The following is a 288358-nucleotide window of genomic DNA, read 5'->3' on the forward strand; positions in this document are numbered from 1 at the left end:
ATGGTGGAATCTCTCTCCAAAGCACATGAAGCCTCCATTAACTCAGCTGCTGTTGCTATTGACAAATCGACAAAGGCTAGTGCTGCTACGACCGAAAAAGTCGAAAAACTATTCCAAGATGCCCAGATTTGGCTGGAGTCTTTGCAGGCGGCATCAGAAACAAATACCAAGAAGATTCACACCGTTGTGGAGAAGCTGGTCCATTCTTTCGAAACCGAAAAAGACCAATTTGCCAGCTTCCGTCAGAACCTCAAAGAAGACAATCAGTCTTTTCAATCTTCGGTTGCGGATCGTCTTCTTACCTTTCAAGCCACTCTTGCCGCTGAATCTGCTACCAAGGACGAGCTTGCTCGTAAATCTTCCGAGCTTACTCTTGCAACTCACCATCTCTCCCAAGCCGAGAAGGAGATCGATTCTCTTCGGTCTGAGACAGCTGTGGTCCGGAGTTGTGTTTCAGATGTCCATGGAGCTCTGTCCAACATTAGCGAAGCCCATGATCCGATTCTTAACTATTCGGTGAGGCGCACTCTTGCAGAGAAGCTCGCTCCTGCTCTTGCCCTGCTTAGCCGCATTGAAGGGATTCCTGAGCAGGAGGAACATTCGAAACAAGGGGGAGAAGGGAAGCCCAAAGCTCAATCAAAACCCCCTCCGATTTCCAAAGCTCAATCACTTCCAGTTTCATCACTTGTCCCTCCGAAAGCACCCAAACCAACAACTGTTCCTGCATCACGTTTGGGTGCTCAAAGCAAAGACAAACAAATCATCAATGACAGTGATGAAAGTGATGATCAAGAACCGATTGTCAGCTTACTAAGGAAACAGGCCAGAGAGAAGGAGCTTGATGAAAATGCTCGCATTGCCAGAGAGGCTGAAGCCAAGGAGAGGAAGATAAAGGAGGCTCATGATCTCCTTGAAAGCAGAAAAACTCTATTTCCTCCTTGGACTCTCAAAGTTCTTGTCAAAGAAGCTATTGAGTCCCCCTGCACTCTTTGGCTAGAACCGGTGATCTCCTTGGACCGGGTCAATTCGGTCGATTCCCAATTTGACATGCCCATGATCAGAAAAGCTTTTATCTTCCATGCATTCGCCCACATAGCTGAAGTTCCTCATCCTCACCCGAAGGTTGATAGGGAGCTTGTAGACTTTTATCTGAGGACCGCTCAACCTCAGTATTAGACGTGGAGCGCACAGAAGATCATCAACGTTCGGGTTCTCAAACCTGTTCGAGATGGCAACTACACCAATGTCAGATTCAAGGTCTTAAGGGGATCTGACAAAACCGAGCATTCCATCTCTCTGGCTGATCTTCCCAACTTAAACCCTCATGACTGGATAGTCTTGCACAACATTCTTCTTGTTAATAAAGTGGAATATGGTCCGATCATAGACCATTTCAAGAGAATGTTGGTGTGTTATATTTTGGAGGTTGCTAAGCTGGATCAAGAGGTTGCTAATGTTCTCAGGAAGAAGCCCATCATCACTCCAGTCGGTTCTGCAAGCGATATAAATAGAATGATGATGGGAAAGATTGATCTGAAACAAAACTCAGTCATGTTCACCAGGGCAGAAGGTCAGAAATGCTTATTTGCTTTGGATGACAAACATCTTTACACCACTTCCTGCTTGGAGCATGTTCTGGGTATCATCAATCGATGCAAACAGAACTCCGAGAGTGATAAGAAGTACTTCAACGATATGATCAATTGGTATATTCACTTCCGACAAAGACTTCTTGCTATCCTTCCCTGCCTATTCAAGACTGTGAAGAAAGCCAGTGCCGCAGGAGTAAGCAAGCTGGAGTGAGGTCTCGCCCCTATTGATGCAAAGGGGGAGATTGTTGGGTATTTGGTGTTGCGTCTTGGGCTCGTATCTTAGCTCATTTTGTATACGGTATGGGCGTATCCATCCGTAACTTGTTTTGTTAGGGTTTGTGTGTTAATAGATGCTTGCATGCATCTTTTTCATAACTGATAGGTCGTTTTTTACGTGTGATTGATAAGATCACTTTTGTAACCCTAAAATCCTCTACATCGGAAGTTCTTTATCGAGCTCTGCTGAGGATTGAACGTTCTAATCATTCGACTCATTCAGATCTATTCTTGAGTATTGTCTCATTGTTTTACTTTCATTATCTACCTGTTACAAAGATCTAATCGATCAAAGAGTTTTTTAAATCTCATCAAGAGGTTTGCCATAATACTATGTGGTCATTGTCATTTTTAGTCCCCCTACTTACATTATTTCTCTTCATCTTCCGTTAGCCACATGTTACTCCAAAACCCAAAAGGCTTTATAAAAATAAATTAAAGAAAGCTAACCTATTCCTTGATTCCGATTTCTCTAATTTGTATCCCTTACAAAAAGTGTCGTCCATCTGACTATTGTTTTGGAATTGAAACTAAAATTATGATAGGAAGAGAAGAGAAGAAAGTAGAAATCAACAGAGGAGAAAAAATTGAAATTAGAAATTATGGACACGGTGGCTCCAGTATTGCCTCTCACAATTATGATTTCACGGTCTCACCTGACATGTGACATATTGGAGTAGGAGCAAGCAAAAATTAAACATGTAAGGTTAGAAGCAAATTTTTATTTGATATTCTGATAATTATTAAATTGAAATTAGGTTTATTTGTTTATGTTGATAGGTTTAGTTATTGAAAACGTAAAATTACATAATTAGTTTTATTATTGATTACGTTTAAATGTTGAAAATTGAAATTAGTTGTTGTTGAAATTTGGGTTTAGTTGTGTATTTGCTTCATTGATGGGATGAGCTTTGATTTGTGTAATAGAATCAAAATCGTATTTTTTTTTTTTTTAAAAATTTGTTATAGATTATGCGAAAAATTGTGCCAACTCTAATTTTTTTTGTTGGTCGGCTCAAGACTTGACATTATCCGACTTTGTTTGGTGTACGAGTTTACCTAATTTTATCATCGAAAAGTGTGATTCCTTTCTTGTGTGGAAGAGCTACAACAGATTAGTCAAAAAAAGGAGGCAACTTATCACTTGTAGTGCTTTGTTGATCACTTGGAATCCAGGGGTTCTGTTGATAACAAATAAATTACATTATAATATTGGTAAAAAAATAAAGTTCATTGCTATTATTGATAAAACAAGTTGCTATTGTGAGAAAAAATAAAGTCCATTACCCATATTGGTAAAAAGAATAAAGTATGTTGTTATTTCCTGCAATTTATCCTTAATATTAGCAACTATATTGGATGACATATGATTTTAAAGATATTGAAGATAATAATGGTGAATATAAAGTGGAAAGGTTGCATGGGAAACCTCTTATATTGAACTAGGCCCTATTTGAATTTTTGACCCATAGCGAAACATGGGTAACCCCTATTATAATAATAAATTTCATAGCCCTTATGAATAGAGTGTTTGTAACATCCGTGTTTCTCACTATGCATAAATTAATAAAATATATATTTATTTTAGTCGATAATTGTAATTTTTATGAATCAATGAAAGATAATTATTTGCATATATATATATATATATATATATATATATATATATATATATATATATATATATATATGTGCGTGTGTGTGTGTGCGTGCGCGTGCGTGCATGCGTGTGTGTTATGTATATACTGTTTGTATAAAAACATATTTTAAAATTTAATAAATAAGACTAAAATCAATGTAAAAAATAAAAGACTATTTAATACAATTAATCTAAAAGAAATTTGTAGTAGTCATGATGGTGATTCCGTAAATATAAAGAATGTCTAAATCCGACTTCGTATGAACAAGTTATGTTTTTTCTAAGTTTTAGGAACAACCTGATACTGCGATGGGTGTCATAAAAAGTGAAATTGAGTTTGGTTGTTTTTTAGCCAAAACAATCTAGACGAGAGTTGAATTTCTCGATACCAACCTATCGATATAAAGAACGTCGAGAACGGAGTTCATATGAAGAAGTTATAAATTTTACATGGTCTTTTGCAGTGTAATCTTTATAGACTGTTAATTCTAAAATTGGCTAAGAATTAACCGACATAGTCTAAATGAAAGTTATAGTACTCGGAAATACCTACGCGTGGATATAAAGAACGTAAAAAATCAGAGCTCATATGAGAGAGATACAAATTTTTGAAGTTTGAACCCGTACCTACCACCTTGCGACACACACTACTAAGATTACACCATGTGTCAGCTTTTCAATGGAGAACCCCCCTGCATACCTACCTAGAGTACGGCACCTTCCCCTTAAAATTGGCTATAAATAGGAGGCCAAGCCTTCATTTATTCCTCACACATTCCGAAACCAATCCTCTGAAATATCCATTCTTTGATCCGAATTTTCTCTAGTATTTAGCAGTTTTAGCGGGCCCCTGATTCATCGGAAATCCCGATAATCAGGAGATTTTGGTTTGGAGTTCTGCCTACATAGTGCATGGGGTCCACTTTTGAAGTTGTTACTTGCTTTTAGTGGTTTCTTTGTGTCTTCCTTTTATTGCTTAGTTGTTTAAGAATCTAATGCTTAAAGAACAAAGTCATACAAGAATAAATCTTTAAATTTGAGTACCTTATTCTTGGTGGTGTAGAGAGGATCAAGCTTCTTATTCTTTCCATCTTCATCAACACCCTAAATCCAAGAGGATCCAAAGCTTCAAAGGTTATATTTCTAAACACCCTATGTTTTTTTGTAACATCATTCTAACCTCTTTAAAAGGATCATTGATGGTTTGGTTTTGTTATTTACTTGAAATTTATTAGAAGTTTTTATAGCTCCCGTTGCCGGTTTTTGTGAATAAAACTAACTATTTTATGTATCAAAACCCATCAGTGGTATCATAGTCATCTTTTAAATGTTAGATTAGTTTTTCATGTTATGATAATCTTTGGTTTTGGAAAAAAAAGCATGGATTTATTTTTGGTTAAATAAATGTCTATATTTGTTTTCTTTGGCAAATTGTCATTAAAAGTGTTTATTTTTTATGTAGCTATTTTTCAATGCATTTTGGTTATATAAAAGTTGCCTTAGAAAAAACAAAGAGTTGTTTGTCGATATGTTTGTTGTGTATAAACACCATCAGGACATTTGTGGTTTCTAATTGTTCATATGCGATGAAAATGAGAAAATCCAGTGAACCTTAGACTTGAAGAGTCCAAGTGGTGAAAATACTAAAACAGAGTTGTGAATCAACCAAGTAAATGAAAAAACATTTTTTATGCTTAAGATCAACGATTTAAATGTGTCTCAGATTCATCAGAATTCAGTTACAAGTCTTTGAATGTAAAACACACTAATACTCTCAAGTGGCTCTCTGAATACTAGTCTAAATAGCAAAGTGATCAGAATGAGCAGGAAGAAGCAGGGGGTGAGCAGTTTTATAATGGAGCCGAATTGGCCTATTTATAGGCTTTGGAAAAGCCCATGACAGGGGATGACCAATCAGGTTCTGACACGTCGTCATGACTTAGTCACCAGTTGACACATTTTCCTTACTTAACAGAGAATAGATGGAATATTCCAATTTTGTTGGTATTATGTTAGGGTTCCATCCAAGTTTTGATTCTTCATATTTCTTGAGCCTTCTTGATCAACATTGAAAGTATGATCCAAGTTTTGAGTCTTCATATAACTAGAAGGCCAAGCCTTCATTCATTCCTCACACATTCTGAAACCAATCCTCTGAAATATCCATTCTTTGGTCCGAATGTTCTCTAGTATTTAGCACTTTTAGCAGGCCCCTGATTCATCGGAGATCCCGATAATCAAGAGATTTCGGTTTGGAGGTCTGCCTACATAGTGCATGGGGTCCAATTTTGAAGTTGTTACTTGCTTTTAGTGGTTTCTTTGTGTCTTCCTTTTGTTGCTTAGTTGTTTAAGATTTTAATGCTTAAAGAACAAAGTCATACAAGAATAAATCTTTCAATTTGAGTACCTTATTCTTGGTGGTGTAGAGAAGTTCAAGCTTCTTGTTCTTTCCATCTTCATCAACACCCTAAATCCAAGAGGATCCAAAGCTTAAAAGTTATATTTTAAACACCCTATGTTTTTTGTAACATCATTCTAACCTCTTTCAAAGGATCATTGATGGCTTGATTTTGTTATTTACTTGAAATTTATTAGAAATTTTTATAGCTCCCGTTGCCCAGTTTTGTAAATAAAACTAACTATTTTATGTATCAAAACCCATTAGTGGTATCAGAGTCATCTTTTAAATGTTAGATTAATTTTTCATGTTATGATAATCTTTGGTTTTTGGAAAAAAGCATGGATTTATTTTTGGCTAAATAAATTTCTATATTTGTTTTCTTTGGCAAATTGTCATTAAAAGTGTTTATTTTTTATGTAACTATTTTTCCATGCATTTTGGTTATATAAAAGTTGCCTTAGAAAAAACAAATAGTTGTTTATCGATATGTTTGTTGTGTATAAACAAGCCATTAGGACATTTGTGGTTTCTAATTGTTCATATGTGATGAAAGTGAGAAAATCCAGTGAACCTTAGACTTAAAGAGTCCAAGTGGTGAAATACCGAAACAGAGTTGTGAATCAACCAAGTAAATGAAAAAACATTTTTATGCTTAAGATCAACGATTTAAATGTGTCTCAGATTCATCAGAATTCAGTTAGAAGTGTTCGAATGTAAAACACACTAATACAGTCAAGTGGCTCTCTAATTACTAGTCTAAATAGCAAAGTGATCAGAATGAGCAGGAAGAAGTAGGGGTGAGTAGTTTTATAATGGAGCCCAATGGGCTTGTTTATAGGCTTTGGAAAAGCCCATGACATGGCTAGACCAATCCAGTGCTGACACATCGTCATGACTTAGTCATCAGTTGATACATTTTCCATACTTAATAGATAATAGATGGAATATTCCAATTCTGTTAGTATTATGTTAGGGTTTCATCCAAGTTTGAGTCTTCATATTTCTTGAGCCTTCTTAATCAACATTGAAAGTATGATCCAAGTTTAGACTCTTCATATAAATAGAAGGCCAAGCCTTCATTTATTCCTCACACATTCCGAAACTAATCCTCTGAAATATCCATTCATTTGTCCGAATTTTCTCTAGTATTTAGCAGTTTTAGCGGGCCCAATAATGTGTGAGGGGTCCACTTTTGAAGTTGTTACTTGCATTTAGTGGTTTCTTTGTGTCTTCCTTTTATTGCTTAGTTGTTTAAGAATTTAATGCTTAAAGAACAAAGTCATACAATAACAAATCTTTCAATTTGAATACCTTATTCTTGGTGGTGTAGAGAAGATCAAGCTTCTTGTTGTTTCCATCTTCATCAACACCCTAAATCCAAGAGGATCCAAAACTTCAAAGGTTATATATCTAAACACCCTATGTTTTTGTAACATCATTCTAACCTCTTTCAAAGGATCATTGATGGTTTGGTTTTGTTATTTACTTGAAATTTATTAGAAATTTTTATAGCTCCCGTTTCCGGTTTTTGTGAATAAAACTAACTATTTTATGTATCAAAACTCATCAGTGGTATCGGAGTCATATTTGAAATGTTAGATTAATTTTTCATGTTATGATAATCTTTGGTGTTTGGAAAGAAAGCACGGATTTCTTTTTGGCTAAAGAAATGTCTATATTTGTTTTCTTTGGCAACTTGTTATTTAAAGTATTTATTTTTTATGTTACTATTTTTCCATGCATTTTGGTTATATAAAAGTTGCCTTAGAAAAAACAAAGAGTTGTTTGTCGATATGTTTGTTGTGTATAAACAAGCCATTAGGACATTTGTGGTTTCTACTTGTTCATATGTGATGAAAGTGAGAAAATCCGATGAACCTTAGACTTGAAGAGTCCAAGTGGTGAAAATACCGAAACAAAGTTATGAATCATCCAAGTAAATGAAAAAACATTTTTTATGCTTAACATCAACGATTTAAATGTGTCTCAGAGTCATCAGAATTCAGTTACAAGTGTTTGAATGTAAAACACACTAATACTCTCAATTGGCTCACTAAATACTAGTCTAAGTAGCAAAGTGAGCAGAATGAGCAGGAAGAGGCAGGGGTGAGCAGTTTTATAATGGATCCCAATGGTCCTATTTATAGGCTTTATAAAAGCCCATGACATGGCTTGACCAATTAGGTGCTGACATGTCATCATGACTTAGTCATCAATTGAAACATTTTCCCTACTTAACAGAGAATAGATGGGATATTCCAATTCTGTTAGTATTATGTTAAGGTTCCATCCAAGTTTTGAGTCTTCATATTTCTTGAGCCTTTCTTGATCAACATTGAAAGTATGATGTGTAACGTAAGCATCATGTTGTTCCATTCTCTTCTAAGATGTCATCGACTTCCAGAAGTGTCATTGATCAAGTTGAGTTTTTTTTAATGATGGAATGTGTCTTGAGCTTGAATATGTACAACTACATGTTCATGATGGACTATGGACGAATTGAATGTACCATTGAGTATTTGACTGGGCTATCATTGTACATGATGTGCCATATGCAATCTTGTTGAACCATCAATCTGATCATGTTAATCCATTGACTTGAGATGAGCCACCACGTATTCATGTTGATCCATCAACATCTTGTTGCTCCAGAGATGATATAGATATGTCATCTGAGATCACGATGGTCCATATTGCTTTCTTCAAGTGCTTCATGTTCAACAAGTGCTCCATGTCAGTTGCAAGTGCTCCATGTTCGTCAAGTGCTCCAAGTTAAATTCAAGTGCTCCAAGTCAAGTTCAAGTGCTCTATATCAAATTCAATTGCTCCATGTTCAACAAGTGCTCCTTGTTTATGAAGTGATCCATTTCAACTTCAAGTGCTCCATGTCAACATCAAGTGCTCCATATCAACATCAAGTGCTCCAACATTTGATTCTCCAAACACTTGTTGAATCTTCAAGATATTTCCAACCTGAAACATTTTGATAATGTTTATTAGAATAAGGAAATCAATACACAACTTATTTCAAGTGATAATCACATTAAAATATTTCCAACAATATGATGATGTAATAGATAAATATGTATTATTTAATTTGTTTATTTATATATGTAATAAATAGTTTTTAGACTAGTTGTATTTTATTTTATAAAAACGTAACAAGATGGAGCATGGAGATCTTATGAAGATATGAATACATGGAGCTTTTTGAAGACCTTAAAGTGCCCCATTAAGTCCTTTAGGAAATGACTTAATAGTTGTTGTGATGGCTCACGATAAATATTATTAGAAAAATAGCCTTGTTTATACACTTTAAATACATGCGTGTGATGTTTATTTTTGTTGCTATACAATGTTGTATGTATGAAAATATGTTTTCTATGCTATAAACATTTTCACAAAAAATAACATCAAACTTGGGGTTTAGAGTTTTATATAAAAGTTTCCAACATAAGATGTCAATATTGAGTTTTTGTTAAAAAGAGTTTTAATATTTTAGAATTCTTAAATAGCCAAACTTTTAAATATATAAAAAGTTTTAAAATATTTTTAAAACTTAATTTAAACTCCATAACTCAATAATAAAATGTTATTTTATTAAAAAGTTCAAAACATGTTCGAATTGTTATAAAATCGAATAAAAATTGAATAAAAAATTTAACCAGTAAAATTGTATATAAAATAAATTCAACTTTATGATTTTTGGAACATTTTAAATGTACATGGAATATTTTATGAATGAAATATTCATGATACAGAATGTTTTAAAATGTTAGAATAATAAAAAAATTAATGGAAAACTCTTATTTTCAAAACTTCAAATCTATGCAATCCACTTAAAAATCACTTGGAATTTTTATGCAATTCATGTGGATTTTAGGGTCACCTTATTCATTTGGTTTGTGAAAAATGGTCAAGGTGTTTTAGATTTACTTGTGGGATAAAGTTACCTAACCATTTGTGAAATATAACTCACATGTTTTTTAAATAGATGATATAATCAATTTCTTATGTGATAAGTGTCACCTAAGCATAAGAGTTTTGAGGGATAGATGGGATAAACATTCCATTAAAAACAAAGTAATGTTTTTTTAGATCCCATAAATATAATAATTACATAAGAGTTGTAATTGGTTATCGGAACCTACCGATCAACTAAATCACTTGTGTTGTGGGTCACCACCTTAAGTTATTTTGGGTGATGTGGATCTTAGCTTTTCAAAATTTTATTTGAAGTGTAATTAAATTTAAAAGAAATTATATCAAAGTTATTAAAATGAATCTCATTATTTTGTAGAAGACTACCCCAACTATAACCACCTCATCACTCACCATCCGATCCATCCTCGAAAAATAAAAACTAAGTGGACCCAAGTTTCTTGATTGGTTCAGACAACTAAGAATTGTCCTCAAGCTTGAGAAAAAGGACTATGTACTTGATGAACCTATCCTAGAAGAACTCCCAATCAATGTTGCCAAAGCATTGAAAGATGCTCGGGCGAAACATGTAAATGATTTGACCGAAGTGTCTTGCATCATGCTTGTGACTATGACTCTAGAACTTCAGTAAACTTTTAAGTTTCATGAAGCTTTTGAAATAATTGAACAACTTAGATTCATGTTTCAAGTTCAGGTTAAGAAAGAGAGGTTTGAGACCGTGAATGATTTCATTGGTTGCAAGATGGATGAGGGATCTTTTGTGAGGGAACATGTGCTCAAAATGAAAGCTTATGCAAGTTGCCCACCTTGGATTCCTATTTGGGGATGAGATAGAGACCGATGTGATCCTAGCCTCATTTCCTAAGTCATTCAACCAATTTATGATGAACTTTACAATGAATGTCTGGGACAGGAGCATCAATGAGCTTCATAACATGCTCAAGAATGTTGAGGCAAACATTAAGAAATCTGGGAACAATCAAGTGCTGATGATCCGTGAGGGTCAAATATCCAAGAATAAAACCACTACTAATACCGATAAGGGAAAGGGAAAACTGCCAAGAAAGACAAAGGAAAAGGAAAGGGTCAAGGGAATCCTCCTGCTACCAACCCAACTCCTAAGCCCAATCATGTTGCTAACTTTGATTTCTTTCATTGCAATGAAAGGGGACATTGGAAATGTAACTGTCACAAGTACCTAAAGGAACTTAAGAAAAACAAGGCCAACCAGGTTGGCACCTTAGGTATATATGTGATTGAGTTATATGCATTTCATATTAATTCTTGGGTATTTCATACTAGAAGTGGTACTAACATATGCAATGATTTTCAGGGACTAAAGAATGTTAGGAAAATCAGAGTGGCGATTTGGAACTTCATGTGGGCAATGACACTCGAGTAGTTGTCAACTCCATAGGACAATATCATATTTTGCTTCCAAATAACCTTAATCATATTTTGAACAATTTTTTTATGTAGCTAGTATAACTAGGAATATATCTCTATTTCTCGTTCGTATGAACAAGGTTTTCATTAGTTTGACTTTGATTCTGAAAACATCTTTGTGTTTAAAGATAATGTGTTCTATTTTGTGACTAGTCTTAATAATGGAATATATGAAATCGATTTAAATGGTTCATACCAAAAGGACAATTCAATGTATAATTTAAATAAGAAGATAAAGTTAGACTCAAATAAAAAATTTTATTGTATTGTCGACTTGGGAACATAAACAAAACTCGCATTGCTAAACTCCAAAAGGATGGGATCTTAGAGTCAATAGGCTCAGAGTCTTTTGATGTTATGAATCATGTCTATATGGAAAGATGACCAAAGCTCATTTTACTAGTATTGCTGAAAGAGCTCCAGTTCTATTAGGACTCATACATACTGATGTACGTGGACCTTTTAGAACAATGACTATAAGCGGTGAAAGATACTTCATTACATTACATCTCATGAAACACAAACATGAAGCATTCCGTGTCTTCAAGTTATTAAAAAATGAAGTACATAATCAACTTGGTAAAAAGATTCAAATCATACGATTAGATCATGGTGGTGAATATCTAAGCTATGATTTTGATGAACATCTCAAGAAATGTGGCATAGTGTCACAGCTCACTCCACCGGGAATACCTCAACATAATGGTGTATCAGAAAGGAGAAATTATAGTCTACTTGATATAGTACAATTGATGATGAATCATACTTCCCTTCCTCATTCATTTTAGGGTTATGCCCTCGAAACCGCAGCTTGAATTGTAAACATGGTCCCAACTAAAAAGGTTAGTAACACTCCCTAGGAGTTATGGCATGGAAAAGTTCCATCAATGTCTTACTTAAAGATATGGGGCTATGAAGCACATGTTAAAAGAGATACGTCTAACAAGCTTGACCCTAGATCTCAAAAGTGTACCTTTGTGGGATACACAAAAGAAACCATGAGTTATTACTTCTTCAAGAAAGAAGAGAAGCGATGGTTTATAGCCCATAAAGCAGTGTTTCTTGAAACTGACTTTATCTTGCATAAAGCAAGTGGGAGCCCCGTTGACCTCGAAGAAATTAAAGGGACAGAACCTTTAGTTGGTAATAATAATCAACAAAGAATTGTTGACTTGAAATTATCATTCAGAAGATAGAAACCACACTAACTATACGACACTCCAGTAGACCTCATCAAGAACCTGGTAGATTCAGATTTGTCCTTCCCATAGAGGAAGTATTCTTGATGGATCAATGTGAGCCCATAAATTACGAGGCTACTACTGCAGAACCAAAGTTTGACAAATGGCTTGAAGTCATGAGAGCTGAAATTCAATCCATGAATGACAATCAAGTATAGGACTTGGTTGACTTACCTTCTAATAGCAGGGATGTTGGAAGCAAGTGGATCTTCAAGAAGAAGAGCGACATGGATGGAAATGTACAAAAATTCAAAGAATGAATTGTCGTGAAAGGGTATAATCAAATTCAAGGTGTTAACCATGAAGATACTTTCGCGCTAGTTGGTAAGATAAAATATATTAGGATTATCATGGCCAAAGTTGCATATTATGACTATGAGATATGGAAAATGGATGTTAAAACTACTTTCCTTAATGTATATCTTGAAGAAGATATGTATATGGAACATACTGAAGGTTTTATCAAACCAGATAACCTAAATAATGTGTGTAACATGAAGAAGTCCATTTATGGATTGAAACAAGTATCTAGGTCCGGGTATCATCGTTTTGATGAGAACATCAAAATGTTTGGTTTCTTAGAAAGTCTCGATGAACCATGTGTATACATCAAAGCAAGTGGGAGCCATATTGTTTTTCTAATTCTATATGTTGATGACATATTTCTGATCGGGAAAGATATCCGAACATTAAGGAGACTAAGGCTTACCTTAGTAAGTCCTTTCAAATGAAAGAGCTAGGGGATGTTGCATACATACTCAAAATTAGGATCTATGGATATAGATCCCAAAGACACATTAGTTTGACTCAAAGTACATACATTCATAAAGTATTAAAACGCTTTTCAATGGATAAATCAAAACAAGGAATTGTACCCATACTGCCTGACACCATTGTTTCTAAGGCGAACAACCCTAGTACTGAAGATGAGATCAAAAGAGTGAGCCATATACCGTTTGCTTCAGCAGTAGGTTCAATTATGTATGTTATGTCATGTATAAGGCCGGATGTAGCTTAAGCTATTAGTCTAACAAATAGGTATCAAGCTAATACTGGCAAAAAAACATTGGATGGATATTAAGAACATACTTAAGTACTTAAGAAGGGCTAAATATATGTTTATGGTCTATGGGGAAGTTGAAGAAGAGCTTACTGTAAGATGTTACACTAATGTTGGTTTTAACACTAATCGAGACTACTCACAATCACAGTCGGGATATGTGTACACACTTAATGGAGGATCCATTTCCTGGAAAAGTTCAAAGCAAGTGGTCACACTTTCTATAACAAAATCAAAGTATATAGTTGCGTGTGAAGCATCTCAATAAGTTGATTTGATGAAGAAATTCATTGGTGATGTAGATGTTGTACCAAGCATCAAAGATGCCATTAAGTTGATTGGTAACAACACTAGTGTAATCGCTATCGCAAGAGACCTGACGGTTAACAACAAGAGTAGACACATTCTACAGAAATCTAATTTGATTCATCAGGAATTAGAATTGGGAAATATACACATTTAGAAAGTTCATACATATGATAATCTAGCAGATCCATTCACAAATGCTCTTCCTCAAATCAGGTTTGAGATTCATGAAAAAGGAATCGGTCTATGATTAACTAGTGATTGGATTTAAATCTTTACTTTACTAAAATCTGGATATTCAAAAGTATGTAGCAATGATATGTAATCTCCTTTGATAAACTAGATATCCCTTTTGTGTTAAATACTATCGTGTTTTGTATTAGCATGTTATTTGATCATTGAATAATTAAATTATTCAAAATTGTCCATAACCAATCACTTTTTTGGAAGCAACTATGAATTAAGACTAATATGAAATGGCTTGGTTGATTTTAAGTGGTGAAATAGAAAGTGTTGTATCCAAATTCATATGTACTTGTTATAGAACAACTATTGGATATAACCTGCATTAAGAGTCACTTCATGGATTGTTATCATAAGTGAATCTTGAACACAAGTTATAAATATATTTATTTCTTTTGACCTGAGATAAATATGGGAGAACTCAAGTATAGAGATTGTTATACTTTGATATGGTTAAACGCTATTCGTAACTATGCAGTTATAAAATCCTTTGTTGGGTAAAACCTGAACTATCTGAGAGTGTGTATGTAGTCAAGATGGGATTTGTTCCTCTTATGTGTTGAGAGTTAGACATCTAAGGCTTTTTACTTAAATTTTGGATGTCAAATGAGAATGATCATGTACCATGTCTCATATCTAAGATGATATTTATAACAAATAGAATATTGATACACTTACCTCATACATCAATTGTAGCTAATAAGCTCTTAGAGTTGGATGTTGATTTATGGCACCCCTTCGTGTATTGTTAGGGGTAGTAGCATATTGCTAGACGCCAGCTACTGTCTATATCTGTCTTTAATGAATCTTATGCAAGTGGGAGATTGTTGGGTATATATGCTCAAGAATCATTATTGATTGATATTGCTAATGACATATGATCCTATAGGGTCACACCTTAATCAAGTTGGTACTTATTGAATATTTATTAAGTAGTTGGTTACTAATAAATAAATTCAACTCTTGTATTTATTTACAAAAAAATTATTGTTTTGTGAAAACAATAATATAAGAAGTAGAAAACTAGTTATCATATCATATGGTATCATCAAATAAGTCATCTACAAAGTTTTGAACACTTTGACTTACCATGGTTTAGTTAATTGATTAGTCTTTGGTTAAAATAATCAAGCCTTCGCCTTCCCGCGATCCTCTGAAGTACTTGAAATCATTTACTCAACAACTGTAAGTATGAAGCTTAGTGAGTTCCCCAAAATTTCACATATAACACATCACAAAAATCAGTTATGGGTTATCCGTAACCTTGGGGATTTTCAGTGATCTCAATAGGCTAAGAACACACTTAGTGGGTTGGTAACCCTAGAGACTACCAACAGTCTCAGTGGGTAACAGTACACCTGGTGGGTTATCAACAACCCTAGAGACTATCAGCAGTCTCAGTAGGCTAACAGAACGCCCGGTAACACATAATAGCAATACCAAATAACACCCAGCTAGTCAACATGCACATATACTATGACATAGGTAATACAGTGAGAAGACTAACCTAGCACAAAAGAATGACAAACTCACACCTGAGCTGCCGGAACTAGACTCCTCATAGGAATCACATCAATTAACCTTAATTGATAATTAAGGTAATTTCCCAAACTCAACTAATCCAAATACCAAACTAATACTCAATTGGGAAAAAGACCATTTTTCCCCTTATAAGTCCAACCTTCATAGTTAAAAAAAAGTAAAAAAAAAAAAGTCAACAATCAAACCCTGCTTCACTTACACATGGTGTACTCCAGCTCTATACATGGCGTAGAGCACCATGCTGCTTACGGTATCCAGAAGGCTACATTGGGCACAACTTAACTTACGCACGATGTAACCAACAATTCTTCAAAGTACATTTTAAAGATCTTAACTCATTAATAGCTTTCATCCCAACGTCATATCTGACCTTAAAAGGCACTCTAATCCATAAAGTCTCTAACTTTATGCCTTTTCATGGCTAAAGGGAGCTCAAAATCAAAACCCTAAGTTCTAACATCATTTAAAACCTCATAACTCTTACATGGATGAATACAAAGGACCAAGCTTGCACTTTTTTGACACCATGCATCCAAAAATGCCTGAAAGAACAACTCAAATTGTCCGGAGTAGTCTATACTCATTAAGACCAAAGTTTTGGAAAAAAGATCACAAACTTATAACCAAGGAAGATCGAGCAAAACATGCCATAAGGTTTGAACTTTATACCTGTCACACCCCAAAACCGAGAATGGCGGAATACGTTCTGGAGTGGAGGACGTCATGTACAGTATCATAACAATGCAAAATAGTAAGGACAAATAACAACTTCCATTGCATTAGTATAATAATTGTAATACAAACGTGTTCTATACAGATAGACACCAAAAGTATAATCAAAATAAAAGATGAGTGTTGTATATATATACTCCATCTTCTCAAAATTTGCATCTGTACCTGCCTACTGATGACCTGAGAATACAAGATATTTTGAAAACGAGTATCAACATAAAGCTGGTGAGTTCATAAGTATTTAGTGTCATTGCTTGTATAAAAGTGTTTAAAACCAAGTAATATAACAATTGTTATCAATTTTTGAAAATAGTGTGAACCCTAGAAAATCCTATATTTTCCAGCAAGAGTAGTCTTTTACCAAGACTCGCGTATTTGTAAGTTTGATTCTTTGAAAATGTAAGAGTTTTCCTAGTGAAAATGTCAGTGTGAAAATATAGTTTTAAATTCCGTTCATATAAAGAAATTAGAAGAATAGAGTCTTACCCTAGCAGTGTCACTGCCGGTTAAATGTAGTAGAGATGTAAACTCCAGATAGTATTAAATGTGCATACACCTCGGGAAGTCTGTTTTACCTTCAATTTTTAATATGTTAATTAAGGTCTGAACGTGAACTCGTATGTAACCGTACTGAGTTACAGTAGTAGAACAGTTGACCCTTTAGGTCACATGTAGCGTAGTGATGTTTTGTCACCCCTAAGCCTAGTCGGCTTGGACTGTAGCTAGCAGTCGGGATGTGGGAGTGCCTATCCCGTATAGATATATACACATAGCGTTCGCTCTCCCTCCAGGAGGCTCTGGTTACACGACGATCGCACAACAAAGTGTCTTATCGAGAAGTAGTGCATCACATTCTATTTTAGTATATCTCTCGTATAGTATATGGCATTCTCTTCATGTAGTATATAGTGTTCTCTTCGTATAGTTTATAGTATTCTCTTCTTATAGTGTATAGTGTTCTCTTCTTATAGTTTATAGTGTTCTCTTCTTATAGTGTATAGTATTCTCTTCTTATAGTGTATAGTGTTCTCTTATTATAGTGTATAGTACGTATAGACTCCTAACTCAACTGACCATAGTGAGCATCATAGTAGCAATAGTAATAAGTGCAAACCTTTAACTATACCTATTATAGTTAAATAGAGATGTTAGTTGAATGCCTTTGATACACAAAGGTGTTGAAATGAAGCGAAGGCTTTTATATCTAACACAAATATATATGATATATAACTAAGAATTCAACGACTGCCGGACAAATAACAGAATACCCTAAGTCCACAATCACACAAGAACAGGAAATAAGGTGAGCTATCAGTTCTAAGTCCTTCAATCCTTATTTATATAAATATATTGGTGTAGATATGATTTGAAAACAAAAACAGTTTTGAAAGTATTGAAAAATAGTTTTTGTGAAATATTTAAACATGAAAATATGTTTGATAAACGTTTAAAACAACTTTACTGGCATGGTAATATAGAAAATCCTTTTGATAACAAGTTGTAAATCATATATGATTAGTACTATAACTTGTTTGGTTCAACTTGTATTCCCTCCCATAAAGCGTATAAAAATATTTAAAAGGTTGATTAAGGGGTATGAACTCACCTGTAGTGAGTGATGCGACGGTAGGATCAGTTTAGGAGGTTGAGTGTTAATTGCGGACTTGAGCACCAACCGATCCTATTAACCATATAATGACATATATATATATATGTATATATATATATATGGGTGTAATTAGTGTTTGGAATAACTATTTATTGTAGTGGGACCTCTTTAGGGACCAGTAAACACTTATTATGAAGTGTTACAACCATATAAGGTTGTATATGAGTGGTATATGACTAAACAAGGGAGTGTATGGTCAAAATGTACAACAAATGCATGTATGCGGTTGCACACATGAGTGTGCGGTTGTACAGCGAGTGTGTGCGACCGTACACAGGAGTGTGCGGCCGTACATTCCTAATTTGTGTCCAAAATGTTGATTTTTGAGGTGTTCTTAGGTCATATGAAGGTGTGTGGCCACCATATGAAGGTGTGCGGCCGAACTCCTTCAAAGGATGAAGAACACATGAAGAACACCAAGAACACTATGATTTTTAAGCTTAGATTCAGATGTTTTACCAATAACAAGCTGATTGATGGGGTGATTCACGTTCTTGAGGCCCTTAGATTGTTCTTTGGACGGGATTTTTAGGGAGAGAAAGTAGAGAGAGAAGTAGATTGTAGCCAAAGGAGGAAAGAATGAATGAAGGGGGTCCTCCCCTATATATAGAGGTGAGTGTGTGGCTGGAAATAGGTGTGTGGCCGCACACACCTGTGTGTGGCCGCACACTCTATGTTTTGGAGTGTTTGGCCCGATTTTGTTTGATACGCTTTGTGTTATCTTGTTTCTAGGTTTCTACCTCATTTTCATTACGTTTAGAACGCTCCAATAGATCCCAAACGGTGTTGAAAGCTAACGAAATGAATCTAACTTGGATTCAGTTGGTTTCTTGTACAAGAAAGAAATTTCGGGTTGTCACATCATCCCCCCGTTAGAGGGAATTTCATCCTGAAATTAGGGTTCAAACAATTAAGTTATTACACAATAACTAAGAACAAAGATGAGGGTATTTTAGTTTCATTTGATCCTCATGCTCCCAAGTGCACTCCGGTCCTCGTTTGGTGTTCCAACAAACTTTCACAATTGGGATGCGGCTTAGTTTCGTTAGTTTGACCTCTCGGTCCATAATCTCCACAGGTTCTTCGACGAAGTTGAGGCTCTCGTTGATCTCGATCTCGTCGAGTGGGATTAGAAGAGTCTCATTAGATAGACAGTTTTTCAGGTTCGAGATATGAAAGGTAGGATGTATATTGCTGAGCTCGCGAGGTAGATTGAGTTTGTAAGCTACGGGGCCGATTCTAGCAAGAATTTCGAAAGGCCCTATGTATCTTGGATTCAGCTTTCCATGCTTTCCAAAGCGTATCAATCCCTTCCAGGGTGAGATTTTCAGTCTCCCACCTGGAACTCCAAGGGTTTTCTTCGTTTGTCTTCGTAGCTTTTCTGTCGGTCTCTAGCGGCTTTCAATCGTTCACGAATCTGAATGATCTTCTCTGTCATTTCTCGAATGATCTTCGGACCCGTGAGAGTGCTTTTAGGAGTTCGTCCTCTAGCTAATTGAGTGTCACTCACTTCAGCCCAACACATAGAGGACCTGCACTTTCGACCGTAGAGGGCTTCGAGTGGAGTAGCCTTGATGCTCGTGTGATAACTGTTGTTGTAGGAAAACTCGACAAGGGGTAAGTGGTTATCCCATGCCTTACCGAAGTCAATTACACAGTCTCGTAGCATATCTTCCAAGGTTTGGATAGTTCTCTCACTTTGTCCGTCAGTTTGCGGATGGTAGGCTGTACTCATGTCCAGCCTCGTACCCATGGAGTTTTGCAGCGACTGCCAAAATCTCGAAGTGAATCTGCTATCCCTATCGGATATAATAGATATGGGAATACCATGCAGTCATACAATTTCCCTAATGTAGGTTCATATGAGCTTCTCCATCTTGTCTGTTTCTTTGATGGGCAGGAAGTGCGCGGACTTGGTCAATCTATCGACGATGACCCATATGGTATCATGCCCACTTGTTGTCTTGGGTAGCTTGGTTATGAAATCCATAGTGATCCGCTCCCACTTCCATTCAGGTATCTACGGTTGCTGTAGTAGAGCTGATGGTTTCTGGTATTCGACCTTGACCTTGGCGCAAGTAAGGCATTTACTCACGAAAGTAGCAATCTCTACTTTCATGTTAGGGCACCAATATAACTTTTTAAGGTCCAGATACATCTTATCTGAACCTAGGTGAATGGAGTATCAAGTGTTGTGGGCTTCCTTCATGATTAAGTCTTTGAAGCCACCGTGTCGCGGCGTCCAGATTCGATCCATGAGATATAAGGCTCCGTCACCCTTGACTTCCAAGTTCTTATCCATTCCTTGTAGGGATTCTCCCGCCACATTTTCAGGTTTCAAGGCTTCGAGCTGAGCTTCCTTAATTTGTGCGGATAGATGCGACTGGATAGTCATTGTTAATGACTTGACTCTTCGACCAGAATATTCTTTTCGACTTAGGGCGTCTGCTACTACATTGGCTTTTCCCGGATGATAACAAATTTCGCATTCATAGTCATTGAGTAGTTCGACCCACCATCGCTGCCTCATATTGAGCTCCTTCTGGTTGAATATCTGTTGCAGGCTTTTATGGTTGGTGTATATCGTGCTCTTTGTACCGTACAGGTAGTGTCTCCAGATCTTTAGGGCGAACACAACCGCCTCTAGCTCGAGGTCGTGTGTGGTGTAGTTGACCTCATGTGTCTTTAGCTACCTTGAGGCGTAGGCGATGACCTTACCTCGTTGCATCAGAACACAATCAAGCCCTTGTTTGGATGCATCGCTGTATACTATGAAATCTTCTGTCTCTTTGGGGAGGGATTGTATCGGTGCGGTGCATAAGGCTTGTTTCAGGGTTTGGAATGCCTTCTCTTGTTTCTCTCCCCAGTCGAAGGCCACACCTTTCTGAGTCAATGTTGTAAGGGGTTTTGCGATTCGAGAGAAGTTCAGTATGAATCTGCGGTAGTAGCCAATGAGACCTAGAAATTGGCGAATTTCTGTAGGCATCTTCGGTGCTGACCAGTTCTCGATAGCCTTAATATTGGATGGGTCCACGTGGATTCCTTCTTTGTTGACCACGTGTCCTAAGAATTCGACTCTTCGGATCCAAAATTCGCACTTAGAGAACTTCGCATAAAGCTTCTCCGATCGTATGGTTTCCAGGACTTGTCGTAGATGACCGCTATGCTCTTCCTTACTTCGAGAGTAGACGAGTATATCATCAATGAAGACGATGATGAACCGATCTAAGTAAGGACGGCACATCCGATTCATTAAATCCATGAATACTGCGGGCGCGTTGGTCAGTCCGAACGGCATCACTACGAACTCGTAGTGTCCGTAACGAGTTCGGAAGGCTGTTTTAGGGACATACTCCTCTAGCACTCGTAACTGGTGATACCCGGACCTCAGATCAATCTTAGAGAAATAACTCGCCCCTTGCAGTTGGTCAAATAAATCGTCTATGCGAGGAAGAGCGTAACGATTCTTGACTGTTAGCTTGTTGAGTTCTCTGTAATCGGTGCACATACGGAACGATCCATCTTTCTTCTTTACGAACAAGACTGGTGCTCCACAGGGTGAGAAGCTTGGTCTTATAAAGCCCTTGTTGAGCAGCTCGTTAAGTTGACCGGACAGTTCTTGCATCTTAGCAGGCGCTAGACGATAGGGCGATTTGGCTACGAAGGTAGCTCCTGGAATCAAGTCGATCCCGAACTCAACCTGACGTTGGGGAGGTAGACCTGGTAGCTCTTCTGGAAAGACGTCGGGGAAGTCGCATACTACGGGGAAGTCTTTTAGATCTTTCGCTTTCTGACTCGTATCAACCACATGTGCAAGGAACGCACGATATTCTTTACGCAGGCATTTCTGGGCTTGAATACTTGAGATGATACGAAGGCTCGTACTGGGCTTGTCTCCGTAGATCGTCAAGGTTTCGTTATTCGGTAGATTTAGACAGATGGATTTGTCGAAGCACCATATATCGACATGATGAAGACTCAACAAGTCCATGCCCACAATGACATCAAAACTTTTGATCGATACTAGTATGAGGTCGATTGGGAACGAGTGATTATCTAGCGTGAGAGTGCAACCCATGTAGATCTCGTTAGAACTTTCTGTCTTTCCGTTAGACATTTCTACGACGAAGGTTTCTTTTAACGGTTGTGAGGATTGTTTAAGTAAGTGTTTAAAGTTTTGATTTACGAAGCTTCTTTCTGCCCCACTATCGAATAGGATACAAGCATAAGAGTTATCAAGAAGGAACGTACCCGTGACTACTGTTGGGTCTGCTACTGCTTCATTGTGGCCAATAGCAAGTAGTCTTCTTGTTCCTCCAGTGTTCCTAGTTTTCGGACAGTTTCTTTTGAAATGCCCTACTTCGCCACAGCCATAGCAGGCTTGGCTTACTCCCGTGCTGGGGACCTGAGAAATGGGTTTGGGTTGAGACTTGCAAAACTGGACGGTATGGCCCTTCCGGTCGCAGTTAGTGCAGTGCAATTCATGGAAGGTTCCGTTATGATGAAAAGGGCACTTGGTGCACTTGGGCAGGTTCCCTGCATATGTTTTGGTTGACACATGGGCAGCAGGAGTAGTGGCAACATGGACAGCTACCACTTGTTGGTTCTTTGAAGAGGATTGGGTTGATTTGCCCTTCTTCCGTTCCCACCATTTCCTCTTGTTGTTGGATGTATTGATAAGTGTAGTAGCAATCGTCATTATCATCGATGGAGTGGAAGGAGCTTCATTGTCAATCAACCTTTGGTCCAATTCCTTGGCGCTGTCAAAGGTCATAGGGCGTGATGCTAAAACGTTCCCTCTATACAGAGGTACTAAACCCCAAATGTATCGCTCAATCTTCTTGCCCGCGGTGGGGATCATGTTAGGACACATAGTTACCAGGTCGCAAAACCTGGCCGTATAAGCCACAATGTCGGTCCCTTTCATCCTGAGGTTCCAGAGTTCCTCCTCGAGTTTCTGGATTTCTCCCCTAGGGCAGTACTCCCTTGTCAGAAGGTCCTTTAGCGTGTCCTAGCCCATGGCGTTGGCTGTTACCAAGGAGAGTGATTTGACATGGCCATTCCACCATGTCAAGGCCCTTTCAATGAAGGTGCAAGCAGTGAACTTAATCTTGCTTTCCTTAGGGCACGAGCAAATCTCGAAGACAGCTTCGGTTCTTTTTATCCATTGGGATAAGGCAATGATCCCTCTGGTTCCATTGAAGAACGTGGGTTTGCAGCTCATGAAATCCTTATAGGTACACCCCTATGTACGAGATTAGATTTCACCATGTCTAGAGTTGGTGCCCATTCCGGCTCCACTTGCATCGCCAGAATTTATTTGGGCCATAGCTGCAGTTACAGCTGTGGTTACAGCTGTCTGAAACATCACCAGATCGAACTGTAGAGGAGGAGGGGGAGGTGGAGTTTGGTTCGTAGGCGTGCCTTTAATCTGACTCTTGCGAGGTGGCCTCTTTTACTGAAAATTTATTAGGATGACGATAATAGTGAGAAACAATTGTGAGTATGATGAGAGAGTTTCATGAATTAAATCACCACAGACAAGTTGTCAAATAGAGTCATATACCGAGTAGCGAGACATAAGAGTATAGACTTTTCCCAATAGGTTAGATAACTGTCAATACTACTGGTATTACTGATGTAAATAAGTTCTGGAAAAATGGCCTAACAGTAGACCTTACATCAAACCATATGAGGGGAAAATGATTGACAGTTTAGAAGACTACATAGCATACTGAAAGATGGAAATATTATATATACACGTGTTTCATTCAAGTGCAGATGCTAAAGGCTATTCCTAAGTCAAAAGAAAAGATGCGCTAGTCATCTTTTAACGGCGGCGACGGATGTTTCTCAGGCGAACTCGAAGGTCGGTCAGTTGGCGTTCCATGTCGAGGAGGTCTCGCTCGTAGACCCTCTAGTGAACCCGGAGCTCTATGACTTCAGCCCGAGTCTCAGCTAATTCCCAAAGCAAGGCCTCGTAGTCTGCTGCGGACCTCTCCCTAGCATGCCCCAGGTGGCTGGTACGAAGGGAGTGCAGTCCTCCATTTGTATCAACCTCTGTGATATGTTGGAGGGCTGTCCTGCCTTGGATTTCATTGCGAGCAACTCTTCGGACCAGGATGGGCAAGACTCTATCTGCTGAACCTCCTTCGCTCGTGTCATAAAAGCTTCGGTCTCCATTGAATGCCATGGGTTGATTTTGCTCTTCACTCCATGTCTCTATGCATTCCACCCATGTGGGCGTCGGGCCTTGGAAGCCCTGGTGGGGGTTAGGGTTTGGGACCGGGGCCACAGGAGGTAGGTTGTTGACTTCGGTTTCGGAGTCAGACCCATCCGAGAAGCCTTCTGCTTGGTGGTCATCCAAAGGGATTTGATGTTCCTCATCGGGCTCTTCTTCAAGCCATCCCGCAATATAGTGATTTGGGAAGTACGGGTCACCATGGTGAAATCCGACCATGATATCTATGCGAGAAAAGGGAAAGAATAGTTAATTAGACGTACTAATCTAAGATACTTATAACAGGATCATTATTAGTCAGACCAATACTTGCATAATGTATACTAATTACGTGCGATCGAAACAAGATATACCTTCGAATAAGTGATCCTAACTCTATATCCACAACCAAACAAGGAACATGAAGTAAAGAAAAGATCATAGATTCTAAGTCTATAACGTCTTAGTCACATGTAACCGTAGAGTATCCACTTAGCAACTATTGCCCTACTAGTAATGACCTTTTTAGTTCTCATGGAATACTCCTATAGTATTCTTGTTCTAATGTTCTTGTAGTAGTGTTGGTAAGTTTTTAGACTTGTTGCAACACCACAACCATCCTTAGGCACATGCTAGTCACTTCTAGGAAGATGTAGTTGATCAGGCTACATCCACCCAGATTTGACTATATGTCTCTAAGCCTAATTGTGTTGTTCAACAATCTTAATACTTTTGTTATGTTCTAGTATGATATTGACCCTGTGTATTGAGTGGATGTTTATATATACTTAGTTAAATATTTTATTACTTAAAAGTATATATATTTTTGGTTAGAGTGTTTTAATCCTGAAGTGTTTATAGTTTGTATATCTTTTATGGATTGATATACTTGATTCACTATAAACAATGCTCTAATACCAATCTGTCACACCCCAAAACCGAGAACAGCGGAATACATTCTGGGGTGGGGGACGTCATGTAAAGTATCATAACAATGCATAATAGTAAGGACAAGTAAGAAATTACATTGCATTAGTATAATAATTATAATACAAACGTGTTCTGTACAGATAGACACCAAAGTATAATCAAAATAAAAGATGAGTCTTGTATATATATACTCCATCTTCTCAAAAGCTGCATTTGTACCTGCCTACAAATGACCTGAGAATACAAGATATTTTGAAAACAAGTATCAGCATAAAGCTGGTGAGTTCATAAGTATTTAGTGTCATTTCTTGTATAAAAGTGTTTAAAACCAAGTAATACAACAATTGTTATCAAGTTTTGAAAATAGTGTGAACCTTAGAAATTCCTATATTTTCCAGCAAAAGTAGTCTTTTACCAAGACTCGGGTATTTGTAAGCTTGATTCTTTGAAAATGTAGGAGTTTTCCTAGTGAAAATGTCAGTGTAAAAATATAGTTTTAAATTTCGTTCATATAAAGAAATTAGAAGAATAGAGTCTTACCCCAGCAGTGTCATTGTCGGTTAAATGTAGTAGAGATGTAAACTCCAGATAGTATTAAATGTGTATACACCTCGGGAAGTCTGTTTTACCTTCAATTTTTAATATGTTAATTAAGGTATGAACGTGAACCCGTATGTAACCATACTGAGTGACAGTAGTAGAACAGTTGACCCTCCAGGTCACATGTACTGTAGTGATGTTTTGTCATCCATGGGCCTAGTCGGCTCAGACTTTAGCTAGCAGTCGGGATGTGGGAGTGTCCGTCCCATATAGATCTATACACATAGTGTTCGCTCTCCCTCCAGGAGGCTCTGGTTACACGACGATCGCACAGCGAAGTGTCGTATCGAGAAGTAGTGCATCACATTCTATTTTAGTATATCTCCCGTATAGTATATGGCATTCTCTTCATGTAGTATATAGTGTTCTCTTCGTATAGTTTATAGTTTTCTCTTCATATAGTGTATAGAGTTCTCTTCTTATAGTGTATAGTGTTCTCTTCTTATATTTTATAGTGTTCTCTTCTTATAGTGTATAGTATTCTCTTCTTATATTTTATTGTGTTCTCTTCTTATAGTGTATAGTATTCTCTTCTTATAGTGTATAGTGTTCTCTTATTATAGTGTATAGTACGTATAGACTCATAACTGTACTGACCATAGTGAGCATCATAGTAGCAATAGTAATACGTGTAAACCTTTAACTATACCTATTATAGTTAAATAGAGATGTTAGTTGAATGCCTTTGATACACAAAGGTGTTGAAATGAAGCGAAGGCTTTTATATCTAACACAAATATATATGATATATAACTAAGAATTCAACGACTGTCTGACAGATAACAGAATACCCTAAGTCCACAATCAAACAAGAACATGAAATAAGGTGAGCTATCAGTTATAAATCCTTTAATCCTTACTTATATAAATGTATTGGTGTATATATGATTTGAAAACAAAAACAGTTTTGAAAGTATTGGAAAATAGTTTTTGTGAAATATTTAAACATGAAAATAAGTTTGATAAACGTTTAAAACAACTTTACTGGCATGGTAATATCGAAAATCCTTTTGATAACAAGTTGTAAATCATATATGATTAGTACTATAACTTGTTTGGTTCAACTTGTATCCCCCCCCCCCCTATAAAGCGTATAAAAATATTTAAAAGATTGATTAAGGGGTATGAACTCACCTGTAGTGAGTGATGTGACGGTAGGATCAGTTTAGGAGGTTGAGTGTTAATTGCGGACTTGTGAAACCTGGTACCCAACTCCTTGTGAAACATCTTCCAAAATCTGAAAGTGAAACAACCATTCCAATCTGACACGATATAAATAGGTACCCCATGGTGAGCTACCACCTCACAAACATAAACCCCGACTAACTTCTCGACAAAAGAGCTCTCACATATGGCCAAAAAGTGATCGTTTTTCATCAAACGATCGACTATCACCTAGATGAAATCGAAACCCATTGCAGTCCTTGGCAATTTCATAATAAAATCCATCATGATATACTCCCACTTCCACAGTGGAACTTCCATGAGCTGCAACTTACCGTGAGGGCAGTGATGTTTGACATTGACCTTCTGGCAGGTCAAGTACTAATCTACAAACAACTTTATGTATCTCTTAATGCATAGACATCAATAACCATGCCTCAAGTCATGATACATTATCGTAGCTCCTAGATGAATGAATTTTTTTGATTTGTGAGCCTCATCTATCATATCTTCCGAGATCGACTAGTGTAAGGCACTCAAACCCTACCATGAAGTGTCAATAATCCTTTGCTATCCATGTCAAAAGTTGAAACCTATCCAACCACCCTCTCATGCTTTCAGTTCTCCTCCTTTATGGCCTCCGATTGCAGACCTTTGATCATCTCTAAAATAGTAGTGATCAATGTCATCCTCAAACATATCTCACAATCGTAGTCCTTCACTATATCGATCCACCTTGCTGCCTCATATTTAGTTTACATCGATCTATCAGATACCACATACTCTTGTGGTTTGTTTAGATGATACATCGAGCCTCATAAAGGTAATGGAAAGAATATTGAGGGTGAAAACTACTGTCCCCAACTCAAAATCATGAGTAGGATACCTCGCTTCATGAAGCTTCAGCTACCTCGAAACGTATGCAATCACATGCCCTCTCTGCACTAAAATAACACCTAGAGCCCTACTTTGAGGGATTTAGCTGAACACTTGTGGGATTCCAAACTCAAACTATGGATCTAAGAGTTATGCATATCGATGACGCTCTGAGTTAGAATTTCAGGTTGGGGACTAGGTACTCCTACAATTATTTTCTTGGAAGGGCGTTATCTGATTCAGGAAGCAAGGCAAGTTGGTTCCCAGGTTCATTGGTAATTTTAGGGTAGTAGCTAGAGTAGGCAAGGCAACGTACCGATTGGACTTTCCAGAGGAGTTGAGTCAGATCCACGACACTTTCTGTGTTCCAAATTAAGGAAGTGTGTGGCCGATGAGACAGTTGTGGTTCCCTTGAAAGATATTCAGGTCGATGGATGCCTTAACTATGTTGAACGTCTGGTTGTAATTTTGGATATGAATACAAAAGCGTTGCAGAGCTAGGTAGTGAATTTGTTAAACATTCAGTGAAAACATCGGAAGGGCTCTCAGTGGACTTGGAAGTCCGAAGATGAGATGCATGAGCATTATCTCAATTTATTTGTAGCTGAGGACTTCAAGGGTGAAGATCGATTCATGAAGGGGAGAATTGTAACACCCGTTCCCCAGGTACATTCCTTATGGTTTTAAGTTTATAAATTTAGGGAAAAATTGAATCTATTCCGGGTGTAGAATGATAATTACGCAAGGCGTAATTCATTAAAACTCTTCAGGGACCCCATGTACTATGTTGGGCGTAACACTTGTTACGCAGGGTGTAGTGTCACATGGTGCAAACCCTAAAATATGGAGTTGTGACCCCTATTTAAGGACATTAACCTTTCTTGGACCCTCTTATGAACAGTTTACTGAGATGTTCCGTGTTGAGTTTGTGCCTACGATAGAGAAGGAGCAGTTAACCCATGAGTTCCTATCACCAAAATGTACCATGAGAGGGCCCTTTTTTGACCTGAGTATGCATCCTTGGAGCAGGCATGTGTGAATTGGTATTTGAGCATCGTAAAGAAGGATATTAATGAGTTCATGGCGAACACCCAATATCGGACATTGTCTGAGTTGTAGACAATGACGGGAGGAGGGAGATCGAACTGGAGAACCAGGTGATAGAGCTGAGTCATAGGTACAAAAGAGAAATAGGAGGCCAATATAGTTGTAGCCAGTAACCAAGAGGTTCAAACCCGTAAAGGCTAGGACTGGAGGTTAGAGGGGCCGTACTTGCAGTACGTGCGACAAAGGTCATGAGGGTCCCTGTCGGACGGGGATGGTGTGCTAAATGTGTGGCAAGGAGGGGCGTACAACCAAGTATTACCCCAAGGTATTTTAGGTTTGCTTTAACTGCAACCAGTCAGTCAACATAAAGGTCGAGTGTCCACAACTTGTGTCCATTATGGTTTAGTCTCCTGCACCTGTGACTCTGTGTATTACCAATGGTCGCCAAGGGAAGGCTGAGGCCCCAAAGGCCCACGGAAGAGCTTTCCATCCGACAGCAGAGGAGGCCAGGACGGATCCAAATGTTGTTACTGGTATGTGTTTCTTTCATTTTTGTCAATTTATTTTATATATGTGTTTATAATTTTTCTCTTGTTAGGTACTTTTCTTTTGAAATATTAACCTTCTTTAGTGATGTTTCCTTTGTGTCATCATCCCTTTATCGCGGTTTTAGAATTTCGCGTGAGGCCTTAGGTCAACCATTAAGAGTGTCTATAGCTGAGGAGTATATAGTCTTAGATACTAAAATTTTTCGGGATTGTGTACTGGAGAATTTTAGTATTGGGTATCCGATCAATCTTATTCCGATTGCAATGGGAGATGTTTGTGTTATCGTTGGAATGGATGGGTTGAGCTAGTTTGGATATTTAATTAACTTTGAGTAACATATGGTGATGGTTCAAAACCCAAGTAGGGGAGTGCTTACCATCTACGGGGAGGGTACTAGGGTTGGCTCAACCTTCTGTTTTACCGCCAATGCGAGACAATGTCTACAACACGGGTGTATGGGCTACCTCACATATGTGGTTGATACGTGGGATGATGGGAAGGATTTGGTGTCGATTTTTGATGTTACATTCGTGCATGAATTCCTAGATGTTTTTCCTGAGGATTTAACTGGTATGCCTCCCAAGAGGCAGGTGGAGTTCCGGATAGATTTGATCCTAGTGTGGCCCCAATCACCAAGCTACCTTATCGCCTTGCATCACCCGAGATGCAAGAGTTCTCCTCTTAGCTTCAAGAGTTAGTCAGCAAGGGATTTATATGGTCGAGCAGTTCTCCATGGGGGCCTTTTTTTCAAGAAGAAGGATGACTCTCATAAGATGTGTATTGATTATCGGGAGTTAAACAAATTAATGGTGAAGAACCATTATCCGTTGCCAAGGATTGGCGATCTTTTTGACCGACTGCATGGAGCATCTTGGTTTTCCAAGCTTGATTTGAGGTATGGGTAACATCAGGTAAGATTTCGATATGAAGACATATTGAAGATGGCCTTTCAGACTCATTACAAATATTATGAGTTCGTGGTGATGCCTTTTGGTCTCACCAACGCACCAACAACGTTCATGGACCTCATGAACTGGGTGTGTAGGCCGATGCTGGATCAGTGAGTGATTGTCTTCATTAATGATATCTTGGTCTATTCAAAGACCAAGGAGCAGCACGAGGAGTACCTTCATGAGATTCTTGGAGTTCTGTGGGAAGAGAGGTTGTATGACAAGCTCTCTAAATGTGAGTTCTGGTTGTGCGAGGTTCAATTTCTGGGGCACCTCATTAATCAGGATGGTATCTTGGTTGACCTAGCCAAGATTGAGGCGATTATATGGTAGGAAGTTCCAAAGTTTCCACCCGAGATTTAGAGTTTCCTCGGTTTAGCAGGTTACTATCAGATATTTATTCGAGATTTCTCCAAGATTGAAGTTCCTGAGCAGGAGACATCATTCAAGACTCTTTGTCATAGGCTTTGTGAGGCACCAGTATTTTCCCTTCCAGAGAGATTTGAGGATTTTATGGTTTATTATGATGCATCCATCATGGATCTAGGTGTTTTTTATGCAGACAGGGCACATGATTGCATACGCTTCGAGGCCGCTGAAGCCTCATGAAGCGAGGAATCCTACTCATAATCCTGAGTTATGGGATGTGGTTTTCGCCCTCAAGATTTGGCACCATTAACTTTATGGGGTTCTATGTACCATCTACACAGACCACAAGAGTCTACGGTATCTAATGGATCAGTCTAACATGAATATGAGACAACGGAGGTCGGTCGACGTAGTGAAGGACTATGATTGCGAGATTTTGTACCACCCAGGTAAGGCCAATGTGGTGGTCGATGCTCTGAGCTGCATAATAGTTAGTGCCTCAATTTGTGAGGTGTGTTGAGGATGATGGTGATGACTCCCATTTTGGAGATGATCAGAGGTACACAATCGGAAGCCATCAAGGAAGAGAACCGGAAGCGTGAGATGGTGGTTGGACAAGTTTCAGCTTTTGACATGGATAACAGAGGATTATTGACACTTCATGGTAGGTTTTCGGTGCCTTACACTGGTGGATCTTGGTAGGTTCTTATGGATAAGGCTCACAAATTGAAATTTTCATTCATCTAGGAGCGGTGCTTGACCCGCTGAAGGTCAAGGCCGAACCTCAGCGCCCTCACAGTAAGTTGTATCCCTTAGAAGTTCCACTGTGGAAGTAGGAGTAGATCACGATGGATTTTATTACGAAATTTCCATGGACTGCAAGGGGTTTTGATGCCATTTGGGTGATAGTTGACCGTTTGACGAAAAGAACTAACTTTTGTCCATATGTGAGAGATATCCTGCCAAAAAGTTATCCGAAGTTTATGTTTGTGAGGTAGTAGCTCGCTATGGGTGCCTATTTCTATTGTGTTAGATCGGGATGTTTGTTTCACTTCCAGATTTTGGAAGAGGTTTCACGAGGAGTTGGGTACCTGGTTGCGCTTATTACCGCCTACCATCTACAAACAGATGGGTAGAGAGAACAGACTATCCAGAAACTCGAGGACATGTTGAGATGTTTGCATCAATGATTTTGTTGGGATCTGGGACTCTTACTTTCCATTGGTATAGTTTTGTTATAACAACATCCATCATGCTAGAATTGGTATGCCTCCCTTCGAACTCATCTACAGGAGGAAGTCTTAAACTCCTACTTCTTATGGAAAGGTCAAATAGAGGGTCATGGAGAACACTTAGATAGTACTCAAGACCAGAGATCTTATCCATCAGGTTAGACAGAGGTTACTGACAACTCCGAGTCGCCAGAAGAGTTATACAGATTGGCGATACTCTGAGTTAGAGTTTCAGTTTGGGGACTTGGTACTACTGAAGGTATTGCCTTGAAAGGGTGTTATTCGACTCATGAAGCAGTGCAAGATGGGTCCCAGGTTCATTGGTCCTTTCAAGGTAGTCACTAGATTAGGCAAGGTGGCCTACAGATTGGACTTTCTAAAGGAGTTGATTCAGATACATGACACTTTCCATATTTCCTAATTAAGGATGTGTGTGGCCAACGAGATAGTCGTGCTTCCCTAGGAAGACATTCATGTCAATGGTCGCCTATACTAGGTTGAGCGGTCGGTTGTGATTTTGGATACGAAGATGAAAGTGTTGCAGAGCAAGGTAGTGAACTTGGTGAGGGTTCTATGGCGACATTGAAAGGGCTCTAAGTAGACGTAGGAACCCGAAGCTAAGATAAGTGAGCATTAACCGGATCTATTCGCGACTGATGACTTCGAGGGTGAAGTCTGATTCACGAGGGGGAGAATTGTAACACCTGTTCCTCAGGTACACTCCTTATGGTTTTAAGTTTGTAAAGTTTGGAAAAAAAATTGAATCTACTCAGGGCATAGAATGATACTTATATAGGGCGTATGTAATGTCCTGATTTCTCAAACAAAATTTTTCATTTTTATTTATTAAATTTTCAATTACATCAGATTATAATGCAGAAAACATGATTGCGAATGCGCATGAGTATAGTCGAACCTTTCCCTTTTCACGAACCAATAAAGTGCCTTAATAACATTTATAACAACTCGGTAAGCTAGGCTTAGTGAGTTCCCGTAATATACCATATACCACAATACACATACATACATACAAATAATATATGTATTTTAGACATACACCCTACACATCATTTTATCTTCAATACGAGTCTACGTGTACTTACTACCTACATCCCATTTTGTTAAAACGTATTAATGTGTACTTACGGCCTACATGCCATTTCATTAACACATAGGCCTATAGTCTCCTGGCCTCTTTGTCACTCCACCAGCATCCCCTAACTAGCGTATAATAAATTATAAGCTTATCAACAATCACACACATAGATACCACACATTCAACTCTATAGGCACATACAAAACAATACTATGGGCTTTAAACCGCTAGTTCTTATATCCCAACATACATGGATAGATACTAGAATACATAATATAGTGGGATAAACTCACCTAGACTGTTACTTAGACGATTGACAAGATCTAGGCGATCCGATTGGTGATCAAACAGATGGGTAACACACCCAATGAGTATTAACCTATAATATTTTAACTTATTAATTTATACGACGATCTAATAACATAGGCTATACCTATCACTAATCCCAATGAATATTGATATATATATCTATCAAGTACGGATCAGCCATGCAGAACAGTTGGAAGGCATTATCATTTTCGGCATATAGCTTTTTTGAAATCTAACAACCAAGCTAAAGTGATCATTCTAGACACCTATTCTATAAGTAGATTAACCAGTATTATAACACGGAATTACTGGTAAATCTTATTTATAGGTTCATAATAACGGCTATGACTATAATTATAAATTACACCGACATTGAGTAAGTGTAGCTCACTTACAAAGTACTATTGATGAGAACCGTGATCTAAGGGGATAAAATATTGACTTAGGATCTCCTACTTGAAGGCTAATACTTAGATGAGTACTTAGGGGTGTCGCATGACTTCATCGCAGGCCAGAAATGAAGGAAAAGTAGGCTAGTATCGAGATCTTATCAAGAGAGAACTCGCAGACCAGAAATGAAGGAAAAATAGGCTAGTATCGAGATCTTATCAAGAGAGAACGATTGGAGAGGTGTGAGGGAGACAATGAGGGTTGTGCCCTTTTATAGGGCATTTTTGGGTTGCATGGTGTGCAAAAGAGGTGCAAGTCATGCATTTTAAGGCTACGTCTCCTCAACCACTTTGTGTCACGTGTCGGCCTCTCCGTGGTCCATGTTTTCACCTTCTATAATCATATTTAATTATGTTTTAAACTTTACAATATTGACCATTAATCTATTTAAAACAATCATTGATAATCATGATTTATAATCCTATTAATAATATTAAATTAAAAATCTGAATGAAAATACAAAGTTAAAAATAAAAATAACCTAAAATGTTTTTATAATAAGAGAATTTTAACCATAAAAGTAGTTTTATGGTTTTTAGTTGGCTATTAAAAATAATAATATTTGTGAATAATAATATTATTAATAACATAAATTTAAAAAATATATTATTTTACGTTGAAACCAATAATTTATATTATTTATGGAGTCATATTTTTAGGTGTCTTATTTTCCAAAGCAATAACAAATTGTTAAGACGTAAAACCCAGATTTGACAGACGGAATATGTAGAAGTGTATAATCGACAAGAATGAATTAACATTTAAACAAAATTGTATACACGAATGTGGAGTATAACAAAACTTATAGGATCGTATGATTTCTTATCTATAATATCTACTCAAACTAATCTACTCTTTATGACAATGAAACTATACAAATGAGAGCTCTCACTCAATATGGCATTACTATTTATAGGGAGCTACAACCAAATAAATCACAAGTCTTAATTTACACACATGTCATAAAAGAGAAATTAAATTGCCTCCTACCTTTTACTCCTATAATTATTCCTACCTATTAAAATTATGACAAATCACCATTCAATTTAATTGTATTTGATATATTCCTAATATAGTCTTAATGATTTAGTTTAAAAAATATGGAAAGATAACACTTGTCATAATTTTATTGGGTAGGCATATTTGTAGGCATAAAAAGTAAGAATCAATTTAATTTCTCATCATAAAATGGATGAAACAATAAATCAGAGTCATTATATGGATAGTTTTGAAGTGAGCGGCGGAACCAAAATGGTAGTATGTGCTATCCCTCATTCTCTCCCATACATATCTTAAAATTTTGGATCACTTTTATATTCATATAATACACTGCTAAATTGCTAAATTAAATGATGCTCCTGTCTTAAATAAAAAGCTCAAAAATTCTAAACTACTTCCAAATAATTAATGGCCCACTAAACCAAGGGAGTAGCCCAAATGTGTACACAAAACTCCAATATGAACGTAGCCAACAACAATTTTTCAGCAAAACAAAGGGAAAAATGGAAAATTGGGTTTTCTTTCTCCTGCGACCTTCCTTCACACGACAAGGCGTATACAACACAAATGAGCTTGGCATTTTGGTTTTTTCCAACCGTAGCCATTGAAATATGTTTTTCCGTAATTAAGTTTTTGAAGACCAACTTGCGTAATAAAATAGGTAATGATTTTATAAACGTTGCTTGATTTGTTGTGTAGAAAAATAAGCAATTATAGGTGTTAAAATTGAACGAGTGACGCTTTTTAAAAATGAGTAAACGAAGATGTCATCTTTAAAATGTAAGATTTTTGCACCAGTTTGTTTTATCTAATTAATCATAATTTAAAAAAAAAATTATCTTATTACTTTTTATCGGAAATTTTTGGTACTATCTCTTGCAAAAGTTTTTGGTTCCGCCACTGTTTGAAGCCAACTTTTCTCCCGCTCAAAGCTTGAAATGGATGAATTAGATTCTGGTACCAAATGAGTAACTAATGAACAAGACCTCGAATAATATGAATGTAGAAGTGTTCAACAAATTTTCAACTCTTCTATAGTCTTCTAGAGTGGGTTCTAGGATTACAATCCAAAGGCTACAAAGGAAACTCTCATCCTTGAGCACCAAAATCACATCCCAAAAATAGTAATTTTAAAACCATACCCATCATAAAAATCCACTTTGGAATCTCCCTGAATCACTTCATATGCAATAACATCGGACTTCAAGATTTAACAATGAAGATCATTTGCCAAAAATATGAACACCCAAAGACATCATGAAACCCACCAAAATGTCGATTCTCAAATAAACGCAATTGAGAAGAAGCGAAGTCAAGGCAATAACACCCTTAGTTGTTGCAATAAATCAAAACCAATATGTTCATGAGACAACAACAAAACTTGACTTCGATAATACATTTTCGACCAAAAATCGCAACTTAAAAAAATTACACTTCTTCATCGAATAACAATATTTAATTCTCCCCATTTTTATGATCGAAATAAAACTTCTAATGGGTTATATACTTTCCTTCCCTTGATAAATGGAATAATATTTAGACAACGAATTCAGAAAAAAAAAAAAAAAAAAAATCAATTTTAGTTGGATTTTCGGTTTTTTGTATCGCCTTGGACATTAAAAATTAAACGAACAATTTTTTTCACGTTTCTAGTAAATGCTTCGCAAAAATATCAACATTAGAAAAGCCGAGAATTTTGCATTTCTGTTTTTGGATTAAACTTGCCAAGATGGTGAAACATTAGGGATCAAATATATAACTTCTATTATCATCTTCCATTAATCAATCCAACATCGTAAACAGTTTTCAACCACTCGAAACAATCGAGCTGGAAATTGATTTCTGTAACTCGAAAATTCATTTCAAAAATTCGACTTTGCAGTTCCATTTTAACAGCCTGACTTCGAATTCCTTGATTTTTCACCAATTTACGATCAAGATTGCTCAACCCACATCGATTCCAGTTCATCATTTTGACCACATCTTCAATAAAGAACCACTTCGATCATTCAAATAACCAGTTCGATATATCCAGAATCAACTTCTCTAAATCAGTTTTCAGATCAAAATTGACCTCATCAAATAACTTTTCGATCACCCACAATCATCAAAATTACCCAACATTCATCAAACATTGATTCTAATAACAATTGAAATCCCCACCAACATATTTATCAAAATCGTAATTGATTTCCTGGAGCAAATTGATCAACAAATTGAATAATCGATGAATAACTGATGATTGCGGATAAATCGAATCAAGCAATCAAAGAACCCGAATTGATTTGCTCGATCAATGAAATACGCCTTGGGAATGAACAAGAATCAAGAAGACGATGCACACGAGTTATGATTTGGAACAAACAGAAGATAAAACTCGACGAGGAAAAGTACGAGAATCGTGAATAAAGCCGGATAATGAAGTGATTTGATTGAAGACTTAATCGAATCAAATGATCTGTGAACAACATGGGATTAAAATTGGAATTGTTATTTGGGCTTGAACAATTAAGAAATCATTTGATATTTGGATTGAATGTAACAAATAATGGATTTAAAATGGATTGGGCTAGATAAAAAATGTGAATAAATATTTTGGGCTGAGTTGAATAAAACGTATCGGATAAAAAAGAAATCGAACGGTCTTAAACAAAACTTTGGGCTTCCGATCGAAATTCAACAAAAATATGCATTATTCAAGAATTTGAGAGACACGTCAAACCATATCGAATTTTGAATCGATTAGGCATGAATGTTGTGAATCATGAACCGTTATGTTAAATAATTGTTTGAATCTCCATGGTTGAATCTGATACCACTTGTTAAGACATAACATCCGGATTTGACATGTGAAATATAAAGATGTGTATAATCAACAAAGAATGAATTAACATTTAAGTACAACTGTATAGATAAATATGGAATAGAACGAAACTTATAGGAGCATGTGTTTGCTCATCTACAATATCAACTCAACTGATCTACTTTCTGAAACAATGAAACTATATAAATGGAAGGTCTCACCATACAATGAATATCACACTACTATTTATAGGGAAGTTGTAACCAAATAAGTTATATAAGTTACAAGGCTTAATTTTCACACATTGCAAAAAAAGGATGAAGTCTTCAAGTCATCACCACATGGAAAGTTTTGCCCAACAAAAATAAATAAATCCAAAGAAAGATTAAAAAAACACTTGAATGGAAATATGTCACTTAATTCTATTACAAACTAATTTTGATAAAGTATTACACAGTAAATATAATGTTCATCGAAATATTACACAATTAGATATTGAATGTTTTAGTAACTTACTTTTAAGTCATGTATTTTTTAAATATTGTATCTTTTATTCCTTAATTAATAATTGTGTTAGAAAAAAATATTATGATGTTGATGTGAAAATCCATTAAACATATTGATTTAGGTTTTACATTTGGTTATTATAAAAAGCTTTGAATATTTAAATTATATTTTGATTTATACTTTGGATTTAACATTCATAAAATAACTTAAAGTTTATTTAAGAAATTCAATGACGTTTTTCCGACTGGGTACAATAAGAATTTCAGCTTTATAACTTTCAACCATTTTCCAAAGTGTATGTAACATTCTGTTTGAAATTAAATAAATAAAAATTAAGTAAAATAAGTAAATAAATAATAAGCCCTAAGACCCTGAGGTGTATTTTATATTATATTTTATTTTATCCTTAAATCCGTAATAATTGATCAGTGTTAGTCATGGGAGTTAAATGTTATAATTTCAGGAATTTGGAGTCTAAATTGTAACAATTGGACTTGAAATGTAAAGAGTTTCGTGAGCAAGGGTTGTTTGGTAAATATTGGATCTGATTTGAAAAGAACTAAGGGACAGGGGGCGAAAGTGTAAAATAGGACACAAGGTGAGTCAGAGATGGGGACTTAAACCCGCCGTCCCTTTCCTTCCCCTCATCTCTTATACACCCGAAAATGACTAAAACCTAACCCTAATCACTATCTAGCCGTGATGTGTGTAAAACTCACTTAGTTTTAATCCTACTTTAATTATCAAATAACACGCAAAAGGCAGTGAACCTATCAATTGTGGTATAGCTAAATAAGCAGGGTATCGAACACAGGGAACAACAAATTAAATTAAAAACTAATTCTATCTAAGTTGATTAAGAAAATAGGGGTTTTTCTCTAGTTTTACAAGACTAGAAACTTACTAACTATAACTAATTAAAGACTAGAAAATGACAATTTAACTAGATTCAATAATGGGAAAGGAACTTCTATTTAGTTCAACTCGGTTAACTTTATGGTTGATTTTAAGGTAATAGTGCAATGGATTAATTCTTTCGTTGGTTACCGATTCAAGTGATTAAGTTCATGTTCACTACCCTAATCCTTAACAAATAAACTAACTCAAACAGTGGCCAATTGCTTAATTTAATTATATTTACTAGATTAATTATTCGGGTTAAGTTAGACTTGCAATAGCTAATTAATTTATTATTCTTAATTAACCTCTTGTTTGATGGTCATCTTACAAGCTTGCACATGAATTTACTCAATTTCCTTATTAATCCTAGTTTCATATTCATTAATTCTAGACATATGGTATAGTGGTCACATATCATATGAGGTTGATAATCAATAAATGTTCATGCTAATCAATTATCTTCCTATTAACAGAAAATTAATTATCATTCATACACAAGGTTCTTTAGCAAGCTAAAATAACAATAATTCACCAACTTGGAATTAATCCTACCAATCAATCAAATCATATTGTCAACTTTGTATTCCCAAACAGAAGTCTAAAGAATTTAGTTCATAACTAAGGTAAATAACAGCAAACAAACAAGTTCAAGTTGCTTAATCATGTTGACAAAACAAAAGAAATAAGTAGAATGATGAAATTATGCCTTAATTACTCCCGGAATTGAATTCTAGCTTCCTTGGTCGACTTCTAGGGTTCTTCTGGCTTCTTATTCGCAGCAAAGCACTTCTGAAACTTCCCAGAATTCTCTCTTCTCGATTTGTGGAGTTATCTTTAAATATGCGTTCCGACTCGTCGAGTCATATGGTGACTCGCCGTCCCTCTCACATTCTTCGTATTGCGATAACTATCTTGACTTCCGAATCATTATCCTTCTGATTCCGCGACCGAACTCGTCGAGTCAAGGCTCGACTCGACGAGTAGAAGCCTTTTTTAGGGTGTTTTCCTTCTTCATTCCACTCTTGAGCTCCTAACCGCTTCTCTTGCTTCCTTTCGCTTCCAAGCTTCATCTTTGGACTGAGAAACATAATTTAACACTTTTAAGTACCTTTTGTCCATAATATGCAACAATTTAGCTAATATATGAATAAAAAACTATACTTAATACACACTAAATATGCACATATCAAGCCGCCACCCTTATCACTCCATACCTTCGGCCGCCTCCAACTTGTAACACTCTAAATTTTCAAATAAAATTTTCATTTATAAAATCACATAAACTCGATATCACATTTTTCCAAAAACACAAAATGTATAAGTTGTCAAAATACAAGTCAATTAATGTTTGATAAGAACCTAGAATCCTCAAATCATGTTCTCTAACTCGTGTGTATAATCAAGTCGGCGCCTTCCCGCTATCCTGAGAAGTACCTGAAACATATATCACACAACACGGTAAGCACGAAGCTTAGTGAGTTCCCCAAAATCCTACATACACAAATAATATGCCTCGCATGGCTATAGCTCGACATGGACCCTCCGGTCATGCATCTCGGTGAGGACCCTCTGGTCTCACGACTCGGTATGGATCCTCCATTCATATGTCTCAGTGAAGACCCTCTGATCTCATAACTTGGTTTGGACCCTCCGGTCCTAACCCAGTAAGGAACAGAATAGTATAGCATAAATCACAAAGATAAAATGCATAATATCACATAACTTAGTGTAAGCACATAGGACCCTCCGGTCAATTACTCAAATAAGACCCTCCGATCACACAATATTACCACTCAGGTAAGTATAGTGAGAAGACTCACCTCGTATGTAGAACAAGAATATCTCGTACGCAATGGTATGACTAGACTCCGCCTACATGTATCACAATCATCTCTAATTAACAATTTGCAGTAACCACTCCAGGATGTTAAGCTAGTTCCTCTACCAAATCGCAAAAAGGGTTAAAAGACCATTTTACCTCTCTATGGTCTCCAAAGTCCACAATTATCCAAACCCTAAATGTCAATGAATGTTAACACTCAAGTCAACAGTCCATGTTGACTAAACTCGTCGAGTGCATCTATGCGAGTCGTTAAGTTCCCTCTATTCTTAGAAAGTCAGAAAATCTCATGTCAACTCGTTGAGTTGTCTCACGAACTCATCTAGCTTGTACAACGTCCAGAATATCGGGCAAAACTCCAACTACTCATCAATTTGTCCCATTAACTCATCGAGTTCACTCTGAAACCAAGGATGAGAAAAAGCCTCTCAACTCGTCGAGTTGGATGTCCGACTCATCGAGTTCTCTAGCTATTTCTCATGTCAGTCGATTTCAATGCTCCAAACTCCAGATCCAACCTCATAGCATGGAGTTGTCATGTAAAGTTGCTAACTTTACATACATGCAAGGGCTCACAAGGAGAGAGCACTCAAAAACTATACTCAAGAATGGGTTTAGGCCAAGAAGAAGTGTCACACCCAAAACTGAAACGGCGGAAACGTTCGGGGGTGGAGGACGTCATATATAGTATCACAACAATTGCATCATAGTAATTAAAGTAAACACAACCATTACATTACATAAGTAAAGTATTTACATCTGTTCGATACATAGTTTGTATAACAACAAAGTGTATAACAAAAGAATAAAGACGCGAGTCTAAAAGCTCCATCTTCTCAAAACCTGCAGGTGAACCTATCTACCGGTTCCCTGAGAATACAAGTGCTTTTGAAAGTGTATCAACATTTAAGTTTGTGAGTTCATAAGTATGTTTTTGTAATGAAAACTTGTCTTTGAATATGTGAAAATGTTTGTATGTTTCTCAAGAAAATCCATTATTTTCTTTAGTAATCTAAAGTAGTCTTAACCCTAAGACGAAAACGTATGTTCGTTATTGTATTATGTAGTTGTGTATGAAAGTGTTAGTATGTATGCCTAGTTACCACCAATTGTATTGTATTGTATTGTATTGTATTGTTTTGTATGAAAACTCTTGTATGAAATACTTGGATACCACCAGTAGTTATGTATAGTAATGTTCTGTATGAAAACCCTGGCTACCACCAATATGTATAGTATTGTTCTGCTTGAAAACCCTAGCTACCACCAGTATGTATAGTATTGTTCTGTTTGAAAACACTAGCTACCACCAGTATGTATAGTATTGCTCAGTTTGAAAACCTTGGCTACCACCAGTATATATAGTATTGTTCTATTTGAAAACCCTGGCTACGACCAGTATGTATAGTATTGTTCTGCTTGAAAACACTGGCTACCACCAGTATGTGTAGTATGATTTTGTATGAAAATCCTGGTTGCCACCGGTAATGTATAATAGTTTTATTACTTAAAATAAAAACCATGTGCTTGTATTCCCTGGAATCCTCGAGTTGTAGTGTATAATAGTAGTTCTATTACTTCAAATAAAAATATTTAAAAAATTGGAATCCCATAAACAAACGGTTAGTTTATATTGTTATGAGTTTCATATAACCATTCCTGATGTGACCTAGTGACCTCTACGATGATTTTCAGATGTCGGATGTTATGACATTAGTCACCCCAGGCATGTCTGCCTAACTATAGCGAATAGTTCAGGTGTGGGATTGGCAGTGCCGTATAAATCTATACACAAATCTCATGTTGTCACACCCCAAAACCGAGAACGGCGGAAACGTTCTGTGGCGGAGGACGTCATGTACAATATCACAACAATGAATAGTAGTAAAAAAGTAACAACATCATTCATTGCATTAATAATATAATTTTAATACAAGTGTTCTGACATATATAATAGACACTAAAGTATGAATCAAAATGAAAGATGAGTCTTGAACGAGCTCCATCTTCTCTAAACCTTGCATCGGTACCTGTCTACTGTTGACCTGAGGATACAAGTTATTTTGAAAGTGAGTATCGACTTTAAAGCTGGTGAGATCATAAGTATTTTAGTGTCTGTATTTGTAAGAATGTATTTGTAAGTATGAGTATGTAAGAGTTTTGAATAATGTAGAAAACCCTATGCTTCCTACTGAAAGTAGCCTTCTACCAAGGCATCTAGTATCTGACTTTGTCTCTTGTAAGAGTGTGTATTTTCCCAAATCTAACTACCATTAACCAAAAATATAGTATTTACATTTCCGTGCATCGTGTGAATGTTCACGAAGTGAATGTAATGGGAAATAATAATGTACTGTAGTTTTATAGTAAGTGACTACTACTGTACTAACTACCTTAAACCAAATGAAATTTAAAGTAACATGTGATCGGCCTGTATCCTGCTACCGACTCAATAGTAAAACGACGATATAAGACGCTGTAAGAAATGACATTTGGCACCCGTAGACTTGCAAGTCCCACTATAGCGAACAACAAGGTGTAGGATCGTTAATCCAGTATAGATCTATACGCAAACTCATACGCTCCCCAATTAAGGAGATTCTGGATACAAAAACGGTCATGGCAGGTAGTGCCATGACCCGTTTAATGGATCACATAACTGAATGTAATGTATATGTAATGTATGCTAGCTGTATTGTATGTTCTCCTTCTGTCTAGCCTGTATGTTCTCTTTGTATAATATTGTAATGTATTGTGTGTACTAGCTGTATTGTGTGTTCTCTCTATCTAGCAAGTATTGTAATGTTCTGTGTGTACTATCTATATTGTGTGTTCTCTCTATCTAGCAAGTATTGTAATGTTCTATGTGTACTAGCTGTATTGTGTGTTCTCTCTATATAGCAAGTACTGAATCATACATGAACTGACTCTTTGTATGATTCATTGTTCTAGTATTAGTATTAGTAAAACCCTAAACTACGCCTATTGTAGCTTACTATTAATATAACTTGTACGTATGAACATGGAAGTATACCCTTGCTACCCAATGGTATTGAATTGACTGGAAGAACATTTATGACTGTATATGTACACATGATATATAACTAATAGTTAAACAACCTTCGAACGGATACCCGATACCCTACCAGACCACATATCAACGGGGAAAAAGAAATAAGGCGGGTTAGCCTTCCTAAGTCCTTCAAACATTACTTATATAACTATAAATATCTAGGCATGCATTTGACAATATAAAAGTATAAAAGAAGTTTTGTAAAACCTTTGAAGAGTTTACGAACTAACAAAAGGTGACTTGATGTCAGTTTGTAAAACAGTTTGAAAACAATTTATTTGATAAGAACAGTTTAAAGTATAATGAATCCTTTGTTTTGGAAACACAATTGTAACAGATTTTTGAAAAGAAACATTCAGTATGTAAGACATTTTGATAAAGAGTTGTAAACTAGTAAAAATGTTTTGGAAAGTCATTTGAAGTAATCTGTTTGGTATAACCGCTAAAAGTGTAGTAAATCTATTTGCATGCTAGTTATTAATCACATGTGATTGATATAATAATTAGCATGATTCAACTTGTATCCCCCCATAAAGCATTTAAAAACATTTAAAAAGGTTAATTAAGGGGTATGAACTCACCTGTAGTGAGCGGATCGGATGGAAGTGTCGGACAAGATGCTAGGTGTCAAGTGAGGACTTGAACACACACAATGGTCCTAGTTAACATATAATCAAACATATATGTATCTAATTAGTAAATTAATAACTAATTAATCAAGTTAATACACCCAAGATCATAGAAACACTTTGATTCAAGTGCTACAGGTACGAAAGGGTTGCACCTAAGGGTTGTCTGACATGGTATTGGAGTTTATGGCTCATGAACCACCCCTTTATGGAGTTTGCGGCCCATGACCATTTCCCCATGAGTTTAGGGCCGTAAAATCATGGTAATAAGTGCCAAATAGTGTTTTGAGGTCTTACAAGTCATGATTGGGCATCAAATGATCAAGTCCAAGCCTTGGGAAAGCATGAGGGGCATAATAAGACCACCTTGTGAAGTTTACGGCCAAATGACCATATTCTTATGTGCTCATGGTTGTAAAATCTCTTAGGGACATGTTTTGATTGTTGTTTATGGTCTTAAACACTTCTAGGAAGGTTCAACGTTGGCATCCAAGGCTTAGGAAGGAGCTAAGGTCTAATTTACCACCTTGAAAGGGGTTTACGGCCCAAGATCATCCTTGGCCGTAAACTCCTTTGTTCTATGGTTTATTGATGATTTTCAAGTCTTATAAGGGTCATACTAAGAATACAAGAAGCTATAGTGTGACAACCCAAGTTGCCCCGTTACATTTCCCCGTTACCGTTAACGGAATATTCCACTGTTCAAAAGTTCCGTTAATGAGAAGTCGTCAAGTTTCATAAACATTTCAATTGTGTATGTTTATATGCCATTAAGTCGTGATAAAAGGAAATAAAAATACATAACACATATTTTCATTTAATTGGAAATGTTAAGTTTTATTATTACGACCACTAAATCGGGTCCGACCAAAAGCCCCGTTTAACGGCAGTATCGGGTAGAATTCCACTGTGTCCTGACTCAAAACCCTATGTAAGGGTGAGTGGAGTCCATTGGAGACTTTTTACACACTCTCTCTATACTCTCTCTCTAGACTTGTTTTAGCCCCGAATCCGCAACCAAACGCTTCCAAATTGTAAGTCCGCTTACCCTAGCTTATTCTAAACATATTGATGTGTGTTTATAACCCAAAAATCGGATGTAGAATTTATGAAAAAGGAGTTTACGGCCTAAGAACATCCTTAGGCCGTAAACACCCAAAACAAGGTCAAAATGACCCAAACTTGTCCCAAATGGCTTGGAAATAAATAGAAGAATTAGCCTAGGAGTGTTTGCACATTTAAAACAATCATTTTGTGGCATAAAAGAGAGTTTATGGCCCAAGCACATGCTTAGGCTGTAAACACCTCTAAACCTTGTTTAAATGTCCCAAAAACACTCCCAAACCACACTAGGGCTTAACACATAAATTAAGGGCTTATTCCTTTGGGTTTAGATCACTTAAACACATCAAAATGAAGGATGAAAATGAGTTTACGGCCCAAGCACATGCTTAGGCCATAAACTCCCCAAACATGCCCAAAATGTTGGTTTTTGTTCCCCAAATGGCCTTAGAATATTTCTATAAAATGCTAGGAAGGATTTAAGGACTTAAACACAACAAATGGAGGGATAAAAAGGAGTTTACGGCCCAAGCATTTATCTAGGCCGTAAACTCCCCAAAACCCACTCAAATGATGGTTTTAATCCTCCAAAATAGCATCATACTTCATTAGAAATCACTAGAAAGGCATTAGGGGCTTTAAACTTCCCAAAACTCTAAGGATTTGATTTTACGGCCGTAAACTCCTTTAGGAGTGGTTCCTTGGCCGTAAACTCATAGATCAAGCCCTTAGAAGCCTCAAATCCACTCATGCCTTTTGGGAAAAGTGCTTAGAATAAATCAATGAACAAGCTAGAAGCATCAAACACCCAAGAGTATGACCTTGGGAGTTTACGGCCGTAAACTCCCTTGGGTTAGGCCGTAAACTCCAAATTGGTCCATGTTAATGCTTTAAACCCATTCACACACTTGATATTTGAGTTTAGCAAAGTTCCACAACTGATAGGAGACCCGTAGCACCCTTAAACGCTACCCGGGACCCCAAACACTTAACCAAAAGTGTTTTCCGCTCCATTGAGCGTGTACATTTGTGTAATTTGCATTAAATATACTAATTGTATGTGAACATATGTTATCATATGTTAAATAGGTCATTGAGTGTTTTCGAGTCCTTACGTGGCACCGAACGCCCAAACAGCACTCTCGTCGGACCTAGTTACACCAGGTGAGTTCATACCCCTGAATGAACCTTTTAATGTTTTTAAATGTTTTATAGGGGGGAATACAAGTTAAACATGCCAGTTATCATGTCAATCACATGTGATTGATAACCCGCATGCACAAGATTTTACCACTTTACACTGTTTTACCAAGTGGGACACTATAATGATTTTTACTTATTTCATAGCTTTTACTTATAGTGATTTATCCAAATCCATTCTGAATTGGTTTATGAAAGATCCTCTGAGGTTTTTAAACATATTTTACAAAAGAATACAATTTGTGATTTTCTCTGTACATAAAGGCTTTTCATTTAAGATTTCCCTTTTTGACGTATACTTGTACTTGTTAAATACCGCTACTTCGCTTATACTTATTTTATACTCTGACTCGGTAACACTTTCACTTATACCTATAGTCGCTTATACTTATGGCGCTTATACTTATTCACGCTCTTACTTAGTAATATCGACTCTACTTCACTTATACTTGATATCGACTCTACTTCACTTATACTGGATATCTACTCTACTTCACTTATACTTGATACGCTCTCGCTCCACTTATTGTCGCCTCTACTTCGTGATACGCTTATACTTGTTCGACACTTCTACTTCACTTGCGACCGCTCCTACTTCACTCGTTAGACACTCCTACTTCACAAGAATCACTTATACTTGATACACTTATACTTTACGATTCTATTATTCCACACTGTATGAATTCACACCACGATGATATGTCTTCAATTATTACACACTCAGTCGTAGTTAGATGTACGTCTGTGCTTATATGGATACATTTAAGTAACGATTGAAAGACTTAGGAAGGCTCATCCGCCCTGTTTCCTTTTCTTCGTTGAGATGTGGTCTGGTGGGATCGGGTGGCCGTCCGAAAGTCGTTTGGTTCATTACTTATATACTATGTATATGAGTATGGACATACAGGAAATTCTCCAGTCAGTTCTGTTAAGAGTCTCTACATCTAGTCTACACTTACATTAGAAACCCACTCCCTCCTAGTAACACACTATCCTCTATTTGGGATGCATCTTCGGGACGCGGCCTTCTCCGTCGTCTAGTTGGTAACCAGAGTCTCCTGTAGGGAGAGCGGACATTGTGTGTATAGGCCTATACGGGATTGACAACCCCGCACCCTAACTTCTAGCTACAGTCCACGGCCTACCAAGCCAAGGGGTGACAAATGTCACATTATATAGATGCTTGTAGGGCGTCTAGAACTCTAGTCAGTATGGTTACGAGTATCCTGGGTTGCCTTATAATACATGGCTTTAAGGTAATGGTATTTCATCAACAATTTACACTGTATGCTGATGTCACCTTTTTCAGAGTCACACTGTTTGACCTTGCTAGATGTGTCTTTCATATGATACTGTCTGCGGTCTGTAGTCTCTGTTTTGACCTTGCGAGATGTACACTTCATTTGGTATCGTCTGCGGTCTGTCTTCACTGTTTTGACCTTGCGAGATGTACCTTTCATTTGGTATCGTCTGCGGTCTGTCTTCACTGTTTTGACCTTGCGAGATGTACCCTTCATTTGGTATCGTATGCGGTCTGTCTTCCCTGTTATGACCTTGCAAGATGTACCTTTCATTTGGTATCGTCTTCGGTCTGCGTTCACTGTTTTAGACCTTACCAGCTGTACTTTTCATTCGGTACCTTCTGGGGTCTGTGTCTCCATTTGTTAGACTGAATCAGGCGTGACGTTAGTTCGATACTCCCTTGAGTCTATGATTCTGTTGCCTTAGCCAGCAGTCCTCACTGCTGAGGCATATGTTATTCCCTGATGCCTTTTTGCTTTCTTTAAAAATCAAATTCAGTATTTTGATAATAATAGCAATTAAGGGAAACTTCTTTTTACCATATTACACTGACCAGTTTTAGTAGAAGGCTGCTTTTATTAAAGAAAATATAGGATTTTCTGGAAAGGACTCTAATACCCTGAAACCTCTTAAACTATTACTTTCTTAAGTTATTTGATTGAAATGTCACTAAATGCTTATGAACTCACCAGCATTTGTAAAAATGCTGATACTCGCTTTTCAAATAACTTGTATTCTCAGGTTAGCATTAGACAGGTACACCTCCGGAGCTGTTGATGAAGATAGCTTAGTACCATGCTGTATTTATGCTATTACTTGTATTACATTAAAGTGTTGTAATGTAACCTTGTAAAACTATTACTATTAATGCAATGTTTTGTTGTACTTTGATTACTATAATGCATGTGTTGTGATACTTGACATGACGTCATCCACCCCAGAACGTTTCCTCCGTTCCGGTTTTGGGGTGTGACAGATTGGTATCAGAGTATTGTTTATAGTGAGCTAAGTATATCAATTCATAAAAGATATACAGCCTATAAAAACAAAAGGGATAAAACACTCCGACCAAGAATTATACTTTAAAATATAACCATATTTTACCAAAGTATAATAACATCCAGAATCTAAACACTCGAACACAAGTATCACAAGAAGAACAAGAATAAAAGCCTTCGGATGTTGAGCACTACAGACAAATCTAGGCAGTCATGTAATCGTACGTTGGAATAAATGTAACCTGATCAACTACCTTTATTCGAGATGCGATGAACGTGTGCTCGGGAGTGATTGTGGTGTGCAACAGGTCTGAAACTTACCAACTAGGATTTGTTAGAGCCAAACATAAAGTTAAAATACTATAGGAGTATTTTAGAACGCTAAAAGATTCACACTAAAACCAGAATCATAATTCAAAGACGACAACCAAACAAGAATTAAAACACCATAGGGGTATTTAGAATACATAGATAACCTGGTGTGAGAACTAAAAGATCCTTATTGATATACCTACAACTACAGAGGGTGTACTTCTAAGGTTATATATAATAAGGATCCCATAGGCTAAGAATGTGTGGTTTCGCTCTATTTCCTTTTCCTCGTTGGGATGTGGTTCTAGAATAGTATCACGTATTCGAAGGCCTATCGGATCTAAGCTATATATGATTTGTATACCCTGTGTAATCGTAGCAGGACTCGATGTGGATCATCTAGCGAAATGTTAAAAATCTGTTAGGATTCTTTAGACATTTCCATTCTCGCACGAACCCTGTAGAAAACCCTACCCACTTCATTGCATAACAGAAGAGTTGATTCCGACCCCGAAGAAGTTCATTTAGAAGATTTCCTGTTCGGAAATAAATGAACTGGGTCGAGACTATTGAATGCACCAAGTGCCCATATTCTTTTAGGGACACCGGTGAAGAGATTCGCCTAAACTTCCGAGATTCCAATCATCCATCATGAAGTGATGACACCCATAGTCGGAGTCAGAAGGAAGGCGGAGTAGAAATTTAATATATCCATACCCGAACAGAATCTTAGGAAACTGCCCGAAGGAAACCAACGCTGAGTTCCAGTGAAAGATATGTGGCAGACCGAGGGAGCCGGTACGTGGAACCCGAGGAGTGTCTTTCCTCGTGTTCGTCACGCTAATACACCCATAAAATAATACAATTTAGTGAGTTAGTGGTTACACTGCTCATGCTATGTGTTAGGTAAATTGGCTTGTTCCCGTTGCCAGTAATACGCTTAGAGCGGATCCCCACACCTCTGTGAGGTTGTTTAGCCATAAGCCCTCATGAGCCTCTCTTTCTGCAGCGTCGTTCCGAACTGTTCTCAAATCTCTCCAGGCCGGAGAGTGAAACCTTTCTCAGCATAAAGGTAACTTAGTAGGAATGACTCGCATCTTATGGCCTTTTTCTGATATTCATACACCCACTTCGATTACCAGGACTACATCATCGGGATGTAGGTCGACACTCAGACAACCAATACCCGAGGCACGGGAAAAATTTATGCCTAATGCGATTGGGACAGAAATGTCCAGGGTTAACCATCGTCTCTCATCACCTTGTATTCCTTTTCGTGTAGGAAAAACCATGCCACCGAAGAAGCATAACCAATCCACAAGCAAGAAACCTACTCTCCTATTCGATGAAGCTACATTCCAAGCTGCAGTCTCAGCAGCCGTCATGGCTCACCTGAATGCTAATAACACCAATGTTAGCAAGGTGCCTGTTGGGATTTCCAATCCTGGCAATGAACAACAACAACCAACACTTTCATACCCAGTCACCCGAGAACCTTCACTGAACCCACTAAAGAGAAAACTCAAGATAGAGGAGGGAAGTACCTCGGCTCAAGGACCTTCCGAAGGGCAACGAGCTGAGGCAGTCTGTACCCCTGTCAATCCTTCCCTCCCGACTCCAAGAAGACCGTATCTAGGAGACCTTCCCCACTGCAGCAAGTGCAGCTACCATCATCATGGTGCCTGCCGGGAACTCTATTGTGCTAGGTGCCACATGAAGGGGCATACTGCTCGTGTATGTAGAACTCCGGTGGAACGTATTGCATCAATCGCCAAGGCGGCGGCCACACAGGTTTGCCGCCTATGTGGTGAGTTTGGACACTTCAAGAAGGACTACCCAACCGAAGGGAAAGACAAAGACACGGAAGAAACTTGACACTACTGCTTAGGGAGAAGCGGAAAGGAACTCATTAGATTTTGGTACGTCTCTCGACCTCGGATAACTGAACTAAGAACAATAAAAGACTAATTCAAATGCAAATTCTTTCCAGTAAGGCGAAAGTCGCAGCACTGTTATAAAATTTAAAATTCATTAGGTAAAACTATATTGGCTAAACATATACGTTACGGCCATGTATATTTAAGATGGACAGACCTAGAATGAGCGAATTCCGCCTCATCTCCTGTTCCTCGTTTGGTTGTGGATTTAGGGCGGGGTCGCTCAGTCGACAGTCCTCCCCACCTTAAATGTACATGACTAGTATATGGGAGGCAATTATAGAAATGCCTTGTGAGAACCCGTTCATGAAAAGATACTCTATTCAGAAACACTTAGAACTCTCTATAATTCCGCATCGACTCTACCGGTCCAAGTATCCGCGGTAGTGATACGTAGGACGAAACCCGAGACTCCTCGAACTTGTGTGCCTGTTCGGCACATGACTCTATCGATCTTCACTTTATATCATGTTGGAGTGTTCAAACTTCAACGACTCTATTGATCATGGTTTGACTTCGTGCAACCATGCGTACATTCTTAGTGCTGTGTAAAAAGAGCTTTCTCCATATCCATATCGGCAAATAAAGGTTCTTCCGAACCTGAACCTAACACAAATAAACCCACCTAATACGATCCGTCAATCGTCCCTCTTATCTCAAACCTTTCGAAGTACCCAAAGGAGGGTACCATACACTGTTGACCGACCCCTCGTAGTCAGATGAACACCGAAGCGAAACACATTACAAGATACTCCAGAAGACAACAACCAACCAAAGCATACTCCGTAGATTCCCTCGGAAAACCCTTCGCACCTCGCACATCAGGTTCGTGAACCCAGAAGATAGAACTCATGAGACTGACCGCTATAATCAAGTATATGCATAAGGGCGGCATATAATTGAGATAAAAAAGATTTAAGGTGTGTGTTTCCTCCCTATTCCCTGTTCCTCGTTGGGTTGTGGGTTTGGGGTGGAGTCGCACAGCTGAACGTCTCGCCGACCTCAACTGTATACTGCTCGCATACAAGCGATATTTGCGGTCAGGCTTGGTATGAGCTCTACCTAGGACCTCTTAGCAAAACACCTTCACCATATTCCATAACATAGGAGTCGAAGTCAAGAAAATCACTACGGATTGAGCTCTTAAGAGTTTCGAGTGAGAAGGTTCTATACTCACTAGATTCGACCTAGACCATGAAAACCCAGAACCTTCGGATGAGTAGTTGCAGTATATGCCCGCACTACTCCGGCACTTCGTCCACCTTGTTATAGACAAGTGGTGCCTATCATCCTCCACCCTATTGCATGGAGGAAATTGTCGTCGCCCTGTAGACGATGAAATGCATTCTCCGAAGTGAACACTAGGATACCGAGAACCACAGGATAACCTTCGCAGCCAAGAATATTTGGTCAAGTGTATAAGTAGCTGCATCAAATCTCATGACCCGGATCCCGAAGAGATCATAGGCTTGACACCAGCCTTGGTGTTAGTCGAAGGGTTATGCAGGAAAATACACCTTCCACGCTAGGATAAACCACAGTCTTAGAGATTCATTGGACTATTAGGTGTTCCATGAATACTATCTCATGCAGAGATAATAGAACTACCTCCCGAGATAGTCCAACACTCGTTTAGTGAAACCCTACCTGCTCGACCCTCAGGGTTTTCGTAACTCATGCTTCGTTAGTGCAGGTTCATTTTGCACAAGCGCGAGATAGACACTCTATAGCGAACGAATAACCATAGTCACGCAACCCATTCGACGATCTAGAAAGTCTCTATCAGCCAGTTGAAAGAAAACACGACACCGAAGACCACCCGAACTTCCTAAGGACTAACCTGAAGGATTACACATCGAGTACAAGTGAAAACGTTAGGAACTTTGGAATGGCGATCACGCCAGTGTTGATCTTGCCATAGAAGTACACTATGTTCTTAGTACTGAAAAGCTCTACTCCTTTCTAAGAGCTTAGGACCATCCGAGAATCCTCATGGAGACATGGTCCGACCCTCTTCAGACCACTACTACTTTCGGATATACCACAAGGTTCACATTCGATTGAACCACTTCTTAGACTCGATATGTGATTCCCGACAACACTCTTCGTGCCTCACTCATCTTGATAGAATCCATCGAGAACCCTAATCTTCTAGATACACCAGTTGGAACCCACTAGCTACACAAGACGGAATCCGCATCCCGTACGCGAGGGTCTGTTGAAATGACAAACACAGACCAGAGATCACTTGGGAACGCAAGGACAACCACATAGGAAGTACTCTCTTACCTCTACTTGGCCATTCATACCTACTTCCCTACCTAGACCTGAATTTCGGGACGAAATTCCCTCTAACGGGGGGATGATGTGACAACCCAAGTTGCCCCGTTACATTTCCCTGTTACCGTTAACGGAATATTCCACTGTTCAAAAGTTCCGTTAATGAGAAGTCATCAAGTTTAATGAACATTTCAATTGTGTATGTTTATATGCCGTTAAGTCGTGATAAAAGGAAATAAAAATACATAACACATATTTCCATTTAATTGGAAATGTTAAGTTTTATTATTACGACCACTAAATCGGGTCTGACCAAAAGCCCCGTTTAATGGCAGTATCGGGTAGAATTCCACTGTGTCCCGACTCAAAACCCTATGTAAGGGTGAGTGGAGTCCATTGGAGACTTTTTACACACTCTCTCTCTATACTCTCTCTCTAGACTCATTTTAGCCCCGAATCCGCAACCAAACGCTTCCAAATTGTAAGTCCGCTTACCCTATCTTATTCTAAACATATTGATGTGTGTTTATAACCCAAAAATCGGATTTAGAAGCTATGAAAAAGGAGTTTACGGCCTAAGAACATCCTTAGGCCGTAAACACCCAAAACAAGGTCAAAATGACCCAAACTTGTCCCAAATGGCTTGGAAATAAATAGAAGAATTAGCCTAGGAGTGTTTGCACATTTAAAACAATCATTTTGTGGAATAAAAGAGAGTTTACGGCCCAAGCACATGCTTAGGCCGTAAACACCTCTAAACCTTGTTTAAATGTCCCAAAAACACTCCCAAACCACACTAGGGCTTAACACATAAATTAAGGGCTTATTCCTTTGGGTTTAGATCACTTAAACACATCAAAATGAAGGATGAAAATGAGTTTACGGCCCAAGCACATGCTTAGGCCGTAAACTCCCCAAACATGCCCAAAATGTTGGTTTTTGTTCCCCAAATGGCCTTAGAATATTTCTATAAAATGCTAGGAAGTATTTAAGGACTTAAACACAACAAATGGAGGGATAAAAAGGAGTTTACGGCCCAAGCATTTATCTAGGCCGTAAACTCCCCAAACCCACTCAAATGATGGTTTTAATCCTCCAAAATAGCATTATACTTCATTAGAAATCACTAGAAAGGCATTAGAGGCTTTAAACTTCCCAAAACTCTAAGGATTTGAGTTTACGGCCGTAAACTCCTTTAGGAGTGGTTCCTTGGCCGTAAACTCATAGATCAAGCCCTTAGAAGCCTCAAATCCACTCATGCCTTTTGGGAAAAGTGCTTAGAATAAATCAATGAACAAGCTAGAAGAATCAAACACCCAAGAGTATGACCTTGGGAGTTTACGGCCATAAACTCCCTTGGGTTAGGCCGTAAACTCCAAATTGGTCGATGTTAATGCTTTAAACCCATTCACACACTTGATATTTGAGTTTAGCAAAGTTCCACAACTGATAGGAGACCCGTAACACCCTTAAACGCTACCCGGGACCCCAAACACTTAACCAAAAGTGTTTTCCGCTCCTTTGAGCATGTACATTTGTGTAATTAGCATTAAATATACTAATTGTATGTGAACATATGTTATCATATGTTAAATAGGTCATTGAGTGTGTTCGAGTCCTTACGTGGCACCGAACGCCCAAACAGCACTCTCGTCGGACCTAGTTACACCAGGTGAGTTCATACCCCTGAATGAACCTTTTAATGTTTTTAAATGTTTTATAGGGGGGAATACAAGTTAAACATGCCAGTTATCATGTCAATCACATGTGATTGATAACCCGCATGCACAAGATTTTACCACTTTACACTGTTTTACCAAGTGGGACACTATAATGATTTTTACTTATTTCATAGCTTTTACTTATACTGATTTATCCAAATCCATTCTGAATTGGTTTATGAAAGATCCTCTAAGGTTTTTAAACATATTTTACAAAAGAATACAATTTTTGATTTTCTCTGTACATAAAGGCTTTTCATTTAAGATTTCCCTTTTTGACGTATACTTGTACTTGTTAAATACCGCTACTTCGCTTATACTTATTTTATACTCTAACTCGGTAACACTTTCACTTATACCTATAGTCGCTTATACTTATGGCGCTTATACTTATTCACGCTCTTACTTAGTAATATCGACTCTACTTCACTTATACTTGATATCGACTCTACTTCACTTATACTGGATATCTACTCTACTTCACTTATACTTGATACGCTCTCGCTCCACTTATTGTCGCCTCTACTTCGTAATACGCTTATACTTGTTCGACACTTCTACTTCACTTGCGACTGCTCCTACTTCACTCGTTAGACACTCCTACTTCACAAGAATCACTTATACTTGATACACTTATACTTTACGATTCTGTTATTCCACACTGTATGAATTCACACCACAATGATATGTCTTCAATTATTACACACTCAGTCGTAGTTAGATGTACGTCTGTGCTTATATAGATACATATAAGTAACGATTGAAAGACTTAGGAAGGCTCATCCGCCCTATTTCCTTTTCTTCGTTAAGATGTGGTCTGGTGGGATCGGGTGGCCGTCCAAAAGTCGTTTGGTTCATTACTTATATACTATGTATATGAGTATGGACATACAGGAAATTCTCTAGTCAGTTCTGTTAAGAGTCTCTACATCTAGTCTACACTTACATTAGAAACCCACTCCCTCCTAGTAACACACTATCCTCTATTTGGGATGCGGCCTTCTCCGTCGTCTAGTTGGTAACCAGAGTCTCCTGTAGGGAGAGTGGACATTGTGTGTATAGGCCTATACGGGATTGACAACCCCGCACCCTGACTGCTAGCTACAGTCCACGGCTTACCAAGCCAAGGGGTGACAAATGTCACATTATATAGATGCTTGTAGGGCGTCTAGAACTCTAGTCAGTATGGTTACGAGTATCCTGGGTTGCCTTATAATACATGGCTTTAAGGTAACAGTATTTCGTCAGCAATTTACACTGTATGCTGATGTCACCTTTTTCAGAGTCACACTGTTTGACCTTGCTAGATGTGTCTTTCATATGATAGTGTCTGCGGTCTGTAGTCTCTGTTTTGACCTTGCGAGATGTACCCTTCATTTGGTATCGTCTGCGGTATGTCTTCACTGTTTTGACCTTGCGAGATGTACCCTTCATTTGGTATTGTCTGCGGTCTGTTTTCACTGTTTTGACCTTGCGAGATGTACCCTTCATTTGGTATCGTCTGCGGTCTGTCTTCCCTGTTATGACCTTGCAAGATGTACCTTTCATTTGGTATCGTCTTCGGTCTGCGTTCAATGTTTTAGACCTTACCAACTGTACTTTTCATTCGGTACCTTCTGGGGTCTGTGTCTCCATTTGTTAGACTGAACCAGGCGTGACGTTAGTTCGATACTCCCCTGGAGTCTATGATTCTGTTGCCTTAGCCAGCAGTCCTCACTGCTGAGGCATATGTTATTCCCTGATGCCCTTTTGCTTTGTTTAAAAATCAAATTCAGTATTTTGATAATAATAGCAATTAAGGGAAACTTCTTTTTACCATATTACACTGACCAGTCTTGGTAGAAGGCTGCTTTTATTAAAGAAAATATAGGATTTTCTGGAAAGGACTCTAATACCCTGAAACCTCTTAAACTATTACTTTCTTAAGTTATTTGATTGAAATGTCACTAAATGCTTATGAACTCACCAGCATTTGTAAAAATGCTAATACTCGCTTTTCAAATAACTTGTATTCTCAGGTTAGCATTAGACAGGTACACCTCCGGAGCTGTTGATGAAGATAGCTTAGTACCACGCTGTATTTATGCTATTACTTGTATTACATTAAAGTGTTGTAATGTAACCTTGTAAAACTATTACTATTAATGCAATGTTTTGTTGTACTTTGATTACTATAATGCATGTGTTGTGATACTTGACATGACGTCATCCACCCCAGAACGTTTCCGCCGTTCCGGTTTTGGGGTGTGACATATAGCAAGTGCACTTACAAGATCGGAGCTCGATTGGGTGTTTAAGGTCCAAGAACACTAGTATGTGTTCTTGGTGTTTTGAAGATCTAATGAAAATCAACAACTGAATAGATGAAATGATGTATAATCACTAGTTGTTATGATATAACAAAAAATCAAGCCAAGAAGTACTTACGTTTTTGGGAAATCGGGTGAAAGATGGGATGGTAGTTGAGAGTGTTTGGAGTTTGCTCTTGAGATTGCAAGTAAGAAGTGAGGTGTTTTGGGGAGTAAAATCATGTTGAAGGCATGATTTTACGGTTTTGGAAGGATTTAGGGCCCAAACATAAAATTTTGGCCGTGAATTTCCTAACTACGTGGTACTTGAGGTTTTGGAATTTCAGGACTCAAGACGGCACTTCCTTTCACCCGTTCGTTTAAAGAATAATTATTAAAATAATCAAACGAACTTTAAATTTGCTAAAAACAAATAGAATTGAACTTGACTTATAATTTGAAGTGATTGACTTTAGGGTTTGATCGAAAGAAAATTCGGGTTTTCACACATGCCCTTCCTCCATGAGACTCTGGTTATACTGTGGTAGGATTTTGTTCCGTACCCCTGGAGGGTTACAATTAAAGCAGTGTCTCATAACCCTGTATTAACTAGTTTACGTGTAGTGTTGTAGTGTTTTCCTATACTTGAAATTGTATGTATGACTTGTAGAGTAAAAATAATCCTACTTAAATAATTATTTAGTATTGTACTCTTGTATTCGGAAAATAGTATTGTATACCATAAAGTATATCTACCACAGGTTATAGGTTCGTTACTGTATAAGATTCTTGAGTTAGTAAAATTGTGTATTGTATTCCAAACTATATCTATTATAGTTTTGTATGTATGTTCTCATTATATGTATTGAATTCTATAAATGTCCTATAATGTTCCCAAACTATATCGACCATAGTTTAATTGTATGTATGCATTGTACTGAAAACTTTGCAATTATGGTTGTATGTTGAAAACTACCCTTATGCTCAACATGTTACAAAAGGGATAAAAATATCTGAATATTTTTATAAAATGTGGTGATTTCTCAGTTTGTATCAATTGCAAAAGTTTTTGATCCGTTTGAATTTTTTTGCATAAAACACAAAAATCCTTATGTTTACTTGTATTCCCCCTGTAAACATTAAAAATAGTGAAAATGTAGGGATATGGACTCAGAGTTAGTGTGTGCTTGCAGCTGGATAGCGAACTAAAAAGATGACCCTCGAGTTGGCGAACACGGAATTAACGGAATCCTAATGATAATTAAACACATACTTGTATTTAAAATTAGTGAACCATTAATTTAAAGTGTTAGAAAACACTTGTTTTTGAGTTAGGAATAGTTACCGAAGATGGAACAAGTGTCTATGGGGTTTTCGGTTCCAATGAGTTCTCGGCCGAACACTGGTTTGCAACCGAAATCAGGTTTTTGGTTCTGCTTGTGTTTTCGGCCCTTTGAAGATATGAAGGCTATTCTTGGTGTTCTTGAGGAAAAATAAGAAGACTCACAGGATTCCTCTTGAAGATATGAATGTTTGTGGATGATCCTTAGGAGAGAATTGAGAGAGTTTTCGAGTAGAAAAGTGAAGAAATGATCAAGTCCTCGGGTGGAAACCTTTATAGCGGTTGGGTTTTTAGTTGGAAGATGGGTTTTGGCCGAAATCCGTTTTCGGCCGAAAACGTGGTGCTGAATGAGATTAGTTGCTTTCAAGGGAGAAAACTTGATTTTTCGAGTGTTTTTGATTCCGAAAACTTATATAAACTTTATTTATATATTTTAAACCATTTACTAACCCTCACAAGTGTCACAACTAGGAATTTTGATGCCTTGAAAACATTGAACAATGATAACAAATGTGAACCAACAATGTGAAAGCACGTAGGATGCTTATTCAATAACAACAAAACTTCAATCAAACACTTCATACAAACGTTCAGATAGTCAACAAAGAATTGGAAAACCCTAGAAATCCTTGTTTAAGTCCATTTTGGATTAGGATTTCCTTATTGGGCCCAATGGACCAATAGGCTTCCAATTTGACTACTTTGGGCTTAGAACACTTAAATGGGATCTAATTGGACCCACTTCTATTCATTTTAATATTTTGGGCCATATTGGGCCTAGAATGAAATAAAATACTTTAATGGACCCTATTGAGCCATAACTAACCCAATTAGCCCTAATGGGCCATACAAATCATTTCTTGATTTATTTTGGGCCAAGAGTTATCTAAATTATCTATAATTTGGGCTTAGGAATTTAAGGGCCCAATTCTTTCCTTTTCCCTCTCCAATCTCGGCCCAAGCCCACAAAGAAAGAAATTTGACTTTTCCTATGCCACCTCACAATTGTTCATGGGGTAACCAAGCATTTTTTTTCATGTTCCTAAGCATGGTCTCTCTCTTCTCTCTCTATTCTATCTTCGGCCGAGAGCAAGGGAAAACACACACATACAAAACACTTAAAACTCTCTCTAAGTCTTCAAGAACATCTTCTCATTTCTCTTTGAAAACCTTCGATATGTAAGAGCTTTCAAGGAAAATTTTCCCACAAACACATCATCTAAGGTAATTTGATGTTAAATCCATGATCTAGCTACTTCATTTCATCCAAAAATCTCTTCTAAATCCATTCAATCTTGTGATCTTACACCTTAGAAGCATTTAAGTTCAAGATCCTCCAAGAAGACTTGCTAGGATTGAAATTTCTTCTTCCATTCTTCTTCAAAACCGAAACTACAACTCATGGTGAGCTTCATACCCCTTCCTGTTCGGTTTTCAAGTGTTTTATGGGGGAGAATACAAGAAAATGTGTAGATCTATGTGTATGTGTATGCTATGTGTGATTTGATGCATGTATGTGTGTGATTTCATGTGTTTTGTGATGAATATATTACCAAAAAGAGTGTAAACCTGAGATCTATGACATGAGAAAGGAAAAAACATAATCTAAGTTATTTTTCACTAAAAAGTCAAGAATAATAGCTTATAAGGTCATGATGAACATATTCTAAAATAAAACCCATTTTTAGGCTTAAATTGTCAAAAATACGAAAGTTGGGATACAAATCGACAAATCACGGTTCTTGAAGGTCAAAAGGGTCAAATCAGTTTCTATAACCATTTTTCTGAATATTAGAATTTTCAAGGGACTTAAAATGTGAATTTTTAGCTTAATGGGCTAATTTTGGACTTTTCGGCCCAATAAGCCTAAAAATGCGAACAAGGATAAATTTTAGGGGCTGAAATGAAACTTCCTGTAAAACAGGGGGTAATTAGCATGGAAAAATCATTTTATGAGTCAAAAATGCTTTTCACTATCAAAAAGGACCAAAAATGTAAAGTTTTTAGATTTTGGGCCAAAACCGTAAAAGTTGTGAAAAATGGGGTTCAAACTGAGAAACACCATTCTGGAAGGACTGAAGCTATCAACAAAATAAATTTTGGGTTGAAACTGTGTTTTCATCAAATAAATGATACAATAGTGTCAAGAAAATGTTTTAAGGACTTTATATGAAATTCTTTTATATAAAAGGACCAAAACTGTTATTTTTATAAAAGAAGGGTAGCAAAAAGGTCAAATCCCACTTTTAAACAAATTAATTCAGTAATACAAAATACAAAACCCACAACTACTCACGATACGAAAAACAAATACACTTTCAACAACAAATATCGTTACAAGCGAAGTGATTCGGTCTCGAATCCATACAAAATAACAAGCGTTGAACAAAACCATCTAAATAAATACACGATAACTACGATGAGCAAACTTACAAACTTTGGGCTTGGAAGTTTCAAATCATGCTTGTTGGGCTTTGCTAGCCCATTAACACGATCTTTGGGCCCAAAGGGAATATGCTTATGTGCTATTGGGCCTCCTATGACCCGATTTCATGTAAAAGGACTTTCAATGGCTAAGATGTGCTATTGGGCCCTAGTGGCCCATTAGTATTGCTAGTGAGGTCAAGAAATCCAATGCGAGTTGGGACAACGTGCCTTTCGCATTCCCGACAGCCTAAATAACTCATGGGAATAACGGGACTTCATACTCCCCTTTTCCTCGTTTGTTAGGCTTACGAGAAATCAAGGTAAACATATTTAGGACGTTAATCAAAAGTAATCATGGTTGTTGGATTAAGTGAGTAGTAACGGGCGACACCTTTAAGGATCGTTCGGAACTTGTAGTTATAAACTAGTAATTTTCTAATGCATGATTATAACGACTCACAAACCTTAACTAATCCAACGCCACACGAGAAATCAAAATCATTCGTCGTGATGGTATAACAAAATTGAGAATTCACTGTATTTTATGTAATGGGAAAACATCAGGTTTTCTTGGGAAGTTCAACATTTTCACTTGCGCGATTAATACTAAGGTTCAACATTTATACATGTTTTAAAAATCAACAAGCAAATATTTACGGATCTCCACACTTTTTATAAACAATGATCTTTTCAGAAAATATCGGATTTTCTGGGTTTTACAAACTACACAAAATCATTTTATCACCACATTGCTTATGAACTCACCAACATTTCATATGTTGACGTTTTTCAAAATGAACTTGTATTCTCAAGTAACAGGTAAACCGAAGAATAAGTACCAAGTAATGTCAGGTTGTTTTGATTATGATATCTATCAGACAATTATGTTATGAATTTGCAATGTTTATGTTGGGCTTTATAGATTGCGTGTTTTGGGCTCGTCTAATTATGCTGTTTTGTATTCCGGTTTGGGCCTGTCCAACCGTGAGTCTTTTATGCTTTGTATATAAGCTAATGCTTGCATGCATATTAGGTTAAGGTTTTAGAGATCTGCGTATAACGATTTTTCCAGACGATAAAAGGTTTCTTTGATCGTTCTTGTAACCTTCAAGTCCTCTACAGTTGATGTTCTTAATCGAGCTCTTCTGAGGATTTTGTTTTAATCATTCGACACGTTTGATTCAATCTTGTCCTGTTCTTTTATTATGTTCATATTGTCATTGTTTACTTACTTGTTCAAGATCTAATCGATCTTCATAGATTAAAAGAAAGTTTAATCTCATCAATTGGTATCAGAGCAGGAGGCTGTGTAATTGATACACATCTTTTCTGTGAAAAAGATTTCCATTAGGGTTTTTCCACAATCATTAATATTTATTGAGCCGTCATCTCTTTATTGACGTATCTCGATATTTATTACTTTGCCCTAATCTGCTTTATTACAAGTCTGATCCTTGAACAGGTTTTTTCGATCATAATGGACGCGACACAATCAAACGTTATTAATATTTCCAACAGCATTGGTTCGACGACAAAGATTCCGATCTTATACACCCACGATTATGAAGTATGGGCACATCATTTCGAAGACTATGTTATTGGATCTGAGGAAAATGGGTATTTGATTTGGGAAGCCATCACCAATGGACCGTTTTCTCATTCTGCAACGTCCAGAATCATCAAGACTCAAAAAGAATACAATGATCTGTTAAAGGACGTGAAAGATATTGCTCAAGATGAAAAGGATAAGTTCCAATGCAATATCAAGGCATTAAGATTGATCCGGTTCGCCCTTCAGTCCGATACATTCAGATTGGTTAGTTCATGCACAACGGCAAAGGATGTTTGGGATAGACTTCGCGAACTGTATTCTACAGACGAAGATCTTGAACATTCTATTCAAACTCTTCTTCTATCTGAGTTTGGAGAATTCAGACAAGGGGCTGAAGAATTTGTGACCCAGACGTTCGATCGCTTCAATCATCTTCTCAGCAAGATGATTAAACACGATATTGAAAGGAAGCTCATCGAACAGAAGGTTACATTCCTGAATGGTCTGAGGTCTGAATGGAGAGCAGTTGTTTCCACGGTTAAAGCCCATGAGCAATTTAAATCATATTCTCTGGCGAAACTGGTGGGAATTCTCAAGTCTCAAGAGAAGATCGTGGTGCAAGAAAAGAACGTCGTTTCCGGTCTTGGTTCGTTGGCCCTCATGTCAAAAAGTAAAGCTGTTATGGAGGATGAAGACCTCAGCTTGGAAGAATATGATCTCACATCAGAAGATTATGCCTTGATGGTGTCCAATCCCAAAAGGTTCATCAAGAAGAGATTCCCCAGCAACAAAAACCGAAACTGGCAGGGGAGTTACAGCTCTGAAAAGGCGGTTAATGAACCGAAAGCTGAGGAGCACAAGAAGGAACCGAAGGCGGATGGCGACTCTGGAGTGAGCTGTTTCTATTGTGGTGGGAAAAATCATTATGCTAAGGACTGTGTCCTTAAGAAAATGGCTGAAAAGGATGATGGGAATGATGAGGAAGGCGTGTTGCAGAAAAGATTGGATGAGTTGAGAAAGAAGAAGTCTGCTGCTAACCCGCCTATTAATGCTCTTATTGTGCAGGGTTCTGTTTTAGGTGATGAGTTCGGTAGCACGGAAGTTTGGTCTACCGACTCAGAAGACGAGGAAGTGAGGCAGCCTACTCATGGAAAGGCCTACTTGTCTAAGGAAGAAAGCAGTGGTGGAAAATGCCTCATGGTTTCTGACGTATCTCAAATGAGGGGATACAACACCGATGGAGGCATTGATGGACAGAAAGCAAAGGAGGACATGTGCTTTACAGCCAAACCGCTCAGCCAGCAGTTCAATGAGCTCGATGAACTGATAAAGAAGGTACAATCTGTTTTTATTTCATGCAAAGTACCATCATCTTCTTATGAGAAAGAACTAAAAACCGTCAATACAAGAATATCTCATCTAGATAGTAGCTTAACTCAAACTCGGGTCACAAATTCTAACCTAACTGATCAATTGAGCAGGGCGATGTCGAAGAGTGAGGAGCGGAGAATGTGGATAGAGTTAAAGGAGTCAGAATTAGTCAAAGTTAAAGATGAAAACATTTATTTGCAAAGAGACAATTTGAAATTGTTAAAACAACGAAATGTTTTTTGTTTAATTGCTAAACGTTTGTACTCTAATATTACTCAGCTTCACTTGGATTGTGAAATAGGCCAAAGGATTCACCGCATGATTTTGCCCTTCCTAGAGTTTAAGGAAGATGAAATCGATGCTGAAGCTTATAATTGTGAAAGTGTGATATCGTCTGATGATATTAATCCCACCTACATGTATGGACTAGACAAAATTGAGTCCTTCATTAAATCCAAAGACCACAAGCTTATGCTTAAAAATCTTTTGGATGAAAATGACAGACTTAAACTGAGAACCGAAACCATGCAAAAATTTGACTCTTTAAACGTCAACGTAAGCTCAGAAAACAAAATTGACGTTGAAAATGCATCTGAGCTTAACGAGGACCATAACATGAGTGAAATTTCTGTAGAGGACACGGTTGACTGCTCAGAATTTATTAAAACCGAGCCAGAAAATCACAAGAATCTAATTTCTGAAAATTCAGTGGAGTTCGCTCGGTTGTCCCATCAAAAGTCCCCAAAATTAGTTGAGAAAGCAGTTGTGTATCAAAAGGTAAGGACCACTCCAAATCAAGTTTACAAGGTGACAGGAGTAACCGAACATCAAACAGCTGAACTTGTAGCCATTGTAAACGAAGACAATGCTGATGGCTGTGATGAGTACTTCTGGGAAGCTCCAATTGATAATGCAGACGAAACCATTGGTTTATCTGAAAGAACTTCCTGGAAGAGCAAAGGAAGATACATACCTGAGCCCTTGAATAAACCGAACAATTTCGATGAGCCGAGCACCAGTGGTACAAAAAATATTCCTCAGAAGAATGATCACTCGGCAAAAGCAGACATTCTCTCGGCTCCTTCGGCTCAAAGTAAAACTCCTGCAGTTCAAAAGGAACCGGCCAAGGAGTCACCAAAAACGAAAGAGAATGTTCATCATCAACCTTCTCAGATGAGGAATAGGAAGATAGAAAGGAACAATAGATACAGGAAGAACCTTTCTGAAAGGAAACAATTCTGGCGTTCCCAGAATGCATATTTCTCTCATCAAAACAAGAATCCAAAGTATGAAAACATTCCTGTAGAAAAGCTTGAAAGTCACAAAAACCGAAAGCCAAGGTTCGGTTCACAAGAAGATATCAACCGAAGGCAGAAGTTCGGTTCTGAAAAGGACTTCAACCGAAACCAAAGGTTCGGTTCCAAAGACAGTTCCAACCGAACGCAAAGGTTCGGTTCTGAAGTCAAAAGAGAACAAAACGCTAAAGTCATTCCCTCCAATAATCAAAAGCAAAAGGGTCACCTAGAGCCTCAAGCCCGGAACTTCTCTCAATCCAAACCCTCGTGTTCAAATTCTTCTCGTTCTTCTAATTCCTTTTCTTGGTCACATAATTCTTCTACTCCCACCGATTTGTCTCCATCTTTCCCTAAAGCTGATTTCTCTTGTTCTCGAAAATCTCATTCATCAGTTGAGCAAAAATGGAAGCAGAAGGTCAATAAATCCACACCAGAGTCCAAATCTAATTCGCCTAATCTTAATAAAATAAAGGTTTACACCATTAAAAGGAAAGATAAAACAACTCTTGTAAAAAGAACTTATCTTGTTGATGTCTCTCTTATTGTTCCCGTTCCCATGCAAAGCTCACGTGGACCCAAGAAATTTTGGGTTCCTAAATCTGTCTAATTTTTGCAGGTTATAAGTGACGAGCAGTTCGACGAAGAATGGTACATCGATAGTGGCTGCTCACGTCACATGACAGGGAGGAAAGAGGAGCTTAGGGAATACAGATCTCTTGCAAATGGTGGCAATGTCAAGTTTGGAAACAATTCATTCGGCACTATAAAGGGATACGGGATGATTACCAATAGGGACTTCTCTATAAGGAAGGTGGCTTATGTGGAAGGACTCCAACACAACCTCATTAGTGTATCTCAGCTTGTTGGAGGTACAGGTCTCAAAGTCTCATTCGATGATGAAGGTTCTGAAATCATAGAGAAAAAGTCAAATAAAGTAATTCTCAAGTCAGAGCGAAAGGGTGAAATGTTTCCCTTAAACATCAAACCCATCAAGGGAAATCCAGCTATATGCTTGTTGTCAAAAGCTCAATCCGACGAAAGCTGGTTGTGGCACCGAAGATTATCTCATCTTAATTTTAAAGATATCAACCGTCTTGTTACTGGAGGTCATGTAAGGGGTCTTCCATTGCTCAAGTTCGACAGGGATCATCTATGTGCTGCATGCGAAATGGGAAAGCAAAGTCGTCAAAGTCATCCATCGATAATCAACACAAAAATTGATGAACCACTCGAATTAATTCACATTGATTTGTGTGGTCCTTCATCTATCGAAAGCATCGGTGGTAGCAAGTATATTCTTGTTATCGTTGATGACTTTTCACGATTTACATGGGTGTTCTTTCTAAAGCTCAAATCTGAAGCGACTCAAAAGCTGAAAATGTTTATCAAGCAAATTGAAGTACAGCTCAAGAAGGTTGTTCGCAATATCAGAAGCGACAATGGTCTCGAATTCAAGAACAGGGAGTTTGAAGAGTTTCTTGCAGAAAAGGGAATCAATCATAATTTCTCAGCTCCCTACACACCACAACAGAACGGAATAGTCGAAAGACGAAACCGATCCTTGTGTGAAGCTGCCCGAACAATGCTAAGTTTCGCTTCTTTACCTCTTTATTTTTGGGCTGACGCTATTTCTGCTGCTTGTTTTACACAGAACAGGTCATATCTCAACAAAAGGTTCGCACTCACTCCATATGAGATACTGAACAACAGGAAGCCAAATGTGAAATTTTTTCATGTGTTCGGCTCAAGGTGTTTCATCTTCAACTCTAAAGAACACCGCACCAAGTTTGATGTCAAAGCCAACGAGGGAATATTTCTGGGTTACTCGCTCACATCCAAGGCATACAGGGTCCTGAACAAGCGTTCGAGAAAGATTGAAGAGACGTATTATGTGACCTTTGACGACAACTATGTCAAGAAGCTACAGGCTAAAGAAGATATCACTGGGGAAATCTTTCCTCTGAATGGCAATATTACAGTCTCGGTCGCCAACTTATTCGAGACATTTCTGGAGCTCTTTGACGAACCAGAGAATGCTTCACTTTCCGAAGCATGTGCAGCAGACAACAAGGTTGATCACATGGAACAGATTGTCGAAGACGCTGCAAGGAGAATGTATGAAGAAGCATCACTCTCTAACGACTCTCCTTCCAACAACGCTCAAGTCGAGGGGGAGCCAAGTGCTCAAGTCGAGGGGGAGCCAAGTGCTCAAGTCGAGGGGGAGCCAAGTGCTCAAGTCGAGGGGGAGCCAAGCACACAAGTCCAGGGGGAGCCAAATTCCACAACTTCAACCGAAGAGGTCTTAACACCAGGACGCTCAGGACCACTAGAACCACATGATCCTCATGTCTTTCAAAGTACATCAACTGAGGTGGAACATAATAATGTGACACTTGATGATGACTGCCAATCTGAGCTAGACGAAATAATCAATGCTGAACTAGATCCAACCTTTGATCCAAATTACCCTCCTCTTGTCAAATGGACCAGAGATCATCCCGTCTCTCAAGTAGTTGGGGATGTATCTGAAAAGGTTCTGACCCGATCACAACTGAAGGCAAAACAGACTTCCTTATTTTCAAAGGTTGAGTTTTGCATGTTCAATTCATTCGTATCAAAAGTTGAACCAAAGACAGTCAACACTGCTCTCGATCACTCTGATTGGGTTCAAGCAATGCAGGACGAGCTGAATGAATTTGAAAGGAACAAAGTCTGGCGCCTAATTCCAACTCCTCCAGATGCTTCGGTTGTTGGTCTCAAATGGGTATTTAGGAACAAAATGGACAAGGAAGGTAATGTTATACGGAACAAGGCTCGTCTGGTGGTAAAGGGTTATTGTCAGGAGGAAGGGATAGACTATGAAGAGACTTTCGCTCCAGTAGCTTGGCTAGAATCTGTTAGAATATTTCTGGCTTATGCTGCCCACAAGAACTTTGAGGTTTTCCAAATGGACGTCAAGTGTGCATTTCTCAATGGAGAACTTGAAAAAACGGTGTACGTGGAGCAACCTCCTGGGTTCGTGAACGAAAAGCATCCAAATCATTGCTATATTCTGGATAAAGCTGTGTACGGCCTTAAACAAGCTCTGAGATCCTGGTATGAAACGCTTACAAAATTTTTAAAGATGTCTAAATTCAAACAAGGTTCGGTTGACCCAACCTTCTTTCGCAAAAAGGAAGGTAACCACCTTATGATAGTTCAAATTTACGTCGATGACATCATCTTTGGCTCCACGAATCTCAGCTTAACAGCTGAATTCAGAAAGCTGATGGAGACTAAGTTTGAAATGAGCTCAATGGGTCCAATTAACTTTTTCCTTGGTTTAAACATAAGACAGGGACCCGAAGGCATCTGTATTAATCAGGAAGCTTACAAGAAGACTCTCCTAGCAAAGTTTGGAATGAAGGGAGACTCGAAAGTTAAAGTCCCAATGGCATTCGGCACCAAGCTTACCCCATCCCTAGACAAACCGGCTGTTGATATCACGCTATATCGCCAAATGATTGGCTCATTAATGTATCTAACCGCCAGCAGACTTGATATCATGTTTTCTGTTTGTTACTGTGCTCGATTTCAGGCAAACCCACGCGAACCTCACATGGTTGCAGTGAAAAACATCCTACGCTACCTCAAGCGAACCCCCTCCTTAGGTCTATGGTATCCTTCCAACTCAGGCTTCTTTGTTCAAGCCTATTCTGATGCTGACCTTGGAGGATGTGGACTCGACCGTAAAAGCACAACTGGTGGCTGTCAATTTCTTGATGGGAAGTTAGTTAGCTGGCAATCCAAGAAACAAACGTGCGTGTCGCTATCCACTGCCGAAGCGGAATACATTGCAGCTGCATCATGCACGTCACAAGTGATTTGGATCCAAAGTCAACTTCGATACTATGGACTCAATATGAAGAAGATCCCACTATATTGTGACTCTGAAAGTGCAATTAGGATCTGTCATAACCCAGTGCAACACTCCAAAACCAAACACATAGCACTAAGATATCACTTCATCAAAGATCACGTGGAAGATGGAAACGTCGAAGTTCATTTCGTAAGAACCACTGATCAACTGGCTGACGTCTTTACAAAAGCTCTTCCTGAAGCATCATTCAATAAAATATTGCAAGGACTTGGTATGATGGAATCAGAATCAGTACCTCACGCTACCTCTCAAACTCAAACATAACAACCGAACGTTCGGGTTCGTTTCAACTATCTAACCCACTCATTTCTTCAAAGATAGTTTCTTAATGTTGTGTATCGCTTGTACAATTCTGTTTTTCCTCGTTTGATTAAAAAAAAAAAAAAAATTCTTAAGAACCACAACCAACCAACGGTTCAGGTTCGGTTTTTCAAAATTTTTTAGAACCGAAACCAACCGAAGGTTCGGGTTCGGTTTTTCAAAATTTTCTAGAACCGAAACCAACCAAAGGTTCAGGTTCGGTTTTTCAAAATTTTCTAGAACCGAAACCAACCGAAGGTTCGGGTTCGGTTTTTTAAAATTTTCTAGAACCGAAACCAACCGAACTTTCGGGTTCGGTTTTTCAAAATTTTCTAGAACCGAAACCAACCGAAGGTTCGGGTTCGGTTTTTCAAAATTTTCTAGAACCGAAACCAACCAAAGGTTCGGGTTCGGTTTTTCAAATCTTTTATCAACCGAAACCAACCGAAGGTTCGGGTTCGGTTTATCTCAAAAATTCCAAATTTTTTTTTTAGTTTATAAGGATACATTTGTTGAAACTCCTAAATGTCCCTAGAAGCATGCTGCTGTATGTGTCTCAAGCCTCATAAGATTTTGAATAAAGGCCTTCATGACCTGGTATACACAAACCTTGTCTTCCCAATAAGGCCAATTCATTTATTCTAATCGTGAGCTACCTCACTCTTTTCTCACATGAGTTAAGAATTTCCTGCTTGGTTCTCTTACACCATCTCTACATTACTTCTCCACTACACTCATTCCATCATGGTAACCCTTGAGACTCTCAACACTTACCACTGAGGTTTATGGTTGCACAACATCTGCGTTTATGATCTTAGTATTGTGTCACTACGAACTAAGTGAAACCCAAAATTCAACACCTAACGAATTGGCGGTGAACAATTAAATTGCTCAAGTTTTCACTAAAGAATTGATGAAAGTACCCTATTAAAATCTCCAATTTTATGCGATTCCTATGAAATTGTTACAAACCCATAACATTTCTTCCCTTGGGATCTTGTTCTTATTTTTCTTTCTGAGATTTTATTTTAAAGCCAGTCGTTTTTAGCCTAATTAAAAGAAGCCTTTCAACATTTCTCTATAAATGGTTGATCGTAATTTTAACGGACATTCTTTTAAATCCTAAGTTTTTTTGTCCTGTGGCATTCAATGCGCGTGGTTAAACAGTAACGACTTGTCCCTATGAAACGACGCTTATTGGGCGGCGTGGTCCAAGGAATCTGACACTCTCTCTCCTACGTGATCATCGCCCGTCCCAACTGTCATCCATACGAGATTTGAAACGATCTTTCTCTCTCTTCTCACCAACTATAAATAGCCCATTCCACCTCCTTTTACCTCTTTACCACTCTCATAATTTCCAAAACACAAACACTCCCATACAGTTTCCTGTTCATCATCTTCTTCACACCTGCATCAATGGCTGACTCCTCTTCAGTTCATGCTACCTCCCAGATTCTTCCCATTCGCCCACAGCAATGCTTGGTCATTGATCTTAACCCAAAGGCATATGACCCTTACATGTTGACGGTCATAGAGTGCTTAAAGTATTCACAACTCGTACCAGCACTTTCCAGGATCGAATCGGTGCCAATGGAGGCCCTATCGCAGGTCTACGCGACTGCATATTATGACAGGGCTGTCGACCGGGTATTTTTCGAGATTGGAGACCACAAAACCTCCGTCTCCCGCCCACGTTTCTGCTCGTTGCTCGGATTTGCTTCTGACCCAACCAGAGTTCATCCGGAGTCGATACAGATTGGTCATCTGTATAACATGTTTTACAACATGGGATACACAGAGGTTCTTACATCTGTTGCAAGATTCAAAAAATCATGCTTGCCGCCTCAATGGAACGGTTTATTTACAGTCCTTTTCAAGGGACTGTCGGAGAGAAGTTCAGGTTCAGATGGTGCAAGTCGTCTGTTCCTCACCATCCTGTACGGAGTTTATAATGGGATCAACCTGGATTACGGGTTTGTTCTATGGCAACAACTTATTCAAAGCCTCTCCTCTTCATCCAGACACTCTGAAGTTTCGTTGGCTCGATTCTGGATACTGATAACTAAATGGGCCATGGACAGATTCGACGTTCCCACGGCTGAAGGTGCATCGATGTCTTCTGTTGGTACTTTCCATACCAAGAAGATCATCATCTCAGATGCATCAAAATTCACCTTTATTGGTTCAATTTCGGAGTCCATGTATGGTGCTGTCCCTTCGGATAGCAGGTTGATTCGGAAGCTCAAGCAGCTAACACCGTCTGGTCCAAGGGATCTGACCCCGGATATGCTCAGGTCTATTCATGACGCAGATAAACCGGTAAGCAAAGGTAAAAAGGCGGAAAAAGGAAAACAAGCCTCCAAAGCTTCAAAGAGGCCTTCTCCTAAAAAGAGGAAACAGCCAAAAGCTGCTCCTTCCCCCCCACCGAAGAAGAGGAAGACCCAACCGAAGCGAAAGCTTGTTATACCCTCCTCTTCGAGTGACTCTGAGGGTGAGAGTTCGGGTTCTGACGACTCTCAAGGGGATGCATCTCCTCAACGAGGCAATACACCACCTCGATCCCCTACCCCAGAGATTGAACTACCCAATTCCCCAATTCCTTCCCCTCCACAAATCTTTACCACTACCACTGAATCACCACATTTAACCGAACCTCCTCAACCCAAAACCCACACAACCGAAACTACCCATACTCAACCACCAACCGAAACTACCCATACTCAACCACCAACCGAAACTATACCTTCACCAACTCAACCTTCTCCTACTAAACCCTCAACACCCCCAACCTCTCCACCCTCTTCATCTCATGGCAATGCATCTGAGGGTGAAAACCCTTATCTCGGGGGAGAAAACATGATCTTTGATTCGGTCTACTATAGTCCGTTTCAAGTTCAAAGTGACGAGGAGGATGATGCCCCAGTAACTAAGAAACATCTCAAACAGCTCAACGAGAAGATTGATCTACTTCTCGCCTCCTCGTCTAACCAACAATCAACCCTGTCTGAAGCTGCACTTCAGAAGATTGTTGATGCCTTCTCCAGGGCTCAACACGATTCAGCAGCCTCAACAACTGCTGCAATTCAGGCATCCACCCGGGCATGTGAGGCAGCGACCGAAAAAGTCGATAAACTATTTTCTGATGCCTCTGTCCTACTGCAGTCCATGCAAGAAAGTGCAAATGCCACAAAGGCATCTTTGGAACCAATTGTCCAACAATTGGTTACGTTTGTCTCATCGGGGTTGCCTTCGTTCGCCAATCTACGTCAAAACATAAGCGACGACAACTCGGCCTTTACCGCCTCCATTGAAGCTCGCCTCGTCAAGCTACAAGCAGATCTGACAACCGAGCGTTCTTTAATGGACGATCTGGCTTCAAAAACAACTGCACTTGAGGTCAAGACCACTCAACTCTCTCAATCCCAACAAGAACTGGAAGATCTTCGCTCTCAACGGGAGGTGGTGAAGACGTGTGTTTCGGATGTCCACGCTGTTATCTCAAACATTCTGGAAGCACATGATCCAATTTTAAACTTTTCGGTGAGGCGATCCCTTGCTGAAAAGCTCTCTCCAGCCATCGATCTACTCAACAAAGTCGAAGGCCACCCAAGTTTTGTGTCCATTCCGAAACAAGGGGGAGATGAGAAGACAAGTTCAAAACCACCTCCTTCCTCCAAAGCTACTCACACAACTGAACCATCTTTAACTCATCAAATTTTAGGTTCGAGTGTGAAGAACAAAGGCAAAATTATAGCTGAGGACGAAGATGAAGAAGGCGACAAGGAGACTATTGCCGACATTTTAAAACGAAAGAACAGTCGCAATGTTGGTGAAGATGCCAGTCGTGTGGCGCGTGAGGCTGCCAAAGCCGAACACAAACAAAAAGAAGCCCACGATCTCCTTGAGAGCCGAAAGACTCTCTTCCCTGCCTGGACCAGGGAACGCTTGATCAAAGAGGCTATTGAAACACCCAACATATTATGGCTCGAGCCGGTTATATCGTTCGACTGCAGCAACACTGTCGATTCGCAGTTCGATATGCCGTTGACTCGAAAGGCGTTCATCTTCCACGTCTTCTCTAATATTTTTGAAGTCCCTCACTCGAACGCTGAGCTTGACAGGGAGCTCATTGACTTCTATTTGAAGGCTGCTCGTCCACAATTCCTTACATGGAGCGCCCAGAAGATTGTAAACGTTCGGGTGCTAAAACCATATACTGAAGGACGTTTTATAAACGTTCGGTTCAAACTGATTCGGGGATCTGCAAAATCTGCTCATCCTATCTCTCTGGCAGATCTACCGAATCTAAATCCTCATGATTGGATCGTCCTGTATAATATCCTTTTGACCAATGAAGCTGAATATGGTCCCATTCTAGACCATGTCAAAAGGATGTTAATCTGCTACATCATGGAGGTTGCCCTTATGGATCAGGAGGTCGCCACAGTCTTCAAGAAGAAACCCAAAATTGCTCCTGTGGGATCGGCCAGTGATCTCAATCAAATGCTACTGGGCAAGATTGACCCAAGACGTAACACCGTCATGTTCACTCGATCGGAAGGACAGAAATGTCTCTTCGCTTTAGCTGACAAGCATCTTTACACCACAACCTGTTTGGAGCATGTGCTGTTCATTGTCAAACAGTGTAAAGAGAACTCGGCCGATGATGTCAAGTATTTTGAAGATATGATTAACTGGTACATCCGGTTTAGACAGACCATTCTTTCAATCACCAAGTGTCTGTTTAGTACCGTGAAGAAGGTACCGGTTTCGGCTGCTGGCCCAAGAAATTAGTAAATGTCTCATTCCAAATTGACACAAAGGGGGAGATTGTTGGGCTTTATAGATTGCGTCTTTTGGGCTCGTCTAATTATGTTGTTTTGTATTCCGGTTTGGGCCTGTCCAACCGTGAGTCTTTTATGCTTTGTATATAAGCTAATGCTTGCATGCATATTAAGTTAAGGTTTTAGAGATCTGCGTATAACGATTTTTCCAGACGATAAAAGGTTTCTTTGATCGTTCTTGTAACCTTCAAGTCCTCTACAGTTGATGTTCTTAATCGAGCTCTTCTGAGGATTTTGTTTTAATCATTCGACACGTTTGATTCAATCTTGTCCTGTTCTTTTATTATGTTCATATTGTCATTGTTTACTTACTTGTTCAAGATCTAATCGATCTTCATAGATTAAAAGAAAGTTTAATCTCATCAGTTTAAAAACAAAGTACTGGATGTAAACAATATCAGTTGTATTATTTTAATGAATGGTGATGATTTATGTTATGATTCATGTATATTCATTGTGATGGTATTCAATGTAAGTCACAAGAGCCTCAGACATTTCCGCCGTCCGGTTCGGGGGTGTGACAGGTTGGTATCAGAGCTCTGTTTATAGTGAACTAGCATATCTAACCACACATTAATATGCAACTATAAACCAAAAAGAGGGACTAACACAACTCTGAACAAAACAAGTAAAACATAACGATAAAACATCTTTGCTTGTGTGAATTAGGAAAAAGCACATAATATCGAACCAAACAAGATAATGCAAGCATCTTGGTTAAGCTAGGACTATTCATAGTTGTAATCAAAGAGTGGATGTAGCCTGATCAACTACATTTCGTCCAAGGTACAACTATCACATGTCCCAAGGAAATCATGATGGCTAGGGAACCTAAAAACATACCCCTTTATCACCAAGAAGAGAACACCCGCTCAATCCATACAATAATTGTAGAGTCATAGGAGTAATGATAGTTTATTCGTATACCTCCTCTCAGTCGCTATAGAAGGGGAGCAGTAGGGCATTCAGTTTCATAAGGTCTTAGTGGCTCACGGGATGATTGAAGATGAGCCTGAAGAAGATCAAGGGGGAGCACATGATGTTGGGCCTGACGAGTACACGGACACTGACTACGAGTTCGATGAGGCCGATGATGACATGGAGGAAGGAAAAAACCCAGGTGAGGACTCCGCCACATCGCCTGTCAGCGAGGTGCAGCAGGACCACCCCGCCCCACCAGTGAATCCCGCAAGGGAGAATCGCTCCCCCGAAGTTGAGATTGCCACCTTGCGGCAACAGCTGTTCGCCATGGAAGCACGTGCAGTGCAAGCTGAGCATGTGAGGGATGAGGTCATTGGAGAAATGACTGAGATGGAATAGTTTTTGGCTCAACACTTCGGTATATGACCTCGCTACTATCTTAGGGCGCTCCATAGAGTGTTATGGATAGACTTATCTTAGTAGTACTATGATCTATGCTATGTACCGCAAATCTATGTTTAAGTGATTACACTACTCATAGAGTCGTTATGCTGCCGAACTTGTACCGCTTATGCATGCTCTTTCGAGCAAAATTTTCATGTATCAAAGTGCGGATAATAGTAATGAAAAATCTTATATGTTTACTGTGATGTTTTAATCTGCTATGTGTTACATATCTATGATTGTGTGCTAATTTGTGAAATTACTTAAGTTTGTGCCACACACCTAGTTTATAGGATGACAACCTCACAAAAACCACAAACACTCAACATATTTCCGTTCCATGACAGAAAGATGCCTCAACGACCCACCCACAGAAACCCTGGGCCAACCCCACCCGAAGTCGACTCAGTTGCATTCCAAGCGGTTGTATCTGCTGCGGTCACCGCAGCGATGGCACAAATTCACCAGGGGAACAATGGAGGAGTCAATAGACAAGGGGCTGGAAGTTCAAACAACAGGATGAATCAAGGACCTACCAAAACATGCTCCTACAAAGGCTTTACCAACGGCAAACCACGGACCTTTAACGACACTGGAGGAATGATCACCCTGAAACGATGGATCGAGAAGGTGGAATCGGTGTTCGAGATATGTGATTGACCTGAGGAGATGAAGGTGAAATTTTCCGCATGCAATTTCGTTGAACAAGTGCTCACTTGATGGAATGGACACAAGGAAGCCATGTCACTCCCCGTAGCCAATTCCATGCCATGGGCAGAGATGAAAGAAATACTGATGGCCGAGTACTACGCTCGTGGCGAAATTCAGAAAATGGAACAAGAGCTATGGAATCTCACCGTCCGAAACGCTGATATAGATGCATACATATCAAGGTTTAGTAAACTGTCTCTACTATGCCCTGGCATGATCACCTCAGAAGTAAAGAAGATCGAGTGATTCATTTGGGGACTAACCTCCCCGATCCAAGGAAACATGATAGCTGCAAATCCCGAAACTTTTGACAATGCCAAGCGATTGGCCAAGAAGCTGTATGCCCACAACAACAAGAAGGGTGAGAAGCTAGTGGAAGCTGAAGGTAAGAAGGAAAATGACAACAAAAAGGGAAAGAATAACAAGAGGAAGGGGTGTCAAGGCTCCGAATCATATAAGAAGCAGCAAACAGTGGTAGTTAATGCTGCCACCACTCAAGTTCCACCCACACCACATCCTCCAGCCTCAGCTGCTCCAAGTGCTCCTAGGCCTTATTCTGGTAATCTTCCTAAGTGCAACAAGTGCGGTCTCCATCACAATGGAGAATGCAGATAGATGCAGTGCACCAATTGCAATCGGAAGGGGCACACGGCAAAGTATTACAGGACCTACCCTATTCAGAACCAACAACAGGGAAACAACAACAATAATAACCGCAAAAACAACAACACCGACAATGGCGGCAACAATGCAGGACCAAGCCACACCTGCTATGGATGTGGAAGGACTGGGCATTTCCGTCGAAACTGCGCCAACAAAAACAATTCCGGAAATGGAGGAATAGGAAGGGTGCTGACCATGGGTCAGGGAGAAGCAGTTCAGGATCCCGCCGTCGTTACCGGTATGTTCCTCCTAAACCACACTTATGCATGCATCCTATTTGATACCGGAGCAGAACAAAGTTTTGTGAGCAATAAGTTTAAGCATTTGTTAAAGCAACCACCCCAGAAGCTCAATGAAACCTTTACGGTGGAAATGGCCAATGAGAAAATAGAATCCACTGGGGAAATCTATATCGGATGTACTCTAGCCCTAAATCAACACATCTTTCGAATAAACTTAATGCCTCTTTCCATTAGGAGTTTTGATGTGATTATTGGCATGGACTAGTTAAGCCCCCACCATGCTGAAATTATGTGTCACGAGAAGGTCGTTCGCCTTCACCTTCCAAATAATGAAACCCTAATTATTTACGGAGACAAACCCAACACAAATCTTTGTCTCATCTCGTGTGTCCAGTCACAGAAGTATCTGCAAAAGAAAGATTTGACGTTCCTGGCGCACATAGTGGATAAATCCAAGGAGGAGGTTAACGTTCAAGACATTCCTGTAGCTTGTGAATTCCTAGACATCTTTCCTGAAGATCTTCCTGGAGTACCCCCAGAAAGACAAATTGAATTTCGAATTGATCTTGTGCCAGGAGCTACTCCCATCGCTAAATTGCCTTACCGATTGGCCCCTGCTGAGATGCAGGAATTATCCAGCCAACTCAGTGAACTCCTGGACAAAAGGATTCATTTGACCCGGTTTCTCGCCATGGGGAGCTCCATTTCTCTTTGTCAAGAAGAAGGACGGATCTTTTAGGATGTGCATCGATTACAGGGAATTAAATAAGCTCACTGTCAAAAATCGCTATCCACTCCCACGAATAGGGATGTTATCCGGGTCGGAACCGAACCGAACCTAACCGACCCGAATAAACTGAAAACCGAATAAGGGTAATTGTATGAACCGAAAACCGGACCAAATAAGCAATACAGGCTCAGTTCGGTTCGGGTATTATTCGATTCGGTTTGGTTCCGGCCCGAATAACCCAAATAACATGTGCAAGATGATTAAGGAGTCGAATAACCCGAATAACATGAATATTTTGTATTACTTTTGGAGCTTATGATTTCATAAGTATATAACCCGAATAACATGTAAAAAATGATTAAGGAGTCGAATAACCCGAAAAACCTGAAGTTTGAAGCAGGGAAGTCGATCAAAACCTAATGTTGATCAAAGCCTATTGTCGTAACTCGCAAGGATCAATTGTCGATCAAAGCCATCGGCAACAAGAACCAATTGTCGATAAAAAAAAACAATCGGAAGGATTAACGGTCGATCAAACAAATTGGCACAAATCATCAATATGGAATTTCAACATACTTGATTCGGTGTAATAGGATTAGGATATGCGATTTGGTGTAATTGGATTTGGTTTTTTCGGTATGATTAGGATGTCGACTCACACTCACAGAACCGAATACGTTTGTGCAAGAGATTAGGATAGTCGACTCACGCAAGGGAAAAAAACGACTCTTCATATTCGGTTCGGTTTTTTGGACCGAATAAGCCCTTATTCGGGTAACCCGGACCGAATAACCCGAAAACCAAATAAGCCTTATATGGATACCCGAAAACCGAATCAAATTGCTTATTCGGGTCTAATTCGGTTCGGTTCTCAGTTCGGTTTGCGTTTTCGGCCCAATTTCTCATCCCTACCCACGAATCGACGATCTATTTGACCAACTCCAAGGAGCTAGTTACTTCTCTAAGATAGATCTGCGATGTGGGTACCATCAACTCAAAGTCCGGGAAGAGGATATTCCCAAAACCGTTTTTCGAACTCGTTACAGACTTATGAATTTGTCGTAATGCCCTTCGGTCTAACGAATGCCCCTGCCGCATTCATGGACCTGATGAATCGAATCTGCCGACGATTCCTCGACAACTTCGTTATTGTTTTCATTGACAACATTCTAGTTTATTCTTGAAGCGAAGAAGAGCATGGCCAACATCTACGACAAATCCTGGAAACCCTGCGAACTGAGAAACTATACGTAAAACTCTCCAAGTGTGAGTTCTGGCTCTGTAGTGTGAACTTTTTGGGTCATGTTTTTAGTTAGGAAGGAATACATGTGGATCCTTCTAAGGTCAAAGCCATCGAAGGATGGGCAATCCCAACAACACCCACATAAATTCACCAATTCTTAGGTCTATCAGGTTACCACAGGAAGTTCATTCAAAACTTCTCTAAGACTTCCAAGCTACTTACCTCGCTTACACAAAAGGGCGTACCATTCAAATGGACGGACAAACAAGAAGCTGCATTCCGAAATCTAAAGTAAGCACTCTGCAGTGCCCCGGTACTAACACTACCAGAGGGAATGAAAGATTTCGTAGTCTACTGTGACGCGTCAAATCAAGGTTTAGGTTGTGTTCTCATGTAGCGTGGAAAGGTGATAGCTTACGCATCCCGACAACTAAAGACACACAAAGTGAATTATACAACCCACGATCTGGAATTGGGAGCAGTGGTCTTCGCCCTAAAAATTTGGAGGCACTAACTTTATGGTATGAAGTGCACCATCTTCACGGACCACAAGAATCTCCAGCACATCTTGAATCAAAAAGAGCTGAATATGAGGCAACGAAGATGGGTTGAACTATTAAACGATTATGAGTGTGAAATCAAGTACCACCCAAGCAAGGCTAACGTGGTAGCTGATGCCGCCACTGCCACTGCAACCTTTTCTAACCTTTATCTCAGTCGTGGCAGTAGACGATCGAAAGAAGAAAATATGTGGTTATCATTGCTACTATTTTCAGTGGGGGTCTCTAACCTTTTCTAACCTTTATCTCCTTCTGTTATCATTTTGATACCGCCACTGCCACTCCAAGCGGTTGTCGTGTGTTGCTTCCAATTTCTTTGTCCACTGCATACGATCGTGAAGGGGTGGTTTTGTTCGTGTTTCGCAAATCGGGTGTGTATGTTGATTCTGTTATGTGATGGATGCATGTGTGTGGGAGTTTCATTCGGATAGAAGTCGAGAAGAACCACCATGGCAGCCAACCATGGTGGCTTCTACCTTTAATGCTTTTCTGCCACCACTAGCCACCATGTGTGGGTGGCTGTGTGTGTATGCGTGTTATATGGAGTGTGTATGCGTTTCCTTTTAGATAAAATGTTGTATGGATATTCTTGGTTGGAAAAAAAAATCAAAGAAACCGATCACCACCACCGTGAGGTGGTGGCTGACACCTTCTGCCGCCGTTCTGCCACCACTAGCCACCATCTCCAGTAGCTTTGTGCATTTGTGTGTGATTGGATTGATGTTTGGAGTGCTTTTGATATTGTTTTGGCCTAAAACCACAACCAACACCATCGTGAGGTGGTGGCTTCCACCATGAACCACCATTGACCGCCACCGCTCGAGGTGGTAGAGGGTGGTGCCCGACTTATTAAACACTAATTAACCTAAAAACTTAACCATTGGATCTAATTGGCATGTACTTTGGTTGGAAACCCTAATTAGGGTTTAGAAAAACCTAATCTTGGAGATTGTTGTTTGGGACTTGCCGGGACCCGCATTTTGGATTGTTGGATTGGAGTTATGGGTTATATCCCACCATATTGTATGAATAACCTAGTGGAGTGGTGGGCTTAATGGATTAAGTCCTTAATGGGTTAAGTGTTCTTAATTTACCCTAATCGTCATTTTATGTGAAACCCTAATCGTGTTTAGGCTTCAATTTGGGCCTTTCTTTAGGGCTTTGGTGATTGGGTTAATGTTGGACCATCTAAGAACAAGTGTATGGACTAGGAAAAAAAATGGATGGGCCTTAGGGTAAGGCCCATGTAAGGGGTTTGGGCCTAATTTGGCAAATTGGGCCATAATTGGGCCTTGGTTGATTATTTGGCTTTTGGGCCTTTAGAGTGTGAGTTTGGGCCTTTATCTTGGACCAAGCTAGGTTAGTGGTAAAATGGTCTTTTTACCCAAAGTATAGAATTATGGTTATGCATTCGAACCCAATTGTTAATTGAGTATTGCTGTAATGTTGACAGTTCGGGGGCCTATCATCCAACGGCCACAGATTTTCTGTGGACTTCAGCAGTGCGAGGTGAGTCCCCCTTCGTGAATGTTACAGGTCAAAGGCACCAAGGCATGCACTTTATTTATTGTATTGTATGATGGTTGTCTATATGATAATTATCATGCTTCACATATTACTCGATGATTATGCGATTTATGTATGATATTATGTGGTAGTGATAGGGGCGAAAATAGACGTCATAATCGATTGAAATAGACCGGAGGGTAGGTCGGGAACCCAAATATGCCTGACAATATGTTTGTGTTGTTATTATATGGTAGTGGTAGGGATGAAATATACCCCGTAGCCGGTTGAAATAGACCGGAGGGTAGGTCGGGCACCCAAATATGCTTGGGACGGTAGGTCGATCATCAAAATATGCTCGGTAGGGTAGGTCAGGAAACCAGATATGCCTGAAAATATGTTTGTGTTGTATTTAGTATGTTGAGGGGAACTCACTAAGCTTTGTGCTTCCAGTTTTTAGTTTGTGTCTCAGCTAATACGATTTTCAAACAAGGGAGCTCCGGATAATGTTTTGAGCACTGTTTTTATTTGATTAAAACTTAAATTTTGTGGTCTTATTTTTGGGACATTACAAGTTGGTATTAGAGCCTTGGTTTGATGGATTCAGGCACAGTCTCAGTATGTCTGAACTTAAACTGAGGATTTGGTAATGTTTTTCAAAAAATAAATGTATCTACCTAATAAAGGAGTTTTCTAGAATAAGAAAAGGGTGTTGTGCATTCAATCAGCCGAGTTCAAGTAAGTTTTCTCAAATTACCCATATATATTATTTGTTATGATTTGAGCTATGAATCTGTTAAATTGCATGCTAGTTAGGGATAAGGATCTGCTCAGTTTTTGCATGTGAGAATGCTAGGAGAGATGCCTTTATATGCCTATTGTATGAGCTTGTATACTTGCATTCTAGTTCTGATTAGCTAGTGATAGGTTGGCTTGATTTGTGATTTTTGGTAGTCTAGGAAGCATGGGATGCTGGGTTGGGTTGGTTTTTATGTGTAAGAGCATTCAGTAGAAGGAGTGGGAGCTCTTAGTATGTGTTGTAATAGGTTGGATTGGAGTGATACTGCATGAATGCTGCTTGTTTTGTGCTTTATGAAATTCTTAGGTGATGGGATTTAGCTACTAAGTGAATATGTCAAGTCATATGTAAAAAAGGTTGGATAATCTCATAGTGATAGATTTGACTCTATTGCGCAACTCTTGTTTGAGTCCAACCATTGTAGGGATGAGTCTGTTACTTGAAGGATTATCTAAGCTTGGTTGTGTGTGATGGTTTTCATGAAGTTGGTAGCTGGCATTATAGGGGATCTTTAAAGGAAGAAAGAGGTCTATCATATTAGTTGGTATAAAGTTACATAGAATTCGGAAAATTTGACCTTGGGGTAGGTCTATAATATACCACACAAGGACACCTGACAGTACAAAGATTTAACGAGACAGCACTTGATAGACATGAATAATTACATGAAAAGAGTACTACTTAGAGTACATACTAAGGTTATTTCACAACCCAAAATGAGGAGTGAGTAGTGTATCTTCTACTTGCAACGAGAACTAGTTGGATGAGTCTTAACTTCTGCCATTTGACGCTCCATCTCGAGCATGCACAATTCAAACCTTTCTTGGTGTGCTCGAAGTTCTCTGACTTCAGTTTGAGTTGCAGTTAGATCTCTATGCAAAGCATCATTTTGATTTGTGGTTTTCCACAAGTTGACTCTAACTGTCGGATGCGAACTGTATTAACTCCAGTGTTCGCATCATTCTCCTTAGTTCGATGGATAGTTCCCTTCCTTGCTCGTCAATGCGAGCTATTCGACGAACCAGTATAGGAAGAACTCTGTTTGCTGAGCCTCCCTTGCTCAGATTGTAAAAGCTTCAGTCTCCTTTGAACGGAGAGGGTTGACCCTGTTCGTGCCTCCACCTATCCAAGTTCATTGCACAAAGGCATCATGCCATGAAGTCTCGGTCGAGGATTTGGATTTTGGCTCGGAGTTGCTAAGGGTAGGTCATTATTCTCGGGGTCTGAGTATTGTTTTGCTTGCATTTCTTCCTTGAATTCCTCTATCGGATCATTCTCTACCCCGCCTCTGATGACTTGGTTCGGGTAGTAGGGGTCGCTTGGTAGATGGAATCCAATGATTGCGTTCATACGAGAATAGGGTTAAGAATTTGACTATAACTAAGGCACGTAAATTTTGCATCGAGTTTAAACTACTGTTGTTACCAAATACTCCTATAGTATTCTAAATGTTATGTTTGGGTCTAGGATTTATTGTGTTTGGTAAGTTTTAAATTTGTTGTCCACTGCAGACACTCCCTGGCATACGTTAGTCGGCTCTCAGACAAATATAGTTGATCAGGCTATATTCATCCTAGTTTTAATTACATGTCCCAAGGCACACCTGCACTGCACAGTTTATTTATAATACTTCTATATTGGTCTATTTATGACATTGTTATTAATATGAAACGAATGCATGCCTACTTTACAAAAATTAAGTAAATTTAATTTTAAAAGTATGACTCTTACTCAAAGTGTTTTTTTCCCAGTTGTGTTTATAGTTGTATACCAAAAATGGTTTTGATATACTTAATTCACTATAAACAATGCTCTGATACGAATCTGTCACACCTCCGCTCCCGAACGTTTTCACCGTTCTGGTTTGGGGGTGTGACAACATCCCCCAGACGTTGATTTCCTGTCAATTTCACAACCTCCATAATTGCTATCAACGAATGCATATAAATCAAAATCAGAAATTTTAGGATACCAAAGACCCAATTTTGGGCTGCCTTTGAGATACCTAAAGATTCTTTTGACAATAATAAAATTAAAGAGTTTAGGATGACCCTGGTATCGTGCATATTAACAAACTGCGAACACCGTGTATGGCCTGCTCGTAGTTAGATATATCAGGGACCTGATCATCGATCTGTACTAAGTTTGATCTACGAATTTGCATTCATGATCATGAGACAATAGGGGTCGTTCAGCCATTGGCATCAAGGTAGCTTTTGAGTCTTTAAACTCAAACCTCTCAAGCATGTCTTCAACGTATTTTCCTTGGTGCAGCATAATTTCAGTTGAGCTTTGACGTACTTCCAAACCCAAAATATCGTCATTTCCCCCAGGGAAGTCATCTAGAACCTCTTCTTCATAATCGTCTCAAACTCCTTGCAGAGCTTCTAGCTTGTTGAGCCGAAGATGATGTCATCAACATATTTCTGAACGAGAATAAGATCGGCATCTACATGCTTTATAAAGAGTGTCTGATCGATCGTGCATCTGGTAGAACTACATTTGAGCAAATGATATGTTAGGGTTGCATACCAGGCCCGAGGAGCCTTATGTAACCCATACAGAGCCTTATCTAATTTGTAGACATAATTCGGAAACTTTGAGTTGACGAAATCGGGAGGCTGATCAATGTAAACCTACTCTTTCAAAACACCAAAAAGAAATGCAATCTTAACGTCCATCTGATATACAGTGAACCCCATTTAGGAAGCATACACGGAGAAGATACGGATAGCTTCAAGGTGCGCTACAGGAGCGTACACCTCAGTGTAGTCAAGTCCTTCAATTTTTATGTAACATACATGTTTTGAAATCGTGTTTCGTAATGAATAAAATTGTGAAATACTATGTGAAATTGAGTGTTCAGTTCTAACAGATGGTTTTTACTAAAAATGAAGTAAAACTATGTTTAGAATCAGTCAGAAAATATTGGAAGTCTTATGAGATTCCAATTAAAAGCCGAATAGTGAAATTTAGCGAAAATATAAAATTTTAAATAAGTAAAATTTTATTATTGAAAGTTGTAAATAATCTTGTTAGAAACTTGTAGGCGAAAACCTCGTCGAAATCCGAGTTATAACGAAGAAGTTATGACCAACCAAAGATCCGCAATAAAACCGACACGACACCAAATGACGTAAAAAGTGAGTTTTTTATAAACTAATTTTTATCCTTAGTAATCTAAATGAAAGTTGTAGTATTCATTAAACCGAGAAATTCGATAAAAAGAACGCCAAAATCTGACTTCATATGAGGAAGTTATGATTTTTCGAAGTTTAAACTTAGCAGTAGACAGCTAAAAACTCGAATTTTAGATCGAGCGATATTTGACCGATACATCCTAAATGTGAATCGAAGGTCTCGTCATTTTTAGTACAACGGTAAAAAGTCTGGCAAAAATGGATATCGGATGAAGAAGTTATGAATTTTTAACGGATTTTCCTGTCCCGGTCTGTTAAAAATAATAATATTAACAATAAAGTCAAAATTAGCCGACGAAGTCTAAACAAAAGTTGTAGGGCGTAATTTTAGCTACGCGTGCATATAAATAACATAAAAAACAGAGCTTGTATGCGAAAGTTATGGATTTTAGAAGCTCGGGGCTCAAAATCCGAGAAATCCCACATGAATAGTATCCGGCCACGGTACCTCGCACGAAGCAGCAGCATCATCCGAGACGTGGCCCAATCCGAAACCGGCGCGTGTCGCTTACTGATTCAACTAGAGTGCGAAACAACGAACTTCCAACGCGCCTTGCCGCGGTGTCCGAACCTCGCTCCTACACGCCTCCTCGCGTCCGAGACTTCGCGCTTGCTTCGTCACCCCTTCGTCCGAACCTCGTAGATGCAACGTGGACCTTTCTTAGCCACAAGGTCCGAACCCTCAGCCCTATATAAAGGGAGGATGTGAGCCTTCCCGGGTAACTTTGAAAATTTGACACTTTTTCACCCTAATTCCATATGTTCACTATTTTAAGTTTCCCTGAAGCCCCGATATCAAATTTTAGCACCCGAAACACGTCCCGAAGCTGCTGAGAAGCCCGAAAATTTTATCTTTTCGGTTTTGAAGCCTTACCTTCGCAGAGCTCGGTTTTTAATTAAGCTCCCGGTTTTCAACATAAAAAGTCATATTTAAAGCCGAAGTGCTGCCCAAATTACTATTTTGACCCCCGGTTAACTTAATGCGAGTTCAATATATAGGAACAATTGTATGTTATGTGTTATATGTGCTATGTGCTTTTCAGTGTTATTATTCTGAGTTATTTTCCAGTGTTATTTTATTCACTATGTTTATAGCAAATGTAATACCTTTGACCATGCGATCAGTGAAAGGACTTAGATTCACATTGGTACTGGTACGTAGCCTCTAGCCATGTAGAGCATGTCTCCGTAAGAGAATGACTTCTATTCTATAGCATTGGAAAATGTTTAGACAAGACTATAAGCCTGAAATCTAACAAGATGTTAATCAGAAATTGCATGTCTTCTATGCCATTTGGGCCAAAGTTTTATTGATATATATCAAGCATTGAAAAGTATATCTTTGAATAAAGTCTTTGATTGATATGAACCCTTGTCACATGATTTCACATATGTCTTGTTGTTCCTCTTTTCTTTTGTCACATTGAAGTATATATATCGCATAACGTTATATTGTATCTGTTGGAATAGTGTCTAAGGCTACAACTATATTAGGCAAGTATTTGACCAGATTGTGCATGGTCCTTTTGGGTTGCCTTCACCATAGTAACTTGGTAGGATGATTTATTATGAGAGAATAGATATTATTAATATATTATGAGGATAATATAATGAATAATAATATTGTTATTTGATTAATATAAATCATAGATTAATTAGTATTAATTTAGTGACTTAAAGAGATTAATTAAATAAGATGGTATAAACTGTCAATTGTTTGATAGTTACACTTTAGGCTGTAAATCCTTAAAGGATATGGGTTGGACGAATCATAGGGCTTGGGATAGCCTCAAATTCGTCCATGGCTTATCTATGGTAAGGATTAGGATTGCTTAGAGTCTAAGTTATCCAATTAGGGTTTAAGGGTGAAACCCTAGGAGACTTACAAGTATAAATAGACCCCTTGGGATAGGGAAATCGGCACCTCCTCTACAACAAGGATACCCTGGATGATTTCCTCCTCTCTCCTCTCTCTCAAATCATTCTCTTTGCTAGTTGGTGTTTGTAAGCCATTAGAGGAGTGACAATTGCGACTCTAAAGTTCTAAGAACAAGAAGATCAAACAAGTGTTTCAAGGTATGCTTCTAACTCTGGTTTTGTATTGTTCTTATACCTAATTAGTCATTAGGAGTCTTGGATTCAATGCATGTTTAATTAAAGAAACCTAGATCCAAGCATTAGGGTTTGTATGCGAACATAGGAATGTTCTTATGTACAAAACCCATTAGTGGTATCAGAGCCTAGATTGGTTTCTATTAAATTGATGCTTAATTGTTTGAATGTTAACTGCGAAATTCGATTTTTGTGTTTCTAAGTCATGGACTCGGCGAGTCCAATTTGGGTACTCGGTGAGTCCGAGCGTTAGGAAGAGGCAAAAATGAGATTTTTTCATATTTATCTTATGGAAACTTACCTTAATCATATTAGATCAACCCAAATCCAATTTTATGATATATATGACTATATTTTTAATCTAATTGAAGATATTTATCAATTAATAAAATATTTAATTTCCTTATATGATAATTATTAATTATTTTAATTAAATTGGTAAATTGTTTTTCAAGAAATCATAAATAAATCAAATATGGATAATTATATGATTAATTGTTAATTTGAATTATTTGTTATTTGATCCTTTATGTTTTAAATGTTTAAAAACTTGCCCTCAAGTTTTGAAATTTATATTTTGTGATTAAAAGTTTAATTTAGACAATTTAAATTTCAAACCCTAGAATTTTACAAGTTTAAAATCCAACCCTATACTAGTATAATATTACAAGGTTAATATCTATATATGTATAACTTAAATGCTAGTCTTACCATTAGTAGGCCTCATTCATGAAGCCGGTCTATAAGGTGGGTATAAGGTTGCATCCTATAAAATGGCGCTTAATGTGTGTACACTCACACCCACCGCTTGCTTGATCGGTGGAGGGTCGTTAGCCGAACGGGTAGGATAGGGCAACCTCATCCTCTCATTAAAAGTATAATAAGAAATACAAAGTAACTACATGTTTTCTTAAAATTTCCCAATCTTAGTTACTTTAGGAAAAGTTAATTGATGCAATCCCATGAAATTACACTTTGCACCTTGCTAAGAAGTTAGTGGAGCGTGTGTGGTTTACCAGCACACTAATTGGTTCTAAGAGAAGGTGGCAAAGGGTGATTCATTGTTTATCATAGTTCGATGGAGCGTGTGTGGTTTACAGGCACATTGAATAGGTGATCGTTACAATAAAGGCACCATGTGAATTTGCATGGTAATTCACACCCGCTTTGTGATCCTCGGTATCCCAGTCACAAACAAGAGGGGCATATCGAGATTTAAACATGCCATTGAAAAGTTTCAATGAATATCATCCGAACCTATGAATTCTCAATACATTTAGGACTTAAAGTTATGTTTTTCATGGTGGAGAATTAGTGAATCGTCATTCACTTACCTTCAAATTGTTTGCGTATTAGATTACAGCATCCCTTTTCTAATGTGTAAATATTGTTGTTGGATCCTAGCCCTAATTTTTCTTATTGGGTGATAATTAGGGATTCACATTCTAATCAATCTTTTTCCTTTCTATTGTAGATGTCGAACGCTAACAACGCTGCTGCTAGTTCATTCACTTTGATGAGCCTTTGTCAAAAGGTCACCTTTGATGGAACGAACTTTAGCGAATGGATAAGATACATCCGCACGATTGCTCACTATGAGGATAAGGAGTATGTCCTCGATGAGGAGCTCGAGAAAATCAATCTCGAAATCGCTAATCCCGCCGAAATGACCGCTTTCGAAACTCACGAGCGTAACGCAACGAAAGTACATTGCATCATGATCGCAACTATGAACCCCGAATTCCAAAAGTCCTACGAGGACATGTATCCGTACGAAATGCACCGAGACTTATTGGAGAGATACCATCAAAACGCGAGACAAGAGTATTATGAGATTTTCACTAACATGATTTCTGCTAAGATGGGTCATGGAGAGTCTCTTACCGTTCACCTGCAAAAGATGCAAAGGTATGTCGACCGCCTTCGCAAGTTAAACGTTGACTTTGGGGAAGACTTGGCGATTGACATGGTGCTTCACTCTTTGCCTTCAAGCTACAATCAATTTAGGATGACCTATCACATGAACAAAGAAGAGGTCACCCTAAGCAAACTCCAAGGTCTCTTGAGGGTCGCTGAGAGCAACGTCAAGGACAAGTCTGTTGCACAAACTCCCAATCCGCCCGCCACTCCTGCCTTGGCAATTGGACAAGGAAAGGGAAAGAAGAGGAAGGCTTCATCAAAGAACTATTGCAAGGTGAAAGCCCGAGATGGTGCCTCTTCTAGTGGGACCAAAGTTGATCCCGCTCAGCCATGCCCTAACCCAAAGGAGGCAGAGTGCCACCACTGCCACAAGATAGGACATTGGAAGAGAAGCTGCCCGGAGTACCTGCAAGCCATCAAGGAAGGAAAGATCAAGCCATCTTTCGTAGGTATATACACAATTAAATCTAACGATTCATCTCATGATATTTCTTGGGTTCTTGATACCGGTTGTGGTTACCACATTTGTTCTAATGTGCAGGGACTAAGAAGAAATAGAGACGTGGAGCATGGAAGAATAAATCTAATCATGGGGAACAGAAGATCGTCACCTGTGATTCTTTAGTTCTTAGGAATGGTTTATCTTTAGATTTGAACAATTGTTGCTATTCGCCAGAAATGGCTAGAAACATCATTTCATTTCATAGTTTGTTTAGACAAGGTTTTAGATTTTCTTTTAATAATGAGAATGGTTCTATTTTAGCTTATTTGAATGCCGTCTTTTACTTTGAAGCTATACCATGTAATGGAATTTATGAAACTGTTTTGATTGTTGATAACTTAGGAAATGATGTTTTATGCATGGATTCTTCCAATAGTATGGATAAGGCATCCTTATGGCATTATCGTCTTGGACATGTCAACAAGAAATGCATAGCCCAACTCCAAAAGGATGGAGTGTTAGAGTCATTCGACCTTAGGGAAGATGACACATGCGAGTCTTGTTTACTTGGAAAGATGACTAAGTCACCCTTCGCTGGTATGTGCGAAAGGGGTGAGGGTCTATTGGACCTCATACATACCGATGTGTGTGGACCGTTTAGATCTACCACGAAGGATGGAAACCGCTTCTACGTGACTTTTACTGATGACTATAGTAGATATGGGTATATCTACTTAATCAAGCAAAAGTCAGAAACTTTTGAAAAGTTCAAAGAGTTAAAAAATGAAGTAGAGAAACAATTGGGGAGGAAGATCAAGATGCTTCGATCCGATCGAGGAGGAGAGTACCTAAGTCTTGAATTCCACGATTATCTCAAGGAGTGTGTAATAGTTTCACAATTGACGCCACCTAGGACACCACAATTGAATGGTGTGGAAGAAAGGGGTAATCAAACCTTGTTGGACATGGTTCGCTCTATTATGAGTCGTGCTTCGCTATCTATCTCTTTTTGGGGTTATGCCTTAGAGACTGCCGCCCATATCCTTAACCGAGTCCCTACTAAGAAGGTTGCCAAAATACCTCATGAGATGTGGACGGGGAAAGCTCCTTCGTTAGCACATATAAAGGTTTGGGGTTGCGAGGCTTTTGTAAGATGAGATACTCACGGCAAGCTCGAACCTCGTAGTGAGCGATGTGTTTTCATCGGCTACCGATAGAAATCCTTTGCATATCTCTTCTATAGACCGAAGGACAATGTTGTCTTTGTTGCAAGGAGAGGAGTTTTCCAAGAGCGAGAACTCATAGGGCAAGGAGACAGTGGGAGGCAAATCGATCTTAAAGAAATTCAAAAGTCGATAGATGAAGGAACCTCTACCGCTGGCACTCAACCCGAGGAGGAAACTCCGGTTGAACCGATTGACGTAACATTACCTCTTAGACATTTCGAAAGAGTTAGAGTTCAACCCCAGTTGTATGGTTTTCATATTACTACCGAAGGGGACACGTATATTAGTGATAGTACACTAATAAACCTTGATGAACCTAATAGCTATAAGGAAGCCATGGCAGGCCCGGAGTCTGGGAAATGGAAAGAGGAAATGGATAGCGAATCCAATCCATGTATGATAACCAAGTTTGGAATTTGGTTGATAATGTGCCTGGACGTAAGACCGTTGGGTGCAAATGGATCTTCAAGAAGAAGACCGACGTGGATGGAAAGGTACACACGTATAAAGCGTGATTGGTTGCGAAGGTCTTTACTCAAACTCCTGGAGTTGACTATGAAGAGACCTTCTCACCAGTTGTGAAAATAAAATCTATTAGAGTGATGCTAGCTATTGCTGCATTTCATGATTATGAGATTTGGAAAATGGATGTCAAGACCGCCTTCCTTCACGGGAAGTTGGCTGAGGATGTTTACATGGCTCAGCTAGAGGGGTTTGTGGATCCGAAGCATCCGAATAGAGTGTGTAAGCTTGAGAAGTCCATTTATGGACTAAAGCAAGCGTCTCGCAGATGGAATCTTTGCTTCGATGAGAAAGTCAATGAGTTTGGATTTGTACGAAGCGAAGATGAATCGTGTGTATATGTCAAAGCCAGTGGGAGTGTAGTAAGCTTCCTCGTTCTATATGTCGATGACATATTACTCATAGGAAACAACGTCCCGACTCTACAGGAGGTTAAGTCCTGGCTCGGGAAGTGCTTCACTATGAAGGATCTCGGAGAGGCTTCCTATATTTTGGGAATAAGGATAGTAAGAGAGAGAAGTAAGAGACTAATAGGACTTAGTCGGAACACTTACTTAGAGAAGGTACTAAAACGTTTTAGTATGGAACATTCGAAGAAGGGAGAATTACCGATACAAAGTAATGCCAAGTTGAGTAAGACTCAAAGTCCGAGTACCGAAGCCGAGATATCTAAAATGATCCGAGTTCCATACGCTTCCGCAGTTGGCTCAATCATGTACGCTATGACTTGTACTCGCCCTGATGTAGCCTTTGCTTTGAGCATGGTTAGTAGATATCAAGGGAACCCTAGCAGAGCACATTAGATTGCAGTGAAGAATATCCTTAAGTACCTTCGGAGGATGAAGGAATGGTTCTTAGTCCTTGGAGGGAGTGATGACTTGAAGGTGCGAGGGTATAGCGACGCCAGCTTTCAGACCGACATGGACAACTACCGTTCGCAGTCGGGCTGGGTCTTTACCCAGAATGGAGGAGCAGTAACTTGGAAAAGTTCTAAGCAGGAAACCGTAGCTGATTCAACGTGCGAATCAGAGTACATTGTAGCGAGCGAAGTGTCGAAGGAGGCAATATGGCTGAAGAACTTCATTGGTGATCTTGGAGTTGTACCTGCCATAAAGGAGCCCATGGAGATTTTCTATGATAATGAAGGAGCAGTTGCCTTGACCAAGGAACCAAGAGATCATGGTAGATCACGACATATCGACAAAAAATATCACTTTATTAGACATCGTGTACAAGAAGGACAACTCGTAGTGAAGAGGATATCATCAGAAGATAACCCAGTAGATCCGCTTACGAAGGGATTGAGTAGGGTTAAGCATTTGCAGCATGCTAGGAGTATTGGGCTGAAGGATGATATTAGCATAGATTAGATAGTATTAGAAACATATAATAGATAAATGTAATTAACATTTGATTATTAAATAAAGGAGTTTTATTTATAAGTAATGTTACTGTCTTATGTTAATTGTTTAACTATTGTTTCACTTTGCATGTTTTGACTTCCAGAATAATTGAGTTTATTAAGAATAATCGTATTGTTCAAATTGTCCACAATCGTTCATATGTCGGAAGTAGATATGAATGAAGATTGTCATGAATAGGTATGTAGAGTGTCTAAATGGTTTTAGACATAGCAAAAGATTGCTGCAATGTTCATGAGTGCTTATGAACTAGTTTTGAGCATTGGAACAAACCCGCGCTTGCTGGAATGACCTTATGGAATGTGATAAAAAGGGTGATCGCAAGACGATAATATCATATAGTCTTAAAACCTAGATATATGGTTTATTATTTGCTAATTGATTGTACATTGATAATGCGAAAACGCATTGGTAACTCGATGTTATAAAACGCATTGTTGTGTATAGTTGATTAATGAATAAGTAAATGCATATAAGTCGAAGTTTATCTGTAACTTTTATCCTAAGAAGGAAAAAGTGATATCTCGGCCGCTCGATGATTTGATTTGACCTATGTGCCAAGCCCGGTTAGAACTGAATTGATGTGTTCGATTAAGTTCTATGTCGAATAAATCGGAGATCGAGAAACCAAATGCTAGACTAATCATTCCATAGAATTGTCACCATGATATCTAACAGAGGACTGTACGATCTCTTATCTAAAGGACAAGATTGATTAGATCAGAGTTTGACAGCATCTTTGAGAGCTACGATTGCAAATCGGATTGTACTTGTGCATATAGTTACTAGACTTATCCAAGTGGGAGACTCTTGGAATAGTGTCTAAGGCTACAACTATATTAGGCAAGTATTTGACCCGATTGTGCATGGTCCTTTTGGGTTGCCTTTACCATAGCAAATGTTTAAGACGATTTATTATGAGAGAATAGATATTATTAATATATTATGAGGATAATATAATGAATAATAATATTGTTATTTGATTAATATAAGTCATAGATTAATTAGTATTAATTTAGTGACTTAAAGAGATTAATTAAATAAGAGGGTATAAACTATCAATTGTTTGATAGTTACACTTTAGGCTGTAAATCCTTAAAGGATATGGGTTGGACGAATTATAGGGCTTGGGATAGCCTCAAATTCGTCCATGGCTTATCTATGGTAAGGATTAGGATTGCTTAGAGTCTAAGTTATCCAATTAGGGTTTAAGGGTGAAACCCTAGGAGCCTTACAAGTATAAATAGACCTCGTGGGATAGGGAAATCGACACCTCCTCTACAGCAAGGATACCCTGGTCGATTTCCTCCTTTCTCCTCTCTCTCAAATCATTCTCTTTGATAGTTGGTGTTTGTAAGCCATTAGAGGAGTGACAATTGTGACTCTAAAGCTCCAAGAACAAGAAGATAAAACAAGTGTTTCAAGGTATGCTTCTAACTCTGGTTTTGTATTGTTCTTATACCTAATTAGCCATTAGGAGTCTTGGATTCAGTGCATGTTTAATTAGAGACACCTAGATCCAAGCATTAGGGTTTGTATGCGCACATAGGAATGTTCTTATGTACGAAACCCATCAGTATCTAGTATTCGACTCACTAAGCGTCACCGCTTCCCCTATCAATGTTTAACAATTGCAGGTGATAATTAAATAGTATGATCACATACTATTGAAAGATTTAGAATAGTTTGTAATAGTACTTTTGTACTTCAGTTTATGTTTATATAAATTACAATATCCTGGGTAGTTATGTAATATATAACACTTTGTAATAGTCGGTTTGTATCTAGTAGTTTGTAATCCCTATATCAATGTAAAATATTGCTTTTATGAATATGCAAGTAGCATGTTTTGGAGTAATAATATTGTGAAGTATGAAAGTTTGTGTCTTTCAAAAATACGAAAGTTGGGGTCTTTCCTTTTCGAAAGCCATGAACAACCAAATGTGCTTTGTTCCGCACTATGACCCCACAATCGTCCTGTTTGTTGCGAATCACCCAACGGGTATCAAGTGACTTCTTTCCTTTGTGCAGTTCAACCAGCTTCCAAACCCCTAATTTCTCGAATTAATTTAGCACTTCATGGATTGCATCAACCCAACTAGGCTCATTTAGTGCTATTTCAATGTTCTTTGGCTCTATCTGTGAGATGAAGCAAGAGTAGAGGCATGTGTTTACGTCACCAGTCTGACTTCTCGTTCGAACACTATCACCTAGTTCACCAATAATGTTCTCTATAGGATGATCACGTTGCGTTATGGTACGAATTTCGTGGATGATATCATTAAGCATGATAGGAAGGTTGTTGATATTGATGAATCCATCATTTGCTGAATCATTCTCCTTAGACGATCAAGAACTGTGAGAGGAGCTAGCTACGTACTCATTTGTAATTGGCTTGGGAAAGAGAAGCTCCATGAAAGTTTGAGTGGCAGTTGAAGAATCTCTGGTCATGAAGTCTCTTTCAGTTGGAGTGAGTGTAATGGCTTCAGCATCAGGTATGATTCTTTGAGTTGGGGAATCTGAAGGAGAACTTGGAACAACTTGATTCACCATAGGAGACGTAAAAGACACTAATGGTGGACTGTAGACAACCCCTTCCTCTTCATCTTCAAGAACAACCTTCAATCTGGAGTAGGAACCTGACACATCATCTGAAAACACATTGAAAGATTTGAACAAAGATGCATAGTCAAATAACTATTCAGGTCCAACTCTGGCAACTGTCTTATTCTCCTCCAGCCAGCGAACATTAAAAGATTCCACGATCTTCTTTTTCTTCTTGTTGTAATGGTAAGTTGTATGTGCTGCATATCCCACAAAGTAACATTTATCGGCTTTAGAGTTTAATTTGGGGTTGGATTCAAGGTGAATAAGGGAGCAAGACATCCAAAATTTCAAAAATGAGCAACTGATGGCTTGTGATTGTAAAGAGTTTCATATGGAGTCTTTATCAGAGCTTTGTTGATCAGCACACGATTCTGAACGTTGCAGGAAGTTTTGATCGCCTCTACCCAAAAGAAGACCGGTAGTTTAGAATCACACAACATCATCCTTGCGGTGTTCATTAATGTTCGTTTCCGCCGTTCCCCAACACCATTTTATTGACATGTCTGAATGGCACTATACCGACACACTATCCTTTTTTCTGCGCAAAAGTGATCCATAACAACGTTCTTGAATTTTTTACCATTATCCATTCTAAGCGCTTTCACCTTCTCAATATTCTGATTCTTAATCATCTCCACGAACTTATTGATCAAGTCTGAGATCCCACTCTTGTCAGATAAGAAGAAGATCCATGTGAAACGCGAGTAGTCATTTATGACAACCAAGTAGTAAGATTTTTTGTTGATGCTGAGGACATTGACATGACCAAAAAAATCCATGTGTAATAATTGGAGAACATTGTTGATTAAATTAACCGCCTTTGGAAAATGGGGCTTTCTATGATGTTTACCCTGATCAAACGCCACACGTTTTTCAAAGGTTATGAAGTCTTTAACTAGAAGACCACACACCATCTCGTTCTTTGCAAGACGATTCAGGTTCTTGGCGTATGCATGCCTGAGACAATGATGCCAAAGCATCACATTATGTTATGAGACTTCAGAGAAGAGGCACGTGACTTGTTCCGGGATATTATGATTCATGTTGATGACGTAAGTGTTCCAGTCTCCTTTTGATTTCACCAATATCCAATCTTCACGAATGATGATACAACGTTTCAAGATAAGGTGTTCTTTATCAGTGAAGTGGGTAGAATATCCTTTATTGCAGATTTGAGAGACACTCAATAAACTATGCTTTGGCTTGGGTGCAAAGTTGATGTTCTCAAGGCTTAGCACTCCATTAGTGATAGTTCCTCTTTTTGTGATCTTCCCACCTTCACCTCTCGTGAAGGAAACATACCCCCCATTAAATGTTTGAATGTCATGCAGTTGGGAGATGTCTCCAGTAATGTGCTTGGAACAACCGCTATCGACATACTAGGGTCTGAAGACATTCCCCTGTAGCTATTCCTGCATAATGCACGAGATTAATGAGATTTAGCAACCCAGGTCATAACAACACAGGGTTTTCCCTTGACATTAACAACAAATATTTCTTTGTCAATTTTTGATTTTAATTCACTATCAGATGCACTTCCAGAAGATGAAGGTGACTGGAAAATTAAAGATTTGGGCACCCATTGGTATTACCGTTTTGAAATATTCACAGATGATTTTGAAATGTTTTTCTTTTATTTTGAGTTTTTGGATTTCTGGATAGGATTATTCGAGGATCCATACGCTGCCTTTGACGATATCAATCTAGGCTTGGCCGCATTCGATTTCGTTAAAGCACATGTGGCTATTTTATTGAAAACCTGTTTATCCTTTTTTAGACCTGTTTCCGTCCTTATGAACATTCCAATCACCATCACGAAGACGAGATCTCGAGGACTTTCTCGTGATCCATTTGCTCTTCTTGGTGCAAAAAATGAACAAATTCCGGATTAGGACAATTGCGAGCTATATGACCAGCGGTTCCACAGTTAAAACATGTTTGCTTTTTATCGCAAAAACCAGTACCACTCTATTCAAGTTTATTTTTCTTATCAAATCCCTTACTCTTTCCACATGTGCCAGTGCATGATTCAGGTTGTGTGAAAGGTGTAGGTGTAGTTTGTGTGCTAGTAACAGAAACATCAGAATTATTAGACACATCACCACAAGCAACATTTGAAGCATAAAAATTAGATACAAAATCATCACCAATCAAATCATCAGTTTTAGAAACAAGAACAATATTTTCTGAAATAGAAAAATCATTTTTCAAAACAAAATTATTATTATTAGCACTACTCACTCCAGACTCCTGCTTTCCTTGACTTAGAGATGAATATGCATGTGAAGTAGAAATGTTAGTATCTTTTTCCCTAGCACTACTCTCCGTTACGAGTATAGCAGGTTTGTCGTACACAAGAAATGGTTATCTGTCTATCTCTTGTTGGGTCAAAGGTAAACAAGTATAGTTGTGATTAAAAGGAGGAGGGACACGCTCATATCCTAGACCTACTTGTTTTTGGTCTTTCCATTTCATTTGTTTTTCAATCATAGTCTCAACTTATGCATAGTCAGTACTATAGCCCCAATCATGGCTACTAATAAAATCTCGAAGAGCCAACAAAGGGGCAGCCCTCTATCTCTATCTCGGTCTCCGTTTAGCATCATATATCGATCTGGAGAACATTTTGATTCACCTAAAACGGCGTAGAAGGGCAAATCTACCTAGTCAAAACTCTTGTTTAGAGGAGCCCCTGAAATTTTGAAAGCTACTCCTTTGCTCAGTGAACCCCGCATCTGAGGGTCGGGGCGTGAAGGCCTGTCGGCTTTGGAAATCTGACTATGCAATGGCTATTTGAAGACTTTTTAAAAAGTCTTTCCTTGCCATCTTGATTGCCGCTCCGCACCTTACCTTTCTTTCCGGAAAAGAATTGAACAAACTTGTCAATAAACAATTCTATGTTCAATTTGACTACAAACAATTCTATGTTCCACTTGACTCCTACCCATACCGTGTTCAATTGTACAACTACCAATTCAATCTTGAGATTTAGTAAGAATAGCAGACGGTATACTAGTCAGGACTCTTCACATAGGACAAACTTGAGCTCTTCTTCTTCATTGGAACCTGCCGTACCAGAAAGATCTTATTATGGCGTCATCTGTTGGGTAGCTCATTTGGCCACGTCTTTGTGAGCTCTTCCTTTGAACTGGATTTGATTTTCTTCGATGAAGAAGGTAAGTAAATGCTACTTAAGAAGCACAAGCACTCGTGCTGTAATCAGGCTTAGCGACCTTCCTCTGTACCCAAAACAGATGCGCTGACCAGACTGCGCTACACCTCGTCTCACCACCCTGGAGCATATAGATCCACCCGGGCTTCCCTGAAAGCTAAGATGTGGAATAGCTTTTTCACTTGACACATCGAATTTCTTGAAGTTAAAATCAACATTTTGTAAACGGATTTTCAATGTGTCAGGTTCTTCAGTCACATTAGCAAGTTGTTTCTTAATGAAATTGTAGTTTTCACACTTATTACTATAATCTTCCTGCAATTTCCTAAAATCCTTAGTCTTGGCCTCTAGTTGTTATTTTAATGGTTTTTGGCCATTCCTAAGGTTGTACCCCTTATACTTAAGTTCTTCGTTCTCTCTAAGCAACAAATCAATATGTTCACGTAAAAATTTAATAGTAGCAATACAAGTTTAAGAACGCGAATTTTGTTTGACCTCCTTTTTCTCTGGTTCAGATGTAGTGTTCACCATGAATGCACATTGCAGTTCCATCATTTCTTCCTCTGGAACCAACATCAGCTTGCTCTTCAAGGACGTCATTAATCTGGGCCAAGTGACATTTTCAGGTCCTGAGATGTTCAGGGCCTGAACTTGGTCCTCCCAGTCAAATAACTGTGCCACCACAACTATATTAGCAGTTTGATTGCTAGTGGCAGCCCCCTATTGTTTCCGACCGGTACCGTGGTCCTTTAATTGTTTTCCTTCCTGTCGGGCCTTGGACAGTCATGAGCAAAATGACCAGGCTCATGATGGTTAAAGCAATGAAGCTTTCACTTGTTGAAACCCACCTTCTTCTCCGCATTCATCCCCCAGTTATTTTTCCCTATTTTCTTAGGAAACTGCTTGGCCCTGAACAGATGCATTGCAATCTGCCAAGTTTTGTCCATCTCTTGAACATCTTCAGGATGTATCTGATCAAGACTGGCAAATGAAATCTGAGGAGGAAACTCTCCAACAACAAAAGCATTGTAGCAGTTCACCAATCCAGATGCAAGAGCCATATTTGCTTCAGCTTCTTTTGGAACAGATACTAGAACAGGAGCTTTGGATGAAGAAGCAGCTTGTGGATAAGAAATTAATGGTGTAGAAACATAAGATGATGGCTGTAGAGAAGCAAACACTTGACTTTGTGGTGAGTTAAAGGATGAAAAGGAATTGTTTGTAGAGATCCTGAGATTTGCAGTTGAATAAGAATTCACATGAGTGATTTCTCTATGATTTTTATCAAGATCACATGCCTTGATAATCACCATGGTTTTTGCAAGACTAAGTCTGTTGGGACCTTTAGTTTTCTTGATGACAACAACATTCATGTCCCATGCCTTTGGGAGAGAGTTCAGTAGCTTCTTGTTAACCTCTTACATTGGCACTAAAAATCCTACTGAACTCATCTCAATTGTGAGAGTAATGAATCGTTGCACTTGAGCATCCAATGTTTTGCCCAGAACATGATTGAACATATTTAACTTTTGTCTTAGCATGTCCTGACGACTTTGCTTCATATCTTCGTTTCCTTCATACACTTCAATCAGTACTTCCCATAGAGCCTTTTTTGAATGATACTCATGAAATCACTATGCAATATATGGAGTCAAAGACATTGTTAGAGTTGCAAGGGCCTTCTCTTGCTCTTCAATTTTCTCAAAGTCGTCATCGGTGTAGTTTGTGAAGTCCTTGTCAATAATTGTTCCATTTTTTAGTGTAGTCGTAATTCATATAGGACCCTATAGAATACTTCACAAGATTTTGAAGTCCTTCCTCTTCATGTACTTTTCCAGTCGGTATTACCATTCTTGGAAACCTTCTGCTGACAGTAAGTGTCGAATTCGAGTAGTGGTTCCAATAATAGAGTCCAATTCCGGATGAACTGTTAAGTTTTGTGAATCCATTTTTTGTTTTTCTTAAATTTTCTTAATTAAATGAAAATAAGCTTGAAAAGAGAGTTTTGTAACAAAAAGAAAGGTTTCACGGTCAAGATGAGTTCACAGCCATAATTATTTCATGACCGTATACTCCTTTACAGTCCAATTACTTCACGGCTCAATGAGTGATTCACGATCAATCAATGGATCATGTTCCAAAAATGATTCACAATCACAAAGTATGATCACGATTAATGTATATGAGTGGTTCACGATCGTACATAGAGTTCACGACCGTAAACACTTCAACAGGTTAGACCGTAAACATACAGATTTTGAAGAATATAGATGATTTTGAGTTGATTTCGATTCCTTTGGATTTGATCTTCACAATTGAATGCAGAAACACAACAACCTATCTCAAATAATGATGAAAACGAAGCATCCTTCAACCAAAAACACAACTTGAATACGTTTTGACACCGATATGGCTCTGATACCAATTGTAAGTCCCACAAACGTGAACCAGCCAGTGATCAAACAGAATCAAGATGCAAAACAGTAAGAATTAGAAGGAGTAGAAGCAAAGAAGTTCCAACAATGCATACGTTATATTAGAGAAACGTGTGGTACACTTGGAACATGCACATACATGTTTGACACCTATGACACATCTGACACTTATTTATATGACCACCAACAACAAACACATTCATGACCATGAACATGTTCAAGGCCGTGAACCCTACTCAACCATAAACACAACCGCAAACACATATTGCATGACCAAAACCCTATCAGACCTATATAGATAGATGCCTAGCCCAAATCACAAATGTGACCTAACAAACCCAAACATCTGGTTTGGATGTAGGTGCATGGGGTTGTGATGGTTAAGGTGTTTGGTCGGTTTGTAGTTTCGTAAGACTGCGATAGGATAGTAGCATTCACCAGATTGAAGTAGATGAACGTTGGTGATGGTCATGAGTGTAAAGGCCTGTGTAGCCCTAGTTTGGGTAGGACCCATGGGCGAGGCCCATGTGAGTTTGAAAATACGGGTGGGACATGGTCGAGACTGTTGGGTCAAGGATTCTGATCTTGAATCATAGAATCCAGTAAGCGGTTAGTGTGTGATGCAAAGAGGTTTATAGGATTAATAGCCTTGTTATTTGAACTTTTAGGAACCTGATGATTGGACTGGGTGTGAGACTGGGAGTCTCAGCATTAGTTTGGGAAGCTTTATATCTCGATCTTGCAAGGGTTGTTGTTATCAAAAGGTTTTGGGTGTAATGCACATGCATATCTACGACTCTTGGGTTATGAGATGAGTATTGGGTTGGTTTTTGGGTAAGATCTCGAATTAAGTATCACAAATGTTTTAGGCAAAAAAAAACTCGATGGTTGAGGATCGGGGTACCTATATGCCGAGGGCTTAGATCTATGAGTTCAAGAGTAATGAATGGGTTTAGTTTTGATGATAGGTCAACTGTTATGATTGTGTCTTGGACTGGTTTTGTTGGCAAAGGCATCAAGATAAGTCAATGTGGTATTATTCATTTAGAACTTGAGTATGGAGTAGCTTGTTAGTTTAAGGAGATGTTAGGTCACTTGCAGATGGGTTTGGATAATCTCAGAGTAAATGACTCGATCCTGTTGCGTAACTCTTGTTTGAGTCTAACCGTTATAGGGATGAGTCTCCCACTCGAAGGATTATCCAAGCCTTTTTCAAGTATAAGAGTTATGCAGGGATAATTGGTAGGTGATTATGTTTCTAATGGGAATCTAAAATATCAAAAGTGGAGTGGTTAGTTGGGAAATTAATGGGATTGGTTCAACATTGGTTTAGTATGGGCGGTTTATCAGGAGCCAGACCATCTCAAGACTTCATATTTCAGGAAGAGTAGTTGTGGTTATTTTGCAAAGGAGTATTGCCGGATGGTGAAGGAATTCATTCATCTGCAGTTTGGAGACCCCTACGAGGGTTGGTTTTGGTTGTCTTGGGAAGGATGGGGTTTGCTCGGGGTTGTGGGCATGTTGCCTAACTTGTTCGGCGTGACAGGAATGATAACGAATGATTTCGAGGACGAAATCTAATTTAAGTGGGGGAGAATTGTAACATCTCGTTTCAAATTAAATAAAATAAGTAAATAAATAATAAGCCCTAAAACCCCGAGATGTATTTTATATTTTATTTTATTTTAGCCCTAAATCCATAATAATTGATCAGTGATAGCCATGGGAGATAAGTTTTATAATTTCAGGAATTTGGAGTCTATATTGTAAAAATTGGACTTGAAATGTAAAGAGTTACGTGAGCAAGGGTTGTTTGTGAAAATATTAGATCTGATTTGAAAAGAACTAAGGGAAGGGGGGGAGGGGGGGGGCGAAAGTGTAAAGTGGGACACAAGTTAAGTTGGAGACGGGGACTAAACCTGAAGTCCATTTCCTTCCCCTCATCTCTCATACACGCGAAAAGGACTAAAAGCTAACCCAAATCACTATCTAGCCACCACCCTTATCAGTCCATACCTTCGACCGCCTCCAACTTCTTCGTCGCCACCTAGAACCACCGAACCACCACCGTTGCACCAAACACCATTAAAGACGAAGGCTGCCACTATGCGTTGCGGCAGTAGACGGTTGGAATAAGAAAATATGTGGTTGTCGATGCTACTATTTCCTGTGGGGGTTGCTCACCTTTTCTTTTCTCCATCTCCTTCTGTTATCGCATCGTTGCCGCTGCCGCTGTTCTGAGCAGTTATCGTGTGTTGCTGCAAATTGCTTTGTCCTCTGTAGACCACCATGAAGGGGTGGCTGTGTTCGTGTATCATAAATTGGGTGTGTATGTTGCTGCTGTAATGTGATGGATACGTGTATGTGGGTGTTTTGTTTGTACGGAAGTCAAGAAGGACCACCATGGTAGCCAACCATGGTGGCTGCTGCCTTTAATACTTTTCTGCGAACACCTACCACCGTGTGTGGGTGGTTGTGTGTGTGTGTGTTATATTGTTTGTGTTATGTGGTGTGTGTGTGTGCATTTCCTTTTGGATAATATGTTTTATGAATGTTCTTGTCCAGATAAAAATCAAAGAAACCCATCACCATGACCGTAAGGTGGTGGCTGCCACGTTCCGCCACCACCAGCCACCATCTCTGGTGGCTTTGTGCAATTGTGTGAGATTGGACTGATGTTTGGAGTGCTTTTGATATTGTTTTGGCCTAAAATGATAACCACCACCACCCTGAACCGCCGTTGACCATCACCGCCCGTGGTGGCAGTGAGTGATGCCCAACTTATTAAACGCTAATTAACATACGAATTTAACCATTAGACCTAATTGGCTTGTGTTTGGGTTGGAAACCCTAATTAGGGTTTAGAAAACCGTAATCTTGGAGACTTTTGTTTGGGACTTGTTGGGACTTGCGTTTTGGACTGTTGGATTGAAGTTATGGATTATCTCCGACCACATTGTATGTGAAACCCTAATGGGTTAAGTGTTCCTACTTAACCCTAATCGTCATTTTGTGTGAAACCCTAATCATGTTTGGGCATCAAGTTGGTCCTTTCTTTAGGGATTTGGTTATTGGGTTATCTATGGGCCATCCGAGAACAAGTGTATGGACTCGGAAAAAATTCGATGGGACTTAGGCTAAGGCCCATGTAAGGGGTTTTGGGCCTTTGTTGATTATTTGGCTTTTGAGCCTTTAGAGTGTGAGTTTGGGCCTTGGTCTTAGACCAAGCTAGGTTAGGGGTAAAATGGTATTTTTACCCCAAGTATGAATTTTTGGTTATGCATTCGAACCCAATTGTTAATTGGGTGTTGTTGTGATGCTGACAGTTCGGGGGCCTTCCATCCAGCAGCCATAGATTTATGCGCAGGACTTCAGCAGCGCGAGGTGAGTCCCCCTTCGTGAATTTTATGGGTCAAAGGCACCAAGGTAAAATGGTCATTGTTCACATATTTCTCGATGATTATGTGATTTATGTGTGATATTATGTGGTACTGGTAGAGGTGAAATAGACATTGTAACCGGTTGAGATTGACTGGAGGGTAGGTTAGGCACTCAAATATGCCTGAAAATATGTTTTTGTTGGTATTATGTAGTAGTGATAGGGGTGAAATGGACCTCATAACTGGTTGAAATAGACCGGAGGCAGGTCAAGCACCCAAATATGCCTGACATGGTTATTTGAGAACCCAGATATGCTAGACAGGGTAGGTCGGGCACCCACATATGCTTGACATTATGTTTGTGTTGTATGTAGTATGTTGAGGGGAACTCACTAAGCTTTGTGCTTACAGTTTTTAGTTTGTGTTTCAGGTACTACAATTTTCAAACAAGGGAGCTCTGGATGATTGCAGTTCACACACCACATGTTTCCACATTTTTCAATTTACTATGATTTGAAACAATACTTATACACTTAATTTGTTAAACTTGTATGGGTAATGTTTGGAGTACTGTGTCTATTTGATTAAAATTGAAATTTTATGGTCTTAATTTTGGGACGTTATAGTGTAGTAATGAAAGTCATAGGAAATGGTGGCGGGGGGCTTAAATATGTTCATCATGTTTCTATTATACTTGTTATCTTATCTGCATTATATTAAAAATGGTGATTTAATTTTTGTATCCTTCTTTTTAATTGAATATATAAATCATAATGGCGGTAAAAGTAAAAAATGTTAGCATAATCAGACCTTACATTCATTTACACTAGTTTTATAAATCTCCTTTAATGTCTTAGTGTAATGTAGCTTCATATCAATACTTGTGATACAAAAAAATTGAGTGGGTCCGGCTGGAAAACCTGGTGAGTGCATAGGGTTTTCATCCCACAAAAATAAAGTTATTATGTTTCATCATCAAGCAAATAACCCAATTACCCATCTCCATTATCTTCTTTATTAATAAGTACCTTCCCTAAAGATTTATCCTAAGGGTCATCTCCTACATCGTATTTACCTCTCATCTCCATACATCGCATCTCCTTATATGTTTGTTTCTAAGGACTTTTCCTAAGGATCACCGTCTACATTGCATAGACAATACTAATTTAGGGATTAATCCATCGATACGTGTCCAGTAAGGGTTATGGTATCATCACATGAATACATAGTTACAATATCTCTTGGAATCATAAGCCATCACCTATAGGTTATGAGCCTGATGGTCTTTCCATATGACTGTCTAGAATAGTCCGTGTTCGCCATCTATACTCTGGTAGATGACTACATCTCCACATCGTTGGTCAAGGTTGTGGTATCTCCTCTCATATCAAATCACCTATTTATCATCACCTATCATTCCTCACCTAATTATCATCACTTTTCTATCATCACCAATATATCATCACATAATTATCATCATATTTCTATCATTACCTATCTCTCGTCACCCGTCGCTACAAAATATATATTTATAATTATAAAAATATGTATATAGTTTAAATCACGTAAACATGTATAAATCATGCATCCAACATAGATATCAAGAACACAAATAATATGCACACATTTTACGTAATTTACCATAAATATTTCACATCTATGTGTAAGATGAAAGTAACTATGCACTCATTTTAATAGCATGATTTGATACAATCTAACTAGAAACAGTCAGCTGTTCATGATCTTCAGGATTGGGAAGGGAACCGCCTTCAGCAAACGAGAGAGAGGACATAAATTTAGGTGTAAGGAGAGAATGGGTCGAAATTGATATTTATAGGCTGTTTTGGGCCCTCTCAGGCTGTGAGAAATAATGCTCACGTCGTGAGCCATGGCTGTATCATCTTGTAGACTTTCCAAATGCATTTCTATCTTCGAAAGATGTCCGTATGACTTCTCAAGTCGTGAGCTCTAACAAATTAGGGTTTTTGCCACATGTCATCCTCTAAGGCAACTACATCTTTGGCTGATTATAAGTTTTGCATATGAGCTCCATTTTTTACATTCTTTGTATCTCGACGTAGTTGGAAATGCAATCTAAAACTATATCTTAGATCACTAAGGCTAAAAATTATTTTATCATAAACTTACTTTTTACGATTCCCGGTGTCGTGTTGGTTTTGTCACGAAACTTCAACACGTCATAACTTCTTCGTTATAACTCGGATTTTAGCATTCTTTATATGTACATGACCCTTGTGACATATAATATAACTTGATTAATATTATTTATTCTAAATAACCCTTTAACAAAAAATCATTTTTTTAGGCTTATTGTCTCCAAATTGACTATCCCGAATTTGTGGTTGTTACAATTATCTCCCCCTTAGGATGATTACGTCCCGGAATCATCAACAGAACAGGGCTTGTATAATAACTCCATACGTTATCTCTTCATCCTTAGTAATAACTGTAACTTCTATGTTCCTTTGAATGAGTATCTAACTCTGGTACTTCTTGGTTGCACGTGGTGCTCTATCTTGCACCCGCTCTTTATCTCGCGTTGGACTTTCAATCGTAACTTTCAAGTTACAAAATTAATCTGGATTGGAGACTCCTTATTTTTCTTAACAGACTTAAGATAAGTGCTATCATTTGATTGTGGTGCTCTGTCTTGCACCAGCTCTCTATCTCGCGTTGGACTTTCAATCGTAACCTTCAAGTTACAAAATCAATCCGTATTGGAGACTCCTACGTCTTCTTAACAGGCTTAATTTAAGTTCTATCATTTGATTTCCATAATAGACCGATGGTTCATGTTCTAATTACCTCTCATCCTCTGACACAACTCTTAGACTCAAGTCTTTTAGAGTCAAAATCCATAATGGTACATACCTTCCTTCATGTTCTAATGTGATATAATCACATTTTAGCATGTAGCATTTCTAGTTATAGGCTTCTTACTTAAACAATGGTTGTAATACTTCTATTGACCGCTTTGATTGTTTTTCACTTCAATCTTTTGGCTTAAGTCAGATGCTACCTCAAACTTGGTTCTCTGAACCACATAACATACTTGTCTTAATCGGACTCGATTTGATATGACAACTAGGGTCATAATATCAATCATCATCGTAGTCATTACTGGAACAATGGTAACACCATACATGAAATAAATGGAATCAATTACTAGCTCCTTTTTAACCTTGTGACTTTACCTAATCCAAGTGCGAGTCCTATGCTTCCAGTAATATAGGCCTCTACTATCACCATTCAATCCTACTCATACTTGTCCCAAGTATTGTCTTGTAGTCCCCATGTTCTTATTTTCTAAAATCACAAAACAATTTAACACGTATGAATGTGTCCAAATAATCATATAAATTTCCCTAGTCTATACTAGGACTTCTTCGATGCGTATCTTCAATCATCAATTCTGATTCAACTCGGTTGGTCGTGGAAATGCTAGATGATGGGATAACTTCAGGGATTATAACAAAATTTATTTTTTTGGCTAATCGAAAGTGTACATCTCCCACACTAGATGTATTATTGATTTGTTTTAGTATACTACAACATCCATTGGTGTACATACAACACTAAAAGCTTTGGATCTATGTTTTCTCTAATTATACATGCAATATTGTTTCCAAAGCTTTAAGCCTATTACTAACATATAATTAATATAAACAACATAGAATTAAGTTATAGAGTTACCTCTTTGTTGTAGCTTGTAGTTTTGGCCTTTAATAACATATTACCCCAAGTGTGATGCCTTAAACGGTTCACAACACACCTTGGACAAAGGATGAATTTTGAGAGATTATTCTTGCACTAGAAATCAGCTCTATATGAACTCATAGAGCATTTGGGTAACCCATTTTAGCAATAGAGTGTTCTATAAATAGGTTAGGAATCCAAGAGTCATGGGTAAACCCTAATCCATACAATTTGGGTTATGATCCATGTCTCATCTGGGCTAACTCTTAGTCCATCATGTATCCTAAGCCCAAAACATATAAACAATTACTTTACATAATTAGTCTCCATATGAACATGAGAAATGGATTATAATCATTCTATCTGTCCAAAATTTGTTTCCTGATTTCTGATTTATGATGTCCGACTAATTGAATAAATCAGATCAGTCCATGCTTGGCCAAGAAACTTAGGGTGTCATCACTAAATCATCGAGGGGTCCACATATATCGCTTTTATCCCTCTAAGGGTAAAAGGACTGGATAAACTTCGACTCAAATCCTCGCTTGTACTTACTCATCAAATTACACACAACAATATGTTTTATAACACCTAGTTACTGGTGTGTTTACATACATCAATGTGCAACTGAATCGTAAACTACAACTCACATGTCATGGTTTCAAGAATATAAGATATTATTGTCTCACAATCACTCGTGATAAAATCCATGAAGTGATTTAGATGAGCATGGATTGAATCCAATACTCAAATCTTATTACAAGAGTACTCATTAACACTACATGAAAACTTGTGCTATTTCGATACGCCTTTAGACAAAATCCAGACCCATTAATGACAGTCTTGCCTTAATACCTACTTCCAAAGTATGATAGACTGTGGATGGTATGAATAATATAGTTATTCGGGAAGTTAAAACATGCAAAGGGAAACACAAGAATAATAGTAGTCCTATATGGACCAAAAGTTTTGAGTGTAAATAAAACACCTTTTATTTAATCACCATATTGATTACTCATTATTCGTTGTATAATCTTTCGAATAATAAACTTAATACCTGATCCAAGTGCGAGTCCTATGCTTTTGGTAGTATAGGCCTCTATTACCATTCATACCTACTCATACTTTTCCTAAGTATTCTTTAGTAGTCCCCAAGTTCTTATTTCATAGAATGAAAAAACAATTTAACACATATGAATGTGTCTAAATAATCATAAAAATTTCCCTAGACTGTCTAGGACTTCTTCCATGCTTATCTTCAATCATCAATTCTACTTTAACTCGGTTGGTCGTGGAAAAGCCATATGACAGGATAACTTTAGGGATTATACTAAATGTTCTTTTATCGGCTAATCGAAGGTGTACTTCTCCCATACGAGACATATTATTTTTTATACGCATTCTAAAGGCAGATCCATATCTTATGATATATTCCAATGAGTATCATTCACTATCGTAAGCCATCTGGTTTCCTCTATTTTCTCAGTCTATTATTGTTCGCATCATTTCCCGAACTTTTGCCATCGTGATAGGTTTGGGTGCATGCACAATGATCGATGAATGACCCATCACATTCTTAGGCTTTGGCTTTCGTCTTCCTCGGATATTTCCTAGTCTGTCTTCACCATGACGTTCTATAAACCCAAGAAGACGTTCGATGTTCCGAGGTGAGAATTTAAGATAGGAAAGATTTACGTAGAAATCTCCTTACTAGTCCGAAAAGTTATATGCCAGTTCTAATACCGTAATTAAATGTTTAGAAATCTAAACACATAAAATTTCTTGATCCGATCAGCAATTAACCATAGATCCGAGCAAATAATAAAATCCTAAAGCATATAAGGCATCTTATGGCATAAATCATTTAGCATATAAAAGCAATTTATGCATCTAATCCTGAAGTAGGCTAGTGCTCGTGTCTATTCAGGCATACATCCAAAACTATATTAAACACACTCCTCATGATCAACTCTTAGAATTTTAAGTTTAAGTCTAGAAATTTCCTAAAATTCGTAGTTCACTTAAACTAATGCTCTAATACCAACTGTGACATCCCCAATTTTACGTCCTGGAATGACCGATTTGTTTATGCTTTATTTGAAACTCATAGTATATTTTAAAGAAACATATTGCAGATTTTGTTCCCAAGAAACATGATAAATACATTATCAAAGCATTTCTGAACAAAAGTGTTTTATTTATATTAAAACTTTGGGATGTCTTCGTCAATACATAAACATAAGCATAAACAGACTTTACATTCATTTACACAAGCGATCTAAATCTCCTTTAATCTCAGTGTAATGTAGCCTCGTATCGATACCTGTGATACAAATAAATTAAGTGGGTCAGGTTGGGAAATCTGGTGAGTACATAGGGTTTTAAACCCACAAAAATAATGTTATTATATTCTATCATCAAGCAAATAACCTAATTACCCATCCCCATTATCTTCTTCATTACTAAGTACTTCCTTGATGATTTATCCTGAGGGTCATCTCTTACATTGTATTTACCTCTCATCTCCTTACATCGCATTTCCTTATATGTTTGTTCCTAATTCCAAAGGATCATTGCCTACATCGCACAGACAGTATTGACTTGGCGACTACTCTCTCAGTACGTGTCCAGTAAGGGCTAGGGTATCATCGCATGAAAACCAAGTTACAACATCGCCTGAACTCGTAACTCATAGTAAGGGTCAGAGTATCATCGCATGAATACATAGTTACAACATCATATCAACTCATAATTCATCACCTATAAGTTATACTCCTGATGGTGTTTCCACATGACTGTCTAGAATAGTTCGTGGTCACCATCTATAATCTAGTAGATGACTACATCGCCACATCGTCGGTCAAGTTTATGGTATCTCGTCTAATCTCACATCACCTATTTGTCATCACCTATCTATCATCACCAAATTATCATCACCTTTCTATCAACACCTATCTATCATCATCTAGTTATCATCGTCTTTCTATCATTACCTATGTCTCATTACCCGTCTCTATCCAATACAGATTTATAAATATAAAAATACGTATACATCTTAGATCTCATAAACATATATAAAACATTCATGCAACATGGATTTCAAGAGCACAGATAATATGCACGCATTGCATGTAATTTATATTAAATAAATCATATATGTGTGTAATATGAAATAACTATGCACTCACTTTAGTAGCATGATTAGATTGAATCAAACCAAAAACGGACATCGGTTCGTGATTGTCGGCCTCGCAAAGGAAACGCCTTCAAAAAACGAGTGAGAGGAAAGAAATTTAGGTGTGAGGAGAGAATGGGTCAAAATTGCTATTTATAGTGTGTTTTGAGCCTCTCACTTCGTGAGCCATGACTGTATCATCTAATAGACTTGTCATATGCATTTCTATCTTCGAAAGGTGTCTGGATGACTTCTCACGTCGTGGGAATTCATGCTCACGCTGTGAGCTCTAACAAATTAGAGTTTCTGCCACGTGCCACACCCTCAAACAACTACATCTTTGGAAGATCATAACTTCTGCATACGAGCTTCGTTTTTAATGTTCTTCATATCCACGCATAGGTGGAAACGTACTCTACAACTATAACGCCTGGTTCCTGGAATGTATTTAACAAAGAATTATTCATTTTTGCAAAGGGACTCGACGAGTTGGAGGCCCCAAACTCGTTGAGTAGGAATGAGATTTTTGAACGCGGGAGTTGAAGTCTACTCCACGAGTCGAGAAGCCTTGAATCGACGAGTAGGGCTGCCAGAGTGAAACACTAATTTTTAGGTTTTGCGCCCTATTTAATGACCTTAACTCCCCCATGGTGGCCTCCATCATCGCCTCCCATAGTCCACCAAACCCTAATTCGTGATCTTGAGCTTTGTGAGTGTGTGTGAGTGAACAAGGAGTTATTCTTTGGTATTTCTTGTAGGAGTCAAAACTAGAACTGCTTGGTTGAAGGAAGGAGCTTTGGATCCAGAAGAAGAACTTCATTTCCAGTTCATTTGCGGTATAAAGTCTATACCTTGTCTATTTACTAGATCTCTTCATGGGGTAGTTTAGGCCTATATAGAGCATATTATGGAACCATTCATGGATTCAACCATGTTTTGGGGTAATAACTTCAGATCCAGAGTCTTTGAGGGACTCGATGGCATAAAGATGCTAGGAAAGGCACTGGTTGACAGGTCGGCACCCTGATATGCTAGCCAAGGTATCGGTCGACTGGACCGAAGAGGTAGGCCAACACCCTGATATGCTAGGCAAGTTACCGGTTGAAAGAGACAGAAGGGGTAGCTTGTACTCGGATATGTTAGACAATATGTTTATTGTATGGTATGTTGTACGATGGGGGAACTCACTAAGCTTTGTGCTTACGGTTTTTAGTTTTTTGTTTCAGGTCCTTCTTCTAAGGGAAAGGAGGCGGTACGGTAGCAACACATCATACACACGATTTTCCGCATATGAGATTCTTTGGATTTGTACTCTGACATTGTTACTATCTTATGACATGATTTTGAGATATGTGATCTACGGTTTTTATGAAATGAAATAACTTAACGATGGTTTTTTATAAATTGTTTTATGAATCGTTATATCAAAAATGAAATTTTTGGTCTAGAATTTTCAGATGTTACAAGTTGGTATCAGAGCCTTGGTTTAAGTGATTCAGACACACTTTTGGGGGTGTCTGAAATCAAATCAATAGTTTGAAAGTTTTGAAAAAAAAATAATATATGATAAAGAGTTTTGAGAAAGAAAAAGGTGTGTGATTCGTGCAATCAATCGAGCTCAAGTAAGTTTTCCCCAAGATACCCATACATGTTTGCAATGATATACGATATGGTTATGAGAACTGCATGCTAGATTAGGGCTAAGGATCTAGGAAGGATGCCATATATGCCTACTGTATGTGTATGATAACTGCAAGCTAGATTAGGGCTAATGATCTAAGAAGATGCCTGATATGTCTGTTCTATGTGCTTATTGAGTTGCATGATAATACTAATTAGTAAGTGATATGATATCATGGATAGGATATGCTTGGTTTGTGTTACTCAATGCCTGAATGCTGCTTGCTTTGTGCTTTTAGGAGTCTTAGTCATGTTTAATTAACTACTAAATGAATAGGTTAAGTTACATATCACAAGGACTAAATAATTTTAGAAATTTAGGTCTAACCCTATTTCGCAGCTCTTGTTTGAGTCCGACCGTTGTAGGGTAGGACCTCTCAATCGAAGAATTATCTGGTCTTAATAATATGTAATGGTATTCGCAAGCTAGTTAGGGAGAGATAGAAGTGACTTCTTTTCATCGTATGGTGGAGAGTAGGTCGGTGAGTTACCATAGGGTAAGCCTAGGATAAGATTAGTGCAGCGAGCAATATTAGTGAGAGGGAGTTGGTGAAGTCAAGGCAATCATTGAGGAAAGTATGGATAGACGTGGAAGGTAGTATGGGCCCATAGTACTGAAAGCAGAGGATCCGTACTCAAGTCAAGGAGGGATGGGATAGAACCAGGGAACTTGTAGAGTGTGTGAGACCTCTCGAGATTATGTATGACCTTGAAGATTATATGTATTGTTTCAGAATGGTGGTGACACCTCACGGAGCAAGGGGTTCAGGGTCTAGCTCTGGATCAGGTTCAGGTTTGGGTGTAGGTTTCGAACCGGTTGATGATAAGTTATGTGATTTCATCGCATCAGAGATTACGAGAGGCATCCTTGTGGAGACCCCGGTGATTTTCGGGTCGATCAATGAAGGGATCATTGAGCTGATGAAGGAGCATCTGAGGGCGTTCAGGAACGACATGGCATCTAGCCAGACAGGGACACACACATTTTCTCCTTCAAGGACTTTAGGGGATGTGGTGCGCCAGACTTCCATGGGGTGAAGGACCTCATTGTTACCAAGATATGGATTGCAGACATCCAGTCTGCATAGTTGATGAGCTTCTGCCCTGAGGGGTTGAAGGTCCGGTATGTTGCAGGGTGCTTGAGGGACAGTGCAAGAGACTTGTGGGAGACAATTAGTGATTCGTTTGGAGCCCCAACCATTGAGGCATTGACATGATCAGACTTTGTGACTAGGTTTAGGGCTGAGTTTGCGCCAACTGTGGAGATTCAACATCTGGCTAGTATACGGGGGATGAGGAGATGAGGAAGACCCGGTACTATGATATGTTGAGAGCTGACATCTGAAAACATGTAAGCTACTCTGCATGCCTAACTTTGGAGGACATGGTAGCGAAGGAGAGGGAGAGGGAGGTTGACAAAGAGCACATCAGGAAGACGAAGGTAGAGGTTGGAAAGGTTACTGGGGTTTCAGGGAAGAAACCCTAGGGATCCGACACTAGGTCGAAGGTCCAGTATTGCCAGAGCCGCTATGGGGAATGCGGCAAGACTCACGAGGGAAGTTGTAGACTAGGGTCATCAGGGTGCTATAAGTGCGGCAAGCTTGGGCACTTTGGTATGGATTATATTGCCCCTACCCCCACCCTCTAGACATCAGACCTGATGTTCTTTCATTGCAATCAGAAGGGCCATAAAAAAGCCAACTGACCAAGATTGAAATTAAGAGTGTCAGTAGTGGTGCGAACTACATCTTCCATGTGGATCACGGATTACCGACAGGGCAAGACAGATGCTCCAGTAGTGAGGAGCCGAGCCTTCCAGTTGACCACCGAGGAGGCATGCAGCGCACCGAATGTGGTTACAGGTATGTTTTTCTTCTCCCTAACTTTTATTATATGTTGGTTATGATATTTATGTGCTATGTTCACATGTTTTGTTTAGGATTGTTCCATGTGAAGGACATCGCAGTTCAGGTGTTATTTTACTCAGGGGCTACCCAATCATTTGTCACTCTTTATATTAGCAAGAGGTTTTCTGAGTCTTCGAGCATGTTAGATTGCCCTTTAGCGGTTGAGATTGTTGAGGATTGATCTGTCCGGGCATCATAGATGTTTAGAGATTGTGTTTTGAGGCTGTATGATGAGCATTACCTCGTGGTTTTGGTTCCCATTACGTTGTGTGGGAACAAGGTTATCATCGGCATGGATTGGATGAGCCCTAATGGGTCAGTGATTGATTGTGCGCAGTATTTGGTATGTGTCAAGACCCCAATTGGGGGAGAGCTGGTGATTCGGGGAGAGAGGCCACAACATGGATCATCTATGTGTTCGGAAGCGAGGGCTAGCCGCTACTTTCGGCATGGTTGTACATGGTATGTCTCATATGCTATGTATACTTGGGAAGCGAGTCAGGAAACTGTGAGTGATGTACCAGTGGTGCGAGAGTACCCGAAGGTATTTCTACAGGAGCTACCTGGGATACGTCTGGAGAGACAGGTGGAGATCCGGATTGACCTAGTCCCTGGTGTGGCTCTGATAGCCAAGGCATCTTATCGGTTGGCTCCTCTTGAGATGTAGGAGTTGTCTACACAATTATAGGATGTTTATAGACTACTGGGAGCTACACAATTAAGTTATATTTTTATCTCCATTGTGAAGAAGGGCGGGTCGTATCAGATGTTTATAGACTACTGGGAGCTAAACAAGGTAACGATGAAGACCGTTACCCACTCCCAAGGATTGATAATCTCTTCAACCAGCTATAGGGGGCATCTTGGTTTTCCAAGATAGATTTACATTCGGGCTACCATCAGATGAGGGTTAGAGATGGGGATCACTTGCAAGAGGTGTTGGATACCCTGAGGGGGGAGAGCTTGTACGCAAAGTTCTCCGTGATGAGATAGGAGGTACCAAAGTCTCCATCTGAGATTCCGAGTTTCCTTGGGATAGTAGGCTATTACCGAAGGTTCATACAGGACTTCTACAAGATAGCAGTACCCTTGACCTGACTAACGAAGAAGGTCATGATCTTTAACTGGGGGCCTGAGTAGCAGGCGATGTTCGAGACCCTGAGACGTAGGTTGTGCGAGGTGCCTATCTTAGACCTGCCAGAGGGCGTGTAGGATTTTGTAGTATACTGTGATGTTACCATCTTGGTTTTGGGCACGGTATTGATGCATAGGGGATACGTCATTTCTTACACTTCGAGGCAGCTGAAGCCTCACAAGTCAAATTACCTGATGCGTGATCTGGAGTTGGGGCGATTGTTTTCGCCCTCAAGATTTGGTGGCATTACCTATATTGGGTCCATTGTACCATATACATGGACCACAAGAGCTTGAGGTACCTAATGGATCCGCCGAATCTGAACACGAGGCAACGTCGATGGCTATATGTGGTGAAGGATTATAACTATGAGGTCCTCTACCATCTGGGAAAGGACAACACTATTGTCGATGCGCTTAACCGCAAGGTAGCATCAATCTGAGACATTTTTTGAAGATAAGGGTGGCGACTCCACTTTTGGAGCGAATCTGAGAGGTGTAGGTGGAGGGTATGAAGGAGGAGCGCCGAAAGTGTGAGTAGATCATAGGCGAGGTGGCCTCTTTTGACTATGACAGTCATGAGCAGCTGACACTGCATGGGAGGGTCTGGCTTCTGTACTATGGCGGAGTATAATTGATTTTGATGGCTGAGGCTCACAAGTTCAGACTTTCCATCCATCCCGGGGCAACAAATATGTACCGAGATCTTCGCCCTAACTACTAGTTGCCCTGCATGAAGCAGGATGTAGCTTGGTACGTCGAGAGATGTCTGACCTGCAGGAAGGTCAAGGCAGAGTACCAGAGGCCTCACGACAAGAGGCATCAGTTGGACATACCTGTGTGGAAGTGGAAGGATATTACTATGGATTTCATCACGAAGCTTCCCAGGACCACAAGAGGAGTGGATTCGATTTTGGTCATCATGGATCGGTTGACCAAGAGTGCCTATTTCATCCCGATCCAGGAGTGCATTTCTACCAAGAAGCTGGTTGACATCTACATCAGAGAGGTAGTAGCTCGGCACAAAGTGCCCGTTTCTATGATTTCTGACTGAGACATGCGATTTACTTCCAGATTCTGGAAGAAATTTCATGACGAGTTAGGTACTTGTTTGCACTTTAGCATGGCTTTTCACCTGCAGACATATGGTGAGAGTGAGCGGATCATCTAGACTCCGGAGGATATGTTGCGGACATGCATCCTCGACTTCGGTAGTAGCTGGGATACCTACCAGCCCTTGGTAGAGTTTTCCTACAGTAATAGCTACCACACAAGTATCGACTGTCCTCCCTTCAAGATGTTATATGGGAGGATGTGTAGAACCCTGATATGCTGGGGTAAGGTTGGCATAGGGTCCTAGGGAGTACTGAAGGGGTACTTGAGATGACGGCAAGGATACAGCAGGTCAGCAGCAGGCTTTAGATTGCTCAGAGTCAGTAGAAGAGCTACGCCGACAGATGCTAATCGGACTTGGAGTTCTAGGTCGGGGATATAGTTCTCGTGAAGGTTTCACCTTGGAAAGCTGTCATCCGGTTCATGAAGCGAGGCAATTTGGGCCCAAGTACATTGGTCCTTTCAAGGTTGCAGCCCGGGTGGGCATGGTGGCATATAGGCTGGATCTGCCTGCCAAGCTTAGTCAGATCCATGGTACCTTTCATGTCTCCCAGCTGCAAAAGTGCTTGGTAGTTGATTCCGTGATGGTACTTCTAGAGGATACTCAAGTGGATGACAGCCTGAACTACGTGGAACGGCCGTTATCCATCCTCGACAGGAAGAAGAAGGATCCAAGGAACAAGAAGGTCGAGTTAGTGAAGGTCCAATGGCAGCACTACAAAGGCTAGAAATAGACTTGGGAGCTAGAGGATGAGATGACGCTGCATTAACCCAAGCTATTCCTAGATGGAGCATACTTCGAGGATAAAGTCTAAAATAAGTAAGGGAGATTTGTAACGCCCGGTTCCTGGTAAGTATTTTAATAAATAATTATTTATTTTTACAAAGGGACTCTACTCAACTTTCAAAATCTTGTTGGTTCTGAACGATCTCATCACTTGTAACTTGTTTTTTCCCAACTGTCTACCCCTTACAAGAAATGAAGGAATTTCTTTTAAGATTAAATCACAATATGATCCTCATTATATAGCAAGTTGTTTCATTTGTTTCTTCATGGAAATTTATTACCTCACATTTACTCCTTATGGATTTTGAATTCCACATTTTCCTTTCCCATTGATTGCACAAAGCTTTCATTATAGTTTCATCATTCTTGTGTCCCTCAACATTGTTTTTTGAGTACTCAGCTCTCCCATTCAACATTTTATCAGTTTAACTTCTCATGCATCATACATTACAACTTTCTATTTCTTTCTCCTTCCTTATGGGTATATAACCAACTTTTATATCAATTTATTTATCCATACTATAGTCACTGTTAAATCACCCATATTGCTCCGAGTTAAAGTCCTATCTTATATAAGAACTCATATCAAAATATCTCATTATCTAAGTTTTTCATGTTCCTCATTTGTTGGTCAAATCTAATTGAGCACCAATACTCAAACTTATTACCCAATTGTACTTGATAATGCTCGGTCCATATCATCAACTTACACATCTTAGAAACTATAAATCTTGTATACTTCATTCATTCATGTCACCCATAATTCCAAGCACCACATGTTGTTCTTACTCAGCCACCAGGGTACTCTAATATCTTGTAACATTACATCATCAAACTTTCGTATCCTTCTTACCATCTACCACTTAAAAGAAACTAGGGAATTTCTTTTAAGGTGCAAATCACCCTATGATTCTTGCACAATAGTATCTCGACTTATTGACTTATTCATGGAAATTTTGAAAATTTTCTTTACTTGTAATCGTCTTCTTGACAACCCTTTTCAACAAACTTCAAGTGTTTATCCTAGTCCACACATTGTTATTACTGTAGAATTTTTTTTAATTTGTATTCTTTTATATTCCATCATGTGAAATTGTCTCCCCCCTTGGTCGATCTTAGAACATCTTTTGTACAATGCTTCTTCATCCTCAATTTATCATATCTTGAAGTCTGATTCTTTCTAACGCCCTTATCACATTCTCCACATAGTATTAACTTTTCATTACAAATTATAGAACTTGCAAGTAGGGATTACAAAGTTTCCCCCATTAAATTGTTCATGACGGTAGTCTAGTACCCCATGGTAAGGTACTCTCATGGACTTATCATCATAACTTTTAGTTTCCATTATTCGCATGGTTCGAGGTAGTATTCATTTTGGTTGTCTTACTTTCAAGATCAAAAAACACCCCCACATATCTTACATTATTCTTCTTTCCTTGTAGTGATTTCAGTTACTATTCTAGTGCATTAGGTTAATGCATCACTACTCGCCTTTTACTAGTGTCTTGGTTTCACAAGGACACCGTTCTTCCACAGTTACGATCACACTCGACACTTAATATTGTTTTCATCTAGTTGTAAACTTGAAACAACCCAAAAATACGACCCAAAAATTTCGTTTTTTCGTTATAATCAAAACCATAATCAGAGTGTCATATAATAAAACCATACGTGATGTATTCCAACATAATAGAAAACACTGTGCGGAAAACTGTATCATACTACGTAAAATCAAAACAAACTAAATCAATCCCAGGCTAAAAGCTAAAGCTGTGGTGTGTGCGATGCCGTCACCACGAGCTCCTCCCTTTGCTTGCGGAAGTACCTGAAACCAAAACTGAAACTGTAAGCACGAAGCTTAGTGAGCTCCCCCAAACTACCACATACCATACAATAACATATAAACACATATTAGGCCTTGCCCACTGCATCGGGATGAAGCCCGGCAACTGCATCGGACCGAAGTCCAGAACTGACTGGGACCTTGTCCTCTGCATCGGACTAAAGTCCGGAACTATCTGCATCGGACCGAAGTCCGGAACTAACTGCATCGGACCGAAGTCCGGAACTAACTGCATCGGACCAAAGTCCGGAACCGACTGGGACCTTGTCCCCTGCATCGGACTGAAGTCTGGAACTAACTGATTGAGCATAGCGTAGCATAACATAACAACTAGCATGAACACATATACTGCATACTACATCGGGCCGTAGCCCGGAACACATAATACATAACACATAAAACATAGCATACAAATCCTGTCTGAGCCACGAAGGCATCAAACATACTAGCTACTGCATCGGATCAAAGTCCGGAGACTACTGCTAACTGAACGGGCCGACATTGTGGCCTTAGACCCGTCCCTACTAGAAGGAAACTCACCTCGTAAACTGGTTGCTGAGTGTGTGGCTCTGGAAGCTAACGGCTGCTGCTCCTGTATCTCCCCGGCTACAAGTCCATAAACACACTCAATCAAATACTAAACACTGCACTTGGGTAAAATGACTCTTTTACCCTTGGTCAAAGTTACTCTCATTTGGGCTGACTCCCCGAGTTGGGCCACCCAACTCGCCGAGTCCTACTCTCACTTTTCAATCCTACTCGCTGCTACTCATCGAGTATGGCATCGACTCGACGAGTACCCTCTTGATCCAAGAACTCAGACAATCTTCATCCGACTCGCCGAGCCGTATGAACATACTCGACGAGTTGTTCTTGATCTTAAGAAGATTGCCTTGGACTCGCCGAGTTGTATGAACAACTCGTCGAGTCCCTCCATTACTGAGTCTACCTTCAACTCACAGAGTCCACTCTCTAAATCACTGGTTCCACTCAACACTGCTAAAAATGAAGGAATCGGGGACTCGCGACTCAACTCGCCGAGTCGTTCTTCCCGACTCGCCGAGTTGCCGCCATGCAATTGTTTTTCACCCGATTTTGCTTGAATCCAACACATACAAATGATAGATCTGAGTCCAATAAGCTGATATACCACGTAAAGTTTCCAACTTTACGTGTACAAACACATGAACAAGGGAAAATAAGGCTAAAAGATGCATAAAAGGGATAGATCTAGGGTTAATATGCAAAGTATCCTCATAAAGGCAATAGATCTGGACTATGGGACTTCTTAATGAATAGATCCAAGGTTATCTCGGCTTATTAGGGCGTTCATGAAAGCACAAGGCTTGGAACAAGCATCAACTAGTTCTTAGAAGAGTTCTAATGGAGGTTTAAAGCATAAAACAAGAGGGGAAATCCGTAAATACCTCAAATAACTCATATTTGCCCTTGGATCTTGGCACTCCACTTCTTCTCCTTGCTCCTTTCTTCTTCTCCTTCTTCAAGCCTTCACCAAATCACACAAAATCACTTACAAACTCTCAAGGATGAACTAGGGTTTTCTCACAGCTTTAGAGGGTGAAGGAGGCGAGAATGGGGGCTATAAGGTGACTTAAATAGTGGGCAACCTGGGGATTTAGAGTTTCACCCAGACGGATGGACTCGCCGAGTCCGGGATATGGACTCGCCGAGTCTCCAGCTAACACGTGCTCGGAGTCGCGACCCTACTCGGCGAGTCAGGCTATGAACTCGCCGAGTCCCTCTTGCAAAACTTTAAAACAATTACTAATAAATTAACATACCGGGAACGGGTCGTTACAATTCTCCCCCACTTATCTCAGACTTCATCCTCGAAGTCTGTTACGGCTGGATCTGCAAATATCTCCGGGTAGTGCGCTCTCATCTCCTCCTCAGCCTCCCACGTCCATTCAGACCCCTTCCGGTGCTGCCACTGTACCTTCACTAGCTGGATTACCTTGTTCTTCATGGTCTTGGTATTCCGATCCAGAATCGCGACCGGCCTCTCAATATAATTCAGGCTGCTATCAACCTGAATATCCTCTAGGGGAACGACTGCTGACTCATCCACCAAACACTTCCTCAACTGCGACACGTGGAAGGTGTTGTGGATCTGACTAAGCTCCTCAGGAAGATCTAACCGATAAGCAACCCGACCCACCCGGGCCAAAACCCTGAAAGGACCAATAAATCTGGGGCCCAGCTTGCCCCTCTTCCGGAACCTGATGACACCTTTCCAAGTTGAGACTTTCAGAAGAACCGTATCTCCCACCTGGAACTCCAAGTCCGAACGCCTCCTGTCAGCGTAGCTCTTCTACCGACTTTGCGCAGTCTGCAGCCTACTACGGACCTGCTGGATCAACTCAGTCGTCTTGAGAACCACTTCGGTGCTCCCGATGACTCGCTGACCGACCTCGCCCCAACAAATCGGGGTCCTACACTTCTTCCCATACAGCATCTCAAAAGGAGGTCGATCAATACTCGCATGATAACTATTGTTATACGAGAACTCCGCTAACGGAAGATACGTATCCCAACTGCCCCCAAAATCTAGAACACATGCCCTCAGCATGTCCTCAAGAGTCTGAATCGTCCTCTCGCTCTGCCCGTCAGTCTGAGGGTGGAAAGTGGTGCTGAAATGGAGACGAGTACCCATCTCGTCGTGGAACCGCTTCCAGAATCTGGATGTGAAACGGACATCTCGGTCTGACACCACCGATACCGGCACTCCATGACGTGCCACAATCTCTCGCACATAGATATCGGATAACTTTTCCGCCGATATACTCTCCTGAATCGGAATAAAATGGGCACTCTTTGTCAACCGATCCACTACAACCCATATCGAATCCACTCCACGTGCGGTCCTGGGGAGTTTAGTGACAAAATCCATGGTGATATCCTCTCATTTCCACATGGGAATGTCTAACGGCTGCATCTTGCCGTGAGGTCTCTGGTGCTCCGCCTTGACCTTCCGGCAGGTCAAGCATCTCTCAACATACCAAGCGACGTCCCGCTTCATGCAGGGCCACCAATAATCAGGTCGAAGATCTCGATACATTTTCGTCGCCCCTGGGTGGATAGAAAACCAAGACTTATGAGCCTCGTCCATCAACACCTGCCGTACTCCACCCCAGTACGGTACCCACACCCTACCATGAAGCGTCAGCAAACCCCGACTATCATAATCAAACGAAGCTACTCAGCCCACTATTCTCTCACACTTCTGCCTCTCCTCCTTGAGACCCTCCATCTGAGCCTCCTTGATCCGTTCCAACAACGGAGTGATCACTGTCATCCTCATTCACAGATCTCTGATAGGGGCCGCCGACACTTTGCAGCTTAGGGCGTCGGCCACCACGTTGGCCTTCCCTGGGTGATAAAGGATCTCACAGTCATAATCCTTCAGTACGTCCAACCACCTCCTCTGCCTCATGTTCAAACTCGGTTGATCCATAAGATATCGCAAGCTCTTGTGATCCGTGTATATAGTACAACGGACCCCATAAAGGTAATGTCTCCAAATCTTGAGGGCAAACACAACTGCCCCCAGCTCCAAATCGTGGGTAGGATAATTAGCCTCGTGAGGCTTCAACTGTCTCGAGGCATAAGCTACCACATGGCCTCGCTGCATCAATATTGCTCCCATACCTGTGATCGAAGCATCACAATAGACTACGAAGTCCTCTACTCCCTCTGGCAAGGTAAGGATCGGAGCCTCGCACAATCTCTGTCTGAGAGTCTCGAACGCCGCCTGCTGCTCAGGCCCCCAACGAAATACCACTGACTTCTTGGTTAGTCGGGTGAGCGGCACTGCTATCTTGGAGAAGTCCTGAATAAATCTCCGATAATACCCTGCCAACTCTAGGAAACTCCGAATCTCGGATGGAGACCTCGGGACCTCCCACTGCATCACGGCCTCTATCTTGGCCGGATCTACCAAAATACCCTTCTGGTTGACGAGATGACCAAGAAACTGCACCTCGCGCAACCAGAACTCACACTTGGAGAAATTCGCGAAAAGTCTCTCCCTTCTCAAAGTCTCCAACACCTCCCGCAGGTTCTCCTCGTGCTGCCCCTGTGTCTTGGAATATACCAAGATATCGTCTATGAATACTATCACTGACCGATCTAGCATCGGCCTGCACACGCGGTTCATGAGGTCCATGAACGCAGCTGGGGCATTGGTGAGCCCAAATGGCATCACCACGAACTCATAATGACCATACCGGGTCTTGAAAGCAGTCTTCTGTACATCCTCATCTCTAACCCTAATCTGATGATAACCGGAGCGTAGATCGATCTTGGAGAACCAAGACGCTCCCTGAAGCTGATCAAACAAGTCATCTATCCTCGGAAGTGGGTAACGGTTCTTCATCGTTACCTTGTTCAACTCCCGCTAATCAATGCACATACGATGCGACCCATCCTTCTTTCTGACAAACAGGATCGGCGCTCCCCAAGGCGAACTGCTCGGCCAAATGAAACCCTTGTCTAACAGCTCTTGCAGCTGTGTAGACAACTCCTGCATCTCAGGGGGAGCTAGTCGATACGGTGCTTTGGCTATCGGAGCCGCACCAGGAACTAGGTCGATCCTGAACTCAACCTGCCTCTCTGGAGGTATCCCCGGCAAATCCTCGGGAAACACATCCGGGTAGTCTCGAATAATAGGAACATCATCAATCGTCGTCTTGCCCTTCTCCCGGGCATCCAAGACGTAAGCTACAAAACCGGCGCAACCCTGCTGAACATAGCGCCTCGCCCTAGCGGCGGAACAAAAGATCGGTCCACGTTGTGGGCCCTCGCCCTGAATCACCAACTCTCCCCCACTGGGAGTGCGAACCCTCAGTAGCTGAAGCTCACAATCAATCACCGCCCCATTGGGGTTCAGCCAATCCATGCCCACAATAACTTTATTCCCTCGTAGGGGAATAGGAACCAGGTCCACTGAAAACTGCTCATCAAATATCTGAAGGGAACACCCTCTATGTACTCTTCCGACCCTCACGGTCCTATCATCTGCTATCTCAACCTCTAATGGACAATCCAGCTCCCCTGGAGCTCTGCTAAATCTCTTGCTAAGCGCAAGCGATACGAATGATCGGGTAGCCCCCGAATCGAACAATACCAAAGCAGAAATGCCGTTCACCGAGAACGACCCTAAATAAAGCATATCATCAAGTAATATTCAAACGATAATAATAATTAAAAGGTGAAGGAAAGATACATACCCGTCACCACATCAGGAGTCGCTCACGCCTCCGCTGCTGTCATCTGAAACGCCCTGCTCTTCGCCACTGGCGCATCAGATCGGCCCTGCCGGCCATCCGTAATCCTCAAGGTGGCAGGGGCAGGTGCAACCACCTTCCTCGCTGCAGCTAAACTGGGACACTGGGACTTTTTATGTCCCCTCTGATTGCACTGAAAGCAAATCAGATCTGATGCTGTAACCGTAGTAGCAGGGGTCGTACAATCCCTACTCAAATGCCCAGTCTGACCGCACTTGTAGCAGCCAGAACTCCCTGCCTTGCACGCCCCCTCGTGCAATCTCCCACACTTGCCACATCGACCGTGGCTCTGCTGACTCCTAGACCTGTGATCTGAAACCTTGGGCTTTTTTCCCAAACTTCCTGAACCCGAAACCGCCTCCGGTTTCCTCTTCTTCTCAATCTCGAGATCAATCTCCCTCTCCCGAGCTCTAGCAATCATATCGTCCAGCGTTTTACAACTGGACCGGCTCACAAACATGCGGATATCACTCCGCAACATCTCATGATAACGAGCCTTCTTCATCTCCTTATCGGCTGCATACTGAGGAACAAGAAGAGCCCTCTCCCTGAACTTGGCGGTGATCTCCACCACTGTCTCTGTAGTCTGGGTAAGGTCCTGAAACTCCCTAGCTAACTGCTGCACCTCAATGACCGGTGCAAACTCCGCCCTGAACCTGGTAGAGAAATCAGCCCAGGTCATGGCATCCAATGCTGCATCATCCCCGATGGCATGTCCGACCTCCTCCCACCAATCCCGTGCCCTGTCCTTCAGAAGACAAGATGCCAACCTGACCTTGTCCCCCTCAGGACACCTGCTAGTGCGGAAAGCGTTGGCCACATCCGCCAACCATTTGGTACTCGCTATGGGGTCCCGCGCCCCATGATAGTCTGGAGCTCCGCATGCCCTGAACTCCCTGAACGTAAGTGTGCGCGACCCCATCATGGCCGCCATCTCCGCACGGAAAATACCCAATCTCTCATCCATCAACTCTAAAATACCCTCCTTGATCGAACCGAAGATCACAGGGGTCTGCTCCAGTATGATGCGGGTAACCTCAGAAGAAAGGAACTCTCTGGTCTGCTCATCCATCTGCCCGACCTCCAGGCCTGATCCCGATCCTGATCCCCCTCCGGCATCTGAGCTGCCGACTGCTGGTCTCGGACGCAAAACTACCATTCTGAAACATATCATAATAACATCAGAACACTGAAATATCTCAAAGGATCATGACACTGCTACTAGCTTCCTGGTCTTGTCTTGGCCTTCCTTGATTCGAGTACGGATCCTCTGCTTTCAGTAGTACGGGCCCATACTACCTTCCACATCTATCCATACTTTCCTCAAGAACTGCCTTGACTCCACCAAGTCACTTCTACTACTGCTATTCTCTGCTACTCTCATCCTAGGCTTGCCCTAGGGAAACCTCAGGCTCAACACGACTGGTCCTCAACTGTAACGCCCGGGTTTTCAGGGCTAAGCATTTTTGTCAATATAATAGTCTAGGTCAACTATTGTAACTCTTTTTGAAGTAATAAATATGAAATATTTGAGTATTATGTGAATTATGTGTGTTTATGTGTTTATTATTTAATTATAAATGTATAATTAATAAAGAATAAAAATGAGCATCAAAATTAAAGTGTGAGATAATCCCGATATCTCTACATAAAGTTGTAGAATATGTCTCAAGGTTTCCGTACATATAAAGAATGCCGAAATCCGAGCTATAACGAAGAAGTTATGGCCCGCCGAAGTTTTACGGCAAAACCGGCACGACACCGGGAGACGTAAATAGTGAATTTACGATAGAAGATCTTTTAGCCTTAGCAATCTAAACAAAAGTCGTAGAATATGTTAAACTAAGAACATCGATAAAAATAACGCCCAAATCTGACTTCGTATGAAGAAGTTATGATTTTTCTAAGATTCGGCTTAGCAGTGCACGACCTGAAACTCGAATTTTAGTTCGAGCGGTTTTTGGCTTACGCAACGTAAATGAGAGTTGAAGATCTCATTAATAGGAAATCAACGGTAAAAAGATAGACAAAAACAGAGTCCGTATGTAGAAGTTATTAGTTTTACGCAGACGTTTAATAATATAATCTCCTTGTACTGTTAAATTTAAGATTGGTCGAGAATTAGCTGACGGTGTCAAAATGAAAGTTGTAGATCTTATTATTACCTACGCGTGGATATAAAGAACGTCAAAAACGGAGATCGTATGTGAATGTTACGGATTTTAGAAGTCGGAAGTGTACTGTGCGAAAATGGGTGATGTGGCACAATCTTGGCCATTGCTTTCTCCCCAAGGCTTGCCACCAGATGGTGACATGTGGCACCAAGTTCAGCCACATTTCACCCTATAAATACCACCTCTCCCACCCTCATTTTCTTCACACCTTTCCCATTCTTTCTTCTCTTTACTCTCTCTCTCTCTAGAACCTCTCTCTAGCCCCGAAATCCCCCGAAAAGCCTAGGGAACCTCCCTAGCACGAGGCGGAAGCCCCGGAGTGCTCGAAGGCTCTGAGAAGAAGAGCTTTTCGGCTCGGGAATGCTGCTCCAAGCAAAGCCCGGTTTTCTATAAAACCCGCTGTAAGTGAGCTACGCCTACGCTATTTTTAATATAACTTTTACTTAATTATAGTAACGTTATTAGGAACTTATAATAAATACTTGGGCTATTATTATGGGTTATATAAGTATTTTTTTGACGCTTATATAATAATAATAATAATAGCTAGACTATTAATTAGTCTCGACGAATAATAAACTAAACTCTAGTGGTAATAATAGTAGGTTTCGTCGAAGAAAAATTCTTTGTAAGAAGCGAAGCGCTGTCTGAGTTCGGAATCACCACCTTTTCCGGTGAGTGCATAGTTACTTTCAGCTTACACATAGATATGAAGTATTTTATATAAATTACGTGCTATGTGTGCATATTATCTGAATACTTCCTATCTACGTTAAATGAACGTTGTTATACATGTTTTGAATGATTTAAACTGTATATGTATTTTATATCTACGAAAATGTTGGGGTAAAACATGGGTAGATGTAATAGGTGATGTGTGATAAAATGATGAGAGGCCTCGATGTTGTTGTTGTTGATCTAGTCATCTAGCGGAGTATAGATGACGACCACGGACTCTTCTAGACAGTCCAGTGGAACACTAGCAGGCTCGCAACCTGTAGGTGTTGTGAACGATGTGTTCACCGGTGTACTCCATCCCCCACATGGTTGCCTATTAGGACATTTATTGCTGAGGAATCCCCTTAGCAGTAGTGTTCGTCCCGATGATGATCCTTAGGCTAGGTCCCTTATGATAGGTTTTTAGGGACGTAAAGTGAGGATAACGGGAACGGGTAATCGGGTTATTGTTGATTGATGAAATTAATAAACTCATTTATTGTGGGTTGAAAACCCTATGTGCTCACCAGGCTCCCAAGCCTGACCCACTCAGTTTTATGCATTACAGGTAGTGGCGCATGAGCATAGGTGTGATGTTTTGGACGAGGGATTACGGATATAGGCCTGTAGATATGAAATAATGTAGTAAGGCTTATATTGTACTATTTATACTTTTGATCTGTACGAACATGACATCCCGAGTCTTTTAATGAAATACATTTCTATGGAAATGCTTTTGATAAATCTTTATCATATTATTGTTTTGGGACAAATTCCGCAACCCTTTTATTAAAAGATAACTCTGATTTTGAAATAAAGTATAAACAAAACCGGTCTTTTCTGGCCGTGATTTTGGGGATGTCACAGTTGGTATCAGAGCATTAGTTTAAGCGAACTAGGAATTTGTAGGATTTCTAGACTTAAACTTAGAATGCTAAGCGATTATTGTGAGGTGTGAGTACTAGCTTATTTTAGGAATTGTGCCTAAAATGCTTTTATGTGCTAAATGCTTTATGCATGATATGCCGTTATTTTGTTCAGATCTATGGTCTGTTGCCGACTGGATCTGGAAACCTTATGTGTTTAGGATTCTAAATGTACGACTACGATATTAGAACTAGCATGTAAACGTTTCGGAGTGATAAGGACGATTTAAAACGTCTCTCCTAAATAAAGATCTGAATTCACCTTATTCGGTGTATAGATCATGATGGCAAGGACCCGTAGCGGAAACGTGAACGCAAATGGAGGTAGGAACCAACCCCCAGTAGTTCAGCAAATACCTATTGTTGAAGAAGTTGCACCTGAGCCAGTTACCATGGCTGGAGTTCAAGCCATGATTCAGGCTACACAAGCTAAACAAAGGGAAGACATGAGACGGATGCTCCGCGAGAATAGAGACGAACCTACCATACATGTTGAACCAACGGAGCCAGTTCCCGAGCCATCTGAGGAAGGGAACTATAGCCGTCAAGTGAGTCAAATAGGGAATCAAGGTGAACAAAGGGATGGCCCAGAAGGAAGAAACAACAAGGATGGGCGGATGTACAAAAATTTCTTGGGTGCAAAACCACCAAGTCTCTCAGGAAGCCCAAAGCCTGTTGAGATTATGGACTGGATCTCCGAGATGGAGATGGTGTTTGAGAGCTGCGACTGCAACGAAAAGCAGAAGACTGTCTTCGCTGTGAGACAATTGAAAACTGGAGTCTTGAGTTGGTGGAAGCTATTGGCAGATACGATGCCACGAGGAAAAGCCCTGAAAATATCATGGGATGAGTTCTTGGAACAACTAAAGGCGCAGTACTGTTCAGAGATAGACCTGATTGATCTGAACAATGAGTTCCAAAATTTGAAGAAGGGGAGAATGAGCATCGATGACTATGCTGCTGCATTTACGGAAAAGATGAAGTTGTTTCCATACCTAGTGCCAACCGAACTTTCTAAAATTGATAAATTCGCAAACGGACTGTCGGCTGACTTTGGCCCAACAGTCAAGATGGCAACCACTCTGAAATCAGCTGTTCGAGCAGCTAAGAATGTGGAGACCCAACAAAAGGAAAGAGGTCTGGAAAGGGTTGAGGTCGGTGAGAAACGGAAGTTCGATGGATCCTCGAAGTCCAACAAGAAGAGTAGATTCTCGAAACCTGGTTCGAGAGGAGGAGGATCAGAAGCAAAGTGGTGTGACAAGTGCAAGAAAAAGCACTTTGGGAAGTGTGATGGAGGGGTCACTTGTTACAAATGCGGAAAGCGTGGGCACTATGCCAATGAATGCACCCTTAACCAGAAGGCCTGTTATGGGTGTAATGAAGAAGGGCACATTTTGAAGGACTGCCCGAAGAAGAAGGAGGCAGGAAGACCCAACATACCACCAAAGCCGAAGGCAAGAGCCTTCCAGATGACGCTCGAGGCTGCAAAGGAGGCAGCAGACATCGCTTCAGGTACCTTTCTTGTAAATGGTTTGCCTGCAAATATATTGTTTGATTCCGGAGCCAACTACTCCTTTGTGTCACATAAATTTAGTGCGAAATTAGCATTACCTATAGAAAAACTTGATAACGCCCTAATTGTAGAAGTTGCCAGTGGCAAATTCGTACCTATTAGTAATCGTATTAGGAACATCGTCATTGACCTAAACGAAAACGAATTCCAGGAGGAACTATTACCCATAGAGTTAAACGGTTTCGACATCGTTTTGGGTATGGATTGGCTTAGCGCCAACGATGCCGAGATATTATGCCGAAAGAAGATAGTTAGGATAAACCCACCCGGAAAGGAATCATTCATGGTGTACGGGGTCAAACGTAGAGTGAGTTCTAGAATCATCTCCTTGATGAAAGCCAAGAAATGTTTGTCCAAGGGATGTGCATCATACTTGGCATTCGTAATCGATGCTAAGAAAAAAAAAGAAAGAGGTGCAGAATATACCGGTTGTGTGTGATTATCCGGAAGTCTTTCCCGAAGATCTTCCTGGATTACCACCTGATAGGCAAGTAGAATTTTGTATAGACTTATTACCAGGAACAACACCGATAGCAAAGGCACCTTACCAATTAGCACCGACGGAGATGAAGGAGCTCATGACGCAACTTCAGGAGCTGTTGGACAGCGGTTTCATTCGACCTAGTTCATCACCTTGGGGAGCTCCGGTGTTATTCGTGAAGAAGAAGGACGGAAGCATGAGGATGTGCATAGACTACCGAGAGTTGAATAAGGCAACGGTGAAGAACAAGTATCCATTGCCGAGGATTGATGATCTATTCGATCAACTGCAAGGTTCGAGCTACTTCTCAAAGGTCGATCTTAGGTCAGGATATCATCAGTTGAAGGTGAGAGAGTAGGATATTGAGAAGACTGCATTCAGAACAAGATATGGACACTACGAGTTCTTGGTTATGTCATTCGGACAAACCAATGCTCCCGCAGCATTCATGGATTTGATGAATAGGGTTTGTAAACCATTCCTCGATAAATCTGTGATAGTGTTCATCGACGACATTCTCATTTACTCGAAAAGCCAGGAGGAGCATCGCAAGCATCTACGAGAAGTGTTGGAGGTGTTAAAGAATGAGAAGCTTTTTGCAAAGTTCTCCAAATGCGACTTTTGGATACGGGAAGTCCAATTCTTGGGTCATGTTGTTAACCAGGAGGGAATAATGGTTGACCCTGCCAAGATCGAGGCTGTAATGAAGTGGGAACGTCCGAAGAGTCCCACGGAGATTCGAAGCTTTCTAGGATTAGCCGGATATTACCGACGATTTATCCAAGGCTTTTCTTCGATAGCTGCTCCATTAACAGCTTTGACCCATAAAGGAGCTACGTATACATGGAGTGAGAAACACGATGAGGCGTTCGAGAAGCTAAAAAAGAAGTTATGTGAAGCACCGATACTTTCTCTACCCGATGGAGTCGAAGATTTCGCAGTTTATAGTGATGCATCTGGAGTCGGGTTGGGTTGTGTTCTGACCCAAAGAGAAAAGGTGATAGCATATGCATCTCGACAATTGAAAGAGCACGAAAAGAACTACCCCACTCATGATCTGGAGTTGGCAGCGGTAGTATTTGCCTTAAAGATATGGAGGCATTACCTCTACGGCACGAAGTGAAAGCTCTTCACTGATCATAAGAGCCTCCAATATCTCTTTAATCAGAAGGAGTTGAACATGAGGCAACGACGCTGGCTAGAACTTCTCAAGGACTACGACTGTGAGATACTTTACCACCCAGGTAAAGCAAATATTATCGCTGATGCTCTCAGTCGGAAAGTCAATCTTGAAAGAAAAAGGCCAAGAGCGTTAAGAATTGAAGTCGTCTCGATGATTGTGGAAAGTATCAGGAAAGCTCAAGAAGAAGCCTTAGAAAAGAATGACCGAAAGGAAGAACGTTTGGGAAAAACGTTAGTGTTCAGTACGAACAGTCGAGGACTGAAGGTACTCCAAGATCGAATTTGGGTACCTAAGACGGGAGGAATAAGAGATCTTCTAATGGAAGAAGCACACAATACCATGTACTCGATTCATCCCGGTAGCACTAAAATGTATAGGGACCTAAAACCCTACTACTGGTGGCCGACGATGAAGCTCGATGTTGCGAAGTATGTGGCTGAGTGCGTAACATGTGCGAGGGTTAAGGCACAACCTCAAAAACCGTATGGGAGTTTAGAACCCTTACCTGTACCCATGGGAAAATGGGAAGACATCACCATGGATTTTGTGACTAAACTGCCCAGAACGAAGAATGGTCACGACATGATTTGGGTAGTCGTGGATCGTTTCACCAAGAGTGCACACTTCATAGCGGCCAACGAGAAGTGGTCTATGGATAAGCTCGCAAATGCTTACGTGAAGGAAATTGTAAGACTTCACGGTGTCCCTCTTACTATTGTGTCAGATCGTGATAGTCGTTTCACATCGTGGTTTTGGAGGAGTCTACAAGAGGAGTTGGGTACAAAGTTGTGTTTGAGTACTGCTTACCATCCGCAAACTGATGGTCAGAGTGAAAGAACGATTCAGACGTTGGAAGATATGCTGAGAGCATGTACCCTCGAATTCCAAGGGAATTGGGACGAGCACTTACCTCTGGTAGAATTTTCCTACAACAATAGTTTTCACTCGAGCATCAAGATGGCTCCTTATCAAGCCTTGTATGGGCAGAAGTGTCGTACGCCGTCTTGTTGGCTTGAAGCCGGAGAGAAGCAGTTTATGGGCCCCGAGATAGTCCATGAGACTGCTGAGAAATTGAAGGTGATTATGGAAAGAATGTTAGCAGCTCAGGATCGTCAGAAGAGCTATGCCGACAAGAAAAGACGACCGATAACCTTCGAAGTTGGGGATTCTGTTTTACTTAAAGTCTCACTGTGGAAGGGACTTATACGATTTGGGAAACGAGGAAAGTTGAGTCCAAGGTTTATTGGACCATTCAAAGTTCTTCAGAGGATTGGGAACCAAGCTTACAAGCTGGAATTGCCCGAAGAACTCAATGGTATTCATAACACCTTCCATGTGTGTTATTTGAGGAAATTCATGGGAGATGTTCCCGACATAATTCCAATCTCGGAATTAAGGATGGATGAGAATAAAAGGCTGATCGAAGAGCCTGAGGCAATTATTGACCGTAAGACTAACAAAGTTACGACGCAAGATGGTCGACTTGGTGCTAGTCCGATGGAAACATTCGAATGGGCCGAATCTCACTTGGGAAATAGAGGATGACATGATGAGTCGCTATCCACATCTGTTTGCTGATGCATGATTCCGGGACGGAATCATCCTAAGGGGGTGATAATTGTAACGCCCGGGTTTTCAGGGCTAAGCATTTTTGTCAATGTAATAGTCTAGGTCAACTATTGTAACTCTTTTTGAAGTAATAAATATGAAATATTTGAGTATTATGTGAATTATGTGTGTTTATGTGTTTATTATTTAATTATATATGTATAATTAATAAAGAATAAAAATGAGCGTCAAAATTAAAGTGTGAGATAATCCCGATATCTCTACATAAAGTTGTAGAATATGTCTCAAGGTTTCCGTACATATAAAGAATGCCGAAATCCGAGCTATAACGAAGAAGTTATGGCCCGCCGAAGTTTTATGGCAAAACCGGCACGACACCAAGAGACGTAAATAGTGAATTTACGATAGAAGACCTTTTAGCCTTAGCAATCTAAACAAAAGTCGTAGAATATGTTAAACTAAGAACATCGATAAAAAGAACGCCCAAATCTGACTTCGTATGAAGAAGTTATGATTTTTCTAAGATTCGGCTTAGCAGTGCACGGCCTGAAACTCGAATTTTAGTTCGAGCGGTTTTTGGCTTACACAACGTAAATGAGAGTTGAAGATCTCATTAATAGGAAATCAACGGTAAAAAGAAAGATAAAAACAGAGTCCGTATGTAGAAGTTATTAGTTTTACGCAGACGTTTAATAATATAATCTCCTTGTACTGTTAAATTTAAGATTGGTCGAGAATTAGCTGACGGTGTCAAAATGAAAGTTGTAGATCTTATTATTACCTACGCGTGGATATAAAGAACGTAAAAAACGGAGGTCGTATGTGAAAGTTACGGATTTTAGAAGTCGGAAGTGTACTGTGCGAAAATGGGGGATGTGGCACAATCTTGGCCATTGCTTTCTCCCCAAGGCTTGCCACCAGATGGTGACATGTGGCACCAAGTTCAGCCACATTTCACCCTATAAATACCACCTCTCCCACCCTCATTTTCTTCACACCTTTCCCATTCTTTCTTCTCTTTACTCTCTCTCTCTCTCTCTAGAACCTCTCTCTAGCCCCGAAATCCCCCGAAAAGCCTAGGGAACCTCCCTAGCACGAGGCGGAAGCCCCGGAGTGCTCGAAGGCTCTGAGAAGAAGAGCTTTTCGGCTCGGGAATGCTGCTCCAAGCAAAGCCCGGTTTTCTATAAAACCCGCTGTAAGTGAGCTACGCCTACGCTATTTTTAATATAACTTTTACTTAATTATAGTAACGTTATTAGGAACTTATAATAAATACTTGGGCTATTATTATGGGTTATATAAGTATTTTTTTGACGCTTATATAATAATAATAATAATAGCTAGACTATTAATTAGTCTCGACGAATAATAAACTGAACTCTAGTGGTAATAATAGTAGGTTTCGTCGAAGAAAAATTCTTTGTAAGAAGCGAAGCGCTGTCTGAGTTCGGAATCACCACCTTTTCCGGTGAGTGCATAGTTACTTTCAGCTTACACATAGATATGAAGTATTTTATATAAATTACGTGCTATGTGTGCATATTATCTGAATACTTCCTATCTACGTTAAATGAACGTTGTTATACATGTTTTGAATGATTTAAACTGTATATGTATTTTATATCTACAAAAATGTTGGGGTAAAACATGGGTAGATGTAATAGGTGATGTGTGATAAAATGATGAGAGGCCTCGATGTTGTTGTTGTCGATCCAGTCATCTAGCGGAGTATAGATGACGACCACGGACTCTTCTAGACAGTCCAGTGGAACACTAGCAGGCTCGCAACCTGTAGGTGTTGTGAACGATGTGTTCACCGGTGTACTCCATCCCCCACATGGTTGCCTATTAGGACATTTATTGCTGAGGAATCCCCTTAGCAGTAGTGTTCGTCCCGATGATGATCCTTAGGCTAGGTCCCTTATGATAGGTGTTTAGGGACGTAAAGTGAGGATAACGGGAACGGGTAATCGGGTTATTGTTGATTGATGAAATTAATAAACTCATTTATTGTGGGTTGAAAACCCTATGTGCTCACCAGGCTCCCAAGCCTGACCCACTCAGTTTTATGCATTACAGGTAGTGACGCATGAGCATAGGTGTGATGTTTTGGACGAGGGATTACGGATATAGGCCTGTAGATATGAAATAATGTAGTAAGGCTTATATTGTACTGTTTATACTTTTGATCTATACGAACATGACATCCCGAGTCTTTTAATGAAATACATTTCTATGGAAATGCTTTTGATAAATCTTTATCATATTATTGTTTTGGGACAAATTCCGCAACCCTTTTATTAAAAGATAACTCTGATTTTGAAATAAAGTATAAACAAAACCGGTCTTTTCTGGCCGTGATTTTGGGGATGTCACATCAGCTGCTGAAGGTCTCCTCATAATGCCAATTAGCCACCACCTAAACACCATCACATGTGATGAGGATCAGATAATCCTTCAAGTAAAAGACCCGTCCCTATAACGGTTGGACTCAAACAAGAGCTGCGCAATAGGGCCAGTTCCAGTACTCTGGGATTATTCAAACCTGATCACATGTGGTGTGACGTGTTCACCTAATGGCTAACTCCCATTACTCAGAACCCTACCAAGCACGAAGCAAGTAGCATTCGGATAAGGGAAACAGACTCAGACAAAACTATTCTCATCACAAGAAACTGCACTAGCAAAGGAGGCTAAGCTCATACTATCAGGCATAACCTAAACAGGCTATCCTACTGCTGTCTACTCAGTACTAGCATGCAATACTCATAAAGCTGCAACACATAAGCAGGCACATAAGGCATTCTCCTAGATCCTTAGTCCTATACTAGCATGCTGTTCTACTGAAACTGAAACTGAACAAATAACTTGTATGGGTAATTTGGGAGTACTTACTTGAGCTCGGCTGACCGCATGCACACGCCTCTATCTTGTTAAAACCTATTCTTTCTTTCTAAGTGCTTTCAAAATTCTCTTTGTAATACGTTTTTATTATTTTTAAAATAAAATATTTTATTTCCCTTAGTTTGAGTTCAGATACACCCGGAAGTGTATCCGAATCCCTCAAACCAGGGCTCTGATACCAACTTGAAACAACCCAAAAATACGACCCAAAAATTTCGTTTTTTCGATATAATCAAAACCATAATCAGAGTGTCATATAATAAAACCATACGTGATGTATTCCAACATAATAAAAAACACTGTGCGGAAAACTGTATCATACTACGTCAAATCAAAACAAACTAAATCAATCCCAGGCTAAAAGCTAAAGCTGTGGTGTGTGCGATGCCGTCACCCCGAGCTCTTCCCTTTGCTTGCGGAAGTACCTGAAACCAAAACTGAAACTGTAAGCACGAAGCTTAGTGAGCTCCCCCAAACTACCACATACCATACAATAACATATAAACACATATTGGGCCTTTCCCACTGCATCGGGACGAAGCCCGACAACTGCATCGGACCGAAGTCCGGAACTGACTGGGACCTTGTCCCCTGCATCGGACCGAAGTCCGGAACTAACTGCATCGGACCGAAGTCCGGAACTAACTGCATCGGACCAAAGTCCGGAACCGACTGGGACCTTGTCCCCTGCATCGGACTGAAGTCCGGAACTAACTGACTGAGCATAGCGTAGCATAACATAACAACTAGCATGAACACATATACTGCATACTACATCGGGCCGTAGCCCGGAACATATAATACATAACACATAAAACATAGCATACAAATCCTGTCTGAGCCACGAAGGCATCAAACATACTAGCTACTGCATCGGATCAAAGTCCGGAGACTACTGCTAACTGAACGGGCCGGCATTGTGGCCTTAGACCCGTCCCTACTAGAAGGAAACTCACCTCGTAAACTGGCTGCTGAGTGTGTGGCTCTGGAAGCTAACGGCTGCTGCTCCTGTATCTCCCCGACTACAAGTCCATAAACACACTTAATCAAATACTAAACACTGCACTTGGGTAAAATGACTCTTTTACCCTTGGTCAAAGTTACTCTCATTTGGACTGACTCGCCGAGTTGGGCCACCCAACTCGCCGAGTCCTACTTTCACTTTTCAATCCTACTCGCTGCTACTCGTCGAGTATGGCATCGACTCGACGAGTACCCTCTTGATCCAAGAACTCAGACAATCTTCATCCGACTCGCCAAGCCGTATGAACATACTCGATGAGTTGTTCTTGATCTTAAGAAGATTGCCTTGGACTCGCCGAGTTGTATGAACAACTCGCCGAGTCCCTCCATTACTGAGTCTACCTTCAACTCACAGAGTCCACTCTCTAACTCACTGGTTCCACTCAACACTGCTAAAAATGAAGGAATCGGGGACTCGCGACTCAACTCGCCGAGTCGTTCTTCCCGACTCGCCGAGTTGCCGCCATGCAATTGTTTTTCACCCGATTTTGCTTGAATCCAACACATACAAATGATAGATCTGAGTCCAATAAGTTGATTTACCATGTAAAGTTTCCAACTTTACGTGTACAAACACATGAACAAGGGAAAATAAGGCTAAAAGATGCATAAAAGGGATAAATCTAGGGTTAATATGCAAAGTATCCTCATAAAGGCAATAGATCTGGACTATGGGACTTCTTAATGAATAGATCCAAGGTTATCTCGGCTTATTAGGGCGTTCATGAAAGCACAAGGCTTGGAACAAGCATCAACTAGTTCTTAGAAGAGTTCTAATGGAGGTTTAAAGCATAAAACAAGAGGGGAAATCCGTAAATACCTTAAATAACTCAGATTTGCCCTTGGATCTTGGCACTCCACTTCTTCTCCTTGCTCCTTTCTTCTTCTCCTTCTTCAAGCCTTCACCAAATCACACAAAATCACTTACAAACTCTCAAGGATGAACTAGGGTTTTCTCACAACTTTAGAGGGTGAAGGAGGCGAGAATGGGGGCTATAAGGTGACTTAAATAGTGGGCAACCCGGGGATTTAGGGTTTCACCCAGACGGATGGACTCGCCGAGTCCGGGATATGGACTCGCCGAGTCTCCAGCTAACACGTGCTCGGAGTCGCGACCCTACTCGGCGAGTCAGGCTATGAACTCGCCAAGTCCCTCGTGCAAAACTTTAAAACAATTACTAATAAATTAACATACCGGGAACGGGTGGTTACAAAACTCCTTAGGATTCCTATAGATCTCATTGACACAACTATGTCATTTCCTTCCCAATTTGTCTCAGTCACGCTTTCTAGTACTATCTCTATTTCATCATTATATTACCATTTCAGCGATTAGTATATTGTGCATACATTCAACGTCTTCAATCATATCCAAGTATTTACTACCATCTAAGGATGGAATTCAAGATTCCATTACATTCTTTTCTCAATAAATAAGCTTGTAACTTGAAGTTATGAGTCTTATGTTATAACATAATCTTGTCCCAAATAACCAACTTCAACTAATTTCTTAATCATAAATTTCAAACTCTAATTCTTGTCCCCCTCTTGGCTTTTTCCAAAAGGTCAACTATGTCCCTTTTTAGCTAATTGTTTTCAACAACTTTAATAGATCGCCTAGTTTCATTCCTTGATGTTTTTAACTCACTACTAATAATACTTAATTGATACAAGCTCAATTTCCCAACATGTATCAAATGTATCCCAAGTAATTTATCATTTTTATACGACCCGTTTGACTTTGACGGAAAAGTCAAACTTGTCAAAATTTCCAATTGTATATTATCCTGCTTTAAACACATTCATGACTCTCATTTGACATAATGCATGTGTTCAAGACTCTACTTCAACTGAATCCTTACCATATTTCAAAAAACCCTTTCATGGTTCCACCAAGGTTGGGTATGTATCATGCGTTCATAATAGTATGGGCCCTATACTATTATACCCACATCATACATAATTGACACTGACTTCACCACTAAAAGGTTCTAATCCACTGTTTTAGATTTTCCATACACTATTCTTACTTCCATTACTCACTTTAGAAGCACTAAATGCAACATTCTAAAGCTTCATATAATCTAGCATGAAAATCCCTTTCTATCACTTGTTGCATAAGATTCTACCTAACTCAAGGCATAAAAATCATTTGACTCATTCACATTTTCCATAACTGAAGTCTAAGCCTGAGACTAGAATGATCCAATCCTAATTCTCTTAAACTATGGATCTTATATGAAACTGTAACACCCATATAATTTCAAACTTGCAAAATGCTATGATTTTAAAAACCTTTTTCCATATTAATCCATATTTAACAAAAATTCAGTCCCACATAAAATATTTACAAACATTGGTTGTTACCATTAAGCATCATATAAACCATAGCAAACAAAATAGGATTACATCAATACATTAAATAAGGAACTTAAGAACTTCGACTCCTTTATCTATCTTTTGACTTTTAACTTTCAACTATGAATCTCTCTCCTGAACTGAAACCTAAGATACATGGCATTAAAAGAGATATGTAAGACAATAATGTCTCGTGAGCTATGTTGGTTTGCGACCCATAATGTTTATCACCTTTTTCATCAAAAAAATTTCATTTTTTTTGCAAAACATGTCTTTTCAAGCATATGATAAATATCATTTCATATATTACCATTTCATATCAAAATATATATTTCCATATTTCATTCTACATGAAAACAATTAATTAGTCATAGAGTAATTCAAGACATTTTTTTTCACTTTCCATTCCTTATTTCATTAAGGACTAATTCTGGTGCTGAACCGTTACTATTTTTACACTTAGGGCCTAGAAATATCCCCATGTCTATAACAAGGTGGAAAGAACAAAAAAAGTCCACCAAAGCATCATATCCATTAGGATATCTATCTCACGAAGGGGAGGCGCCACCCCGATAGACTCATTTATATCCCATTATTGGGACACCATGGCTCGAGCAATATATAATCTTGTAATTACTTTCAAAATTCTATCTATTTAATTCATTACACTTTCATTCTTTTCAATACTTTCTAAGCTTTATATATTTCATTTCTTAGTATTAGAATACTCATTTCAAACGTCAGACATCCATATATCAAAACATTTCAAACACATTAACAAAACATTCGTTCTTATAAAACTTTCTTTTCTTTCAAATACATTCTTGCCTTCAAGGCATTCTTTCAAAACATTCTTTTAGAAAAAAAAATTAATAATTTCATTTCAAAACATTTCATAAATTAAAGAATTGCATTTAATTATCATAAAATCCTTTTTGTAATGTATCCTAAAGTGGGAAAATGCCAACGTATACTCACCTCAATCCCACATAGGTTAGTTAGTGCTCTTCTAGTTTCTCTCCCTAGAGTAATCCTCTTCAAACACTACTTACACTGTATACGGACATAAGTCATTAAAATGACCAAAATACCCCTCATAGGTTCAAATACTAAATTTTATTGCTTCATTATATTCCTTATGAAAAAATTTGAATGTAGGTGAAAACCGCGTGTAAAACTGATTCTGTGCACAAAAGTTATGAAGAAAACAAATATCTAAATAGTCGGAGATTTCCATGGTCGTGGAAATTAAGGCATGAATTTCCACAAGCCGTGTTTTCATGTCTGCATACATAAAAACTCAGTTTTTCTCAAAATTACACCCTACTTTTCATTGCTCTTGAAGACCCTTTTCTAAATTACTTTGTACAATTTATTTAGGTTCTCACACATGATTAAAGGGGTTAAATAGCCAATTGTTCAATTGAGTATTCAAAACTCAAAAGGTTTGTTCTTAATTGGTTGAACATTCATACACAAGTTGTCAAGCATATAAAATCACCATTAATCTCATTGAAAATGCCAAAACTAACTTCAGAATCTCAATTTCATTCCATGTTCCAAAATTGCCCTTGGTTCATAACAATCACTGGAGCAAGATATTTTCTAACATTCCTTCATGTTTATGTTTCACTATCATATCTAGAGTGTTAATTCATGCTCATGAATGTCAATCACTTATTATATGAGCGTCATTATGTAATTATCAATAGATTTCCCAAAATGCCCTTATGGCCAATATTCCATACATCCATCTAAAGATCATTCAGGCCTTTGTGTTTTTGAAATCAAATAATTCTAAGGTATCCATTCATGACTGTGAACCTCCTTTACGTACCAAATACTTCAATTCCATTGATTCCATTGATTTCATCATGTTGTCCTCAAATCTATTTCATCATGGATGAGTTTGACCATTTCAGTTGGGTTCATTGTCATAAAAAAATCATCTAGGTTAATGAGTCCATTCCAATTTAACATACAAACATGAAATCCCCAATTTGAATTTTAGGGTTCATGAGGGTTCTCACCCGAACCCTCAAATCCATCACTGGGATGATTGGATTGATGTTGGGATCATCAAAACAACTCAAGGGATGTTGGAAAACCAAACCCTAATCAAGGAATCAAACTAATTTTTCCATTGGGGTTTACCAAGTTCACAAAATCGATTTCTAGGTTGAAATGAAGAGAAATTATACCTTTCTTGACTTGATTCCTTCTTTTCTTTGCTTGGTTTCTTAATTCCTCACTTGGAAGAAACTCTAGAAGCCCTTTAACTAGAAAGTCCTCAAGAAACTCTAGAAGCCCTTTAACTAGAAATTATACCTTTCAATTGTGCTACTGGTGGTCATATTGCTAGGAATTGTCACAATTGGGCTTTTGTACATTTTCTATCACTAAGAGGAGAGAATGAGTCTAAAGGAAGGTCTTCAACTAGAAAGTCCTCAAGAACTTGCTCTTGAGATGATGATTGGAAGGATGATCAAAGCAAGAAAAGGGAAGTTTTTCAAAAGTATAAATAGGTTTTTAATAACAAAGTCACAAACAGTTTGCCAAAATCGAACAAGGCTCCACCAAGATATTGGATGTGGGACTTCGACCACTTATGGTAGAAAATCCAGATGCTCAATGCAAACTGAAAAGAAAAAGGTTTCAAAACCACATGTGATTGTTAAGAAACCTAAATCTCAATGGATGCCCAAATTAACTCCCAACCAATCATCGTCATCCTCCGAAAAAGTTGTAAATGATAATTCAAAATTAAAGGTTTCAAAAGACACATCTGAGTCAGAAAAGGGTCAAACTAAGAAAGTGATGACCTGGGCTCCCAAATCTAAATGATTCTGTTCATTTTGCAGGGATAGTTGCAGAGGAATGTCGTTAGAGCTTGGTATGTCGACAGCGACTGCTCCCAGCATATGACAGGAGACATCTCCCAACTGAGCAACATTCAATCTTTTTAATGGGGGATATGTTTTCTTTGTGGGTGGAGAAGGTGGAAAGATCACTCAGAGAGGAACCGTAACAAATGGAGTACTGAGTTTCGAGAACGTCAACTTTGCTCCCGAGTTAAAGCAGATCTTGTTGAGTGTTTCTCAGATTTGCAACAAAGGATATTCAACGCATTTTACTGATAAAGAGTGCATGATCCTTAAGCAAAGCATTGTCATCATAGAAGAGTTGATCCTTATCAAATCAAAGTGGGATGGCAATGCATATATCATTGATTTTAACAGTAACATTCCTGAACGAGTCACCTGCCTCTTTTCGAAGGTCTCAGAAAAAATGCAATGTTGTTGCATTAACAACTCAGGCATGTGAACGCTAAGAATCTGAATCGTCTTGCGAAAAATGAGATGGTACGTGGCTTACCCGTCAGAGACTTTATAACATTTGAGAAGTGTGTGTCATATGCCCTGGGAAAGCATCATGGAAAGCCACACCTGCCAAAACAGGTCAATTCAATCAGCTAGTTGCTCCAATTATTGCACATGGACTTATTTGGTCTGGTCAATGTCCTAAGCCTCAACAGAAACTCATATTGTCTAGTTGTGATTGATGATTTCTCTCATTTTATGTGGGTTTTCTTCTTATCCAACAAAGCCGAGATTGTTGACCTGATAAAGAAGTTCATTGTGATGATTGAAAACCAAACTAATAACCGGGTGAAGGCGCTTCGCACAAATAATGGAATAGAATTCAAGAATGCAGTTCTTGATCAATTTTGCACAGAATGGGTAATTATGAATCAATATAGCTCTGTTCGCACTCTTCAACAAAATGGTGTGGCAGAGCGGAGAAATCGAACATTGAAAGACGTTGCAAGGACGATGCTTTGTGACCTCAAGCCACCTGTTTTCTTTTGGGCTGAGGCGATTAACACTGCTTGCTACATTCAGAATCGTGTTTTGATCAACAAAGCCCAGATGAACACTCCATACGAAATCCTTTATGGTCATAGGCCTTCAGTCAGTCACTTCCGTGTATTTGGCTGCGCTTGCACCCTTCTTCACCTGGTGTCCAATCCAAAATTTAATGTCAAAGCCGATGATTGTTACTTCATGGGGTATGATTTTTGCACTGCATATAGGGTGTACAACAAGAAGACGAAGCAAATTATAGAATCCTTTGATGTGCGCTGGTTAGAGAAAAATGAAACGGATGCTCGAGTGGGACCTGATTGTTTGTTTGATTACACATCATTGTTTAAATCTCTCAATATATATTTAGATGGCTCATCTGGTTCTTCCTCTGGCTTGAAGATTGCTCCTGAAGATGAAGATGAATATGTTGTTTACAGACCTCCACCGGTATCCTCTTCAACTCCTCAGGGGGAGTCATCTGTTCCACTTACTAGTCCAGAATCTCACACTCAACATGATGCTACAGATGCTGATGCTACACCTTTTACTCCTGTTGAAAGAGAGTTTATGTTAGAGATGCTTCCACTGTTACTCCAACTTTCATGGAACTACACTTTCCTGAAAAAATTGCTAATGATTTTGTAGCAGATCCATCTAATGAGACAGGTTCATCTGATGAGGAACATTCAGCAAATGATGGAGTTATCAACATTCACAATCATCCCTTCTCCCTCAATGACATCATCCAGGAGATACCCTCATGCATTCAATGCGATCATCCGATCGAGAATGTCATTGGCCAGCTGGGTGATGGTGTTAAAACTAGAAGTCAGAGTGGATATGTAAACACATGTCTCTATTCCTGCTTTATCTCTCAAATAGAGCCAAAGAACGTTGAAATGACTTTGAATGAGCCCAGCTGGGTAGATGCTATGCACGAAGAGCTGAATAAATTTGAAAAACTCGGGGTTTGGACATCGGTTGAATTACCTAAGGCCAAAAAGCCTCTTGACACACGGTGGGTATACCGCAAAAAGCAAGATGATTCCAGAGTCATAGTGCGCAATAAGGCAAGATTGGTGGTTCGCAGGTTTAGACAGATCGATGGTCTTGACTACACTGAGGTTTATGCTCCAATAGCTTGGTTGGAAGCTATCTGTAGCTTCCTTTCATATGCTTCATGTATCAACCCCCTGGGTTTGTTAACTCCAAGTTTCCTAATCATGTCTACAAGTTAGATAATGTGTTGTATGGGTTACATCAAGCTCCTCGAGCATGGTATGCGACTCTTACAAAGCACTTGATTGAGCATGCATACTCTCGTGGCACTATCGATCAAACTTTATTCCTCAAGCATGTGGGTAATGATCAGATTCTAGTCCAGATCTATGTTGACAACATTATCTTCGGGTTTACCAGTCTGCAGCTATGTAAAGAGTTCGAAGGCATGATGAAAAAGAGATTTGAGATGAGTTTGTTAGGGGAGATGACCATGTTTTTAGGGCTTCGGGTCCAACAGAGGTCAACTGGAATCTTGCTCCATCAATCAAAGTATGTGGAGGATATATTTGAGAAGTTCGGGCTTCAAGACGCAAAACCTACATCGACACCGATGGCGAAAAGGCCCCTACTTAATCCAGATACTGATGGCGAATTTGTAGATCAGACACACTACAGATCGATGATTGGATCATTGATGTATCTAACTGCAAGCCACCTAGACATCATGTTTGCAGTTTGTCAATGCGCATGTTATTAGGCTAATCCTAAACTTTCACATCTTATTGTTGTCAAAATAATATTTCGATATATTAAAGGCAGCCCAAAATTGGGTCTTTGGTACCCGAAAAATTCTGAATTTGATTTATATGCATTTGCTGACAGTAATTATGGAGTTTGTGAGCTTGACAGGAAATCTACATCAGGAGGGTGTCAATTCCTTTGTGATTGGCTGGTATCATGGCAGTGCAAGAAACAACACACTGTCTCAAGCTCAGTAGCAGAAGCGGAATATGTTGTTGCCTCTGCTTGTTGTTCTCAAGTTATATAGATCTAACATCAGCTGTTGGATTACGGTCTGAACTATCTAAAAACCCTATATTTTGTGATAATGAGGCTGCCATTCATATTACTAAAACTCATGTCCAACATTCCAAAACCAAGCACATTGATATCAAAATTCATTTTATCAAAGACTGCTATGAGGGTTCGCTCATTCGGTTGGAATAGGTCCCCACTGTTAATACTGTGGCAGATCTATTCACAAAGCCTTTTAACAAAGCTCGATTCGATGTGCTTGTGAGCTTTTTGAAAATGATTCCTTTTGAGGATTAATTTTTTTTTTGCTTTAGGTTAGTTAAAATTTATGCATTTTAATTTCATTCTCACCCATGCACAAATTTAGGCGGAGAAATAAACAGAAACCAAACAAAAAAATTATTAGAAACTCAAAAATCCAAAAATATTGTTATTTCTATTTTACTTTTTTTTTCCAGAAAAATACTTAAAAATCCAAAAACATTAGAAAATCAGAAAATAAAAATTATGTGTTTTTTTTAGTTTTGTCTATTGGTAGGTGATGTAATCATGTGATAACAGATAATCTGAATCTGTGTAAGGTGACTAAGTTGAATTGTCTGTGCTTTATGTTTGATGCGCTAGTAGACATGAAAGACTTTTTAATGGACTTGATGAGGATCATATGAACTTGAGAAGTTTAGAGACGTGACACACTTTAACCTACATAGTTCCATTGAGTCTGACAATACGACGCTTGGATAGGTTGAGCAGAGAGATATACATGGGAATCTGCGGATATACTAAATTAATACGCATCTAGAACTGCAGGTTCTGATAAAGTAGGTCTGTAGGAAATTATTTTCTTGGTTTCTTTCTGTCAGTCATATGTTGTCTCCTCTCCATGATCGGAAGATCTAACCTGGAATGCAACATATGCAACTGTATCTCTACACACCTTCTTATCTATCTACATATGTTAGCCATATGATGTCCCCTCTACGTGATCGGAAGATCCAACCTGGTACACAACATATGCAACATTCTACCTCTCAAACCCTCTATCCTAGTTAGCCATATGTTGTCCCCTCTACGTGATTGAAATATATCCGACCAGGGACACACCATATGCACCCATTTCTAAATTTGACTTCCGCCTTAATAATTATTTACTCACCTAAAGTAAGGTGTTCTTTGGAAGTTCTTGATAACCAGGGTATATCGGGAAGTGGGGAACACGTTCTAGTGCAACTAAAATCGAACCATTTAGAGGTTGTCTGTAGATCTCACTGCTTGATTTAGGTGGATAACAATATCCTTGGTCGTCGTCAGCTGAATGGTCTTTTAAGAAAGGTATCTAAGATTACAGAATATAATGTCTTGTCACTATTAACTTGTCCTAAATTTTTATCACAAATCATTTATGTTTAAGTGGACCACAATACTAGCGATCGATCAGACATAGACATGAAGGTAAAGGTACCGATAAGTTGATTAAGGCTATCTAATAACTTTGATCCCTGTGTCACAAAATTTTGTTCAGTATTAGTTGAGATGAATTAAGTTTGTTTTTATTTTTTATTTTTTATTTTTAATTTTTTATTTCATTTTAATTTTATTCTTATTTTTATATTTATTTCTTTTATTAGCTTTATCTTATTTTAAGTTTTTATTATTTTATTTTTATTTTAATTATCTAAATTTTAATTTCTCTTAAAATTTTAAACTTTAGAAAATTTTATTATTTTATTTTTCAAAAAATTTTAATTTTTATCGTCAAAATGTTTTATTTTTGAAAATTTTGGGATTTGGACTTCATCTTACACTGTGTGGATAACAATTAAACTCAAACAAGGTATAAAAGAGGAGCCTACAACCGAAATCACAACTTCAATCCTCATTTTCATGAATACAGCCGTAAACTCCTCCAAACTTTCTCCTTCTCAAAAAAATTTGATTTCTTTCGTGAAATTGACTCGTGATTCTCTTAGGTATGCTAAAATCGACCATTGATATGTGATTTTTACATCAAATCGATGGTTTTTGAAGGCTTAATCGAGAATATCGACTGTCGGCATTTACGTCACAGCCGTGTATGGCCAACCGTGTATGGCCAGCCGTTTATGGCTCAACCGTGTATGGCCAGCTGTGGCCGACCCAGCTGTTTACGGCCGAAAACCCTATTTTTTCAATAAACTTATTTTGGTCAATAAACTGTTGATTTTTTTTACGGCCAAAAAATAAATTGTTTTATTGAGAAACCATAAATTTTATGTCATTTAAATACTTTGTTTTCTCACTTGGCATGTTTTGTGAAGTTTAAATGGCAAGCCTCAAGTTCGCTAGCAGTCATAATCTTGCAATTCTACTGGTGGAACCTCCTGTTGCTCATGGAGAGTTCAGATCAATGATTCATGGGCTAAAGGAGTGTTGTTTGTCCACTGCTCTCACTGTAAGTCCTGTTGTGTATCAAGGAATCATTAAAGAATTTTGGATATCTACCAAGATGAAATGAGGAGATGACAAATCTATGTCCATTGAGGCTGAGGTGAAAGGATGCAAAATTATAATCACAGAGCAAACCATCAAAGATGTATTACAAATCGATGATCAATCAACCTACCCTGCTAAGATTGTTGTTGATGAAATCCAAGAAGTTCTTAAAAATATGGGCTACGAAGATGTTTTTCCTCCTACTATAAGGAACTCCTGGCGCGTTACTTGAGATTCCTGGCTCACACCTTTGTGACCTGTATATTTGGCAGAAGGACATATGCAGATGAAATTCAACTTGAAATTTCTCTAAGAAACACAGGAGCTATTGTTGCGCTTGCTGAAGGAATAAAATTCAACTTTTCAAGGTTTATTCTGGACGAATTCGTTGTAAACATCAACGCGAAGACTAAAGATACTTTCTTGATGTATCCTATGTCTATTCAGGTGTTTGTTGATTTGAAATTCCCAGAGATGGCCCAAAAAGGAGAGACCCTAGATATGAAGTCTCATGATCCACACACTGTTTGATTGATTAAATAGAATCTCAAGGGTAAAGTTGTTTTTCAAGGAAAGTTTCTTTTGGTGAAATTTGGAAAGTTTGTTAGGTTGAATGAAGCATCCAAATCTTATGGGTCTTCTGATAAAATATATTATGATCATGTTTCTTCAGAGCATGTATATTCAAATGATGATGTCATAATTGTATCAGATCATGAAAAGGAAGCCACACCTAGTGTATTTGTGGCAGCAAAACATGATATGACATATGTCTATATTCAAAGTGACTACAGCGAAGGAACAAAGAAGACTACATCTGCAAATGCTGAAGATTCTTTCGATGATCTCGATCTTACTAGATATGACAACAATGACATTCCACCGAATTTTGGAAGCAATGAGAATCTTTTATCCAATCAGAACCTCGACTTGTTCTTTGATAGTATCAATGATGTTGCTCATCCAGCAACAGATATACGGGAAACTGAAGATGTTCTCAAGAATATGCCTCCTACCTCCAAGTAGATGGCTGATGATTCAATTCCTAGGGAGATAGTTTCAGGGATTCCTCCCCTTGTTAATGTTCTTTATACCTCATAGCCTCCTGAGAGTGATCCCATAACAGCTTTAACCTCCTCGCCTCCTATTAAAAGAAATAGACTTGACCCAAGACCCGGTGTGCTGATCTTTGAACCATCTCAAGGTCTCCCCATTCATCCAACACATGTTCTTACCACTGACCCATCTGGACCATCTCTTGAAGGACCAAACACAACCTTTGATGTTGGTGGTTCTTCTGTACCAACATAGTTTTGTTCTCCTCAACCGGATCATGATGTTGCCTCTATGAGGTTTGCTCGATTTTTAGCTAAAGAACAATGCTCGCTTCCTTTTCCCAGAGCTAAAGGAATTTCTATTGGAGAAGGCCACTCAAGAGAAGATAATCCCTCCATTGTTGAGCTTCAAAAGGAAATAAACATGCTTAATCAAAAGAACATTGAGCTTGACATTCGGGTAACTGATCTTATGATTGAAAATACCAAGCTCAAGATTCAAGTCACTGATCTTGAAGAGGACACGACTTGAAAGACTAAACAGATCACTGATCTTCAGACTAACTTTGGTCTCCTCACAGCTAGCTACTTTGATTTGAAGAAGAAGTTGTAAGAGGAACTTGGTGATAAGTTTAACTCTGTCACACCCCCGGCCGAGGCGGCGGAACACGCCGGGCAGTGCGACTAAGTTCATGGATCACAGACAAATTGAATATATAGCACAAGTACAACAATAAACAAAAAAGCATTCATGCTCCATCTTGATACAATGTTTTTACAAATAATAATAATAATACATTAATTGCCTTAACAGGTAGGCAGGTAGGCATATGATACAACAACAAATAAACTTGATCACCTGTAATCCTATCTGTCTTGAATGTATGCTTAGTGTTTTCCTGAGAATACATGTAGTTTTAAAAGTCAACACAAAGGTTGGTGAGTGTCACAGGTTTTCTGCTAACGCAGTAATACTTTTAATAAGTCTAAAAAGTATTAACTTTGTATGTATAACTATAACAATAGTTAAAGACAGTATTTGCAAAGTGTCTTTATAATCCAAGAATGTATTTTGATATGAGTAAATTCATGTTTTTAACATTTACTTGTAATAACTCCTTGAAAATCAAAATGAATGTTTTGTATAAGTAACTTACATACTTAAAAATGTACTTGTAATGACTTATTGAAAGCCAAAATGAATGTTTTGTATAAGTGATTTTCTTACTTAAAATGTACTTGTAGTGACTTCATTAAAAGTCAAAATGACTGCATTGTATAAGTAATTTTCATACTTAAAAATGTACTTGAATGCAACCAAGCCTATGGTTGTAGTAAGAGAAAGAGTGAGAGAGAGATTCGTGTTAATGTTTTTAGTGAGTTCTATAATCGAGCTATGAACGAGAAGTACCCCTCCCTACGACACTTCATTGGACGTCGTAGTAACGATTGTAGACACATATCACCTGCTACGATTGATCAGTCGAAGGTTGTAGCTAGCAACCGCAGGTGGGGTTGTCGACCCCATATAAATCTATACATATGTACCTCGCTCCGAAGATTAACGATTATAGCAGTGTGGGGTAGGCTAAGTAATTAAACATAGCTAATGAATAGTAGCGTCTCACTCAAAAACCATTAGCGAAAAGTTTGTGAATAACTCTCAGCCCTAACTTAATTATAGTTAAGTACCGGGCATAATGAATTTCGAAGTATAACATTTGTAAAAGCTGAGTATGGTTGACGTATTTATAAAAGTATAAATTACTCGCTTTTATAGAGATATGTATTTCAACATAACGAACTTGTATATGTGTGTAAAGCCACGCATAAAAGTATTCATGTATAGAAGTCTGGAAACTTTGAAATACTTTAAACTGGTAGTATGAATATCATATAAGACTAAAAATGAATGTTTCAAATTAATGAACATATGTACATGTATAAACTTTATGCATATAAACATATAAATATACATGTATAGTAATATCTTGAACCATTGAAATACTACACAAGTTCATAACGTACTTGTTATAATATAAAAATCATAAAACTTTGTATCATGTAGTATTTGTTGTGTGAAATGGTTATTTCACAATAAAATCACCATAATACGTTTACGGAAATTTATACTAGTTTATTCGTAACAATATAGTAAATTGTTAAATAATAATATTTTTATAAACTAGGTTTTTCGCATAAAAAGGTAATATATTTGTATAAACAAAATATATAGGCACATGTATTCCCCCCGAAATAATATTGAAAAGGGGCCGTAAGCACTCACCCTTGAAGCGTGAGGTTGATTCGTATGGTATTCGGATTCCTTTGGGAAACTTGTCGTGAGATTTGTTACGTGGCATTCCTCGTTCGTAAAACGAATCACCGAGTATATTTGTATTTCCTATTAAACCAAATGATAGTTTTGGTATTAATTATTAATTATATAGTGGTCTTTGTTAAAATAAATGGACTCTAGGGTTTGATTTTGCCAAAATCATACTTCAGGGACTGATATGCAAACTATTCTCGTGAAAGGGGTTAAACATGTTTGTTTGAAACTATTTTAAGGTATTAGGACTTAATTTATTAGGTTTTTCTGGGGAAGGACAAATTCTGTTTAATTTAAATATAAGTTTGATTTAGTTTTGACCTTTGACTGGGTCAAAATCCTTACCCATTTGTTTATCGGGGCTCCAAGTCCGATCCACACAAAGGGATCCATTTACAAAAAAAAAAGGATCAGGGTTGTTACTTCTTACCCCGTTTCTTGTTTTGATCGAGTAAGGGAACAAAAAGCGATCATCGATGAAGGACAGGCAAACACAATTCATATCCGGTGGCTGCTGATTCTTTAGTCGAGGTCTCTAGCGGTTCTCTCGGTTCAAGAATCACAAGTTGGTGGTTGGATTTAATGGTGGAAGCAGAAGGCAGCGACAGGAGCAAGTGGCGCTGGGTGGCTCCGCTGCCCCCTTCCTTGCATCCATCGATCAGTCGGTGAGGGAAACTGGAGGGCGGAGATCGATCTCAGGTGTCTCTGTAACACCGAGAGGGAGGCAATGGGGGACTACAATGGCTAAATGGTCACGAGGAGGGAGAGGTGATGATTCTCAATGTTAGTCGGTGAAAGGGAGGAGAAGAGGCACAAGGCCGCGACTGATCGATCTATCGTGAGGAGAATGGTTATCTCTTGGATCGACAAGGTCGAAGAAGAAGATAGGTGAAGCAGCAAGGTTGCTGTGATCTCGTTTCCGGCAGGGACGTGCGAAGGAATGAGCTATTAACGACCGCTGCTATGATGGGGAGGGTTCTCGGTAGTGGAACTCGACGGAAAAAAGAAGAGGAGGGTAAAAGGGTTCGATTGTTGGTCTCGATGGTTCTGTGATGAGGCTAGATGAGACCGGTGGTGACATTTGGGTGAACGGGGATGCTTCGGTGGTGAAGGTCGACGAGAAAAGGTGAGGTTATCTCGGATTCTTGATTGACTGAAGAGGGAAGATATATGAATGAAAGTAGAAAGAATGAAGGCAGCAGTAGATTCATCGATCATGGCAACTAGGGTATTTGGGTGGTTCTTCTTCAACAGAAAACAATGAACCCGATCAGCAACATGTAACTTTGTTACCCTATTTTATTCTGTTTTCGTGATTTGGAATCCACAAGGAATAAATGATCAATCAACAGGGTATTTGTTTGATGTTTAACAGCATTCAAAGGAGGAATAATTTGGATGTTTGGATTTGATTTCTCACAGGAAAGGAGAAGGAAGGATAGAAGTATTTACGAATAGGGGGTCTTGGCTGTGGTTTTGATGGACTAATTAATGAAGCAATGCAGGTGATGGTTGGCTTGATTGTTGATTTCATTGTGTTCGAGTGTTAACCTGGTTCTCATTGACAGGTAATGTAGAAGAGAATGAGTGTGAAGGGGATTGTTCATGTGACAGCTTCCAGGGAGAAAGGGGAAACACGTTTCCCTTTGGTTTGAGTGTGGGATTGTTTATCTTTTGTGTATAGTTTTGTTTTGGATACAACTTGGACTCCAAGTGAGTTGTACAAAGTTCACTGTGTGCAAATCAGTTGAGTAGTCAGCAAGGTGTATGATGTATTGGTTCATTATGTAATGAGTAGTCAGCAAGGTGTATGATGTATTGGTTTATTATGTAATGTATTGTGAGTATTTGTTTCATTATCAAATGAGTGAATAATTTGTAATTAATAAATTTCCATTTGTTTTATTTGGTTTGAATTTAAAAGCAATGTAACACCCCAATGATTTATGTATTTAATGAGTATTGATTTATTTTGCTAGTTATATATTCTTGTATACATATATGGATAATATATAAATTTAAACTCATGTTTTAGGAAATATGAAATTTATTAATTTGTTAAACCTTGGTTTTAAAATACACTTTATATATGATGTATATTTATGAAAATTTAACCAACAATATCTAATAGATTATGAATCATATCCATATCATTTATAAATATATTTTAACGTCCAAATTAACTGGATTTGGATTTATATGTATTATTATTCTGGAATACATAACTAATAGTAGAAATTATATCGAAATAAATAGTTTAACATTTCACGATTTATAAACATGAAAACGTCTAAATTCTCAACATTTATAAATATTTTTACTAAAAATATTTCAAATACAAAATTAAATATTAGGCTATACCCTGAGTCCAAAAATGTTTTCGGAAATTCCATTTGAGGTGTGCAAGTCCCTCAATGGTTAGTAATGGTTTTAACGATTTTAGGAAAATCAATATTATATTTGTTTGTGGCTCTTAAAACGGTCGTATCTTTTGTATACAAACTCCATTATGGACGTTCTTTTTATTTTCAGAATCAGGGAAACACGTACTACGAGGTTAGTTTGATTGTTTTTTTTTTTCTCCCAACGACTTATTACGAAATTTTAGTTTTCCAGATATATTTTCACATTGTTGTTTGAGCTATTTGTTTTGCTTGCCAAATTCCATATTCGGAAGTAAAATGCCATCTGATATCTTATAATAGTTGAAATAGCTCATTTATTTTATATTAAGTGTACTGAAACTCAATAAGTCAATTTACCAAGAGACTTACTATTAACTTGCCCGTTCATAGTCTTTGACCAAAATTCCGGGATGTCACATTGAAGGTGGGTTGCACCTGATCCCACATCGGCTGGGAAGGAGAACTAAGCATTCCTTATAAGGGGTGTGGATACCTTCCCTATCACAACGCATTTTAAACCCGTGAGGGCAGCAGATCCCATAAGAACTCTGCAGTTAAGCGTTCTCGGGCGGGAGTAGTACCACGATGGGTGACCCCCTGGGAAGTCCTCGTGCCGAGTGGCCCAAAGCGGACAATATTGTGATACGTGCCAGAGGGGGATGTTACAAATGGTATCAAAGCTAGGGCATGGGTCGATGTGTTCGATAGGGATGTCGAACCTTATAATGGGGGGTGAAGGAGAGGGGGATGTTACAAACTCCTCTGTTGATGAGTCAAGGATGTATCTGCCTTCTCAAGCTCCCCCGGTTGTGCCACCACCTGTACAAACATCACGAGTTGTGGATCGTTTTGAAGTGGAACCAGTTCAAGCTCCAAATGTCATAGCTCTAAAACGTGATAAATTCACTAAATCAGCTGAGAAAGGTGAACTCTTGTTTAAAAGGAACTCAGATGGAAATCCTCCTGGAGATCAGCCTAAAATCACCATCACAGATCTTCAAGAAAAACATTTTAGAGACATATGTGGTGATAGGTCCGGAATTGTCTCATGGGGCTTTCATGATACACTAAACATGTGGCTCGTGAGACGCAAGAGTGGCAACACAAAATTCTATAAAGATATTCATGATTTCCATTCCTGGACCAAGGTTGATCTTTCAGAACTATCGAAAGCTCCTTTTGCAAATCCTTCACAAAATCCCAAGGCAACACCATTCAAGGTCCTTTTGGAAGATCATGTGGTAAAGGGTTTTCCTTTAATGAAGATTTCAGACTCAATCATCGAAGTATACCCAAGTGTACTTGATCCCGAAACTAATCTTCCTCTTCGAAATGTGAAGTGGCTTGCTACCAGACAAGTAAAATAGATTCATGTGCTTCAGAATTATCCAGATAGATCATTGTCATCCATGCTTTCCTGGGTTATTGATGAAACTACAGCCTCCGCTGTCATAAAGCTTAAAGATGGATGCATTGCATTAGTTTATATGAAAAAAGAGATCTGTTTTAGTTTGGGAAATGGGATATTCATCAGTTGAACCTTCATCAGATCAAAGTTGTAGAAGACATATTTGAGGTAGCTACTAAAGATTATACATATATGCTTGCCGATATCATTAACAAAAAGGTGTGGAACGGGGTGAATCAGATGTTCGTCTTGTCGAAAATCACTAAGTCAAGCTAGTCCCAAACAAAAGGGGAGATTGAGGAGTCCAGTCTGTGGTTTGGTCTAGGTTTTCCATTGTATAAGGTCTATTTGAGTCATTTTATGAATTTTGGGGGGTGTTCGGGTGTTTACAGCCAGGGCTACTGTTTACGGCCATAAACCGTGTTTACGACCAATGTCTTCTATATATAGGGCTTGTCTAGGTCATTTGTGGTAGTTGTTCGTTTAGAGTTCATGGCCAAGAACATTCAAGTTGTATCAGATGTTTTTGATGTATAAATGTGTGCAAGCTTGATTTTATTCTTCTACTCCAAGTCGTGTTATATTGATTGATTGATTGATTGATCATTGGTTAAGATCCGTTTTAAAGATCTTACGCCTTTAATTTGCATTTAGGAATCGAATTAACATTTGTTGCTGGCTTACAAAATGTCACTAGATGGTTGGTTTATGCACATATGGTTTTGCAAGTTTGTGTTGTTTTATATTTATGTTGATATTATTATGTTATGGTTGATAAATTTGTTTTCAAATGATAAATAATATTTGAACATAAAATAAACATCACAAATGAGCTTGGTTTTAATAAAATTTGCCTTTTAATATAATATGATAAAAATAGTTTTAAAATACAATAAACTTTATTTATTAAAACTGGTAACCAATAAATCTTCAGGATTAAAATTATGTAAGTTTGAAGTAAAGATTTATAAACTTATCAAACTCGAAAAATTATTTTATAAAATGAATTTTTACTAAAAGGTATGCAAATATTCTAAAGTGCTCAAATGGTAAGACTTAATACCAACTATTAAAATTTAACCGCATCAATTATAAACAAGGTTTTATAAAAGAACATTATTAAAACGTAATATTACATAATATAAGATCTTTAAAAAGGTATATCATGGCTTTTTGGATGCATGAAATAACCACAATATATTATTTTTTTTAAACTATAATTATAAAAACACCAAAGACCTCTATAAATGTCAAATGTATGCAATCTGTTTGAAAACACTCACATGTCTCTTGATGCACTAGTAGGATAAATGATACCTAACCAATTAATGTTTTCTTTTGCGGATTGTGGTGTATTCACAATTTCTTTAACCAACTTATATATCAATTACTCAAGTTATTCAAATTGGATATTTTGATTGGTAATCCTTTATGATAAAGGAAATCTAAGCAAGTGAGTTTCGAGGCATAGCTGAGTTCAAACATAGCTAATTAAATTTTGTTTAATGATACCATAAACCTAGGAATTATATATTGGTATGTAACTGATAATCAATGTCTACCCGGTTGGATTCAAATGGATGGGATAAAGGATACCAAATCATTTATTAGTTTTGTAGCTTAGGTCATAGAATTTAAAAATTAATGTTTTTAAAAACTAAAAAGGGTATTAATTATTAAAAATTAAATATTCAAATTACTAAATGAATTTTGTTAAAACTTTGTAAATATAAATAATTTGTTTTCATTAACATGAGTTATCATTTTCTTAATGATATTCAATACCACTCAAAAAGTTATAGTTTCAATAAATGGGTTCGTGTTTTGAGAAACTGAAAATTATACACTATTAAAGGACCAATTCCTAAACAACTTGCTTTGAGGAATAGACATGAACATGATACCCAGTAAAGGCACCACTATGATGGTCGAAACGCTTTTAACATCATAATAGGAATATTTATTTATGACTTTCAGGAAGTCTTGGATAATCTAGATATACATATGATGATATAAGAAGTTAAGAAAATATTCCTACAATATAGTGATAGTTTGATTTAAGCTAGTTCAAAAAATGGAATAATGCAAGGCCAAAAAGAATCAGCATGTGTGATCTAAAGAGGCCCATAGTTTATGGAATACCTTAGGCCTAAGAAATACAATAAGGCTCACAAAGATGGATCTTGTTTTCTTTTATGGAGAAACATGATACTATAAAAGGAACTACTCCTCTATCTGAAAATAAAGTCTAAAAGAGACTAGTACTTTAGGTATTTAACCGATAGAACTTACACTTTTCATATAACACTCAAGAACATGGTACTTAAATCTTAATCTACTATCTGTAACTTACGTGTAGAAATTCAAGAAGAATAACCAGCTGAGCATGTGCAAGTTGGAACTTCTCTTTCAGATTTTAGTTTATAATTTATGCTTAGAACATAATGTATTTGTAGTATAAAACAATTTTTTTTCTGGAGAAATGTATTTTTTTTTTTTAAATTGGCATATCTAAATATATGTTTCATTTAATTTATTAAAATTTGATTATTTTATTAAATCGATTTTCATAATGATAATATTCATATTCTAAGAATTTTAAGTTCTACTTATGAGACTACATATCCTAATAAATTTATAAAGAAAACATTAATGTTTTCTGAATAACAAGTTCTATATGCAAACAGTTTTGAATTTAACTAGTTTTAAATCAAACTTGTCTAAGACATTGTTATCTTTATTGTATAAATGAAATACGTATATTCAAACTTCAAGAAAGTGATCTTTGAACACAAATAATGTAGTTTATTTGACATATCTTAATCTTATTTACATATAAAAGATTCCTAATCATATTTTCACTAATATGTAGATGAAAGAATTATTAAGGAACTATACATTGTGATCTTTGACTTCCTTTCTAATGAATGTGTAAGATTTAATGCAAGATACCAATCAACTTTATTAACAACCATAGCAATTATAATTATATTTTACATGGTAAAGAGTAATTATGAAATCTTGATTGAAGCTTTCAAATATAAAGTTGAGATGTAATCTAGTAACACCATATAAAGCTTAAGTGATAATAAAGAATGAATTAGACCTCAATTGATAAAGTTTACTTTGTAGTTGTTAGAAATTATCCTCCTTTATTCTCTTGGGATTATACCTTAACCACTATTAATTGTATTTTGAATACGAACACCGACTAATAAGTATATAAAAACACTTTATAAGATTTTGTTTGGAAAAGCTCCATCCTTATCTTATTTAATGTTTTAGAGATTTAAAAGAATATGTTAGACTAAAGCTTATAATCCTAAATTCTACTAAATACATATTTATAGAACTCTCTAAAAGGTTGTTTAGATTTTTATATACAAACGCGACAAGAATAGGTACTCTTATTCCTTTGAAAGATGAGTTAGCAAAAAAAATGCATCTAGTGACAAAGTAAGTGGGATGCACATGTAACTTGAAGCAAATCAAGAACCATAGTCTAGTGTAGCAATTGGTGGCACTAGGTTTAACAAGGAATTGTTAAACATGAATAATAGTTATTCATAAACACAAACTGTTCACATTATTGGTAGAAATCATATATGACTTGAGAAATATGGAATCACTCATTAATGAGTTCTCTTGATGGTATATCATAATTAAATAAAACTATCAAAATACTATAATGGATCATGACATGTAATCCATGTGTAATAATCAAGTATGGGCTTGATTAACTTCCTCTCTATAGCAAATCTAAATAAAGTAAATAATTCTTTTAAAAAGAATATATACATGGAGATCTATAAACATTTAGAAAGGTTTTTCATAAAAGGATTTTATCATACTTGTGTCATTGACTATGGTCATTATCATACTCATGACATTGACTATGATTAGATCAACAAGGGTATTATTTACTATAACTTCGTATTTTTAATATAAGATTGTTAAATTCCATTCCATGCATCATATAGGGTAGTTTTTATTATCATTTTAGCATCATATTTTGTATATTTTCATGTCATTTATTTAAATAATGTTCAGCTCGTGTCTTTTGTTAGAATTCGCGTACTACTCATGTTTTTATGTCAATTAAAGATAGTTTAAGTGGAGCAGTGCTTTGGGAGCAGATAGATGCATGCTTGGGACTTATAAAGGATTATAAGGAATGCTTGAAAGAGGCTTTGGTCAAGAGAAATTCGATTGAATTGATCACACGAAGATAGAATCTACAATCTAAAGTTAAAGGATGTTGCTAGCAGCTTTGACCCCCTGTTAGTATCTTGACCATATCTCATGAACCATAACTCTGATTGACGTGATTTAAAAGGATCTGAAAATTAGACAAAATTTCATACGTCTTCGGAAAAACATGAGATCGCAAGGAGCCTTTATTCAATAGGATGGTTGATTGCAAGTTGTCTTTGAGGTTCTTTTGTGTCAAACATTCGTCTGGGAGTAAAAAATCAAAACATGCGATCGCAGGTTTTGTCCATGCGTTCCCAGGTTGGCCAAAATTTATCGAAATAGCATGCTACTTCATTAAAAAGGCATGTGATGCATTTTCATCATAACTTGCAATCGCAGCTTTGATACATGCGATTGCATGCACATTGTTTTTGCTGCTGGACATATAAATACACCCTCATAGCCTTCTAGTAACCAAAGTTGGCGATTCCAGAGGTACCAAATGAAGAAAATATGATTTTGGAGGTGTTTCTTCTCTGATTTCAATGATTTCTAAAGATCTAAAGATTGTGGATCATCTTCTTCAGGTAGATTGGTAACATTAGCTGTTTGATGCTCTTTTCATTTGTTTTTATCAGATTTTAGCCATGTATGGATAAAACATTAGTTTTTAGTTCTACAAAGACAAGTACTTTTCATGTCATTCTTCGTTAGATTTGGTTTTTGATTTGTGTTTCTATCTAGATTCTTCAGTTTTGTTCTTAATGAATGTTTGATTTTGATTCTTGTTAGTCTGATCATCTAGCTCGGGTTTTATCATTCCAGTTAATTAGTTATAGAATACGTAATTGCTCTTGTTAACTGGTAATAAGTAACAAGTAATAAATCAGTTCGGTGTTTGGGATTTGACTTTATTATAAAATGTAAAAATCATATATTTACGCTTCCGAGCTTATAAAAAGTATTGGATATTGCTGGGAATTTTACAAAGAACTTAATGCATATTTTCTGATTTAATTAAGAGCTTGTTTAATTGAACAGTAAAAAGTTAGGATTAATTCAAAGAGCTTTTTTTGATTAACTAATTTAGGTAAAAGAGAAATTACTAGAGCTTGTTAGTTTTTTCAGTACCAACTTAGATAGAACGCATTCCGAATATTCAGATATGGATCAGTTGCATGATTATGAAAGCTGCAGCAGAACTGAAACCACTTTTACTATTGATTTCCGTTTAATTTAATATCACTGCATTCTTAGTTTTTATTTTAATTAAAATTCCCCTTCTTAATAATTTCTTTCTTGACTTTTAGGCTGTGTCACTAAGGATCTGACCCTGCTTCCCTGTGCTATATTTTTTAGTGCAACCAGCGGTGATAAATTTATTTGTTTGATACGTGCGCGATAGCGTGGTAACAAAGATATAGCAAATACATTTGAAGAAAGACAACTTTTCTTAATAGACATCTACTTCAAGATATCTATATAACTTAACCTATAGCTTTTTTAATCGATGTTATCCTAACTAAGTTTGTAAGGATTATCCACTTATCAATATAAAAGAAACATCTCAAGGTTGGATTCGCTATTTTAATACATGATTATAAGGTGTACTTTTATACCAAAATAAAGATGACATTTGTGTTTTCCAAGAACTAGTGGGAGTGTAGTGATATTCCAAATTTATATTAGTGAGACATACTTAATCATGAGAAATTACATTTTGATTATGCTAGGATTTTTCACCTTGACTCGAAATATGTTTCTAAGATTAAAGAATTAGGAATGACAAGGTACATTCCTGGAAATCAAAATCTACACGATAGCTAAAGATGGATGCTAAAATTTTAAAAATGTTTATGCATATATTGAAAATGTCTCGAAAGATAGCAGAAAAACATCTAACAACTAAATGATTAGGACACATGAAACCTAAAGAGTATCTAGGTCTTTCACATAAAAGCAATGTACTATGAACTATCAAAGTATAAAACCCTAATGACGTCACATGCCTGAACCAGGACGGCGGAAACGTCTGGGGGAGGATGACATCATTGTAAAGTATCATAACAATTGAATATGAATGAAACATAGCATTCCAAGAAACATACATTGAAAATACACACTTACATAGTTTATATATTGTACTTGTTCATGAGTTACACAAAAGTGACAAAGTAAAATTTCATAAGGTTGCACCACTTGATCTCTTAGCAGTGCTGATTACCTGATACTGGTTCCCTAAGAATACAAGTCATTTTGAAAAGCATCAACTAAAAAGTTGGTGTGTTCATAATCATTTTTGTGTAAAATGATTTTGTAATTGTTTAGAATAGTTCTCGTAGTACTTTCAGAGAATCCAATATTTTCTATGAATATGGTTTGTAAGTCTCGTTCCGAAACTGTGAATATATGCATGACCTTTGTTTTCTTTTTGTTTGTAAATGTAAAGCGTACACTCCCAGAAAATCCAATATTTTCTGATATCTGAAAAACTGTATTCTTAAACCCAAAGACCAAAAGCGTAGGGGACTGTGTACTGAAAAATGATATGTAGTTTTATTATTTAATAAAACTGATGAGGTGAAAGCTTCCTGTAAACAAAAATCGCATTGTTAATTCCTAAGTGAGTTTTTAAAACCATGCTTGATGTGAATATTTTGCCTGTCATGACGTTTTTTAGGCGTCGGTTGCGGTAAGATATTTGTCACCCTAGACTGTCCCCGTCTAGCTGTAGCGAACAGCTCAGGTGTGGAGGTGTCAACCCCCGTATAGATCTATACATAATTACCTCGCTTTCTCTCCAGGAGACTCTAGTTATAACTACAGGACTTATGGTGTATGCTAGGTAGGTACGGTGAACTAAAGTCTCACAAGAGCCTTAACAGATTTACGCAAACTTTGACTCCCATTATTGAATAAAGAAAATGACATTACTAGTGTAAATTAATGATTGAAGTTTTATGACACGCATTTTACAGCTTTATGACACAACTTATTACTCTTGCTTTGAAATCTTTATGATAGACAGATTATGACACGCGAAACTTTCTGATACAAATTCTGTTTTTTATACCATTTTGGTTAAATTATTTATAATACTTTTTATAAATAATCATTAGTTAACAAATTTTATTGTAACATAAGTTGTGAAAATTGCATAATATCTCTAGTGTTAAGTCATCAAAATAGTGACAACATAGTTACGACTATTTTACTAGTAAAAATTAATTTTAGTAAAATATTAACCATGTTTTCATTTTATCCAAATTAGTTTGAGTCAAAAATATTTTCATGTTGATTTGACTCTAAGGAGTCACGATTGTTGTATTATCACAAATGATAAAGTTTTCATTTTACCAAAATTTTATGTGGGTTTTATAAAAATATAGTATGTATGTATGTATATATATATATATATATATATATATATATATATATATATATATATATATCCAAGAGTTAAGCATGCATGGATATGTATGGCATGTTTTTGAAGCTTTTGAGTATACAACTCATGTTTTCAATATTTCATGTCGCATATATGTTAACAAACACATTCATCATGATTTTTATGAAGATACATAAGACAAAATCCCTTTTTCACCAGTAGTTGTTCCATTTTCAACAAAATATTTAAGATGCAAGCAATTACCCAAAGGTTAAACACATAACACAAAGGTACATGCAAATACCTAATGGTTAAACGAGATTTGACTTGTATCCACCCCCCGAAAAGTAAGAAAAAACACAAAAAGATGGGGGTATGAAGCTCACGTTGAAGATTTCGAATGGTAGAAGAAGAACAAAGAAGTCGTTAAGACTTGACTTGTACATGTTGGAGGTTACTCAAAATGGTGATGCTCTCAGAAGCTACACAAAAAATGGTGTGTGTAAATGGAATGATCTCAACACTACATGAATATAAGCTCTAGAATTTTACAAAGAACTTAAAAAGTTTATGAGTTTTGAATAAGAATTCTTGAAGGTGGCACACCCACACACAAACTTTAGAGGGAGAAATAAGAGAAGTTTGTGAGTGAAATGAGTGAGAGATTTTTGTGTCAATGTGGGAGGGTGATCGGCCGAACATAAGAGAGATAAGGGGGGTTAACTTCTTTGAGGTTTGATGGGTACTTGCTTAGAAACATGATGGTTAAACACCTTGTTGTTTGTTGAACAAAATGAGGTGGCAAACCATTTTCCCATTTCTTTTTCTCTCTCAATTTTTTTTTGCTGAAGCTATAACCGAACCCTATAGAGTTTTCGGCCCTCGTGGCTTCTAAAATGGGTTTTCGGTTTTAGGGTGGCCAAAACACCTCAATTCCAATAAGGGTTTGCGGTTTTGAAGATTGTAGGGGCTTTTTGGGTGAAATTAGGCCCAATAACAGGGTTTTCGGCCCAATAAGGCCCAATGAAGAGTTTTCAGCCCAATAAGGTGTTGAGCCGAGAATTCTTGGACCAAGGGCCAAATTGAGTGGGCATAGCTATTGGATCAAGTTATGGGCTTGCGTGTGACTATTTCATCTTGATTCTCAATGTATGCATGTGTGTATACAAGTAACATTGTAGTTTGAGTTTCACTAATTTTCTATTTTAAGGTTACATATAGGAAATTCATTTGTGTATGAATCACAATCTCAACCCTAAATTTTCTAACTCTGACAAATGAAATCAGAATTCATAAGGAAGTTTACATACCTCTTGATTTGTTATTTTAAACAAATCTAAAACCTTCTTCAAAGCTTCTGGAAGCAAGCACCAGAAATCTCGTGCCTCTGATGGTTTACACCCTAACCTAGTAGCTAGGAGACTTGAAGAGAGAGGAGAGAGGTGAGTTAAATTTCGGCTCTCTCTAGAGAAAAATTTATGGCCAAAATTTGAAGGCTATGGGACTCTTTATATAGCTGAAGGAAACTTGGGGCCAAAGCAAGGGTTTTTGGGATAAGGCCTAGATGAATTAATATAATAATGAAGATGCTTTATCACCTCATCCAAGCCCCATTGGAAGAAAATTCTAGGCTACCTCTGGCTAATTTTCGTCCACCTCCCCCATGGAGTTCTAAAGTCTTCCTGCTTCAACTTTCAATAAATATACAAATAGTGTCTACAATTTTCATTAATCCAACTAATCCCAAAATTAATTCTTAATTAAATATTATGATTTCAAACTAATATATTAATAAATTAATTTATTGAGATTTATTAATCATATAATAAATTAATAAATCAATCTCTCTCTTTAAAAGTCATCCTATTCAATTACTAGGTTTGAGGGCAACCCAAAATGACTTTGCTAATAATACAAGTATGTAATAATTCAGTTACTGGATTAGACACCTAATCAAATAGCATCCCACTTGGATAGGTCTATAAATGCAATTACCAGGATAACTTCTAAATTAGACATCAAAGACTGCTTCCACAACAATTGTCAAACTAGGAACAAAACATCCATCGATCCTAAGATAAGTGATCGCATATTCCTCCATTCTTTTAGATATCATCCGGACATGAGACATGGACTAGAATCAATATCATTGTCCAAGTTTTTTCTGATTTAATTATTTGTGATGATGACATAGGACTTTAGTTGAACATATCAAGTGATTCCAGGCTGGGCCCATCACTATAAGCCAACACCAAATCACTCAAGGGCCTAAAGATATCGCGTTTCCCGTTTGGGAAAATGGAACGCATATGCTTTAACTCATATGATTGTATCCGTTACTCACCAAATCATGCATGACATTTCATTTTTCTCACAACTCCAACACACAACCAACTTGTAAATTACAACTCATATATCTCAATTTTAAGAATACAAGATATTATCATCTCATAATTTCTCATTATATAACCATGAAGTAATTCTTTGAGTGTGGGTTTACCTAATACTTAAATCCCCATTTTCTAAGTGCTCATGAATATTGTAGCAACACAATTGCTATGTCTAACTGCTTCGACAATCTACAATCCAATTCATGACAGTCTTAATTCACTACTTACTTCACAAAGTATGAAAGCCTATGGAATTTGAATAATTAAATTATTCGGGAAGTAAAATATGCAAAATGAAATGCAATAACAAATAATTAACAAAGGCAGTAAACAAACTTAAAAATAATCTATATTATTTAGTCACCAAAAGTCAATTACATTTATTTTGTTACAAGTTACAAAACTAATCATCTAGCTTCTAAAACTAATATCATCTCTTAATCCAATGCTTCTAGCATGCTGATTGTGCTAAACCCTACTCAGAGCCTTCGTCAAAGGATCTGTAGGATTCTCTTGGGATGATACCCTCTTCACAATGAGCTAACCTTCTTCTAGTCTATGTCTGATGTAATGGTATTTTATATCGATATGTCTTGACTTGCCATGGTCTCTCAGTAGTTTAGTTAAAGAAATCGGACCTTCATTATCGCAGAAAAGTTCCATTGGTTCTTGAATGGTTGGAACTACTCCAAGAACTCTGATAAAGTTCCTTAACCAAGCTTCTTCCTTTGATGCTTCACTTATCACTATGTACTCTAATTCACAAGTAGAATCAGCCATTGTATCTTGCTTGGAACTTTTCCAAGTAACTGCTCCTCCGTTTAATATGAACAACTAGCCATATTGAGAATGAAAGTTGTCTTTCTTTGTCTAAAAGTTGGAATCACTCTAACCAATCACTTTCAATGTATCAGTGCCACCAAAGACTAGAATCGTATCCTTTGTCCTTCGTAGACACTTGAGAATGTTCTTAACTATTGTCTAGTGAGCCCTGCCAAGGTTTCCCTGATAGCGACGGACCATTCTTAAAGCAAAGGAGACATCAGGGTAAGTACATGTCATGGTGTACATGATGGACCCTACAACTGGAGCATAAGGAACTCAACTCATATCACTTATTTCCTTATCTATACTTGAGCTTTAAGTCTTACTTAATTTGGTATTGTTATGAATAGGTAGCTCTCCTTTCTTGGAATTTTTCATACCAAACTGTTTCAATACCTTGTCCAAGTATGTACTTTGACTAAGTCTAACTACTATTCTCTTTCTATCTTTTGGAATTCTTACCCTGAGAATATAGGTTGCCTCTCTTTGGTCCTTCATAGACAAACATTTTCCAAGACAAGATTTTACCTTATTCAAGGTTGGAACGTTGTTTCTTATAAGTAGTTTGTCATCAACGTACAATACTAGAAAAGTTAATATACTTCCATTAGCTTTGACATACACACGTAACTCAGCCTCACTTCTAGAAAAACCAAACTCTTTGACTTTTTCATGAAAGCAAAGCTTCTAGCGATGAGATGCTTGTTTCAATCCATAAATGGATTTCTCAAGCTTAGATACTCTATTAGGAAACTTTTCAACAACAAAACCCTTTGGTTGACTTATGTAAACATCCTCAAAAAATTTCCCATTCAGATTGCGGTTTCGACATCCATCTTGATGAGTTATAAACACTCTTTGATCGATCAGATCTTTGCAACAGGTAGATAATGAAAGTAAAACAATGAAATAATACTCAAGAATGGATTTGAATGTGTTGAATGATTAGAACGTTCAATCCTCAGCAGAGCTCGATAAAGAACTTCCGCTGTAGAGGATTCTAGGGTTACAAAAGAGATCTTCTTAAATTACACGTAAAAACCCCGATCAATCAGTTATGAAAAGGATGCATGCAAGCATCTATTAATACATAAACCCTAGAACATAAGATACGGATGGACAGGCCCATGCCGTATACAGGAGGGGCTAGGAAGCGAGCCCAAGACGCAACACCAAGTACCCAACAATCTCCCCCTTTGCGTCAATTGGGGGAGACCTCACTCCAGCTTGCTTACCCCCGCAGCACTGGCTTTCTTGATGGTCTTGAACAGGCAGGGGATGATAACAAGAAGTGTTTGTCGGAAGTGAATGTACCAATTTATCATATCATTGAAGTACTTTTTATCACTATCCGAGTTCTGCTTGCAACGATTGATGATACCCAGAACATGCTCCAAACAGGTAGTAGTGTGAAGATGTTTGTCAGCCAAAGCAAACAGGCATTTCTGACCTTCTGCTCTGGTGAACATCACTGAGTTCTGTTTCGGATCAATCTTTCCCATCTTCATTCGGTTCATATCGCTTGCAGAACCGACTGGAGTGATGATGGGCTTCATCCTCAGAACATTAGCAACCTCTTGATCAAGCTTAGCCACCTCCAAAATATAGCAAACTAACATTCTCTTGAAATGGTCTATGATCGGACCATATTCAGCTTCATTGACAAGAAGAATGTTGTGCAAGACAATCCAATCGTGAGGGTTGAGGTTGGGAAGATCAGCCAGAGAGATGGAATGCTCAGATTTTTCAGATCCCCTCAAGACCTTGAATCTAACATTAACGAAATTTCCTTCACGAACAGGTTTGAGAACCCGAACGTTGGTTATCTTTTGTACGGTCCATGTCTGATACTGAGGTTGAGCGGTCCTCAGATAATAGTCTATAAGCTCCCTATCCACCTTCGGGTGAGGATGGGGAACTTCAGCTATATGAGCGAATGCATGGAAGATGAAGGCCTTTCGGGTCAGGGGCATGTCGAACTGGGAATCGACCGAATTGACACAATCTAAGGACATCACCGGTTCTAACCACAGAGTGCAAGGGGACTCAATGGCTTCTTTGATAAGCACTTCGAGAGTCCAAGGAGGAAACAAAGTTTTCTTGCTTTCAAGGAGATCATGAGCCTCCTTTATCTTCCTCTCCTTGGCCTCGACTTCCCTGACGATGCGAGCATTTTCATCCAGCTCTCTCTCTCTGGTCTGCTTCCTAACTAAGCTAACAATTGGTTCTTGATCATCACTTTCATCACTGTCGTCAACAATTTGTTTGGCTTTGGTTTGAGCACTCAAACCTGATGAAGGAACATGTGTTGGTTTGGGTGCTTTCGGAGGGACAAGTGATGAAAATGGAAGAGATTGAGCTTTGGAACTTGGAGGGGGTTTCGGTTGAGCTGTGGACTTCTTTTCTCCCCTTGTTTCGGATGGTCCTCCTGCTCATGAATGCCTTCAATACGGCTAAGAAGGGCAAGACCAGGAGCGAGCTTCTCTGCAAGACTACGCCTCACCGAATAGTTGAGAATTGGATCATGGGCTTCAATAATGTTGGACAAAGCTCCGTGGACATCTGAAACACAACTCTTGACCACAGCTTTCTCAGACCGAAGAGAATCGATCTCCTTCTCGGCTAGGGAGAGCTGATGAGTTGCCAAAGTAAGCTCCGAAGACTTTCGGGCAAGCTCTTCCTTTGTGGTGGATTCAGCGGCAAGAGTGGCTTGGAAGGAAAGAAGACGATCCGCAACCGAAGACTAAAATGATTGGTTGTCTTCTTTGAGTTTTTGGCGAAAGCTGGCAAATTAGTCTTTTTCAGTTTCGAAGGAATGGACCAACTTCTCCACAACGGTGCGGATCTTCTTAGTGTTTGTCTCTGATGCCGCCTGTAAAGACTCCGGCCAGATCTGGGCGTCTTGAAATAGTTTTTTGACTTTTTCGGTCACTACAGCACTAGCCTTCGTGGATTTGTCAATGGCAGCAGCAACTGAGTAGATAGAGGCTTCATGTGCTTTGGAGAGAGACTCCAGCATCCCCTGAATGGCAGCCTTCGAAAAGTGAGATGTTGAGGAAGAGGAAGAAGCCACAAGATTGTCAATCTTCTCGTGGAGTTCCTTGATGTGCTTTTTAGTGACTGGAGCATCATCACCTCCCAAAAAGGTTTCGGTTTCAGCAGATGGAGTGGGAGATAAGGGTGCGGTTGGTGGTTCGGTAGTTGTAGTGGGTTCGGGAGCAGAAGTGGGTTCGGGTGATGAAGTAGGAACCCCCGTATTAGATACGCTGGTTGGAACCTCACGGATGGTAGTTGTGGTGGCTTCTGTGAAAAGTGGTGGGGGAATGGAGGTTGTTGTGGGTTGAAGAGAAGTAGAGGTAGTTATAGGGGGAATAGAAATAGAGTTAGATATGGAGGGAATGGAAATGGAGGAGGTTATGATGGGAATGGAAGAGGTGGTTATAGGAGAAGGGGAAGGTGGTTTTGATGAAACATGTACCTCATGATCAGGCGAATAAGGCGGAGTTTCACCTCTAGCTAACTCATCTGAGTCAGAATGGTTCTCTTCCGAATCACTGGAGGAAGAAGAGAGAATAAGTTTTCTCTTTGGCTGTACTTTCTTCTTCTTCGCTAGTGGGGAAAGATCTTGTTTTGAGGGTTTTCGCTTCTTAGGAGAAGGACCTTTTGCCCCCTTAGCTGCCTTCTTGATCTTCCCTTTCTCGGGTTTCTTCCCCCTTGCAGCAGGTTTATCTGCATCATTAATGGACCGAACCATTTCAGCAGAAAGTTCCCTCGGACCCGAAGGATGAAATTCCTTGTAGGCTTTCATAATTACGCTCTCCTTGGACACCCCAGCGGACATAGAGTCCGGAATGGATCCGACAAAAGAAAATTTAGTCGGATCGGTAACAATGATCTTGGTGGTGTAGAAGACACTGATGGTGGAGAGAAGGGAACCTGCAACAGTGGGAACATGAAGTTTATCCATGGCCCACTTGGTGATGAGCGTCCAGAATCGGGCGTAGGATACCTCAGTGTGTCGAGAGGAAGAGGCTAGGCTCTGAATGAGTTGCTGCCAGAGAACCGAGCCATAGTCGAGGTTGAGGCCGTGATATAGACCATAGAGAATGGTCATAAACAATTTGCGGGCCCCATCAGAACCAGAACTGCGCTCAGAGAGCCCTTTGAACAGAATGGTGAAGAAACCATTCCATAGAGGAGGGAGACATGGCTTCTTGAACTTGGTGACCGTTGTGAGAATCTCCGTGTAACCCATGTTGTAGAACATCGAAAATAATTGCCCGATGGTGATGGAATCGGGATTAACCCTAGATTCATCGGCTTCAAAACCTAGGAGCCAACAAAATCGTTGCTTGGAGATGGAGGTCTTGTGAGAAAGAAGATCAAAGTAGATGTGATCCACTCATCTATCATAATAGGCTGTGGAGAAGACCTGGGAAAGGCATTCCATAGGCACAACCTCGACCTTGGAAAGAGCGAGCACCAATGGAGAGTATTTGAGGCACTCCACCATGGGATACATATAGTTCACGTAAGCTTTAGGTTTGAGATCGATCACCAGGCTTTGTTGAGCGCAGATAGGAAGAATTTTTGTGCGTGAAGAAGTTTCCTGAACTGATGAAGAATCCACCATTGTTGAAGGTAGAAGATGATGAACAGTAGATTAGAGATCGCCTGATTTTGCTCATTTGAGTTTTGATTGTGGTAAGTTTGGAATGAAGCAGATGTGTTCCTTTTATACTGTGGGTAGAGGAGAGAGAAATATCATCCCCCAAATCTTCTTGATGCATGAAACGGTTTCAGATTTGACAGAAGCGCGACGGTTGGCACCCTCGATGATTACGCATGAGAGAGAAGAACTGTTCCATTTTGCACGCGTGCCTGTCACCTCACTATTGAGGCCGTTACTCTGTCGGCTGAGTCAGCATCTTATCTGTTTAATAGCTATCATCCAAACATAAGATTATGATGGAACCGAACGAGAATTTTGGAAAATCAAAGATTTTCGTGCATAGAGTGTGAAAGATAAGGAAATAAAGCGACATATATGTGGGAATATGTGATGTCAATATAGACACAAAACAGTTGATCCCGGGCACGAATCACTTTCTTCAAGGTCAAGAGAGACCTTAAAGTGTTTGTATGGATTCCCGTTGAATTACGATCAATCACTTTCTAAGAAGTGTTGAAAGGCATCTTTTTGTAAGGCTTAAAAGGGTGGCTTTCGCTTCAGTTTAGAATCCCGGACCTTGACATACGACCGAGACTAAATGAAGTACTTGTGAGACCGATGTTGTCGTTGAAAAAGTAGGCTGGATAATATATATAGTGACTTGTTGAAGATGTGTGATGGTGAAATCTCAAAAAAAAAAAATTAAACTGGATTCTAAGGGAAGAAATGTTATGGTAAATAACAATTTCATAAGAATCGCACAACCAACAAGAGATTTCATGTTAACCGTCAATTCATGTTAGGTATTGAATTTTGGGTTTCACGAAGCACGTAGTGACACGTGGCTTAGATCATAAACACAGAGATTTTGTAACCATAAACCTCAGTGGTTAATTCTGAGAGTCTCAAGGGTTACGATATGGAACCGAAATATGATGGAGAAAAGTATTGAGGTGGTGAAGAGAAGCGATAGTACCTCTGCTGAAAATAGTGACCAAACAGTAAACTCTTAACCCATATGAGAAAAGAGTAAGGTAGCTCAGGATTAGAATAAATGGAGCAGCCTTATTGGGAAGACAAGGTTTGTATATACCTAGTCATTAAGGCTTTTATTCAAAATTAGTTGAGGCTTTGGACAACATGCAGCAGCATGCTTCTAGGGACGCTTAACTAGTTAGCATAAAGTGTGAGAACCAAACCTGTCCCAACGATATTTAAACAAGAATGAAAGAGGAAAAAAAATATTTTTGGAGATTTTAAGTTTTTGCAAAGAGAAAAACCAAACAGAATAAGTAGAAAAAAAAAATTTGAACCGAACCCGAAAATGACCGAACGCTCGGTTCATTTCGGTTCCTAAATTTTTTTTTTTTGGACTTTTGGAAAACAGCTTTACAAAAGTTTACAACCATAGACAACACCTTTTTGAGATTAAGCGAAAATATGTGCAATGGGACCGAACCCGAAATAGACCGAACGTTCGGTTCATTTCGGTTCCCATGTGAACCGAACCCGAAATAGACCGAACGTTCGGTTCATTTCGCTTCTAACTTTTAACTTTGGGATGGTGTCTTTGGTACCGATTCTGATTCAATCATTCCTAGACCATGAAGGATTTTATTGAAACTTGCTTCAGGTAGGGCTTTGGTGAAGATATTGGCCAGTTGATTAGTGGTTCGTACAAAGTGAATTTCGACATTTCCATCCTCCACATGATCCTTAATGAAGTGATACCTCAGTGCTATATGCTTGGTCTTAGAGTGTTGCACTGGGTTATGACAGATCCTAATTTCACTTTCTGAATCGCAATATAGTGGGATCTTTTTCATGTTGAGTCCATAATCTCTGAGCTGGCTTTGGATCCATATGACTTGAGATGTGCAGGAGGCAGCTGCGATGTACTCTGCTTTGGCTGTAGAAAGGGAAACGTAGGTTTACTTCTTTGACTGCCAGCTGACCAACTTCCCATCAAGGAATTGGCAACCCCCTGTGGTGCTTTTCCTGTATAAACCACATCCTCCAAGGTCTGCATCAGAGAAGGCTTGAACGAAGAAGCCTGAGTTGGATGGATACCATAGACCGAGAGAGGTAGTTCGCTTCAGATACCTGAGTATATTTTTCACTGCAGGCATATGTGGTTCTCGTGGGTTCGCCTGAAACCGAGCACAATAACATACGGAAAACATGATATCAGGCCTGCTAGCAGTAAGATACATTAAGGACCCAATCATCTGGTGGTATAGCGTAATGTCAACTGCTGGTTTTTCCAGTGAAGGGGTGAGTTTGGTGCCGAATGCCATTGGAACTTTGACCTTTGAATCTCCCATCATACCAAATTTGGCAAGAAGATTTTTGGTGTATGCTTCCTGGTTGATAAAGATGCCTTCGGGTCCCTGTCTAATATTTAATCCAAGGAAAAAGTTAATCGGACCCATGGAGCTCATTTCAAATTTAGTCTCCATCAGCTTTCTGAATTCAGCTATTAAGCTGGGATTCGTTGAGCCAAAGATGATATCATCGACGTAAATTTTTACAATCATAAGATGGTTACCTTCCTTCTTACGAAGGAAGGTTGGGTCAACCGAACCTTGTTTGAATTTAGACATCTTTAAAAACTTTGTTAGCGTTTCATACCAGGCCCTAGGAGCTTGTTTCAGACCGTAAACCGCCTTGTCCAGAATATAGCAGTGATTTGGGAACTTCTCGTTGACAAATCCAGGAGGTTGCTCCACGTAAACTGTTTCTTCGAGTTCTCCATTCAAAAAAGCGCATTTGACATCCATTTGGTAGACCTCGAAGTTTTTGTGTGCTGCATAGGCAAGAAAAATGCGAACAGATTCCAGCCTTGCAACTGGAGCGAAAGTCTCTTCATAGTCAATTCCATCCTCCTGACAGTATCCTTTCACTACCAGACGTGCTTTGTTTCGTATCACATTCCCTTCCTTGTCAATTTTGTTCCTGAATACCCATTTGAGACCAACAACTGATGCATTTTGAGGAGTTGGAATGAGGCGCCAAACTTTGTTCCTTTCGAATTCATTCAGTTCGTCATGCATAGCTTGAACCCAATCGGAGTGATCAAGAGCCGTGTTAACTGTCTTTGGTTCAACTTTTTAAACGAAGGAATTAAACATACCAAATTATACTTTTGAAAATAAGGAAGTTTGTTTTGCCTTAAGTTGTGATCGGGTCAGAACGTTTTCAGAAACATCACCCACAACTTGAGAGACAGCATGATTTCTGGTCCATTTGACGAGAGGAGGGTAATTTGGATCATAGGATGGATCCAATTCAGCATTTACCATCTCTTCTGGTTCGGATTGACTTTCATCTGCATAAAGCATATTGGCATTCTCCCCCTCGAATGATGAGGTTTCTGGAGCAGTGGGACTTTTGGGTATAGTGAAGAGTTCGGGTGCTATTGTGCCTTCAGATGCTGTGGAGTGTTCAGGTGCTACAGTACCTTCGGGTGCTGTGGAACGTTCGGGTGCTACAGTACCTTCTGGTGCTGTGGAGTGTTTGGGTGCTACAGTACCTTCGGGTGTTGTGGAGCATTCGGGTGCTACAATACCTTCAGGTGTTGTGGAGCGTTCGGGTGCTACAGTACCTTCTGGTGCTACAGTACCATTGTGCTCCCCCTCGACTGAAGCGTTGGAACTGGATACTCCTTCATTCATTCGCCTTGTAGCATCTTCTACTATTTTCTTCAGATGATCCACCTTGTTGTCTGTTGCGCTGGCTTCCGAGTTAATGGCCTTCTCTGGTTCATCAAATAACTCGACAAATTTCTCAAAGAGATTTGTAATTGCTACTGTGACTTGACCTATTTGAGGAAAGATTTCATCAGTTGTGTCTACGTTGGCTTTTAGCTTTTTGACATAGCTATCATCAAAGGTCACGTAACACGTCTCTTCTATTTTCCTCGAACGTTTGTTTAATACACTGTACGCTTTAGAAGTGAGAGAATAGCCCAGAAAAATCCCTTCATCGGCTTTGACATCAAACTTGTTGCGATGTTCTTTAGAATTGAAGATGAAGCACCGGGAACCGACCACATGGAAGAATTTAACATTCGGCTTCCTGTTGTTGACGATCTCATAAGGAGTGAGCGTGAATCGCTTATTGAGATATGACCTGTTCTGCGTAAAACAAGCTGCAGAGATCGCATCAGCCCAAAAATATAAAGGTAAAGAAGAAAAACTTAGCATTGTTTGAGCTGCTTCACACAAAGATCGGTTTCGTCTCTCGACTATTCCGTTTTGTTGAGGTGTGTAGGGAGCTGAGAAGTTGTGACTGGTTCCTCTTTCTGCCAAGAATTCTTCGAATTCTTTATTTTTGAACTCCAGCCCATTGTCGCTCCTGATGTTGCGAACGACTTTCTTCAGCTGTACTTCAACCCGCTTGATGAACATCTTTAGATTATGAGTCGCTTCAGATTTAAGCTTCAGAAAGAACACCCATGTAAAACGCGAAAAGTCATCAACAATAACAAGAATGTACTTGCTACCGCCGATGCTTTCGATTGACAATGGACCACACAAGTCAATGTGAAGTAACTCTAGTGGTTCAACAACTTTAGTTTTTATGATTGATGGATGACTTTGACGACTCTGCTTTCCCATTTCACATGCCGTACACAAATGTTCTCTATCGTACTTGAGCAATGGAAGACCACGAACATGACCTCCAGTGACAAGTTTGTTGATATCCTTAAAGTTGAGATGAGAAAGCCCTCGGTGCCACAGCCAGCTTCCGTCAGATTGTGCTTTTGATAACAAGCAGATTGTTGGATTCCCTTTGATGGGTTTGAGGTTTAGGGGAAACATTTCACCTTTGCGCTCTGATTTGAGAATAACTCTGTTCGTTTGCTTCTCAATTATTTCCGAACCCTCATCATCGAATGAGACCTTGAGACCGGTACCTCCAACAAGCTGAGATACACTGATGAGATTATGTTGTAGTCCTTCTACGTATGAAACCTTCCTGATCGTGAAATCACCGTTTGTAATCATTCCATAGCCTTTTATGGTTCCGAAGGAGTTGTTCCCGAACTTGACATTTCCACCGATTGAAAGAGATCTAAATTCCCTTAGCTCTTCCTTCCTTCCTGTCATGTGATGTGAGCAACCACTGTTGATATACCATTCTTCGTCAAACTGCTCGTCACTGATAACCTGCACAAATTAAGCAGATTTAGGAACCCAAAGTTTCTTAGGTCCACGCGAGCCTTTCACAGGATCAGGAGTAGTAAGAGAGATGTCAACAAAATATGTTCTTTTTATTAACGTTGTTTCATCTTTCTTTTTGATGGTGAAAACTTTAATTTTATTGGGATTTGATGCTTTTGGTTTGGACTCGGATTTAACTGACGAAACCTTTGATTTCCCTTTCAGGTCAGTTGATGATTTAGGTTTTTGAGTTCGAGCAGAATTGGATTTAGAAAGGGGTTGAGAAGAAGAATGATTGAAAGAATTAGAAGAGTTAGAATGAGAGAATTTAGACTGAGATGATTTCTTGACTTGATATTCTAGGTGACCCTTTCGGTTTTGATTATCAGTGGGACCGAACCTAGAATTTTGGTCTCTTTTGCTCTCTGAACCGAACCTCTGCTTTCGGTTGACACTGTTCTCTGAACTGAACCTCTACTTTCGGTTGATGATTCTCTCTTGTGGTCTAACAGTATTTTTCTCTGACTTTAAATTTCTATCACGATATGAGAAATAGGCATTTTGAGACTGCCAAAACTGTTTTCTTTCAGAAAGATTCTTCTTGTATCTCTGATTCCTTTGTTGTTTTTGGTTTCGCATCTGCTTCGGCTGATGATGGATGTTCGCCTTTTGTTTTTGTTTTGTGTCAACAGGTCCACTTTGAACTGATGAAGATTCACTTGAATCCGCTTTTTCTTTAGGGACATCTTTTGTACCACTAGTACTTGGTACGTCAAAGTTATCAGGCTTGTTCAGTGGCTCCGGAATATATCTTCCTTTTGTTTTCCAGGATGTTCGCTCTGATAGACCAACTGTTTCATCAGCATTGTCGATAGGAGCAGACCTGAAGAACTCATCACAACCATCAGCATTATCTTCGTTTACAATGGCTGTGAGTTCGGCTGTCTGATGTTCGGTTACACCTGTGACCTTATACACCTGATTTGGTGTTGTCCTTACCTTTTGGTAAACAACAGCCTTTTCTTCAAGGTTCGGGGACTTTTGTTGGGACAAGCGAGCAAACTCCACATAATTTTCTGAGATGAGATTTTTGTGGTTTTCAGGTTCGCTCTTGAAAAACTCAGAATAGTCAACTTCATCCTCTACAGAAATTTCACTCATATCATCATCCTCATTAAGCTCAGATCCATTTTCAACATTAATTTTATTTTCTGAGCTCAAATTGGCATTCAATGAGTCAAACTTTTGTATGGTTTCGGTCCTTAGATTCAGTTTGTCATTTTCATCCAAAAGGTTTTTCAGCATGTCCTTATGGTCCTTGGACTTAATGAAAGATTCAATTTTGTCTACACCATACATATATGTCGGATTAACATCCTCAGACGAAACCACACTTTCACAATTGTATGCTTCGGCATCGATTTCATCCTCCTTAAACTCAAGGAAGGGCAAAATCATACGATGAATTTTCTGCCCTATTTCACAGTTTAAATGAAGTTGAGTAATATTATTGTAAAGACGTTTAGCAATCAAACAAAAAAATTTTCGCTGTTTTAAAAGTTTTAAATTGTCTCTTTGCAAATAAATGTTTTCGTCCTTGGTTTTGATTAACTACGACTCCTTCAGTTCGATCCACATCCTCCGTTCCTCACTCTTCGAAGACACCCTGCTTATTTGGTCAGTTAGGTTAGAATTGGTGACTCGTGTTTGAGTTAAACTGCTATCTAGATGAAAAATTCTTGAATTAGCATTTTTAAATTCTTTTTCATATGAGCATTGTGGGACTTTGAATGAAACAAAAACGGATTGTACCTTCTTGATCAGTTCATCAAGCTCGTTGAATTGCACGCTGAGCAGTTTTGTTGTAAAGCACATGTCCTGTTGCTCCTTCGTGTCTTCATTCCCACCATCTGTGTTGTATCCCCTTATCTGAGATACATCAGACACCATCAAGAATTTTCCACCACTATCCTTCTCTTTCGCCACATAAGCCTTTCCATGAGAAGGCCTCCTTACTTCATCATCTTCGGAGTCAGATGACCAGACCTCCACTCCTCCGAACTCATCATTCGCTACCGAACCCTGCACAATTAAAGCATTCATAGAAGGGTTAGCAGTAGATTTCTTCTTCCTGCTCTCATCCAGATTTTTTAGCAACAAAGCTTCTTCATCTTTTTCCTCATCCTTTTCTGCCATTTTCTTGAGGACACAATGTTTTGCATAGTGATTCTTTCCTCCACCGTAATAGCAGCTCACTCCCGAATCTCCTTTAGCTTTCGGTTCCTTCTTTGATTCTTCTACCTTTGGTTCGTCTTTGACCTTTTCAGAACTATAACTTCCCTCCTAATTTCGGTTCTTATTGGTGGGAAATCTTTTCTTGATAAACCTCTTGGGGTTTGATACCATCATAGCATACTCTTCAGAAGTAAGATCATAGTCCTCTATGTTGAGGTCTTCATCTTCCATAACCACTTTACTTTTGGATAGTAGGGCCAATGAACCCAGGCTTGAAACTACATTTTTCTCCTATAGTATGATCTTTTCTTGAGATTTCAGAATGCCTACCAGTTTTGCTAGAGAATAAGATTTGAATTGCTCATGCGCTTTAACTGTGGACACCACAGCTCTCCACTCAGATCTGAGGCCGTTCAAAAACGTAACCTTCTGCTCAATTAGCTTCCTTTCAATATCATGTTTAATCATCATGCTAAGAAGATGATTGAAGCGATCGAACGTTTGAGTCACAGTTTCTTCGGCTCCCTGCTTGAATTCACCAAACTCGGACAAGAGTAAGGTTTGAATGGAGTGTTCAAGATCTTCGTCCGTAGAATACAATTCTCGAAGCCTGTCCCATATTTCTTTGGCAGTAGTACATGAACTCACCAGACTGAAAGTGTCAGATTGAAGAGCAAATCTGATTAATCTCAATGTTTTAATATTGCACTGAAATTTATCTTTTTCGTCTTGAGCAATATCTTTAACATCTTTCAAAAGATCATTATACTCCTTTTGAGTTTTAATAATCCTTGAAGTTGTATAATGAGCGAAGGGTCCCGATACGATTGCTTCCCAGATGAGGTATCCATTGTCCTCAGATCCTATAACATAATCTTCAAAGTGATGTGCCCAGACTTCATAATCTTGGGTGTAAAGGATGGGAATCATCGTTGTTGATCCAATGTTGTTCGAAATATTAATGGGATTAGATGGCGACTTGTCCATGCTTGATTGAATAACCTGTTTGAAAGATCAGACTTGTAATATATAATATTAGGGCAAAACGAACAAGTAATGAGATACGTCAATTATGGAGTGACGGCTCAATAAATATTAGTTAATGCGGAATGAACCCTAATAGCTTCTTTCACAAAAGAGATGTGTATGAATTACACAGCCTCCTTCTCTGATACCAATTGATGAGTTATAAACACTCTTTGATCGATTAGATCTTTGCAACAGGTAGATAAAGAAAGTAAAACAATGAAACAATACTCAAGAATGGGTTTGAATGTGTTGAATGATTAGAATGTTTAATCCTCAGCAGAGCTCGATAAAGAAGTTTCGTTGTAGAGGATTCTAGGGTTACAAAAGAGATCTTCTTAAATTACACGTAAAAACCCCAATCTATCAGTTATGAAAAAGATGCAAGCAAGCATCTATTAATACATAAACCCTAGAAAATAAGATACGGATGGACATGCCCATGTCGTATACAAGATGGGCTAGGAAGCGAGCCCAAGACGCAACACCAAGTACCCAACACATCTACTAGATTTTATTGTCATGAAAGGTAGGTAGCTATGAAAAGCCTTATCCTAATAAAATTTATCCTAGCCACTGGTGAGAAGGTCTCATCTTAGTCAATCCTTGGGGTTTGCAACAAGCCATTTGCAACCAATCGTTCCGTGAATGTGTGCACATTACCATCAAGGTTGGTCTTCTTTTTGAAGATCCACTTGCAACCAACTACCTTTCGACCAGGTTCTTGATCAACCAAATTCCAAACTTGGTTGTCATACATTGACTTGTTCTCACTTTGCATTGCCCCTTTCCATGTACAAACCTCAGGGCCTGTCAAAGCTTCCTCGTAGTTAGTTGGTTCTTCCAAATTTACTAGTATACAAACACTGATAAACGTATCACCATCTATAGTTATATGCAAACCATAGAACTCTATATATGGAAAATAATATGTGCTTCAATTATAGAAATGAGACATTGTATATATATATATATATATATATATATATATATATATAATTGTAGAAAGAGGTAAGAAATAAATATATTACAACAGATATCCACAAGATTAATAAATTAGGAATCAAATAAACTAATCTTATAGAGGATCTATAGGATCGTTGTTATTCTCCTTAATCCCCTCGCCAAAGAAAACGTGGGATTTGGTATAATTCCGAGCTTGGAACGAAAGGTAGAGAACAAGAGTTGAGGAAGGATTTTAATGAAGACATCAACAATGTTTAAGTGAGATGGAATGAATTGAGTCTTCAACTTCCCGGACTGAACAAGTTCTCGAGTGAAACTTTAAACGATCATAACATATTCGTTCCAACTCTGTTTTCGGCATTCTTTATATCCACATAAAAGGTTGAAGAGCTCTACAATATTATCTAAATATTTGGGACTAAAAACTTCTCGAACAAAAATCCATATTTCATGCAAGAAGTTGGCCTATGACTTTTTCCTTTCTACCCTTCGGCCCAAAACGCAATTCAACGATAAAATATCTTAACTATCATTACCTCCTTCCACAAGGACTAAAATTTTCCTCCTTAAGGCCCACAATCTTTAAAAATCGAATTCCAGTCCATGGCTCCGAAATGGCAGGAAATAGGATGTTACGATTCTCACCCACTTAAATTAGATTTTGTCCTCGAAATTAACTCTTGCATTCGCTTCATGATGGAACCCCTAACAAAAACCGACGGAGTTGATCGGTTCTAAACCTCATCAGCCAATTGTTGTCATGATAATCCCACACATAGGTGCACTATTGTGATGAGAACCAACTGGTCACAAACCAAAGTAGGCTAAGCTCCTACTCGGCTTCGACAACCCTGCTTAGTTGTCTACTCACAACACTCAGCCTTACCCCTGATCCACTAATCGACAATAGCACTTGGACTTACCCTTGATCCATTTACCAACAACAACACTCAGGCTTCCCCTGATCCACTAACTGATGACAACACTCAAGCTTACCTCCGGTCTACTAACCGATAACAACACTCGGTTGTATGCTCTTAACTTCCTGACAAACCATCACCAACCCACTGCCCTCACAGGCATAAGGATGGTCAATCAAAAAATTCACACATTGCTTCAAAATCCCTCATCAACTCAGGTGTACCTCCACCTAACAAATCACTCGAGATTTTAGAACCCACTCCTCATACTAGAAACCAAACTCCTAATAGACATCCCACAAGAAGATGGGGTCCACTATAGCAACCATTCATTAAGCGACTTTCAGTGTACAAATATACGCCATTCTAAATAACTTTTCCAGAGCACATGATCCAAACCAGCTGGTCACTGAGTCTCCCGACTCCCAAGAATACCGCACTTTCATCAAAACATGCCAATAAGACTAATGATCCGAGACCTAAGAGTCTCAACAAAATGACTATTAGGTTAAAAAATACTCAACCATCAACCCACTATCTTGCAGAAAACCCATTAAACATTTCTTTCGTTACTAACCAAAGACAACCCAGTCCATACCTTTTATCACGTACAATTCCATGCACAACATAGCCAGCTACCAACACAAAATTAGACAAAAACATGGTCGTACCTAACCAACGACTGAGATAGGCAGTTGTACTCTTACTCTAACTCAAGGGGTACAAACCAACTAAGAACCATACCAATGAATTCATACCAGGTGTTATTATGTTATCTTACTCAGACCATATTTGATGAGCTACCATAATATACATCCCTAAAGGAAAGTAGATAACTATCTTTAGATCTACTACATTCCTTCTTTCTCACAACCTTACCCAAATGGTGAAGTGTAAGTAGATCAAATAAAATGATGATCCTCAACCGTTATTAGAAACATACTTATGAACGACTGAACCAAATCTCACACCTTAAATGAAACTGAATATGTTCCACCAACGCGTAACTAGCTAGAGAAAAGTTTCAAGGTGATCTAGAAATGCTGCCAAAACTTTAGTCGGATGAACTACACTACAAATCCTACCGACACAACATGCCAAAATTAGATTCTTCACAGATCAAAGTCACACCTGCAAAACTAAGCAACGTTGCCCTAACATTTGTACTTCCGATAACCAAGGACAAATGCCAAACTTGATCCTGCTATGAACCAAAATTCCACACCACAATTGAGGGTAAACATACCCAAAGACTAAAGAAAATATAAAACATACAGAACTTGAAGATAGGTTGACGCATCCATTGAACTTCCACTAATACAACTCGAAACTTTCAAAGAACCGCCGCCTTATAGATGATGACAAGATGACCAATGATCGAGGATGCATAGAAAATGAATATGGATTAACCCGATATAGATATCAAGCTGTTGAATAAACTCATGTGGAACTAAACATACCAAACTCTGAAACTAATCGGCCGATCATAAATTTACCATCCTAGACTATATATATCAAGCTATACAAAAAGCTGACAAATCTCTCAACAATTGATACTCAAGCCGCGAGACCCAAATACCTCTTGATCTATTCCTCGAAGCTTCTGAAAGGAGCCACTGGATACAACGCGCCCCTTTTCCAATAGCTTCTTGCCACGAAGATGAATCTTGGATTCCTGTCCACATACATCTGATGGCAACTTGCTCTGCACTCCTATCTTGCCTAAATTCTAAAGCAAAATTTTGCATACACAAACCACAATTCCCTATGACCCATTGTTCTGAAACCAAAACTCGAAGAGGTCGTTGAACCTTTAAACAAATCATCTAGCTCTCCCCCACTTGGGTTCGAACTACCACCAAATGACCTTGCAACCAATCAAAAATCATAATCGGCTCACCCAGATACATAGCATCCTTGATCCTTGGGATATATATCCATGCAAGATAATCATCAAGATAGAGACCAAGCAAACTCAAAAGATTCTGAATCTCAGATGGAGACCTCGAGAACTCCCCAATCATGTTTGCCTCTAACATCAAGATTTCCCTGCAAATGCACATGCAAAACACCAGCTTCCTATCTATAAACAAATGGATTACGACATTCCTCTTCTAGAACCATAAGCTAGCACCTTACCTGCCTATATCCAAATATCGGCTATACATGTCACCTATTAAACAAATAGAGACCAAGGTTCATCTATAGCTCAAAAAACACAAAATACCCTTCAGTTAAACTTGGTCAACCCTGGTCAAAGTCAAAGTCAACGGTCAAGGACCAAAAGTCAATATTTCTTCCCAGCGGAGTACGCCCTGCGTACCAAGAGACTACCCCCAGCATACTCTGATGTTAATCAAAAGCGGGGCGATCATCGTGTACACATAACATACCACTAGGTATGCCCAACATACGCAACCCAGTCCTAAAACTCCATTAAGAGATTATTCCATTAAGCACTTACGTCGAAAACTCAGATCCAAGCCCAAAATGATATCCAAAGTCATAAATCTTCCAACTTTATGACTTTGCATGGCTATAAAGTTCTAAGTGTCCAAAACCCTAAGTTCTTAACGCAATAAGGCATCACAACTCTTGTATGGATGGGATAGAAGGGCCAAGATCACATTTTTATGGTTCATAATAACTCCATAACAGATAAAGTTTCCAACTTTATCCTTTAGAATGCTCCCAACAAACAAGATCTAGTCTTTAAGGGCGTCTTTTCCAACTTAATCCATTATGTCCAAGTCTCTAACCTTTGATTTGAATAAAAATGATGTTTAGATGGATAAAGTTTCCAAATTTATCCATAACATGGTCACAAACTTTCAAGATCTAAACTTTATGCAATTAAGGTGACCAAAATCTCATAACCCCGAAAACTAGCTATATCTAACAATTTCGTTATGAAGATTCAAACTTTATACCTCTTAAAGAAAGATCAAAGTGAACAAAGTATGGATCTACATGCTCCATTGTAACCAACACTTATTCAGTGAGTTCCTTCTTCTCCAAGATGCACCAAGAACACTCCAAAGCACTTAAAAGCACATTTTTCTTGCTCACAAGGCTCACTCTAGGGTTAGGGTTTCAACAGAGGGTGTTGGAGAGGTGGAGGCTGGGAATGCTATAGCTTTGGGGGAGTTAAGGAGCTTTAATACAGCTGAAACCATGAAAATAGGATTTAGGCACTAATCATGTATGCCCTGCATACTCCTGGTACGCACAACATACTAGGGATGACCTAGTATGCTCTGCGTACTCCCTGTACACCCTGTGTATGTGGCGAACCTAAAAGTCATCCTAACTTCAACCAGTCGTATCTTCTTCATTCCAACTCCATTTTAAACATTCTTTATATCCAAATAAAGGTGTTGAAGAGCTTTACAATATTATCTAAATATATTTTCCTAAAAACTTCTCGAACAAAAATCCATATTTCATGCAAGAATCCGACCTATGACTTTTCCCTTTCTACCCTTCCGCCCAGAACACAATTTAAGGGTAAGATCTACTAAGTATAATTACCTCCTTCCATAAGAACTAAGCTTTGCCTCCTTAAAGCCCAAAACCTTACACAATCAACTTCTATTCCATGGCTAAGAAATGGCAGGAAATAGGATGCTACACCTTTCCCCCATTTAAATTATATTTCGCCCTCAAAATTAGCCCTCGCTTCCGCTTCACAATGTAACCCACAGCCGAAAATCTGTAGATTTGATCAACTTTACACCTCCTCATCCAGTCATCGTCATGCTAATTTCGCACATAAGTGCACAATCACGACAAGAACTAACTGGAAAATAGAACCCCTGACTATTTACTACTATTGAAACCTCCATTCAAAAAAGGTGAGTCCCAATGCGAGTCTCATCTATATAACCGTTGTAGAGAAGCACGTACAATGCCAGGATATTCCACAACTTCCTGCATATACGACCGAACTTCAAGAGAGAACCATAGAGTCGGGGACTCTCAAAACTACAATCATCAAATCGACTCTATCAATATGCTTCTGGATAATGGGAACCCATTAGGTCTAAACTTCAGAACCCATATTTTGGGACTAATATTAACCAATTCATTGAACCCACCCCTTGTATTTGACTAAGAACACCAACAAACACGCGGAATAAAGTACTCAAAACACATGGATCGTGAATTTCAACCAATTCCAAATCCACAAAATGTAAAAAAACCTTAAATAAACACTTGACTCCCTGACACACCATTACTAACCATTTCTCCTACTAGAAAAGATGATATATCCTAGATTTTAAACATTGCATCCAACCCCTATCAACTCAAGTGTACCTCCACCTAGAAAATCACTCGAGGCATTTATGATAAACTACATGACTTGAGACTCCATAACCAATACCAACCCTTGGTAACCAAACCAATAATAATAGCTTGCGAACAAATGGGATTTATAATGACAACACTCCAAGGAGACTTTTTGATGTAAGATTGATACTCCGAGCAACCCTTAACTGCTCACCGTATCCAAACTAGTGGGTTTGCAAGTCTTCCGTCTTCCAACAATGCACCAACACCGAAAGTACCACAAGCAGAAGAAATAAACATTCATGATTACTAGGCCCACAACTTATGTCTGGAATGCTCCACATATTACACCGATCTTGTCGATATTTCATCATTCTCCTGGAAACTCATGACTAGCACCACAAGGGCCTAAAGTTACTCAACCTCATTCCATCACCTTGCAGGAACCCAATCAACCTCCCTCTCAACTCTCAACAAGCACAACAATGCCATACTCTTTTAGCACGCATAATTTCTTTCACAGTACAAGCTGCTACTAACGTAAAATCTGATGAAAACATGGTCACACATGACCCAAGTATAGGATAACAGTCGTATTCTTGTTCCAATTCAATGGCTATAACCCAAATAACAGTCAGGCATATAATTCAAACAAAGTGCTCCATTGCGATTTTGTCTAGCCTATATAAAACCCTCACGAGAATATCTAATGAACTTACCACAATACACACCCATAGGGAACCCATAACCTTTCCCAAAAGGGGCGATGTACTAGAGTTCTAACGAAAAGCCGAACCTCAATCATTAACAGAAGGAATCCCTAAGAACGATCGAAACAAGATCCCATACCTTGATTGAGATTGAACATACCCCATCAATACATAACTATCTCTATAAAACTTTGAAGGTTATCCAAATATGTTGCTACGACTCTAGTTGGATCCATCCAAATACCAACCCTGCCAACACGACACGCCAAAAATTAGATTTCACGCAGATCTAATGTCTCGTCTAGAAAACTAGGCAACACTGTCCCAAATTCTAGACTTCCAATAACCAAGGACATCTTCCAAACTTGAAACGAACTTGATGATGGGTCAACAAATCCATTGAATTTCAACTAATACAAACCAAAACTTCTGAAGAATATCTACTTTGATAATGTATGAAATGACCAATAGAACACATTGACATATAATCTTGTGAACCAAAACCATGCGGAGCAGAACATACCCATCTTTGAAACTGATTTACCGATCGACAACTGTCAAATCTAGACTATAAATAGCAATCCATACAACAAGCTAACAAGTCCTCAATAACCGATAGTCAACCTGAGCGATCCTAGCACCTCTCTATATATTTAGTGGCATACCAAAAAGGAGCCAATGGCTACAACGAGCTCCTTGACCAACTACTTCCTGCTACGAAATAACTCATGTATTTCCTAGATACATACATCTGATAGCCACTTGCTCTACACCCCTGACTTGACCAAATCTTAAACCGAAATCATGTATACCCCACCGCACACCCGAATAAACCATTCTTCCAACTCCATACATTCAAACAGATCAAGGATCCTCCAAGCAAAATACCTAGTTCTCCCCCACTTAGGGTTCAAACTACCACCCGCTGGTGTTGGAACCAAACCGTATCTTAAACCATCTCAACCAGGTACAAATCGTCCCTAACGCTTTGAATGTATAACACATGCAAGATGATCTTCTAGATAAGGACCAAGAAAACCCTAACAGATTTCGAATATCATAAATTTCCAACCATAACAACCTGTAACATTAAGGATTCCATGAAAATGCATAAGCAAAACACCAACTTACTATCCTAAAAGATACCTTCCTCGCCTTCAATACCAAACGTCAATTCACCGCAAAAAAATATTCTTAAATACCAAAATGCATCATACTAATAGTTGGGATACATCAGAGACAACAAAAGTTGTTGCCGGTTCGCATGAAATCATCATCTAGCACCTGAACTACCTATACCCCATGAAGTCGACTCTTGGTCTCATCACAGGGCATCCATACCACAACAATCCTCCTACGCACTCCCATGTTGTCATAAAGCCGCCAAACACCGTAGCCAATTAGCCCCATGTTGGGTGTACATCCCAACTCTGAAAGTCACAAAACTTCACAGTCCTTCTCTGAACTCAGAAAACTAGAAGGATATAACCCTCGTCGTAGATAGTAACCTTCCAATCCATCTGCCAATCACTCATCCTCTAGCCGAAATTATCGACCCTCTCCCGACAATCGCGTCCTTCTTGAGTCTCGTGGCCCAACTAGCAATACTTAAGAAAGGCTCCTGAGACTTCAAAATCAACTAACTCACTTAGGTCTGCACCATTAATACCTAAGTCGACATGGCCACTAAAGCACAACAATCACTAGACTCATCCTCGACCTGAACAACCATCACGAAAGGATTGACATATACAGAAACACTTCCATGAGTCATGGTTATCTAACCATGCTATCTAACATCAACCAACACCTTAGAATCTTCATGACTTCCTTGATTTGAGTATAAATCTTATGCTTCCAAAAGTACAGGCTCAATACTACCTTTCACACCTATCCATATTTTCCTCAAGAATCATCCCGAGTCCTCTAAGTTACGTACTCATAATAGTACTTCAAACACCCGCTAAACAGCATTGCAACCACACTAAAGTACTTCTTAGACTCTTTTAGAATCCACACCTCACCTTATCGTCAACTGCCAAACGATCCCTATTGGTGCCAGTTAACTACTTCATGAATAAAATAAAATGTAACATAACTTAAATATTTTTTTACTAAAATATTCAACCCTAGAACGGTTAGACTCGAAAAAAAGCTATGCTATAGGACGAAATCCTTCACTCAAAAATTATTTAACCCATGCAGTTGTTGGGTTTTGAGCATTATAAGACTCTTACGGTGTACATGCAACCCTAGAAACTTTGGATGTATGTTTGACTAAGATACATGCAAAATGATTTTCCAAGGTTCATAATCCTATCTAGCATACATGGGGATCTTTTATTATAATAGTTAGTAAGAATTACATACCTCTTTGTAGCTTGGATTCCTTTGAAACCTTGTGACCCTAGCACCTCAAGTGTGATGTCCCAAATGATTCACACAACACCAAGTACACTTGGAATAAACTCTTAAGAGAATAAGACTTCCTAGAATTTCGGCTAGCCCTCTTTGATCCATTCTAGTGGCCGAAAATGGTGAATAACAGCTTCTTTATATAGTATGTTACAATTAGGGTTATACCATGTAAACCCTAATTGTCATGACCTTTCATTTCCATGACCCATGGATTATGTAACCCCCATGGAGCATCCATGAAGCATCTTATGGGTTTAACCCAACTTCATAATCCATGGAGCCTTGGCCCACTATATAAGTTATGGATGATCATAGTTGCAAGTATGACTTCAGGAACCGATCAGCAATCGTAGCTCTTTCAAGGTCTATCAGAACTGAGAAGATGATGGTGTACCATTTTAGATAAGTGATCATATAATCCTCTATTCTAGATATCAGCCGAACAAACACATGGAACAAAGTCTTTCTATTTTCTAGTAGTTGTTTCCTGATTTCTGATTTGTTTGACATAGAACTTATATTGAACACATCAATTTAGTTCTGACCGGCCCGGTACATGGGTCAAAACAAAATCATCGAGGGGCCCATATATCGCTTCTAATCCAAGAAGGAACATATAAACTTCGACTCATATGTTTCCTCTACTACTTGTTGAATTACACACAAAGGTACATTTTATAACAGAGTTACCAATGCGTTTTCATACAATCAATGCATAACCAACTCATAGGTAACAAATCATATGTCTAGGTTTGAAGACTTATATGATATTACCGTCTCACAATCACTCGGGATAAATTCCATGAAGTGATACCAGTGAGCGTGGGTTGAATCCAATACTCAGAACTTATGAGCACTCATGAGTGTTGTAGCCTTTTTTCCAACACCTTGGACCTTTATAAACCAATCCATGACAATCTTGATTCATATGTACTTCCAACATATGATTGACTGTGGAGAATTTGAATAATATGATATATACCATAACATAATTATTCTGGAAGTCAGAACATGCAAAAAGAAATATTAGTAACTGATTGACAAGAGATAGCAACACTTTATCATAAATAACAACTTTTATTTATCATTAAATGTTAATTACATTTTACATATTTCAAAATTATCTAACTTCTAAAAACTAATATCATCTCTAAGCCTTATGCTCCTAGCATGCTGAAGATGCTTAACCCTACCCAGTGACTTCGTGAGGGGATTTTTCGGGTTCTCATCTGATGATACTCTCTTTTCCACGAGAATTCCTTATTCTATTCGATGTCTGATGAAATGATATTTTCTGTCGATGTGCCTGGATCTCCCGTGATCCCTTGTGTCCTTTGCTAAGGCACTGCACTTTCAATATCACAAAAAATTTCCATGGCCTCCTAAATAACTGGTACAAATCCAAGGTCTCCGATGAAGTTCCTTAGCCATATAGCCTCCTTTGCTACTTCACTTGCTGCTATATACTCTGATTCACAAGTGGAATCAGCCATTGTATCTTGATTGGAAGTTTTCTAAGTAATTGCCCCTCCATTTAGGGTAAAGACCCTGCTCGACTGACAGCAGAAATTATCCGTATCAGTTTGAAAGATAGCATCACCATACCCTGCCACTTTCAAGTCTTCACTCCCACCAAGGTTAAGGACCCAGTCCTTAGTCCTTCGCAGGAACTTGAGAATATTCTTTGCTGCAGTCCAGTGAGCCTTGCCAAGATTACTCTGATATCTACTAACCAAGCTTAAAGAAAAAAAACATCAGGACGAGTATAAGTCACAGCATGCCCGATCGAGCCTACAGCGGAAGCGTATGGGACTCAACTCATCTCAGCTATCTCTTCATATGTACTCAGCCTCTGAGTTCTACTCAGTCTGGCATTACATTGAATAGGTAAATCTACTTTCTTGTAATTTTCCATACTGAACCTCTTCAGCACTTTGTCCATGTAGGTACTCTGACTAATTCCAATTAGTTTTTTACTCCTGTTTCTCAAAATCTTTATCCCGAGGATATAGGCAACTTCTCCTACGTCTTTCATAGCGAAATACTTCCGAAGCCAGGATTTCACTTCCTGCAAGGTTGGGATGCCATTTCCTATGAGTAGTATGTCATCCACATACAGTACCAAAAAGCTAATTATACTCCCACTAGCCTTGACATATACACAAGATTCAGCTTCACATCTCGAAAAGCCAAACTCTTTGACTTTCACATCGAAGCAAAGATTCCATCTGTGAGTTGCTTGTTTCAATCCATATATGGATTTTTCAAGCTTACACACCCTATTAGGGTATTATGTACTTACAAAACCCTCTGGATGAACCATGTAAACATCTTCAGCCAACTTTCCATTAAGGAAAGCGGTTTTGACATCCATTTGCCATATTTCATAGTCATGAAATGCAACAATGGCTAGCAGAACCCTAATAGACTTAATCTTGGCCACTGGTGCAAAGGTTTCATCATAATCAACTCCCGGAGTTTGTGAATAACCCTTTACAACCAGTCGTGCCTTATAAGTGTGTACATTACCATCCATGTCGGTCTTCTTCTTGAAGATCCATTTGCATCCTACTGTCTTACGACCTGGTACATTGTCAACCAAGTTCCAAACTTGATTGTCATATATGGATTGTATCTCGCTATCCATAGCCTCTTTCCGTTTAGTAGACTCAGAGCCTACCATGGCTTCCGTGTAGCTATTAGGCTCTTCCAGATTTATCAGTGTATTATCACTGGTAAGGGTATCACCTTCTGCAATAATATGGAAACCATTATAATGCTTAGGTGCAGTCCTAACTCTGGTGGAACGCCTCAGAGGTACAGACTCTTCAGTCGGCTCAACAGGAGTTTCCTCCTTAGGTTGAGGGCTAGGGTTTGAGATTCCATCACCTCTTGACTCTTGAATTTCTTCAAGGTCAACTTGCCTCCCACTATATCCTTAGCTTATGAGTTCTCTCTCTCTCTCTCTCTCTCTCTCTCTCTCTCTCTCTCTCTCAAGACTCCAATTCTTGCTACAAAGACCACATTGTCACTGGGTATGTAGAAGATATAACCAAAAGAATTATTTGGGTAGCCGATGAATATACACCTCTCACTTCGAGGTTCGAGTGTGTCATGAGTCTCGTGTCTCACGAAAGCCTCACAACCCCAAACCTTGATGTGGTCTAGATTTGGAACTTTTCCAATCCACATCTCGTGAGGTGTTTTTGGGAACCTTCTTTGTAGGGACTTGGTTAAGGATATGGGTAGCAGTCTCTAAGGCATACCCCCAAAATGAGATTGGTAGCGAAACTCGACTCATCATGGAACGAACCATGTCCAACAACGTTCGATTGTGCCTCTCAACTACACCATTCAACTGTGGTGTTCTAGGAGGTGTCAGTCGTAAGACTATCCCACATTCCTTAAGATAGTCAAGGAACTCGGTATTAAGATACTCACCACCTCGATCGGATCGAAGCATCTTAATGTTCTTGCCCAACTGATTCTCGACTTCTTGCTTAAATTCTTTGATTTATCAAAGGTTTCTGAGATATGTTTCATTAAGTAGACATATCCATATCTACTAAAATCATCAATAAAAGTCACATAAAAGCGATTAGCATATGTAGTGGCGATTCTGAAGGCTCCACACACATATGTGTGTAAGAGATCCAACAAACCTTCACCCCTAGCACAAGTGCCAATAAAAGGTGAATTTGTCATTTTTTCAAGTATACAAGATTCACAACTATCATCCGAATTTAGGTCAAATGATTCCAAGACTCCATCCTTTTGGAGTTGGCCTATGCGTTTATTGCTTACATGTCCAAGACAACAATGCCATAAATATGCTTTATCTAAGCTAGTGGAAGAATTGATACACAATACATTATTTCCTAAGTTATCTAAAATAAATACAGTTGCATACACACCATCAAAAGTTAATGCTTTAAAATAAAGAACACTATTATAGAAAGCATCAATACCACCACTTTTATTCCCAAAATAAACGGTGAACCCGTGTTTATATAATGCATGAAAGGAAATAACATTTCTTGCCATTTCTGATGAATAACAACATTTATTCAAGTCTAATGTAAACCCACTATCTATTAACAAGGAATAAACTCCAATCTTGGTGACAGGTGAAACTTTCCTATTCGCCATGATTAGTTTATCTTTCCATGCTCCAAATCCTCACTTCTTCTTAGTTCCTGCAGATCAGAACATATGTGAATTCCACATCCTGTATGAAGGACCCAGGACTTAGAATGAGGTGAGTTATTAGACAATATTGTGTATATACCAACATGGTTGGGTTTTACTTTCCCATCCTTAAGATCTTGCTGGTATTTAGGGCAGTTTCGCTTCCAGTGCGACTTTTCATGGCAATAGAAGCGTTCAGCCTCATTAGGGTTAGCAGAAGGAGTGACAAAAACCTTCTTGCTTTTGCTTGAAGAGGAGCCTTCAAGGTTCTTACCCTTGGTACCCTTAGAAGGGTTCTTTATCTTCTTACCTTTGCCATGCCCGATTACCAAGACATTGGCCGCAGTAGGAGTAGGAGGAGTAGTAACACCCGACTTACCCTTAAGACTACTTTCTGCAGTCTTTAAGAGTCCTTGAAGTTTACTAAGTGTAACTTCTTCCTTATTCATGTGGTATGTCATTCTAAATTGATCATAACATGAAGGTAAGGAATGCAAAATGATATCTATTGCTAACTCCTCAGGAATGTCAACATTCAGTTTCTTCAAGCGATCCACAAACCTTTCCAATTTTTGTAAGTGGGTCGTGAGGGACTCATTGTCCTTCATTTGGGTGGTTATCATGGAGGAGATTATTTCTACCTCTCTTGAAGAGCACTTTGATGGTATCGCTCCATCAAGTCCACATGCATCTCAAAAGGGTAATACTCCTCATAGGACTTTTGGAGCTCAACTATCATTGTGGCAGTCATGATACATGCTACTTTTGTAGCATCCCTTTCATGCGCTTGAAATGCAGCAATCTTCTCTAGGGTAGCAGTTGACTCATCAATATCCTTCAACTCCCTATCAAGGACATATTCTTTGTCCTCATAGCAAGTGACCATCTTGATGTTTCTGATCCAATCCATAAAATTGGATCCATCAAAGATGACTCTCCCACAAAGGTTCATGAGAGAGAAGGAGCCAGTAGGGTTTGAGCCAGAAGCATTGGCTTTGGAAGACATCTGAAATGAAAGAATAAGTGTAGATCAGAATTTAGGATAGTTCTTAATAAAGCACCCAAATGTTATATTGAGGCTAGGACCCAACACAATATTTTATAACCTAGAAGAGGGATGCCGTAATCCAATCTATAAAATATTTGAAGGTAGGTGAATGACGATTCACCAACTTCCACCATAAAATGGAATAAATTTTATTAGGTTTTAACTGGTTTGAAAATTCCTAGGTTCTTTGAGATTCATTGAACTTTTCAATGGCATGTTTCAATCTCGAGTGTGCCCTTCAAGTTTTGTGATTGGGATGCCGAGGATCACAAAACAAGGTGTGCAGTAACCATGCAAATTACTTGGTATACTTAATGTATTACCCCTCAATCAAAGTGTCAGTTAACCACACACGCTCCAACGATACAATGATAAACATTAAGTCACCCTTTGCCAACCTTGATAAGTCCAAGTTAGTGTGTCGGTTAACCACACACGCTCCACTAACGACTTAATCAAAGTGCAAAATTTAATTTCATGGATTAGCACCTTATTCACATTTTCCTAAAGTAACTAAGATTGGGAATTAATAAAAGTTTAGTTACTTTAGTATATTCATAATACTTATTATGAGAATTATAGTCATTGTTCTACCTTTTCAGCTAACGACCCTCCACCGATCAAGGAAGCGGTGGGTGAGAATAGACACCCATTAAGTTGCCAGTTTATAGGCAACAACCTTATACCACCCTCATAGATCGGCTTCGTGAAAGAGGCCTACTAATGGTAACATGAATTTTATCTTATACATATATAATTATTATTCACTTATAATATTATAAAGTATAAGGGTTGGATTTTAATATTTAAAATTCTACGGGTTGGAACTAAAGTTTTAATTATGACTTTACTTGTTCCAAAATTTGAGGGCAAGTTTTGTAAACTTTCAAAAGTTTTCATTTCTCATAACTTATGATTTTATTAGAGTCTTAAAATGAAGGCTCTTCATTTTCATAACTCTTGTGTTCTTTTAATGGTTTTAATTCAAGTGTGACTCTTGGTTTTCCATAACATGAGGACAAGTTATGTACTCCATTAAAACACATAATGATCAAGAATTAACTAACATGGAGGTTACCAATAATTCGTATGATCATCTAAATTCATAAGTTCAAGAACATGATTATGGACATTTCAAGAATCATAAATTACTCATAAAACTTGTAATTTTGATAATAGTCATCTTAAATGGATTAGCATAAACATTACACCGACTAAAACAAGTATTAAAACACCAAAATGGTTTAGGGTAATGTTTCTAGTCCATTACCAGCAACATAACTCAAAAATATGAACACTGCAGCCTCTACTCCTCCTCGAGTGCATGAACAAACTCGACGAGTAGCATGCATTTCTTCATGGACTCATCGAGTACCCCCATGGACTCGGTGAGTTCATACGTGCACTGAACAAAAACAATTCGTTTTTCAGCTATTTTGCATTAAGTATCAAACAAACAAGCCTAGGCTCTGATACCACTGTTGGCTTTTGAGAATTCTAACACTCCTATGGTGTACATGAAACCCTAGAAACCTTGGATCTATGTGTTGACTAAGATACATGCAAAATGATTTTCGAAGGTTCATAATCCTATCTAGTATACAAGGGGATCTTTTATTCTATTAGTCAGTAAGAATTACATACCTCATTTTAGCTTGGATTCGTTCGAAACCTTGTAAGCCTAGCACCTCAAGTGTGATGTCTCAAATGATTCAGACAGCACCAAGTACACTTGGAATAAACTCTTAAGAGAATAAGACTTCCCAGAATTTCGGCTAGCCCTCTTTGATTCACTCTATTGACCGAAAATGGTGAATAATAACTTCTTTATTTAGTATGTTAAAATTAGGGTTACACCATGTAAACGCTAATTGTCATGACCTTTCATTTCCATGACCCATGCGTTATGTAACCCCCATGGAGCATCCATGGAGCATCTTATGGGTTTAACCCAACTTGATAATCCTGGAGCCTTGGCCCACTATATAAGCTATGGATGATAGACACAATCAACCCATATATTTAATTAGTCTTCTTTTAATCACATAATTAAGTCTAAATTTATTATTTATCAATACTCACTAAATATTATTATTCTTATTATTAATATATTAGAACTTATAATATATTACTGAACCATAAGTGTCTTATTTCTCTCATTTAGTCTATCCAAGTGCATAATGCCATGCAACCCAAATGGACCATGTCGGGTTGGGTCAAGTACATACCAAATATAGTTATGGACTTAGACACTATATCCAATAGTAGTATGTGACTTATCACATTCAGTTAATAGTTAGTTCCCACTTGAAAGAGTCATACAACAATCAACAAGAAAACTCTATAGGAAATAAGGAATCATGTATCAGGCAATTCTATCATGCAATTCCTGAAGATCCCTATCCTACAACTATCATCTTGTCCTACCATACACATAATATCAAATAATTGTGTGGGTAACTTGGGGTATACTTTCCTGCTCCGGATTATCGTACACATCACATCCTTCGTTGGTTGTTTTCAAATTTGAAAATCAGTATAAAAACTTTGTAGTTCCCTAATTTGAGTCTGGATTCACATAAATATTCATCCAATTCTCTCAAACCAAATCTCTGATACCAACTTGTAACATCCCAAAAATCAAGAAATTTAAAATTTTCAAAATGAACCATTTAACATCATTGTTTACAAAAGACTCTTTATTTCCAAAAACAGTATTTCAAAATCAGAGTTTTCCTAAGACCCAAAGCCATAAAAATACGAAGTTATGCATGATCATGCCTTTGCTTTCCCACATCCTCTAATATACCTGAAACCATAAACTAAAACTGTAGGCCAAAGCTTAGTGACTTTTCCCAAAGCAGGGGCGAAGCCAGGATCTAAGAATAAGGGGGGCTTATGGCTTGACGTCCCAATAATATATTAAAATATAATGTTATATCCGAATAAAATAATATAGTATAAAATTTTAGAAGAGACATTAAATTTATGGTATTGTTTATTATGATTATAAAAATCCAAATTAACAATCATAATAATATAATTTTTAAAAATTACAAAAAAAATTTTAAAAATCCAATTAAATTTGAAATATACTTTATTTTATTAATAGAAACTTGAAAAAGTATTGCAGCAGACATCTTTTATCATCATTTCCTGTTAATTATGGATCGGTAATAAACATTGTTTTCTATTAATTGGAGATTAATATTTAAAATTGGGTGATAAGTGATCGTGCACATCACATTATTTTAAGCTTATTAAAACATAGGTGGTCAACAAGCTTTTCTCACAACCTATATGTACTCACTTGTTATATAATTTACAATTGGATGGGTATATTTGTACTTCAAGTAAAATGGTTGGAGGGGGCGTTGCATCCGACAGCCCCTCTACTTACTCTGCCTCTACCCTAAAGTACCACCACACAAACATATAACTAAAAAAATCATGGGTCCACAACTTATAGGTTGGATTCCCCAATCCTACAACCTTTTGGCTGGAATGCCCTGGCCTATAACATTTTGGTTAGAATTCCCCGACACACAACCTTTAGGTTAGATTGACAATACATACAGGGTCCATAACTCCTAGTTGGATTACCCCTGGCCCACAACCTTTAGGTTGGAATGCCTCGTCCTACGACCTTTCGGTTGGAATACATCAGCCCAGAACCTTTCGGATGGAATTCCCCAGTCTGTTGATTGACAACACAAAGCAGTACTGTCTCAACCCTACCATATCATGTCGACATATACATAGCAATTAGCATATTTTTTGAAATAGATAAACATCATACCAGTCAGCAGACAGACAGACAGATCTATAGAATACAACAGCATAATGACATCCTATATACCAAGATACACAATCTAGTGGGCCGACATTAGTGCCTTCCACCCATAGGCACGGTGAGGAAAACTCACCTCACAGACTAGCGAGTAGCTGAACAATACACTACTTCGAATATCGGCTCTAAGTCAAAGGCTTAACTATAGCTCAAAATACCCAAACTACCCACTAGTCAGACTTGGTCAAACCGAGTCAAATTCAATGTCAAAGGTCAAGGTCCAAAACTCAATATTTCTTCCCAGTGGAGTATGTCCTGCGTACAAAGAGAGTACACCCAATGTACTCTGATGTTGACCAAAAGCAGGGTGTTGTCCGCGTACGTGCAACGTCCCACCAGGTACACCTAATGTACACAGCCCAATCCTAAAACTACATTAAGAGCTTATTTCATTAAGCCCTTATATCCAAAACTCATATCCAAGACCAAAATGATGTCCTAATTCATAAAGTTTCTAAATTTATGACTTTGCATGGCTATAAAGTGCTAAATGTCCAAAACCCTAAGTTCTTAACCCAATAAGACATAACAACTCTCGTATGGAAGGCGTAAAAGGGCTAAGATCACATTTTTAAGGTTCATAAAGGCTCCATAATGGATAAAATTTCCGACTTTATCCATTAGAATGGTCTAAACAAACAAGATCTAGTCTTTAAGTCTCAAAGGAACCCAAAATGGCATCTTTTTCAACTTAATCTACTAAGTCCAAGTCTCCAACCTTCATATCTGAATCAAAATAATGTTAAGATGGATAAAGTTTACAACTTTATCCATAATAAGTTCACAAACTTTGAAGATCTAAACTTTAAGAACTTAAAGTGACCAAAATTTCATAACACCTAAAACTAGCTAGATCTAACAATTTCATCATCAAGATTCAAACTTTATACCTGCAGAAGAAAGATCAAGATGAACAAAGTCTGGATCTACAATATCCAATGCAACCAACACTTCTTCAATGAGTTCCTTGTTCTCCAAGGTGCACCAAGAATGAAGGACCTTGAAATGGTTTGGGCTAGGCTTTGTGTGTGAATTGTTTTGGTTATGTGTCTGTATCTAAATTTCTGATGTTTTTGGTGTTTAGGGTACTTACGGTCGTAAACGTGTTTACGACCGTAAACACGTTTACAGCAGTAAACCCTGTTTACGGTCCAGTTTTGTATAAATAGTGTCAGTGTTAGTCTTTTGGGGGTTAGTTGTCACTTTGTTTACGGTCTCTATTGATTTGTACCTAACGATTTTGATATTCAATCGTGTGTAAGCTCTTTTGGTTTATCTTATCGTGTTGTTTTAATCATATGTTTGTTTGATTACTAGTTTTAGATCCGTATTTGGACCTAACAATTGGTATCAAAGTAGTAAACTGGTATCAAACACATCTGATCGAGATTTTGGACGTTCAAGGAATTTACTATTGACCGTAAACTCCATTCGAGAAACCGTAAACAGTTAAAACACCATCACCGTAAACATTTTCGAAGAACAGCAAACATTGACCGTAAACATCAAAACAACAAACATTGACCGTAAACATCAAAACAGCAAACATAGTTTACGGCCGCAAACTCTTGTCTTTTCATACCAACTGTAAACTCTTTTGGAATTGTTAAAACACTTTATTTTTAAAATGGATTATCAAACTCACTTTCATGAACTTGATACTGTTATGGGAACTACTACTCGCATTCCGAGGTTGATGTCTGCTGAAGGATTTCCCGAATGGAAATACAGAATTGAGAAGTACATCAAGATGAAAGATTTCAAAATCTGGAGAAGCATACTTAGAGGTCTAGTTAGGGTGACCATGACTGTTGGAGGTCAGTTGATTGACAAGGCCATTGAAGACTACACTGATGAAGAATTTGAACTGGTCGAAGAACAGGAAACAACTTTAGCTACATTAACCATGGCACTATCTCCTGACATTGCTCAAGGCTTTCGCGAATACACTTCAGCCAAGGATCTTTGGGAAGCTCTTATTGAGGTCTATGAAGGAAATGAAGATATGAAAGAAAGTAGGCAGGACATGCTAAGACAAAAGTTTAACATGTTCAACTACATTCCAAGAGAAACTCTTGAGGCTCAACTACAAAGATTCACTGCTCTCACAACTGACATGAGCATTTCTGGGATCTTCTTAACCAAGTCAGAAATCAACAAGAAATTGTTGAATGCACTTCCTCGATCACGGGATATGAATGTGGTTATGATTAAGAAAACCAAGGATTTGAATCGTCTCACTCTTGCAGAAATTATGGCTGTCATCAAAGCCTGTGACATTGATGACAAACAGAGAGAAATCAATCATATGAATTCATATTCTACGGAGAATCTTGGTACTACATCCAACAATGCTGCTCTGTCATCCTTCTTGACCCACTCAAATCATGCTTTCTCAATTCAACAACCTCAGAGTCAAACCCTCAATACCACAACATTGATTCCACCACATCAAGTTCCAAGTATATCAGTTCAACAAACTGTACCGGTTTCCAATGTGTCAAACAAATCCTCATCTTCCAACACCAAAGAATCCGATGAAAATCTGGCTCTAGTCACTGGGCTAGTCAACTGTTACAATGCCTTTGTAGCTGGAGATCTTCTACCGCAACTATCCTTTGATGATCTAGACCAGATACATCCTGAAGATGTGGAGGAAATGGACATCAAATGGCATTTTGCTATGGCTGTCTTCAGAGCCAAACAATTCGCCAAGAAAACATGGAAAAACAGCTGGGCTATGAATGCTGACAAAAAGGTGGGTTTCAACAAAAGCATGCTGAGATGTTTCAACTGTCACGAGCCGGGTAACTTTGCTCGTGATTGTCCAAAACCAGATCCTAGAGTCAACAACAACCAACAGGTGGTTGCAATGGGAAATAACCGTGTGGGAGCTACAACTAATGGAGAGATAGCTATGGTTGCTCAATCATTTGATTGGGAGGATCAGATTCAAGCTTTAAATATCTCAGGGCCAGAGAATGCTCACTTGGTTCAAATTGATGATGTTGATTCAAAGAACAACGATGCTGATCCAGAAGCTGAAATGATGGAGTTGCAGCTTGCCCTGATGGTTTCTACCTCCTCCGAATCCAAGAAAAATGAGGTAATCCTACCTTCTTGTTCTTTTGCTTGCAAGGAATATGTTACACTTCTTCGAAATGAAGTTCAAACCTTACGTAGGCAAGTAGAAGATCTTAAATACTAGGGTTATCAACTTAGGAAGGGACAAAAACCACTCAAAGCTCAACTAGAAGCCAAAATAAAAGACTTTAGAAAAATTCAAACAGAATTCAGTAAAAAATGTGAAATTTATGATTATACTAAGGGACAACTAGATAGTGTGACCAAAGAACTTGATGAATTGAAAATTAAAACAGGAAAAAATAATGTTAGTTTCAAAAATTACTCTGCTTCCAGTAAAACAGATGAATTTTTATGCGAAACACAATTGAAATTCAAAGAAAATGAAAGTAAAGGCCTAGGGTATGATTGTGTTCCACCACCTTTTAATCATAATTACACATCATTCCCTTTGACACAAAACGAAACTGAAAGGGAGTCACATCTTCGATATGGCAAACCAACCAGTTTTGTTTCAAGAGATTTTATTAACATTGAAAGTACTAATGTTTCTACTTCCTCTGCAGATCCACTCTTAGATCAGGCCAAGTGTGAAGCTGGAGAATCTGTTTCTGTTATTAATTCTAATTTCTCTAGTGTGAACAAATCTGAGTTTGTTAAGATTGAAAAAGTTCCTTGTGTTAGCACATTGTCTGATACTGTTGAATTTAATTTTTTTGATATGTTTGATGAACTGTTTGGTAATTCTGATGATTGTGAATTTCATGAAGAATCATCATCTCCACAAATCAAAACGACTGAGACACCTTCACTTATCTCACAATCTTCCTCTCATGCATATTCTCCTGAGAAAAGTAAGAGTGTCTATAAAGAAAATAAACTTGAAAAATGCAATATCAATTCAAACAATAAACAGGTTTGCTTTAATTGTGGTGTTGGTGGACATATCGCTCGGAATTGTCAAAACAGGATGTTTATTCATTATTTGTCATTAAGAAGTGAAAATGAGTCTCGAGGAAGGTCTTTAACTAGAAAATCCTCAAGGTCTCATTCTCAAAATAATAATGGAAAAGGAGATAAAAACAAAACTAGGGCTAGTTTACACAAGAATAAGAATGTTGTTAAAAATAATAAGCATTTTCAAAAATCGAACAAGGCTGCTTCAAAATCGGTTTCTTCAAAAGGTAGAACTGGATCCTCTAACATCACTGGTAGAAAATCCAAATGCTCATACCAATCTGTTAAGAAACCCATTTCAAAGCAAGCTGATTTTTTGACAAAACCTAATTTTCAATGGAAGCCCAAATCTCTTTCCAGTTCATCCCCGATGTTTTCTGAAGAAAATACAAATAAAGATCAGAATTTGAAAAAGATTAAAAGGGATTCAAAGAAACCATGTAGGAAACCCAGGTTTGTGATGACCTAGGTTCCTCAATCTAAATAATTCCGCTCATTTTGCAAGGGAATTGCGGAGGAATATCGTCCGTCCATGGTACGTCGATAGCGCCTGCTCCCGGCATATGACTGGAGACATCTCCCAGTTGAGCGAAATTCAAAATTTTAATGGGGGTTATGTTTCCTTTGCGGGCGGAGATGGTGGAAAAATCACACATAGTGGAACTGTTTCAAATGGAGTGCTGAGTTTCGAAAATGTCAACTATGCACCCGAGTTAAAGCACAGTTTGTTGAGTGTCTCTCAGATATGTGACAAAGGCTATTCAACCCATTTTACTGATAAGGAGTGTTTAATTCTCAAGCCTGGCATCGTCATTCCAGAAGAATGGATTCTAGTTAAATCGAAACGGGATGGAAATGCATACATCATTGACATGAACAGTAACCAACCTGATCAAGTCACTTGTCTATTCTCAAAGGTTTCCGAACACAATGCTATGCTATGGCATCGAAGACTTGGTCATGCTAATGCGAAAAACCTGAATCGTCTTGCGAAAAGCGAAATGGTCCGAGACCTTCCTGTCAGAGACTTTATTACTTTTGAAAAATGTGTTTCATGTGCCCAAGGCAAACATCATCGGAAACCACATTTGCCCAAGCAAACAAACTCAATTAGTCATGTTCTCCGATTATTGCATATTGACTTGTTTGGTCCGGTCAACGTCATGAGCATCAACAGAAGCTCATACTGTCTTGTTGTGATTGATGACTACTCTAGATTTACTTGGGTCTTCTTCTTATCCAACAAAGCAGGGGTTGCTGATCTGATAAAGAAGTTTGTAGTGATGATTGAAAAACAAACCAGTAATCAAGTGAAGGCGCTTCGAACTGATAACCGAACTGAATTCAAGAATGCTACTCTTGATCATTTTTGCGCAGAAAAGGGGATTGTGCGGTAATATAGCTCTGCTCACACACCACAACAAAATGGTGTTTCTGAAAGAAGGAATAGAACATTGAAAGATGCTGCGAGGACAATGCTTTGTGATTCCAAACTTCCTGTCTTCTTTTGGGCCGAGGCGATCAACACTGCTTGCTACGTGCAAAATCGTGTCTTAATCAACAAAGCTCAGATGAAGACACCATACGAAATTCTTTATGGATACAAACCATCTGTAGGCCATTTCCATGTATTTGGATGCCCTTGCACCCTTCTTCACTTAGATTCCAACCCTAAATTTAATGCCAAAGCTGATGACTGTTACTTTGTGGGATATGCTGCGCGCACTGCATATAGGGTTTACAACAAAAGAACAAAGCAGATTGTTGAATCTTCTGATGTGCGCTGGCTGGAGAAGAATGAAATTGATGCTAGAGTGGGTCCTGATTGGTTGTTTGATTACACATCTTTATTCAGATATCTCAACGTGTTCTCAAATAATTCAAGCGAATCTTCCTCTGGTCTGAAGAATGTTCCTGTAATTGAAGACGAAGATGAAGAAGTTGTCTACAGACCCCAAACGGTTGAAAGGGAATCCTCTGCATCACTTGAGGGGGAGTCCTCTGTTCACTTTGAGGGGGAGTTCTCTGAACAACCAATTAGTCCTATGTTTGAAATTCCACCGGAAACTCCTAATGCTGATGCTACACCTCTAACACCCACTGAGATAGAGTTCATGACTACAGATGCTTCCGCTATCAATCCAACATTTATGGAACTCCTCTTTCCTGAAGTTATAGCAAACGAGTTTGTAGCAGAGTCTTCTAATCGGACTCAACCAGCAGATGATGGAGGTTTCAATATTCACACTCTTCCTGTTTGTATCAATGAGTTCAGCCAAGATATACCCTCCCGGATTCAACGTGATCATCCAATCGAACATGTCATTGGTCGGCTGGATGTGAATGAATGTATTTACTCTTGATTTATCTCTCAAATAGAACCCAAAAACATTGAATTGGATCTAAATGATCCCAGCTGGGTAGACGCAATGCATGAAGAGCTAAATCAGTTTAAAAAGCTTGGGGTTTGGAAACTGTTTGAGTTACCGAAGGCCAAACGGTCTCTCGATACTCGTTGGGTATATCGAAATAAGCAAGATGATTCTAGTGTAATCGTTCATAATAAGGCACGATTAGTGGTCCGAGGGTTCCGTCAGATCGAGGGTCTTGATTATACTAAGGTGTATGCTCCCGTGGCTCGTCTAGCGGCTATTCGAATTTTCCTCGCATATGCCTCTTACAAGAATTTCACGGTCTTCCAGATGGATGTCAAGACTTCCTTCTTGTACGGCAAGGTCAAGGAAGAAATTTATGTTGATCAACCGTCGGGGTTTGTTGACTCAAAGTTTCCTAATCATGTATACAAGTTGGACAAGGCATTGTATGGGTTACATCAAGCTCCTCGAGCGTGGTATGCAACTCTAACGAAGCACTTGCTCGAACATGGCTACTCTCGCGGTACCATTGATCAAACTTTATTCATTAAGCATATGGGTGATGATCAAATACTTGCTCAAATCTATGTTGACGACATCATCTTCGGGTCCACATGTCCAAAGCTATGCAAAGAGTTTGAAAGCGTGATGAAGAAGAAGTTTGAGATGAGTTCACTAGGTGAAATGACAATGTTTCTGGGGCTTCAAGTCAATCAGAATTCAACCGGAATCCCGCTGCATCAAGCAAAGTATGTTGACGATATTCTTGAGAAGTTTGGATTTTCAGACGCGAAGCCTGCTTCAACTCCCATGGCTGAAAGACCACTGCTGACTCCAGATACTGATGGTGCATCTGTAGATCAAACACATTACAGATCGATGATTGGTTCCTTGATGTATCTCATTGCAAGTCGTCCTGACATCATGTTTGCAGTGTGTCAATGCGCTCTCTATCAGGCGAATCCTAAACTTTCACATCTTATTGCTGTCAAAATGATTTTTCGGTATATCAAAGGCAGTCCACGACTGGGTCTTTGGTATCCGAAAAATCCTGAATTTGATTTATATGCTTTTGCTGACAGTAATTATGGACGCTGCGAGCTTGACAATAAATCAACATCAGGAGGGTGTCAGTTCCTTGGTGATAGACTGGTTTCGTGGCAATGCAAGAAACAACATACAGTATCTACTTCTACAGCAGAAGCGGAATATGTTGCTGCATCAGCGTGTTGCTCTCAAGTTATCTGGATCCAACATCAGCTGTTAGATTACGGTTTGAATTATCTAGAAACCCCAATTCATTGTGATAATGAGGCAGCTATTCAGATAACTAAAAATCTAGTCCAACATTCCAAGACCAAGCACATTGACATCAAAATTCATTTCATTAGAGATTGTTGTGAGCGCTCGCTTATTCGGCTAGAACAGGTCCCCACTACTAATAATGTGGCGGATCTATTCACCAAGCCGTTTAACAAAGCTCGATTCGATGTGCTTGTGGGATTTTTGAAAATGATTCGTTTTGAGGATTAATTTTTTGTCTTAGGATAGTTTAAATTTGCGCGTTTCTTTTTGTTTCTTTCCTATGCACAAATTTAGGGGGAGAAATAAAACCAAAAAAAAAAAAAAAATCCAAAGACATTAGAAAAACAGAAAATCCAAAAACATAAAAAATTCAGAAAAATACAAAAATAAGATCTGTGTTTGAGGGAACTGGTTTGGGAAGTGATATGATAAAGTGATAACTGGCAACCTAAGTCTGCGTAACGTACCCGAAGTTGAAGGGTCTATGCTCTGGCTTGATGCGTCGGTAGGCACGAAAGATTCTAAATGGACTTGACTAGGCAGAGTTGAACTTAGGAAATTTATAGACTTGATAATGTTTGACCTAGTTAGATCCGTTCATCCTGACAATACGACGCTCGGATAGGTTGAGCAGGGAGATATATATGGGAATCTACTCGTCACATTAATAGAACCTGTACTTGGAACCGTGGTTTAACTTTTCCTCGATGTGCGGATTTTTTCCTTAATTCCGGTTGGATGGAGCGACTGGTAAATTCTGATAAATTAGGTCTGTAGAAATTTTTTTCTTTCTTTCTATCTGTTAGTCATATGTTGTCTTCTTTGCGTGACTTCAAATCCGACTTGGTACACAACATATGCAACTCTATTTCTCTGCAAGTTATATATGTGAAATACTTCTTATCTGTTAGCCATACGCTGTCTCCTTTGCGTGACTAACAATCCGACCTGGTACATAGCATATGCAACCTTCTACTTCTCAACCCCTCTGAAGTAATAAGTAATAGAATTCTGAATGTATCCTCTCTCTGAATAGTTGTCTGCTCACCGGTGTAAGGAGTACTCTGGAAGTTCTTGCGGCAGCTGAAAAGTCAAAGGCATATATATATTGATCTTTACCGCAGTAAACTAATGCCCTTTCACTGTACCGTAAACTGATTCAGAGAGTAAACGCTTAGACCGTAAACTCTGGGAGTAAACACTTACACCGTAAACCCGTAAGGAGTAAATCCTTAGACCATAAACCCATAGGCCGTAACTCATAAGAGTAAACTCATAGGCCGTAAACTCGATCATGAACATGATACCATAAACCTGGTTTTTGGATTTACGACCGTAAACTCGGTTTACGGTCCCTTCATCAATTTTGACCACAAACCATGTTTACGATTCATTGATCTAATTTGAGAATAATTTATGTATATTGTCCATTGAGTATTCACTGATATCTTTTACTTGGTTTGTTTATCATAAGAAAAATGGCATATCTCAAAACTGCCGAGATGCACAACATTGCAATTGTTTTGGATGAAACACCAGCTGCTCATAGAGATTTCATGTCTATGATGCATCGTCTCCGCGAGTGCTGTCTAGCCTATGCAATTTCTGTGAATCCAGTCATTTATAAAAGTCGCATTCAAGAGTTCTGGAAATCTGCCAAATTAACTGAAAATAATAAGGAAAGGATTATTGAGGCAACTGTGCAAAATTGCAAGGTCAGAATCTCAGAGCAATACATCAGAAGCACTTTTATGATCCTTCATGAGTCAGGCTATCCAACCGAGGCTGTAGCTGAAGAAGCATCACGGATTCTTGAGAGAATGGGATACGAGGGTTCTTATCCCCCCACTGTGAAGAAGCTCCTACCTCCCTACTGGCGTTTCTTGGCTCACGTGTTCATTAGTTGTGTGTCAGGAAGGAGATCAGGAGTTGATGAAATTTCTATCAGGAACACTGGAGCCTTTCTCTCTCTTGCAGCTGGAAACAAATACAATTTTTCAAAGTATATCTTTGATGAATTTCTTGTGATCATCGGGGAACTGACTCGGGGATATAGAGATGCTTTCCTGATGTATCCTCGATTTATTCAGACTTTTATTGATGATCAGTTTCCTGATATGATTAAACCAGGTGATAAGCTGGACACAAAGTCCTTGGGACCTCATACCGTTGGGCTTATTAAATAGAACCGGAAGGGCAAAATAGTGTTTCAAGGTCTACATCCCTTGGTGAAATTTGGTGCCTTTGCTGAAATCAATGAGTCTTCTAATTCTCTAGAATCTTCTGAAAAGACTGCATCTGAGCCAACCTCTTCCGGAAAAGTGTCCTCTGAATTTATAATCAATGTTTCAGATCACGAGGACGACGAGACTCCAGCAACTGAAACTCAAGTAAATGTTGAACAGGATCTACAGACTGCTCAGGCTCCAGATGATCAAAATGAAGAGTCAAGAGAAGATGACAAAACAGAAAGGAATGTTGATTTCACGGGTATTGATCAAGATGATTTTCCGATGAATTTTAATAACAATGACACGTTGTCTGATGTAGACCTTGACAAACTGCTTGACAATGTTGATGATGTAGTTCCTCTAACTACTGAGGCAAGGGAAAAAGAAGATGTTTTCGTATCTACTCCTTTATCATCCAATCCAGAGGCAGAAATAGCAACTCCTATGGTGACAGTGTCAGGGATTCCTCCCCTTGACACTGGATTACCTACATCATCGCCAATGGAAAGAGATCTCTCCACCACCCATGCAACCTCTCCTCCAAAACATCGAAGACTTGTTCTGAGATTCGCATCCAAAAGCTCTGCAACACAAGGTGCTACAGCTCCCCCAACAATCACACCTGCCCTAGTTTCAACTGAACCTATAAGTGAAGGTCCCAGCACAGTATTTGTTGCTGGTGGTTCTTCAAGTCATGCAATTCTTTCTCCCCCAAGAGTAAGCAAAGAAGATGCCTCAGTCAGACTAGCTCATCTGTTGGCTGAGGAACAATTCTCGACACCATCTTCCCGTGGCAAGGGAATTCACATTGGACATGAAAGTCAAAGAGATTTTTCTCCTTCATTCCAAAGCCAGATTGATGCTATCAAACAAATGAACATTGAACTAGACCAGAGGAACATAGAGCTGGTAATCAAAGTCGCTGATCTTCAATCAGAGAACACCGAGCTCAGCATCCAACTATCTGAACTTAAAGAAGAAAATGATCTAAAAACAAAGCAAATCTCTAAACTTCAAACTCAATATGGAAGTTTAGCTGCAAATTTTCTTGAATTGCAAAAGAAACTTGAGAACAGGTTTGGTGATGATTTCAAATCAACTGTTGATGCATCTCACATCGATTCCCCAGCTCTAGGTTCTCCAATAATTGATACCACCATAGATGATGCTCCCGTAGCTGATGTTGCCGCCCCTTCTCAACCAATCCGATCTTCCATCATTGTTGATCGCTTTGATGTGGATCCTGAACTGGCATCACGGGCGGCAAAGGCCAAAGGTACCAAAAGAAAGAAATCTGGTGCTCCTGAGTCAACTGAGAAAAGTAAATGGTTGTTTAAAAGAAATGTAAACTCCAAGTCTCCATGGGATAAACCTCATGTCACATTCACTGACCTAAGCACTCAAACCTTCGGAGACGTTTATGGTGATCGGTCAGGGATCGTGTCTTGGGGCTTTCACGATATTCAGAAGATGTTCATTGTGAGAAGAAAGAGAAGAAACAAAGAACTATGCAAGGACGCTCATGACTTCAACTCTTTCACTTAGGTTGACCTCATTGAGCTATCCAAAGCTCCTTTTTCAAATCCTTCAGGAAATCCAACTGCCAGCCAATTCAAATCATTTCTGGAAGATCAAGTGGCCAAAGGCTTTCCTTCAATGAAGACTACTGAATCCTTCGTTGAAGTGCATAAACGTGTTTTTGATCCTGCCACAAGTGAACCCATTCGTGCAGTGATGTGGCCTGCCACCGCTCAAGCCAAACACATTTCGGTCCCTCAAAACTGTCCTGATGGAACTCTACATTCGATGCTTTATTGGGTGTATGATGATTCATCAGATGCTGCTGTTATCAAGCTGAAAGAAGATTGTATTCGCTTGTATGACAAGAGGGACCTTTTTCAGTTCGGTGAAAGGGATATTCATCATCACTCAACACATCAAATTTTCGTTGCTGATGATCTTTTTGAGCCTGCGGCAAAAGAATACACAAAGATGGTGGCCACCATTATCGATAGGAGAATATGGAACGGAGCGATGGGGAGATGTGATGTAATGAAGGTTGACAAGGATTGATCCCAAGCCTGCTCCAAACCAAGGGGGAGATTGAAGGACCTTGAAATGGTTTGGGCTAGGCTTTGTGTGTGAATTGTTTTTGTTATGTGTCTGTATCTGAATTTCTGATGTTTTTGGTGTTTAGGGTATTTACGGCCGTAAACGTGTTTACGGCCGTAAATACGTTTACGGTAGTAAACCCTGTTTACGGTCCAGTTTTGTATAAATAGTGTCAGTGATAGTCTTTTGGAGGTTGGTTGTCACTTTGTTTACGGTCTCTATTGATTTGTACCTGACGATTTTGATATTCAATCGTGTGCAAGCTCTTTTGGTTTATCTTATCGTGTTGTTTTAATCATATGTGTGTTTGATTACTAGTTATAGATCCATATTTGGACCTAACAAAGAATCCTCCAAAGCACTAAAAAGCACCTTCTATTTGCTTACAAGGCTTAATCTAGGGTTAGGTTTCAAGAGAGGGTGTTAGAGAGGTGGAGGCTGAGAATGGAATGGGTTTGCGGAAGTTAACGAGTTTAAATATGGATCAAGCCATAAAAATAGGGTTTGGTCTCTGATTATGTATGTATTGTGTACTCCTAGTCTGCCCTACGTACACCCGGTACGCCCTACGTGCACGGTTAACCGAAAAATCGTCCTAACTTCAAACGGTCATAACTTCTTCATTCCAAATCCGTTTTCGTTGTTCTTTATATCCACGGAAAGGTGTTGAAGATCTCTACATTATTATGCAAATATCTTGAACTAAGAAATTCTTGAAAGCAATCCATATTTCATGCAAGGAACCAGCCTATGAGCTTTCCATTTCTACCCTTCGGCCCATAACATAATTCAAGGGTTAAATCTCTTTATTATCATTACCTCCTTCCACATGGACTTAACATAGCCACCTTAATCCCAAACCTTACATAATTAACTTCCAATACATGGCTCATAAATGGAAGGAAACAGGTTGTTACACCACCATACTATCTCCAAAAACCACAATCACCTAGCCCTTTGCAGGGCCTCAATTCTAGCTTTGAAGATCACATTATCGTGATCTCCATCCTCCGAATCACAAAAAGCTAAAAGAAGATAACATATATCATAGACAAGAGATTGTAATCCATATTCCATTCACTCAGCCTCTGGCTGAAATCCCCTAGACAATCATAAGAATTGCTTTTTTCTTAAGTCTTTTGACTCAACTGATATTACCTCGAGCATGTCCATCAAGACCTCAAATTCAACTAACTCACCTAGGTGAGCACCATTCAAACCCAAACTGAGATGGCTACTAAGGCCCAAACAACCACCAAACCCATCATCAGTCTTAACAACCATTAATAATCAGATCAAAGATACAAAAACACTTGCCTTGGATCGTGGTATCAAACCATGCTATCTTCCCCAACTAGCTCCTTAGAATCCACGAAATTTTCATCGATTTGTGTATGGATCATTTGCTTCCAGTAGTGCGTGCCCATAATACCTTCCACACATATCCATACTTTCCTCAAGAATCATCCCTAGTCTTCTAAGATATCTACTCATAATATTATTTCCAAAACTTGCTACCCATCACACAATGCGTACTACAACACTTCGTAGGTTACCCTATGATCCCCACCTCGCCTTGCTATTGGTGCTGAAAAACCTCTATCATTGTCAGCTAACCACTTCATGAATACAATAACATGCTTCAAAACTTAAATAATTATTTGACTAAAAGACGCAACCCTACAACGGTTAGGCTTAAACAAAAGCTATGTATTAGGATGAAACCATCATTCTAAAATTATTTAACCTTTGTATCATGTAACTTAGAATATTCATTTAATACTTAACTCACATCAATATGAGTCCCATAAATCACAAAGAAAGTAGCATTCGAGCAGTGGAATCAACTAGCACTGAGACACCATAAAAAATAATCAGGCAGTTCCTTACATGCAAATTTCAGACCATTATACCTAAGCATCAAGGATACACATGCATCTTGCATCTACTCTCCCAATAGTGGATAAACATTCCTCATCTGGCCGGCTTCTCACACATATACTGATCCATGAAACTTCCACCAACCCTGTAGCACTCGCGTATGATAATCATATATAACATTGGATCATGTTGACAATCGAATACGTGATTCTAACCTGATCCCACAACCAAACAATGAACAAGAAATAAGGCTAAACCGAACATTCTCTGGCTATAAAATCTTAGTTATGTACAATTATGATGCATACACTAAGGAACTACAGTAATGATGTCAATACCACACAAGAAGTAATCCTAGGCTATCAGGCATCATGTATTAGGAAATTCTATCATTCAATTCCTAAAGATCCCTAGCTAATCACTAGCATGCAGTTCTATCATATCATAAAAAATAATAATGTGGTAACTTGGGGTATACTTTCTTGCTCCATCTGTTCGTAAACATCTCATCCTTCCTGTGTTACCTTTTAAAACAATTTGAATTTAACTTGAAAATAATTTGAAAATCATTTTGAAAACTTTTATAGATCCTTAGTTTTAATCTAGATTCGCACGAATTCTTATCTAATTTCTCAAACCTAGGCTCTGATACCAACTTGTAACATCCCAAAATCATAGTAAAATTTTCATTTTTCCATAACAATCCCAAGTCAATGATTGTTTACAAAAATGTTGTTTCAAAAGTATAGTTCGTAAAACAGAGTATCCCAAAATCCAATAACATAGAATCCAAAGGATGTGCATGATGGCGCCTTTGCTTTTCTCGATCATCTAAAGTACCTCAAACCATAACAAAAAATTGCAAGCACGAAGGTTAGTGAGTTCCCCAAAGTCCCACCACACAAATAGATAACATGTACAACAAGCATGCATATAGGGTTTGTTGCTCCTTGACCTCAACCTAATCATATCGGGTTTGTTGGTTTATAGCACAGAGCAGTAACACCTCAACCTAACTGTCCAAGGTATCTCAGCATGTGACCTCAACCTAATAATCCATTTTTGTTGGCACATGACTTGAACCTTACCATATCGGGTTTGTTGATCTCCAGTCTCAACCCAACCATACCAAGTTTGTTGGTACGTGGCCTCAACCCAGAAATCCAGGTTTTTTGTCACGTGGCCTCATCCTTACTATGTCGGATTTGTTGACTGGCAGCACAAAGCAGTACAGTCTCAATCCAACCATATTATGTTAACATATGCAATAGATAAACATATAACCACTAAACATATAACCACTAAACATATAAACAGGAAGATCTACATATCACCACTACATAGAAACATCCTAAATACTGGGATACAGATCTAATAGATTACTACAACATAACAACATCCTATATACTAGGATACGTAACCTAATAGGTTGGCATTGGTGCCTTCAACCGACAAATACAGTGAGGAAAACTCATCTAAATCGAAGAACCTTAAAATATCGTGATATACTCCCTTTTGCACTTCTTGCTCCCACAAATCCAGTAACACCATAACAAGATAACATCTAAATCTCTAGCTTAACATCCTCAAGTTTGACCCAATGTCAAACTTGGTCAAAAACTCAACGGTTAATGGTCAACGAATGCCAAATTCTAAGGCATTTGAGTATGCCCAGCGTACGCAACCTGATCCCACTCCTTCATTAAGCACTTAATCCCTTAAGGACATTTCACACAAACTTAGATCTAGCCTCAAAACATTGTGTTAACTCATAAAGCTTCCACCTTTATGACTTTCAGTGGCTAAGTAAGGTCCAAAATCTAAAACCCTAACTTAGTAATCCATTAAGACATCAAAACTCTTTCATGGAAGGGATTGAAAGACCAAGATCACATTTTTATGGTTCCTAATAGCTCCATAATGGAGATAGTTTCCAACTTTATCCATTAGAATGGTCCCAATAAACAAGATCTACTCTTTAAGTCTTAAAGGGACCAAAAGTGCATCTTTGTCAACTTAATCCATTAAGTCCAAGTTTCCAACCTTCATATCTAAATAAATATGATATTTATATGGATAAAGTTTCCAACTTTATCCATAAGAAGTTCAAAAACTTTAAAGATCTAAACGTTATGAACTTAAAGTGACCAACAGGGGATAACACCCAAAACTAGCTAGATCTAACAATTTCATCATCAAGTTTCAATCTTTATACCTCCAAAAGAAAGATCAAGGTGAACAATGTTCGATCTGCAAGCTACAATGCAACTAACGCTTCTTCGTTGAGTTCCTTCATCTCCAGGGTGCACTAAGAACACTCCAAAGCACTTAAAAACACCTTCTGTTTCTCAAAAGGCTCAAAATAGGGTTAAGGTTTCAAGAGAGGGTGTTGGAGAGGTGGAGGCTGAGAATGGAATGAGTTTGGGGAAGTTAAGGATCTTAAATAGGTCTCAAACCATGAAAATATGGTTTGGGCACTGATTGCTATGCTCAACATACTCAGTATGCCCAGTATACTAAGGATACCCTAGTTCATCCAACATACTCCCTGTACGCCTAGTGTATGCCGCTAACCCAGAAAGCGACCAAACTTCAAACGGTCGTAACTTCTTCGTTCCAACTCTGTTTTCAATGTTCCTTACAGCCATGAAAAGGTGTTGAAGATCTCTAAAATATTACCTAAATATGTTAGACTAAAAACTTCTCAAATAAAAATTCATATTTCATGCAAGATCCCGGCCTATGACTTTTCCCTTTCTACGCATCAGCCCAAAACATAATTCAAGGGTAAAATCTCTTCACTACCATTACCTCCTTCCACATGGACTAAAAATTGCCTCCTTTAGGCCCAAAACCTTACAAAATCGATTTCCATTCCATGGCTTAGAAATGGTAGCAAATAGGTTGTTACAAATAATATTCATACTTCGGGTTTAAAATTTGAAATTACCTCAACATCAGGATGCTACAGGTGGATTGGGAACAATATGGGGGCTAGGGTTTGCATCCAATGAGCTCTCTGATATGATGGAGGTTGAAATAACCTAAAATATAGAGTTAGAGCCTTAAATACCATGGGGTACCAAATCTTATGGGCTTGGTCTATACAACTCACCACACCGCGATAACCTTCTGAACGTGTTCTGGTGTCGCATTTCACATATTCCATTCCAACTTTAAACAACCATACCTTCTTAGTTCTTAACTCGTTTTTATTAATCTATGTAGCATTGTAAATTTTCAAACAAAATTTTCATTTATAAATCCACACAAAAACACAGTTTAACATTTCTCAAACCCCAATTTGTAAATTGTCTCAAACACAAAAAGATATTTGTTTAACAATATCCTAGAATACACCAAACACACAATCAACTACCAGGTGTGTAAAATCATATCGGCGCCTTCTCGCGATCCTAAGAAGCACGTGAAACACATTTCACACAATATTGTAAGCACAAATCTTAGTGAGTTCCCCAACTACCACACACACATAATTAGCCTCTTATGGCTATAACTCGATAAGGACCCTCCGATCATGTGTCTTAGTGACGATTCTCCGGTCTCAAAGCTCAGGTTATGAAGACCCTCCGGTCTCAGAACTTGGGTTTAGACCCTCTAGTCCTAACACAATAAAGCATAGGATAATATATAGCATAAATCACAAAGACAGAATGCATAATATATCACATAACTCAGTGTGAGCACATAAGACCCTCTAGTCAATAATTTAGATAAGACCCTCCTGTCACATAGTAATTACCACTTACATAAGTATAATAAGAAGACTCACCTCGTAAGTAAAGCAAGTATGCATCACACTCAAACCATCGGCCTAGCCTCCACTTAACATATATCGTAATTAACTCTAATTAATAATTGACCCCCACCTAGGCTAAACCCTCTACTAATTCTCAGAATGATGAAATACCATTTTACCCTTCCATGGCTTTCAAAGTCCACAGTTTGACCAAACCTGAAAGTCAACAAAAGTCAATACTCAGTGGCTATGTTGGGCGTACAACCCTTTACATTGGGTGTACTACTTCCCCATCCATGCATCGGGTATTTTCGATGTTATGCTACGCGTAGCTGGGAGTACGCTCAGCGTACGTCCCAGACATACCTTTTCCACTCTCCTTGTCTTAATCTGTTAAGACCATAGCTATAATCTCATATCTAAACTCACTAAAGGCTAATACTCCTTGAAGTTTGTGACTTTAAGACTTAGCATGGCTTGGCAAGTCTAAAACTCATTAACTCTCACTTTTTACTCACAAAAGTCCTTATATATCATGCATGGGGAGATCTTGACGTCCAAGATCCCATTTTTATGAGTCCACACAACTAAAACAATTAAAAGGGATAGGTATTATTCTTTGGAGTTCAAAAAACTCATAAAACTTCAAGCTTTGTGACATAAACCCTAAAATGAACCACAATATGCACACATAAAACAATCAGAAAGCTTTGAGCTTGATACCACCAAATGATGCACCAACCACAGGGAAACTCGGATCCAACGCTTAGACACCAACTTTACTCTCTTCAAAGTTCCATCTTCACCAAATAATCCCACAAAGATCACTCAAAAGCTTCAAATGGCTACTCAAGCTAAGAAATCGGAAATTAGGGTTCCTAAAATAGGTTGCGACCACAAAATTAGGGTTTCCATTTAGGGCCTAGTACACCCGATGTAGCCTCCGGTATACCTAGCATACTAGGTGGCTTCCGTGTCCAAAACACGCACATGAGTATGCTGAGCATACACATGCATACGCCCCACGTGCTCAGCTACCACCTTATCTCAATTAAGGGCCAAACTTGAGAACTACAATAAAGTAAGGGCTTTTAAGATATACCTGGTCTCGAAATGTTATAATTCTCCCTCACTAGGATCAGACTTCGACCTCGAAGTCATCTTCTTGAAATAACTCGGGGTACTGCTCGCACATATCGGACTCCGGATCCCAAGTACATTCTGACCCCCTATGATGCTACCACTGCACTTTAACCAAATTCACCTCCATGTTTCTCAAAGTCTTTACCTCCCTATCCAATACCGCAACTGACCTCTCAATATAATTGAAGTGCTCTTCGACCTTAATGTCCTCCAAAGGAACCAATGTAGTCTCTTCAGCTACACACGTTCGCAGTTGGGATACATGGAAAGTGTTATGAATATGGCTCAACTCCTTAGGAAGCTCCAACCAATAATCTACTTTTCCCACCCGGGAAATCACTCTGAAAGGACCAATTTATGTAGGGCCCAGCTTACCCTTCTTCCTGAATCGGATCACCTATTTCCATGGGGATACCTTTAGGAGGACAAAATTGTCGACCTAAAACTCTAGCTCAAAACGTCTCTGGTCTACGTAACTCTTCTATTGACTCTGGGCCATCAGCATCCTATGTTTGAACTGTTGTATTTTTTCTGTCGTCTTAAGCACTATCTCAGTGCTCCCCATCACTCTCTCCCCTACCTCTTCCCAACAGATGGGCATCCGGCACTTTCTCCTATACAAATGCTCAAAGGGAGGCATCCCAATACTGGAGTGGTGGTTGTTGCTGTACGAAAACACAACCAAGGGCAAGTAAGTGTCCCAACTTCCACCGAAGTTCATAACATATGTGTAGCATGTTCTCGAGCATCTGAATCGTCTACTCACTCTTCCCGTCTGTCAGTGAGTGGTATGTGGTGTTGAAATGCAGTTGGGTACCCAAATCTACATGAAATTTCTTCCAGAACCTGGAAGTCAAACGCACATCATGATTTGACACTATCGATGTTGGCACACCATGTCATGCCACCACCTCTCGAACATAGATCTCTATCAATTTCTCCACAGAAGAGCTCTCACTTATTGCCAGGAAGTGAGCACTCTTAGGCAAGCGATATATAATCACCCATATTGCATTGATACCACGCGCATTCCTCGGTAACTTGGTAATAAAATCAATGGAGATTTGTTCCCACTTCCACAGGGGTATCACCAAATGATCTAGATGGCCATGGGGACGTCGGTGCTCTACCCTTACCTGACAATAGGTCAAACATCTCTCGACTACCCATGCCACATCTCTCTTCATACACGGCCACCAATAATTATTTTTCAAATCAAAATACATCTTGGTGGCCCCAGGATGAATCGATAATCTCGACCTATGGGCCTACTCCATCAAAATCCGTCGAGCTCCACCCAAATATGGCACCCATACCCACCCACAGAAGGTTATAAGCCCGCAACTATTAGTGTCAAACTCAGAAATATGCCCAATCAGCCGCTTTCTCTTATGGTTCTCTCGTCTCATGGCCACCACTTGGGCCTCTTGGATGGCATCAAAGATTGGAGTCACGACCGTCATCCTCATACACACGTCTCAGATCTGTGCACTCGTTGCTCTACGGCTCAGGGCATCAGCTACCACATTAGCCTTTCCAAGGTGATACAAAATCTCACAACCATAGTCTTTCACTACATCCAACCACCTCCTCCGTTTCATATTCAAGTTGGGTTGATCCATAAGGTACTTCTGACTCTTATGGTGTGCGTATATGGTACATCAGACACCATAAAGGTAGTGGCTCCAAACCTTCAGTGCGAACACCACCTCCCCAACTCCAAATCATGGGTGGAGTACCTCACCACGTAATGCTTTTCAGCTGCCTCGATGCATATGCTATCACGTGCCCCCTTTACATCAACATGACACCCATTCCTAAAATGGACGCATCACAGTAGACTACGAAGTCCTCTACTCCCTCTGGAAGGGCTAATATTGGAGCTTCGCACAACCACTGGTGAAGAGTCTCGAATGATAGATGTTACTCATGCCCCCAAGCAAAGATCCCACCCTTCTTGGTCAATTTGGTGAGAGGAACATCAATATTGGAGAAATATATGATAAACCTCCGATAGTAGCCTGCTAGACCCAAACAACTTCTGATCTCGGATGGGGATCTCGACACCTCCCATCCAAAACTGCCTTAATATTGGCTGGGTCGACCAAAATCCCATTCTGGTTAACAAAGTGTCCTAAAAACGGGACCTCTTGTAACCAGAAATCACACTTGGGGAATTTGGCATAAAGCATCTAAATCCTCAACTGTCCAAGAATCATTCAAAGATACTCCTCGTACTGTTCCCTAGACCTCGAATACACCAAAATATAGTCGATGAACACGAACACCGACCGATCCAACATGGGCATGCACACCTAGTTCTGAGGTCCATGAACACTATTGGTGCATTGGTGAGCCCAGAAGGCATCACCACAAACTTGTAATGCCCATAATGAGTCCGAAATGTCATTTTCTGGATATCCTCCTTGCAGACTCTTGTCTAATGATACCCATATCTTAAATCAACCTTAGAAAACCAAGACGCCCTACAACTGATCAAACAAATCGTTGATCCTCAGTAGTGGATAACGGTTCTTAACTGTCAGCTTGTTCAACTCCCAATAGTAAATGCACATCTGATGTGAACCATCCTTTTTCTTGACACAAAGGATCGGTGCTCCCCACGGTGAGCTACTCTATCTAATGAAACCCTTCCTAAGCAGCTCCTGAAGCTGAGAGGATAACTCCTACATCTTGGGCGATGCAAGGCAATAAGGTACATTGGTAATAGGTGTCGCCCCCAAGATCAAATCGGTCCAGAACTCCACCTGTCTCTCACAAGGCAAACCGACAATTCCTCAGTGAAAACATTCGGGAACTCACATACTACTGGAACATCGGAAATAGAAATCGGCCTCTCAGTGGCCACCTGTGTATCCATAACATAAGCTAAAAAGCCTATGCATCCCTACTATAGAATCTACCTTGCCCTAGCGGCAGAGCAAAAAGCTGATCCCAGTCTAGTTCCATCGCCATAAACAGTAAGTACTCCCCCACTAGGGTCTCGTATGGTCACCATCTGATGGTCACATTCAATCACGGGAATAAATCAGTGACATAAACCGCATTCTCATTGGCTATAGAAAACCTCAACAGTCAGGGTCAAAATTCACGAGAAAAGTACATATATGAAACACAGTATAAACATAAACAAAACTCAAAATAACATGAATAAGGAGATACGTACCAGCAACAACATCAAGTGCTACGCATACCTCTTCCACAGTCATCTAGAAGGCTCTCCCACGAGCTCTCGGAGCCTCGGCCTTCACCGTCCAACCATTAGCAATGCCCAAAACAGCAGGAGAAGAAGCCTAGGTTGGTCCCTGAGTGAGGTGAGGACAGTCAGCCTTACAATGGCCAGTCTGGTTACAATGAAAGCAAACCAAAAATCCCTTAGGGCAGTCCTTCACCATGTTCCCCTCCTTGCCACATTTGTAGAAAATCCCTGCTCGGTAAGATCCCTCATGCATCTTTCCACACTTTCCACAACTGCGGCCCTTCTAGCCTCCAGCTCTCGTATCAGCGGGCTTAGCTCGCTTCATTGCCAGCTGCAACTGCATTGGTCTCCTATCTCTCCCCTAAGGCTCTCCCTTCTCTCGAGTCTGAATCTCAAGCTCAATCTCTCTCCTCCTGGCATTGGTCTATAACTTAGCTAATGTATGATATGATGAGTTCACCACGAAATCCTGAATATATCTCCTCAAAATGCTCAAATACCGGCTCACACGTGCCTACTCTGTAGACACGTGCTCAAGACAGAACAATGCCCTCTCAAGAAACATCCTTGTAATCACTTTCACTATTTCTATCTTCTGCTTGAGAGAGAGAAACTCCTGGGCTAATCGCTCCCTCTCCACCTGGGAAACATACTCATCTTTGAACAACTGGGTAAACCTCTCCCAAGTCACTGCAGCATTGTCTGCAGCAGTAAAATCAGTCGTCACAAACTTCCACTAGTCCTTCGCTCCCAAGCGAAGCTGGTTTAGTGCAAACCAAAGTCTCGAATGCTCCAAGCATGAAAAAGTATAGAAACATCCCTAGATGTTAGAGATCCATCTCATAGTAGCAACCTAGTCCTGGGTCCTGTCAAACTCCAGTGGTTTTATGTTGTTGAACTCCAAAAACAACAACGAATCACTCCCGTGTGGCCTTGCAGCATCAACGGTTGTGGTGGTTGCGACAACAGCAGCCTCCATGATAATAGCATAACGCTCCTCAAAGGTCTCAATCAGTGTGATCTTAATAGACCCAAACATCTCTGGAATGCCCTCTCTGATAGCTGCGACTGTGACAATCTGAAGTTTTTCCGTCGCGATAACTCATTCCCGTCAACAAAACCCGTCTATCTTTCAATTTTTCCGTTAACATTTTGGATTAGATCATTTAATTTAAGACTTTTATTCTAACCTCGTGAGTGTTCAAACCCAGTAGAAACACATGAAAACACCCCAAATTATTAATTGGAAAACTTCTAGTTTCGACAGCGTCGGGTTACGACAACTTAATCGGGTACGACCAAAAGCCCCGCTTAACATGAGTATCGGGTAGAATTCCATCGGGCCTCAAACTTAAACCATATATAAAGCTGAAAGAACTTCATTTGAAGCTTTTTCACCCTCTCTCTACTCTCTCTCTAAAAATCCAAGCTTTTGATCCAAAAACCACCCAATTCAAGCTCCAAATCGGTAAATTATCCATCCTAGCTCATAGATTAACATGTTTAGCTTTCAAATACATGGAAAAATCATGAAATAGGACCAAAAACATGTGTTTATGGCCCTGGAACAACCCTAGGCCACAAAGGTTTAGGAGCCTCAAAACCCTTCCAAACCACTTCTGGAGCTTAGATATGACTTAGGGGCTTACAATACTAGACTTAGAACACCAAAACCTTATCATTTGATGGATAAACATGAGTTTACGGCCCAAGAACATGCTTGTACCGTAAACACCCTTTCTTAGGCCGTGAACACCTTTTAAGGTGTTAAAATTCCCCTTAAACACCTCCTAAGCCTTGGAATAATGTCTAGAATCATCCACCATTGTGTTAGGCACCTTAAACTTGAAAGAAAACATCCCCTAGGGAGATTACGGCCGTAAACCCCCCAAGGAATGGTTCCTGGGCCGTAAACTCCTTTGTGGTGGTCAAATGGTGCCCTAACTTCCTTCCATGGCTTTTACTTTGGACTAGAAACACTTGTGCTTGGCCTAGGACCACCAAAACACAATAAGAATGAGTACATGAGAGTTTACGATCGTAAACTCCTATTTTACTGCTCTAAACTCCTTAAATGGTCCCTTGTGATGGTTTAATTCCTTCCAATGCCTTAAAACCAAGCCTAGCATTACCCCACAAGAGTTTTAAGACCATTAAGCACCCAAGAACACCGCTACCATGATTTTATGGCCCTAAACTTATGGGGATATGGTCTTAGGTTTGTAAGCTCCATTAGGAGTTTACTCTTGAAGAGTAAACTCCATATCTAGGCCCCATACACCCTTAGATGCTACCCGGGTCAGTCCTAACACTTGAAATAAAGTGTTTTCGCGCCTCAGAATGTATTGTCTTATCTAATTAGTAGTTCAAAGTCTAATGATATACAATTATGTATCTCTTCATATTACATAGGAACCTCGCACGTACTCAAGCCCCGAACTGACACTTAGCATCCAACCGACACATTTCTCGTTCGGTGAGTTCATACCCCTACACTTTTTCCGTGTTTTTCAATGTTTTCAGGGGGAATACAAGCAAAAGTACAAGAATATCTTGTACTCAAACTTATTATTTCGATTGTAATGTTCCATTTCCCATATGCTTTTAACACGGGAAATCCATTTTAACCAACCGTTTAACTTGCAGGGTTAGTTTTCAAATTAATTGTAAATCTCATGATAAAATATTATAATTTATGTTATGTTTTATAATTTACGAAGGATTCATGATAACCATAAACTAGGATTATTACTAAGAAAATACGCCTAAAACACGCCTTTGGATGGCACCAGAATTTCGAAAATACAGATAATGTACGTCTTTGAGTATCACTAGAGTTTCGAAAATAAGTCTAAAATATGCCTTTAGATGGCACCAAAGATTCGAAAATACAGGTAAAGTACGTCTTTGAGTGTCACCAAAGTTTCGAAAGTAAGTCTAAAACACGCCTTTGGATGTCACTAGAACTTCGAAAATACAGCTAGTGTACGTCTCTGGGTGTCACCAGAGTTTCGAAAATACACCTAAAATACACCATTGGATGCCATCAGATCTTCGAAAATACAACTAGTGTATGTCTGTGAGTGTCACCAAAGTTTCGAAATTTTGTCCATTAATATATTCCTCTAAGCGAAATTAGAGTTTCGAAAATAAAATTTTGTTAAGTATAGTAGACATTCGACATTCGTATATTGGATATCTAAGCTTTCGGAACACTTATCATAATACTACAAGTATGTTAGATGCTAGTACATTGCATTCTGAACTAATAACCAAACTCACATATAAGGAAAATAAGGGTTTTTCCTGGGATAAGAAACTGTTCCTAACTAGATTGTGTAACAAACGGATAATCAAACTTACATATAAGAAAATATGGGATTTTCTTGGATAACAAACTGTTCCTAACTAGATTGTGTAACAAAAGGATAACCAAAACTTACTTATAAGAAAATATTGGATTTTCTTGGATAACAACTGTTTCAGAAAATTAGAGGTAACTTGTTCATTTTCATAAAACAAACCGCTTATGAACTCACCAGCTTTATGCTGATTTTCTAACTGCTTGTATTCTCAGGTTCACGTTAGACAGGTACCCCACGATCTTTTGGAGAAGACGGAGCGTATAGAAATCTCGTCTGTACTTTTGTTCAAAATAATGTATAGATAAAACATGTATTACTTTACTTTCAAACAAATGTAAATATTTCTATTGTGTTTACGATGCTTGCTATGTACATTGGTTGTGATAATTAACATGACGTCCTCCGCCCCGGAACGTTTCCGCCATCGGTTTCGGGGTGTGATAGATTGGTATCAGATCCCTTGTTTATAGTGAACTAAGTATACCAAACCTTCCATGGTATAAGACTATAAACACTAAGGGGCCAAATTTCTCTGAACTAAAATTATACAAGTATACGTAGCCACTGGGAACCGTAACTATGAATAGAACAAAACATAAGTAATTAGGTGTTGTGCGCTGCGGTTAAACCTGGGCAGTTATGTAGTCGTGTCTAAGGTCTATATAGCCTGATCAACTATATTCATTCGAGACACGGTCAACATGTGCTTGGGAGTGACTGTGATATGCAGCATGCCTAAAACTTGCCTGATATCCAACCAATGAGTTATCGTCACAGCGAAACATAAAATACTATGGGAGTATTTTAGCCAAAGCTGATTACGTTGTAGAAATTCATTCCGAGTGTTACTACTCATTCTTTCCTTAGTGATAGTTTACCTGCTTTGATAGATCCATCATGTTTTATCGCTTAGTAGATCATTATATATACTATCATGAGATATCTCTTGTTCCATATCTCTTGATTCAATTTAGAGGACTTATGATCCTCTCCTTCCAGACTATTTTAGATCAAGATGCCTCCAAGGAAAAGACCCAACTCAAAGAACAACAATCCTCCTCCGCCACCACCTCCCCCTCCATTTGATCCCATCATGTTTCAAGAAGCTATTAATGCTGTTGTGGCTGCTACCATATCACAAATGCACCTTGGTGGTTCAGGCGGGCCAGGAGGTGGTACTCAGCCTCAAAACTAGGAAACTAGTAAGGGACACCGAAAGGAGTGTTCCTACAAAGACTTTATGAACGCGAAACCCACACCCTTCAATGGTACTGTAGGTGTCATTACCCTAACCCGTTGGTTCGAAAAAATCGAATCTATTTTTGAAATCTATGTCTGCTTTAAAACTGATAAGGTAAAGTTCGCCGCCTGCACGTTTACCGATAAAGTCGTGACTTGGTGGAACGGCCGAGTCAAGTCCTTAACCCTACCTGTAGCCAATGCTATGGATTGGGAGATCATGAAGGAGCTTATGGGTGCGGAATACTGCCCTCGGGGTGAAATGCAGAAGCTGGAGCATGAACTCTGGAACCTAAAGTTGAAGGGTTCTGATATCGTCGCTTAAACTTCGAGATTTGACGACTTCGTGCTTCTTTATCTGAGAATGGTTACCCCGGAAAGCAAAAATATTGAGTGGTTCATCTAGGGGTTGACCCAGCCAACTAAGGGTAATGCATTAGCTGCGAAGCCAGACACATACGACAACACCAAATGCCTAGCACAAACTCTGAATGACCATAGTGATGACATTCAGGAAGCAACCACCACTCCTGAACCGACAGAGAGGAGTGGTGAGAAAAGAAAATTTTGGAAGAAGAAGAAGAGTTCGTCTTCACAGGAGTCCTTGAAGAAACAGCAAACAGTGGCAGTCCACACTGCTACTACCTTTGTTGCTGTTTCTGTCGTCGGTTCATCAGCTCAAGCACCTACCACTGGATATGCTGGTATTCTCCCGTGGCGCATCAGGTTCAGTTACCACCATCGTATCCCTGGCCCATGTCGTGAAAATTTTTGTAAAAACTGTGGCCAGGAGGGTCACCTTGCACGAAGCTGTAGAATACCAACCCAATCAACCAATCAAGCTTCCGGAGCGGGTATCGGTCAGGCCTGCTATGGATGTGGTGAAGTCGGACATTACAAGAGAAACTGCCCCAAGGCCACAGCAACTAGCAACACCGGGAGAGTCCTAGCCATGGGACGAGATGAGGCAATCGCCGATCCCATCGTTGGCACACGTATATTCATTCTCGACAACTCTTATGCTTGCAATCCTTTTCGATTCTAGTACTGAAATAAAATCTGTTAGCTATTCATTCAAACATCTTCTTAAACATAGTCCTCAACTAGTAACTGAAATGTTTACCATCAAGACGGCTAACAGTGAGAAAGAGAACGCTAATGATATATTCATAGGATGCACCCTTACCCTGAACGATCATTTCTTTTCCCATTGACCTAATGTCAGTTTCCATAAAGAGCTTTGATATTATCATTGGCATTGATTGGTTGAGTCCCAATCATGCTGATATCCTTTGTTATGAAAAACCCATCCGTCTCAATGTCCCCTCTGACCAGACTCTTAGGATCTACAGCGATAAACTCAGTTCCAATTTTCGCATCATTTCATGCATCAAAGCTCAAAATCTTCGGCTTAAAGGAGTGTCGTGCATTCCTGGTTCATGTAATCAATGAGAAACAGGAAGTTAAAGACCTCAAGAGCATCCCCGAAGTATGTAACTTTCCGGACGTCTTTTCTGAAGATCTCCCGGGAATTCCTCCCGAACATCAAGTCCAGTTTCGCATCGACCTAATTCCTGGAGCAAATCATGTAGCCAAGTCTCCATATCGCTAAACTTCAGCAGAAATGCAGGAGATATCCAGTTAGCTCAATGATCTTCTCAAAAAAGGGTTCATCAGACCGAGTTCCTAAGCCTGGGGAGCCCCGGTTTTATTTGTGAAGAAGAAATATGGATCCTCTCGAATGTGTATAGACTACCGCGAGTTGAACAAGCTGACAATCAAAAACCGTTATCCTCTTCCTCGTATAGATGACCTCTTTGATCAACTTCAAAGATCCAGTTATTTCTCGAAGATAGACCTTAGGTTAGGGTACCATCAGCTTTGAGTTCACGAGAATGATGTTTCTAAGACAGCATTCAGGACTCGATATGGACACTACGAGCTTGTAGTGATGCCATTCGGTCTAACCAATGCACCGGTGGAGTTCATGGACCTAATAAATCAGGCGCGTCGCCCTTTTTGGGACAAGTTCGTCATTGTGTTCATTGACGACATACTTGTCTATTCTCGAGGCGAAGAAGATTACAAACAACACTTAAGGTTAGTGTTGGAAACTCTTAGAACGGAGAGGTTGTACGCGGGATTCTACAAATGCGAATTCTGGATTTGGAAGGTAGCTTTCCTTGGTCACGTGGTAAGCGAAGAGGGTATACACGTGGATCCGTCCAAAGTCAAGGCAATAGAGAATTGGTCGGCACCGAAGATACCCACATAAATCTGTCAATTATTGGGTCCCGCTGGCTACTATCGCAGATTCATCCAGAGATTTTCTGGAATCACCAAACCCCTAACCACTATGAAACAGAAAGGCCAATGTAGTAGCAGATGTCCTTAGCCGAAATGGGAATTCAAGTTGCAAAGTGAAGACACTGTCGATGACCATCTAGTCCCATTAACCTATCATGTCTTCCACGTCTCTATTCTTAAGAAGTGCCTATCCGATGAAACCCTAGTAATCCCTTTTATGAGACTGAGATCAACAAAATTTTGAACCTCATGGAAGAACCAACCGAAATCATAGATCGAGAGATTAAACGTACGAAACAAAAGTCGCATCCCGATAGTGAAGGTTCGCTGGAATGCCAAGCGGGGACCTGAGTTCACATGGGAGCTCGAAGCCTCGATGAAACAGAAATATCCATGTCTCTTTCCAAACCCATGATTGTGTCTTAATTCTAAATTTCAGGATGAAATTCCCTCTTACAGAGGGATAATGTGACAATCCGAAATTTTTCCGTCACGATAACCTGTTCCCGTCAGCAAAACCCGTATATCTTTCAATTTTTTCGTTAACATTTTGGATTAGATCATTTAATAAGACTTTTATTTTGACCTCGTGAGTGTCCAAACCCATTAGAAACACATGAAAACACCCCAAATTATTAATTGGAAAACTTCTAGTTTCGACAGCGTCGGGTTACGACAACTTAATCGGGTACGAGAACATGTGTTTACGGCAATCGAATAGCCCTAGGCCGCAAATACAAATAATTGGGGTTTTGGAGCCTCAAAACCCTTCCAAACCACTTCTGGAGCTTAGATATGAGTTAGGGGCTTACAATACTAGACTTAGAACACCAAAACCTTATCATTTGAGGGATAAACATGAGCTTACGGCCCAAGAACATGCTTGGACCATAAACACCCTTTCTTAGGCCGTGAACACCTTTTAAGGTGTTAAAATTCCCCTTAAACACCTCCTAAGCCTTGGAATAATGTCTAGAATCATCCACCATTGTGTTAGGGACCTAAAACATGCAAGAAAATATCCCCTAGAGAGATTACGACCGTAAACCCCCCAAGAAATGGTTCCTGGGCCGTAAACTCCTTTGTGGTGGTCAAATGGTGCCCTAACTTCCTTCCATGGATTGTACTTCAGACTAGAAACACTTATGCTTGACCTAGGACCACCAAAACACAATAAGAATGAGTACATGAGAGTTTACGACCGTATACTCCTATTTTACTATTGTAAACTCCTTAAATGGTCCCTTTTGATGGTTTGATTCCATCCAATGCCTTAAAACCAAGCCTAGCATTACCTCACAAGATTTTAAGACCATTAAGCACCCAAGAACACCCCCACCATGAGTTTATGGTCGTAAACTCATGGGAATATGGTCTTAGGTCCATAATCTCCATTAGGAGTTTACTCTTGAAGAGCAAACTCCATATCTAGGCCCTACACACCCTTAGATGCTACCCGGGTCACTCCTAACAGTTGAAATAAAGTGTTTTCGCGCCTCGGAGTGTACTGTCTTATTTAATTAGTAGTTCAAAGTCTAATTAGATACAATTATGTTTCTCTTCATATTACATAGGAACCTCGCGTATACTCAAGCCCCGAACTGACACTTAGCATCCAACTGACACATTTATCATCCAGTGAGTTCATACCCTTACACTTTTTATGTGTTTTTCAATGTTCTCGGGCGGGAATACAAGCAAAAGTACAAGAATATCTTGTACTCAAACTTACTATTTCGATTGTAATGTTTCATTTCCTATATGCTTCTAACACGGGAAATCCATTTTAACCAACCGTCTAACTTGCAGGGTTAGTTTTCAAATTAATTGTAAATCTCATTATAAAATATTATAATTTATGTTATGTTCTATAATTTACGAAGGATTCATGCTAATCATAAACTAGGATTATTACTAAGAAAATACGCCTAAAACACGCCTTTAGATGGCACCAGAATCTCGAAAATATAGATAATGTACGTCTTTGAGTGTCACCAGAGTTTCAAAAATATGTCTAGAATATGCCTTTGGATGGCACCAAAACTTCAAAAATATAGGTAAAGTATGTCTTTGAGTGTTACCAGAGTTTTGGAAGTAAGTCTAAAACACGCCTTTGGATGTCACCAGAACTTCGAAAATACAGCTACTGTACGTCTCTGAGTGTCACAAGAGTTTCAAAAATACACCTAAAATACACCTTTGGATGTCATCGGAACTTCGAAAATACAACTAGTGTACGTATCTAAGTGTCACCAAAGTTTCGAAATTTCGTCCATTAATATATTCCTTTGAGCGAAATTAGAGTTTCGAAAATAAAATTATGTTAAGTATAGAAGACATTCGACATTCGTATATAGGATATCTAGGCTTTCAGAACACTTATCATAATACTAAAAGTGTGGTAGATACTACTACATTGCATTCCGAACTAATAACCAAACTCACATATAAGGAAAATAAGGGTTTTTCCTGGGATAAGAAACTGTTCCTAACTAGATTGTGTAACAAACGGATAATCAAACTTACATATAAGAAAATATGGGATTTTCTTGGATAACAAACTATTCCTAACTATATTGTGTAACAAGCGGATAACCAAAACTTACTTATAAGAAAATATAGGATTTTCTTGGATAACAACTGTTTCATAAAATTAATGGAAACTTGTTCATATTCATAAAACAAACCGCTTATGAACTCACCAGCTTTATGCTGATTTTCAAACTACTTGTATTCTTAGGTTCACGTTAGACAAGTACCCCATGATGTTTTGGAGAAGACGGAGCGTATAGAAATCTCGTTTGTACTTTTGTTCAAACTAATGTATAGATAAAACATGTATTACTTTACTTTCAAAAAAATGTAAATATTTCTATGTAATGTAATGGTTGTGTTTACGATGCTTGTTATGTACATTGGTTGTGATACTTAACATGACGTCCTCCACCCCGGAACGTTTCCACCATCGGTTTCGGGGTGTGACAGATTGGTATCAGATCCCTTCTTTATAGTGAACTACGTATACCAAACCTTCCATGGTATAAGACTATAAACACTAAGGGGCCAAAGTGCTCTGAACTAAAATTATACAAGTATACATAGTCGCTGGGAACCGTAACTATGAATAGAACAAAACATAAGTAATTGGGTGTTGTGTGCTGCGGTTAAATCTGGGCAGTTATGTAGTCGTATCTAGGGTCAATATAGCCTGATCAACTATATTCATTCGAGACACGGCCAACATGTTCTTGGGAGTGACTGTGGTATGTAGCATGCCTAAAACTTACCTGATATCCAAACAATGAGTCATCGTCACAGCGAAACATAAAATACTATGGGAGTATTTTAGCCAAAGCCGATTACATTGTAGACACTACTTCATCTCATCTCATAATATAAACAAGGGTAATTTGGGAAATCACGTTCGGGCTCCGGCTACTTGTACACACTGCTTCATCTCGTTTTCTCTTAAAATCTTTTGATCATTTAGAAAAATATCCTCTTTTTTTTAAAAAAAAATTCTCAAATCCTTAGTTTGAGTTCAAACGTACCCTAAGTACATCTGAATCCCTTAAACCAAGGCTCTGATTCCAACTTGTAACACTGTAAATTTTCAAAAAAATTTATCATTTTTAAATCCACATAAAAACACAATTTAACATTTCTCAAAACCCATAATGTAAATTGTCTCAAACACAAAAATACTTGTTTAACAGTATCCCAGAATCCTCCAAAAACACAATCAACTAGATGGTGTTTACAATCATGTCGGCGCCTTCCTGCAATCCTGAGAAACTCTTGAAACACATTTCACACAACACTGTAAGCACAAAACTTAGCGAGTTCCCCAAAATACCACACACGCAGAATTAGCCTCTCATAGCTATAATGTTAGGTTTTAGTATACTACAATATCCTATGGTGCACATACAGTCCTAAATGCCTTGGATCTATGTTTTCTTTAATTATACATGTAATAATGTTTCCAAAAAAATAAGCTTATAACTAGCATGCAATTAACATAAACAATATAAGATACTAGCTATGATGACATACCTTATATATAGCAGGAAACCTTGTTTTATTTGTGTAACATACACGTTTTGAAATCGTGCTTTATAATGAATAATATTGTGAAATATTATGTGAATTTGAATATTGACTTCTAACAGATGGTTTTTACAAGAAATGAAGTAAAACTAAGTTTAGAATCACCCTGAAAGTATTGGAAGTCATATGAGATTCCAATCAAATGTCAAATGGTAAAATTTAACAAAACTATAAATTTTGGAATAAATAAAATTAAATTATTGAAAAGTGTAGATAATCTCGTTAGAAACTTGTTGGCAAAAACCTCGTCGAAATCCGAGTTATAACGAAGACGTTATGACCAATCGAAAATCTGCGACAACACCGGCACAGCACCGAATGACGTAAAAAGTAAGTTTTTGATAAACTACTTTTTAGCCTTAGTGATCTAAATGAAAGTCATAGTATTTGTTAAACCAAAAATTTCGATAAAAATAACGCCAAAAAATCTGACTTCATATGAGGAAGTTATCATTTTCTATGTTTCGGAATAGCAGTAGACAACTAAAAACTTGAATTTTAGATTAAGCGATATTTAGCTGATACAACCTAAACCAGAATCGAAGGTCTCGTCATTTTTAGTACAACGGTAAAAAGTCTGACGAAAACGGACGTCAGATGAAGAAGTTATGAATTTTTAATGGATTTTTCTGTCCCGGTCTGTTAAAAACAATAATATTAAAAATAAATTAAAAATTAGCCGACGAAGTCTAAACGAAAGTTGTAGAATATATTCCCGCCTACACGTGCATCTAAAGAACATCAAAAACAGAGCCTGTATGCGAAAGTTATGGATCTTAGAAGTTTTTCGTTCAATTTTCGAGGAATCTCGCATGGGTGGTCCGGAATTGGCCACGTCCCTCGCACGAAGCAGCCACATCCCTCGCAAGAAGCTACTTAGTCACTGGTGTGCTGTCCGACGCGCCTTTTGGCATCCTAGGCGACGTCTAAGATGCCTCCTAAGACATCTCACATATGGCTGCGACCGTGCTGCTTCGTTGCTGACTCCTCCTCTCAGCTGACCTTCGGATCTTCCCTATAAATAGAGGGCTTGCGAGCCTTCTCGGATACATTTGGAAATTTCCCATTTTTTACCCCCTTTTCCATATTTTCTTCATCTTAACATTCAATGAAGCCCCGGTATCCATTATAACCCCCAGATTACGCCATGAAGTGCCCGAGAAGCCCGGAAAATTTATCTTTTCGGTTTTGAAACCCTACCTTTGCAGAGCCCGATTTTCAATTAAGCTCCCAGTTTTCAACATAGAAAGTCATATTTAAAGTCGAAGTGCTGCCCAAATTACTATTTTGACTCCTGGTTAATTCAAGGTGAGTTCAATATATAGGAACAATTGTTTGTTATGTGTTATATGTGTTATGTGCTTTTCAATGTTATTATTCCTGGTTATTTTCCCGTGTTACTTTATTCGCTATTTTTATTGAAAAGTAATACATTTGACCATGTGATCAGTGAAGGGACTTAGATTCACATTGGTACAGGTACGTAGCCTCTAGCCATGTAGAGCATGTCTCCGTAAGAGAATGAATTCTATTCTATGGCATTGGCAAATGGTTAGACAGGGCTATAAGCCTGAAATCTAACAAGATGTTAATCAAAAATCTTATGTCTTTTGTGCCATTTGGGCCAAAGCTTTATTGATGTATATCAAGTATGGAAATTGTTATGTCTCATTGATTGTATTTCTTTGAATCAAGTCATTGAATGATATGGAAAGCTTAACACATGAGTCACATATGCCTTTTTTTTGTTCCTTGTTTCTCTTTGCTTCTGACATATTGAAGTATATATATGACATAACGTTATATTGTATCTATTATTGAGCTCACTAAGCGCCACCGCTTACCCTATCAATGTTTAACAATTGCAAGAGATAAGTAATCAGTATCATCTTATATTGTTCGAAGATTTAGAATAGTTTGTAATAGTACTTTTGTACTTCAGTTTATGTTTGTATAAATTACAATATCCTAGGTAGTTATGTAATATATAACACTTTGTAATAGTCGGTTTGTATCCAATAGTTTGTAACCTCTTTATCGATGTAAAATATTGTTTTTACGAATATGCAAGTAGCATGTTTTGGAGTAACTATATTGTCAAGTATGAAAGTTTGGTTCTTTCATAATTACGAAAGTGAGGGTCTTTCAATCATGGTATCAGAGCAGTAGTTTAAGCGAACTAAATACCATGGATTGGTATTTAGACTTAAACTATTGGAAGTTCAATTTATGAACAAAATCATTATAAGTATATGGATACAAACCTTAGGAAAGACTTAAGTGAAGTAATAGGTTATAGTAAATCCTAATATCCTAAATTTCTATGTTACTCCTAAATTTCAGAAAAATGGTTGAACAAGTAAGTAGTCATACACTAGAAGTTGGTGGGGATCGTCATCTTGATGAAGTAGAAACTCCAGTATCCCCTCGTGAGGCGCGAATCATGGATAAACTAATTGGCGTTATCCGACAGACTCTCGAAGAACAAAAAAAAGAATGCTGATAAAGGAAAAGAGAAAGCCAATGGAGAATCTTCAAAAGGAGAGGTGAAACGTCCCTCGTTCAAAGATTTCATGAGTAGTGGTGCTATGGAGTTTTCTGGTGTCCTTAATCCCATAGTTGCTCCAACTTGGATTCAGAACACTGAGAAAGTATTTCGTGTCTCTCATGGGGATAATGAAGACAAGGATATTTATGCTTCTGCAATGCTCATCAGAGAAGCTTTGGTCTGGCAGGAAGCAACATATGAAGCTCTCAACGGGTATGACCAGGAGAATTTATCCTGGGAGTTGTTCAAAACCCGTGTGCTAGAGAAGTATTGCCCTCTAGATATGAGGACAAGATTGGAGAAGGAATTCCGCTAGCTTAAACAGGGAAGAATGACTGTGAATGAGTATGAAACTCATTTTAATCAAAGAGTAAGGTTTGCTACAAAGTATATTCCAACTGAAGACGAGAAAATTTAGTTATTCATGGAGGGACTACGACATAAAATCCATGATTTTGTAGCCAATAAGGGATGTTGTGTTACTTGATAAAGCTGTTGAGTATGCTCGAAGGCGTGAGCATGACTTAGAGATACATGGAGCCACTCTTACTATTCCAAAGCATCCACGTACTGAAGGAACTATTCATGTTTCCACTATTCCACCAGCTTAATCTGTACGAACTAATCCTAGCAAGCAAGCACAATCTCAGAGTGCTTTTTGTGGCCGCGGCAGGTCACAATCTTTTTCTATTCAATCGCCTTCATGTCGCGTTTGTGGAAGGAATGATCTGGGTCAATGCATAATAGACAAGGAATCCACTATCTTTTAGGTATGTGGAGAAACTCATCATATAAAGCCAGCTTGTCCAAGGAAGGATGTGACTTGCTATGCATGTGGTATTACTAGCCACAAGAAGCATTTTTGCCCTACTCTTACCAGCCAAGTGACGGGAAGTCAAGCTTCTGTTCAACAACCAGCAAGAAGTCAAGTCCATGTTCAACAATCAAAGGGTACTCCAACTAAAAAGGAGGAGGTGCCAAAAGCTAAGGGTCGTGCACTCCAGATTACCTCAGAGGAAGCACGCGAGGACTCGAATGTTGTGACGGGTACATTTCTTGTCAATTCTAGACCTTCTCACATCTTATTTGATTTTGGTGCCTCAAATTCTTTTGTATCTTATGAATTTGCACATTCTTTTCAAACTGCTTGCTATGCACTCGCGCAACCATTTTACATAGATAATGCGGGAAGTATATCATTACTTGTTGATAAAATCTATAGGGATTGTGTCATAGAAATTGAAGGCTATAATTTTCTTGGAAACCTAATCCCTATCTCCTTGCCCAACTTCAATATTATTCTCGGCATGGATTGGTTGTCAAAGAACCCTGCAGAACTCTTGTGTTATGAAAAGATGGTACGCATTCCTATAGAAGGGGAAGATTCTATTCTTGTCTACGGTGAGAAAAGGATCTTAAAAATAATCTCTTTCCTCAAAGCTCGTAAAATTTTTATTGAAGGGTTGCCCTATCTATCTGGCGTATACAATTGACATCTCAAGAAAGGAGAATAAAACTATAAATGATGTTCCCATTGTTAATGAATATCTTGATGTTTTCCCTGATAATCTGCCTGGACTTCCACCAGACACGCAAGTAGAATTCCAAATCGACCTTGTGCCTGGTGCTTCTCTAATTGCAAATACCCCTTATCATCTTGCGACAACCAAGATGAAAGAAATTATGATCTAACTACAGGAATTACATGGCAAAGGCTTTATCCGACCGAGTACCTCTCCCTGGGGTGCTCCGGTATTGTTTGTCAAGAAGAAGGATGGATCAATTCGAATGTGCATTGATTATCATGAACTGAACAAGGTGACTATCAAGAACAAGTACCCACTACCTCGCATCGATGATTTGTTTGATCAAATTCACGGTGTTATCTATTTCTCAAAGATTGATTTGAGGTTTGGCTATCATCAGTTGAAAGTACAAGAGCAGGATGTACCGAAGACTGCTTTCTGTACTCGTCATGGGCATTTCGAATTGATTGTCATGCCATTCGATCTGACAAATGCTCCTTCTGTATTCATGGATATGATGAATCAGGTATGTCGTCCAATGCTCAATAAATCTGTCATCGTATTCATTCACGATATTCTAATCTATTCCAAATCTGAAGTTGATCATGCCATTCATATTCGTGAAATCTTAGAACTTCTTCGAAAGGAGAAACTTTATGCTAAATTCTCGAAATGTGAATTTTGGCTTCGCCAAGTTCAATTTCTTGGGTATGTGATTTCTGGTGATAGTGTATCCGTAGATCCTACTAAAATTGAAGCCATTCAAAATTGGGAAGTGCCCCGTAATGCTTCCGAAATTCGTAGTTTCATGGGTCTTGCGGGTTATTACCGAAGATTCATTAAAGACTTTTCTCGTATAGCTGTACCTCTTACTAGTCTTACTCGAAAGGAAGCAAAGTTCCAATGGGGTGAAGCCCAAGAAAAAGCTTTCTCGACTTTAAAAGATCTTTTGACTCATGCTCCCATCTTATTACTTCCAGAAGGTGATGATGATTTCTCCGTGTATAGCAATGCTTCAAGATTGGGACTCGGTTGTGTGTTGATGCAACGTGGTAAAGTGATAGCCTATACCTCAAGACAACTGAAAGATTATGAAAAGAATTATCCAACCCATGATCTCGAACTCGCTGTAGTGGTATTTGCCCTAAAACTTTGGAGACATTATCTTTTTGGTACGAAATGCCAATTGTTTACCGACCACAAGAGTCTCAAGTATATATTCAGTCAGCAAACTCTGAATATGAGACAGCAACAAGCCATTGAGCTGATCAAATACTATGACTGCAAAATCATGTACCATCCTGGAAAGGCTAATGTGGTTGCATATGCACTTAGCAGGAAGGTTTATCGTAACAATATGTGTTATACTATTACTCACACTACGGTGAAGTTCACTATTCTTGATGAACTAGAGAAGTGGCAACTTGAGGCCTTAAAGCCAGAAAATGTGAAGAAAGAAGGAATGGTACATTATGCTGATGTTTTACTTGATGATCCATGAGGATTAAAAGTATTTAAGAAACGGCTATGGGTTCAAAAGATTGGTGGATTAAGACAGAAGATTTTAGATGAAACTCATAAGTGTAAACTGTCAATACATCCTGGTATAAGTAAAATGTACTATGATGTAAGAGTTGATTATTGGTGGCCTGGATTAAAGAGACACATCGGAAGATATGTACAGGAATGATTAGTATATTTACAAGTCAAAACATAGCACCAAAAGCCTTATGGAAGTCTAGAAAGCCTTAGTGTTCCTGTATAGAAATGGGAAGAGTTGCCCATTGATTTTATTACCAAATTGCCAAAGACTGCTAGACAGCATGATAGCGTTTGGGTAATCATTGACCACCTAACTAAGAGTTCACATTTTCTCGCCATGCGTGAAACGGCTCCAATGGAGAAATACGTATAAGTATACTTGGATGAAATTGTTGCAAGACATGGTGTGCCGCTAAAGATCATTTCCGATCGCGATACTCGCTTCACTTCTCACTTTTGGGCGAGTACGCAATGTGAATTAGGGTCTCGAGTTGCCCTCGGAACAGCTTATCATCCCCAGACAGATGGTCAGATGGAGAGAACAATCCAAACAATGGAAGATATGCTTCGTGCATGTGTCTTGGAGTTCGGTGGTAACTGGGATAAGTATTTACCGCTCGTCAAATTTTCATACAATAACAGTTACCACACTTCAATCAAAATTCCACCATATGAAGCATTATATGGTCGCAAATGTCGTACACCATTATGTTGGCGTGATGTAGGACAGAAGATCCTTGGAGGCCCTGAAATGATTAAAGACACCACCAACAAGATTCAAATCATGCGAGAAAGAATGAAAGCGGCCCAAGATCGACAGAAGTCCTATACAGAAAAGAGAAAACAACCCATAGAATTCCAAGTGGGTGATTTCGTAATGCTGAAGGTATCCCCATGGAAAGGCCTTATGAGATTTAGGAAGAAAGGAAAGTTCAGTCCTATATTTATTGGACCTTTCAAAATCATCTAGAGATTTGGAAAGCAAACATATTGCTTAGAATTGCCTGAAGATTTGGTAGGTATATATGATGTGTTTCATGAGTTATCTACACAAATGCTTGAGCTTGTATGATGAAATGGTTCCGTTATCCAAGGTGAAATTGGATAGTAAGTTAAGATATGTCGAAGAGCCTGAAGAGATCGTGAATGAATGAACAACTAATCTACGTAATAAAGAAGTAGAATTGGTGCTTGTCAAGTGGAAACACCATCGAGGCCCAAACTATACTTGGGAAAATAAGAATAAGATAAGACCAAAATATCCCCATTTATTTTAATCGATGTAATTTCGGGGACGAAATCCTCAAAAGGAGGAGGTATTTGTAACATACACGTTTTGAAATGATGTTTTATAATGAATAACATTGTGAAATATTATGTGAATTTGAATGTTGAGCTCTAAGAGATGGTTTCTACTAGAAATGAAGTAAAACTATGTTTAGAATCACCCTGAAAATATTTGAAATCTTATGAGATTCCAATCAAATTGTAAAATTTAACGATCATATAAATTTTGGAATAAATAAAATTTTATTATTGGAAATTGTAGATAATCTTGTTAGAAACTTGTAGTCGAAATCCGAATTATAAAGAAGAAGTTATGACCAATCGAAGATCTGCGACAAAACCGGCACAACACCGAATGACATAAAAAGTGAGTTTTTAATAAACTAATTTTTATCCTTAGTGATCTAAATGAAGGTCGTAGTATTTGTTAAACCGAGAAGTTTGATTAAAAGAACGCCAACAAATCTGACTTCGTATGAGGAAGTTATGATTTTCTAAGTTTTAGGAATAGCAGTAGATAATTGAGAACTCGAATTTTAGATCAAGAGATATTTAGCCGATACAACCTAAATGAGAATCGAAGGTCTCTGCATTTGTAGTACAACGGTAAAAAGTCTGACAAAAACAGACGTCGGGTGAAGAAGTTCGGGGCTCAATTTCCAAGAAATCTCGCATGGGTGGTTCGGAATTGGCCACATCCCTTGCATTTTCTAAATCCGAATTATAAAGAAGAAGTTATGACCAATCGAAGATCTGCGACAAAACCGGCACAACACCGAATGACATAAAAAGTGAGTTTTTAATAAACTAATTTTTATCCTTAGTGATCTAAATGAAGGTCGTAGTATTTGTTAAACCGAGAAGTTTGATTAAAAGAACGCCAACAAATCTGACTTCGTATGAGGAAGTTATGATTTTCTAAGTTTTAGGAATAGCAGTAGATAATTGAGAACTCGAATTTTAGATCAAGAGATATTTAGCCGATACAACCTAAATGAGAATCGAAGGTCTCTGCATTTGTAGTACAACGGTAAAAAGTCTGACAAAAACAGACGTCGGGTGAAGAAGTTCGGGGCTCAATTTCCAAGAAATCTCGCATGGGTGGTTCGGAATTGGCCACATCCCTTGCATTTTCTAAATCCGAATTATAAAGAAGAAGTTATGACCAATCGAAGATCTGCGACAAAACCGGCACAACACCGAATGACATAAAAAGTGAGTTTTTAATAAACTAATTTTTATCCTTAGTGATCTAAATGAAGGTCGTAGTATTTGTTAAACCGAGAAGTTTGATTAAAAGAACGCCAACAAATCTGACTTCGTATGAGGAAGTTATGATTTTCTAAGTTTTAGGAATAGCAGTAGATAATTGAGAACTCGAATTTTAGATCAAGAGATATTTAGCCGATACAACCTAAATGAGAATCGAAGGTCTCTGCATTTGTAGTACAACGGTAAAAAGTCTGACAAAAACAGACGTCGGGTGAAGAAGTTCGGGGCTCAATTTCCAAGAAATCTCGCATGGGTGGTTCGGAATTGGCCACATCCCTTGCATTTTCTAAATCCGAATTATAAAGAAGAAGTTATGACCAATCGAAGATCTGCGACAAAACCGGCACAACACCGAATGACATAAAAAGTGAGTTTTTAATAAACTAATTTTTATCCTTAGTGATCTAAATGAAGGTCGTAGTATTTGTTAAACCGAGAAGTTTGATTAAAAGAACGCCAACAAATCTGACTTCGTATGAGGAAGTTATGATTTTCTAAGTTTTAGGAATAGCAGTAGATAATTGAGAACTCGAATTTTAGATCAAGAGATATTTAGCCGATACAACCTAAATGAGAATCGAAGGTCTCTGCATTTGTAGTACAACGGTAAAAAGTCTGACAAAAACAGACGTCGGGTGAAGAAGTTCGGGGCTCAATTTCCAAGAAATCTCGCATGGGTGGTTCGGAATTGGCCACATCCCTTGCATTTTCTAAATCCGAATTATAAAGAAGAAGTTATGACCAATCGAAGATCTGCGACAAAACCGGCACAACACCGAATGACATAAAAAGTGAGTTTTTAATAAACTAATTTTTATCCTTAGTGATCTAAATGAAGGTCGTAGTATTTGTTAAACCGAGAAGTTTGATTAAAAGAACGCCAACAAATCTGACTTCGTATGAGGAAGTTATGATTTTCTAAGTTTTAGGAATAGCAGTAGATAATTGAGAACTCGAATTTTAGATCAAGAGATATTTAGCCGATACAACCTAAATGAGAATCGAAGGTCTCTGCATTTGTAGTACAACGGTAAAAAGTCTGACAAAAACAGACGTCGGGTGAAGAAGTTCGGGGATCAATTTCCAAGAAATCTCGCATGGGTGGTTCGGAATTGGCCACATCCCTTGCACGAAGCAGCCACGTCTAAGACGCCTCGCATATGGTTGCCACTGAGCTGCTTCGCTGCTGACTCCTCCTCTCGGCCGACCTTCGGATCTTCCCTATAAATAGAGGGCTTGCGAGGCTTCTCGGAATCATTTGTAAATTAACCATCTTTTACCCCTTTTTCCATATTTTCTTCATCTTAACATTCCCCAAAGCCCCGGTATCCATTATAACCCCCAGAATACGCCACGAAGTGCCCGAGAAGCCCGAAAAATTTATCTTTTCAGTTTTGAAGCTCTACCTTCACAGAGCCCAGTTTTAAATTAAGCTCCGGATTTTCAACATAGAAAGTCATATTTAAAGCCGAAGTGCTGCCCAAATTACTATTTTGACCCCAGGTTAATTCAAGGTGAGTTCAATATATAGGAACAATTGTATGTTATGTGTTATATGTGCTATGTGATTTTCAATGTTATTATTCCGGGTTATTTTCCCGTGTTATTTTGTTCGCTATGTTTATAGCAAAAGTAATACCTTTGACCATGTGATCATTGAAAGGACTTAGATTCACATTGGTATTGGTACATAGCTTCTGGCCATGTAGACCATGTCTCCATAAGAGAATAACTTCTATTCTATGGCATTGGAAAATGGTTAGACAGGGTTATAAGCCTGAAATCTACCAAGATGTTAATTAGAAATCTTATGTCTTTTATGCCTCATTGATTTATATCAAGTATGGAAATTGTTATGTCTCATTGATTGTATATCTTTCAATCAAGTCATTGAATTATATGTAAAGCTTAACACATGATTCACATATTCCTTTTTTTGTTCCTTGTTTCTCCTTGCTTCTGCCATATTGAAGTATATATATATATATATATATATATATATATATATATATATATATATATATATGACATAACGTTAAATTGTATCTATTGATGAACTCACTAAGCGTCACCGCTAACCCTATCAATGTTTAACAATTGCAGGAGATAAGTAATCAGTATGATCGTATACTGTTCGAAGATTTAGAATAGTTTGTAATAGTACTTTTGTACTTCATTTTAGGTTTGTATAAATTACAATATCCTGGGTAGTTATATGACATATAACACTTTGTAATAGTCGGTTTGTATCCAGTAGTTTCTAACCTCTTTATCAATATAAAATATTGTTTTTATGAATATGCAAGTAGCATGTTTTGGAGTAACTATATTGTCAAGTATGAAAGTTTGGGTCTTTCATAAATACGAAAGTGAGAGTCTTTCAATTTGGCCTTTAGAGCTTAGCACCAAAAGTCTGAATGCCTCAAATGGCTCACAACACACCTAGGATAAAGGTGGCTCTTGAGAGAGAATTCCATGTACCAAAACACCACCATATTTCTCTAAGAAAAGAACCACACGTTTTTGGTCATGAAGTAACATATTTATATGTTGGATTCCAAGGGTCATGGGTATTACCCAAATCCATACCCGTGGGTTTTATGATCCATGGTTCATGTGGCCCAACTCTTTTTGTATCCATACATAAACTTAGTCCAACATGGATCATAAGCCCAACCCATATAAATATAACTAATTACCATAATTAGTCCCCATAGATTTAATTAGTCTCTTTTGATCACTAAATTAATTCCAAACTAATTCTTGATCAGTACTAATTAAACCATATGATTTCATATTAATATATTAGAACTTTCAATATATTCCCGCCTACGCGTGCATATAAAGAATGTCAAAAACGGAGCCCGTATGCGAAAGTTATGGATTTTAGAAGTTCAGGGTACAATTTCCGAGAAATCTCGCATGGGTGGTCCGGAATTAGTTACATCCCTTGCACTAAGCACCCACGTATAAGACGCCTCCTAAGACGCCTCGCATATGGCTGCCACTGAGTTGCTTCACTGCGGACTCCTCCTCTCGGCTGACCTTCGGATCTTCCCTATAGATAGAGGGCGTGCGAGGCTTCTCGGATACATTTGGAAATTTGCCATCTTTTACCACTTTTTCCAGATTTTCTTCATCTTAACATTCCCCAAAGCCCCGGTATCGATTATAACCCCCGGAATACGCCACGAAGTGCCCGAGAAGCCCGAAAAATTTATCTTTTCAGTTTTGAAGCTCTACCTTCGCAGAGCCCAGTTTTCAATTAAGCTCCCGGTTTTCAACATAGAAAGTCATATTTAAAGCCGAAGTGCTTCCCAAATTACTATTTTCACCCCCGGTTCATTCAAGGTGCATTCAATATATAGGAATAATTGTATGTTATCTGTTATATGTGCTATGTGATTTTCAATGTTATTATTCTGGGTTATTTTCCCGTGTTATTTTATTCGCTATTTTTATAGCAAAAGTAATACCTTTGACCATGTGATCAGTGAAAGGACTTAGATTCACATTGGTAATGGTACATAGCCTCTGGCCATGTAGAGCATGTCTCCATAAGAGAATGACTTCTATTCTATGGCATTGGAAAATGGTTAGACAGGGCTATAAGCCTGAAATCTACCAAGATGTTAATTACAAATCTTATGTCTTTTATGCCATTTGGGCCGAAGCTTTATTGATTTATATCAAGTATGGAAATTGTTATGTCTCATTGATTGTATATCTTTCAATCAAGTCATTGAATTATATGTAAAGCTTAGCACATGATTCACATATGCCTTTTTTTGTTCCTTGTTTCTCCTTGCTTCTACCATGTTGAAGTGTGTGTATATATATATATATATATATATATATATATATATATATATATATATATATGACATAACGCTAAATTGTATCTATTTTTGAACTCACTAAGCGTCACCGCTAACCCTATCAATGTTTAACAATTGCAGGAGATAAGTAATCAGTATGATCGTATACTGTTCGAAGATTTAGAATAGTTTGTAATAGTACTTTTGTACTTCATTTTAGGTTTGTATAAATTACAATATACTGGGTAGTTATATAATATATAACACTTTGTAATAGTCGGTTTGTATCTAGTAGTTTCTAACCTCTTTATCAATATAAAATATTGTTTTTATGAATATGCAAATAGCATGTTTTGGAGTAACAATTATGTCAAGTATGAAAGTTTGGGTCTTTCATAAATACGAAAGTGAGAGTCTTTCAATTTGGCCTTTAGAGATTAGCACCAAAAGTCTGAATGCCTCAAATGGCTCACAACACACCTAGGATAAAGGTGGCTCTTGAGAGAGAATTCCATGTACCAAAACACCACCATATTTCTCTAAGAAAAGAACCACACGTTTTTGGTCATGAAGTAACATATTCATATGTTGGATTCCAAGGGTCATGGATATAACCCAAATCCATACTGTGGGTTTTATGATCCATGGTTCATGTGGCCCAACTCTTTATGTATCCATACATAAACTTAGTCCAACAGGGATCATAAGCCCAACCCATATAAATATAACTAATTACCATAATTAGTCCCCATAGATTTAATTAGTCTCTTTTGATCACTAAATTAATTCCAAACTAATTCTTGATCAGTACTAATTAAACCATATGATTTCATATTAATATATTAGAACTTTCAATATATTCCCGCCTACACGTGCATGTAAAGAACGTCAAAAACGGAGCCCGTATGCGAAAGTTATGGATTTTAGAAGTTCGGGGTACAATTTCCGAGAAATCTCGCATGGGTGGTCCGGAATTGGCCACATCCCTTGCACGAAGCACCCACGTATAAGACGCCTCGAATATGGTTGCCACTGAGTTTTTTCGCTGCTGACTCCTCCTCTCGGCCGACCTTCGGATCTTCCCTATAAATAGAGGGCTTGCGAGGCTTCTCGGATACATTTGGAAATTTGCCATCTTTTACCACTTTTTCCATATTTTCTTCATCTTAACATTCCCCAAAGCCCCGGTATCGATTATAACCCCCGGAATACGCCACGAAGTGCCCGAGAAGCCCGAAAAATTTATCTTTTTAGTTTTGAAGCTCTACCTTCGCAGAGCCCAGTTTTCAATTAAGCTCCCGGTTTTCAACATAGAAAGTCATATTTAAAGCCGAAGTGCTGCCCAAATTACTATTTTTACCCCCGGTTCATTCAAGGTGCATTCAATATATAGGAACAATTGTATGTTATCTGTTATATGTGCTATGTGATTTTCAATGTTATTATTCCGGGTTATTTTCCCATGTTATTTTATTCGCTATTTTTATAGAAAAAGTAATACCTTTGACCATGTGATCAGTGAAAGGACTTATATTCACATTGGTAATGGTACATAGCCTCTGGCCATGTAGAGCATGTCTCCATAAGAGAATGACTTCTATTCTATGGCATTGGAAAATGGTTAGACAGGGCTATAAGCCTGAAATCTACCAAGATGTTAATTACAAATCTTATGTCTTTTATGCCATTTGGGCCGAAGCTTTATTGATTTATATCATGTATGGAAATTGTTATGTCTCATTGATTGTATATCTTTCAATCAAGTCATTGAATTATATGTAAAGCTTAACACATGATTCACATATGCCTTTTTTTTGTTCCTTGTTTCTCCTTGCTTCTACCATATTGAAGTGTGTGTGTGTGTATATATATATATATATATATATATATATATATATATATATATATGACATAATGCTAAATTGTATCTATTTTTGAACTCACTAAGCATCACCGCTAACCCTATCAATGTTTAACAATTGCAGGAGATAAGTAATCAGTATGATCGTATACTGTTCGAAGATTTAGAATAGTTTGTAATAGTACTTTTGTACTTCATTTTAGGTTTGTATAAATTACAATATCCTGGGTAGTTATATAATATATAACACTTTGTAATAGTCGGTTTGTATCCAGTAGTTTCTAACCTCTTTATCAATATAAAATATTGTTTTTATGAATATGCAAGTAGCATGTTTTGGAGTAACTATATTGTCAAGTATGAAAGTTTGGGTCTTTCATAAATACGAAAGTGAGAGTCTTTCAATTTGGCCTTTAGAGCTTAGCACCAAAAGTATGAATGCCTCAAATGTCTCACAACACACCTACGAAAAAGGTGGCTCTTGAGAGAGAATTCCATGCACCAAAACACCACCATATTTCTCTAAGAAAAGAAGCACAGGTTTTTGGTCATGAAGTAACATATTTATATGTTGGATTCAAGGGTCATGGGTAGAACCCAAATCCATACCCATGGGTTATATGATCCATGGTTCATGTGGCCCAACTCTTTATGTATCCATACATAAACTGAGTCCAACATGGATCATAAGCCCAACCCATATAAATATAACTAATTACCATAATTAGCCCCCATAGATTTAATTAGTCTCTTTTGATCACTAAATTAATTCCAAACTAATTCTTGATCAGTACTAATTAAACCATATGATTTCATATTAATACATTAGAACTTTCAATATATTAATAAATCATATATAACCTTTTCTCAAGAGTCCATCTTAACAGATTGTCCTGATGATATGCAACCCAAATGGACCATGCTAGTCTAGGGTCAAGTACATACCAATTATAGTTATGGGCTTAGACACCTGATCCAACAGTCTCTCAATTGGATAAGTCTAATAATTTTTATTGCAAGTACGACTCCAAAACCCGACTAGCAACCGTAGTTCTTAAAGTCGTTTGTGAATTCTAACCTAGTCAATGGCATGTCCATTAGATAAGGAACATATATTCCTCAATTCTAGATATATGTTGAACTATGATCATTCTCTCTGTCCATTTGTTGTTTTCCTGATTTTCGATTTGTGATGAATGACTAATTAAACAAATCAAATCAGTCCTAGCCCGCCCCAGCACTTGTGGTTGTCATCACCAAATCATCGAGGGGACCACATATATCGCTTTTATCCCTCTAAGGGTAAATGGAATGGATAAACTTTGGCTCATATTTTTGCTCTATTTACTCATCAAATCACACATAACAATCGTTTTATAACACTAAGTTATTGGTGCGTTTTCACATTATCAATGTGTAACCGACTTGTAGACTGCAACTCATATCTCTCAGTTTCAAGAATATAAGATATTATCGTCTCATGATCAATCGTGATAAAATACATGAAGTGATTTAAATGAGCGTGGTTTTAATCCAATACTCAAATCTTATTCCAGGAGCACTCATGAATACTGCAGCTATGTATAGAACACCTAGACAAACTATAGACCCATTCATGACAATCTTGCCTCAATATCTATATCCAAATTATGATCGACTGTGGACAATTTAAACAACATAATTATTCGGGAAGTCAAAACATGCAAAGTGAAACACAAGAATAATACTAATCCGATATGGCCCCAAAACTTTTGAGTTATATTGATTACTCATTATTCATTGTATAATGCTTCGAATAATCAACTTTATACTTGAATTATAACAATAGTTGTCCCGTGCCCCCAAGCATGCATACTATGTTTACCTATGGCCCTTTCTTTGTGGAATTGATCGATTGACAACACTTCAGTGATGCTCATTTCACGTATCCAAATCTTTATTGTAAATTTATGAATACAAAATTCTTGTCATTTACTATAATTTGTTAGATTCTAAACTTATTTGCAATGATCCTCTTGTAATGAATATGCATAGAAGTCACAAAGACTTGGCAACAGACATGACAAAATATTCCAATGGAGAGAAATTCCATGGAAACGAAGTCTCATTCAAAGTACATTCCTTTGAACATCCTTCTTGCATTAAGTTTTTTAATCTTACACAGATTTAATGAATAACTTCCACCCATGGAAACATTTCCATATTCCCATTTGACTATCACTTCTAAACAAGAGTTGCCTCTTTTAAGAATGTGTCAATATGGTCCTTCCAAAAATTTAAATTGTACTTCCAACTGTCCACAATCAACCAATATTTGGTAAACCTCAGATTCTCCTCGACAATTGCTTAATCATTTTAGTCATATCAGGTCTGGTCCTTTTTCCATCTTAATACCCTAGGCATTTGGAAAATTCAAAATAGATAGAAATATTATAGCATATAAAATAAATCCTATACCTGAAGCATATGGGATACGATTCATAATGTCTCAGATAATGACATGATACTAGACCAATCTTTTGCTATAATTTTTATATTGCCATGCTCTCACAATTCGGACTATGAAGAAGGATTCCGTAATCATAATCAAATTTTGAGAACGCAATTAACATTTCCATATATATAATTTCCTTATTTTGAACCATTCCAACATCACATTCATATATGTACTATTGTATTAATGTCTAAGTCCATAACTATAATTGGTAAGACTTGACCCAACCCGACATGGTCCATTTGGGTTGCATGGCATCATGCATTTCGATTGACTATAATGAGAGAAATAACACTTAAGGTTTGTTAATATATTATAAGTTCTAGTATATTAATAAGATTATTTAATTAGTATTGATCAAGAATTAATCTAGAATTAATTAAGTGATCAAAAGAAGACGGATTAAAACCCATAGGATGCTCCATGGTGTATTTGAATCCACGGATCCAAGGAAATGGAAAGCCATGATAATTAGGGTTTAACCTAGTTGTGACACTATATAAAGATCTTATTCTTGGGAAAAATCGGCCACTATGGGTGATAGAAAGGGCTAGCCGATTTTCATGAAGTGTGTATATTCTCTTAAGTTATTCCAAGTGTATTTGGTGTTGTGTGAACCATTTGAGGTGTCAAACTTCGGGTACTAGGCACTCAAGCTTCATGAAGACATTCTACATCAAAGAGGTATGTAATTCTAACTTGAAATATTCATATGAATCAATGTTATTCTGCTAGTTAGGATGAATACCTTGGAAAGTTCATATTTACATGCATAATAGAGAAACACATAGATCCAAGGTATTTAGGGTTACATGTACACTTAGGAGTGTTAGAATTCTCACTTCCCAACAGTGGTATCAGAGCCTAGGCTTGTTTTCTTGTTATACTTGCAAAATTAGCCGAAAAATAAAAGTTTGGTGATGTCTGCACAGTAAACTCGCCGAGTCCATGAAGGGACTCGACGAGTCCAAGGAAACAAGCATCCAACTCGTTGAGTTTGTTCGTGCACTCGACGAGTTGGACCCCTTGACATCATATATTCGACTGTTTGGCTGGAATTGGACTAGGAACATTACCCTAAGCTATTTTTGGACTTATAAACTTATTTTTGATGTGGTAATGTTCATACTAATCCAATTTCAAAGATAATTGTCAATAGATTCATGTTTTGTATTAGTTTAAGGGTTATGCTAATTACATGAAAAAGTTTGATGTGAATTATGTTTGTTCATATGAGTTGCTTAGATTTATAGAAAAGTTGATTGATTATGTGTCTTTAATCCATTTTAATCTAAGAGTTGATTCTAAAATGTGTTTGTGTAACTTGACCTCAAGTTACATGAAAGGTCACATTTAAGTTTCTTAAAACTCATAAAAGTTGGCAAAGGTTACAAAATGCAGAGTCTTGTCCTTATTAAATGGTTTTATGACTCCATAACTTGTCCTCAAGTTATGGAGGTTCAAGAGTCTCTTCATTAAATAATAAAAATGTGTAACCATAATTAGTTCCATAAGTTACAAAAAAGAAGAGTTACATTCTTTAATGGTTTAAAGTCTTCCATAACTTGTCCTCAAGTTATGGAACTTGAAGAGTTTTCTTAATTAAAACTACTTTAAACATATAAGTTATGGAATTAAATAGTTTTGAATAGTTTCAAAACTTGCCCTCAAGTTTTGGAATTTGTAAAGTTTTCCCATGAGTACTTTAATTCCAAGTTAAGCCCTTAGAACTTTAAAAGTTAAAATTCAACCCTTATACTTTATAATATTATAAGTTAATAATATTTATATATGTATAAGAGCAAGTCATCTTACCATTAGTAGACCTCATTCACGAAGTCAGTCTATAATGGGGGTATAAGGTTACTACCTATAAAATGGCAGTTTAATGGGTGTCCACACTCACTCACCGCTTCCTTGACTAGTGGAGGGTCGTTAGCCAAACGGGTAGGACAAGGACTATAATTCTCCCTTCATTAAAAGTATTAATGATAAATACTAAGTAACTAAACTCTTAGTAATACCCAATCTTAGTTACCTAGGAAAATGTGAATTTGGTGCTAATCCATGAAATTACACTCTGCACTTTGTTTAAGTCGGTTAGTGGAGCATGTGTAGTTAACCGGCACACTAACTCGTATTTAACAAGGTAGGCAAAGGGTAACTTAATGTTTATCATGGTATCGATAGAGCGTGTGCAGTTAACTGGCACATTGATTGAGGGCTAAAACTTAAAGGTACCAAGTATATCTGCAAGGTTATTGACACCTTGTTTTGTGATCCTCGGCATCCTAGTAACAAAACCTGAAGGGCGCACTCGAGATTGAAACATGCCATTGAACAGTTCAATGAATCTCAAAAGATCTAGGAGTTTTAAATCCAAGTAAACCTAATTAAATTATTTCGTTTTTGTGGTGGAAATTGGTGAATTGTCATTCACCTACCTTCAAATATTCTATAGCTTGGATTACAACATCCCTCTTCCAAGTTATAAAATATTGTGTTGGGTCCTAGCCTGAATATTTCATATTGGGTGTTATATTAAGGACTTTAAATCAACTATCTTGAATATCCCAAAAGATGTCTAATTCAGACATCTATGATCTTCCTAAATCTCTTGGAACTTCAGTTCCTCCATCTCCTCCAATTATTCTCCCTAACCCAAAAGTTCAAGGTCACTCAAGCCCTATTGTCAAGCAAAGTCTATGTGTGCTCCCATCTTGGAGATGAAGCCACATATTGACAAGTCGGGAGAGTTTGGTGTCAAAGTCTTAAGAAAGTTGGATGTTCAATCAGTTTCTAAGACACATAGTGAGTTACCTTTGGGAATGCTATGAAATAGACTATGACATGACACTAAATGATCTTATATATTTGCTTGGTACTGCTGAATCAGCAATGATTTGGAGCTTTGGTAAAGCAAATTTGATTAGTAGATCAACTTCCCAAACCTTCAATGGATATTGACAATGGTTGCATTAGATACCCAGTAAAAGCATTCTCTTCCCAATTGAAAGGGATTGGTCATACTCAAAGAGAAAAGCTAAGTCTGAGATTGTCCCACGTACCATTCCCAAAGGGTCCATATGTCTCTATTGCCCAAAGGAAAGGGCATTGGTTGCGAAGCTGCCAAATTTCCCCAAACGATCATAAGGCTAGTAAAGTCAATAAGTTTGACTCAACTTCAGGTAATGTCCACTATCTAACTTGATTAAGTTTCTATACAAAGATTCTTATTACATGATGTGACTGGGTTATATGTTGATTTTTTAAGAATCAAAAGAAAAGTGAAGAAACTTAAAGGAAGAGTATGTTGAATCTGATCACAAAGATGGATTTCTATCGCTTGATTGAAGATCGGATTCTTGAGCTACTCCTAGGAGTTATCATAGATTACTAGTAAACATGTAATATCATAGTTTTCATTTAAAGGTGCATTGTAAGGAAAAGTTTTTCCGTATTTTATAAATAAATAAAAGTTTGTTTTATTTTATTTTATATCTCCTTGCAATGGCATTTATGGAAACTTGATGTTTGTATGTTTCTAGAAATAATGGAAATATGAATTTGAATCTTTCATTTGTGGTAGTGTCTAAATTTACCAAATAAGGAAAGATTCTCATCACCCAAGGTTTCAGTTGGATAGAAACTTGGAAATCATGCAAGTTGTATGGTATGATGAATGAGAACTTTCAAGCATTGGAAAATTAAGACCAATTACTTGTTCACAAGGATGTGTGAGTCAAGTGAAGGACTAAGGGATGAAGTACACATCCGTGTGCACTGGTCAAGTTCACCACAAAAGATCAATAAGACTATTCGTCATGATTTACTAAAGTTTAATAAATATGGTTATACATACAAGTTTAAGTATAATTCTGAAACATTGGAAAAGTTTCAATGTACAGCAGAATGAATAAGAAGAATCAAATTAGGCAGAAGGATAAAAGTTTCTCAAATTTGAAAAGATAGGAGAGTACTTTAGTATCATGTAATATGATAATCTTAATGATTAAGAGACCTTATCACAATTCATCCTCTAAGTGCATTCTGATAGCTAAGAAGAGGAGTTAGGAATTGTTGAAGTGGTCAAATCAAGAAGATGATTCATATCTCGTTCAAAAAACAATTCTTAGAGTCATACTCAAAGATTGTAACTTGAGTGACATATCTTAAAGAAAGGTTTCTTAACACTAGTAAAATGTAAGAGTAAAAGTATCATACTCTAGTACATTTGAAATTGGTAAGTTGTGATGTTTTGGATAAAGCAAAGACCAACTAAGACAAATTGTGTGAAGTGTTTGTCTTGATATAGAATCCAAACTATCTCTTGAATATCTGGCAAGATAGTCTTATATGTCAAGAGGACAGTGGGAGTCTTAAAGATCCTGAAAAGAATTTCAAGATCTAATCAAGATTAAAAACCTGTAATTTAACACTAGCACACGACGTGAGGTTTATAACCTACTATGTTGACATATTTCTATTTCATTGCCCATTCCAGTTAAAGTTGGCTTTACATATGAGCTCTTAGAGTTCTCAATTGGTTTCATAACAACTTGGAAGCAATGGTAGGCCCTTGTGCTGCCAGGTGGCTAGAAATTAAGATTGAGTTCAGTCCATATGAGTTTGGATTTGTCATTATCCTTGTCTTGTGATTATGATTTTGACAAATTCATATGGATAAGAACACATACACCATAAAATCTAAGGTTCATAAGGTTTCTCTCCGATTCATGAAAATGATAGTGAGGAAAGACTTCCACCGAGTAGATTTGAAGCAGATAGAAAAGATCTAAACAATTGAGATTACGATTACGGCATTCCTTTTCATAGTTCTAAAAATTGCTTAGAAACACTTGTGAGCTATCTAAGATAAGGTGTATGATTTTGATAAAGTCTTATCAAATCATCTCGTATCAGAAGTTTGAACTTTGGTATGAAAGTCAATACAGTATTGATTTCTAGAAGTCCAACTGATTTATGAGTACATGTCAAAGCTAGTGGGAGCATACGTGTTATGCTAATAATCATCATGTTAGTGGGAGCATGATAATTATAATAAAGGCTGCAAGTTAGCAATGTTAATTATAGAAAACAAAAGTTTCAATTCATGGAGTTGCAGGGGTTGAAAACTTGTTTTGCTATAATTAAGGGAGAAGAAATTATACTTCGTTTCAATTCTAAAAGCTTAGATTGAGATTTTAATCATCTTTAGTCAAGAATCTATATATATATATATATATATATATATATATATATATATATATATATATATATATATATATATATATATATATATATATATATATGAATTTTATGTTGGCTTGGTTCAACTTAAGAAAAATCTAAATATTATATTCTTAAAATTTGATTATGATTACGGCATCCCTCTTCATAGTCAAATTTTAAGAACATGGAAAATAAAAAAAAATATTGTAGCAAAAGACTGGTCTAGAATCATGTCTTTATGTGAGACATCATGAATCGTGTCCCATTTGCTTTGGGTACAGGATCGATTGCATGTGCTATAATATTCATCATTTCTAAATTTTCGAAATGCCTGGGGCACTAAGAGGGAAAAGGTCTAGAATTTGATATGACTAAAATGATTAAGCAATTGTCGAGGGCAATATAAGGTTTACCAAAGATTGGTTGCTCAGGGACAGTTGGAAGTATATTGTTAATTTCGGGAAGGACCATATTGACATATTCTGGAAAAAAGAACAAAAAAACAGGCAACTCTTGTTCAAAAGTGATAGTCAAAATGGGAATGTTACTTAGGTGGAAGTTATTAAATTTATGTAAGATTGGAAAACTTAATGCAAGAAGGATGTTTCCCATGGAATTGATCTCCATTGGAATACTCTTTAATGTCTTTTGACAAGTCTTTGTGACTTTGTAGATAGTCATTACAAGAGGATATGTGCATATAAGTTTAAAATCTAAAAGATTTCGATAAATGATAGGAATTTGGAATTCTTACATTTTCGATAAGGATTTGGAGTGTGAAATTAGAATCATTGTAATTATGTTCAATTGGTTTATTTCACAAAGTAAGGATCATAGACAAACATAGAGTGAATACTTGGTGTATGGCAAAGCTATTGTTTAGAAAAACATAGTCTACATGCTTGGAGCATGGGGCAACTATTGTTTTAATTCAAGTATAAAGTTGATAGTTTGAAACACTATGGAATGAATAATGTGTAGTCAATATGGTGATAAATAAAAGGTGTTTTATTTATATTCATAAGTTCTGAGACCATATTCGATTCGATTAATCTTGTGTTTCACTTTGCATGTTTTGACTTCCAGAATAAACTAGGTCATTCTTCCCGAATGACTAAGTTATTCAAACCATCCATAGTCAGTCATATGTTGGAAGTGGATATGAATCAAGACTGCCATTGGTTGGCTTGTAGAGGTCTAAGTTGTTGGACAAAATGTTGTTAAAACACTCGTGAGTGCTCATAAGTTCTGAGTATTGGATTCAACCCACGCTCATTAGAATCACTTCACGGATTTTATCACGAGTGATCATGAGACGATAATATCTTATATTTTTCAAACCTAGAGATATGAGTTGTTACTATGATTTGGTTATACATTGATTGCATGAAAACGCATTGGTAACTCAATGTTATAAAACGTGCCTTTGTGAATGATTCAACAAATAGTAGAACAAGCCATATAAGTCGAAGTTTATCCATTCCTTTTACCTTCGCGATAAGAGTGATATATGTGGGGCCCTCGATGATTTAATGATGATACATGTTAGTGCTTGGCCAAGCCAAGACTGATTTGATTTGTTCAATCAGTCAGTCGTCATGAATCGGAAATCGGGAAACAACAAATGGATAGAGAGAATGATTTATAATCCATATCTCAGTCCGTATGATATCTAGAATGGAGGAATATATGATCCCTTATCTAATGGACAAGTCATTGACAAAGGTCAGAGTTCATTGACAAGGTTAGAGTTCGACAAAATCTTTTAAGAGCTACGATTGCTGATCGGTTCCTGAGGTCATACATAATAATAGTTTTAGACTTATCCAAGTGGTAGACTGTTGGATTAATGTCTATGTTCATAACTATAATTGGTAAGACTTGACCCGACCCGGCATGGTCCATTTGGATTTCATGGCATCATGCATTTGGATTGACTATAATGAGAGAAATAACACTTAAGGTTTGTTAATATATTATAAGTTCTAATATATTAATAAGATTATTTAATTAGTATTGATCAAGAATTAATCTAGAATTAATTAAGTGGGCAAAAGAAGACTAATTAAATATATGGGTTGATTGTGTAAATCACCCATACTTTTATAGTGGGCTAAGACTCCATGGATTATCAAGTTGGGCTAAAACCCATAGGATGCTCCATGGATGCTCCATGGTGTATTTGAATCCATGGATCCAAGGAAATGGAAAGCCATGAAAATTAGGGTTTACCCTAATTGTGACACTATATAAAGGTTTTATTCTTGGGAAAAAAATCGGCCACTATGGGTGATAGAAAGGGCTAGCCGATTTTCATGAATTATGTATATTCTTTCAACTTAAAGGAAGAGTATGTTGAATCTGATCGCAAAGATGGATTTCTATCGCTTGATTGAAGATCGGATTCTTGAGCTACTCCTATCAGTTATCATAGATTACTAGTAAACATGTAATATCATAGTTTTCATTTAAAGGTGCATTGTAAGGAAAAGTTTTTCCGCATTTTATAAATAAATAAAAGTTTGTTTTATTTTATTTTATATCTCCTTGCAATGGCATTTATGGAAACTTGATGTTTGTATGTTTCTAGCAATAATGGAAATATGAATTTGAATCTTTCATTTGTGGTAGTGTCTAAATTTACCAAATAAGGAAAGATTCTCATCACCCAAGGTTTCAGTTGGATAGAAACTTGGAAATCATGCAAGTTGTATGGTATGATGAATGAGAACTTTCAAGCATTGGAAAATTAAGACCAATTACTTGTTCACAATGATGTGTGAGTCAAGTGAAGGACTAAGGGATGAAGTACACATCCGTGTGCACTGGTCAAGTTCACCACAAAAGATCAATAAGACTATTCGTCATGATTTACTAAAGTTTAATAAATATGGTTATACTTACAAGTTTAAGTATAATTCTGAAACATTGGAAAAGTTTCAATGTACAGCAGAATGAATAAGAAGAATCAAATTAGGCAGAAGGATAAAAGTTTCTCAAATTTGAAAAGATAGGAGAGTACTTTAGTATCATGTAATATGATAATCTTAATGATTAAGAGACCTTATCACAATTCATCCTCTAAGTGCATTCTGATAGCTAAGAAGAGGAGTTAGGAATTGTTGAAGTGGTCAAATCAAGAAGATGATTCATATCTCGTTCAAAAAACAATTCTTAGAGTCATACTCAAAGATTGTAACTTGAGTGACATATCTTAAAGAAAGGTTTCTTAACACTAGTAAAATGTAAGAGTAAAAGTATCATACTCTAGTACATTTGAAATTGGTAAGTTGTGATGTTTTGGATAAAACAAAGACCAACTAAGACAAATTGTGTGAAGTGTTTGTCTTGATATAGAATCCAAACTATCTCTTGAATATCTGGCAAGATAGTCTTATATGTCAAGAGGACAGTGGGAGTCTTAAAGATCCTGAAAAGAATTTCAAGATCTAATCAAGATTAAAAACCTGTAATTTAACACTAGCACACGACGTGAGATTTATAACCTACTATGTTGACATATTTCTATTTCATTGCCCATTCCAGTTAAAGTTGGCCTTACATATGAGCTCTTAGAGTTCTCAATTGGTTGCATAACAACTTGGAAGCAACGGTAGGCCCTTGTGCTGCCAGGTGGCTAGAAATTAAGATTGAGTTCAGTCCATATGAGTTTGGATTTGTCATTATCCTTGTCTTGTGATTATGATTTTGACAAATTCATATGGATAAGAACACATACACCATAAAATCTAAGGTTCATAAGGTTTCTCTCCGATTCATGAAAATGATAGTGAGGAAAGACTTCCACAAAGTAGATTTGAAGCAGATAGCAAAGATCTAAACAATTGAGATTACGATTACGGCATTCCTTTTCATAGTTCTTAAAATTGCTTAGAAACACTTGTGAGCTATCTAAGATAAGGTGTATGATTTTGATAAAGTCTTATCAAATCATCTCGTATCAGAAGTTTGAACTTTGGTATGAAAGTCAATACAGTATTGATTTCTAGAAGTCCAACTGATTTATGAGTACATGTCAAAGCTAGTGGGAGCATACGTGTTATGCTAATAATCATCATGTTAGTGGGAGCATGATAATTATAATAAAGGCTGCAAGTTAGCAATGTTAATTATAGAAAACAAAAGTTTCAATTCATGGAGTTGCAGGGGTTGAAAAGTTGTTTTGCTATAATTAAGGGAGAAGAAATTATACTTCGTTTCAATTCTAAAAGCTTAGATTGAGATTTTAATCATCTTTAGTCAAGAATCTATATATATAGATATATATATATATATATATATATATATATATATATATATATATATATATATATATATATGAATTTTATGTTGGTTTGGTTCAACTTAAGAAAAATCTATATATTACATTCTTAAAATTTGATTATGATTACGGCATCCCTCTTCATAGTCAAATTTTAAGAACATGGAAAATAAAAAAAAATATTGTAGCAAAAGACTGGTCTAGAATCATGTCTTTATGTGAGACATCATGAATCGTGTCCCATTTGCTTTGGGTACAGGATCGATTGCATGTGCTATAATATTCATCATTTCTAAATTTTCGAAATGCCTGGGGTACTAAGAGGGAAAAGGTCTAGAATTTGATATGACTAAAATGATTAAGCAATTGTCGAGGGCAATATAAGGTTTACCAAATATTGGTTGCTCAGGGACAGTTGGAAGTATATTGTTAATTTCGGGAAGGACCATATTGACATATTCTGGAAAAAAGAACAAAAAAACAGGCAACTCTTGTTCAAAAGTGATAGTCAAAATGGGAATGTTACTTAGGTGGAAGTTATTAAATTTATGTAAGATTGGAAAACTTAATGCAAGAAGGATGTTTCCCATGGAATTGATCTCCATTGGAATACTCTTTAATGTCTTTTGACAAGTCTTTGTGACTTTGTACATAGTCATTACAAGAGGATATGTGCATATAAGTTTAAAATCTAAAAGATTTCGATAAATGATAGGAATTTGGAATTCTTACATTTTCGATAAGGATTTGGAGTGTGAAATTAGAATCATTGTAATTATGTTCAATTGGTTTATTTCACAAAGTAAGGATTATAGACAAACATAGAGTGAATACTTGGTGTATGGCAAAGCTATTGTTTAGAAAAACATAGTCTACATGCTTGGAGCATGGGGCAACTATTGTTTTAATTCAAGTATAAAGTTGATAGTTTGAAACACTATGGAATGAATAATGTGTAGTCAATATGGTGATAAATAAAAGGTGTTTTATTTATATTCATAAGTTCTGAGACCATATTCGATTCGATTAATCTTGTGTTTCACTTTGCATGTTTTGACTTCCAGAATAAACTAGGTCATTCTTCCCGAATGACTAAGTTATTCAAACCATCCATAGTCAGTCATATGTTGGAAGTGGATATGAATCAAGACTGCCATTGGTTGGCTTGTAGAGGTCTAAGTTGTTGGACAAAATGTTGTTAAAACACTCATGAGTGCTCATAAGTTCTGAGTATTGGATTCAACCCACGCTCATTAGAATCACTTCACGGATTTTATCACGAGTGATCATGAGACGATAATATCTTATATTTTTCAAACCTAGAGATATGAGTTGTTACTATGATTTGGTTATACATTGATTGCATGAAAACGCATTGGTAACTCAATGTTATAAAACGTGCCTTTGTGAATGATTCAACAAATAGTAGAACAAGCCATATAAGTCGAAGTTTATCCATTCCTTTTACCTTCGCGATAAGAGTGATATATGTGGGGCCCTCGATGATTTAATGATGATACATGTTAGTGCTTGGCCAAGCCAAGACTGATTTGATATGTTCAATCAGTCAGTCGTCATGAATCGGAAATCGGGAAACAACAAATGGATAGAGAGAATGATTTATAATCCATATCTCAGTCCGTATGATATCTAGAATGGAGGAATATATGATCCCTTATCTAATGGACAAGTCATTGACAAAGGTCAGAGTTCATTGACAAGGTCAGAGTTCGACAAAATCCTTTAAGAGCTACGATTGCTGATCGGTTCCTGAGGTCATACATAATAATAGTTTTAGACTTATCCAAGTGGTAGACTGTTGGATTAATGTCTATGTTCATAACTATAATTGGTAAGACTTGACCCGACCCGGCATGGTCCATTTGGATTTCATGGCATCATGCATTTGGATTGACTATAATGAGAGAAATAACACTTAAGGTTTGTTAATATATTATAAGTTCTAATATATTAATAAGATTATTTAATTAGTATTGATCAAGAATTAATCTAGAATTAATTAAGTGGGCAAAAGAAGACTAATTAAATATATGGGTTGATTGTGTAAATCACCCATACTTTTATAGTGGGCTAAGACTCCATGGATTATCAAGTTGGGCTAAAACCCATAGGATGCTCCATGGATGCTCCATGGTGTATTTGAATCCATGGATCCAAGGAAATGGAAAGCCATGAAAATTAGGGTTTACCCTAATTGTGACACTATATAAAGGTTTTATTCTTGGGAAAAAAATCGGCCACTATGGGTGATAGAAAGGGCTAGCCGATTTTCATGAATTATGTATATTCTTTCAAGTTATTCCAAGTGTATTTGGTGTTGTGTGAACCATTTCAGGTGTCACACTTGGGGCACTAGGCACTCAAGCTTCATGAAGACATTCTACCTCAAAGAGGTATGTAATTCTAACTTGACATATTTATATGAATCAATGTTATTATGCTAGTTAGGATGAATACCTTGGAAAGTTCATATTTGCATGTATAATAGAGAAAACATAGATCCAAGGTATTTAGGGTTGCATGTACACTTATCAGTGTTAGAATGCTCAATTCCCAACGTATACTTGACTAAATTTGATTAAAATCTCAATCTAAGCTTGTAGAATTGAAATGAAGTATGAATTCCTCTCCTCTAATTATAGCAAAACAACTTTTCAACCCATGCCACTTTGCGAATTGAAACTTTTGTTTTCTATAATTAACATTTCTAACTTGCAACTCTTAACATAATTGATTATTCTCCCACTAGCATAATAATTATTTCCATACTAGCATAACTCTTATGCTCCCGCTAGCTTTGACATGTATCTAGAAATTAGTTGGACTTCTAGAAATCAATACTTTATTGACTTTCTTAAAAAAGTTCAGATTTATGATACGCGATGCATTGATAAAACTTTATCTAAGCTTCCCAAATCATACACCTTTCCTTAGATAGCTCACCTGTGTGTCTAAACAATTTTGAAGAGGGATGTCGTAATCATAATGTTTAGACCTTTTGCCATTTCTCACAATTCAAACTAGGAAAAGGGATGCCATAATCATAATTGAATTTGAGAAATACAAATATCACAATTGCTAACTAATTAAAATCTACTTAGTGGAAGCCTTTCCTCACAATTATTTTCGTGAAGCAGAGAGAAACCTTACCACACTTAGATTTTATGGTTTATATGTTCCTATCCATGTGAATTTGTCAAAACCATAATCACAAGACAAGGTTAGTGACAAATCCAAACTCATATGGACTGAACCTGTTTAATCTTAATTTCTTGCCACCTAACAGCACAAGGACCTACCATGTCTTCTTGGTTGTTATGAAAAAAAATTTAGAACTCATAGAAATCACAAGCATGGTCAACTTTAACTGTAATGGTCACAGAAACAAGAATATGCCATCACGATAGGTTACAAATCTCAAGTCGTGTGCTAGTGATAACAAACAAGGTTTACTCTTGATTGGTTCTTGAAACTTTTCAAGATCATTAAGACTCCCACTAACCTCTTGACATATAAGAAACAATTATTCAAGAGTTAATGCGGATTCTTATCAAGATAAACACTTCGCACAATTGGTCTTATTTGGTCTTACCAATTTCAAATGTACTAGACTAGAAAACATTTTACTCTATAAACCTTCTAAAGATTATGTCACTTAAGTTACAATCTTGGAGTATAACCCTAAGACTTGATTTTTGGAACGAAGTATGATTCACCTTTTAGTTTAACCATTTCAACATTCGACGATTCCTCTTCTTAGCCATACAAATACACTAAGATGTCCTTAGAGGATCAATTGTGATATGGCTTCATAATCACTAAGATAATCATAAAACACGATACTCAAGTACTCTCCCATCTTTTCAGATTGGAGAAACTTTTATCTTTCTGCTTAATTTGATTCTTTTTGTTCGTTGTACTACACATTGAAACATTTTCAATGATTTAGAATTACACTAATCTTGTAAGTATAACCATATTTACTAAATTTTAGTAAATCATAACAAATAATCTTATTGTTCTTTGTGGTGGACCTGACCAACGCACAACCAAGTGTACTCGATCCTCTAGTCCTTCACTTGACTCACATATACATTTGAACAAGGAATTAGTCTTAATTTCCCAAAGATTAAGTTCTCATTTATCATACAGCACAAGTTGTATGATTAAAAGTTTCTGTCCAATTGAAACTTGAGTGATAAGAATCTTTCCTTATTTAATAAATTAAGACACTACCATAAATGAAAGAATCAAATCCATTTTCCAATATTGCTATCAATAGAATCATATAAACAGTAATTTTCACAAATGCCATTCTAAGGAAGCTTAAAATAAGATTAAAAAAAAGTTGTTCTTTATTTAGAAAATTTGCGGAAAAAACTTTTCTTTACAATGCAATTACAAATGAAAACTATGTTGTTATTTATTCCTAGGAAATCTATCATAACTCTTAAGTCGTAGCTTAAAATTCTGATCATCGAACCATGTGACCGAAATCCATATCTTCATGATGAGAATCAGCTTACTCTTCTTTTAAGCTTCCTTTGATTCTCCAAAACATCAAAATGTAATTACATTACATTATGTATTAAGAATCTCCAAATAAGAACTTAATAGAGTTAAATAGTGGACTTTACCTGAAGCAAGGACAAACCTTTTTTTTACTTTTACCATCCTTATTAACTAATAGTTAAATTTGGCAGATTCACAACCAATTCCCCTTCCTTTGGAAAAAGAAACATATGAACTCTTTGGGAATGGTACATGAGACTATCTCAGACTTAGCCTTTCTCTTTACCATTGGGTCAAACGACTTGACCATGGTCGATCCCTTTCATTGGGAAGAAAGTTTTTCTGGACTTCTAATGTTAGCATCGTCAATGTCCATGGAAGTTTGGGAAGTAGATCTTCCAATCCAATTTGCTTTACAAGTACTCCAAATCATTGTTCATTCAGCAACAACAAGCAAATAGGTAAGATCGATAAGAGTCGTGTCGTGATCTGTGATCAGGGAGTGACTAAAGAATAGGGCTATTAAATCGGGCAGTCATGTCGTGTTTTCTTCTGACACGACACGACATGACAAGGTTTTGTGTAACACGAACACGACACAACACGATATCGTGTTTTTTTTACTAACACGAAAATGAACCGATTAAAACACGACAACACGACACGACACGACAAATATAACATTACATAAATATCATTTTATTTAATTCATACTTAATCATGTATAACATGAAAAAAAACAACAAACACAATAAACACATGCTTAATCATGTCAATTTCGTGTTGATTTATGAACACGACACGACACGACATCGTGTTTTTTTTTAAACCTAACAAGAAAACGACATGAACACGAATTCAAATTTTGATTTCGTCCAGATTTCATTTTGTGCCGTGTGTTTTTGTCGTGTCGTGTTATAAATTGACACCCCTACTAAAGAACCCAGTCAACAGCCAACTTCCTCGAGACTTCGACACCCAACTCTCCCAGCTTGTCAATATGTGACTTCATCTCCGAGATGTGAGCACATATCGACATTGCTTGCCAATAGGGATTGAGTGACTTGGAATCTTTCAAGAACTTATGGGTTAGGGAGAATAATTGGAAGAGGTGGAGGAAATGAAGTATGATTTCCAGTCCCATTATTGCACAACAAAGGGATTAATCTTTTACCATGATCACCATGTGGGATATCATCTTCATTAGGAAAGCTTTATCCAAAAGGATATGGAAGACCATAGTTGTCTGAACTAAACATCTATAACGGAGAAATTCAAGTTTAGTTGATTTAATTCCTTAATATAACACCCAATATGAAATATTAAGGCTTGGACCCAACACAATATTTTATAACTTGGAAGAGGAATGCCGTAATCCAAGCTACAAAATATTTGAAGGCAGGTAAATGTCGATTTACCAATTTCCACCATGAAAAATGAAATTTAACATTAGGTTTTAAATGAATTGAAACTCCTAGATTCTTTGAGATTCATTGAACTATTCAATGGCATGTTTAAATCTCGATTGTGTCCTTCAAGTTTGTGACTAGGATGTCGAGGATCACAAACAAGGAGTGAATTACCATGCAAATTAGCTTGGTACACCAAAGGTTACAACCACCTAATCAATGTGCCGGTTAACAACACATGCTCTATTGATCTATGATTAACATCAAGCTACCCTTTGCCACACATTGTCAGTCCCAAATTAGTGTGCCGGTTAACCACACACACTCTATTAATGACTTAACAAGGTGCAAAGTGCAATTTCATGGGTTAGCACCAAATTTACATTTTCCTAAAGTAACTAAGATTGGGAATTTAATAAATTTAGTTACTTTATATTTATCATTATACTTTTAATGAAGAGAGAATTAGAGTCCTATCCTACTTGTTCGGCTAACGACCCTCCACCAGTCAAGGAAGCGACGGGTGAGAGTGGACACCCATTAAACTGTCATTTTATAGGCAATAACCTTATACCCCCTTATAGACCGACTTCGTGAATGAGGCCTACTAACGGTAAGACTGACTTTGTTCTTATACATATATATATATATATATATATATATATATATATATATATATATATATATATATATATATATATATATTAACTTTTAATATTATAATAGTATAAGGGTTGAATTTTAACTTTTAAAATTCTAAGGGTTGGAATTAAAGTATACATTGGGGGTATCTTTACAAAGTCCAAAACTTGAGGGCAAGTTTTGAACAATTCAAAAACTTTAAGTTTCCATAATTTATGAGTTTAATATAGTTTTTATGGAAGACTTTTCAAGTTCCATAACTTCAGGACAAGTTATGGAAGACATAAAACCATTTTATGATGACATTGAAAATAAGAGACTCTTACATTTCATAACCTATGAGACCTAATGACTCTTTTAAAAGAAAAACTCTTCATTTTCCATAACTTGAGGACAAGTTCTGGAGTTCATTAAAAACATTAAGATCAATTATTCCAATTAACACAATAATCAAATAAATTTTCTATGATCTAGAACAAACTCATAAGTAAAGATAATTCATATCAACAATTTTCAAGAAATTAGCTAATCATATAAACAAATACAAATCTTGAAACTTTAACAATTATCCTTTATTTTGATGAGGATAAACATTACCATAGCACCAAAATATAATTTTATGAACAAAGAACATTTTGTGGAAATGATCCTAATCCAAAACAGGCCAAAAAAAACTCGAAAATTTGCATCCAACACAGCCAACTCGTCGAGTTCCTTGATGCACTCGATGAGTCCAAGAGTATCTTCAAGCAACTCACGGAGTCACCTAGTGAACTCGGTGAGTCATGCTGTCAAACTGTAGAAAACTCAATTTTTTTCTTTGAAAACCAATATAACATCAAGAATAATAGAAAACAATTCATGTCTCTGATACCACTTTTGGGTTTTAGTATACTACAACATCCTATGGTGCACATACAACCCTAAATTCCTTGGATCTATGTTTTCTCTAATTATACATGTAATAGTGTTTCCAAATCATTAAGCCTATAACTAGCATGCAATTGACATAAAGAATATAAGATACTAGGTAGGATGACATACCTTTTATGTAGCTTGAAACCTTGTTGTACTTGTCCTTTAGAGCTTAGCACCAAAAGTATGAATGCCTCAAATGGCTCAAAACACGCCTAGGACAAAGGTGGCTCTTGAGAGTGAATTACATGCATCAAAACACCTCCATATTTCTCTAAGAAAAGAAGCACACGTTTTTGGTCATGAAGTAACATATTTATATGTTGGATTCCAAGGGTCATAGGTATAACCCAAATCCATACCCACGGGTTTTATGATCCGTGGTTCATGTGGCCCAACTCTTTATGTATCCATACATAAACTTAGTCCAACATGAATCATAAGCCCAACACATATAAATATAACTAATTACCATAATTAGTCCTCATAGATTTAATTTGAAAGACCCCAACTTTCGTATTTTTGAAAGACCCAAACTTTCATACTTCACAATATTATTACTACAAAACATGCTACTTGCATATTCATAAAAACAATATTTTACATTGATAAAGGGATTACAAACTACTGGATACAAACCGACTATTACAAAGTGTTATATATTACATAACCACCCAGGATATTGTAATTTATACAAACATAAACTGAAGTACAAAAGTACTATTACAAACTATTCTAAATCTTTCAACAGTATGTGATCATACTAGTTACTTATCACCTGCAATTGTTAAACATTGATAGGGTAAGCGGTGACGCTTAGTGAGTTCAATAATAGATACAATATAACGTTATGCCATATATATACTTCAATGTGGCAAAAGCAAAGAGGAACAACAAGACATATGTGAAATCATGTGACAAGCGTTCATATCAATCAAAGACTTTATTCAAAGATATACTTTTCAATGCTTGATATACATCAATAAAACTTTGGCCCAAATGGAATAGAAGACATGCAATTTCTGATTAACATCTTGTTAGATTTCAGGCTTATAGTCCTGTCTAATCATTTGCCAATGCCATAGAATAGAAGTCATTCCCTTACGGAGACATGCTCTACATGGCCAGAGGCTACGTACCAGTACCAATGTGAATCTAAGTTATTTCATTGATCGCATTGTCAAAGGTATTACATTTTCTATAAACATAGCGAATAAAATAACACGGGAAAATAACTCAGAATAATAACACTGAAAAGCACATAGCACATATAACACATAACATACAATTGTTCCTATATATTGAACTCACCTTAAGTTAACCGGTGGTCAAAATAGTAATTCGGGCAGCACTTCGGCTTTAAATATGACTTTCTATGTTGAAAACCGGGAGCTTAATTGAAAACCGAGCTCTGCGAGGGTAGGGCTTCAAAACCGAAAATATAAAATTTTCGGGCTTCTCGGGAGCTTCGGGACGTGTTCGGGTGCTAAAATTTGATACTGGTGCTTCCGGGAAAGTCAAAATAATGAATATATGGAATTAGGGTGAAAAAGTGTCAAATTTTCAAAGTTACCCGGGAAGGCTCGCGGCCTCCCTTTATATAGGGCTGAGGGTTCGGACCTTATGGCTAAGAAAGGTCCACGTCGCATCTGCGAGGTTTGGACGAAGGGGTGACGAAGCAGGCGCGAAGTCTCGGACACGAGGAGGCATGGAGGAGCGAGGTTCGGACACCGCGGCGAGGCGCATCGGAAGTTCGTCGGTTCGCACTTCGGTTGAATCAGTAAGCGACACGCGTCTGCTTCGGATTGGGCCACGTCTCAGATGATGCTGCTGCTTCGTGCGAGGTGATGTGGCCGGACACTATTCATGCGAGATTTCTCGGATTTTGAGCCCCGAACTTCTAAAATCCATAACTTTTGCATACGAGCTCCGTTTTTGACGTTCTTTATATGCACGCGTAGCTAAAATTAAACTCTACAACTTTCGTTTAGACTTCATCGGCTGATTTTTAAATTATTTTTAATATTATTATTTTTAACAGACCGGGACAGGAAAATTCGTTAAAAATTCATAACTTCTTCATCCGATATCCGTTTTTGCCAGACTTTTTACCGTTGTACTACAAAGGATGAGACCTTCGATTCTCGTTTAGGATGTATCAGTCAAATATCGCTTGATCTAAAATTCGAGTTTTTAGCTGTCTACTGTTTAGTTGAAACTTCGAAAATTCATAACTTCCTCATACGAAGTCAGATTTTGGCGTTCTTTTTATCAAATTTCTCGGTTTAATGAATACTAAGACTTTCATTTAGACTAATAAGGCTAAAAACTAGTTTATCAAAAACTCACTTTTTACGTCTTTCGCATCGTGTCGGTTTTATCGCGGATGTTCAGTTGGTCATAACTTCTTCGTTATAACTCGGATTTCGACGAGGTTTTCGCCTACAAGTTTCTAACGAGATTATTTACAACTTTCAATAATAAAATTGTACTTATTTAAAATTTTATATTTTCGCTAAATTTCACTATTCGGCTTTTAACTGGAATCTCATAAGACTTATAATATTTTCTGAGTGATTCTAAACATAGTTTTACTTTATTTCTAGTAAAAACCATCTGTTAGAACTCAACACTCAATTTCAAATAATATTTCACAATTTTATTCATTACGAAACACGATTTCAAAACGTGTATGTTACATAATTAGTATCTTTTGATCACTAAATTAATTCCAAACTAATTCTTGATCAATACTAATTAAACCATATGATTTCATATTAATATATTAGAACTTATAATATATTAATAAATCATATATAACCTTTTCTCAAGAGTCCATCCTAACAAATTGTCCTGATGATATGCAACCCAAATGGACCATGCTACTCTCGGGTCAATTACATACCAATTATAGTTATGGGCTTAGATACCTAATCCAACATATAACTTGATAAGGACCCTCGAGTCTCACAGCTCAGGTTGTGAAGACCCTCCGTTCTCACAACTCGGCTTTGGAACCTCTGGTCCTAACTCAATAAAGCATAGAATAATATATAGCATAAATCACAAAGGAAGAATGCATAATATATAACATAACTCACTGTAAGCACATAAGACCCTCTAGTCAATAAATCAGATAAGACCCTCCAGTCGCACAGTAATTACCACTCAGGTAAGTATAGTGAGAAGACTCACCCCGTAAGTAAAGCAAGTATGTCTTGTACTCGAACTACCGGCCTAGCGTCCGCTTAACTTATCGTAATTAACTCTAATTAATAAATGACCCACAAAGATGTTAGGCTAAACCCTCTACTAATTCTTAGAAGGATGAAAAACCATTTTACCCTTCCATGGCCTTCAAAGTCCACAGTTTGACCAAACCCTAAAATTCAACAACATTCAACACCTACCACGTACGATGGGCGTACATCCCTTTACGTTGGGCGTACTACTTCACCATGCATGCATCGGGTAATTTCGACGCTATGTTGTGTGTAGCTAGGAGTGCTCAGTGTACATCCCAGACTTACTTTATCCACCCTCCTGGTCTTCGTCCAATACGACCAAAGCTATATTCTCATATCTAGACTCACTAAAGGCTAATACTCCATAAAGTTTGTGACTTTAAGCCTTATCATGGTTGGGCAAATCTAAAACTCATAAACTCTCACTTTTTACTCACAAAAGTCCTCCTATATCATGCATAGGGAGATCTTGACATCCAAGATCCCATTTTTATGAGTCCACACAACTATAGCACTTAAAATGGGTAGGTATTATGCTTTGAAGTTCAACAAACTCATAAAGCTTCAACCTTTGGGACATAAACCCAAAAATGAACCATAATATGAACAAATCAAAACAATGAGAAAGCTTTGAGCTTGATACCTCTAAATGATGCACCAACCACAGGGAAACTCATATCCAAAGCTTGGATTCCAACTCTACTCTCTTCAAAGCTCCTTCTTCAGCAAAGAATCCCACAAAGATCACTCAAAGGATTCAAATGGCCACTCAAGCTAACAAAACAAAAATTAGGGTTTTGAGGGGAGTTGAAGACTGGAAATGGTGGCTAAAAATGGAGCTATCATGTTCCTTAAATATGGTCACACCACAAATTAGGGTTTCGATTCTGAGCCTAGTACACCCAGCGTACTAGGTGGCTTCCGCGTCCAAAACACACACATGAGTACACTGAGTGTACGCATGTGTATGCCCGGTGTACTCAGCTACCACCTTTTATCAATTAAGGGCCAAATGTGACAACTACAATAAAGTAAGGGCTATTGAGATATATCTGGTCTCGGGGTGTAACAATCTATATATGCATATGAAGGTACAAACAAGCCCCATAATTTTATCTAGTTACTTTGACATAATGCATACAAAACATAATTCATTAATACATGCAGAAATTCAATATTATCACTTTCTCTCATTATACCCCTTTTAGCTCCAATACACAAATTAAAAGCTTAAATCACTTAACCAACATTATCAACATCTAATAAGGTCCAAACGTTATCCCTTAAATCCTGAGACCTTTACTTGATAAAATTATGGTTAGTTATCCTGAATTAAGAAACATCCTGAAACTACATGTTATATTTTGGGACTTCAAGTAGTTGGATTCAGCTCTTTGATTTAGATGAGTCTTCTCACCATTCTCTTTTGTTATAGTAGGATCCTCTATTTTTTGTATGCTTGTGACAGGATTGTATGCTTTGTTAGACCAGTAGAGTCATGTTTGTCTACTTGTATGTCTGTACGCTACGTTGGGATGAAATAGGCCTATTGGGATGAATTAAGCTCTTTGGGATAAATTAGGCCGATAGGATGAAACAGGCCCACTGTATGATGATGAAAGCTCATAGGCTTGTTATTGATATGGTTGGTCATTATTGCAGGTGTTTGATAATTCGGGAACTCACTAAGCTTCGTACTTATGATTTAAGTTTAAATCTTTCAAGTTGTTCTGATAGAAAATGAAGTGGCGCGACTTGATTACATTACATCCATGGATATGTATTTGTGTAACGACGTAAATTTTAAAACCAATTTTTCATTTTTATAAACATCAAAACATCGAGTAATAATTTAGATTCCAATGTAAACAACATTGTCACGACCGATTACATAACAAAGATCACAAAAATAGTTTTCCCCGAGTGTGTGTACGATCACGCCGGCGCCTTCCCACGGTCCTCGCTAGTACCTGAAACACATAACACAACAAATGTAAGCATAAATGCTTAGTGAGTTCCCTAAAATACAACCTACGCACATATGCCTTTCCAGGCCCTGACCTTCTGGTCCATGTGTCTCAGGGGACTTCCATCCCGACTGGGTAAACCTTCCGGTCCTACCCACGTCAACCTTACGGTCCACATTACAACGCCTTCCAGCCCGTAACATATTCGCCTTCCGGCCCATAACATAATGCCTTCCGGCCCATATCAAGCATATCATACATGGCACATATAACGATTAACTTATCACACATAATGCATATATCTCATATCATATCCGACCTTCCGGTAACACAGTCAAACCCTTCCGGGTACAGTATAGTGAGAAGACTCACCTCGTATATCTCAATAACTCGCAAACCCTGGAAATCAATCGTGCTCGAACCCCCGAGCTATAATCCTCCTATAACATCATATATCTCTAATTAATACTTTTACCACTAAGGTTGACTATCCCTATCCAGTCAACACTAGTCAACTCTAGTCAACAGTCAATGGCCAATTTGACCGGACTCAGAGAGTGCACTAGAGCGACTCAGCGAGTCTAAGCATTTTCACCAACTCGCAAGGATTTCCCTTTGACACGTCGAGTACTCCCCTGACTCAACGAGTTCCACCTGGCGATGAATCGCAGGGCCACCGCGACTCAACTCGCCGAGTCGCAAGGACAACTCGGCGAGTTCCAGCTCGACTCAGTCCACCTATCAATCCCTCTCTAACTCCCCGTGACTCACTGAGTCAACCATAACTCGGCAGGACCACTCACTAAGTGGTTAAGGACAATCTTCATGTTGTTCGCCGAGTCTATTCTTCAGACTCGGCGAGTCCATGCCATGCATCGACTCAAACTTGCTTCCGAGGTCAGATCCGCTCCATAAACTCATAGATCTGGCCCTCCAAAGCTCATTTATCACGTAAAGTCACAGTCTTGGCCACCATGCAACACTTACAAGGTTCTTTTTGGAGAAATGACCACTAATATGGCAACCCTAGCCTCCAACCCAAAAGGAAGGACATAAAGCATAGCATTTGGGACTTTCTGGACCTGCTAAGGTCCAGATCAAGGTACCATATCTCCATGGGACCTCTGTCACTTCAATTACAAAGCAAATAAGGCAAGAAGAAACCCTAGATTTGACCATATCAACATAAACACGGAAATAAGCTCTGAAAGATACCTTAAGAAGCTTCCCTTGGTGAAATGGAAGTAGATCCAAGCTCCCAACTCTTCTAGCTTGACTTTCCCCCTTCCTTTCTTGCAAAAAGACACAAATTTGGTGAACAATAGCCTCTTATCTCACTCACAGGAATCCTTAGCTGCTTTGGTGCTCTCAAGGATCAAGGTGGCCGTAATGAAGGGCCATAAGGTCCTTTAAATAGAGCTTAGGACCAGAAAATTAGGGTTTCATCAAAAAGCTCCCAGGTCATCTCTGAACCCTTCCGATGCTGCCACTAAACCATCACCAGGGGTACCTCCTTGTTCCTCAAAACCTTGATCTTCCGATCTCTGATGGCTACTGGTCTCTCGGCATAATTCAGGCTCGCATCTACCTGAATATCCTCTAATGGAACCACTGCCGATTCGTCGTCTATACACTTCCTCAGCTGCGACACATGAAAAGTGTCGTGAATTTGCCCCAACTCTGCTGGCAAATCCAAACAGTAGGCTACCCGGCCTACCCTCGCGATCACACGGAAAGGACCGATGTATCGGAGCCCCAACTTGCCCTTCTTCCTGAATTGAATCACTCCTTTCCAAGGAGAGACCTTCAGGAGTACAAGATCGCCGACCTGGAACTCAAGCTCGGACCGGCGTCTGTTTGCATAACTCTTCTGTCGTCTCTAAGTGGTCAACAACCTCTGCCTGACCTGCTGAATCTGCTCGGTCGTCTGGAGTACGATCTCCGTGCTACCCATCACCCGCTGCCCCACCTCACCCCAGCAGATGGGGGTGCGACACCTCCGCCCATACAACAACTCAAAGGGTGGCATACCAATGCTCGTATGATGGTTGTTGTTATACGAAAACTCTGCTAAAGGTAGATAGATGTCCCAGTTCCCTCCAAAATCCAAAACACATGCTCGGAGCATATCCTCAAGCTTCGGAATTGTCCGCTCACTCTGACCTTCTGTCTGGGGATGATATGCGGTACTAAAATGCAGTCTAGTACCCAACTCCTCATGGAACTTCTTCCAGAACCTGGAAGTGAAACGCACATCATGATCAGAAACAATCGAGATCGGCACCCCATGCCACTATACCACCTCCCTCACGTATAATTCCGCCAACTTCTCCGCAGAAGAGATCTCACTGATGGCCAGAAAATGAGCGCTCTTCGTCAATCTATCTACGATCACCCAAATCATGTCGACTCCCCTCGCAGTCCGCGGAAATTTCGTGATAAAGTCCATGGCAATCTGTTCCCATTTCCATTCGGGAATATCTAGCGGCTGCAATTTACCGTGTGGTCGTTGGTGCTCGGCGTTGACCTGCCGACAAGTCAAGCATCTCTCAACAAACCATGCAACATCCCTTTTCATACAGGGCCACCAAAACTCCTTCCTTAGGTCCAAATACATTTTCGTACCCCCAGGATGAATCGAGAATTTCGATCGATGCGCTTCCTCCGTCAAAATAGCACGCGCACCACCCACAAACGGTACCCAAATCCAACCCTGAAAAGTCATAAGCCCTCGGCCATCCGTGACGAATCCTGATACCTGCCCTACAACTCGCTCTCTCTTCTGGTTTTCTGGTTTCACAGCCTCAGTCTGAGCTCCTCGAATAGTATCCCAAATCAGGGTCATTACCATCAACCTCAAACAAATATCTCGGATCGGGGCGCTTTCCACCCTACGGCTCAACACGTCGACTACCACATTAGCCTTGCCTGGGTGGTACAGGATCTCACAATCGTAATCCTTCACCACATCCAACCACCTCCTCTATCGCATATTCAGATTTGGCTGATCCATCAAGTACTTCAGGCTCTTGTGGTCCGTGTAGATGGTACACCGAACCCCATAAAGATAATGCCACAAGATGTTGAGGGCAAACACCACAACCCCCTATTCCAGATCGTGGGTGGGATATCTCGACTCATGAGGCTTCAACTGCCTCGAAGCATACCGCCCCCAAACCTGATATAGATGCATCACAGTACACCACAAAATCCTCCATCCCTTCCGGAAGTGCAAGCACCGGAGCCTCGCACAATTTCTGACGAAGCGTCTCGAATGATGACTGCTGCTCCGGTCCCCATGAAAACACAGCACCCTTCTTGGTCATCCTATTAAGTGGCACATCAATCTTGGAGAAATCCTTGATAAACCTGCGATAATATCCATCCAAACCCAGAAAACTCTTGATCTCAGTGGGTGATCTCGGCACCTCCCACCTCAAAACCGCCTCAATCTTGACCGGGTCGACCAATATCCCTTTCTGGTTAACAAGATGCCCGAGGAACTGGACCTCTCGTAACCAGAAATCACACTTGGAGAATTTGGCATACAGCCTCTCCGATCACAATACCCCAAGAATCTGCCTCAAATGTTCCTCATGCTGATCCCTAGACCTCGAATACACCAAAATATCATCGATGAATACGATCACCGACCGATCCAGCATCGGCCGGCACACCGATTCATAAGATCCATGAACGTAGCTGGGGCATTTGTGAGCCCAAAAGGCATCACCACAAACTCATAATGTCCATAACGAGTTCTGAAAGCAGTCTTCTGGATATCTTCCTCTTGAACCCTCATCTGATGATAGCCCGACCTCAAGTCTATCTTGGAGAACCAAGATGCCCCCTGCAACTGATCGAACAGATCGTCGATCCTAGGTAACAGATACCGGTTCTTAACCGTCAACTTGTTCAACTCCCGGTAATCGATATACATCCGGTGTGAACCATCCTTTTTCTTGACGAACAAAATCGGCGCTCCCCAAGGTGAGCTACTCGGCCGAATGAACCCCTTTCCCAACAGCTCCTGAAGCTGCGAGGATAACTCCTGCATTTCCTGTGGAGCGAGACGATAAGGCGCTTTGGCGATGGGCGCCGCTCCCGGAACCAAATCGATACGAAATTCCACTTGCCTCTCCGGAAGCACACCTAGTAACTCTTCGGGGAACACATCCGAAAACTCGCATACAACATGAACGTCATCAATCGAATTAGGCCACCCCGCGGCCACTCGAGTATCCATCACGTAGGCTATGAATCCATTGCAGCCCTACTGCAAACTCTGCCTTGCCCTGGCAGCCGAACAAAACGCCGACACACACCGGGTCCCTTCGCCATAAACCGTAAGCACTCCCCCACTAGGGTCTCAAATTGTCACCAGCTGTCTCTCGCAGTCAATGACTGCCCCAAACTTACTCAACCAGTCCATGCCCACGATAACGTAGACGTCCCCCATAGCTATAGGAACCAAGTCTATAGGGAACTCAATCCCAAAAATCTCGAGCACGCATCCTCGAATCACCTCAGTGGCGTATACCGCTTTCTCATTTGCTATAGAAACTCGCAAGGGTTGACTCATCACCTCCCGATCAATACCGATGTGCTGGCTAAAAGCCAACGATACAAAAGACCGACTCGCACCCGAGTCAAATAATACCAAAGCAGGTACAGAATTCACAAGAAAAGTACCTACGCATATCATAATATAAGCACAATATCTCAGCATAAAGGTAAATTCATGAAAGAATACATAACGGCTACAACATCAGGTGCCGCACGGACCTCCTCCGCAGTCAACTGGAAAGCTCTCCCACGAGCCTTCGGAGCCTCGACCTTCACTGGCCGAATCTCGGTAACCCTGGCAGCAGGCGTAGATCCCTGGCGAAGCTGGGGGCACTCGGCCTTCTGATGGCCGGTCTGGTTGCAATGAAAGCAAACCATGAATCCCTTGGGGCAATCCCTAGCAATGTGCCCCTCCTTGCCACACTTGTAGCAAGCACCCGATCGACATGCCCCCTCGTGACTCTTGCCGCACTTTCCGCAAGTGCAGCCCTTCTGACCTCCGGATCTCAAATCGGCGGACTTGGTCTGCTTGGCTGCCGTCTGAGACTGAGCTTGCCGCCGATCCACCCGTTGAGACTCGGCCTCCTCCCTAGCCTAGGTCTCCAACTCGATCTCACGCTTCCTGGCATTCGCCTGAAGCTCAGCAAAATTCTGATATGACGAGTTCGATACGAACTCCCGGATATCCCTCCTCAGCACTCCCAAAGACCGACTCATCCGAGCCTGCTCCGTGGACACCTGCTCGGGGCAGAACATCGCCCTCTCATGAAACTTCTGCGTGATCACTGTGACATAATCATTACCCTGCTTGAGGGTCAAGAACTCCTGAACCAACCGTTCCCTCTCCACCGGGGGAAGGTACTTGTCTCTGAACATAGTAGTAAACCTCTCCCAAGTCACAGCTACAACCTCTGCCAGAGTGAAGTTCGCCGTCACGAACTTCCACCAATCCTTTGCTCCCAGACGGAGATGTTTCAAGGCTAACCGTACCCTCAGATGCTCCGGACATAAACAAGTGTAGAAGCATCCCTCGATATCAGCAATCCATCTCATCGCAGCAATCGGATCATGCGTCTCGTCAAACTCAAGTGGCTTCGTGTTACTGAACTCCCGGAACAGCAACGAGTCACCTCCCTGTGGTCTGGCAGCGGCCACAGCTGCGGTAGCTGCAGCGGCTGCGGCCTCAGTCAATGCAGCGTACCACTCATCAAATGTCTCCATCAGCGTGGTCTTAATAGACCCAAACATCTCCGGAATCTCAGCCCGGATCGCTGCAGCTACCTCCTCATGAATCATCTGATGAAGCTCCTCGTCAGTCACACTACTCGTACCAGGTCTGTGGCGTGGTCCAACCATGATGTCTCTGATACAAGCTCCTCGTCAGTCACACTACTCGTACCAGGTCAGTTACGCCCGAAGGTGTACCCGAATCCCTCAAACCAAGGCTCTGATACCAACTTGTAACGACGTAAATTTTAAAACCAATTTTTCATTTTTATAAACATCAAAACTGTTGGAATAGTGTCTAAGGCTGCAACTATATTAGGCAAGTATTTGATCCGGTTGTGCATGGTCCTTTTGGGTTGCCTTCACCATAGCAACTTGATGGATGATTTGTTAAGAGACAGTAAATATTATAAGGAATAATATATGGTTATTTGATTAATATAAGTCATAGATTAATTGGAATTAATTTGGTGACTTAAAGAGATTAATTAAATAAGAGGGTATAAACTGTCAATTGTTTGATAGTTACACTTTAGACTATAAATCCTTATCCATGATAGGATGGACGATTTCTAAGGCTTGGATAAGCCAAAAATCGTCCATAGGGTTATCAAGGAAAGGATATGGATCAACTTAAAGTCTAAGTTATCCAATTATGGTTAAAGTTGTAATCCTTAAGGAGTCTACAAGTATAAATAGACCCTAGGGGTGAGGAAATTCGACACATCATCTAAAGTAGAGATAATCTGGCCGAATTCCTCCCCTCTCCTCTCTCCTAAATCATCTTCTTGCTATTGGTGTTTGTAAGCCATTAGAGGAGTGACATTTGTGACTCTAGAAGCTCCAAGACAACAAGATCAACAAGGAATCCAAAGGTATGATTCTAGATCTATTTCAATGTTGTTATTTAACCTAATTAGCCATTAGAAGTCTTGGATTCAAAGCATGTTTAATTAGAAAGCCTAGATCCGAGCATTAGGGTTTTGCATGCGCACATAGGAAAGTTCTTATGGCTAAAACTCATCAGTGGTATCAGAGCCTAGCTTGGTTTTCTTTAAATTGTTGCTTGATTAACTGAAACAAACCTGCAAAATTGAATTTTTGGGTTTCTGGGTCATGGACTCGGCGAGTTCCAAAGTGGACTCGGCAAGTAGGCCTGACTCGGCGAGTCCCTTTGTGTACTTGGCGAGTCCGGGCGTCAGGATTAGGAAAAACCGGGATTTTTTTCATGTTTATCTTATGGAAACTTACCTTAATCATATTAGATCAACCCTAATCCGTTTTTTTGATATATATGACTGTAATCTTGATCTAATTAAAGATATTTATCATCTAATAAAATATTTAAATTCCTTATATGATAAATGATTAATTATTTTGATAATTATCTTAAAAGAAATCTTGGATAAATCAAATAAAGATAATTAGGATATTAATTGTTAATTGGAATTATTTGTTATTTGATCCTCCATGTTTTAAATGTTTAAAACTTGCCCTCAAGTTTTGAAATTTATATTTGTGATTAAAAGGTTTTAATTTAGACAACTTAAATTTCAAACCCTACGTTTTAAAAGGTTTAAAACACAACCTTATACTAATATGATATTACTAGAATAATATATATATATATATATATATATATATATATATATATATATATATATATGTATAACTAAATGCTAGTCTTACCGTTAGTAGGCCTCATTCACGAAGCCGATCTATAAGGTGGGTATAAGGTTGCGGCCTATAAAATGGCGCTTAATGGGTGTACACTCACACCCACCGCTTGCTTGATTGGTGGAGGGTCATTAGCCGAACGGGTAGGATAGGGCAACCTCATCCTCTCATTAAAAGTATAATAAGAAATACAAAGTAACTACACGTTTTAAAAATTTCCCAATCTTAGTTACTTTAGGAAAAGTGAATTGATGCAATCCCATGAAATTACACTTTTCATCCTTGCTAAGAAGTTAGTGGAGCGTGTGTGGTTTACCGGCACACTAATTGGTTCTAAGCAAAGGTGGCAAAGGGTGATTCATTGTTTATCATAGTTCGATGGAGCGTGTGTGGTTTACCGGCACATCGAATAGGTGATCGTTACAATGAAGGCACCATGTGAATTTGCATGGTAATTCACACCCGCTTTGTGATCCTCGGCATCCCAGTCACAAACAAGAGGGGCATATCGAGATTTAAACATGCCATTGAATAGATCAATGAATCTCATCCGAACCTAGGAATTCTCAATACACTTAGGACTAATAGTCTAGGTTTTGTAATGGAGAATTAGTGAATCGTCATTCACTTACCTTCAATTTATTTTCATGTTAGATTACGGCATCCCTTTTCTAATATGTAAATGTTATTGTTGGATCCTAACCCTAATTTTTCTTATTGGGTGATAATTAGGGATTCTTATTCTAATCTATCTTTGTCCTTTCTATAGATGTCGAACACAAACAACGCTACTACTAGTTCTTTCACGTTGATGAGCCTTTGCCAAAAGGTCACCTTCGATGGAACGAACTTTAGCGAATGGATAAGATACATTCGCACCATTGCTCGCTATGAGGATAAAGAGTATGTCCTCGATGAAAAGCTTGAGAAAATCAACCCCGAAATCGCTACTCCGGCTGAAATCACCGCTTTTGAGACTCATGAGCGAGATGCAACGAAGGTACATTGCATCATGATTGCCACCATGAACTCCGAATTCCAAAAGTCCTACGAGGACATGTATCCATACGAGATGCATCAAGACTTGTTGGAGAGATACCACCAAAACGCGAGGCAAGAGCGTTATGAGATTTTCACTAACATGATCTCTGCTAAGATGGGTCATGGAGAATCTCTTACCGTGCACCTGCAAAAGATGCAAAGGTATGTCGATCGCCTTCGCAAGTTAAATGTTGACTTTGGGGAAGACTTGGCGATCGACATGGTGCTTCACTCTTTGCCTCCGATGTACAACCAATTTAGGATGACCTACCACATGAACAAAGAGGAGGTCACCCTAAGCAAACTCCAAGGTCTTTTGAGAGTCGCTGAGAGCAACTTCAAAGACAAGTCTGTTGCACCTACTCCCAATCCATCTGCTGCTCCTGTCTTGGCAATTAGTCAAGGAAAGGGAAAGAAGAGGAAGGCTTCATCAAAGAACTATCGCAAGGTTAAAGCCCGAGATGGTGCCTCTTCTAGTGGGACCAAAGTTGATCCCTCTAAGCCCTATCCTAACCCGAAGGAGGCAGAGTGCCACCACTGCCACAAGATAGGACATTGGAAGAGAAGCTGCCTAGAATACCTGCAAGCAATCAAAGAAGGAAAGATCAGGCCATCTTTCGCAGGTATATACACAATTAAATCTAACAATTCTAATCATGCTATTTCTTGGGTTCTTTACACCGGTTGTGGTTATCACATTTGTTCAAATGTGCAGGGACTAAGAAGAAGTAGGGATGTGGAGCAAGGAAGGATCAATCTAATCATGGGGAACAGAAGATCGTCGCCTGTTACCAAGATTGGAGTGTATTCTTTAGTGCTTAGGAATAATTTATGTTTAGATTTGAACAATTGTTGCTATTCGCCAGAAATGGCTAGAAACATCATTTCATTTCATGGTTTATATAGACAAGGATTTAGATTTTCTTTTAATAATGAGAATGGTTCTATTTTGGCTTATCTAAATAGTGTCTTTTACTTTGAAGCTATACCATGTAATGGAATATATGAAACTGTTATGATTCTTGATAACTTAGGAAATGATGTTTTGAATATTGATTCTTCCACTAGTTTGGATAAAGCATCCTTGTGGCATTGCCGTCTTGGACATGTCAACAAGAAACGCATAGCCCAACTCCAAAAGGATGGAGTGTTGGAGTCATTCGACCTTAGGGAAGATGACACATGCAAGTCTTGTTTACTTGGAAAGATGACTAAGTCACCCTTCACAAATACTTGTGAAAGGGGTGAGGGGCTATTGGACCTAATACATACCGATGTATGTGGACCCTTTAGATCAACCACGAAGGATGGGAACCGCTTCTATGTGACTTTTACCAATGATTATAGTAGATATGGGTATATCTATTTAATCAAGCAAAAGTCAGAAACCTTTGAAAAGTTCAAAGAGTTCAAGAATGAAGTGGAGAATCAATTGGGTAGGAAAATCAAGATGCTTCGATCCGATCGAGGAGGAGAGTACTTAAGTCTTGAATTCCACGATTATCTCAAGGAGTGTGGAATAGTTTCACAATTGACGCCTCCTAGGACACCACAGTTGAATGGTGTGGCAGAAAGGCATAATCGAACCTTATTAGATATGGTTCGCTCTATGATGAGTCGTGCTTCACTACCTATCTTCTTTTGGGGGTATGCCTTAGAGACTGCCGCCCATATCCTTAACCGAGTCCCTACTAAGAAGGTTGCCAAAACACCTCACGAGATGTGGACGGGGAAAGCTCCCTCGTTGGCACATATCAAGGTTTGGGGTTGCGAGGCTTTCGTAAGATGAGATACTCACGACAAGCTTGAACCTCGAAGTGAGCGATGTATTTTCATCGGCTACCCGCAGACATCCTTTGGATATCTCTTCTATAGACCGAAAGACAATGTTGTCTTTGTTGCGAGGAGAGGAGTTTTCCGAGAGCGAGAACTCATAAGCCAAGGAGACAGTGGGAGGCAAATCGAACTTGAAGAGATTCAAGAGTCGATAGATGAAGGAACCTCTACCGCTGGCATTCAACCCGAGGAGGAAACTCCAGTTGAACCGATTGACGAATCCTTACCTCTTAGACGTTCCGATAGAGTTAGAGTTCATCCCCAGTTTTATGGTTTTCATATTACTACCAAAGGGGACACGTATATTAGTGATGGTACACTAGTAAATGTTGATGAACCTAATAGCTATAAGGAAGCCATGGCAGGCCCGGAGTCTGCGAAATGGAAAGAGGCAATGGATAGCAAGATCCAATCCATGTACGATAACCAAGTTTGGAATTTGGTTGATTATGTGCCCGGACGTAAGACCGTTGGGTGCAAATGGATCTTCAAGAAGAAGACCGACGTGGATGGGAACGTACACACGTATAAAGCGCGATTGGTTGCAAAGGGCTTTACTAAAACTCCAGGAGTTGACTATGATGAGACCTTCTCACCAGTTGCAAAGATTAAATCTATTAGAGTGATGCTAGCAATTGCCGCATTTCATGATTATGAAATTTGGCAAATGGATGTCAAGACCGCCTTCCTTAACGAAAAGTTGGCTGAGGATGTTTACATGGCTCAGCCAGAGGGGTTTGTGAATCCGAAGCATCCAAATAGAGTGTGTAAGCTTGAGAAGTCCATTTATGGACTTAAGCAAGCGTCTCGCAGATGGAATCTTTGCTTCGATGAGAAAGTCAAAGAGTTTGGATTTGTACGAAGCGAAGACGAATCTTGTGTATATGTCAAAGCCAGTGGGAGTATAGTAAGCTTCCTCGTTCTATATGTCGATGACATATTACTCATAGGAAACGACGTCCCGACTCTGAAGGAAGTCAAGTCCTGGCTCGGGAAGTGTTTCGCTATGAAGGACCTCAGAGAGGGTTCTTACATTTTGGGAATAAGGATAGTAAGAGAAAGAAGTAAGAGACTAATTGGACTTAGTCAGAATACTTACTTAGAGAAGGTACTAAAATGTTTTAGTATGGAAAACTCAAAGAAGGGAGAACTACCGATACAAGGAAATGCCAAGTTGAGTAAGACTCAAAGTCCGAGTACTGAAGCTGAAATAGCAGAAATGAGTCGAATACCGTACGCTTCCGCAGTTGGCTCAATCATGTACGCTATGACTTGTACTCGCCCTGATGTAGCCTTCGCTTTGAGCATGGTTAGCAGATATCAAGGGAACCCTGGCAAAGCACATTGGATTGCGGTGAAGAACATCCTTAAGTACCTTCGGAGGACGAAAGAATGGTTCTTAGTCCTTGGAGGGAGTGATGACTTGAATGTGCGAGGGTATAGTGATGCCAGTTTTCAGACCGATAGGGACAACTACCGTTCGCAGTTGAGCTGGGTCTTTACCCTAAACGGAGGAGCAGTAACTTGGAAGAGTTCCAAGCAAGAAACCGTAGCTGATTCAACGTGCGAATCAGAGTACATCGCAGCGAGCGAAGCGTCGAAGGAGGCAATATGGCTAAAGAACTTCATTGGTGATCTTGGAGTTGTGCCTGCCATAAACGAGCCCATGGAGATTTTCTGTGATAACGAAGGTGCAGTTGCCTTAACCAAGGAACCGAGTGATCATGGTAGATCTCGACATATCGACAGAAAATATCACTTCATTAGACATCGTGTAGAAGAAGGACAACTCATAGTTAAGAGGATATCATCAGAAGATAACCCAGCAGATCCGCTTACGAAGGGACTGAGTAGGGTTAAGCACTTGCAGCATGCTAGGAGTATTGGGCTGAAGGATGATATTAGTATAGATTAGATAGTATTAGAAACATATAATATATAAATGTAATTAACATTTGATGATTAAATAAAGGAGTTTTATTTATAAGTAACGTTACTGTCATATGTTAATTGTTTAACTATTGTTTCACTTTGCATGTTTTGACTTCCAGAATAATTGAATTTATTAGGAATAATCGAATTATTCAAATTGTCCACAATCCTTCATATGTTGGAAGTAGATATGAATGAAGATTGTCATGAATTGGTGTGTAGATTGTCTAAATGGTGTTAGACGTAGCAAGGGTTGCTGCAACGTTCATGAGTGCTTATGAACTGGTTTTGAGCATTGGAACAAACCCGCGCTTGCTGGAATCACTTTATGGAATACGATATAAAAGGTGATCGCAAGACGATAATATCATATAGTCTTAAAACCTAGATATATGGTTTATTATTTGTTAATTGATTGTACATTGATAATGCGAAAACGCATCAGTAACTTGGTGTTATAAAACGCATTGTTGTGTATAGTTGGTTAATGAATAAGTAAATGCATATAAGTCGAAGTTTATCTGTAAATTTTATCCTAAGAGGGTAGAAGAGATATCTTGGCCACTCGATGATTTGATTTGACTTATGTGCCGGGCCCGGTCAGAACTGAATTGATGTGTTTGATTAAGTTCTATGTCGAATAAATCGGAGATCGAGAAATCAAATGCTAGACTAACCATTCCATAGGATTGTCAGCATGATATCTAACAGAGGACCGTACGATCCCTTATCTAAAGGAAAAGATTGATTAGATCAGAGTTTGATAGTGTCTTTGAGAGCTACGATTGCAAACCGAATTGTACTTGTATAGTTACTAGACTTATCCAAGTGGGAGACTGTTGGAATAGTGTCTAAGGCTGCAACTATATTAGGCAAGTATTTGATCCGGTTGTGCATGGTCCTTTTGGGTTGCCTTCACCATAGCAACTTGATGGATGATTTTTTAAGAGAGAGTAAATATTATAAGGAATAATATATGGTTATTTGATTAATATAAGTCATAGATTAATTGGAATTAATTTGGTGACTTAAAGAGATTAATTAAATAAGAGGGTATAAACTGTCAATTGTTTGATAGTTACACTTTAGACTATAAATCCTTATCCATGATAGGATGGACGATTTCTAGGGCTTGGATAAGCCAAAAATCGTCCATAGGGTTATCAAGGAAAGGATATGGATCAACTTAAAGTCTAAGTTATCCAATTAGGGTTAAAGTTGTAATCCTTAAAGAGTCTACAAGTATAAATAGACCCTAGGGGTGAGGGAATTCGACACATCATCTAAAGTAGAGATACTCTGGCCGAATTCCTCCCCTCTCCTCTCTCCTAAATCATCTTCTTGCTATTGGTGTTTGTAAGCCATTAGAGGAGTGACATTTGTGACTCTAGAAGCTCCAAGACAACAAGATCAACAAGGAATCCAAAGGTATGATTCTAGATCTATTTCAATGTTGTTATTTAACCTAATTAGCCATTAGAAGTCTTGGATTCAAAGCATGTTTAATTAGAAAGCCTAGATCCGAGCATTAGGGTTTTGCATGCGCACATAGGAAAGTTCTTGCGGCTAAAACCCATCAAAAACATCGAGTAATAATTTAGATTCCAATGTAAACAACATTGTCACGACCGATTACATAACAAAGATCACAAAAATAGTTTTCCCCGAGTGTGTGTACGATCACGCCGGCGCCTTCCCACGGTCCTCGCTAGTACCTGAAACACATAACACAACAACTGCAAGCATAAATGCTTAGTGAGTTCCCCAAAATACAACCTACGCGCATACACCTTTCCAGGCCCTGACCTTCCGGTCCATGTGTCTCAGGGGATTTCTGTCCCGACTGGGTAAACCTTCCGGTCCTACCCACGTCAACCTTACGGTCCACATTACAACGCCTTCCGGCCCGTAACATATTCGCCTTCCGGCCCATAACATAATGCCTTCCGGCCCATATCAAGCATATCATACATGGCACATATAACGATTAACTTATCACACATAATGCATATATCTCATATCATATTCGACCTTCCGGTCACACAGTCAAACCCTTCCGGGTACAGTATAGTGAGAAGACTCACCTCGTATATCTCGATAACTCGCGAACCCTGGAAATCACTCGTGCTCGAACCCCCGAGCTATAATCCTCCTATAACATCATATATCTCTAATTAATACTTTTACCACTAAGGTTGACTATCCCTATCAAATCAACATTGGTCAACTCTGGTCAACAGTCAATAGCCAATTTGACCGGACTCGGCGAGTGCACTAGAGCGACTCGGCGAGTCTAAGCGTTTTCACCAACTCGCAAGGATTTCCCTTTGACACGTCGAGTACTCCCCTGACTCGACGAGTTCCACCTGGTCATGAATCGCAGGGCCACTACGACTCAACTCGCCGAGTCGCAAGGACAACTCGGCGAGTTCCAGCTCGACTCAGTCCACCTATCAATCCCTCTCTAACTCCCCGTGACTCACTGAGTCAACCATAACTCGGCAGGACCACTCACTAAGTGGTTAAGGACAATCTTCATGCTACTCGTCGAGTCTGTTCTTCAGACTCGGCGAGTCAATGCCATGCATCGACTCAAACTTGCTTCCGAGGTTAGATCCGCTCCATAAACTCATAGATCTGGCCCTCCAAAGCTCATTTATCATGTAAAGTCACAGTCTTGGCCACCATGCAACACTTACAAGGTTCTTTTTGGAGAAATGATCACTAATATGGCAACCCTAGCCTCCAACCCAAAAGGAAGGACATAAAGCATAGCATTTGGGACTTTCTGGACCTGCTAAGGTCCAGATCTAGGTACCATATCTCCATGGGACCTCTCTAACTTCAATTACAAAGCAAATAAGGCAAGAAGAAACCCTAGATTTGACCATATCAACATAAACACGGAAATAAGCTCTGAAAGATACCTCAAGAAGCTTCCCTTGGCGAAATGCAAGTAGATCCAAGCTCCCAACTCTTCTAGCTTGACTTTCCCCCTTCCTTTCTTGCAAAAACACACAAATTTGGTGAACAATAGCCTCTTATCTCACTCACAGGAACCCTTAGTTGCTTTGGTGCTCTCAAGGATCAAGGTGGCCGCAATGAAGGGCCATAAGGTCCTTTAAATAGAGCTTAGGACCGGAAAATTAGGGTTTCATCAAACAGCGCGGACTCGCCAAGTCCAGGCGCGAACCCGCGTCCAGAACCGCGACCCTACTCGGCGAGTTCAAGCTCCAACTCGCCGAGTCCCCTCACAAAACACCAAAAATATGCGAATAAAGGATACCTGGAAATCCGAGCTGTTACAATTTGGGGGGAGGGGTGGGGGTTGCGTACTTTTAGGTTACTATGTTTTCTCACTCTGATTTGGTTATAGTTTGTCAACTAAAAACAAATGGTTATTTATCTATCTTTGAGAATAAAATTTGAAGCCATTTACTTCATTTTAAAATGAAAAACTTTGTTTGAAATTTGGGACATTAAAGTGGAATGTGTTTTTTAATTGTTGTCTATTTATATAAATATTATTTTATGATTTTAGTTTAAAAAAATTATTCTCATTTGAATATATAAATATATATATATATATATATATATATATATATATATATATATATATATATATATATATATATATATATATATATATATATATATATACTTACGGATAAAAAGTATGTATTCATTTATAAAATATATATATATATATATATATATATATATATATATATATATATATATATATATATATATTGGTTTTTAATAAGAGAAAATTACAAAAATAACCTAATTCCTTAACTGTTGTGTGGAAAATATCCAAAAAAAACCCAAATTACAAAAATAGTCACCAAAATCGCAGAAGGATTTAATTTGTCTGTGATTTTAGTTGCACATATGTGAACGTACAAGTTGTTAAAGGACATTCGTGTTTTAGCGACTTGTACATTTGTAGATGGACTCAGTCATTTTGTGATTTTGCGTCCTTTGTGATATCCACATTTTCAGGAGTATAAAAACGTAATTTTTTTCTTTTATTTTTCAAACTTTTTGTTTAAGAACTCTCTCTCTCTCTCTTTCTCTCTCTCTCTCTCTCTCTCTCTTTCTCTCTCTCTCTCTCTCTCTCTGGAGGCACTATGGATGATTTTATTTTTCAAACATTTTTTAAACTTTTTGTTGAATGATTCATTTTATTAGAGAGGTTTAAACATATTTTCCAAAAAAATAATAACTAAAGTGATAATTTTTTGCAAAATTTTATATATAATAAGATTGTTTCGTAGTCAAACCCTATCAATTTCGTAGTCAAAATAAATTAAAAATAACGCAAAATCGTAGGTGGATGCAGAGGAAATCGCAGATGAACTTAGTTCATGTGCGATTTTAGTTTGAGATTGCAGGTATTTATACAGAAAAAATGAAAAATCTAAAAAGAAAATCACTTACGAACGTATAAGTCATTAAATATTACTCATGCTTTAGTGATTTATACGTTCGCAGATAAAATGTTAAAATCACAGATATGCTTAATCCATATGCGATTTTAATGACTATTTTTGTAATTTGGGTTTTGTTTTTGCTATTTCCATAAAATAATTAAAAGATTAAGTTATTTTTGTAATTTTTTCTTGTAATAATATGTATTTGAATCGTGTAAGATTTGTAGTAAAATATATATAAAATAAAAACGATTATTTATTAAATATGTACCAAACATAAGATTAGTAAAAATAATTACTAACTAAGATTCTATTTGAAAAAAACTAGTTTATATGTTAATTTATGGTATTACGTTGTTTGGTAAAACCTCAAAAACAGTTCTTCTAGTTTGAAACTTAACTTTAAGAAGTTTTTTGAGCTTGCTTCAAAATATTTTAAATATATTTTTAATTATATCTCATGTTACGTTTTAGTTATGCTTTTAGACTTCCATTTATATCATTTTACATTTACAATTTAATGTATAAGTTACTTTTTATCAAACTCTATTTAATTCATAAACGTACTTGTCATTGTTTTTTTTTGGCTAGTATGTCATACAATATATATATATATATATATATATATATATATATATATAGAGAGAGAGAGAGAGAGAGATAGATAGATAGAGGTAGAGAGAGAGATTGATAAAAAAAAGTGACTTATACATTAAATTGTAAATGTAAAATGATATATATATATATATATATATTAATAATATTTTATGAATAATTTAAAAAGTTCAATCGCAAGACATACAAAAAGTTAATATACAAATATATACAAAAAGCAAAGCTTGTTAACTTTGTAACTTATAAATTTTAAACATATGAAATACATATATAAGTTTAACGACAGAAATAAAATGAAAATAATTCATCAACAAATTAATAAAAGTTTTATTTTATGTAAAACTAGATATTAAAGGCTCGTGCATGATTGGAAGAATGCCATAAATTAAAATGAATAATGAATAGTATGTTTTTTTAAAGATTTTACGGAGGGAGAAAGATTGATTTTATGAGCATCAGTCACATGGGTTTTGATGCAGTGGTGGGACCCACACAACCTGGCAAAAATATATTTTCTAGATTTTAATATTTTATTAAATAACAATAAAAAGACAAGTGGGTCCTACTGCATAGTCAGACCCATGTGTAAGTGTCCCCCTTTGTATTTGTGGCCCTTCTTTCCCTCCCTTCCGTTCATCAACCCAACACATGACAAAAATCTCTTCTTTCTTTCCTGTTTCTTTTTTCTTATTTTTTTATTATACATTTTTATATAATTTACATTTATTGATCTAGAATTAAAGTGGCATAGCTCAATTATTTTCGATATGAAATGTTGGGGGTTAGGAAGAATAAACAAATCGGAGTTTAAATCCAATATGAACAATGATCTAGAATTATTTTTGCCTCGACATTATGGGTTGTATGTGGTTGGAACATGATACATAAATCA

The sequence above is a fragment of the Lactuca saligna genome, chromosome 1 (assembly GCF_052625555.1).
Source record: "Lactuca saligna cultivar CGN05327 chromosome 1, ASM5262555v1, whole genome shotgun sequence".
NCBI lineage: Eukaryota > Viridiplantae > Streptophyta > Magnoliopsida > Asterales > Asteraceae > Lactuca > Lactuca saligna.